Source organism: Chiloscyllium plagiosum, unplaced genomic scaffold (genome assembly GCF_037043375.1).
Source record: "Chiloscyllium plagiosum isolate Xiang-an unplaced genomic scaffold, Cpla_swu_hap1 HiC_scaffold_43, whole genome shotgun sequence".
NCBI lineage: Eukaryota > Metazoa > Chordata > Chondrichthyes > Orectolobiformes > Hemiscylliidae > Chiloscyllium > Chiloscyllium plagiosum.
In genome coordinates this window covers 26764359-27038176 of record NW_028270181.1, presented here as the reverse complement: position 1 = coordinate 27038176, position 273818 = coordinate 26764359, and the positions used below count along the sequence as shown (strand labels likewise).

At 40.7% G+C, this 273818-nt stretch overlaps 1 protein-coding gene across 6 annotated transcripts; it reads left to right on the top strand.

Moving 5' to 3' along the window:
- Positions 1–64836: 64836 nt before the first annotated feature.
- Positions 64837–270900, top strand: ldb3a (LIM domain binding 3a). Of its 6 annotated transcripts, XM_087982639.1 has the most exons (19): positions 64845–64951; positions 66191–66316; positions 131437–131588; positions 142075–142150; positions 154578–155026; positions 175537–175718; positions 178258–178294; positions 179564–179566; positions 193086–193121; positions 201308–201484; positions 209160–209270; positions 216232–216360; positions 220590–220655; positions 223143–223279; positions 233637–233997; positions 241146–241326; positions 254239–254359; positions 259212–259327; positions 260073–270900. In XM_087982639.1, exons 2-19 carry the CDS (start codon positions 66221–66223, stop codon positions 260160–260162), a joined length of 2520 nt encoding a protein of 839 aa, XP_087838765.1. In that variant the 5' UTR covers positions 64845–64951; positions 66191–66220; the 3' UTR covers positions 260163–270900. The 6 variants fall into 6 exon arrangements, with proteins under 6 accessions (XP_087838760.1, XP_087838762.1, XP_087838763.1 ...); XM_087982634.1 differs by lacking the exons at positions 175537–175718; positions 178258–178294; positions 179564–179566; positions 193086–193121 and having other exon boundaries at positions 64837–64951; XM_087982635.1 differs by lacking the exons at positions 175537–175718; positions 178258–178294; positions 179564–179566; positions 193086–193121 and having other exon boundaries at positions 64930–64951; positions 66188–66316.
- Positions 270901–273818: the final 2918 nt, after the last annotated feature.

The window sequence follows — 273818 nt, the reverse complement described above, 5'->3', positions numbered from 1 at the left end:
TTTAGGACTTTTTTTTACTGGATCGTAGGAGGCTGAGGGTTGGCCTTGTAGAGGTTTATAAAATTACGAGGGGTATAGTTAAGCTGAATGACAGGTGTCTTTTCCCTAGGGTGAGGATTTCAAGGCTCAGGCGTATATTTTTAAGGTAAGAGGAAAAAGATTTAAAAAAGATGTGAGGGGCATTTTTTTTACACAGCAAGTAGTACATGTGTAGAATGAGCTTGAATTGAATTGAATGAATTAGCTTTATTGTCACGCATTCAAATGAGTACAGTAAAAGATTTTGTAACTTGCCATTTACAGCGTTTCCACAGGAAGTGGGGAATGAAGGTACAGCTACAACATTTAAAAGACATTTGGAGTAGTACATGAATAAGAATGTTTGGACAGATATGTGACAAGCGCAGGCAGGTGGGGCTATTTTAGTTTGGGATTATGGTCGACATGGACTGGTTAGACTCAAGGATCTGTTTCCGTGCTGTATGACTGAGGGTACTGTACTTAAATGCACAAAATATATGAAACAAGGTAAATTAGCTTGTAGTACAGATTGAAAATGGCAGGTACAATGTTGTGGGTATCCCAGAGATGTGGCTGCAAGAAATTCAGAGCTCGGAACTAAATATCCGAGGAGACACATCTTATCGCAAGGGCAGGCAGATAGGCAGAGAAATGTGGTTGTTCGTAAGAAATGAAATTAAATCATTGGCAGAAAGTGATATACAATCAGAAGGTGTAAAATCTTGTGCTAGAATTAAGGAGCTGCAAAGGAAATAAGATCCTGATAGGAGTTTTGTACAGGTCTCCCAGCAATAGTCAGGATGTGGGGAAGAAAATAAATCAGGAGATAGAAAAGGCATGTAAGAAAGGTCACTATTACAATGATCATGGGGGACTTCAATATGCAGGTGGACTGTGTAAATCAGATTGGTGTTGGATCTTATGAAAAGGAATGCTTGGAATGTGGACACCAGCAGCACACCAGAACTTGGAGAGAGTCAGAGAGTGAACATCACTAAGGTGAAGGTGCTGGGGGAAGCTTAAAGGTCTGAAGGTGGATAAATCACCTGGACTGGATGGACTGTACTCCAGTGTTCTGAAGGAGATAGGTGAGGAGATTGTAGAGGTATTGGTGGTGATCTTTCAGGAATTACTGGAGCCAAAGAGCATCCCAGCGGACTGGAAAATGACTAAATATAACACATTTGTTTAAGAAGGGAGGAGGAGAATACAGGAAACTGTAGTCCTGTTAGCATGACCTTCAATATTGGTAAGATTTTAGTATCCATTAGTAAGGTGAAGATTGATGAGCAATTGGAAGTACAAGGTAAAATAGGCCTGAGTCAGCACAGCTTCGTCCAGGGGAGGTTTTGCCTGACAAATCTGTTAAAATTCTTTGAGGAGGTAACAATTGACTTAGACAAAGGAGAGCCAGTGGATTTGCAATTCCAGAAGGCCTTTGACAAAGTGCTAAATAAGGTAAGGCCCATGCTGTTAGGGGCAAGGTACTGGTGTGGATAGAGGATTGGCTGACTGGCAGAAGACAAAAAGAAGGGATAAAGGAGTCTTTTTCAAAATGGGAGCCAGTGACTAGTGGAGTTCCGCATTAGTCTATGTTGGGACCACAACTATTCACGTTATGCATTAATGATCTGGATGAAGGAACAAAGGGCATTGTTGCTAAGTTTGTAGAGAGACCAGGACTTGAGGGCACAGGCTCAGAGTGAAGGGATGACTTCAGCCAGAGGGTGGTTAATCTGTGGGACCCATTGCTGTGGAAGCCAAGCCATTGAGTACATTGAGACAGAGAGAGATAGTTCTTGATTAGTAAGGGGATTCAAGGGCTATAGGGAGAAGGCAAGAGAACTGGGTTGAGAAACATTTCGGCCATGATTGAATGGCAAAGCAGACTTAATGGGTTGAATGGTCTAATTCTGCTCCTATGTTTTATGGTCTAATATGTACTATCCAATTGTATTTGAGCAGCATAATGAGTGTGAATCCAGAAAGTGAAGTTGTTGAGTTTATGGGACAACGTTGCTGCAATATCCCACTGATGGTTCTCCTTTTAATGTAGATGATGTCAGCAAGAGCAGCAAGTTTTAAGCATCCATTGTTGCCCTGATAAGGTGGTTTGGAAGTGGAAGTGATTTGGATGGCTTGTTGCACTTTTCACAATGTTGGCACTTCCCCCAGTGGTGTTGGGGTTGTATTTTCAGGATGCCAGTAAGGGAATGTTAATAGATGCCCAAGTTAGGCTGATGCATTGCTGAGAGGGGAATTTGGGGGTGATGAACTTCCATCGTATTGCTGCTTTTGCACTTCTCAATGGCAGAGGTTGCAAGAGAGGAAGTGCTATTGAAGTAAGTTTAATGAGCTATTGGATTGAGTCTTGTAGATTACATATACCATGGCCAGGTTGCATTGGTGATAGTTAATGTGACTATTGACTTCGGGGAGCACAGATCAAGCAAATTATTGTGTCCAGGTACTGAGTTTCATGAGTATCTTTGAGGCTACACCCATTCAGGTAAGAAATGAGTATTCACCCAAGTCCTTGATTTCAGCTTTGTAGAATAGAAAGTGGAGGGGCTATCGTGAATATAAAGTCAAGCTGCACTGTAGAATACCCAGTTTATGCCCTGTTCCTGTGGCCATGGTTTTTAATATGACTGGTCCAGCAAAGCCTCTTGTCAATGATGAGGCACACAATTTGGGTAATGGGGAATTAAGTTGACAGTTAGGGGCTTTCGTTCAACTAGAGTGGAACTGAACACGGTCCAGGGTGAAATACCTCACTCAGTAAATTGAATGTCCCCTCCCTTCACAACTCATAGACCTTGAGTTTGTACTTTCCACACGATGCACTGCAGCAACACACCAAAGCTTCTTCAGTGATACCAACTTCGATTGATACGATACCTTTAAATGAAATGAAATATCCCAAGGCACTTCACACAAGTCTTGTCATCAAAGGGTAGAATGTGGAAGGTCACCCAAGTTTGCATATGAATGTGTAGAGAGAACAAAGGCATAAATGATGGTCATCAGAACTGAGCTGAAGAAAGGGTGCAATCATAAAGTGTTAAGGAAGTGGATATAGTCTGGGTGATGGTGTGGACATAAGATCAGAAGTTCAGGGTCAAATATGGCACAAAGGTTGCCAACTGTCTGATTTAGATTTCTGTTACCAGAAAAGGGAATGCACAGTAGCTACAGAATTGAGCACCTCACAAAAACACTAAGCAGCACAACAACTTTGACATATTTCTCCATTCCTTCATTTCATTGGGTTAAAGTTCTGAAACACTCTGTCTAACACTTAAATTGCATGGGCAGTTGCAGTTCAGCAGGATCCAGTCACAGACTTCTCAAGGGCAACTGATGGCAAACAATAAATACTGGCCTTACCAGCAATCCCAAAAATGCTAACTCCTGTTCTTTTCCTATCTCCATCTCTTAGACTTTCTCTCTAATTCACACTCTCATTATTCCCCTGCCCACCTTATCAGCTCTAACCCCTCCCACCATTATCTGTGCCTCACTCTCTTTCATCTTCATTTCTCTCTTTGTCTTGTTCTTTTTCTCTCCCCCTCTTTAGATTACATTACATTACAGTGTGGAAACAGGCCCTTCGGCCCAACAAGTCCACACCGACCCGCCGAAGCGCAAACCACCCATGCCCCTACATTTACCCCTTACTTAACACTATGGACAATTTAGCATGGCCAATTCACCTGACCTGCACATCTTTGGACTGTGGGAGGAAACCGGAGCACCCGGAGGAAACCCACGCAGACACGGGGAGAACGTGCAAACTCCACACAGTCAGTCGCCTGAGGCGGGAATTGAACCCGGGTCTCTGGCGCTGTGAGGCAGCAGTGCTAGCCACTGTGCCGCCCTCTTGTCCACTTCTTCTTTATCCTTTTGTCACCTCCCCTCCTTTTCTCCACCTGTCCTAGGTGGTGAAGAAGGCATTTTGCACACTTCTCTTCATTGGTCAGAACATTGACTATAAGAGTTAGGATGTCAAGTTGCAGCTGTACAGAACGTTGGTTAGGCCACTTTTGGAATACTGAATCCGATTCTGGTCTTCCTGCAACAGGAAAGATATTGTTAAACTTGAAAGGGTCCAGAAAAGATTTGCAAGGACGTTGCCAGGAATGGAGGGTTTGAACTTTAAGGAGAGGCTGAATAGGCTGGGGCTATTTTCCCTGGGGTGTTCGAGATTGAGGGTGAACTTATAAAGGTTTATAAAATGGACAGGGTTAATATCCAAGGTCTTTTTGCCAGGGCGGGGGAGTCCAAAACTACAGAGCATAGCTATAAGGTGAGAGGGGAAAGATTTAAAAGGAGCCTGAGGGGTAACCTTTTCACATTGAGGGTAGTGTGTGTATGGAATGAGCTGTCAGAGGAAGTGGTGGAGCCTGGGACAATGACAACATTTAAAAGACATCTGGACGGATAGAAAGGGTCTAGAGGGATTCGAGCCAAATGCTGACAAACAGGACTACATTAGTTTAGGATATCTGGCCAGCATGGATGCATTGGACCGAAGAGTCTCTTTCTGTGCAGTATAATTCTATACTCTATCGTCCTCCCTCCTTACCTGGCACCACTCGTGGGCACTTCATGGTTCAGGAATGTGGATGGAATTTATTGATTTATTTAAGAACATTCTTTACAAAAAAATTGATCTGTTTTTCTCACTTGTGGTGGAGGCTGGTACAATTACAACATTATCTGGATGGATACATGTATAGGATGGGTTTAGAGGGATAAGGGCCAAGTGCTGCCAAATGGGACTAGATTAATTTAGGATATCTGGTCTGCATGGATAAGCTGGACCGAACGGTCTGTTCTCATCCTGTACATCTCTATGACTCTATGACATCCAACTGAAGAAACAAAATTACAGCTCTGGACTTAGCATTCAATTATCAATCAGATACAACAATCTTGTAGTCTCTTTATTTTGTAAAAATAAAGATTAGCTTACATAGAGCACCTTTCACAATCTCAGGATCTTCTAACACACTTTGCAATCATTTAAGTTCTTTTTGAGATGTATTCACTTCAGTAATGTAGGAACATCAATGTTTTACTTTTGCTTTTTAAATGAACCTTTGTTGGGAGGATGAAAGTGCATTCATCACCCAGCCTTGAGATAGACTATTCATTATGGATCCAGTGAAAACCAGCTAAGTAGACGTAGTTAAAATACTTCCAAGTCAGATCAGTTTGGTTGGTAAATGTAATTGCAGATGGAGAACAGACAGTAAAGTTCCCTTATTGCTGTAGTCTTTTGTGAAAGATGTTGGTATAGTGGTTATGTCTGTAGACTAGGAACCAGGCCTAATACTGGTGATATATGTTCAAATCTCCATCATGGAAGCTAGTGTTGCTAAAATTCAGTCAATTAATCTGGAATGTATCGGAAGCTGTATATCTCACTTAATGCCCTTTAGAGCATCACCTTGGTCTGTCTGACCTATATGTGACTCAAGATTTATTTTAATGTGGTTGATTCTTAACTGTGCAAGCTTGTTTCGCAATCATAGGCAACTGAGGCTAACTAATAATTGCTAGCCTTACCAATTATACCTTCATCCCATTAAAGGATAACTCAGCTATCTGAAGGAGCTCTGGGAAATTGGAGAGTGTAACTCAGCAGGAGACTGCTGCAAAAAATAATTCTTTTGAATTAAAATTGAGAAGGAACAAGAGAAAATGATACAGGGGACAATCGGTCATGTAGCACAGAAAGGGGGAGAAAGGAATTCAAAGGCCTGGTCAAACAGATTGAGCTCAGAACGGTAATGTGTTTACATTTCCCATACAAAAAAAGGCGAGATTTTGTTGTAAGTGCTGCTAAGTGTATGATTAATTATTGTCAATAATGGTTGTTACTATATGCCTAATAAATCTGTGAACATCCAATACTCACTGTTGGGGTGCCTAATTATTTTGAAAAGTAACCTATAAGTGAGAATGCTCATCATCTCACAGAAGGTTGTATCAGAATATCATCTTGTAAAGCTGTTACCTGGTACATCCGGAAACCATTTTCCAAGTTCCCCGTACTCTTGATTTTCTGATATGGATGGTGTCAGGTGAGGTGTCCTGCATATTAATATATTCTGATAATAGTTATTTGCTCTTTGTTTAACATTTGGTTCAGTCCACATCAGCACAATGGGTGTAAAATCAGGGATAAAGGTTGTTTAGTATTGAGAAACAGTAACAACTGGCATTTATGTAATGCTTTTAATGGTAGAAAAAGCCAAGAGTATTTAATGGACAGCATTAATACTGACTCAAAGAAGGATGCATTAAACCAAGTGACTGAAAGCCTAGTCAAAGAGGTGGATTTTGTGAGGAACCCTTAAAGGAAGAGGGATACTAAGGTTTAGGAAGGAAATGTCAGCTTTTAGACAATTAGGGATGCAGCTGCAGTAAATGAAAATAGCGCGAAAACAGGCTGTGCACAGAGAGGCATTTGAATTGTGTGTATGAGTGCTGTCTGCATTTATAGAACTCAAGGACCAGAGAGAAAGCTCTTTATTTCTGTGAACGTTAGATAATGGAGTGCAACAGAACCATTGAGGTGAGCATCTGTAAGGTTTCAGAAGAAAGGCCATGGGATACTCGTGTTAGCCATGGCAGAATGGTAACACACTACTTGCCTGAGTCAGAAGGCTTGCATGTTCAAGTCTTACCCCAAACATAAGAATATGATGCTAACACTTCAGCATGGTGCTGAGCATCTTCCATCTGAGATATTAAATTCAGGGGCCACCTGTCCTCTTAGATAGATGTAAACTATCAAGTACTGCTCAAAGAAGAGAAAGAAAACCTCACACTGTATCCTGGATAACAGTTAACTCTTACCCAATAATGTTAAAAAATAAATTACCCCATCATTATTACAGTGCTGCTTATGGTACCTTACTGTGTGTATGTCAGCTGCAGACTTCCACATAACAGTGAGGATTATACTTGAATATACAGGTGTTTCCCTGTATCCGCCGGTAATGCATTCCAAAACCTACCGTGGATGCCCAAAACTGCGGATAGTAGCAAACCCTATCATTTAAATGGGAAACTTACCTCCTCAACAATCCCCTGGAATTATTTCTGGAATGTTTCATGTAATATATTTGGGCCATGGTAAACCGCAGATATCTGAAACTGCGGAAACGGAATCCACAGATACAGGGGTTCTGCTGAACTTTATTGATGGGATGTCCTGAGCTTGGGAAAGTCTGTATATAAATGAAAGTCTTTCATGCACTGAGAGGTTGTGGGAGAAGGGGAATTCTAACCAGCCCACTCTTTTCACGCTCATTTATCGACTTTACACCTAGAGCTATGTTCAGTCAATTTTTCCAGCTAATTCCACTGATAGCTCGATAATAGGCACTAATGTAACTGCATAAACTCATTCGCGTTAATTTTAGGACTAATTGAAAATAAGCCACTGTTTGCACTTAGTGACTGAGGTTGCTTTGATGGTAATTGCAGATTCATGAATGTAATTGTAGCAAATCCACTTAAAACACATTTGAGCAACAAATCAATAAAACTTGACACATTAATAGTTTGGTTAATAAAAGTTGACATATTAAAACAAGATTTCACTCTAAACTGATAGTATAAAGGCCTCTTTCCAGATTGTGATGCCACAGAGAAATAAAAGTATTGAGAAATAACATGTGCGTTCTGTCAATTCCCACTCAATAGACGGAAATCATAGTTCATGAACATGCAATTCTCTCATATATATCTGTCTGTGGGGCATGTTGCTTAGTGATGGTGCGGACTCAAATAATAATCCCTCCAAATAAATCTCTATAATTTATCTAATTTAAATGGACACCCTGCTTTAAATATATGAATCATACATTAATTGTATCTGCAATTGGAAACGTCACCTGTTAGTTCTGTAAGCAGCAAGGAATTAACCAAGAGGTAGGAAGCATTGTACATTGATGGAGTTGCAGGATGGGGCTGATGGGGAGGAACAAAAATGAACAGCATTGGGATCCCTGTCTGATTTCAAATTTTCATCAGCTAGTCAGATTTGGAGGCCCAATACCAGTTGGTCAGTCATGTAGCTGACACTAAACCACCAGGGAATGAGTCTGGTATGTTACGTCAATGGTTAGCCAACTGAGATGTGATTGCACATAATGGATGGCATAATAGCATCACACATTGTGTCAAAATATGTAACTGTAAAGTTTAAAGAAATCAAGAGAGTTACATATCTTTCTCTGAGCATATTGAATCACACCACATCAGCAAAACAACTGGGCAACAAGTAAATTGAACAGCTTCAGTAAGGCAATACAGTGCATATTGCAAACTGAGCTGTACAGTGATCTATAGAGAGTACTGTGTCTATTTCTAAACACTGAGATACAAAGTATATACTAAATAAAAAATGGATTTTACAGTGAGAGATGTGAAATATATTATAATGTATTGCAGTGAGGAGTGTGGAGTATGTCAATGTCTTGCCAGCTATGGGATTGGAGCATATCAGGGAGGATGGGGGGAAAAGTGTTGGATGCATCAAGAGTGAAACAATGATGTGTATGGGAGCTATTAAACAGTCACAGTATTATGTGTGGGGTATATCAGAGAATGTTACAGTGAAGGATAACTGGTATTTCAAGTGTTACATCAAGAGGGTATGGTAAACCAGAATGCAAGAATGAGGAGAATAGGGTCTATCAAAGTAATACAGTGAGGTGAGTGTGATGTCTTCCAGCATGACAGTGAGGATAATGGGTTATCTGAATGTTACAGTGAGGGGAATGGGATAAGTCCAAGTGAGGTGTGAGGTATAGGGAATTACAGTGAAGTGTATGGGGCTTATCCATCAGCCACAGTGAAGGGTATATGTAATATTACTGAGTTACAGTGTGGGGTGTTCTTTATATCAGTGTACTATAGTAACATGTATGAGATGCATGGGATATATCAGAGTGTTCCCGTGTAGAATGTGAGTATATCAGGGTGTTGCTGTAGGAGGTGTCAGGTATATCAAAGTGTTGTACTGTGATGTATTTTAGTGAAAGTTAGAATAAAATAGTACAGGTAAATCTATAAAAAAAAGATATTTTTGGAAAGTATTTGAATTAATTCGGCTTTTAATTCTGATGCCGGTTATTGTGAATCACTAGTTAATTTAATTATTCATGTGAATAGTTTTAGAAAGCGTAGATTCAATTTACTCTTTGAAAGTTTACAGATAATTGAACTTGTACTATCTTGCAAATGAGCTTTGGATTTGGTTCATTATCCAATCCCAATATGTTTTTGAACTATAGTAATTTGCCGAAGCCTCCCACTTATTCTACACCTCTCATGTCTCTTCACAGTGCCAGACTAGAGTCAAGCTCAACAGGGTCTTCTTTCCCCGCTAATTCTGCCAAGCCCGTTCCCTTGGCTGTGGTTTCGCTAGATAGTAGGTAGGGACAGTGGGAATCTCGTTCATCCATTCATGCGCGTCACTAATTAGATGACGAGGCATTTGGCTAGTTATTGCACTCATCATACATGATGGAGTGTCCTTTTCGAGTTTTCATGTCGCTCGTCGACAAAAGACATACCCCTATCCAGCGAAACCACAGCTGACTGATCTAAAATGGGGACGGTTAAAAGTAAAAAAATAAAAGATTAAAATAATAATACGAAGCAGAACCTCAAGCGAGGACAAAGATGAGCCAGGATCATTCACCGTATCGACAAGGTTACCCCTCATCATTTGTTGTATGTAGCGTGCCCTGTTATTAATATAACACCAAATTACCCATCACCAATTACCTACGTGATCTAAAATACCATACCTTTATTATTAAAAGAAAAGAATAAAATTTAAATTATTAAAACCAACTAATTAAAATCAACTAAAAACTATGAAAACGATAAGAGAACCTAAAATTACTGCCTTAAAATTTAAATAAATCAACTGGAATTATTAAGAGTCCATAAAAGTCCGTAAAAGCTCGAGAGTTAAAGACAAAGTCAAATTTGTGACGTTCTGTGCGAAAGATTTAAATTTCGCGATCCCGAGGGTCTTCATCAGGTCTGAGTTCTTAAAAAACCATTTCCCTCGGGCTCCCATCACAAACCCATAGAAGGATACCTTTCCCTTGCCCGTTAGGGCCATTATCTCCTTCTCCAAATGTTGGTATTTCTTCGTCTTTTCGTCCCAAGCCGATTCGAGGGAGTCTATTTGGAGGTCAGACCTAATTGTAACATCTATAACGATTGCCTCCTGTTCCTTCGTCACGATGAGATCCGGTATCCAAAGTTTCCCGGTCCCATCTTTAATCCGAGGTTCCATGTATATTGTCCACCCGTATTTCTTAATGTGTTTAACTAGTTCTTCAATTATTTTATTGTGTCTCTTAATCCTCATATTTTTAACTGAGGGGCACCAGCCCGAAATATGTGCTATTGTCTCAGACGGATCATCACATCTTCGACAACTTCTGATGTTCGATGGCCTGCCATACGATAACGTCGCCCTTGTTGGATATAAGTTTGTTCGTAGCAACAATGAGTTGATCATTTTAGACGTTTTCATCGTGTCTGTCCTCTTCAACCAATTGTTGGAGACACTGTCATTCTTATAATAATGCGCACCTGCCCCTTGACAGGGGAGGGCCATCCATTTCTGTAATTCTACAGATCTCCAATTTGCATAGTTAGAGCTCGCAAATTCTTCCATCTCATCCTCATCTTCCATAATGGCATCTCCAACGTTCGATCCTTGGTTAATACACGGATTCCAAATGTTCTTCAATGCCTTCAAATTACTCATTTTACGTATCTTCTCCTTCATATTACTGCCTTCAAAATAAAATGATGCATGTAATACTTCATCCGTCGAGTTTTGCAATGTCTCGTATTTTCTCAGGATCGAAATCGGAATGAATACCGACAGCCGATTTAAAGCCAGGCCACCATCTCGGGTTTTCGCATAAAGCACCCCATCCGTAGTGGATTGAGGAAGATGTAAAATTTCCTTCACAGCACTTTTAATAATGTTGTCTAGTTTATTAAGATAATTAAGAGAAACCTCCGCTAAAATCAAATAAAAATATAATCGAGGGATAAAATATGTTTTTAAAATTTCAAATTTCTGTCCTGGTTTTAAAGGGGCTCTCTTTAAATTCTTCAACCATTCCCCTAATAGGTTTTCCCAATCAGTGTTACTGACTCCCACCCATGGGTCAATTTTGGCCCCAAGATATTTGTCAGTAGCACCCGGTTCTATGAACTGTATAACCCCCCCATTAATATTCCAATTACCTATATCGTTATAAATGAAAGTTTTATTTTTATGGGTAAGATAAAAGCCCTTGGTTTTATTAATATTAATCCCCATTCCGGTATTATTACAAAATTTTTCTACTATTTTTAAATTGCATACCATCCCCTCGTACGTTTCACTAATCAAGGCTACGTCATCAGCAAACGCAAGCGTTGCACAATGACAACTATTTCCATCCTCTCCCAGAAATATTCCTTTTTGTTTCTCTTCGATTGTGCTAATTAATGGGTCCATAACTATATTAAATAAAATCGGTGATAGAGCATCACCCTGTTTAACCCCCCGTAAAATGGGGATATTCCCAGTTTTACAGTTTGAACCCTCCACCTGGGTAAAATTGTTATCATATAGATTAATTATTAATTTAATAAATAATGCCGGAAGATGGAGCCTTCTTAATGCCGTAATAATTAATTTATGTCCTACCGTGTCGAATGCTTTCGCCAGGTCTATAAAGACCACAGCGAGATTTTTCTTCCTTTTCTTAACACCTTTCATAATGTTCTCAAGGATTTTAATGTTCTCCTCACACCCTGAGATACCGGACATAAATCCTTTTTGACGTTTATTTATTACTACTACTTTATTAAGCCTACCCGCCACGATTTTAGTAAAAAGCCTGAGCAGGATTGGCCCGATTGTTATTGGCCTCCAATTGTCTATATCCTTGAGTTTATCTTCACTGCTCACCTTTGGGATTAAAACTGTTCTGCTCATTTTTAACCTATCTGGGATCTTACCACTTTGTAGCCAAATACTGTAAATTCTAGGCAGTATTGAGTTATCTTTATTAAAACCTTTAATAACCTCCCTTAACGTTACCCCATCGGGCCCTGCGGCGGTGTTTACATCCATCGCCCTTAAGGCCTGATCAACTTCTTCCACCGTCACAGGACCCAACAGAGCAACGTCCAGGGATTCCTCCCCTTGATTTTTGTATCTGGCGAATCCCCTTAGATTATTCTTCTCATTAACAGTCATTAATCTTTCCTTAAAATATTCCTCTAACTCCTTCACACTTAGGGGACATTTACTATTTACCGGGGCTCCCATTAAAGTTCTCGCCAGATACTGTCTTTTATTTCTATACAAGGTTTGCGCCTCTTTAAACTTCCCTTTTTTTCCACTATATCTCTTTACTGCATTATTTACATTCCTATTTATCTTTCGTCCATTATCCTTATCTTTCTTTTTTGTCCTACTATTCTCATCCTCCTTCCTCTTTCCTAATTTATCCACAATATCTCCCATAATCTTATCAAGTTCTTTGCCACCTTTTTTACCCTTTTTCAGGTCATCTTCAATTATCTTTATCCAATCAATAATTGACCCCTTGGGACATTCCCTAACCTCTATATTGTCCTGCTTCTCCTCATCAATATTTCTATCAGGTATCAGGTCGCTTCCAATCCCATCAATGTCCTCCCCCTCCTCTTCATCGACACTATTGAGGAACTCATCTAAATTTACCTCCTTTTCATTAGACTTAATTTTCTTATTTATTAATCGTCTTTTATCTGAAATCTGTTTTGCAGTTTTAGTCTCTAGCCTATCCGCTATCATTTTATTTATATTTCTACAACCACTAAATTCAGATTCCAGTTGTTGCAGCATTTTCGTTTCCTCACTAGACCATACACCCCTTTTATTTCCATCATTAGTGGGTAGCATTCTCATCTCTGAGTCAGAAGGTTCTGAATTCCTGTCTTGCTTTAGTGACTTGAGCATCAAATCAAGGCTGACATTTCAGCACAGTACTGAGGGGTGCTGCACTGTCAAAGGTAGAATGGCAATAAGTCTTGGTGTCCTCATTACTCTTCATATCTCAACCAACAACAAAATCAGATTGTCTGCCCTTTCATTTTATTGCTGCTTGGGGAACCTCATTGCTGCCAGGTTTGCTAGGATGGTTTGGGGAGGCAGTGGTGACTTAGTTACACTGGAATCCAGACATCTCAAACCGCATTGCAGCAGCTGGTCATATTTATATTTGAAAATTTTTTTAAATGAATCTGAAATATAAATCTACCCTGAGTACTGGTGAATATAATTACCAACTGAAGTTTGCAAAAATTCACTGGGGTTACTAATGCAGGTTAGGGAAGGATATCCACTGTCCTTACTCAGGTCTAGCCTACATCTGACTTCAGACTCAGAGCAGCGTAGTTACTCTTAACTGCCCTCTGAATAAGCTATTCAGTTCAAGGGCAATTAGGAATGGGTAACAAAAGCAGGCCTTGCCAGTGACCCATGGAAAAACAAACAAGAGTGACTACACTGCAAAGAATGTTTAATTCCTTATGAACACTTTTGTGAATGTCTGACAGCAGACAGTTCAAGACCATTTAATTAGTTCCATACATATTGCTAGTCCATGTCAAATTGTCGCTCTGCCCCATACAGATCCTTTTCAGTACTTACAGTTCCCCTCCAAGTGCACACCACACACTCACACACGCACAGATACACACACAAATGCACATACCTCTTACATTTCCATATTTCAGATGAACACAGGTACAAGTTGGAACTTATAGTCAAATCTAGGCCATCCCCACATCTTCCAAGGGCTTCTTTGTGATAAATGCATGTTCAGTTACTGACCCACGTGGCTTCAGGTAAGACACACAGCATTGATATTTCCTTTACCTCCCATCTACCTGGAATTGCAGCACCATCATCCCATGGAGTTGCAGAGCCTAAGAAAGTACTCAGTGTAAAGCCCCAAAAGATTCATCTGCGGTATACTGATTCTTCAATCATGTTCTCTTTACTATCGAATATCATAAAATTCTTTGGTGGATGGTGATGCAAAGACACAACATCAGCCCAAGACCACAGAGTGATGAAGTTGAGCATCCAGTCAAAATGCAGTCCCATTAAAATGGCCACTGGCCCCATGCTCTCACTATACCTGAGGCCCAAGTGTGGTTTTGGTGCACAGCAACTTGGAACCTGCCAACACTCCCCCTCGCTGCTCATCACACACTTGGAATTGCCCTTATTATTGAATTATTGATCCAACCATACGTATTTTGTGCAGGTTTCAAAATCCATGTGGTCACTGACAAAAAAAAATTATTATTTCACCAATACTCAACAGAAGCCACTCAAACTTTTGTTCAGAAGTGATTTGATTGTTCAGAATTTTTGCGCTGATGATAAAAAGCACATTGTTCTCGAATCTCTTTATCTTACAGTATAAATGGACATTCAATTCATTGAATTTCCCCACTATCAATACCCTGGGATTATCATTGACCAGAAACTGAACTGGACTGGTTATATTAATACAGTAGTTATAAGAGCACATCAGAAACTAGGAATCCTGCAGTAAGTAACTCACCTCTTGAATCCCCAAAGCCTGTCCACCATCTATAGGAAACAAGTCAGAAATGTGATAGAATACTATCCATTTGCCAAAGGAGAAATTTCTCTTCATCTCGAGAATAAATGAACCTCTTATTTTTAAAGTATGGCCCCTTGACCTCGATTTGATTGTTCAGAATTTTTGTGCTGTTAATAAAACAACACATTTTCTCAAATCTTTTTATCTTGCATTCATCATGACAATTTACCAATAGCATGAGCAGCATGGTGGCTCAGTGGTTAGCACTGCTGCTTCACAGTGCTAGGGACCTGGGTTTGATTCCAGTCTCGTGTGACTGTCTGTGTGGAGTTTGCACATTCTCGCCATGTTTGTGTGTCCCACAATCCAAAGATATGCAGGTTAGGTATATTAGTCAGGTGAAATGTAGAGTAATAGGGTAGGGGATTGGGTCTGGGTGGTATGCTTGTCAGTGTGGACTTGATGGGCCAAAGGACCTGTTTCCACACTGTAGGAATCCTCAGTTGTCCAGATTTGGAACAAGACCTCTCCACATTTATAATCCAACCCCATACAATAAAGACAAGTATTTCATTAGTTTTCCTACATGCTTTTTGCATCTGCAGTTAACATTTTTTACTGCACTTCAACCAGCTAGACCTCATAGAAAATTACTTATCTGATTGCTGCTATTAATTTGATCCAATCAGGGAGCTCTGACTGACACATAAAAAGAAAGTGTCAGAGATGCTGATACTCTGATAACTGATTCTGAAGAGGCAGTACTGAAGTCAAGAATTGTTCATGTGTAGATAAACGGTGATTGGTGATGACAGACCAGCCTCTATGGAGTTATTTCACGTATGCAAGGACACCCAGATCCCCTTGTACTGATGCATTCTGTGGCCTCTCTCCATTTAAGTAACATTCTACTTTACTATTCTTTCTCAAACAGTGGAAAACCTTACATTTTCTGGCAATATGCTCAATCTGCCAAACCTTTACCCAACTGATTAACTAACCCCTATCCTTCAGCAAGCCCTTTGGGCCAGTTTTTTTTAACCACTGGTGGAAATTCTTCAACGTGACAGATATAACTCAATTTGAAGGCCTCACTAGACCCAGATTTTCACTCCAAGGCAATAGAGATGGATAGATCCAGGTCACCACCTCAACGATGCGGCAAGTAAGTGCCTAGGTGAACTGAGTAGAATTCCATATCCCTTCTGTGAAGCTTTGTCCCAATTATTTTACAGGCTGTTAGGCCCTTATTCCCTTACACTTCCTTGCCTTCCCACACAGCCTGTGTTCCTCAATGCTAACTCATGCCCCCTAAACATACTTTTTCAGATAACCATGACATTTTCATATATTCATCCAGTCTAGCGATAGTAAAAAATAACTCCCATTAATGAAAGGAATTCAATTCTCCTCAAGTGGTCATAGAGTCACAGAGTCATAGAGATGCACAGCACGGAAACACACCCTTCAGTCCAACTCGTCCATGCTGACCAGATATGCTAACCTAATCTAGTCCCATTTGCCAGCACTTGGCCCACATCTCTCTAAGCACTTCTTATTCATATACCCATTCAGATGCTTTTTAAATGCTGTAATTGTACCAGCCTCCACCACTTCCTCTGGCAGCTCATTCCATACATGCCCGAAACATCGAAGTCTGACCTATCACCCTCACCTTGACCTCTTTCCACCTATCACATTTCCGACATCCTCTCCCAAGTCCCTCCTCCCTACCTTTTATCTTAGCCTGCTGGACAAACTTTCCTCATTCCTGAAGAAGGGCTTATGCCCGAAACGTCGATTCTCCTATTCCCTGGATGCTGCCTGACCTGCTGCGCTTTTCCAGCAATACATTTTCAGCATTCCATACACACAACCACCCTCTGCGTGAAAGAGTTGCCCCTAGATCCTTTTTAAATCTTTCCCCTCTCTCTCTAAGCTTCAGCCCTCTAGTTCTGGACTCCCCCACTCCAGGGAAAAGACCTTGTCTATTTACCCTGTCCATGCCCCTCTTGATTTGATAAAACATATATCTGTCCAGAACCCACATTAAAGATAGTTTTAGTAGTCTATTCAAGCTGTCTATCAAGCTGTGAAATCAGAACTCCCAGAATATTAACAGCTTTTGAAACACAGCCAAACATTCATAATGATACAATGAAACTAGAGGTAAATTTTGTTCTAATCCACATCAGGTGGTCAGTTAATCAAAGTTATCCATGAGAGAATATATTAAGTACACCTTGACAATTGCAGCCAGTTTTATTTCTTATATACAGAGCAGTATATTTAATAAAACTTTATATCATAGCATGTAAACATACTTTATTCACCCTTCAAGTTTGTTCACATCTACTCCATCAAATCATGACTGTCAAAGTACAAGGGAAGGCACTTGCACCAACCAAGATGCGTCTTTTTGAACGCAGTGCTACTTTCACATGAATTCAGGTTGCCTTCCTATGTGAATCATGCCTCAGCCTCTTCCCCTGATGGGAAATATTGGACTCATTGGAAACGGGGGTGGGACATTCACAGAGCCATGTTAAGTCTATCCAACTATATTTTTATTTCCAAATATACCATTGCTACTTTGAGGATTACTAGGATTCTAGTATTTTTCTGATTACAGATACTAAGCTGGCTAGCCTTAAATTTCCTGCCTACTGTCTCTCTCTCTCTCCTTTCTTGAATAAAGTCATCTGAGACATTTTCAGCACCCAGGAATTTTGAAGATGACAACCAATGCATTCATTACCTCTGCAACCAGTTCTTCTACCAGCCTAGGATGCAAACCAGCAAATCCATGGAACTTGTCAACCTTTAGTTTATCTAATTTTCTAATGATTGTCATGATTATGTGAAACCTAGTAGATTTCATGGAATATTCAATTATTATGAAAAGCAGCAGGAAGTGATGGAGTTGGGGAAGAAATGATCTTGGGATAAAAATTATGGAGAGCAGCTGCCTCTAAAGAGATATTAGAAACGTGAAAACAAGACAATACTGATTCTTCCAATACACATGCTGCCAGGAATGTGGGACTGCTGATTGCTCAACAGTTAAGTGTCAACAGTTTGCATTGAAGTGACTATGAAATTCAAGAAATGTAATTAGAAAATGCTGCAAATTTACAGGGGGGGGGGGGTAGTTAAAAGGAGAAGGTAGAAGAGAAGGTAGGGCTCAGTGGAAGGGCAGTGTCATTTACACCAGAGGTTCAGTTCCAATCTTGCTCATGCAGGACCAATACAATGCAGGCGAACCGCTGAGGAATCTTGTGGTGCAACAGTAATCTTGTGAGAGAGACTTTCCTGGAAGGTTGGAATTGGAGCAACTTAGATCAGGGAGCTCAGCTGTTACAATCAGTATCTATTGCTACCATGTACGGCTTTAAGAAATACCTGGTGGTCTCACTTGAGCTTCTATGAAGAACACAAAAGCCCAGACTAAATTTTATGTGCATACAGTTTGTATAATGCAGAGCCTTAAATCGACCAAACCTTCTCAGTAGCAGTGACTTTCGAACATGTAAGGAGATTTAAGCTGACCAAAAATAGGCATCAAAAATGGGTTAAGAATTACTTTTTGAGGAGAAGAGGTGGAGAGACAGGGAATTCCTGGGCTCAGGGCAAAACAACCAACATTCAAAATGTCTGATTTGTTAAAACATTTGCATTTCCAGAGTTTTATTCCCATCTCCACATCGCTAATTAAAGCTGGTTTTCAAATGAACTGGTAATTGGCTTGCCCCACTTTTCAAGAACTTATGCATTATTACATCAGGCATGTCCAATGGGCAGGGGGAGTGGGCATTGGAAACCACTGAAGGTTTCACTGGAACTTATTTACCTGCGCAGTTTGAAGCTGTCAATGAGCTGTGAAATTTATGCTGCTTTTGTCATTTGTTAAAGTCAGAAGTTCAAAAGAATCAAATGCATGGAGGCTGATCACACAGACTGATAAGTGATCCATAAATGAACAATACTCAAACTCAGGAAATAGCAAAGCAGGCTTTGTTGGCAGAATGTGTGAAGAACCTCACTGAGCAGATCATCTGTGCATTGAGTGGAAGATCTAGGTACCACAGCTGGTATTTATTGTGCATATGTTTGCTAGTGTGCATACACATATGTGGAGAGCGTGTGTCTTATGTATGTGTGTGTGTGTATGTGCAGGTGTGTGTGCATGTCTGTGTGTATCTGTGTGCTTATGTGTGCATGTCTGTGTGTATCTGTGTGTCTGTGTGTTTAGCCTCTTTTGAAGCTGTTTGTTGAGAGATCATCCTCAATTAATTGTTTGTTTCCATCTCCACAAACAGCCTGAGTCTTAGTTCGATTTCTCACGTGAGAGTTTTACAAGAACTAGTGCAGACTTGCCAAATGGTTGCAGATTTTTCAGTTTATTAATGTGCAACTAATTTAATTCAGTCTCTCAATAAAAATTTATGAGGCCCCCGAGCCACATATGAGTGCATTTCTTTGCATTCTTTTCATCATCTTTACTTGTATTCTGCTTTATCTTATACTGTATATCAGTAAACATTCCACGGTGGGGTTATTTAGCTGCTCATGTTTATAAATTCCACTCTCCTGATGCCTGAATAAGTACAATATCAATGACCCCAGCACAAAACAAACAATAGCTTTTCCTTCCATTACCGGCTGCCTTGGTGGAAATATGCACCATTTATAGGATGTGCCAAAGCAACTTGCCAAGGTTCCCTCAACAGCACCTTCTGGGGTGGCACAGTGGCTCAGTGGTTAGCACTGCTGCCTCACACAGCACTAGGGACCCAGGTTCGATTCTAGCCTTGGGTGACTGCCTGTGTGGAGTTTACATGTTCTCCCCTTGCGTGGGTTTCCTCCCACGGTCCAAAGATATGCAGGTTAGGTGAATTGGCCATGCTAAATTGCCCATAGTGTTCAAGGATGTGTAGGTGCATTATTCAAGGGAAAATGTAGAGTAATTGGGTTGGGGAATGAGTCTGGGTGGGTTACTCTTCAGAGGGTAGGTGTGGACTTGTTGGGCCTAATGGCCTGTTCCACACTGTATGGATTCTATGATTCAAAACAAGCAGGACTGTGGTAAACCTATCTTCTTCAAATTTCGCAGTCATGCATGCACCGCCAACTCCTGTTGCTGTATCCTAATCCTGGAACTCCCACTCAAAGACAACTGTAAAAGTACCTTCACCATATGAATTGTTATGATTCAGGAATGAGCCCCAATATCACCTTCTCAATGATTACAGATGGGCAGTAAATGTTGATCTGGGCAGTGACTCCTATATCCCAAGAGTGAATGTTATCTTTGTGTAGAAAAGGGCACCATCTCTTAACATCTTCTGTTTAAAAATGACTCTTAATCAACTTGCTTGGACTTGTTGTGACACACCTCCAGTGACTTGAACCAGGAACCTCTGACCCAGAGGTAGGGACACTACCACTGTGCCACAACGTCCTCTATCTTTATACTTTTATGTGTACTCAGCTCAAAAATTCAATATTCTTCATATGTCATTAGAGCTAGAATCTGTCTCCAATCTGAATTAAACAGATGTAGCTCAAAACCAGAACTAATTTATCACTGCTTAAAGTGCATGTAAATTTAACACTTCGCCTATTTCACTGTGTAAACTAACCCCATCAATTCCATTCTCCTGTGAATGGTGGAATTGCAGAACTTCATCCGAGGGTGTAATTAAAGTGTGACATGTTTACACAGAAAATTTCCATTGTAAATGTAGATCGTTTTTAATGCAAACATTAGTAAAAAGTACTATTAATAGTTATATCAAAGCAATTTTGCCTTTTGTTTAACTTCAATATCTTAATAGGTTGTACAGTACAGGGTTTTGTGATGGTGCAGGGTGTTTGAGGGTGACATACGGGATAGAGCCTCTTGTTTACTTGAGGCAGTGACATTCTGTGACATTGTTGCTCCAGTGACTCAAGTAAGGATTAGAAACATTGATCTGTATTCGTCAGCTTCAATCAATGCCAGTGGAGTCCAACTGGGTTAAAAGCTTTCAACGTGAATGTGTCACTGACCTACATTGACAGATGGAAAACTGATAGAGCTGAACTCCTGTTTTTATAGTAGCTGCTAAATGTGGTTCCCAACAAAGTCTGAAACCTTCAAGGACTGTAGACTTCTTTTAACATCAAACAAAGGACTGTTTTTTAAAATTGACTTGAATTAGAGAAACTGAAAACTCTGCAGCTACATATTCTCAAGGTTAGCCAGACAGAGCTGTCCTAATAGTTATTATAATTAGTGTCCTATTAGCTAGTTAGACCTCATTTCATGAGTATTTGCATCCTCACAGACCTGAACAAATTTGCTGTTCCACATTGGGTCCTTACTCTTGGACAAAAACATGATTCAGAAGGTGAAGGTCCAGTCTTTTCTGATAAAAAAAAACTCATTCTTGCTTACCATTGGGGGCATGGGAAATATGAATATTGAAATAGAGGATCAGACATTGATGTTATTGAATAGGAGAAATTAAAAGGCATGTTACAGGTCCAGGTTTCTACAATGTTTGCTGCTGGTTACATTCCTGATTAATTGCTTGACTAATCTGACAGTTTTAAATGGAAGACTACAAAATAACTTATTAAAAATCAACATAGATTAAATACAACTTAATTCAAAATCAAAAGCAAAGCAGAAATAAAATACAAATTGCAAAAATGTAGTGGTGGTAGGCCTCAGATTATAGTTTGTTGCCTCTAGATTTGTTACAGGCTCAGGCCAATTATTCCATCATGGGCCAGGGCACATTGTCCAGCGAGTTTTGTGGGCTTCCTCAGCGTCCTCAAAATTGCACCCACAACTAACTACCACCCCATTGCATTTCACATAAACACAGAGTTTACTAGACGCGGTTTTGAATTCATCGCCTTCCAATAAGCTGCTGGATATGTTCAAAGTTGGGAATCTGTCCAAGAAACCTGTTTTATCTGAAGGAATGCACTGATTTCAGTCACAGCATCATTGATTTAAGTTGATGCTAAAACCTAATGAATCCAGCAATCAAAGTAATTAGCCGGCAGGTTTTGAAATTTGCAATGTGGCCATTAAAATAGTCAGTCAATTAATTACAATTAGCCTGATGAGAGGATACATAAATACCAACAATCCAAATATATATGTCCAGTTATTTATCTCAATTCGCAAGTTTGCATTCCTGTTCATTTGTGCTGTGAGACTACATTCACAATGAAACAAGTAATTAATAACTTTCTGTTCTATTGAAGTGATGTTCTCCTCCTCAAATTTCAATCACTGTAACTGCAGCTCTTCTTTTAAACATTATTCATACACATGAATGTTACAATTAAACCCATTTTCCATCTTTTTACAGTGCATCAAATTGTTGCATTGGGGTTTCTTCTAGTCATGTTCATCCATTGTGAACGAATGCCTGGTATAACATGCCCAGTCAATGTGGTTCTTATGACTAGATTAGATTCCCTACAGTTTGGAAACAGGCCCTTCAGCCCAACAAGTCCACACCGACCATCTGAAGAGTAACCCACCCAGATCCATTCTCCTACCCTATATTTAACCGTAACTAATGCACCTAACACTATGGGCAACTTAGCATAGCCAATTCACCTGACCCGCACATCTTTGAATTGTGGGAGGAAACCGGAGCACCCAGAGGAAACCCACGCAGAGAATATGCAAACTCAACATAGACAGTCACCCAAGGTGGGACTCGAACCCGGGTCCCTGGCACTGTGAGGCAGCAGTGCTAACCACTGAGTCACCGTGTCGCCCATACGTATTCACACTTCTGAAGAATTTAACAGAAATAAAATTACACTTATTTAACACATTTCACAACTTCAGAGCATGTGTTACAGTCAGCAATGTTCATTTGAAGTTATTGCTGCTGTAATGCAGGAAATATAGCAGGCTCTAAATACAATGTTGCTTCACAAGAAACAATGAAACAAAATCGCCAGATAAGGTATTTTATGTGATGGTTGGAGGATAAGTAACAGCCAGAATTGGGAGAGATTCTTCAAATAGTATCATACGAGCGGTCACCTGAGTCCAACTATCTTCATCAATGACCTTTCCTGATCGCAAGGTCTGATCTTTGCTGATGGTTATACAATGTTCAGTTCCATTCACACCTTAGATTATAAACCAGTTTGTTCCCACACACAGAAAGACCCGTACAACATTCAGGCCTGGGCTTGTAATGGGCAAGTGAAATTCCTATTTTGTTATTCTGTCAACGGGATCAGGGTATGGCTGGCTGGTCCAGTATGTAATGCCCATCCATAAGAGCCCTGGAAAAAGTTGTGGCGAGCTACCCTTTGTAAACCACTGCAGGCCATGTGCATAGACCCACACTGTTGTTAGGGAGAAACTTCCAGGATTTTGACCCAGTGACAGCGAAGAAATAGAGGTACAGTTCCAAGTCAGGATGGTGAACGACTTGAAGGGAACTTACACACAAGTGTCAGGCAATGACCATCTTCGACATGAGAAAATATAACTAGTTTTAATTGTTATGCAATGGTATTACTACCAATCATATATCATCATTCACCAGAAACTGAACTGGGCTGGTCACATAAATATTGTTCTCCAAAAGCAGGTTAGAGGTCAGGAATTCTTCAGTGGGTAATTTACCTCCTGATTCCCCAGTGCATGTCATTGATATACAAAGCACAAGTCAGGAGTGCGATGGAATATCCTCCACTTGCCTGGAAGAGTGCAGCTCCGACAACACTCAAGAAGCTTGATACCATCATGGATAAAACAGCCCGATTGATTGGTTTCCATGATTTCAATGTTCTGTCTCCTAGCAAAGGAGAGGTTCCATTTCATGGGACATTAGCATCAGTTTTGGAACCGGAGGGATCTGTATCGATGGGACAGTCTCCACCTGAACCGATCTGGAACCAGTGTTCTGGCGAAAAGGATAAATAGGGTGGTCACTAGGACTTTAAACTTGTGAGTTGGCGGGGGGGGGGGGGAGGAAGAGAAAGGGAAAGCAACAGGGAGTATGGTGTTAAGTAGAAAGATAAGCAGCAGATTAGCATGTGTGCAGGGTTTATGTTGAAGGCAGACTGATAATGAAGCAAAAAGGAAGGATAATTTAGGACATATTACTAGAAATGATGGAAATCATGAGGATAAGAAAATTAGCATTAAGGCGCTTTATCTAAATGCTCGTAGTATTCGTAACAAAATAGACGAATTAACAGCACAAATCATCGTGAATGATTATGATGTGGTAGGCATCACAGAGACATGGTTGCAGGGGATTCAGGACAGGCAGTTAAACATGCAAGGATTTACAACTTATTGAAAAGACAGGGAGGTGGGCAGAGGGGGGAGGGGTTGCCTTGTTGTTTAAGAATGAAATTAAATCTATGGCACTGAATGACATAGGGTCAGATGATGCGGACTCTGTGTGGCTGGAATTGAGGAACCACCATGGAACAAAATCCATAAATGGGAGTTATGTACAGACCTCCCAGCAGTGGTCAGAACCAGGGGTGCAAGATGTACCAGGAAATAAATAGGGCATGTCAGAAAGGCAAGGTCACGGTGATCATGGGGGACTTCAATATGCAGACGGACTGGGTGAATAATGTTGCCAGTGGATCCAAAAAAAGGGAATTCATGGAATGCTGACAGGATGGCTTTTTGCAACAGCTTGTGATGGAGCCCACAAGAGAGCAGGTTATTCTGGACTTAATGCTATGTAATGAGCCAGACTTTATAAAAGATCTTAAAGTAAGGGAACACTCAGGAGGCAGTGATCGTAATATGGTAGAGTTCAATCTGCAGTTTGAAAGAGAGAAGGCAAAATCGGATGTAATGGTCTTACAGTTAAATAGAGGTAACTACAGGGGCATGAGAGAAGAACTGACGAAAATCGACTGGAAGCAGAGCCTCGTGGGGAAGACAGTCAATCAACAATGGCAGGAGTTTCTGGGTGTAATTGAGGACACAGTACAGAGGTTCATCCCAAAGAAAAGAAAGATAATGCGGGATAGGGGGGTGGATTAGACAGCCATGGCTGACAAAGGAAGTTAGGAAATGTATCAAAGAAAAAGAAAGAGCCTATAAAGTGGCCATGAGCACTGGGAAATCAGAAGATTGGGAAGACTACAAAACAATCAGAGGATAACAAAGTGAGAAATAAGGAAGGAGAGGATCAAATATGAAGGTAAGCTAGGCAGTAATATTAGAAATAATAGTAAAAGTTTCTTTCAATATATAAGAAACAAATGAGAGGCAAAAGTAGAAGTTGGGCCATTCCAAATTTATGTAGGAAGGCTACTGATGGGAGATGAGGAAATAGCTGAAGAACTTAATAAATACTTTGTGTCAGTCTTCACAGTGGAAGACATGAGTAATATCATAACAAGGAGAATCAGGGGCAGTGTTAAGTACGGTAGCCATTACAAAAAAGAAAGTGCTAGAAAAGCTAAAAGGTCTAAAAATTGATAAATCTCCTGGCCCTGATGGGCTACATCCTAGAGTTCTGAGGGAGGGGACTGAGGAAATAGCGGAGGCATTGGTTGTGATCTTTCAAAAATCACTGGAGTCAGGGAAAGTCCCAGATGAGTGGAAAATCGCTGTTGTAACCCTCTTGTTCAAGAAAGGCTCAAGACAAAAGATGGAAAATTATAGGCCGATTAGCCTAACCTCAGTTGTAGGTAAAATTCTAGAATCCATTGTTAAGGATGAGATTTCTAAATTCTTGGAAATGCAGGGTCGGATTAGAACAAGTCAGCATGAATTTAGCAAGGGGAGGTTGTGCCTGACAAATCTGTTAGAATTCTTTGAAGAGATAACAAGTAGGTTAGACCAGGGAAATCAAGTGGATGTTATCTATCTAGACTTCCAAAAGGCCTTTGTTAAAGTGCCTTATGGGAGGCTGCTGAGTAAGGTGTTCAAGGTGAGCTACTGGCATGGTTTGAGGATTGGCTGTCTGACAGAGAGTTGGGATGAAAGGTTCTTTTTCCGAAAGGCAGCTAGTGACAAGAGGTGTTCCTTAGGTTCAGTGTTGGGGCCGCAGCTGTTCACTTTATATATTAATGATCTGGATGAAGGGACTGGAGGTATTCTGGTGAAGTTTGCCAATGATACGAAGATAGACAGACAGGCAGGTAGTACTGAGGAGGTAGGGAGGCTGCAGAAAGATTTAGACAGTTTAGGAGAGTGGTCCAGGAAATGGCTGATGAAATTCAACGAGAGTAAATGCAAGGCCTTGCACTTTGGAAAAAAGAATACAGGCGTGGATTATTTCCTAAATGGTGAGAAAATTCATAAAGCCATAGTACAAAAGGATCTGTGAGTGCTAGTCCAGGATTCTCTAAAGGTTGACTTGCAGGTTGAGTCTGCAGTGAAGAAAGCAAATGTAATGTTGTCATTTATCTCAAGAGGGTTGGAATATAAAAGCAATGATGTGCTACTGAGACTTTATAAAGTTCTAGTTAGGCCCCATTTAGAATACTGTGTCCAAGTTTGGGCCCCACACCTCAGAAAAGACATACTGGCACTGGAGCATGTCCAGTGGAGATTCACATGGATGGTCCCTGGAATGGTAGGCCTAATATATAATGAATGGCTGAGGATCCTGGGATTGTATTCTTTAGAGTTTAGAAGGCTGAGGGGAGATCTAATAGAAACTTACAAGATAATGCATGGCTTAGAAAGGGTGGACGCTAGGAATTTGTTTCCATTAGGCAGGGAGACTAGGACCCATGGGCACAGCCTTAGAATTAGAGGGGGTCAATTTAGAATGGAAATGAGGAGACATTTCTTCAGCCAGAGAGTGGTGGGCCTGTGGAATTCATTGCCACAGAGCGCAGTGGAAGTCAGTTGGATGTCTTCAAGGCAGAGGTTGATAAATTCTTGATCTCACAAGGAATTAAGGGCTATGGGGAGAGTGCGGGTAAGTGGAGTTGAAACGTTCACTTAGCTATGATTGAATGGCGGAGTGGACTTGATGGGCCGAATGACCTTACTTCCACTCCTCTATCTTATGGTCTTATAGCCTTATGAACACAGACTGGTTGAATTTACATGATGCACAGCAATAACTCTCCATGGCTCCTTCCACAGTTCTTTCCAAACTTATGACATCAACCCATCCGGAAGGACAAAGGCTGGAAACATCACCAACTACAAGTTCCCCTCCAATCCTGACCTAGAACTACACCACTGTTCCTTCACTGTTGCTGGGTCGAAATCCTGGAACCCTTTCTCTAACAGCACTTTGGGTATCAACGTGCAATTGGAACTTCAGTTCAGGCAGGAGTTCAACACTATCTTGTCAAGAGTAAGTGGAAATGGAAATAAGTGCTGGTCTTGCCCATGATGCCCCCCTCCCATAAATGAATGATAAAAGCAAATTAAAAAGAAAGATGGGACCTTGGTTTAGCATTTCCTCTGAAAGCCAGCACCTGTCATGATGAGGCTACACTCTCTCAGCACTGCATTACATTCTGCAATCTCTGAAGTGGGACTTAACTTGTCAATCTCGTAGACTCTGATTTTCCTGAGATACATCAACTTTGGCATTGGCACTGTGGCACCGTGGTTAGCGCTGCTGCCTCATATTACCAGAGACCCGGGTTCAATTCCCACCTCAGGCAACTGTCTGTGTCGAGTTTGCACATTCTCCCCGTGTCTGTGTGGGTTTCCTCCCACAGTCCAAAAATGTGCAGGTTAGGTGAATTGGTTATGATAAATTGCCCGTAGTATGGGGTGAATGTAGGGGAATGGGTGTGGGTGGTTTGCTCTTCAGAGGGTCTGTGTGGGTTTATTGGGCTGAAGGGCCTGTTTCCACACTGTAGGGAATCTAATCTAATTTTCTGAGTTGGTTAATCCTAATTTCTTCTGAACAAACACACTGAGAAAATCAAAGTGCTTGAGTTATGTCTCCTGACCTTCTGTGGGACCTGTCAACCAGTTCCTGATGCTGTCTCCGAGGATGTGGATTGGCCAGAATGTGAGGGCTCGTGGAAGAACGCCTCATCTTCCTCCTTGCGACCCTCTAACCACACGGGATCAATGTGGATTTCACCAGTTTCCCCACTTCCCCTCAGCCACCTTATCCCAGATCCAACCTTCCAACTCAGCACCGCCTTCTTGAACTGTCCTACCTGTCCATCTTCCTTCCCACCTATCCGCTCCACCCTCTTCTCCGACCTATCACCATCACCCCCACCTTCATCTATCCACTGCATTCCCAGCTACCTTCCCCCAGCCTCAGCCCCCTCCCATTTACCTCTCAGTGCCCTTGGGCCAACCCCCATTCTTGATGAAGAGCTAATGCTCAAAATGTTGACTGTCCTGCTCCTCGGATGCTGCCTGACCTGCTGTGCTTTTCCAACACCACACTCTTTGACTCTGATCTCCTTCATCTGCAGTCCTCACTTTCTCCTATCTGGACAGAGTGCCCAATAGCTATTGGCATCACTTAGAACAGCACTGGGAAATAAGCTACAACTTTCTGGATTGGATGTAGAATAACCATAGCAGCTACTAAGCTAGAGCTTGGATGGTAGCACTCTTAACTCTAGATCTGAAAGCTGCGTGACTCAAAACTCCCATAAGAAATGTAAGCTCCAAGAAATGAGTTTAGCTTGTCAGTATCGCATTGAGGGAGTCCTGTATTGCTATCTTTCTGTTAAACAGAGAGCCTTCCTGTTCACATACTCTCTATTTTCAAGTAAAGCATGAGGAAACTTCCTGCTTGACTGACAGTGGTCACTCACGCGTTGGGACTGAAAAGTCAGGTTATCTGGTCATTATTTACACTTCTCTTTGAGAATTTAATGATTGTTGTGTTTCCTATGTTACGAGTGTGACAACATTTCATTCGCTGTAAAGTGCTTTGGATGTCATGAGGTTGTGAAAGCTGCTATATAAATGCAAATGTATTATTCTTTATGAGCACGGGGGGGGGGGGGGGGGGAGGGGAGGGTGTAAATTGCTGTGACTTTGCAGTATGTTCTGGAAATTTAAATTTTGATTCAATTTAACTCCTTAAATTCAACTGTTTATGTTCAGTTAGGAACAAAATTGTCTTCAGAAACATCTGCTTTTAATATAATTTGATATTTGCATACAAAACATACTTTTATAAGGAAAAGTTCTGAAGCTGGGCATGAGATCAAAGCAACATTATAAAATCCACACTGATTAATAGGAATTGGCTCTTGTTACTCAATTCTAAAAAAGGACTATTTAAACTATTTGTCAGTTGATTGGCTGGCTGGGGCATACTTGGCAAATTATATTTCCTTATTGTCTGTGTAAGATTTTATATTAATATTAAAACTGCACTCGGGCTTCAATTTATTTTGAACATTTCCTAACTCATCGCTTATACAAACATGCAAATTAGGAACAGGAATCAGCCCAAGCCTGCTCCAACCTACAATAAGATCATGCCTGATCTAATTGCTCCACAATCCCATCTACCCTCAATAATATTTCAACCCCTTTCTTATCACAAATCTATTCAACACTGCCTTAAGTAATATTCAAAGATTCTGTTCCTACTTGTTGAGGAAGGATGTTCTGAAAGTCAAGACCATGTGGTAAACAAAGTTAGACTATAAGACATTGGAGCATAAATAGGCCATTCAGCCCATCGAGTCTGCTCTGTCATTCAATGATTATGGCTGATCTGATAATCTTCAACTCCACTTTATTGCCTGTTCCTCATAACCATATTCCCTTACTGATTAAAAACCTGCCTATCTCAGCTGTGAGTACACTTAACGAATCAACCTCGACAGCTCTGTATGATAAAGAACTGCACAGATTCACTACCCTCTGAGAGACCAAATTCCTCCTCATCTCTATCTTAAGTGTGACCCCTTGCATTCAGATTATGCCCTCTGGTCCGAGATTTACCCATAAGGGGAAACAACCTCTCCACATCAATAAGGTCTTCTCTCATTTTTCTAAACTCCAATGAGTACAAGCCCAACTGATACAATCTCTCTGCATAATAAAACCTCTCCATGCCTGGAGTTAACCGAATGAATCTTCTCTGTACTGAGTCCAATGCTGGCATATTTTTCTTGATTAAGGGGCCCAGACTGTTTACAGTATTCCAGGTGTAATCTGACTAGCGTTGTATGTAGTTGGCTTGCTTATCTAGTTATAATGGCCCACTTCTGCTCCTATGTCTGTTCTGAGTATTGAAACAAGCACTTAAATGTCTATCTGGCACAGTGTCTCTATTGATTTATCCCCTAAGACCAGCAGATCAGTTTACCTCGGCTCGCTGATTGTTCCTTTATGTAAGTTTAAAATACTAGTCGTCTTAGACTCAACCTCCTCACCATCAAACTGAATGAAAAATTTGATCATAGTTTGGTCACTGCTACCACAGGGTGCCTCTACTCTGAGATCCTGAATAAATCTTGTCACATTACACAAAATAAAGCCAAACATACTACTCTAAGAATCTATCTCGAAAGCATTCTATGAACTCTTCATTCAGGCTATTACTTCCTATCTTTTTCTTCAGGTTTATTTGTAGGTTAAAATCACACATGATTATTGCATCCTTTTAATATAGCTCCAAACATTTCTTCTAGTATACTTTGTTTCCACATCATGGTTACTGTTAGAGAGTTGTAGACAATTCCCACCAATGACTTCTTTCCCCACTGTTCCTCATCTCCACCAAAACAAATTCTACATCCAGTTATTCTGAACCAGGGTCACAATTGCACAAATGTTATCCTTAATTAACAATAGTAGCCCTCCACTTTTACCTATTCTTCTTGAATGTAATATACCCCTCAATATTCAGGATCTATGCTTTGCCAACTGACAGCCCCATCTCTATAATGGCTATCAAATCATATTTATTCACTTCAATGTGTGCTATCATTTTTTTTACATTGTCATAAATGCTACATGTATTCAGATACCAGGCCTTTACGTTTGTCTTTTTATTGCTTTGTAACATCTAACCTTTATGTTGCTGTTTTTTCTCTGTCCATCCCTTCTCTTCTCTGACCCTTATTTTCCATATTACTATTTTCCTCACATACCTTGTTTCTATCTTTCATATGCCACGTCTTCCCATATTTAAATCCTTGCTCCCATTATTTAGTATAAAATATCTTCTACTTGGCAGTTTGCAAGGATATTGGCCCTGATATATCTTGTTGCAGACCATTGGAGACTCACACATAGCACTTCTATTTCTCACACCTTACTATATTCTTCAGTCATCTGCATATTGTTGGTAGACTTCATTGGCACATTTGCATAACTAATATGCCTTAAATTATCACATTTTACCATACATACGGTTATTCATAAAAAGTCATAATGTTTATGTATCATTGTACCCTTATCTATGTATTATTTGGAGGTTGTTAAGAAAGTTTTTAAGTTGGCTTTTCTTCAAGTGTCAAATGTGGCTTTAAGAATGAATACACAGAGTTATAACCAAGTCACATTTGGGCTCCAGTGAGTCTAGAACTAGTAATTAATGAATAAATAAATAAACAAATAGAATCCTAAGGGCAACCCCTCCTCTCTCTGTCCAAAGAGCTGTAGCTCCAGAATTAGCCTGCCCGGTCACCTGTGGACATATTAGACTCAAAATGTTAACTCTGTTCCTCTCTCCACTGATGCTGTCAGACTTGCTGAGTTTCTCCAGGATCAGGAAGCCTGGGTGAATTCAGCCTTGTTTTGAGATATTGACAATGCAGTGTATATTCCACTGTTGTCACCACCACTCTATATGGAAGTGAGACTTGGGTCACCTACCAAAGGCAACTTTGGGTGCGGGTGAATTTCCCATCAGCATGTTTTTTTTTCTTTATTGAGTCATGGGATGAGGGTGTCACTGGCTAGGTCAACATTTATTACCCACCTCGAAACGCCCAGGGGATAGTTAAGGGTCAATCACATTGCTGTGGGACTGGAGTCACATGTAGGCCAGACCAGGTAAGGATGGCACTTTCCTTTCCTAAAGGACTCAGATGGGTTTTCCCAACAATCGATAATGGTTACCATTAGACTCTTAATTCCAGATTTTGTTTTTGATTGAATTAAAAATCCACCATCTGCCATGGTGAGTTTCAAATCTGGGTTCCCAGAATAGTGGGCAGCACGGTGGCACAGCCTCGCAGCGTCAGAGACCCGGGTTCAATTCCCGCCTCAGGCGACTGACTGTGTGGAGTTTGCACGTTCTCCCCGTGTCTGCGTGGGTTTCCTCCGGGTGCTCCAGTTTCCTCCCACAGTCCAAAGATGTGCAGGTCAGGTGAATTGGCCATGCTAAATTGCCCGTAGTTTTAGGTAAGGGGTAAATGTAGGGGTATGGGTGGGTTACGCTTCGGCGGGTCGGTGTGGACTTGTTGGGCCGAAGGGCCTGTTTCCACACTGTAAGTAATCTAATCTAATCTAATATCATCTAGGTCTCTGGATTATCAGTCCAGTGATAATACCACTAAGTCACCACCTCCCTTAGACATGTACAACATTTACTTTCTGTAACCCTGATCACATCACTGTGCTAAGACTGTATAAAACTGTACCAATTGGAGGGTTGATCATGCCCTGACTTTCTAGTATTGAGGCTGAGGTTGAAAGAGGAAACTAGATTCCAGATCTCTAAAATAAATTTATTTTCTGAGGCAGAGAGGTTGTCCGTCAATTATTGCAACTCACTTATTTTTCAATGTATTTGTTCACTGAATGCGAGCAATGTTGATTAGGTCAGCATTTAGTTCCCACACCTAATACGTTGAGAAGATGGTATTCTTGAATTGTTGAAGTCCATGTGATATAGGTACACCCACAATTCTGATGGGCAGGCAATTCCAGATTTTGATATAGCAACAGTAAAGAATGGTGACATTGTTCTAACTATGGCATTTGGCTTGGTGAGAAATCTACAGATGTTGGTCTTCCATATGTCTGCTGCTCTTGTCATTCTAGGTGGTAGAAGTTAATAATTTGGAAGATACTGTTTGGTAGGAACTTTAGTGAGCTGCTGGTATAGATGGTACACACTGCTACCATTGTACTTTGAAAGTGGAGGGAATGAATGTTTGTGGATGTCGTGCTTCCACAAGTCAGGGCATGATCAACCCTCCAATTGGTACAGTTTTATACAGTCTTAGCACAGTGATGTGATCAGGGTTACAGAAAGTAAATGTTGTACATGTCTAAGGGAGGTGGTGACTTAGTGGTATTATCACTGGACTGATAATCCAGAGACCTAGATGATATTAGATTAGATTAGATTACTTACAGTGTGGAAACAGATGATGTTGAGCTTCTTGAGTGTTGACAGGCTGCACCTGTCCAGACAAGTGAGGAGTATTTCATCATACCCCTAATTTATGGCATGTAAATATGGACAAGTTTTGGAAAGTTATGAGGCCAATTATTTACTGTATAATTCCCAGCTTTTAAAAAGAAAAGTGAAAAGTGAGTTTAAAAATAAAGTTTAAAAAGTTAATCAATCTTTTTTTGGCTTGTCTGTGTGGAGTAAATGATGAAACACCACTGCTATCAAGTTGGGTGACTTCAGTAGTATTGGCTTTGGCAGTTGAGCAGTTAGTTTGAGTCCTGCAGATTAGCTGAAAGGAGTTGGCTGGTTTGCTATTTGACTGTCACTTTTGACTGGTGACTGGGCTCCAGTCCACTCAGGGTCTTATTATTGCAAAAGAAACACCTATTTTCTTCAAAACTCCGAAGGAAACAGGCCCAGTCTGCCCAATGTAAAACATAAGACACTGCAACACAGGAACAGGGCTTTCAGCTCGCCGTGTCTGTGCCAACCATGATGCCATTCTAAACTAATGCCTTCTGCCTTTCCTCATAAGATAAGACCTCTAACCCTATCCCAGGCTGAGTCAACTTTGTGCTATTTTTAAGACACTTGTATCCTTTCTTAAATTAGAAAACTATAACCAGTACTCCAGATGGGACCTCACCATGCTGGTACAACTGCAGCAAAGCACCCCTATTTTACTATTCCATTCCCCTTACAATAAATACCAATATTCCATTTGCCTTCCTGGATACTTGCTGTGCCTGTCTACTGACATTTTGTGACTCGTATACCAAGACACCCAGATCCTTCTGCATATCTGCCTTTAAAAAATATGCTGCTTTTCTATTCTTATTGCTAAAATGGACACATTCACATTTTCCTAGATTATTTTCCATCTGCTAAATCCTACCTTTGCTAAATCAAATTTAGCAATCATTTGGACATTTGGTCCCTTCATCTAAGTCATTGATTTAAGTTGGAAGTAGTCAAGGGCCACGCGCTGATCCCATGACACTCCTCTTCTCATACCTTGTGAAACTGAAAAAGAGTACTCTCTGTTTCCTATTAACCATTTGAGTATGTTACCCCTACACCCTAAGCTGTTATTTTCCGTAATAACCTTGAGGCTAAAAATGTGATGAAAGAAAGGTAAGGAAACTTTTGTCTAGTTTAGAGAGAGGGGGGAGAATAATGTCATATGAAAACAGACAAGACCACCTATCCTTTCCAGTTCCCTTTGGCTTCTTAGATTTCTGAATGGCAAGTGAAGACACCTCTACAATGAAGGTCCTACAATCTAACAGTTTGATTGGACTTTTGATCCATCTTTCTGCATTGTTAGCATCAGCAGTTAACCTTCCAATGTGTCTTTCAGCAGCAAATAGAAATGAAGAGTGATCTTTGTGCTACATTGTATTACAATCATCATCATGCTCTATTCCATGACAAACTGGCTTTGGGCAAAAACAAGACAAGACACATTCCAACAGGAAAGAACTTTTGCCCTGGCAGAATGAATGTTGGAAAAGTGTTATCCCTAGCCATGATCCATGAGGTTGCAGTCCTAAACAAATGTAACATTGTCAAATCTGCTGCCTTTCAGATAAAATTTCAGTTTATTTAAGGAGTTTTTGCAACTTCAGGCTGTCTAAATACACTTTGCAGTTATCAAGGTTTGTTTTAAACTCTTTCATAGGATCTGTGCGTCACTGGCCAGGCCAGTGTTTATTTGTGGATGGAAAATCAATCAGTTGAGTTGCTTAGTCCTGTTGATTGTCTTGACAGTTGTCGGAACTGGATTCATCCAGGCAAGTGGAGAGTATCCACCACACTCCTGAGCTTTGTAAACACTGGACAGTCTTCTAGGAGCCAGGGACTGAACTAATCACTGCCAGATTCTCAATCTCTGACCTGCTCTTGTAACAACAGGATTATATGACGAGTCCAGTTCAGTTTCTGATCAATAGAAATCCACAAGATAGGGTAGGGTATTCAGCAAATTGAAAGTCAAGGGGCGATGTTTAGGTTCTGTCTTTTTGGAGATGGTCATTGCCTGGCAATCTCTGGCATGAGTGTTACTTGCCAATTATCAGCCTAAGCCTGGATATTATCCACACCTTACTACATTTGGATAAGGACCATTTCAGTATCTGAGTCGTGAATGGTGCTAAACATTGTGCAATTATTGATGAATATCTCCACTTGATTCTGATGGCTCTGCCATAACTTTGCAAGAAATCTGGTTGCCTGTTTCTCTGGGATTTCTGCAATTTCCCAGACAGTGATGGTTTAATTCATGCCTGTGTTCTGATCTGCTCTTGTTAAGAGGTGGTGACCCCTATTGGCTGGGAGTAAGAAAATGCTTTCAATCAACATGGTGAGGCGTTGAAAGCAATTCCTCCAGTTCTCGAAAGGGGTAGCATCACAATGAAGTCTCAGTCACTCCAATACACTCATTTGTTGGAAGCTGTGAGATTGGTATCAATTGTTGGAGTTAGTTAGCAGACAACTGCACAATGAAATGAAGGAGGGAATAGCCTCACAGTTAGTCTGTGGCCAGCCATCATTCTCAACCTCTGTGACCAATCCAGACTTTTCTCAGTAAGGAAAATCAGGAACCATCACCCTCGTTCTGGCAATGACCTAAAATGGCAAACTAGCAAAGCTGCACCTCGTCAGATGGAAAAAATACAGACACACGGGAGATTGCACCAAATAAAAAAAAATTACAGGAGGATTCCCAGATCTGTGAGGTTGTAACCTAGGAAAGACTGATAGGCAGTAACCCTTATAAAGAGAAAACTGATCGAAGTCTTTCAAATTCTGGAGGCATTAAGTAGGGTACGTATAGAAATGGTGTTTCCATTTGCAGGAATTATAAATAAAATAAATGAGGACTTCAGGAGAAACCTCTTGCCAAACAGGATGATTAGAACATCCTGTTATCCCAAGGAGTGGCTTGAGGAGAAAATAGATAAACACATGAAGGCAAAAGGAGTTGTAGGATATATTGACGGGCAGGACAAAACTTTGTGAAGTATAAACACTGGTGTGGCATATTTGTGCCAAGTAACCGGTTTCTGTCATGTACATTCCATGTAATCTTATGTCTTAAAGAGCTGACTGATTTGGTGTGTATGGATCTTAAACAAACTCCAGTTTAACACATCCTTTTTAACTATGATTTTAAAAGTTCACTCTTGGGGGTTGGTGTCCCTGACAAGACCAGAGCCTGTTATCAATGCTTGAGAGGTTGATAATAGACTGGCTTCCCATGCTGCTGCAGTCCGCAGCGATGCGCCATTTGCAGGGAGTTCCAGGATTGATGTCAGGCTGAGGCACAGAAGATTCAGTAACTAACTGTATTGATGTGTGCTGCCATCTTGTGTGGATTATTAGAGACTACACCTTAGCTCACTGCCCTAAACAGTGAAAGTCAGTCTCACACATCATCTCCTCCATGCCCTCAGGGCATTTCAATGTCTGAGTTCCTTTCAAAATACAGTCATCATTGTTACAAGCAAATATCTCATGGATTAGAGTTGTCACCAAATTTATATCATTACAACATCTAATGGATTAACTTTGAACACTGTGACAAAATGTAATGTGATTTAGGGTCATGATGTTTAACTCCAAATACACTTTTTGGTCTCTGATAATTAAATTTATACAGCCTCAGGTAAATACTCACTTTCTGAACTACAGTAACATGGTGAGGATGGTGAAGTAGTGGTTCATCTATGATAGTAACAGGCATAATACAGATTCCATTGATAAATTTAGTGTATAATTTTGGTATCAATAAATGTCACCTTCACAACGATCATCAATTGTTATGAGAAACCATCTGGTTCACTAATGTCCTTTAGAGAAGGAAATCTGCTATGTGACCCATGTCTGACCCCAGGTGACTCCAAACCCACAGCAATGTGACTGACATTGAAATGGCCTGAGTCCTTGGTGATTCAAGGGTAATTAGGAATGAGCAACAAATCATAGCCTCACCAGTGATACCCCATCTCCTGAAAAGACTAGATTAAAGAATGATAGGGAATCAGTCAACCTACTTCACATCTCTACTATTTAACCTTGGTGTCAACCAGGGGTTTGAAGTAGCAATCTTGCTTCCATGTCAGAAGATCATGGGCATGGGTCCCTATGAAGGCTTGAGCCATTATCTAAGCAGATAACTAAGTGCAGTACCAAAGGTGTGCTACACGGACAGAGATGCTACCTATAAAGTGAGGTACTAAACCTAAGCCTCACATACCCTCTTGAGTTGATGTCAATGACCTGATGATGCTTTTGAAAGAAGAGCAGGGGGAGTTATCCCCCAAATTGAAGCCAATATTTATTTCATAAAATAACATCACTAAAATACGAATTATCTGCTAATTTTCTTTTTGCTTTTGTGGGATCTTGCAGTGCACAAAATAGCTGCCATGCTTCTTTGATTGCATCACAGATTACATTTCAGAGTGATCTCATTGGCTATATAACACTCTGAGATTGTAACAACTTCCACACAAATACAAATCCCTATTTCTTTCAAATAAATACACCAGACGCTGGAAATCTGAAATAAAACAAGACTGCTGAAACAACTCTCTCCACAGATATTCCCACACTTGCCGAGTTTCTCCAACACTTTCCGTTTTTATTTCTTACATTTTAAAAATTACATTTCAGATATTATTGAATCATGGGATGATTCTGCAGCAAAGGAGGTCATTCTGCCCTTTGTGCCCATACTAACTCATTGAAAAAGTTACCCAAATTGTCTCAGATCATTTCTCTCCCTCAACATGCTTCAATATTTTCCTATTCAAGTATTGTTACAATTGTCTTTTGAAAGTTATTATTGAACCTGCCACTACCTATCACCTTCTCCTCCGGTACTTTCAAGGTCAGAACAAATCACTCTAGAAACTCGTTTCCAATTGCTAGTTTCTATAGTCTTTCCTCTGGTTGTCAACCCTCCTAACTGCTGAAGCAGCTTCTCATTTACTCCATCAGTACTCTTTATGATTTTGAGCATCTCCATTAAATTTTGTTCTAACCTTCTTGACTCTCAAGACAACAACCTCAGCTTCTCCAGTCTCCCCACGTAACTGAAGTCTCAATCCCCTGGAATCATCCCTGTAACTCTCTTCCTGACCCTTTCTGAGACATCTTTTGTAAGATCTGAGGTCCAGAGTTCACACAAAACTCTAGCTTCGGATGAAGCAACATTTTTGCACAACTTCCTTGTCTTAGTGCATTGTGAACAGAGTATTCCATGATGGTCGTTGGGTGTATCACTCTCTTTCTGAGGATGGCCCACTGTATCTTCCTGCAATCAGGCAGTTTGGAGCAACCAGAGCGTCTCTGAACTCAAGGTCTTGTGCAGCAAAAACTATCAGACAATCAGAAACTGCCGACCGTTTACCGCATGGAAGTGCCACCTGGAAAGCCGTGACTGCTGCCAGGAGGACAACCAACATCACAGCGACAGAGACCTTGTGTTTGGGGAGAGTGGGGAATGTTCCGGGTGCAGGGACTGTGGAAACGGGGGGGCAGGCAGTCAGATGGAAAGGCAAGATGGAGAGTCTTTTAGGGACCAGACCACATTGAATTGAATTGAATTTATTATCACGTGTACTGAGGCACAGTGAAAAGCTTTTTCTTGCGAGCAATACAGGCAGATCACAGAGTTAAGTAGCATAGATAGTAAATAATAGGTAAACAGCGGCAAAAACCAAAACACAGATACAGGCGAATGCTAAGAGTTTGAGAGTCCATTCAGTATTCTAACAACAGTAGGATAGAAACCATTTCAAAACCTGCTGGTGCGTGTGTTCAGGCTTCTGTACCTTCTCCCTATTGGTAGAGGTTGTAGAAAAGCATTGCCAGGGTGGGATGGATCTTTAAGAATGCTGGTGGCCTTTCCTTGACAGTGGGCCTGGTAGATGGATTCTATAGATGGGAGGTTGGCCTTTGTGATTGTCCGGGCCGAGTTCACCACTCTCTGTAACCATCTCCAAACTTGAATGGTACAGTTGCCATACCAGGTAGTGACACATCCAGACAGAATGCTTTCGATGGTGGCAAGTTGGCAAGGGTATAAAAGTTGGCAAGGGTATTCACCGTCATGCCAAATGTCCTCAGCTGCCTGAGGAAGTGTGTCCACATGAAAAGTTCAAGAAAGCTTGTTGTTGATGACCACTCCCAGGAACTTAATACTCTCCATTCGTTCCACCTCTGTGCTGTTCATGTGTAGGGGGGCATTATTTCCTTTCCCTTGATCCTACACAAATTAGGTGTCCCACCCCCAGGGAGTGAGTTGGCTCTTACTTGTCCCATTGGAGCTGAGACTGTTGCAGAACATTGACTAGCCACTAGTGTGCCTTCGTTAGAAGTGGAGCAGGACCAACAGATGTGGCCCTTCTTTTCTTTTCATTAGTTCAGCATCGCTAGTTGGTCCAGCATTTATTATCCATCCCTAAGTCCCCTGGGGAAGGTGATGGTGAGCTGCCTTTTTGAACTGCTGCAGTCCTTGGGGTGCAGGGCCATCCACAGTGCTGTTAGTGGGGGGAGTTCCAGGAGTTTGACTGAGCAACATTGAAGGAACGGTGATATATTTCCGAATCTGAATGGTGATTGGTTTGTAGGAGAACTTGCAGGTGTTGTTCCCATGTATCTGCTGCCTTTATCCTTCTATTTGGCAGAGGTCATAGACTTGGACAGATTAGGAGAGTAGGCAAAGAGATGGCAGATGAGTACAACATGGGAAAGTGTGAGGTCATGGTCTTTGATAGGAAAAACAGAGCATGACTATTTTCTAAGTGGGGAGAAAATTCAGAAGTCTGAAGCACAAAGAGACTTAAGAGTTTTAGTTCAGGATTCTATCAAGGTAAACTTGCAGGTTGAGTCAATAGTTAGGAAGGCAAATGCAATGATTGCATTTATTTTGAGAGGACTTGAATATAAAAGCAGAGATGTACTTCTGAGTCTCTATAAGGCTCTGGTCAGACCACATTTGGAGTATTGTGCATGGTTTTGAGCACCATATCTCAGGAAGGATGTACTGGTCCTGGAGCATGTTCAGGGGAGATTCACAAGAATGGTCCCAGTAATGAAAAGCTTAACATATGAGGAACATTTGTGGACTCTGGCTTTGTACTCAATGAAGTTTAGAAGGATGAAGGGAGGAATCTAATTGAAACATACAGAGTACTGAATCGCCTGGACAGAGTAGATGTTGGGAAGATGTTTCTATTGGTAGGAGAGACTAGGACTCAAGGGCATAGCCTTAGAGTAAAGGGAAGACCATTTGGCCCATTGAGCCTACTCTGCCATTTATTAGGATCATGGTCAATCTATCCATGTCTCAGCTCCTCCTACCTGTATTATCCCCATAACCCTAAATTCCCCTACCATCCAAAAACCCATCCGACTGTGTCTTGAATATATTTAATGAAGCTGCCTCTACTGCTTCCATAGATTCACTACTCTCTGGGAAAAACCATTTCTCCTCATCTCTGTCCTAAATCTACTCCTCCTAATCTTCAGGTCCTATCCCCTAGACTTAGTCTCACCCACCAGCAGAAACAACTTGCCTGCCTCTATTGTCTCCATCCCTTTCATCATTTTATTTGTTTTTATAAGATCCTTCTCATTCTTCTAAATTCTAGCGAGTACAGTCCCAGGCAACTCAACTTCTCCTCGCAGGGTAACTCCCTCATCTCTGGAATCAACCTGGTGAACCTCCTCTGCACCACCTCCAAAGCCAGTATATCCTTTCTCAGGTAAGGAGACCAGAACTGCGCACAATACTCTCAGTGTGGTCTCACTAACACCTTGTACAATTGCAGCAGAGCCTCCCTGCTCTTAAATACTTTTAGCAATAGAGTCATAGAGCATGTACAGCATGGAAACAGACCCTTCGGTCGAACCTGGATATGGTAAATAGGCAAAGTCTTTTCCCTGGGTGGGGAGTCTAGAAGTAGAGGGCATAGGCTTAGGGTGAGAGGGGAAACATATAAAAGAGACCTATGGGGCAACTTTTTCACACAGAGGGTGGTACGTATATGGAATGAGCTGCCAGAGGAAGTGGTGGAGGCTGGTACAATTGCAACATTTAAGAGGCATTTGGATGGGTATATGAATAGGAAGCGTTTGGAGGGATATGGGCCAAGTGCTGGCAGGTGGGACTAGATTAGATTGGGATATCTGAAAGCTGATATTCAGTTTGCTTTCCTGATTCCCTGTTACACCTGCAAATCAACTTTTCGCGATTCGTGTCAGAGCACTCCCAAATCCCTCTGCACAACAGCACGATGCAATCTTTCACCATTTAAATAATACTCTGACCTACTATTTTTACTTCCAAAGTGGATAACCTCACATTTACCAACATTGTATTACATTTGCCAGACCATTGCCCACTCCCTTAACTGATCTAAATCTCTCTGCAGACCCTCCACATCCTCTGCACAGTTTGCCTTTCCAATCAGTTTAGTGTCGCAGCAAACTTGGATATGTTACACTCAGCCTCCTCTTCCAAATCATTTATATATATCATGAACAGTTGCGAGCCTGACACTGATCCCTGCGGTACCCCACTCACCACTGATCTCCAACCAGAGAAACACCTATTTATCCCAACTCTACTTTCCACTGATTAACCAGTCCTGCATCCATGCTAGTGCACTCGCTGCAACACCATGCACTCTTATCTTATGGATGAGTCAATTGTGCGGCACCTTATTGAATGCCTTCTGGAAATCCAAGTATACAACATCCACCTGTTTCCCTCCATTCACCACTTTCGTTGCATCCTCAAACAACTCCAGTAAGTTTGTTAAACATGACCTTCCCATCCTGAAACCATGTTGCATCTGCTTGATGAAACTCTTTGCATCCAGATGTCTCACCATTTCTTCTTTAATGATAGCCTCTAGCTTTTTCCCGAATACAGATGTTAAGCTAACTGGCCTACAGTTATCTGCCTTTTTCCTAAACCCTTTTTTAAACAGCGGCATGACATTCGCTGTCTTCCAGTCAGCCAGTACCTGCCCAAAGTCCAGTGAATTTATCTACTATAACCTTTAGAACAGAGACAAACGTCTTCAGCCAGAGAGGGGTGAATCTGTGGAGTTCATTGCCACTGAAGGCTGTGGAGGCAAGGTTATTGAGTATATCTAAGACTGAGATGGACAGGTTCTTGAGTATCAAGGGGATCAAGGGTTACGGGGAGAAAGCAGGAGAATGGGATTGAGAAACTTACCAGCCTTGATTGAATGGTGGAACAGACTTGAAGGGCTGAATGGCCTAATTTCTGCTCCTGTGTATTATGGTCTGACTTGAAAGGTGTTGCCCAGAAAGTAATTTACACAGGGGCAGGAAAATGGTGGAGTTCTGGTATACTATCATGCAACTGAATTAATTTGGCTGCCTGTCATCCCCATGGAGCATGCATTATATTTTCTAAGAGACACTTGACAAGGAATTCAAAGATATTGCCCATTTGTCATGAAGCTTGATGACATTACTGGGTGGAATAGTTGAAATCTCTGAACGGTTTTCTTTCATGCCACTGCTGATCACTGATGGGGTGCAACGGCATTTTTACTGTGAGAACTCAGACTTATGCTGAAGATTTCATAACATTCTTGACCTGCACCTGAAATGTCGACTTCTCTATCTCCTGATGTTGTCCGGCTTGCTGTGTTCTCACAGTCCCCGCAGTTTGTCCATCCTGCATTCTTGAGGCAATTAACTTATGGCAGCACAATGATTAACAAATAAACAAGAGACGGGTTCATCCCAAGGGCATTTTCACAAAGACCTTTAATTTACAACAAAAGTTATGTGAGAGTACAATTGTCATTGTGGATTAATGTTCCTCTGTCATTGATGGCAAAGTTATTAAATAGCTCTCCAACTGAAGTATGTGTAGGTTAATGGGAATTTTACTGTATATTAGCCAACAGCGCAGATTGATTATTTCACAAAAGAAAATGACAGCTAAATTGATTAGTCTTTTCAGTTCTAATTGAAAACAAATATCAGCAACTTGCTTGACCTTTAAAACAATTTTGTTAAAGTTACTTCTTATCTGTCACATTCTGCAGTCAGTAATGGTGTTCCTAAAGCTATCGTTCAACTCGTAGAATCTACAGCGCACTTATGGAAAGTTCAGAAATGGATTTTTCTTCTGAGTATTTATTCTTATAAGATGGGTAACCAGATTTCTTGTCCCTGCCTAATTGTTCTCAGGCAATGAACAGCCCTCTGGCCTCTGAAAGTGCTTGTGGCAATGGTGTTTCTCAAGGAGGTGATAGATTAGATTCCCTACCAGTATGGAAACAAGCCCTTTGGCCCAACAAGTCCACACCGACCATCTGAAGAGTAACCCACCCAGACCCATTCCCCTAACCTAAATATACCCATGACTAACACTATGGGCAATTTAGCGTGGCCAATTCACCTGACCTGCACATCTTTGGATTGTGGGAGGAAACCAGAGCACCCAGAGGAAACCCACGCAGACACGGGGAGAATGTGCAAACTCCACACACAGTCGCCCAAGGCAGGAATTGAACCTGGGTCCCTGGTGCTGTGAGGCTGCACTGCTAACCACTGTGCCATGCATCTGTAAGATTTCCATTTTAAGACAGAGATTTTTATTCCCTCTCGGGGGAGTCAATAGTCTGTGGAAGTCTCTCCTAAATGGCAGTGGCAGTGGAGGCTTTGTCTTTAAATAGAGCCAAGACTCAGTTGGATGGAGATTTCGCAGAGGACGATGTGATTGGTTATGGAAGTAGACAGGAATTTGTAGCTAAGGTCACTACCACATCAGCCGTAGAATGGTGGAGCAGGCTCAAAGGGCCAAATGGCCTTCTCCTTTTTCTATCATCCTATGTTCCTAGTGACATGTTGCTACTCAATCCTAGTGCCAATATAATAGGAAGGGCACTTGCTATGGAGTTCTACAAAGACCTTGGGCTCTCCATTCTCTACAGTCTCAATGCCCTTGCATCTATTCTTCATTGAGCATACATCCCCAGCCTGCAATCCACCTCATGTGAAATGATGACTGCACAACAACAACTTGCATTTAAATAAGACCTTTACAGAATTAAACATCTCAGGGTGCCTCAAAGTTAACATGGAGACACAAAAGGTAGCAAAACAAGTGAACAAACATTTAGAGTCATAGAGCCATAGAGATGTACAGCATGGAACAGACCCTTTGGTCCAACCTGTCCATTTTAAGGGGTGATTTAAAGGAGGAATTAGAAGGTGAGGGGCTAAGTGGTTTAGGATCAGAATTCCAGAACTTAGGGCCTTGGTATCTGAAGGTATATCATCATGGCATTTCTTGCATTTGCCTATACTACAAATAAAAAACAGTACGTGCTGGTGAAACGGACAAAAGGTTATTATACATAAAGCATAAACTCTGTTTTTCTCTCCACAGATGCTGTCAGACCTGCTGAGTTTTCTCCAGTCCTTTCTGTTTTTGTTTCAGATTTCCAGCATCCGCGAATCTTCTTTTTTAACCTTGTGTTCCAATGCTGCATGACAGACAGCCACCCATTTCTCACAGTGCCAAAGCCTTATCTCTGGCTGACCTCCGCACTCACCATTTTCCAACGCCAATAAATGATCTGCAAGTGATTTGCACTTGTGGAATTCACTCACTACATACCCTGTACCCCCTTGTGTCTGGCAGTCACCTGCTCCCTCTTTAGCCACAGGTTTTTAAAAAATTCATTGACAGGATGTGGGTGTCACTGGCTACACCAGCATTTATTGCCCATCTCTATTTACTCAGAGGGTAGTTAAGAGTTAACCACATTGCTGTGGTCTAGAGCCACATGTAGCCAGACCAGGTAAAGATGACAGGTTCCTTCCTTAAAGAACATTAATGAATGTTTTCTTTCTCTCACTGAGGTGGATGAATGGTGATCTTAGATTTTTCATTCCAAATTTATGTCAAATTTAAATTCCACCCAGATCCCCAGAACATTAATTGCCTGATTCTGTGCTTGAAATATGGACTGAATTTTCTCAGTAACTGGCAAATCATCAATTTCAGTGAAGCTCAAAGACAGTTTTGGTTTGTCCAGTCTGTAAGACGTAGGGTGACCACACACTGAAAGGTGCTGTCTATGAATCTTCTGCTTCGTAGATAAGTTGCAGTGCCCCCTGACTATTAGAGATAGTCAGCATGGCTTTGTGAGGGGCAGGTCATGCCTCACAAGCCTTACTGAATTCTTTGAGGGTGTGACAGAACACTGATGAAGGTAGACCAGTAGATGTGTTGTATATGGATTTTAGCAAGGCGTTTAATAAGATTCCCCCGGTAAGCTCATTCAGAAAGTAAGGAGTCATCAATTACGAGAACATTTGGCTGTCTGGATATGGAAATGGCTGGCCCATAGAGGACAGAGGGTGGTAGTTGATGGAAAGTGTTCAGCCTGGAGCTTGGTGACCTGTGATGTTCCACAAAGATCTGTTCTGGGACCTCTGCTCTTCGTAATTTTTATAAATGACTTGGATGAGGAAGTGGAAGGGTGAGTTAGTAAGTTTGCCAATGTCATGAAGGTTGGTGGAGTTGTAGATTGTGTGGAGCATAGTTGTTGGTTGCAATGGGATATTGACAAGATGCAGAGCTGGTCTGAGAAGTGGCAGATGGAGTTCAACCTGGAAAAGTGTGAAGTGATTCATTTTGGAATTTGAATGCAGATTACAGGGTTAAAGGCAAGATTCTTGGCAGAGTGGAGGAACAGAGGGATCTTGGGGTCCAGGTCCATAGATCCCTCAAAGTTGCCACCCAAGCTGATAGGTTTGTTAAGAAGGCGTAAGCCCTGGTTTGACCACACTTGGAATATTGTCTTCAGTTCTAGTGGCCTCATTATCGGAAAGATGCGGAAATTTTAGAGACGGTGCAGAAGAGATTTACCAGAATGTTGCCTGGACTGGAGGGCATGTCTTATGAAGCAAGGTTGAGGGAGCTGGGGCTTTTCTCATGGGAGCAAAGAAGGATGCGAGGTGACCTGATAAAGGTGTACAAGATATAGTGAGGCATGGATAGAAAGGGTAGCCAGAGATGTTTTCCCAAGGCAGAAAAGGCTATCACGAAGGGGCATAAGTTAAGGTGATTGGAAGAACATTTAGGGTAGATGTCAGAGGCAGGTTCTTTTTACAGAGGGTGGTGGATGCATGTAATGCACTGTCAGCAGTGGTAGTAGAGTCAGATACATTAGGGACATTTAAGCGACTTTTGGATAGGCACATGGATGATAGTAAAATTAAGGCTATGCAGGTCAGTTTGATCTTCGAGTAGGATAAAACATCAGCACAACATCGAAGGCTGAAGGGCCTGTACTGAGCTGTACTTGTTCTATGTTCTATGTTCAAGCTCCAAATCTGAGAGCTTGAGTTCCTCCAGGCACAGGCCCCTCCCCCCCTACACATGGTTATCCAGACCACCAGGCTTTCCTGAAGAAGGGCTTATGCCTGAAACGTCGATTCTCCTGTTCCTTGGATGCTGCCTGACCTGCTGCACTTTTCCAGCAACACATTTTCACCAGGGTTCATCTCAGATTTACCAGTGGCAGGAAACCCGAAAGTTCTAGCAGCAGGCAAACACTTCCACCACTAATGAATGCAAGATAAGATGGGACTGACTCCATGACATATAGTTAATGAAGGGGACAGCAGAGAAGTATGCAAGAAAACTTGGTGGAGCTCGCAAACCGAAACCCTCTTTGAGCTTCACTGAAATCGATGCTTTGCCAGTTACTGAGAAAATTCAGTCCATATTTCAAACACAGAATCAGACAGTTAAGCTTGGTGTGTCTGTACCAGTATCTTTGCTTCACCCAGTCTTTCTCATCAAGTACATCAACATACCCCTTTCATTCCTTTTTGTCCAGCTTCCCCTTAACTGGATCGATGTTAACCTCCTCAAACAACTCTATGTAGTGGCAAATTCCACGTTCTGATCACTGTCTGCAGATTCCACTGAACTCCAGATTGGATGGATCAGTAATTATTAATTCCCCCTGGTATTGGTCTCAGGCTTTCCACTTCCACCTAGGTAAGCACTTTACTAATCTTAACAACCTCCATCTAATTATTGCTCAGTTTACTCTTTTCTAAAAAAAAAATCCACTTTTGAACCTTTCTTTGTCAATAGAATCTCTCAGTTTTCCAGTGTGCCCATATCTTTTTTTCTGAGGTGGAAACTAATGGAATTCTGGCCCTAATTTCAAGGGGATTGGAGTTTCAGAGCAGGGAAATCTTACTGCAACTATACAAGGTGCTGGTGAGACCACATCTGTTGTACTATGAGCAATTTTGGTCCCCTTATTTAAGGAAAAAATATCATTTTATTGGAGGAAGTTCAGAAAAGGTTCACCAGCATGATCCCTGATATGAAGAGGACAAAAATAGAAATTGCTGGAAAAACTCAGCAGGTCTGGCAGCATCCTTGATAGATGCTGCCAGACCTGCTGAGTTTTTCCAACAATTTCTGTTTTGGTTTTGGTTTCCAGCATCTGCAGTTCTTTCAGCTTGTTGTTTAGTGTTTAATTCACTGCCACATTTCTTCCAGGTATGCCCACCTTGAAGAAGTTCTGCTCCTCTCTCCAGCAGGACTTCCACTTCAATCTTTTCTCTTGTTCACTGTCATTAATTTTGCTGTCACTCCTAGTGTTTCACAAGGTATTTGCCAAGCAGTTCTGAAGAAAGGTCAGATCTCTGCTTTCTCTTCACAGATGCTACCAGATCTGCAGCGTTTTCCAGCAATTTCCGTTTTTGTTTCTGATTTCCAGCACCCATAGTTCTTTCTGGTTTTTTTTTGCCTGGTATGGAGGGATTATCTTATGACCAAAAGCTAAACAGGATGGGATTCTATTCACTGGCATTTAGAAGAATGACTGGTGACCACATTGAAACATAGAGAGTGCTTAAGGGGCTTAACAGTGTAAATGCTGAATGTTTCCTCATGGGTATATTCCTCAGAATTAAGGACGGGCAAATTAAGACTTGAGGTGAAGGAGAATTTCTTCTCTTGGAGGATTGTGTGGCTTTGGAACTCCTTGCCACAGAGAGCTGCATGGCAGAGTCCTTGTATATATGTAAGGCTAAGACAGAAATTCTTGAACAGTTGGGGAATCAAGGGTTAAGGGGGAAATGCAGGAAAGTGGACGTAAGAAATGTTGGACCAGCCATGATCCTAATGAATGATAGAGCAGGCTCGAGGGGCCAAACAGACTTCTCCTGTTCCGATTTCCTATGGTCTTATAGAGACTAGAACTGTTCACACTATGATCTAACTAAGCTGTGAGCTGTACAAGTTTGGCTTAACTTATCTACTTTTCAGTTCTACCCCACTCGAACTTTTGTTTGAAGGAAATTAGATGTTCAGGCAGTTTAATGCTTCATAAAGTGCAATGGTATCAAAAACCATGATTGTGGTTCAGCGGGGACAAAATTAACTTCAGATAGCTTTAGCAAGGATTCCAGTATGTATGGATGGGAAAGTACTAATCAAGCTGCATTCTTAATCTTTGCAATGCTGAGTGATCTTAATCAACATGGGAAACTCTCAGATGGGAAACACCATCAAGTTAGCCGTGTCCACTTTACTCATTGTTATGTTAAGAAAATGAATTCAGACTTATACATTTATAACTTATTCCATGAGATAAAATGATTCAAAGATATTTATCTGTTTGCATGCAGGATAAGAATAATCACCAACAAATAATCACATACAAATGATATTTAATAACAATCATTATATATACGCCTTTAATGACTTAAATACAATACTCTTAGAATCACACAATGCAAGTGGGGAATTGCAGGGAACGGATTGTGCGGTGACAGTGTCAAAGAACAAGTAGGAGAAAGTGAGGTCTGCAGATGCTGGAGATCAAAGTTGAAACTTTATTGCTGGAACAGCACAGCAGGTCAGGCAGCATCCAGGGAACAGGAGATTCGACGTTTCGGGCACAGGCCCTTCTTCAGGAATGAGCAGAGAGTGTTCAGCAGGAGAAGATAAAAGGTAGGGAGGAGGGACTTGGAGGAGGGGCGTTGGAAATGTGATAGGTGGAAAGATGTCAAGGTGAGGGTGATAGGTCGGAGTAGGATGGAGGCGGAGAGGTCAAGAAGAAGACTGCAGGTCAGGAAGGCGGTGCCGGGCTGGAGGGATCCGGCTGAGACAAGGTGGGGGGAGGGGGGATGAAGAAACTGGTGAAGTCCAAGTTCATCCCCTGCGGTTGGAGGGTTCCCAGTCGGAAGATAAGATGCTCCTCCTCCGACCGTCGGGTTGTTGTGGTTTGGCGGTGGATGAGTCCAATGACCTGCATATCCTCGGTGGAGTGGGAGGGGGAGTTGAAATGCTGTGCTACAGGGTGGTTGGGTTGGTTCGTCCGGGTGGCCCAGAGGTGCTCTCTGAATCGCTCCGCAAGTAGGCGGCCTGTCTCCCCAATATAGAGGAGGCCACACCAGCTGCAGCGGATGCAGTAGATGATGTGGGTGGAGGTGCAGGTGAATCTGTGGCGGATATGGAAGTTTCCTTTGGGGCCTTGGAGAGAAGTGAGGGGGGAGGTGTGGGCGCAAGTGTTGCACCTCCTGCGGTTGCAAGGGAAGGTGCCGGGAGTGGAGGTTGGGTCGGTGGGGGGTGTGGATCTGACAAGGGAGTCGCGGAGGGAGTGGTCTCTACGGAAAGCTGATAGGGGAGGGGAGGGAAATATATCCTTGGTGCTGGGGTCTGTTTGGAGGTGGCGGAAGTGACGGCGGATGATGCGCTGTACATGGAGATTGGTGGGGTGGTAGGTGAGGACCAGTGGGGTTCTGTCCTGGTGGCGGTTGGAGGGGCGGGGCTCAAGGGCGGAGGAGCGGGAAGTGGAGGAGATGCGGTGGAGGGCACCGTCGACCACGTCGGGGGGGAAATTGCGGTCCTTGAAGAAGGAGGCCATCTGTGTTGTACGTATTTTGAACTGGTCCTCCTGGGAGCAGATGCGGCGGAGACGAAGGAATTGGGAGAATGGGATGGCGTTTTTACAGGGGGCAGGATGGGAGGAGGTGTAGTCCAGGTAGCTGTGGGAGTGTCCAGGTGAATTTGAGGTTGGGGTGGAAGGTGTTAGTGTAGTGGATGAACTGTTCAACCTCCTCGTGGGAGCACGCTACCTCGAGGAGGTTGAACAGTTCATCCACTACACTAACACCTTCCACCCCAACCTCAAATTCACCTGGACAGTCTCGGACTCCTCCCTCCCCTTCCTAGACCTTTCTGTTTCTATCTCAGGCGACCGAATCAACACGGACATCTACTACAAACCAACCGACTCCCACAGCTACCTGGACTACACCTCCTCCCATCCTGCCCCCTGTAAAAACGCCATCCCATTCTCCCAATTCCTTCGTCTCCGCCTCCTTCTTCAAGGACCGCAATTTCCCCCCCGACGTGGTCGACGGTGCCCTCCACCGCATCTCCTCCACTTCCCGCTCCTCCGCCCTTGAGCCCCGCCCCTCCAACCGCCACCAGGACAGAACCCCACTGGTCCTCACCTACCACCCCACCAATCTCCATGTACAGCGCATCATCCGCCGTCACTTCCGCCACCTCCAAACAGACCCCAGCACCAAGGATATATTTCCCTCCCCTCCCCTATCAGCTTTCCGTAGAGACCACTCCCTCCGCGACTCCCTTGTCAGATCCACACCCCCCACCGACCCAACCTCCACTCCCGGCACCTTCCCTTGCAACCGCAGGAGGTGCAACACTTGCGCCCACACCTCCCCCCTCACTTCTCTCCAAGGCCCCAAAGGAAACTTCCATATCCGCCACAGATTCACCTGCACCTCCACCCACATCATCTACTGCATCCGCTGCAGCCGGTGTGGCCTCCTCTATATTGGGGAGACAGGCCGCCTACTTGCGGAGCGATTCAGAGAGCACCTCTGGGCCACCCGGACGAACCAACCCAACCACCCTGTAGCACAGCATTTCAACTCCCCCTCCCACTCCACCGAGGATATGCAGGTCATTGGACTCATCCACCGCCAAACCACAACAACCCGACGGTCGGAGGAGGAGCATCTTATCTTCCGACTGGGAACCCTCCAACCGCAGGGGATGAACTTGGACTTCACCAGTTTCTTCATCCCCCCTCCCCCCACCTTGTCTCAGCCGGATCCCTCCAGCCCGGCACCGCCTTCCTGACCTGCAGTCTTCTTCTTGACCTCTCCGCCTCCATCCTACTCCGACCTATCACCCTCACCTTGACATCTTTCCACCTATCACATTTCCAACGCCCCTTCTCCAAGTCCCTCCTCTCTACCTTTTATCTTCTCCTGCTGAACACTCTCTGCTCATTCCTGAAGAAGGGCCTGTGCCCGAAACGTCGAATCTCCTGTTCCCTGGATGCTGCCTGACCTGCTGTGCTGTTCCAGCAATAAAGTTTCAAAGAACAAGTAACCTTGGGGACAAGGACTCAAACCCCACCATAGCAGCAAGTGGGATTTGAGTTCAACTAATAAATCTGGGGTTGAAAGTTAGTCTCAGTAATGATAACCATTAATTGACTATTGTCAATTCTTATGAAGACATGAAACATCCTAATTCAACATAAGAAAGAGTGTTCCCATATGGGGAGGTGATGGTGTAGTGGTATTGTTGCTGGATTAGTAAGCTAGAGACCAGGGTAATCTTCCAGGTTTGAATCCCACTTTTGCAAAATGGTGGAAGTTGAATTCAAAACAACATAAATCTGGAATTGAAAAATTAATGATGAACATGAAATCATTGTCCCAAATTGTAAGAATTCATCTGGTTCACTAATGCCCTTTAGGGAAGGAAGTCTGCCATCCTTCCCTGTGGATCCAGAGCTAGAGCGACATGGTTGACTTTTAACTGTCCTTTGAAATGGTTGAGCAAATCTCTCTAGCTTCATTCATAGAGTGATAGAAATGCACAGTATGGAAACAGACCCTTCGGTCCAACTTATCCATGCCAACCAGATATCCTAAATAAATCTTGTCTCATTTACCAGCATTTGGCTCATATCCCTCTAAACCCTTCCTATTCATATACACACACCCAGATGCCCTATAAATGTAGTAATTGTACTAGCCTCCACCACTTCCTCTGGCACCACCATCTGCTTGAAAAAGTTGACCCTTAGGTCCCTTTTATATCTGTCCCTTCTCAACTTAATCTATGCCATCTAGTTTTTAACTCCCCTATCCTGGGGAAATGACCTTGACCATTGACCCTGTCTATGCCCCTCAAGATTTTATAAAGCTCTATAAGGTCCCCCCTCAGCCTCTGACAAGCCAGGGAAAATAGTCCCACCTTATCCAGCCTCTCCCTATAACTCAAACCCTCCAATCCTGGCAACAGCCTTGAAAATCTTTTCTGAATCCTTTCAAGTTTAACAACATCTTTCCTAAAGCAAGGAGACCAGAATTGAACGTAGTATTCTAAAAATAGCCTAACCAATGTACTGTACAGCTGCAACATGACCTCCCAACTCCTTATTCAGTGCACTGACCAATATAGGCAAGCACACCAAACACCTTCTTCACTATCCTGTCTACCTGCGACTCCACTTTCAAGGAATTATGAACCTGCACTCTAAGGTCTCTTTGTTCGGCAACACTCCCCAGGATTTTGCCTGACCAAAATGTAGCACCTCACATTTATCTAGATTAAACTTCATCTGCCACTCCTCACCCCATTAGCCCATCTGATCCAAGTCCCATTGTACTCTGAGATAACCTCTTTGCTATCCACTACACCAAAAATTTAGATGTTATTTGCAAATTTACTAACTGTACCTCCTACATTCACATCCAAATTATTCATATAAATGACAAAAAGCACTGTACCCAACACCAATCCCTGTGGTACAATGCTGGTCACAGGCCTCCAGACTGTAAAGCAACTCTTCACTTCCACCCTCTCTCCTACTGTCCAGCCAATTTTGTATCCAAATGCTATTTATCCCTGTATTCCATGTGGACTAATCATGTTAACCAGTCTACCCTGTGGAACATTGTCGAACACCTTACTGAAGTCCATATAAACAACGCCCACTACTCTGCCCTCATGAATCCTCTTTGTCACTTTTTCAAAACACTCAAGTTAATGAGACATGATTTCCCATGTACAAAGCCATGTTGACTATCTCTAATCAGTTCTTGCCTTTCCAAATGCATGTAAATCCTGTTCCTCAGAATCCCGTCCAACAACTTGCTCACCAATGAAGTCATGCTCACTGGTCTATAGTTCCCTGGCTTTTCCTTACCACCTTTCTTAAAGAGTGGCACCACTTTAGCCAACCTCAAGTCTTCCAGCACCTCACCTGTGGCTATCGATGATACAAATAACTCAATAAGGGGCCCAGTAATCACTTCCCTAGCTGCCCACTAAGTTGTAGGGTAAACCTGGTCCAGTCTTGGGGATTTATCCATCTTTGTGTGTTTTAAGACATCCAGTACCTCCTCTTCTGAAAATAGGTGAGCTGTATAATATGATAATGGGCCTAGGAGTATATGGCAATGGATGACTGTGTTGTAACTAACCCATGGTTTAATGGACCAGGAGGTGGGGTGGGTAAAACACATGGAAGGATGGAATCAGCTCTAAAGTTATTGAACCCAATGTTGAGTCCCTGAGGCTGCAAGGTCCCCAGGTGGAAAATGAGATGTTCTATTCTATTTGATTCCCTACAGTGCAGAAACAGGCCCTTCGGCCCAACCAGTCCACACTGACCTTCCGAAGAGTAATCTACCTAGACCCATTTCCCTCTGACAATTTAGTATGGCCAATTTATCTAACCTGCACATCTTTGTACTGTGGGAGGAAACCCATGCAGACACGGGGAGAATGTGCAAACTCCACACACACAGTTGCCCAAGGCTAGAATCGAACCTGGGACCCTGGTGCTGTGAGGTAGCAGTGCTAACCACTGAGCCACCGTGCCACCCCGACAAAATAAAATGTTGTTCTTCGAGCTCACGCTGAGGGTCTCTGGAACAGTGCAACAGTCCCGAGACAGAATTGTTGGCCAGGGAACACAGTGGTGTGTTGAAAGGCAGGCATCAGGTCATTTTTATGGAAGATGGAGGGTATCCTTAATATGAAGATAGGATTTTATCTCCACAAGGACTGTACAGTGGTCACTCCTACCAATAGTGTATTGTGCAGATGCATTCAGCAGCAGGAAGATTAGTGACGGTGAGGTCAATTATATTTTTTCCCACTTGTAGGTTCCTTCACCATCTACTGGAGACTCAATCTAATAGCTATGTCCTTTGAAAGTTGACAAGCAGTGGTCCTTCCGAACTATTCTTGGTGATGGCCATTAAAGTCCCACACCCAGAGTACATTCTGTGCCTTTCCGCCCTCAGTGTTGTTCCACATGGAGGAGTACTGATTCATCTGAGAAATGTGGAAGAGTGAGAGTGAAGCAGTACATAGTAACCAGCAGGAGGTTTCTTTGTCCATGTTTATCCTAATATTTTGAGACTGCTTGGGGTCTGGAAACAATGTTGAGGACTTCTGGGGCAACTCCCTCTTGACTATATAGCACTATGGCACCATCAAAACTGGGTCTATCGTATTAGTGGATAGGACATACTCAAGAATGGTAATGGTGTTATCTGGAACACCTCTACAAGGTGCAATTTTGTCAGTGTGACAATGTCAGGCTGCTGTTTGATGAGTCTGTGAGACAGCTCTCCCAATTTTGGCACTAACCCTCAGATGTTAAAAAGGAGGACTTTGCAGGGTGGAGAGGGTTGCTTCTACCATGGGTTAGTTACAACACAGTCATCCATTGCCATATACTCCTAGGCCCATTATCATATTATACAGCTCACCCATTTTCTCCTGCACTTAGCTCTTATCATCTATTATTCAGCTTTTCTTCTGGTCTGGCCTGCTATCCATTATCTTGTTATTTGCCTTTCACAACTCACTCTTTCTGGGCTCTGTCTTACCTCTCTCTTTCCTCCTGTCCACCACTTTGGCTTCAGCATAAATACCAGTTTTTTTTGTGGCTGCTAACAGTTCTGTTAAAGAATCACTGGACTCTACTTTCTTCCCACAGATGTTGACAGGCCTACTGAGATTCTCCAGCAATTTTTGTTTTTGTTTATATCCTCCATTGTGTTGAGTTGTGTGGCATTACTACTGTACTAAATGGGACAGACATCAAACACATCTAGAGCTCAAGCCTGGGCATCCAGTAGACACCATGGGCCATCCATGACATCAGAATTGTAACCAAAAGAGAAAATGCTGAAAAATCTCAGCAGGTCTGGCAGCATCTGTAAGGAGAGAAAAGAGCTGACGTTTCAAGTCTAACTGACCCTTTGTTAAAGCTAAAAAAAGGGGAGAAATAGGGAGGTATTTATACTGGGCTGAGAGAAGGTGAGTCATGGCTCCAGAAGCAAAGGTAGCAATAACGAGGTGATGATGACAGTGCATAGAGAGATTATAGGGAGATTAGGAGCTGTGAATGGCTAAAACTGAAGCCAGTGCTATGTGACAAAATATGTGGGGGATGCTGGGGGTTGGGTGAAGCAGAGGCAAAATGGAAAACAGGCTAGAAGGGTAGCAAAGGGGGAAGAGGAGAGGAAAAAGGTGATGAGGGAGTGGGGAGCGAGAGAAAGAGAGACAATCAAGAAATAAGAAGTACAGAACAGTGAAAAAGAAATTTAAAAAATAAATAAAATAAATGAAATAAAATTATCGGAAGCTGTTGAATTCAATTTTGAGACCGGCAGGCTGTAACGCGCCTAGTCGGAAGATAGAACATAGAACATTACAGTGCAGTATAGGACCCTTTGGCCCTCGATGTTGCGCCGACCTGTCATACGAATCTGAAGCCCATCTAACCTACACTATTCCATATACTTCCATATGCTTGTCCAATGACGACAAGATGAGATACTGTTCCTCCAGTTTGCGTTGAGCTTCACTGGAACATTGCAGCAGGCCAAGGACAGACATGTGGGTATGGGAGCAGGATTGTGTGTTGAAGTGGCAAGCCACGGGGAGGTATAGCAATGGGTACCCGCATGGGTCCTAGCTGTGCCTGCCTTTTCATGGGGTATGTGGAACATTTCTTGTTCCAGGCCTACCGGGGTCCCTTCCCACAAGTGCTTTATCGGTACATCGATGACTATTTCGGTGGGGCTTCATGCTCTCGTCCTGACCTAGAAAAATTCATAAACTTCACTTCCAGTTTCTATCCCTCCATCACCTTCACCTGGTCCATCTCCGACACTTGCCTTCCTTTCCTTGACCTTTCTGTCTCCATTTCCGGCAATAGTCTATCCACTAATATCCATTACAAGCTCACTGACTCCCACAGCTATCTGGACTACAGCTCTTCTCACCCTACGTCCTGTAAGGACTCTATCCCTTTCTCTCAGCTCCTTCGCCTCCGCCGCATTTGCTCCGATGAGGCCACTTTCCAAAATGGTGCTCTTAATATGTGCTCTTTCTTCTCCAACTGTAGCTTCCCACCTACAGTTGTTGACAGGGCTCTCGACAGCGTGCGGTCCATCTCCCACGCCACGATCTTCACCCCCTCCCTCCCCTCCCAGAACAAGGATAGGGTCCCTCTTGTTCTCACCTTTCACCCCACCAGCCTTCACATGCAAAGAATAATCCTCCGCCATTTTCGCCAACTGCAACACGACGCCACCACTAAACACATCTTCCCTTCCCTCCCCCTGTCTGCATTCCGCAGAGATCGTTCCCTCCGGGACAACCTAGTAACACTCCTCCATCACACCGAACACCTCTCCCATCACACATGGCACCTTTCCATGCAATCGCAGAAGGTGCAACACCTGCCCCTTTACCTCTTCCATTCTCACCATCCAAGGCCCTCGACACTCATTTCAGATTAAGCAGCGTTTCACTTGTACCTCTTTCAATTTGGCCTATTGCATTTGTTGCTCCCAATGTGGTCTCCTCTATATCGGAGAGACAAAACGCCGACTGGGTGATCGCTTTGCTGAACACCTTCAGTCTGTACACAATCAGGTCCCGAACCTCCCTGTAGCTTGCCACTTCAACACACAATCCTGCTCCCATACCCACATGTCTGTCCTTGGCCTGCTGCAATGTTCCAGTGAAGCTCAACGCAAACTGGAGGAACAGCATCTCATCTTCCGACTAGGCTGTCTGCCGGTCTGCCTGCCGGTCTCAACATTGAATTCAACAACTTCAGATAATTTTACTTCATTTATTTTATTTACTTTTTTATATTTTTTTTCACTGTTCTGTACCTCTTATTTCTTGATTGTCTCTCTTTCTCTCGCTCCCCACTCTCTCATCACCTTTTTCCTCTCCTCTTCCCCTTTTGCTACCTTTCTCCCCTGTTTTCCATTTTGCCTCTGCTTCACCCACCACCCCATCCCCCACATATTTTGTCACATAGCACTGGCTTCAGCCTTGGTCATTCACAGCTCCTAATCTCCCTATAATCTCTCTCTGCAATGTCAGTATCACCTCTTTATTGCTACCTTTGCTTCTGGAACCATGACTCACCTTCTCCAGCATCAGCAGTCCTCACTTTTTCCTCAAAATGACCTGCTGCGCTTTTCCAGCAACACATTTTCAGCTCTGATCTCCAGCATCTGCAGTCCTCACTTTCTCCTAGAAATGACCTGCTGCGCTTTTCCAGCAACACATTTTCAGCTCTGATCTCCAGCATCTGCAGTCCTCACTTTCTCCTCGAAATGACCTACTGCGCTTTTCCAGCAACACATTTTCAGCTCTGATCTCCAGCATCTGCAGTCCTCACTTTCTCCTCGAACTGACCTGCTGCGCTTTTCCAGCAACACATTTTCAGCTCTGATCTCCAGCATATGCAGTCCTCACTTTCTCCTCGAAACCTCACCTTGTCTCAGTCCCAACCCTCGAACTCAGCACCACCTTCCTAACCTGCAATCTTCTTCCTGACCTCTCCGCCCCCACCCCCACTCCGGCCTATCACCCTCACCTTAACCTCCTTCCACCTATCGCATTTTCAACGCCCCTCCCCCAACCCCCTCCTCCCTACCTTTTATCTTAGCCTCTGGACACACTTTCCTCATTCCTGAAGAAAGGCTCATGCCCGAACGTCGATTCTCCTGCTCCTTGGATGCTGCCTGACCTGCTGCGCTTTTCCAGCAACACATTTTCAGCTCTGATCTCCAGCATCTGCAGTCCTCACTTTCTCCTCACCTTCTCTCAGCCTACTATAAATACCTCCCTATTTCTCCCCTTTTTTTAACTTTGACAAAGGGTCAGTGAGACTTGAAATGTCAGCTCTTTTCTCTCCTTACAGATGCTGCTCGACCTGCTGAGATTTTCCAACATTTTCTCTTTTGGTTTCAGATTCCAGCATCCGCAGTAATTTGCTTTTTTACATCAAAATTGTAGTCCTGTACAATCTGCAAACTCATGATGCAGCATATGCCCCACCATGACAGGGGATGAACCCTTGTTCAATGGAGAGTGCAGGAGGACATGCCAGGAGCAGCACCAGGCATACCCAAAAATGAGGTGTCAACCTGGTGAAGATACAAAATATCACCACTCGCATGTGATAGCAAGTGATAGACAGCCACATTCATTTATAAATGGCGATGGACAAGTCACTGGAGAAGCAAGTTTGAAAAATAGCCCAACACATCAGTGCAAAAAGATAAGACTGAACTATTTAAAACAATCTCTCGCCAAAAGTGCCACGTGGATGATCCATCTTAGCCTCTTCCAGAGGTTCCCAGCATCACAGATTCCAGTATTCAGACAATTCAATTCATTCTACGTAATATCAGAATGGATGGAGGCATGGGATATTGCAAAGGCTATGGGTCCTGAATAATCTGACAATACTAGTCCAGACTATTGCTTGAAGACATTTGCTTCACAAATTGTCATGCCCTCAGTTATGCTGTTCCAGCACAGCTACAACACTGGCATCTACCCAACTATATGGTAAATTGCTCAGGTATGTTCTGTACATAAAAGCAGGATAAATCCAACCTGATCAATTACTGCCCCATCAATCTACTCTTGATCATCAGAAAAGTGATGGAGGGTGTCATCAACAGGATTATTAAGCAGCACCTGCTCATCAATAACTTATTCATTGACGCCCAGTTTGGGTTCTGCGAGGGCCACTGGAAAACATTAAAAATTTGAATGTGGTTGGCTGATTTAACCAGAAACACCCTCATCCCATGAGCTAATATTTAAAAACTCAGCCCCCGACCTCATTAATACCTTGATCCAAACATGGACAAAAGAAGTGAACTCCAGAGATGAGGTGTGGGTGACAGCCTTTGACATCATTTTTGAAAGAGTGTGGCATCAATGAGCCCTAGCAAAGCTGGAATCAATAGAAACCAGGGACAAACCCTCCATTGGATAGAATTATTCCCAACACAAAGGAGGAAGATTGTGGTTGTTGAAAGTCAGTCATTTGAGCTCTAGAACATTTCTGCAGGTGTTCCTCAGGAAAGTGTTTTATTCCCAACCATTTTCAGTCAAGATATCATGATGAATTTCCTCCCATCATAAAGTCAGAAATGGGGATATTTGCTGATGATGGCATAATGTTCAGCTCCATTTGTGACTCCTCAGATACTGAAGCAGTCCATGTTCAAATGCAGTAAGACCTCAACAATATCCAGGCTTAGGTTGACAAATAACAAGTAAGTTAGCTCAGTGAACTTGAAGGTTTGTTTTCAGACAATGAGCTACATTGCACTGCAACACCCAAGAACTACAAAAAGCAGAAGAAAAACATCTATAAAATGTTTTCAAGAAGAACGGGTACTCAATAAACACAATCCGCCGATTCCTCAGAATCAAACCCAAACAAGCAGACACAATGCAACCAAAAACTCTAGCCACATTACCTTACATCAAAGATATATCAGAAATGACTGCCAGACCACTCAGACTCTTGGCATCATGGTAGCTCACAAACCTACCAACACATTTAAACAGTGACTAATGAACCTAAAGGTTCGATTAGATACCACCAGCAAAACTAATGTCATTTACAAGATACCATGCAAGAACTGTAAAAAACACTACATCGGACAAACTAGCAGGACTTGCCACCAGGATACATCAATACCAACTGGCCACCAAAAGACACAATCCACTATCACTAGTTTCTATACATACAGACAAAGAAAAACACCACTTTGATTGGGATAACACCCACATCCGAGGACAGGCGAAACAAAGACATGCACGAGAATTCCTAGAGGTATGGCATTCTAACCAGAACTCCATCAATAAACAAGTCAATTTAGACCCTATCTAACTTTACCTGAAAAAAAGAACGGGAAATGACATTACCCACCTTAAGAAACCAAAACCTATAAATAGAGAGCAGGTCATACCACCAGCGCTTCACTGGAGACTCTCACTGATGATGTTACCTAGTATGGTGATGAAATGTCTGAAAACAAACCTTCAAGCTCAGTTAGCTAACTTACATACTTGTCATCAACCTGAGCTACAAATCTTCTCAAAAATGAGTAACAAGTAATAATCTGAAAGTGCCAGTAATAACCATCTCTAAAAAGAAAGAATGTACGATAGTATAAAGAAAAATCTATGTCAGAGCAGTGTGGTGCAGTCAAGAACGAAATAAGGAGAATACATGTTTCAGTATTGATCAAGAATATCACCAACAAATCCAGGATATCTGAGATATCAAGGGATATAGAGGACCAGATAAAGAGCAGGGAGACTTATAACAGGCACAAAGAGCTCAGAACAGCAAAGGTCCAAGAGGAGTATACAATGCACAAAAGGGAGTTTAAAAAGAAAATTAACAGAGCAAAAAAAGGCATGAAAGGATAATGGCACGGAAAATAAATGAAATCCTAAGTTATTTCAAAAAATACAAAAAGATTACTAGGAAACAAGTAGGGTGCATTAAGGATCTTAGTGGCATTTAGTGGGTATTCACTAATGAGAGGGATGATGTAGATGTAAAAATCAGGGAGAAGGACTGTGACATAATTAAAGAAATTTGCAGGTGGTTCTGAGTGGTCTGGCATCTTTAATAGAGATAACTATCCATGGCCAGATGAAATGCATTCCTGGTTGTTGAGTATGGCAAGGGAACACTGGCAATAATTTTTGATTCCTCTCTGGCCATGAGAGAGGTGCCATAGAACTGGAGGATAGCCAATGTGGTACCATATTTCAAAAAGGGAGCAAGAGATAAATCAGGAAATTACAGGCTAGTCAGTCTAACATAAATGGTGGGGAAACTATTGGAAGCAATTCTGAAGGGCAGAATTAATCTGTGTTTGGAGATGCAGGGATTAATCAAGGACAGTCAGCATGGTCTGACCAACTTGATTGAACTTTTCAAAGAAGTGAGCAGGGATGTAGATGATGGCGATGCATTTGAATTTCAGCAAGGCTTTTGATAAAGTCCCGCATGGGAGACTATAGTGAATGTAAGAGCTCGTGGGGTCAAAGAAAACTGGATTAATTGGATCCTGAATTGACTGAATGGCAGGAAGCAGAGGGTGATGGTCAAGGGGTATTTTTGTCACTGGAAGTCTGTGTCCAGTGGAGGCCCACGAGGGTCAGTTTTAGAGCACTTGCTGTTTGCGATACGTATAAACAATGTAGACTTGAATTCAAGGGTTGTGAACAGTGAGGAGGATAGCCTTAGATTACAGGAAGGTATAGATGGGCTGATCAATGGCAAATGGAATTCAGTCCAGATGGTGATGTGATGCACTTGGACAGGACAAACAAGGCAAGGGAATACACAATGAACAGTTGGACCCTGGGAAGCACCGAGGATCAGAGGGACCTTGGTGTGCATGTATACCAGTCCGTTAATGTAGTGGAAGAGGCAGATAGTGGTGAAGAAGGCATATGGGATATTTGCTTTAATTAGCTGAGGCACTGGGTTTAAGAGCAGGGAGGTTATGCTGGAATTGTACAACATGTTCGTTCGGTCACAACTAGAGTATTGTGTGCAGTTCTGGAATCCACATTAAAGAAGAGCTGTGATTACACAGGAGAGTGTGCAGAGGAGATTTATCAGGATGTAGCCTGGGCTGGATAATCTCAGTTATGAAGAGAGATTGGATAGACTGGAGCAGAGGAGACAAAGGGGGTATATGATTGAGATGTTTAAATTACAATGGGCATAGATAGGGGAGACAGGAAGGAATTTCTTTTCCCTGATGGAGGGATCAATGACTTGGGGCACAGATTTAAAGTAAGGGGCAGTACACTTAGAGAGGATGTGAGGAAAGACTTTTCACCCAGAGGGTGATGGGAATATAGAACTCACCACCTGTAAGGGTGGAAGGGCAGAAACACTCATAACATTTAAGAAGTATTTAGATGTGCATTTGCAGTGCCAAATCATACAAGGCTATAGGCTAAGTGCTGAAAAATGTGATTAGAATAATTGGGTGCTTATTTTGGACCGGCATAAACTCACTTTTTCTGTGCTGTAGACCTCTATAATTCCATGACTAACCATCGTCCCTTGAAATTCATTGGCATTACAATTGTTGAGACCCCACTATCAACATCTGGGAGTTACCATTGATCACAAACTGAACTGGGCTAGCCATATAAATACAGTGGCTCAAAAAGCAGGTAAGACTTTAGGAATCCTGCAGTAACTCATCTCTTGACTCCCAAAGCCTCTCCACTCTTTACAAAGTACAAGTCAGGAATGCTCTCTACTTGCCTTGATAGGTGCAACTCCAACAAAACTGAGGAAACGTAGCACTATCCAGGACAAAGCTTGATTGATTGGTGTTACATCCACAAACATTCACTCCTTCCACCACTGACAGAACATAGCAGCAGTGTATACTGCCTACAAGACGAAGTGCTGAAATCCACCAAGCTCCTTAGAGAACTCCTTACACCCTTACAGCTGGTAATTTCCATATTTCCACCACCCTCTGGGTGAAAAGTCTTTCCTCACATCCCCTCGAAATCTCCTGCCCCTTACTTTAAATCTGTGCTCCAAGTCATTGATCCCTCTGTGAGGGAAAATGTTCCTTCCAGTCTCCCCTATCTATGTCCATCGTAATTTTAAACAAGAAGTTAGGTAACAAATGCAGTTCAATGTGAACAAGTGTGAGGTAACACTGTTTGGTACAGAGAACAGTGTAACATAAAATGTACTTTTCAAAAGTGTGTAAAGGAGCAGACAGATTTGAGTGCATATATGTATAAATGTGGCGAGACAGGTAGAGAGAGCTGTTAGTAAAGCATGCAGTGCTAGCTTCATTAATGGGGGACGGAGTACAAGAGCAGGGAGGTTCTGCAGAATATATGTAGGACATTGGTTCTATCTCAGCGGGAGTATTGTGTACAGTTCTTAGGTGCCACACCAGAGGAAGGGTGTGTATGCATTGGAGAAAGTGGAGAAGAGATTTACAATGGTTGCAGGGCTGAGACATGGTTACCAGGATAGATTGGGACTGTTCCTTCTGGCAGGAGAAAGCTGAGGGGACATTTAATAGTTTTCAAAATCACAAGGGATTTGGACAGAGAAACTGTTCCTACTAGTAAATGGATCAAAGCTGAAAATGTGTTGCTGGAAAAGCGCAGCAGGTCAGGCAGCATCCAGGGAACAGGAGAATCGATGTTTTGGGCATAAGCCCTTCTTCAGGAATCTCTTTGTAGAGGGAGGAAGAGAGCTTCTTCAAGGAAGGCATCCTTGTAAGAGGATTTGCAGTAGGTTGAAATCTTTGAGGAGAAAGTGAGGTCTGCAGATGCTGGAGATCAGAGCTGAAAATGTGTTGCTGGAAAAGCGCAGCAGATCAGGCAGCATCCAAGGCTTATGCCCAAAACGTCGATTCTCCTGTTCCCTGGATGCTGCCAGACCTGCTGCGCTTTTCCAGCAACACATTTTCAGCTCTGATCTCCAGCATCTGCAGACCTCACTTTCTCCTCAGTAAATGGATCAGGAACTACTGGTTGTGGTTTTCAATCGTTTTGCAAAAGAAATGGAGAGAAAGAAATCTTTTCACACTAAGTAGTTAGGGTAGGGGATGCTCTGCCTGGAAATGTGGAGGCAGGTTCCATTGAGGCATTCAAGAGGATTATTGGATGGTTATTTAAATAGAATCAACATACAGGGTCAAGGCGGGAGTTTGGCACAAAGTCAAGATGAGCCGGTGCTAACATTATGGCCGAATGACCTGCGATTCCATAATGTGTTTAAGAAATCTCCATGCTGAAGTTCAAGCCTTTCAACATATCAGGGGACTCATATCACGTGTAGTCCAAGTTGAAAGCAGACCTTGACTGTAACAAACCAATCTGAGGGTAAGTCTTGTTTCATAGCAAACGACGAGTTCCAAACAACCTGCTCCCAGCATGAAAACCAGACTGTCGTTTCAGGAATGTTGATAAATAGGACAGAACTTTCTGCTTCCCTGTTTTAAATTTCAATCCAACTTATTACCAGATAAAAATATCATTCACAACGCCAACCCCTAAATATTTCATAACCAACACACCTTTCAGCGTGTGATCCTTAAAATACATCATTATTTAAGAATCGAGAGAAGGGATTTAGTAAAAGATTTGACACAATATTTGCAACGATCCACGTGTAGAAATAAAGGTTGAAAATGATTGCAGAGCAGAAAATAAAGGTGCCAACGCTCCCTGTGTGTTTCATTGTTCCCGGGGATATGTGCCAGCGGAATTCTGGACATTGTCCCAATCCCAAACTCTTTGTTAAATGTCTCCCTCCCTATTCCCCACCCTCAGCAGCTCGTTGACCGGCTGTCCAGAACCATCAGTTAACGTCATGCCCGGGGCTGGCAGCTGATAAATGTGCTTCCTGATACTGCGCTGCTTCGATTCAGAGGACCGTGGAGAGCAGCAGCGACCAGGTACACCCAAGATCGCTTTCTCCTTTCATCTCACCCAATGTAGTTTGTTTAGTTTGCAGCCTCGGCTACGCGTGGTTAAGAAAGGAGGGCGCCGTATCTTGCTGAATTTAATAGGTTTTTAACTTGTAACAGGTCAAAAAGTTGGTTTGAAGAGGGAGAAAGACAGGTCAGAAAGTGGTCAAAATCGACAGGCTTTATTGCATACACGGCCCTCCCCTCCCGTGGTTTGGACTGAGCGGGTTTCCAGCTATTTAGTATTTGAAAAGCTACCGACTTCTCATTACTTGTTAACGCTAGCAAGTGATAACTCACCCAAACTAACCCCCTTCCTGCAGACTGGGAGGAAAATGATCCCCTCTTGATTTGCAAAGGTTTGCCCTTTTTAAAAGTTATTGCTTGTGATATTGAATCCCCGAAGGGATTAAACTGGTGGGTCTCGAGAATGACTCGAAATGTGGAGAAAATTTGAAGATAAAAAAATAATTAGAGGGATGTTTCCGAACTGTGTTGCAAGGCATGAAATGGAGGGAAATTCCCCTGCAGTCGCTGAAAATTGATTGCAACACTTAGCTGTTGAACTCTGAAATGGTGCTAGAACGGGGGGGGGGGGGGTGCAGGGGCGTGCTGCATATATATTGAATCCATTCTACAATACATAGTACTCTGTCGAGATTTTCAAGTTCTTAACACCTGTTGCATCGTTTTACTTACTAAGTATGTTACTAAACATATACTGTAAGCAGAAATGTATTTATTGATATTCAAAAATGTTACACCAGATATCATTTTTAACAGTAGAATTATGTTAAATTAATGCTACAGTCTAGTATTGAAAGTATTGGATGCCTGTTAAAATACTTGTCACAAACAAAATTCTGGTTGCTAAGATTAAGTGAACCATCTTTTGAATGATCTGTGGTTATCCACTTTTTAGTTTGTAAGAGTTTTGAATCGATTTGAGAAGTTGAAGGAATCTGGAAAAATCGATGTGACTGAGTCCTATATTGGTGCTGTGAGTCACACAATCCTGGCATTTTGGGTGTTCTGTTACAGTCCATATATGGCTCAGATTGAGCTGTGACCTGTCCCTGTATGACCACTTGTTACTATTCTTGGGAGGCACTCCAGTCCCTCTTCTCAATGGGCAAAAGTTTTTGATGCTTTGTTTCAATTGTTACCCTTTATTCACAGAATTTTCTTGTCTCTTCTCTCCCCCATTGCTGACTCTTTCTCAAGTAGCGGCTCGAGCAGCTGCTGGGAGAGTGAAGGATGTCAACCTATAATGTGTCTCTCAATGGCCCCGCACCTTGGGGCTTCAGGCTGCAGGGAGGAAAGGATTTCAACATGCCTCTGACTATATCCAGAGTAAGTTCATGTGTGTTCCTGCTGTTCGAAAAGTACCTTCATTTTTCAGCAACAGTCAAACGTTTGTGCAATATGAACATTCTAATTCCCTGTGATCCTCTCCGTTTCTACTCATCCCCAATGGTTCCAGGTATTTTGAGCCACGCTATTTCCACTTTACACAGCAAAGGCTCAGCCAATCCTTTGTACTTTTAGATGTCTAGCATCCATAGTATTTTGCCTTTGTGTTTGGTTGCTGGAGTCAATCTATTATTGATATGTGCACTGTATTACTTAGCTGGAACTGCTTCCAAAGCAGACAAATGTGGTGGTAGTGGGAGGAGAAGACAGGAATAAATTTCCCCAACTTGAGGCAGTGGTGTGGTTTTCCAACTGAATCACTTTGAAGCTTCCCTCTCACCCAGTAATATTCCAATGGATCTCCAGAACCAGCCAGAATAACTAAGCAGAAATGTTCCCATTACTCATTGACAGTCTTACATTCTTACATTGACATTCTACAATTTTCTAAGTTAAATTTGAAGCCTAAATACTTCCATCATGAATCAGTCAAGAGCGGCACTTTCATAAACTGCTGTTGTATTCTTTGATTCAGATGCCACGGCTTGATCCCAGGATTTACTCTGCTAAATCTGTGAGTGAAGCCCAGATTCTGACTCACATGGCCCCAGCTCAAATTGGGTCTACAAGTAGGTTGCCAGGCCATAGAATCCAAGCTGTTGATCCACACTGACTCTCTCTTGGCTGTGAGTAGCTCATGGGCTGAAGTTTAAGTAGACATAAGGTTGGTATAGAGACCCTAATGCCTCCAGTGATTATTCTGAAGGAACATCTCCTTCACCTATTGACAAAATGCTCATTAAGAACGTAAAATTTCAAAACCCTGAGATTTTATTTATTCTGATGACTTCCACCTGGTCATTCAACTGTGAACCAAACTCTGTCTCTGTTCTGTTACTTTTTAGGGTTCAACTCATGCCCTAATCCTTTCTAGCCATGATCTTTTGTATCATTACCCCATTCCCTCTTCTTGACGTTTTCAAACATGAACTATTACAGTGCACAGAATTTTGAACATTTGTCATTTTGTGTACTCCAAACCTCACATCAAAAAACCCACCTTTCTACCATGACATTATCAACCACTTTGGCTATTTAAGGTGAGAATATTGTTTCTTGTCATAAAGCGTTTTTGTAAAAAAAACATTTATTTTGTATTGTTGAAAAACAGACATGTTTTTAAAGCTTTCAGTTCTGCAGGTCAGATTCCCTGTTGTGCTATGAATCATGTTAATAAGTGATTTAAGATTATCCGTCAGGCTGACAGTGTGGTTCACTTCAATGCATTATAAGTCGCAACCAAAAAGGTAAATGCCCACACATTGTGCCATTTCAATTAAACAAATGTTTATGGTTTCCTGATGCATTCCATATGCTAAATCGGAGTTGACTTGCTCAATTTGAATTTGAACATAAGCTTGACAATAATTGTTTCCTGGTGCATTATTTCTGGCAATGCCTCTACCAATTGGAGTCTACTTACTAACCAATCAGCATCCTCTTCTCATTCAGTTGTTGTTTAGTTGTAGGTGGAAAGGCAAGTTGCAAGATGGATACAGACAGTTTACAGAGAGATTAGTTAAGTTAGTGGCAAAATGTGAAGTTGTTGGAAGGGAGAACAAAAGAACATATTATTTAAATGGAGATAAACTGCAGAAAGCTACAAAGGGATACTTGTACATGAAACACAGAAAGTGAGCACATAGGCGAGTAGGTAATCAGACTAATGGAATGTTGTCTCTTATTTCAAGGCAGCTGAAGTTTAAGAGTAGGGAAGTCTTGCTGTAACTGTACTAGGTACTGGTGAGACCACATCTAGAGCACTATGATCAGCTAAACAGCTGAGACTCTACACACTGGAGTTTAGAAGAATGAGAGGTGATCTCATTGAAACATACAGGATTCTTAAGGGACTTGACAAGGTGAATGCTGAAAGGATGTTTCTCCTCATGGGAGAGCTTAGGACCAGAGGGTGTAGTCTCAGAATAAAGCAATGCCAATTTAAAACTGAGATGAGGAGGAATTTCTTCTCTCAGAAGGTTGAGAGTTTTTGGAACTCAATACCACAGACAGCAGTTTGGGCAGAGTCCTTATGTCTATTTAAAGTTGAGATAGGTTCTTGATAGGAAATCAAGAGTTATGAGGATAGGCCAGGAAATGCCCAAGGAATGTCAGATTAGCCATGGTCCTATTGAATGATGGAACAGCCTTGAGGGGCTGAGTGGCCTTGTCTGTTCCTGTTTCTTCTGGTCATATGGTTCCCTTTGAGATTAGTATTTTTGCGATTCTATTCTGCAAGATGTAAACCTTCAATTAAGATTTTTTTTCAGAAATACCGAAATTTATTTTGTTATCAAATGCTGTTATTTTGTGTTATATACTAGACCAAAACCCCTGCAAATATATCAGGAGATATGCTATTTAAAGGCAAGTGTAAGGTGCTGTGTTCCAGATGTAATTCGATTGGTCACGCTACTCAGCTTTAAACAAAACACACCTTATTCTTACTTCCAGTTAAAACATAAACAAAAGTAGAAGAATTGGTGTAACTTTAACTCTATTGGAAAAGTTAACAGAATAATTGATCATTTAATGACTAAACAGCAGCTGTTTCAGTATAGTAACAACCCATAAACATAACCTTGGCAATTCAGAAAAATAGATAGTCTCACATGTGGCATGGTGGTTCAGCGGTTCGCACTACTGCCTCACAGCACTAGGGACCCAGGTTTAATTCTAGCCTTGGGCAACTGTCTGTGTAGCATTTGCACATTATCCCTGTGTCTGCATGGGGTTCCTCTGGATGTTCCAGTTTCCTCCCACAATCCAAAGGTTAGGTGGATTGTACATGCTAAATTGCCCATAGTGTCCAGGGATGTGTAGGGTAGATGGGTTAGCCATTGGAAATGTAGGGTAACAGGGATAGGGTAGGGGGCTGAGTCTGAATGGACGGTTGGTGGGACTTGTTGAGCCAAATGGCCTGTTTCCACAGTAGAGTGATTCTATGACCAATGTTTCACAGGAGGAAAGAATATCAAGAGAGAATTCTGGCAGAGAGAGAGAACTCAAACATTTTGCTGTAGCAAGAACAGATGTGTGGAGCTTCAAAACACCATCAACTACTGAAAGTTAAACTAAAAACTAAACTGACTCCACCCATGCATGCTGCTTCTATTGTTCCAACTTTTAAAATAAAATCCAAAGGTCTTACAACCTGTTTGGTTTGGAGGAGACAGCTCGGTGCCATAGCTCAAAACCTCACTTCAACAAAGCAGGACAAAATACACCTCTAAAAGTATACTATTGTCACAGTTGTCTATGTTATTTGATAATGTCCAGAATATTTTTAAGATGCCATGTGATCTTGTAGATTAGAGAGCTGTTTAATGACTAAGTTTGTTAGATGTTTACTATGTCCTGAAAAAAACAAGATAAATTTCTAACCTGACTGTAGGAACAATGTATTTGATGAATCTATCAACCATGTTCAACTAATACCAATTCTTGCCAGCTCTTTGAAAACTATTCCAGAAGTGCAAATGCCAAATCAGAACCTTGGAACTCCCACCAACATTGTAGGCCTATCTACATCGAATGGACTGCAATGTTCAAGAAGGCAGCTCACCACTACCTTCTCAGGGCAACTAGGCATGGCAATGAATCCTCAGTGATGGCCACTCCTGTGAATGAATTAAAAACAGGAAGGTGAAATACTTGATTTTATTGTACCCCCAAAGGCTAATTAACTGTTTTCCAATCAAAGTGGGCATGGAGTAATTGATATAACAGAGATCATAAAGCAGACTTCTGAAACAGCCACCAAAGAAACTGTTAAGCTCATTCACTTGTCAGCTAATCTTACTTCACTTGCACCTGATGGCAATGCGTAGAGGTATTTAGTTGGCCATTTCTGTTGTGAGTGAGATAACCTCTGCCTGACTACATGGTTGCACTGTTTGGAAGATTGTGGCCTGAAATTTGACTACTGAGATGAGTGCACCAAGCTGAGAAATCCATAGTACCATAAGACATAGGTTAAAAATCTTTTTTAACTTTGTACTTCCCCGGTCCAACACCGGCATCTCCAAATCATAAGACATAGGAGCAGAAATATGTATTTCAACCCATTGAGTCTGCTTCACCATTCAGTGAGATCATGGCTGATCTGAGAATCTATTTTCCTACATTTTCTCTGTACTCTATCATTCTCTTGCTAATTAAAAATCTGTCTATCTCAGCTTTGAATGTTCTTACCGATCTGGCCTTGCAAAAGAATTCCACAGATTCATTGCTCTTTGAGGGAAGAAATTCCTCCTCATCTTTGTCATGAATAGGTAACCCTTTACTCTGAAGTCATGGTCTGAGAATTTCTCAATAGGGGAAACAACCTCTGCACATCCAGCCTGTCAAGCCTCCTGAGAATTTTATTTGTTTCAATAATGTTGACTTTCATTCTTTGAAACTTCAATGAGTACAGGCCTAAGTTATTCAGGTTTTTCTCATAAGTATATCCCTCCATAGCTAGGTGTACCTTCTCTGGCCTGCCTTCAATGTTTCCTTATAGAAAGGCAACAAAACTATTCATATAATACAAGGCCTGACTACTGCATTGTATATTTTTAAGAAGACTTGTCTATTTTTATAATCCATTCCCTTTAAAATATCTTCCAGCTCAGTGCACCCAGCACAAGAAAAACTAATGGTGGATCTGGGGATTTGGGGTCTCAGGCAGATGTAGGATAAACGCAAGAATGACGACTCTGGATGTTCAAAGCAGCCACAGAGGCTGTTGGGAGGTCTGTTTAAAAGGCCCAGTTGTTTCCTTAAATATTAGGTGATGTAGTCCTCACTCCTTAACACTACCATCTCCATTCCCCATCATTGTCCACTCCACATCACCACACATGTCAACTCCCCAATTATCACCCAATACATCTCATGACTTTTATTGTCAACTTTTGCCATCCCCTGTCTTTGATAACCTCAATGCAAACTTGAAGGGAATTCTTTCCCCTACCTGCCAACCTTTGCTCTTACACTCTCCAGAGTCTCTCCATACCAACTCACCCATTATCCACCATGGGCAGGCCTCAGTCATCATCCCAAGATGAAATAAATTAAAGTTCTAAATATCTGTAGCAGATATTTAGCAGACTTCGCCATTTTTTTAAAACCATAATTTCATCAAAGCTCAGACAATAAATTTAAATCCCCTCAGGTACTTGATCCCCTATAAAAGCAAATACTTGTTTTCATAATCCCAAATCAAAGACAGCTACTCCTCTAATAACCTCTTTGAGCTGTTAATAAAGTTATGAACATACAGCTTTCCATGTGGTAATGATAGGTTGTAGAAAGCAGCAAAGGATTCATAGATTTTTTTTAACTCACACATAAAACAGATTGGCTTCAAAAAAAATTTTAAGGGGATATTCGAGTCAATAACTTGACATTTAAAATTCTCCAGGCCTTATCTGGACTTCAGTAATCTTTGTAACCTCTCTACAAGTTTGTAATTGCCAAAGTGCAGGATGAGACCTTTGTTCCAGGAGAAATTAGATCTGTTTGAACTCAGTAATGAGTTGTTTTAAAATTCATTTACAGAATGTGGGCATTGCTGGCAAGGCCTTTATTTATTGCTCCCGTTTGAGAAGGTGGTACAGACCTGCTTTGTTGATCCACTGTCGTCCATGATAAACCGTCAATGCTGTTAGAAAGAGGGCTCTAATCTTTTGACCCAATGACAATAAAACAAGAACTCACAAGCGCTTGTATCTGCCTGCCTTTTTGGATGGTAAAAGTCAAAAGGTTTGTAAGCTGCTGTGGAAGAAGTTTATATGATCGCGGCTGAGTTGACGGCAAGTTTATCTCTTCCTACTCAGTCACCCTCCCAACCCATTCCCCCCTCCCTCCCCAACATATCTCCCCATCTCCCCGTTCCTCACCATCACCACCACGCTATCTTTGGCAAAAATGATTTCAGGTGGATATTCTACAGTATCTGCACAACTCTGTGAAAATTCCAGTCATAGAGTCATAGAGATGTACAGCATGGAAACAGACCATTCGGTCCAACTCATCCATTCGACCAGATATCCCAACCCAATCTAGTCCCACCTGGCAGCACCTGGCCCATATCCCTCAAACCCTTCCTATTCATATACCCATCCAGATGCCTTTTAAATATTGCAATTGAACTAGCCTCCATCACTTCCTCTGGCAGCTCATTCCATACAGGTACCACCCTCTGTGTGAAAACGTTGCATCTTTTCCCTCTCACCCTAAAACTATGCTCTCTAGTTCTCAGGGAAAAGACATTGTCTATTTATCCTATCCATGCCCCTCATGATTTTATAAACCTCTATAAGGTCATCTGTCTGCACTCCAGAGAAAACAGACCCAGCCTGTTTAACCTCTCCCTATGGATCAAATCCTCCAACCCTGGCAACATCCTTGTAAACATTTTCTGAACCCTTTCAAGTTTCACAACATCTTTCCGATAGGAAGGAGACCAGAATTGCACGCAATATTCCAAAAGTGGCCTAACCAATATCCTGCACAGCCGCAACATGACCTCCCAACTCCTGTACTCAATACTCTGACTAATAAAAGAAAGCATACCAAACGCCTCCTTCAATATCCTATATACCTGCGACTCCACTTTCAAGAAACTATGAACCTGCACTCCAAGGTCTCTTTGTTCAGCAACACACCCTAAGTGTATAAGTCCTGCTAAGATTTCTTTCCCAAGATGCAGCACCTCACATTTATCTAAATTAAACTCCATCTACCACTTCTCAGCCGATTGGCCCATCTGATCAAGATCCCATTGTAGATTAGATTAGATTACTTAGTGTGGAAACAGGCCCTTCGGCCCAACAAGTCCACACCGCCCCACCGAAGCGCAACCCACCCATACCCCTACGTGTACCCCTTACCTAACACTACGGGCAATTTAGCATAGCCAATTCACCTGATCTGCACATCTTTGGACTGTGGGAGGAAACCGGAGCACCCGGAGGAAACCCACGCAGACACAGGGAGAACGTGCAAACTCCACACAGTCAGTCACCTGAGGCTGGAATTGAACCCGGGTCTCTGGCGCTGTGAGGCAGCAGTGCTAACCACTGTGCCACCGTGCCACCCTAAATTGTAATCTGAGGTAACCTTGCCTACGGCCGTACTAGTCTGAAAACACCCGATCTCATCTGATCTCGGAAGCTAAGCAGACTCAGGCCTGGTTAGTACTTGCATAGGAGACTGTCTAGTAATGCTGGTCGAAACGACACAACCAGCTATCCCTAGTAGCCACACACGCAGACGACAAGCAACATGAATTTGACTGGGACAACACTACCATTATAGGGCAAGCGAAACAAAGAACAGCCAGGGAATTCCTAGAAGCATGGTACTCATCCACAAACTCCATCAACAAACACATAGACCTGGACCCAATATACCGGCCACTACAGCGGACAGCTGAAACTGACAACCGAACAGAACCACAGCAACGAGCACCTGAGCTACAAATCTTCTCACAAACTTTGAACTGTCTAGTAATATGAGGTGTCTGTGGTAACCTTCTTCGCTGTCCACTACACCTTCAATTTTGGTGTCATCTGCAAACTTACTAACTATATCTCTTATGCTCACATCCAAATCATTTATATAAATGATAAAAAGTAGTGAACCCAGTACCGATCCTTGTGGCACTCCACTGGTCACAGGCCTCCAAACTGAAAAACAACCCTCCACCACCACCCTCTGTCTTCTACCTTTGAGCCAGTTCTGTATCCAAATGTCTAGTTCTCCCTGTATTCCATGAGATCTAACCTTGCTAACCAGTCTCCCTTGTCGAGCGCCTTACTAAAGTCCATGTAGATCACATCTACTGCTCTCCCCTCCTCTTTGTTACTTCTTCAAAAAGCTCAATCAAGTTTGTGAGACATGATTTCCCACGCACAAAGCCATGTTAACTATCTCTAATCAGTCCTTGCCTTTCCAAATACATGTACATCCTGTCCCTCAGGATTCCCTTCAACAATCTGCCCACCACTGACGTCAGGCTCACTGGTCTATAGTTCCCTGGCTTGTCCTTACTACCTTTCTTAAACACTGGCACCATGTTAGCCAACCTCCAGTCTTCTGGCACCTCATCTGTGACTATCGATGATACAAATATCTCAGTAAGAGGCCCAGCAATCACTTCTCTAGCTTCCCACAGAGTTCAAGAGTACACCTGATCAGGTCCTGGGATTTATCGACTTTTATGCATTTCAAGACATCCAGCACTTCCTCCTCTATAATATGGACATTTTTCAAAATGTCACCATTTATTTCCCTACATTCCATATCTTCCAAGTCTTTTTCCACTGTAAATACTGATGCAAAATATTCGTTTAGTATCTCCCCCATCTCCTGCGGCTCCACACAAAGGCCGCCTTGCTGATCTTTGAGGGACCCTATTCTCTCCCTAATATATTTGTAAAAACCTTTTGGATTCTCCTTAACCCGACTTGCCAAAGCTATCTCATGTCCCCTTTTTGCCCTCCTGATTTCTCTCTAAATGTATACTCCTACTGCCTTTATACTCTTTTAAGGATTCACTCTATCTATCCTGTCTATACCTGACATATGCTTCCTTCTGTTTCTTAACCAAACTCTCAATTTCTTTAGTCATCCAGCATTCCCTATACCTACCAGTCTTTCCTTTCACCCTAACAGGAATATACTTTCTCTGGACTCTTGTTGTCTCATTTCAGAAGGCTTCCCATTTTCCAGCCAGCCGTTTACCTGTGAACATTTGCCCCCAATCAGCTTTTGAAAGTTCTTGCCTAATACTGTCAAAATTTGCCTTTCTCCAATTTAGAACTTCAACTTTTAGATCTGGTTTATCCTTTTCCATCACTATTTAAATCTAATAGAATTATTGTCGCTGGCCCCAAAGTGCTCCCCCACTGACACCTCAGTCACCTGCCTTGCCTTATTTCCCAAGAGTAGGTCAAGTTTTGCACCTTCTCTAGTAGGTACATCCACATACTGACTCAGAAAATTTTCTTGTACATACTTAACAAATTCCTCTCCATCTAAACCCTTAACACCATGGCAGTCCCAGTCTATGTTTGTAAAGTTAAAATCCCCTACCAGAATCACCCTATTATTCTTACAGATAACTGAGATCTCCTTACAAATTTGTTTCTCAATACCCTCTGACTACTGGAGGGTCTATAATACAATCCCAACCCTGTGTTTGTGGATTGATCCCCAAAGAGCCATGTGGACTTGATAGGCTGAATGTCCCCTTTTTGCACCCTGGTGATGCAAGGAGCTAAATTTTCAGACCAGGAAGGGGATTGAGATATCAGGATCATTTCTAGACCTCAACCTAGCACCACATCAGCATCAGTTAGCAACACAATTTTCTTTGAGAAAGGTCCGAATTGGCCTGGAGGGGAACCTGGTACTACAGTGGGCCCAGCTGGTGTGGGAAGGAGGCAGGAACTAGATCTGCTGGGCAAATTTTATAAGACCTACTGCAGTCATTCCAATGCTTGCCCATTGTCTGAATGGAATAGAGCGAAGAGGAGTTCAGAGGGTGAGCAGCCTCACAGCCCACAACAGTGCTCAAAGATGCCTCTTAGCTATTACTCGAGCTGCTCTGCTCAAATGATGGTAACTCACTGCCCCTGCATCAGACTCTCTGTTTAACAATTCTGTTTCATTCAAGATCAATCAGCAGTAGATACATCACAGATAAATGAGACAATGCATAACAGTCAGAAGAACAAGGTGGTTAGTTATTACCTGAAATATGTGAATTGGGTTGGGTAGAGGAACAAATGAATCCTGAAGCGTAGACTTGCTAAAATGTTGCAGCACAGGTAGGCAAGGCCATGAAAAAAGCAAACTAAGAACTAAGTTGAATTCTTGAGAGATAAGGGGTTATGACATTGTCCTGGAGAACTGCAGAACATCACTGAATTTCCCACTGGCAATGAGGGTTACCAGTGACCAGAGACTGAACTGGACCAACTCTCTTAAAAACTATTGCTGCAAGTGCAGACCAAAGGCTTGAAATCCTGCAGCAAATAATTTACCTCCCAACTCCCCAAAAAAAGCCACAAGGCACAAATCACTTTGTACCTTGTACAAGATGGACTGCTGAAATTCATTAAGGCTCTTTGGACAACACCTTCTAAACCTACTACTACTATCATCTAGAAGGACAAGGCCAGCAGATACATGGGAACACTGCCATCTGCAAGTTCCCCTCCAAGTCACTCACCATCCTGACTTGGAAATATATCACCATTCCTTCAATGTTGCTGGATCAAAATCCTGGAACTCTGTTCCTAAAAGTATTGTGGGTTGACTTACAGCAAATAGACTGCAGTGTTCAAGAAGGCAACTCACCATCACCTTCTCAAAGTAATAAAATAAAGAGTATAGAAGTGAAAAGTATGGCAGTTACGCTAAATCTGTATTGAACCTTTGATTCAACAATGTGTGGAGTGTAGCATGCAGTTCTGGTCACTGTTATAAAGCTGGTTTTGAGGCATTGGAGAGAATGCAGACAAGGTTTACAAGGATGATATCAGAAATATGTTGCATTTTTGGTTTGGAAAGGATTGACAAAATGGGTCCCTTTTGAAAATAGAAAGAGAAGGGGTGTTTTCTCAATCTTGAAAGATTTTGACAGTGGATACAGACAGAATATTTCCTTTTATGAGGGAGAGCACAACTAGAGGTCATCAATATAAGGCAGTCACCAAGAAATCCAATAGGAATTCAGAAGAAATTTTGTTACCAGAGAGTGGTGAGAATATTGAACTCCCTACCACAGGGCTGGTTAACGTGAGTTGTATTGATACATTAAATGGGAGGATTGATATACAAGTGAGGGAGAAAGGACTCCACAGGTAAGATGGTTCATTTAAATGAGGGAAAATGGAAAGAGACTTGACTAAAGCATAAGTACTAAAATTGACTGGTTGTGCTGAATGGCCTGTTGCTGTGCCTTATCGTCTTCTGTATTCCAACTCTCTGTTTGCCTCCCATCTTTCATTAATAACAAATTGTCCAAAACTTCAGGTAAGTGTTCGCTCCTGCACTAAGTTCTGCTTGTCCATCACTTTAGTTCTTACTGACTGCTGGTTCCCTGTCAGCAATGAGGGACTGGCTATTTCCCTTGCCCTATGTCTGTGATCAACTCCAATCTCATATCCACCTTTCCCACCCAAAATATACCTAATTGCCGTGTTATGAGCGTCCTCCCCTCCACCATTAGCAAAACAGTTTTAATCTGCCTGCATCCCAAAATCTGGAGGCAGAATCTTTGAATGATAGGAAACCTTTTGTCGTCATCAGTCTGGAAGATAAGTCAAACCAAATGGACTTGGCGAGAGTGAGAAAGCTGCTGTTGCACTGAGTAAAAACTGCAGACGACAAACTCCCTCACTCCATAGCTGCTAGATGCCATTTCCAGATTCTTTCATTGATAGCAGTGAGTTAAGGCATGAGCCCAGAGCCTGGTGCTATGTGTGATTGTGTGCTGGTAAACTGAGATGCCCTGCCAGCTGTTGGATCCACATCACTGTCAAGAACAAAGGGAAATTTGTGGATGCCTGATGTCATGCTATGTTCCACTGACTGCACAAATGGGATTCCTCACCCCTCATCGGGAATCACAGAGCTTCATGCTTTGTGTAACGAATGGCCATTCTCTTCCTGAAAACCTGTCTATTAATACATTCTGATGTGTTTCTTATTCAGCAGTGAGTCATCACTCATTGATTTATGGCTTAAGTGATCGGACCAGGAAGGTTGCAAGGTCACCCTGTCTGTACTTCAGTGGCACCGCTGTAGTGGCAACTGGTAACAGTTTAAATCGCCTTCATTTGTCATGCAACTTTCAATGTAATGGAACACTCAGAAGCACTTACCACAAAAGGGCTGAAACTGACGACTTGACTGAATGTTGGGAGTGTTGGGGTGGCCAGTCACATAGCCTTGGTGCTAGTAAAAGTCAGGGGAGTGGGAAGCAGCTGGCAAAACCTTTTGAGGGAAGAGTTGTGGGAGAATACCATCTCGTGAGGAAACTAATCCAGAGTCAGGTTTTTGAAATACATGTCCTGGAGACTGGAAGCAAGTGGAGATCAGAAACTTTGGGGGAATGCATTATTACAGCAGGACATTCAGAATTAGGAGTGAATGGGAATACGCCCAAATTGGATTGTTCAGTTGAACCAGCTGGATTATTTATCCAATCCGCTGTTGAGTTTTATTTGTGATTAGGTGTTGGGTCTGTTTTCCTTGGAGCAGTGGAGATGATGGTGAGATTTGTTGGGGAAATCAAGATGATGGAAGCTTTAGATAAGGAAGACATGGGGGAACACTGTTACAAACATGAAAAGTGTTGGAAATGTTCAGAAGGTCAAACTTGGGGGAGAGAGAGAAACAGAGTTAACCTTTCAGGTCATGACTTTTCATCAGAATCCTTTTATAAGAAAAGCTTTTCCCATGAGCTCGGGAGTAGATTTACAGTTTTGGAGTGAGATATACAATAGGTTAATATGAGGCAAAACTTCACACTCAGAGGGATTGGCATTGGCCTGAAAGTAGGTGGAGGTGGCCTGAAACTGTCTGCCCATGAGAGCACTAAAGATGATGAATGCATTCAAAAATCGGACGGGAATTTGTGGGATTTTGCTTCAATAGACAGTGAATCCAGATGGCATGATGATGGTAGCACCAACATGCCTGGGGAAAATTCCTCACTGGATTTAGAGCATGCACGTAAGACAAGTGATTTAATACCTGAGTCAACCACCGATATATTCGGGTGTTGTAGTTGGTTGGAGTGGGATAGCATTAGGTTGAGTCTGTACATTTTCATTGATGTGTATGAAGGGTCATAGTGGAGCATTCTGACACATCTTGACCTCAAATCATTTAGGAGCATGTCCCATCAGAGAAAGTAGCATTGAGAGATGAAGAGACACATCTACTTTTCATGTGAGGTTTAAAAGCAAATGTCTGTTTCACTGAACATAAACAGTGATTGGAGCACAACAGGGCAACAATATAAAATTAATGTTCACCTTAATGGAGTTGGTAATCAAATGGTTATTGGCCCAGCACAGGAGATGTGAAAATTAGATTCTCAGTAGAGGCAATTAATGTCATGTAAATTCATTCCTTTCCTAAGCAGCAGCTGGATGGTATGTGATTGAGAAGAGATTGAAGGTTATTAAGATATGAAAACAGAAAGGTCATCACATGCTCCATTGAGTTTGCAGCTGGGCACATTAAACTGTGTTGACTGGAATGTCATTGGTCTGCTCAACTTCAAGTTGTGATAGTGGATTAAGCTCCCAGAGAGATTACTTGCATAACTTTAGATACGGAGCTGGTGATGAGGGGTCTGTGTTGTAATTTCAACTTCCTGTATATGGAAGTATATAGAAGTCAATTGCCTTTTTGAGCAAATTTGTTTGAGTATGTCAGTGTTAGTGGAACATCATGCTAAGAATGGGCTTCATGAACTGAATGACCTTCGCTTATTATCTGTCGTCAACTGAAGTACTAGAATTCTAACTTGCTTTGCAGGTCAAACAGTGTTTAGTGCTCAGGACAGAGCTAATTATGGGAGGAAGAGCAGGGGAACTCCTGAACTGATTAAATCTCAGCTGATTTTTGTCATACCTTTCAGTTTGGTTTGTTTCATTAGGGTATTTTTGTTGCAAGATTACAGTCTGGAAGTCGCTTATTGCCAGGGAAGTGCTTTGGGACAGTTTGAGAATACACAGATTCGTTGGTTGTTTGATTTGAAAATAAAGAAACTGGTTTCGTCCAGAGTGAGATTTATGTTGCCTTCAGGAAATAGAATTGGGTCTTTGATTTGTTGCGTTATGTCTCATGGTCAGTGTATGAATATACCTTTAAGAGGCATGCTCATGAGATCATCATTGTAGTAGAGAGTGTGGTGCTGGAAAAGCACAGCAGGTCAGGCAGCATCTGAGGAGCAGGAGAATCGACATTTCGGGCATAAGCCCTTCATCAGGAATTCCAGTACCATACTCTTGACTCTGATCTCCAGTATCTGCAGTCCTCAGTTTCTCCTAGATCATCACTGTATCAAAGCATGTGACTTGAAGGTATAAAGATCTCCGATGCCATCTTAACAGTGTTCACTGGGAGTAGACATTTATATCTGTTGGTTGAATGTATATAATAGTGAGTTGCAATAAATGTTTGTTGCATCTTTCAATATCCATGTTGAGTTTATTCTGTTATGAGGGATAACATATTTAGTTTAAAATACTCCACTGGAGATAAAACTCACCTTGTTTCTCAGTTTGTTTTCTGTTTCCTGATTGAGGTATTATTGATTTTGCTTGGACCTTTACATTGGAGAAATAGTTGCATTATCCAGTACCTGGTCAAAGGGAGGAATTTACATAGTGCTTTCTAAACCTAATGTTTTTGGTGAATGTGATCACTTGATCCCAGCTTGAAGGAAACACCTCATGTAGGAGACATGCAGGAGTTGGAGTTGCAACTCCTGCCTCACTTGTTGACTTTACTGAGACCTTGGGGATCTAATGGCCTATAGTATTGTTCTATCAGGTCTGTTCTATTTTATTGTAGCCACAAATGTGTAAAAATAGCTTATCATTTCTCAAAGGAAAACTGGCTTATTATAAATTTCTTGTATAGCTTTCTTGCAGTGCTCTTAATTATTTGCTGGTTAGTGTAAGAGAGGGTAGAGCAAATAAGGTTTTTGGAAGAGACCAAAGGTAATGGATTTGATCTAGAAAATGTTTAGTTTAAGATAATTTCTGCTAATCCAGTACTGCATGGTGGATAAGCTATGTAACAAACCCAAGATAATGGAGGTGTGAAGAGAGGTAATAGTGAGGTGGGCAAGGATATTGTTATCATATTTAACTTTACAGTTTTGGGTGATATTGTCAAGGGGCAGAATGTAGATGAGAAATGGGAGACAACTGTGGATATTTCCTTGGGAGATTTTAGAGTTGATAATACAGAAATGGGAACAGAAGCTATTGCTGGTGATTCTCTCCCAATGACAGGATAGGGAAAAATGACGTTGTATCACCTCCAGTAAAGGCAGGTCAAACCTGATAATAGGCTCTCTGGGCAGGCAGTGGCTTAGCTGTAATATTATTTGGCTAGTACTCTCGGCCCCATGCTAAATTCTGGGGACATGGGTTCAAATTGTACCATAATGATGGTGAAATTGGAATTCAGTAAAATTCTGGAATGGAGAGTTGGCTTAATGGCAACTATGTAACCACTGTTGCTTTTTGTAAAAGCCCATCAGGTTTGCTGTTGTCTGGCGACATGTAACAGCGGACCCACAGTAATGTATTTAACTGTTAACCGTCCTCTAGGTAATTAGGGTTAGATAATTAATACTGGGCCTTGCCAGTGACACCCACACCCTGTTAGCAAATTAAAAAGACTGATAATTCTGATATTTAATTGAAGCAATTCAAAATCTTCACTAAGTGTTTTTGACTGATAGCATATTAATCAGGACTAAGCTATTGACAATTGAGATGTAATAAAATTTTATTTATAGATAAATATTTTCCTTAAATCCAGCTAATTTCCATTTGCATTCTCCTTCTCTCTTGTATTCCCCCTTATTTTCTTTCTTTCTTATTCTTCTTTGTCTTTTGCTGTTTCTTCTCTCACTGTGTACTTTGCTGTGCTCTTTTTATCATGGGACTCTGATCTGTCTGTTTCTTACATTTGTTTGTTTCTCTCTCATTCTCATTTTCTGATTTCTCTCTCCTGTCTCGCATGCATTCTTTGTCTCTCTCAAACTGTCGCAGATTGTCTCATTCCCTCTCCCCCTTACATTTTGTTTTTCTCTCTGATATTCTCATTTTCTCTCATTTTCCCTCGCATTCTTTCTCTTTCATTCTCTCTCATTCTGTTTCACTATCTCAACCAGATTCTTTCTCTCACATTCTGACCCTGTGGCAGTTGAACAACAGCTGCCTTTCATGTGAGCAACATTAGATCACTTAGTGTGAAACTGAATGCATTGCATTCTGCCAAGTGGATGTTGAATTTTTCATGACATTAATACAATTAAAAGGGATAAAACAGTCCAACCTAATTTTAAAATGGTAGTGTGAGTCTCGTTCATCTGCTGGTTCTTATTGTGGTTTTTTTTCTTCAAACACGTTATTAAAACAGCTCAAAATTGTACCAAACTTGGAATCACAGAAATGAACAAATTGGAAGCATTTAGTTTTAAGCTGATAATTGGACCAGTGGGATTCTTTGCCTAATGGGTTTCAATGCAGCTGCTTCTGTGTTGCCAGTGGTTATTACAGTACAAACGTGTATGTTTACTATTTGTAATTGGTGCTGGTTGAAAGAATCATTAAGTAAGAAAGGACATTGCTTACCTTTGTGTGGTCAATATTTCACCAAGCAACACCACTTTCTTCTTTTCTAGTAATATAAAAGAAAAAGTACTGCAGATGCTGGAGATCAGAATTAAAACAGAAAGATCTGGTAGGAGAAAGAAACAGTTAATGTTTTGAGCCCAATATGACTCGTTCTGAATGCAGGAAGAGTCATACCAGACTCAATATTAACTCTCTCTGCATTGATGCTGCTAGACCTGCTGAGTTTCTCCAGCACTTTCTGCTTTTATTTCCTGTTCTTCTCTCCCCCAACTTTCTTTCCAATTCTGCAGAGCTTTTGACTTGAACTGATGCTAATGTGGCAGGTGGTTGGATAGGGTTATATCACTGGGTCTGGAATCTCAGACTAATGTTCTGGGGTTATGGGTTCAAATCACACCCTGGCAGGTGGTAACACTTAAATTCACTAACGTCCCTTTTTAGGGAAGGAAATTGTCATCCTTACCTGGTCTAAACTCACATCTAGTAGTGTGATTGATTGACTAGTTGAAAACCTCTGGGCAGTTAAAGGTGGGAAAGAAATGCTGGTCTCACCTCCATATCAGAAATAAATGGAAAAGAGACAATGGTAATGTGATACAACTAGCCTTTATAGAGAACAGTTATTTATCCAGCCTTTGGTTTCTCATCTGAGTTTGGAGAAATGCACTTGTAATTTCCATAATAGCCATGAAAGCCAGTGCAGGGAACTGGTCCCAAAAGCGCGCAGCTGAAATACAGTGGGTTTTGAGAGCTGTAGCAAAGTGAGCTATTGTAAGAAAGACTAGCGAACAGGCTTTAAAATCTTTGATCTGCAACCTTTGCTCTTCTGGATGAGCTAGTATGGCTTTACGTTTTCTATTCCATACTTCTGTGGAGTTGAGGGGCTGAATAATTTAGAATTGGAATTGCATGTCTCAATGGCAACATCATGAGGGAGTCACATAGCTCAACAAAAAACCTGAATGTTTCAAAGATTCTATGTGCAACATATGTACAAGAACAGAAAAAAGTGAGAAAGATTGGAAAGAACAAATGGTTTTTGCTAGTAAGTGAGTCTTTTTAATAGATTATGTAGTTGCAATAAAATGCATGCAGTTTTGCTTTATAAAAACAAGGCTATGCATGGAGAAATGCTTTTTGTACATTCAAGCAACGTTGACTTGCTGTATCTGATGAGTGACTTTCTGTGTTGAGGAATGAAAGCACAAGTCATTAAAACCAGCAAATGGAACACATGTTCCTGCTGGTTCTGGCCCTTTGGAAGCACCTGTTTGTAAATCTAATCCTGGTGTTTCACCTAAATGACCAAGAAGGAACCTGAAACCCAGTATTTGTGAAGTAATGCAGTTGGATGATCAAGTGAATCTTGTTGCATGGTTTTGCACAGCGGCATAAAATTATGTTCTAGTAACTGTCAAGTTGCTCATAGTTGATGTCTTTATTTTTTCATGGGATGTGGGTGATGCTGGGGGTTGCCAGTTCCTAATTACCCTTAGACTGAGAAGCTTGCCAGATCATTTCAGAATGAAACTAAAAGATCATGTTATCTCACTGGCCTTATTCTAAGGTAAAATACTTACATAGGATACAACTTAAAGACTGATTTTCCATCTGGTCTGGTGGTTACCAACTGGAGAATGATTGCTGAAGAGAATCAGATAATTTTATAAAAGGCCAAGACGGTTGTTTTGTCCCCATACTTTCCTGGCACGGCTACAGTTTGTCTGCTATTGAGGTTGTGCAGTCAGTGTTGCACCTCCATTAAGATCTTAAAGCACACAAAAATATTTCTTCTAATTTTTGCCTACAAAGCCTGTTTTTGAAGGGATATTTGTAAGTTCCCCTTGCAATTATTCTGGTCCCATTTTCGTATTGTGCTGTTTGTCTGTGAATTGTTATATTTGGCTGTTTGTATTTGGAATCAGTCTTTTGGACAGCTCTCCTTCATTTGTTTATATATAGATGGTGGATAGCCTGAAAAATAGTCCACTACTGCTGACTCAGTCAGAGAAAAGCCAAAGAAATTATGGATTTTCAAGGCTTTCCATGAGCAGGAAACAAAATATAATTGTGGGGGTTTGGTTTGAATGTGTCCATTTTGTGGAATATTGCAGCTGAATGTGTAAATTGAAATAGATTAACAGGTATCTGTGCAATTCAGCTACTTAGCATACCAACAGGCCTGGGCACACCTGTCTACCCAGCTCCTTAAGCCTTTAAGGTCTCTGGGTTAATGGGGAACAAGCTGCAAAGCTTCACCATTTGCTGCAAGAACATCCATGAGGTATGTTTGCAAAGGTGCTGTACTAGCAGCAGTCAAACTGGAAGTGAGCACAGCCCTTCTCGTGTTTAGCCAAGATTATGACCGTATCAATGTTTCTGCTTCAGGCCATTTCCAGGTTGACAATTCTATATCAGGCAATGTGATGACATCAGAAGTGTCAAGCACGTGATTGATGTCTTGGTTAACGTAGCCAGCCTTTCCCACTGCAAGCAGAGGTCCATGCACTGCCTGGGTACAATGTGCTGCTGCCCATGGGAGAGCAGAGGAATCATTAGCTACCACTGGATCACCTGGCCAGCCAGTTTCTGCTCCATCAACATTCACATTTGTGCATATGTCACTGTGTGCCTTGCACAATTCTGCCTTCTCTAATTCACTAACTACATCCAGTGTTAATGTTGGCTGTCGCTTGATTCCAGGATGATGTACTCAGCATCACGTGTTTCTGAAGTAGGTCTTCTTCCAACTGAACAAGCTAAATCTTGACACAGATCTTATCCTAAGAGCAGTGGGATCGAGAGAATGGAATTTGTTTTCTTTTCTTCCCTGCTGTTGCTCTGCCTCATTAGGACTCAAACTGGGATCCAACTTAATGGATAAATTGTTGCCATTTTGAATGGGAGCAAGCTCATCCAGTCATAAATGCCAAATCTGTTGTGCCTTCAAGGAGGTTCGTGTCTTGGTTGTGTTTCTTTTGTCCTGCACCCAGAACCCTGGCCTTTTGAGTGTTGTGAAAATGGGACTTTGCTGCTATCCGTAAATAATGATGAAGGATGAGGGGTTCTGTGTGGGCAGATCTGTCTGAGATACTGGTAACTAATACTTCGGGATCAATAATGACACTATCCAAGGGGTACATTTCAAACAGAGCTCACCCTGCAACATCCAGTATGTCTGAATTGCACAGAATGTTGAAGGGTAAGACTAAAGAATGGGAATTGTTCAGGAGAAACGTTTCCTTCCTCTCTCATAGGTAGAAATGGTGTATGTCAAAGAAACACATTCAAAATGTTAAACATGCCCAGCCATTAATCAATTCTAAGTCCCAAAGTAAGTGCATGTCAGATTGTATCTATAATTGGATTTTTGAAACCCTTTCTGAATATGTGGACATCCAATACCAAGAGTGCCCAAATAACCTGTCTTCCATCTAAGGCAGAAGTTGAGTGTGATGGAACTTGCCTGGATGTGTGCAGCCCAACACGAAACTCAACAATATCAAGGAAAAGCAGCGTCATTTGATTGGCATCATATCTACACCTGCAACATTCATTCCCTCTACCACAGTGACGGCAGTGAGTTTCATCTACAAGATTCACTGTAGCAACCCACCAAGGCTTCCTCAACAGCACCTTCCAAACCCAAGTTCTGTACCATCTAAAGAGTTGGGGTAGCAGATACAAAGGAACGCTATGACCTACATGTTATCCCTGACATCCTGACTTGAAATTATATCCCCGCTGCTTCTGTGTGACTGGTTCCAAGTCCTGGAATTCCCTTCTTGACAGCATTATGAGCGTCCTTATGCGTCAAGGACTGCAGTGGCTAATAAATAGCAAGTAAAATTTGTGCCACACAAATTCCAGGCAATACAGTGTTAAACAAAAGAGAATTAAACCATTACTGCTTGGCATTGAATGGTATTACCATGACTGAATCCCCCACTATCAACATCCTGGGGGTTTCCATTCACCAGAAACTGAACTGGACCATCCATATATAAATAGTGGCTAAAAGAGGCTGGGAATCCTGCAGTGAGTAACTCGCTTCCTGACTCCCCAAAGCATGTCCATCATCTAAAAGACGCAAGTCAGGAATGTGATGGAATGCTTCCCACTTACCTGGATGGGTGCAGCTCCAAAATCAGTCAAGAAGCTTGGCACCATCCAGGACAAAGTAGCCTGCTTGATTGGAAACAGATCCACAAACATTCATTTCCTCCAGCGCTGCTCAGAAGCAGCAGTGTGTACCATCTGTAAGGTGCACTGCATAATTCACCAAGCTCCGTAGAAAGCCCCTTCCAAACCCATGACTACATCAAGAGCAGCAGAAACATGGGAACAACCCCACCTGCAAGTTCCCCTCCAGGCCACTCACCATCCTGACTTGGAAAGATATCGCTGTTCTTTCACTGGGTAAAAATCCTGGAACTCTGTCTCTCTCTATTTGCATTGTGGGTCAACCTACAGCGCATGGACTGCAGAGTTTCTAGAGGGCAGCTCACCACCATCTTCTAAGGGCAAATAGGGAAAGACAAATAGGCCCAGCATCCAGCATCCACATCCTCTGAGTAATGCAGATTGAAACGGCTTTGCTGAGGTTGATGGTGCTGAAGATGCTTTGAATGGAGCTGGGAGAAAGTGAGGACTGCAGATGCTGGAGAGTCAGAGTTGAAAAGTGTGGCGCTGGAAAAGCACAGCAGGTCAGGCAGCAGCCGAGGAGCAGGAGTGCTGACATTTTGGGCATAAGCTATTCATCAGGAATGGAGCTGGCTCAGTGTGTAGTAAACGTGAAGTAATCTGACTGGCCATGCATGTAGTCTGTAATTTTGCCCACCTACTTGGGTCATGGTATTGGTGGCATGTTGAGTATACCATCGTATCCTACAATTGTACTAAGAATCTCTGCACAACATTGAGATTGCCTGATAGTTCATATAATTTAAATAGATAGTGAAATGATGTATTTTAAATAGTGTACAGAAGAAATATCTTGACATCAATACCTGGAAGAAAAGTTGCTAGTGTAATACATAGCAAAGTTCCTGGCTTCATTGTAAATATTGCAGATAATGTTTCACTGATCATTGTTGTTACACAGACACCAAGGCAACTGGCAGATACAGTTTTAAGAGAGGTAATCAGCTTGAATAAACAGCAAGATTGTGGTCTCCAACTCCCTTGCTTGATAAAATGATGAGGGAAAGCCTGAGAGATCTGCCATCAAAGTCAAGTAGCTGTCCAGTACCATGGCACCCATTGGTTACAGTTTCTGTGGCAAGGTCTGTAGGGAGATTTGCTTTGCTGGAGCAGGGACTGGAGACTTGGGATGTTGCCAAGGATTGGCTGCAAGGCCTGGCAAGGGGGCTTGTGTTGATAGACTAGGTGGATTAGAGTCTGCGGGTGGTGCTGAATGTTGAGGGGTTGGGAAGGGAATGATAATCCCACACACCCCACCCATCATCAATGCTCTTGGGGAAAACTGTTGGCTGATGGTTGGGGTGGGCCTTTCTTGTCATTGTTTAAATCACAGTGGAGGATCTTACATAGGCATTAGTTCACCAATTAAGGGTTTCAGTTGGATCATAGGTAAGCTGCCAAGGTGACTCCAGACATACTGCAATGTAGTTGATTCCTAACTGCTCTCTGAAATGGCCTCGCAAACCACTCCATTCGAGGGCAATTGGAGATGGTTAGTAAACATTGGCATTGCCAGCCTTGTCCGGATCGCATGAAAGAATTTTTTAAAATACCACGGGGTCTAATGTTTATCTAAGAGGTCAGAAAGCCCTTTAGTTTGCTATCTTATCCGAAAGATAACCTGCTGGCATTGTTACTCTCCTTTAGCTCTGTGTTAAAAATTGCATCTGGATCAAGTGACCAGTAGGCTTGAACACCTGATCTAGTGTCTCAGAGTTCAAACCATTGAGTCATATCTGACAGTGGAACAATAGACGAGATGTTGAATGATTTAGTCTGTTTCTGGTGATGATGGTTGAGACAGAAATGTTGGCCAGGACATTGGTAGACCTATCTGTTATTCAAATGCTTCCATAGGTTCTCTTCCATATAATTTAATCAATGCTAAAATCAGGGCTTAATCTTTTATCTGAGAGATGACCTTTTCAACATTGTAGACTCCGTCAGTGCAGGTCAGAAGAGTTAACCTTGATTATATATTTTGGGCTTTGAAACAGGTTTCAACTCTGTATCTTTGTCAAGACTTTGCATAACTTCATTAGACTTCAATTTGTTCCACTGGCTACATATCCCAGTGGTTTGTTAGTTTTAAATTGCCTTGTGCTCATTGTAAGTTATAAGTCCATTATTACGACTAATTTCATTAAAGTCACTTTGTATTATTCATTTACTTTATATTACCTTCATGAGTAACTGTTATTGCACCTTATAGTGTTTCTGTCTCTGGGTTAAAAGGTTCAAGTTCAAGTCACCTACTTCAAGATGTATCATGTCATGTCTGAATAAATTGATTTAAAAAGATCTATATTACATTTGTGTTAAGTCCAGTTACAATTCTATACATTTATTCATACTATATTTTATTTCCCATTTATATAAATAGCCCAACTGTATTTTAGCATTTTAATTTCCTTTCTATATATACATATAGTTTGAAAACTCTTATTGTGATATTGAAGTGGAGCTGTATCACATTTCATTTCCACAGCCCCTTTGATACCAGAAGTAAATAATTGTAAATTACTTTTGTACCTTCACTGTGCTGTTTCAGAAATTCAAGCCTATTTATTTGCCATTTCCTTTTGCACAGTTTTTAACTTTTCCATTTTAATTTGTTCATTTTCATGGTGGCCATGTTTCAAAGATATTATGCATATTCAGCATAGTTTGACTTAAAACGTGGAGAGAAATCAGAGTTAATGTTTTGAGTTGAGTGACCCTTCCTCAGACCGGTTCTGAGGAAGAGACATTCGATCTGAAACATTAACTCTGATTTCTTTCCATAAATGCTGCCAGACCTGCTGAGCTTTTCCAGCAAACTTTGTTTTTGTCTCTGATTTACAGCATCCATGGTTATTTTGGTTTTGATTTAAAATGTCTTCTCTTTTTCTTACAATGGGATGTATTTTAAATTTCTTTCCCAGTTATTTAGATTAGATTAGATTACATTACAGTGTGGAAACAGGCCCTTTGGCCCAACAAGTTCACACCGCCCCGCCGAAGCGCAACCCACCCATACCCCTACATTTACCCCTGTACCTAACACTACGGGCAATTTAGTATGGCCAATTCACCTGACCTGCACATCTTTGGACTGTGGGAGGAAACCGGAGCATCCGGAGGAAACCCACGCAGAGAACGTGCAAACTCCACACAGTCAGTCGCCTGAGGCGGGAATTGAACCCGAGTCTCTGGTGCTGTGAGGCAACAGTGCTAACCACTGTGCCACCGTGCCACCCACAATTTTCTTGCTGATTTGTTCTAAGATTTGTAAAATTTTGAGCCTGACGATGGCTTGTTCTAGAGTATTTCATGTTAGTGGTCTCAAGCTTCCAAACATTGCATAGCTCAACTTTAAGTATTGTCTTAAGTGACCTCATTCCAGCAATGAAATAAGTTATCACAATGAAGTTCACAATGAGTTGAGTCTCTCCTGTATTGTATTGATTCATTCTATTCAGCTTCTTCACAGACATTTGGTTGCTTTGCCATTGCATTGTTTGATTGAAGTTGCTCATCAGTAAAACCTTCAACTGTTCTTTAAAAAAAAGCACAGGATTTTGGTTTTGCTGAAAAGGAGGCACAATGTTACTCCTTGTTAGAAGGTATCATCCATTAGGTGAATATTTAGCCTAACCATCGATACTTGTTGAGATTTGCCCCAGACATGGCAGACAGGGTGAAATCAGCACTCTGCTGTATTTACAGGGACCTGGAGATCCTGCCAGATGGGGTTCTACTGATATCGAACAACCTCCTCCCCCAGGACTGGCAGAGAAGGGCAAAACATCCGGGCATGTCAGCCTGGTCCAAGGTTGCCACCCATGTCAGTGAAGTCACAACCAAGAATTTGTAACTCTGTGCCCAGCCTTGGGATCGAACCACTTGGCTCAGTAGGCTGCTGGCACATATCTACTTGCCAGTGGTAGCACTTCCAGTCAAGTCAAAGTTGTGGTTTCAACTCTCACCAAAGGACTTCAGTATATGACCTCAGCTGGCTCTTCAGTGCTGCATTGAAGGAGTGCAGCACTGTCAGAGGTGCAAATAATTCTGTAGATTCTGGAACAGTTCCAGAAGATTGTTCGTTAGCAAACGTACCTTCTGTATTCAAGAAAGGTAAGAGAAAGAAGCAGTCATCTACAGATCTGTTAGCCTGACATTGAGAAAGTGCTGAATCTATTAAGAAATAAAATTTATCTGTACATTTAGAAAATCCATAGTATAAGCAGACCAACTTCACATGGTTTTACAAAAGGGAAATCATGTTTGACAATGTTATTTAGGTTTTTTTGAGGATGTAACTAGTTAGATAGATAAAAGGGAACCAGTTGATATGGTATACTTAGATTTTCATTTCATATAGTGCTGCACAAAAGTTTTATTTGCAAAATATGAGCTTGTAGAGTGAGATTAATAAATTGGCATGGACCTAAGGTTGGTTAATGGATCGGAGTTGAAGAGTAGGGCAAAATGGGGCATTTTTCAAGTTGGCAAACTGTGACTAGTGGAGAGTTGCAAGCTTCAGTGCTGATGCCTCAGTTATTAACAATCCATTCAAATCTATATCAATGACCTAGACAAAGACACCTAGACGAATATTTCTCAGTTTGTTGAAAATACAAAAGTAAGCTGTTCGGAGGATACAGAAGCTGCAAAGGGAAGTAGACAGGTTAGTGAGCAGATAACAAGGTGGAAATTGGAGTATATTGTAGTTGTAAGCATAGAAAAGCAGATGTTTTTAACAAGGTATAAAAGTTGTAAATATTGCTAATTAGAGAAACTTGGGTATATTATTGCAAGGTACACAAAATTAGCATGTGGGTACATCAAGAAATTAGGAAGTCAAAAGGCATGTTGCTCTTTATTTCAGGGGACTGGAGTATAAGAATAAGGAAGTCTTGCTGCAATTGTACAGATGAGACCACACTTGGAATATTTTGCATTGTTTTGGTTTCCATATTTAAGGAGAAAGTGAGGTCTGCAGATGCTGGAGATCAGAGCTGAAAATGTGTTGCTGGAAAAGCGCAGCAGGTCAGGCAGCATCCAGGGAACAGGAGAATCGACGATTCGGGCATAAGCCCTTCCTGAAGAAACGTCGATTCTCCTGTTCCCTGGATGCTGCCTGACCTGCTGCGCTTTTCCAGCAACACATTTTCAGTTTCCATATTTAAGGAAGGATATACTTTCATAGGATGCAGGCCAATAAAAACTCAACATATTAGTTCACCGGGCTGTTCCTGTGAGGGAGAGGCTGTGTAACTTGGTTCTGTTTTCTCTGGAGTTTAAAAGAGGAGAGGGCATCTCATCGAAACACATGTGATGGTGAAGAGGGCTGAAAGATTGTTTCCTCCATGATCTCTTCCTGCTCCTATTTCTTTTGTTTTTAAGACTTTTTGATGTTTATCTGAAGTTCTGCCTGTCTGCTCAGTTGAACATGAGAGATGTACTAACCAATAATACTCCCTCAAACAACCCAAACAATGCAGTCCACATTCATAGAGTAATACAGCATGAAAACAGACCTTTCGGTCCAACTAGTCTATGCCAACTGTTTTCCCAAACTAAACCAGTCTCACTTTGGCTCATATCCCTCCAAGCCTTTCCTTTTCACGTATTTATCCAAATGTCTTTTAAATGTTGTAACTGTACCTGCACCACCATTTCCTCTGGGCAGTTTATTTCATCCATGAACACAATCTATATAAGAAAGTTGCCTCTTCTCTCACCTTAAAAATATGACTCTCTATAAACCTCTAATGTCATCCTTCAACCTCTTATACTCCAGGGAAAACAGTCCCAGCCGATTTGTATAACTCAAACCACTTCCATTCCAAGCAACATCCTGGTAAATCTTTTCCAAACCCTCTCCAATTTAATAATATCCTTCCTATAGCAGGGTGATCAGAACTGCACAAATACTCCAGGAAAGGTCCGTCTTGGGTGTTTGGGGGTGAAGTTTATTGCAGACTATTCAAGTACCTTACTGTTGTTTGTAGTGTTTGCTTCAAGTAAAATTGGCCGCAATATCAATTGTCAAAACAACACGATGTTGTCACTTCAGAAGTGACCCATTTGGCTGTAAAATGTTTTGGGCCTTAATGATGTTTCCCATGTATTGGGGCGGGGTGGGGGGTGGAGCACACTCAGTCAATCAGTCCCAGCTGTGCCCTGTTCTTTCCCATTTTCTCATTTACGTGTAGGAACACATTTGACTTGGGAGTGCATTACGTCAAGCTCTTTTGAGGCCTAGAGGGGCTATCTCTTCAGAAGTTCCAGTTGGTATGAAACTGAAGACTGATACAGAGTAGATTTGGCATTGTATCCTGAAACGAGGAGGCTGAGGCTGAGTTTTGGGGATGGAGAGGAAAGGTGGGATGGTGGTAGATACAGGAAATGTACTGTGGAGCATTATGTGATGGTTCAACATAGTCCCACACACCAAACAAGCTGAATGACAGCACCCAGCATGGTCAGGGATGTCCTGACTGACTAGATTTACAAATGTTCCTTAGCTTTTGAATAAAAGCCAGTGCGCTCCATGCACGAGTTTGGGACTTCAGGTTTATTTCTGCTGTCAGCTGTTAGAGGTGACAGACAGGAGCTTTTAATAGCTAAGAGCTGAAGGTCAGGGAACAGTGACAGATAGCTGAGGCTATAGATACTGCTGTGTCTGTGAGTGTTGTCAGCTTTAAAGGAGACCTCTGGCACAACCAAACATTTATAGCAATACCCTACTGTATTTTTAAACCGTGTCTCATTTCCATTGAACTATTTGCATTTCATGGAAGTTGCATTACATTGTATCTGAAAGTTGTTTGAAAAGAATGTTTACAATTTAAACTCATCTCCTCACCTGCCATCTCCCACCGTCATTATTCTTATAGCTCCTGCAATTATTTCATGGGGAAATGTGTACCAGTGACCTATAGAGATCAACAAGGTTGACACTTGATCTTTAGTGTGTGTTAGCTGATCCTGCAGTGGCCCAGGGGTCTGGTCACTGTCTTTGATTACAGTATACCTGGTCTAGGAATGGGATAGACTCTGCTCCTGCTTCATGCTGAATGACCCGCATGGGTCGTGCTTGCATCATAGGTTGAAAAGATCATGCTAAAACAGCATGGAGAAACTCCCAAGGCCAGAATGCTCAAAATGAAGAATGAATTTCTGATCAAAGTACTCTGTGTTCCTGCAGTGCTGCTTGTCTGTTTCTGCACCTCTAAACCATCGGAAGCACAGCCTTCAGTCAACAAACTCCAACTCTAGATTTCTCACTAAACGTAAGAACATAAGAGAGAGGAACAATTATAGGCCAAGTGCCATGCAATGACCAGCTCCAATAAGAGAGAATCTAACTCATTACCCCATGACATTCAATAGCATTGCCATCAGTGAATTCCCCCACTATTAACACCCAGGGTGGGGGTGGTTACTATTGATCAGCAACTGAATTAATCCAGATGCAGCTGCAAAAGCAGGCCAGAGACTACGAAAATGGCAGCAAGTAACTCGCCTCCTGACTCCCAAAGTCTGTCCATTATCTCCAAGGTACAAATTAGGAATGTGATTGAATACAGGTAGGAGCAAATCACTGCAGATGCTGGAATCTGTACTGAAAACAACAAATGCTAGAAATCACAACAGGTCAGGCAGCATCCATGGAGAGATAGCAAGCTAATGTTTGAATCTAGATTACTCTTCCTCAGAGCTGCATGTGATGGAATACTCCTGACATACCTGGACGAGTGCAGCTGCAATAACACTCAACAAGTTTGACACCATCTAGTACAAATCAGCTCACTTAACTGGTATCACATCAACACACATTCATTTCCTCTACTGCCAATGCTCAACGGCAGCAGTTGTATCATCTACAAAGATGTGCTGCAGAAATTCACCAACAATCGTTAGGCAGCCCCTTCCAAACCTATGATCACTAGCATCTATAAGACCTCAAAGTGGAGGTGCTGGTATTGGACTGGGGTGGACAAAGTCAGAAGTCACATGATACCAGGTTATAGTCCCAACAGGTTTATTTAAAATAACAAGCTTTTAGAGCACTGCTGCTTTGTCAGGTAACTTCGCCTGCTGAAGGAGCAGCGCTCCAAAAGTAACCTGGTGTCGTGTGACTTCTGACGTTATCCATGAGACCATAGTAAGACATAGGAACAGGAGTAGGCCATTCGGCTTCTTGAACATGCTCTGTCATTCAGTAGGATCATAGTTGATCCAACATTCCTCACTTTCCACTTCCCTGCCCTTTTGACACTTTGCATCTTGACCAAATTTGGATTCATTACATTTGAGACCCTCAGACTGATTCTTGTGGCATTCCACCAGTTATACATTTTCAACTTTAAAAAGACCCATTTTCCTGACTATCTGTCTTCTGTGTTAACCAACCCTGAATCCATTTTAATACATTATCTCCAATACGCTGAGCTCCTATCTTGTTTGCAAAACCTTTTATGTGGCACCTTATCATGTGCGTCTTGAAATCAAAATCCCCTCTGTGTTTACTGATTCCTCTTTATACACTCTGCTTTGTTTGCTCAAAGAAAGCTACCAAATTGGTCAAAAATGATTTTGCTTTAACAAAACCATGTTGACTCAGTTTGACTACATTCCGCTTCTCTAAATGTCTCTTATTTCTTCCTTATTAATAGATTTAAAAGGCATCTGGATGGCTATATGAATAGGAAGGGATTAGAGGCTTATGGGCCAAGGCATGGACAAATTGGACCGAAGGGTCTGTTTCCGTTCTGTACATCTCTATGACTCTAATATTTTCCCAATGAAAGACATTAGGCTATCTAGCCTATGTTTTTCTGCTTTCTGTCTCCCCTCCTTTCTTGAACAGGGGCATCAAATTAGCAGTTTTTCATCCACTGGAGTCCTTGTGAAATCCAGTGACTGCTGGAATATTTTGACCAATGCCTCCACTATCTCTGCAGCCACTTCCTGGATGAGGATGCCTTTAGAACCTAAAGACTCATCTGGCTCTTTGTTTGTCACATATTTTGTGCCACGTGATAGACACTATTATAATATCATTTCTCCTATTAGCACTTTGTTTATCAGGATGTTTATAATGTCCTCCACTGAGAAGACCAGCCAAAATGTTGGCTTAAATTACTTGACATTTCTCTGTTCCCACTATCATTTCCCCAGTCATACCCTAAAATGGTCCCGACTCACAGCTACTCTCTTTTGCTGTTTGTTTTTAAATTTCTTGCCAATTCTCTTTTGTAATCAATTTTCTCCTCTGTTGGCTTTTCAGTCATCCACTCATAGTCCCTAAAATATTCCTCATCCTCTGGCCTTTCACTAGTTTTTGCCCAATTGTATGTCTTTTTTTTAGATTTGATTCTCTCCTCAACTAGCTTTGTTAACCACAGTTGGTTCATCCTTCTCATTGAGTCCTTCCTTTTGAGATGAATAAATTTTAGTGAGCATTATGAAATACCTACTTGATCACTACTCACCCACTGACTTTCTCCTTAGTCTACTTTCCCAACTCATTTTAGACGACTCTTCTTGTCCTCTGTAATTACGTTAATTAAATTTATTTATTTTAAGGATATGGTTTGAGACCTGAGTTACTCTCCCTCAAAATGAACTTGAAATTCAGTTATGTTGTGCTCGCTATCCCCTAGATGCTCCCTTTACTACCAGATCTCAAATTAACCCTGCTTTATCACACGTTAGTAAAGCTAAAATAGCTCATTCCCAGGTAGGTTCTGCAATGTATTGCTGTAAGAAAGATTCCCTGATGCACTCAATTTTTTTTTTGTAAATTTGTCTCCAAATAAATCCTTTCAGGATGCTCTATAGTTGTAGGCTCTTGTTGAATATGCATATGTTATTAGGATACAGTACAGATACTGGTGATATTCTGTGTGACTGGTTTTTTTTAAAAGAAAACACATGTGTAAATGAAGTTGAGGAACAACGAGACCTTGGACCTCAGGTTAATAGCAAATAAAACACTGTTGATCATTAGTTTAGACAAAACCTGAACAGCCTGGGGCTCTATTCTCAAGGAAATTGCAAGCTGAGAAGTAACTTGATCGAGGCCTTTCAAGATGATGGCTGGGTTAGCTGTAGAGAGGATGCTTCCAATTGCAGGCTTGTCTTGACTAGGGACCATAGATATAAAATAGTTATCAATAAATTCAACAGGGAATTCAGAAGAAACTTTTTTTTTAACAGAAAGAATGGTTAAAATGTGGAATATGTTGCCACAGGTTTTAGAGACAAATACCATAATTTAATGGAAACTAGATAAGTACATGGGAGAGAAAGGATGAGAAGAATATCTTGTTGGGCTTGAACAAAGTAGGGTAGGAGGAAAATCATGTAGAGCACATACAGTGCCAAAGATCTGCTGGCTCAATGGCTTGTTCCTATGTGGTAAATGAGGGTTTGTGATGTTAGAATACGTGATGTATACCAGAAAAACTTTGGTCCCTGTCAAGGCTAGTATCTGGAAGTCTATTAACAACAAACCCCAAACTATGTACATTGATATACCATCTCAGATTGCATATACAGTCTGCATTATAGGTGTTTTTAATCAACCTGTTCAGAGGTGTTTGATACGCTTTGGGAGTAAGTGGGATTTCAACCCAGGCCTCCATGAGGTAGGGGTGTTACAACTGAGCCACAAAAGGCCTTTTTAAAGTATTAGTTCCAAATGAAACTGTTGCATGAAGTTACTCCTTTAAATCAACCTGTTTGGAGATGCAGTGACAGTTTTTCAGAAGCAGGTGGGACTTGAACTTGGATCTTCTGGCTGAGAAATAGAAACACCACCACTGTGCCACAAGATCCCTGGGTTATGTGCTTAAGTTTATTATTGTATCATATACATAGTTGACCAGCTGACTGACTGGCTGCTTGCTACCAAACTAATTGACTGTACAGACGGCAAGATGGAGACCTCTTTTATACTAGAATGTCACTTGTCACAGTGTCATTTTGTTTTAAAAGATATAGTATCTTTCTGAGATCTGTGCAATATAACAACTGTAAATATTTTGAGATGCAAGGCCATGAGGTGAAAGAAAACAAAATTGTCACTGACATCGCATCGCACCTTCTGTTTAAGTTCCCAAATTCGACCGTACATTATTCAATGGTAATGAATCAAGACCAACAAATCTGTCAGGGGAAGGCCTGTGTCACAGGTCACCCATTGGTCCTCTATCCCTTAGCTTTCTGTAATATTCTTTCAGACATACTTGTGTATTAACTGGTTAAGAGATAGCTCCTCCCTGTCGTGGAGGTCAGTGTATAGTATGGAGAAAGCCATGGGCTTTACGGATTTAACTGGATGCTGTTGTTCTCATTTCTTCCCACCTCCAACTTTTGATGAAAAATTTGGGGATGACCCCTCTCACCCCTGACAACTTGCTCTAGAGTCATTGATTATTTGGAGAGTCTTAATTACTTCAGAGCAAGACTTGCACCCCTGCTCTTGGCAAGGTACCTCATCTCTGAAAGCTGTTAGATAATGCAGTGTTAGACAGGCGGGACAGGGAGAACTGCAGGGAGACTTCCAAAAGAAGAATCAATGAAAGTTACTGGGCTAGTCACTTGCAGTGGGCTTGCTGGCTAATTCCCAATGGTAGCATCGTGAAATCTTGAATGTACACTAATTGGCCACGAGTGGGTGGCCTCCAATTGCCTATTATGACATTCACAGAATTGTAGCAGGGCAGGGAGAGTAGACCAAGGAATGGCACCCACAATATTATATGACCCACCCCTGCCTGAGAAATCCACTGCCAGAAGACTATAAATTCCAGTCCAGGGTGAAGGAGAGGGGTGAGAATTAAATCTTAAAATAATTTCAAATTTTCTGTCAATTTTGACTGCACACACCTTTGCACCATTAGTAGAGAGACAAAAGAACATCTTGCATCATACACCTCCTTTTTCGGAGGGTGCTTTGAAGTACCCAGCATGTACTTTTGAGGTATAGAAGTAACGAAAGATGAACATGGCAGCACAAACTGCAAAGGGAAAGCCTACAAAAACATTGCCCAATAAAGTAATGACATATAATGGAGACTATTTGCATGTAGAAGACGACATCAGGGCTTAATTTTGCAGTAAAAAGTAATTGTGGAGGTTAGTAGTGGTGTTCATCTGTACACCAAATTGGACAGGACTTCCAAAGAGCATCCATTTGGAGTTAAATGCAGAAATTGGAAATTTGCTTCTCAAGATGCATTGTTTTGATTTTGCTTTTAAAAATAGAGTGAGAACTCATCAACTTTCTATGTCTAATCTATACTTTTTTGTCTCTTATTTTGCTTTCTGTGTCTGATTTGACATTGAATTCAGTATTCCACCTTGTACTTCCTGGTTCGCACTCTCTGCACTTCTCATTAACTCTTCAGTCTTATCCATCAAAAAGATACACAAATCTCAAGTTTGGGGAGCTGTGCTCTCTAGAAGGTTTGGCTGACAGAAAATTGTGGATGACAATATGTCGAAGGACTATAAGCAAAATGGAGTCCAACAAGCAGCTACCAGATTGACTTATCAATGCAAGTTAACCTGATTTATTTTAATATCTGTTCTTATGTTCGAGCACAGATTGTTTGAGAGAAATATTTCAAGTTCTTGCCCTCAATAATTTACAAGAAGTATCTCCTGACCATATATGATGTTTAGTGGCAGATAAGTCTGTGCACACTTTAAGTAAAACATGAAGCTTCCTTCTCTGTGTTCCAGTAGCAATCTCAAAAATGCTACTTTGATTCTTTAAACCCTTTGCAGGCATAGATCCAATGTACTGTGACATCCAAAGGCTATTCAAGTAAGATAGAAGACAATAGTGCATCCACTTGGCCTGGATTTCAGTGATTAAAAGGGGACAGGATTTTGAACCAGTGGACTGCGTTGTCTTTTTCTCAGGGGTTCACCACACTTGGTGCAGAGTTTCATAACTCTTCATCTTACTGGAATGGGAATTGGATTCTTTGAAAACCCAGTGGTTGGTGCAATTTGCCAAGTTTTTTTTTAGTCCCGACCAAAGGTCAATGTATCACTGACACCAAAGTATCAATTTGCCTCACAGGAGAACCTCTTGATAGGTCAAATGCAGAATGTGCAATCTGATAGGTTGTAGAACTGCTTGGGCTCTCAATCTGATTTAAATTCATTCTCCATGTGGCATTCCCACAAGGAAAAGGAGACTAGAATGGAGGAGATTTGGACACTTCATTGAGAGTTTGTCCTTCTGTCATCCGTTTATTGGGAAGATTAAGGCAGCAAGCCATGAGCTAAAGAGAATTCTAAAGAAATGAGGCCTCTAGATTCTAGTCAGATTCTCACATAGCAAATCACCCAGCAATGATTGATGTGACTGACCAACCTCTTCAAGCTCCTGATGAGACCTTTTAGATATTTTCTAATCAACCTGATCAGAGATGCTATCGCACACCTTTGCAGCAGATGGAACTATGAACCTGGTCTCCTGATGCAGGATAGGGGACAATAGCACTGCATCACAAAGGAGAAAGTGAGGACAGCAGATGCTGGAGATCAGAGTTGAAAAGTGTGGCACTGGAAAAGCGCAGCAGGTCAGGCAGCATCCGAGGAGCAGGAGAATCAATGTTTTGAGTATAAGCCCTTCAGCAGGAATGTTTGGGGAGGGGGGAGGAGAAGAAGGAGTTGAGAGATAAATATGAGGGTGGGGCTGGGGGGGGGGAAGGTAGTTGGGACCACACGGAGTTCCAACCACATAGGAATCAACATTGATTTCACCAGTTTTCTCATCTCCCCTTTGCCCCATCTCATCCCAGATCCAACCTTCCAATTCGGCACCACCCTCTTGAACAGTCCCACCTGTCCATCTTCCTTCCCACCTATCCGCTCCACCCTCTGCTCTGACCTATCACTATCACCTCCCCACCTGCATCTACCTATCGCCTTCCCAACTACCTTCCCCCCCCAGCCCCATCTCCCTTCTATTTATCTCTCAGCCCTCTTCCCCAACCCCACCCCACCCCACATTCCTGATGAAGGGCTTCTCCGCGAAACATTAACTCTCCTGCTCCTCAGATGCTGCCTGACCTGCTGTGCTTTTCCAGAGCCATACTTTTCAACTCTGCACGACAAAGCCCCCATATGATCTGTTAACACGCTCCAATTGTGCTGCTTCTTTGTATCAACTGAAAGCAGTTTGCCAAGCTTGGAGGTGAGTTTACACCTTCCTGATAAAGCCTGGTGTCCTGCTAAATCTCACCTCCTCCCCCTGATGCCATTCAGATCATGAAGTCCAACTTTCTTTTCCGTCGCCGTGGTGTACACTTGAAGTGAAAGTATTGGTCACAACAAATAATCCTTCCTTAACATTTACCTAAAATTAAGTATCAAAGGGTTTATGGACATGTAACATTGAAGATGTCATTTACAAGGGGATTTCTTTTCAAGAGCAGGAATGTTATTCCTTATAGAAACCCTATTGTAACTGCTTGTCTGTGGAGCAAACATGTTGAGGCTGGGTTGTTAAATATACTCAAGTCTGAAACAGATATATTTTTAATCAGTAAGGGAATCTTTGGGAAAAATGCAGGAAAATGGAGTTGAGAATTATTAGCACAGTGTTGATCTCAATGAATGGTGTGGTAGATGTGATGGGTAGAATAATTCTGCTTCTGTGTCTTTATGATTAGGCCAATTCCAGTAGGAGGAACCTCCTGATTGGCAGCTCTGCCTCAGTAATTTGGTCTGTTTCAGTGCCCTCCTTCATATATTTTTGTTAGTGCACGAGAAAGGGTCATCAGCTCAGGAATTATGCCAAGGAGAAAGATGATTGCTGAGTACTATAAAACTGATAGCTGTTGGACATTTCTGGTTCCCATTCGATCTTCTCAACCCTTCCTATTCCTCTTCAGGGTATCTTGACTTAAGTTTGGGTGAGGTTTAAGCAACATGCAGTCCTGTGTTGCAAATAGGTTTTATTCCTGAGTCTATCACTAATCGATTTGAATGCAAGTTAGAACACAATGCAGGACAATATAAAGCAGCTCATCATAAGTACGGGAAATGTTCATATGCCAGGTCTTTAAAAGTATACTCCAAAAATGGGATTGCGTTCATAAATATGAGCGTTTGTAAATTGGATGTTCATAAATCGGCACTCTTTGAAATTGATTGGAGAGGCATAATAATGAATCTGAACAACCAGGGGAAAGGCGCTGAACCACTCCCCATTTCTGAGTTTCCAACTGGTGGAGCAGAGCCTGTAGAGAAGTAAAGTAAGTCTAAAAGCGACATCTCATTTCCACCTATATCTGTGTATATGTAGCTACTGACGTTTCCACCTGATTTATACTATAATAATAGTGTTGTTAGCCTCACCATTATTATTATCTCAGCCCACTCCCTCCATGGATCGCCACTTTAACATGGTGGAGATGCTTGTATGCTCCACTGATACCTTGAGCATCACCATTAGTACAGCCTTCCTCTTGGCAACAAGGCTGAGGCTTCTATAAGGGATCACAATCTCAGGAAAAGGGGCAGGCCACTTAGGACTGAAATGGGGAGAAATTTCATCACTCAGAGAGTGGTAAACCTGAGGAATTCTCTACTACAAAAGGCAATGGCGATCACATCTCTGAATACATTTCAGGAATAAACAGGTGTCTAGACACTAAAGATATCAAGGGCATGGAAAGAATGAGAGTATGACACTGAAACAGAAAATCAACCATGATTATGCTGAATTGACAGGACAGGCCAAATGGCCCACTCTGCCTCCTATTTTCTATGTTTATAGAGGTAGACCAACACCCACAAGATTCCCCCTACAAGTTACATATCATCCTGATTTGGAACTTAATACCACTGAGCCTCCACTGTCAATGGCCACCTCCTTATGGTGTACCCTCATTATGTCAACTGTAACAATTCATAAAGCAGTTCACCAACACCTTCTCCAGAATAGGCAACAAATGCTGGTCTTGCCAACGGTACCCATATCTCAAACATCTATTGACTGTATGTCAATGAGAACAGGACTCTACATATGTGTCTGAGTATGCCAGAGCAAATATTTCCCTCTCAGGTTTAAAATAATCTGCATTTATAAAGCATCTTTCCTAGCTCCTGGATGCCTTAAAGTGCTCAACAGCCAATGAAGCCCTTTCTGAAGCATAGTTGCCACTTTATGTATGAAATGCGAGAGTGAATGTCCTGTTTGTGGGAGTTTGCTATACATAATGTGACAAAAGACAGATAATCAGTTTTCAGATTTTATCGAACGTTAACCATGAAAAGAGCAACAGTGGAACTACTCTGTTCCTCTTCAAAGTAGAGCCATGGGCTCTTTTCACAGCCACATGTGAGGATAGACAGGGCTTCAGTTTAATATAAAACAAGAAAAACTGCAGATGTTGAAGATCTGAAACAAAAACAGAAATTGCTACCAAAACTCAGTATGTCTGACAACATCTGTGGATAGAAAATATGGTTAGAGTTTCAAGTGCAGTCACCCTTCCTCAGAACTGCAAAACCACAAGTTCTGAGGAAGGGGCACTGGACACAAAATGTTAACTATGGTTTAATAGATGGCCCCTCAGGCAATATAGCACTCCTGTGCAGTACTGCACGGGTCAGCTCTGGCAATGCAGCACTCCCTCAGTACTGTACAGGACAACTCTGGCAATGCAGCAGTCCCTCAGTATTGCATGGAACAGCTTTGGCAATGCAGCACTCCCTCAGTACTGTGCGGGACAGCTCTGGCAGTGCAGCACTCCCTCGGCATTGTGTGGGAAAGCTCTATCAATGCAACACTCCCTTGATACTGCACGGGACAGCTCTGGCAATGCTGCACTCCCTCAATACTGTACGGGACAGCTCTGATAATGCAGCTCTCCCTCAGTAACGCATGGGACAGCTCTGGCAATGCAGCACTCCCTCAGTACTGTACAGGACAGCTCTGGCAATACAGCACTCCCTCAGTACTGCATGAGACAGCTCTGGCAATGCAGCAGTCCCTCAGTACTGCACAGGACAGATCTGGCAGTGTGCACTCCCTCAGTACTGCATGGCACAGATCTGGCAGTGAGCACTCCCTCAGTACTGTACAGGGACAGCTCTGGCAATGCAGCATTTCCTCAGTACTGTACAGGGACAGCTCTGGCAATGCAGCATTTCCTCAGTACTGTACAGGGATTGCTCTGGCAGTATAGCACTGCCAGAGTTGTCCTGTACAGTACTGAGGGACTGACACATTGCCAGAGTTGTCCTGTACAGTATTGAGGTAATGTAGCAGTCCCTCAGTACTGTACAGGACAGCTCTGGTAGTGTTGCACTCCCTCAGTACTGTACAGGACAGCTCTGGCAATGCAGCAGTCTCTCAGTACTGCACAGGGACAGCTCTGGCAATGCAGCAGTCCCTCCGTACTGTACAGGACAACTCTGGCAATGCAGCAGTCCCTCAGTATTGCATGGAACAGCTCTGGCAATGCAGCAGTCCCTCAGTACTGCACAGGGACAGCTCTGGTAGTGTTGCACTCCTTCAGTACTATGCAGGACAGTTCTGGTAGTGTTGCACTCCCTCAGTACTGTACAGGACAGTTCTGGCAATGCAGCAGTCCCTCAGTACTGTACAGGGACAGCTCTGGCAATGCAGCAGTCCCTCAGTACTGCACAGGGACTGCTCTGGCAATGCAGCAGTCCTCAGTACTGCACAGGGCAGCTCTGGCAATGCAGCAGTCCCTCAGTACTGTACAGGACAGCTCTGGTAGTATTGCACTCCCTCAGTACTGTACAGGACAGCTCTGGCAATGCAGCAGTCCCTCAGTACTGTACAGGACAACTCTGGTAGTATTGCACTCCCTCAGTACTGTACAGGACAGCTCTGGCAATGCAGCAGTCCCTCAGTACTGTACAGGACAACTCTGGTAGTATTGCACTCCCTCAGTACTGTTCAGGACAGCTCTGGTAGTATTGCACTCCTTCAGTACTGTACAGGACAGCTCTGGCAATGCAGCAGTCCCTCAGTACTGCACAGGGACAGCTCTGGCAATCCAGCACTCCCTCAGTACTGCACAGGACAGCTCTGGTAGTGTTGCACTCCCTCAGTACTGTACAGGACAGCTCTGGCAATGCAGCTGTCCCTCAGTACTGTACAGGGACAGCTCTGGCAATGCAGCACACTCTCTGTACTGCACGGGATCGCTCTGGCAATGTAGTACTCCTTTAATTATGCATGAGACTGCTCAGACAACCCAGCACTCCTTCAGCGTTGCATAGACGGTCAGACTAAACGTTTTGCTTGAGTCTGTGCAGTGAAACTTTAATTTTTATTTGTTCATGCAATATGGCCATCACTGGTATCATTGGCTGATTCTTAATTGCTGAGAGGGCAGATCAGAGTCAGTCACATTTTGCTGTAGGTCTGGTGTTACATGTAGAGCACCAGGTAAGAACAGCAGATTTCCTTCCCAAAAAGGCAGTAGTGAAACGGATGGTGTTTCTTTGCAACAAGAAACAGTAGTTAATTGGTTGTCATTAGGCTAGTATTCTCCTTAAATTCCAGATTTGATTGAATTACAATTTCTCCATCTACCATTGAAGAATTCTAAATGGATATCCTTAGGACATTAGCCTGCGAATCTGGATTAACAGTTCACTAAGACACGATTCTCCAAGCGCCACAACCTTCTGACTTGGGACACCAATAAACTTAATGCTGTATTTGATTCGATCAAACATAAAATGTAAACATTTAATTCTGGTGAAGATGCAGATATACGTTTTATCAATCATGAGAGCTGCTACCATCAATGATTTAAATTATTAACTCTGATTTCGAGCTTTCAGTTGAAGACTAGTCCAGCATATTTTAGAAATATTTCATACTGTAGAGATTCTGCTTCACAAGCAAATGTTACATGTTGCCAACGTTCGGGAGAAAAGTGATTTGAAGATTAAATGTACTTAGTCAGAAGTGAGAGGTTTCCATTGTGAGTATCTGGTAATTGTGCATGACAAACCAAAGTCCGTGCTATGTGCTTGTCAGCTTTGCCCTGACTCATGATTTGAGTGTGATGGACAGGGGATATTTTGGTTGCAACAGATAGGGTCAACAATTACATTCTGTATGGAACAGCATTTTATGGAGGAGAATGGATACCAAACGGTGAGTTATAGGCTGGATTTCCTTCTGAAGGTGTTTGTGAATTTATCAACGATAAATACTGGGGAGGGGAGGTGGTGAGTTATAGGTTGCATTACAGTTGGGTTCTCTCACAGTCTCTCCAATATGAGGAGGGATTCCTGTGTTCCTCTGTTTTGACCCTGATTGACACAGATGAAATGTTTGTAGTTGGTTATTGGTCTTACAGTACATTAAAGAAATGTTCCACCATTACAGGTAGAAAACTCATTAAAATCTGATCTTCCCCAGAACTTATTTAATGGTAATTAAACATTGTGGCTTTTTAGATGGAACTGTATTTCCTTAACAGTTAGATGACCTGATACTCATGGGTTTGGTGAACAGCACACCATTTGACTCACTATTCATAATCTGTGAAATTCCACCGGAATCATATAAAAGTTTTAATGGGAACAACAAGTCCTGTAAATTTCCACATTTCTTGCAGACATAAGTCAGTCATAAAACACAGTGAGCTGTTTCTGTGGGTTCTGGAACAGTAAGGGAACATTCTGATCTTCCAAATCCCCAAAGGAAATAGCAACATTAAATTCTGAACAGGTTGGTTAGAAAAATAGGTTAAATCTGGGAGTCAGGCAATGTTATCTGCAGGCATTTTTTATCCTGTGGTCATTTTGGATTTCTTGCCAAATGGACAGATCATTTCTGCTTTAGCACCAATCCATTGTATGATGCAATGCAGCCTATAGAAAATGTGAAATTTTAACATCAGAGATACACTCCTAAAATGATACATCCTAGAAATCTGATTAAAAATTTTGAACATCTTCTGTGTCTTCCCTAAGATGTAGCTTACTATCTAACCGAGAGGCTAAAAGTGTCTTAATTGCTGTGTCACAACCTGATGTTGTAACTGCATATGTGTTTGAGTAAAGATCTTCAACCCATTGGTTAGGCCAATGTTGGAATATTGCATGCAGGGATTTCCCAACAGGCTGACCTTTAGGTGTAAATCAGAAATTGTTACAATTCCCATAGAGACCTAACATTTGTCAAAAATAAATTTGTATTTCCAGTGATTGAAAGGATCATAGCATAAGATTTTTGACAGCACATAATAAAGCACTATTGACTGAACACAATGTATATTTGACAACTTATGCTTTGAATTATAGAAAATCATCCATATAACTTTTAACATTATTGGATATTCCCTTGCCACGGCTAAACATTATGGTTTCGCTTAAATGGTCACTTTATTCTCCACTAGCTGGTTAGAAGCTGTTTTCTGCCTCCAGTTGTCTGATTCCTTTTCCGTTCCCAGCTGAGTAATCTCTATTTCCAGAACTGACTTCCACTGTGAGTTAAAAATCATACAACACCAGTTATAGTCCAACAGATTTATTTGGAAGCACTAGCTTTTATAGCTAGTGAAGGAACAGTGCTCCAAAAGCTACTGCTTCCAAATAAACCTGTTGGACTATACCCTGGCATTGTGTGATTTTTAACTAGGCAAAAGTGAGAACATCAGATGCTGGAGATTAGAATCGAGAGTGTGGTGCTGGAAAAGCACAGCAGGTCAGGCAACATCCAAGGAGCAGGAGAATTGATATTTTGGGCAAAAGCCCTTCATCAGGGCTTTTGATAAAGGGCTTATGCCCAAAACGTCAATTCTCCTGCTCTTTGGATGTTGCCTGACCTGCTGTGCTTTTCCAGCACCACACTCTCGATTCTAATCTCCAGCATCTGATGTTCTCATTTTGCCTAGTTAAAAATCACACAATGCCAGGGTATAGTTCAACAGGTTTATTTGGAAGCAGTAGCTTTTGGAGCACTGTTCCTTCACTAGCTATCTCCAGCATCTGAAGTTCTCACTTTTGATTAGATTACATTACAGCGTGGAAACAAGCCCTTCGGCCAACAAGTCCACACCGACCCGCCGAAGCGCAACCCACCCATACCCCTACATTTACCCCTTACCTAACACTACCGGCAATTTAGCATGGCTAATTCACCTGACCTGCACATCTTTGGACTGTGGGAGGAAACCAGAGCACCCGGAGGAAACCCACGCACATACGGGGAGAACGTGCAAACTCCACACAGTCAATCGCCTGAGGTGGGAATTGAACCCGGGTCACAGGCGCTGTGAGGCAGCAGTGCTAACCACTGTGCCACCGTGCCGCCCACTAAGTTGCCTAGTTGATTTTTAACTTGTCCACCCCAGTTCAACACTGGCACTTCAACATCATTCCACTCCACTATGAGTGTTATAGTGGACGATTCTTCCCTCTCACAGAGGTTAGGTAAAGTACACAGTCTCCTTTAAATCCTTATGACTCGGTCTCATCAATCTGAGCACAAGCTTGCACCCAGGTTCAGTGGGTGAACAACAGAGTTGGCTATCTCTTTGCTTCAGGTGCAAGACTGGCTGTCGACATCTCCTGTCCTATATCTCTCAGATGGCTGTAGACTCTCCTGGTTTATGAGATTCAGTAATGTCTTACAATCCACATTCATACCCAATGCCTTGTAATGCATTCTTTCCTTTCTAAAACTCATCTCCATGGCAACAAGAATCTCATGGGCCTCATGTCCAAGTAGAAATGCAAATTAACTATCCTAAGACTCTCACTCCACTTAGACTTACATACAAAGTTTAAAATATAATTACTTATAAAACCTGACTCATAACCTCTTATGAGATTTGGAAATTATCAGCCTACACATAAATAGAACAACTGGTTTTCCCATTGTCCAGAAGAAGAACATTGAGCACCTTTGTAACAAGTACCTTGATTTAGTCTCCTCTTGTCCCCATAGCAACCAAGATATTTAGGCTTGTTGCCAGGTAGAATTCAGAATACTCATATGACTGTCTACATTCTTGCAATTTACCTTCAGTTAAAGAGAGTTCTAAAACATTTGTCTTACAAACTTTCAAAATAAAATAAATAGACCTTGTACAGCCTTTGCAAACAGTACTCCTGGGTGTTAAGAAGATACACTGTTTGAAACAAATCACTACAGGGTGCTGATCTCTTCTGGAGAAGATTCAAAGTGGCACAATATGAAGTTTACAAGATGGTTTAATCTGTAATCTTTGCGTGGTGCCATGAGTACCTTGTACATTGACATAGTGTAGAAGTGGAGGCCAATCAGCTCATTGTGTTGGTGCCAGCTCTTTGATGGAACTGTCCAATTAGTCCCACTTTTGTCTATCCCCGTGGCCTTGCAAATATTTGCTTTATGAGTTATTCAAGAGGCTCCAAGTTCACAGGAAGTTTCAGCAAAGAAATAACTGCAAGATGCCAGAATTCATAAAGGCCATTTTATGCTGCTGTACACTGGATAACTATCAGCAGCGTATTGACACACCATTTGAGTGGATGGCTAGGTTTGGGTATGGGAGGCTTCAAGATACCACTCCAGACCCTGCAGATCTGGCCCGTGCCGCAGCTCCCTACCCACAAATGGACACTGCAGTAAGTTCTGAGTTATCAGCAACTCCCGAGTGCACATAAGTCTTTGAGGCCTCCATGATTTTCCTCCAATATCCACGTTGTAGCACTCTGTTCATGTGGAAGAGACATCTTGAAGTCTATGAAATAGGTGAAGTTCTAGGCACTGTTACTCCAGCTGCAGGATAGCTGCTGGTCTTGCATAGAGTTAGGGCTTCCTGCTTGCTAGTGGAATGCTTTTGCAAAATTACTATGCAATTAAGACTTTGAATTTAACAGCATAAGGAATGGCAGCAGGCACAGGCTATTTCATTCTTCAAATCTGCTCTGCCATTCTATGAGATCACCTACTACAAGTCTATCTTCTCATGATATCCTATAATCTTCATATATCCGTAATATCCAAAATGCTGTTAATTTGCTACCCACAACTCTCTTGGTTGGGCATGTCAAAAACCTCTGTGCACTTTGACTGTCTCTTCTATATTCTAAATGGCTAACCACTTATTCTGAAACAGTAAGGTAGTGTTCTAGATTACCCACCTGGGGAAACAGTTTCTGTGCTTTTTTTTTCCTTGTTCTTACCTTCCATCCTCGGGTGGCATTGGGAATGTCCGGTGTGAAGCCAGTGTGGATTCCCGGCTTTGAGAGCCTGAAGGTGAAGCCAGCGCAGACTCCCAGCCTCAATGTGGATTCCCAACCTCAAGGTGAAGCCACCATGGATTCTCGGCCTTGAGGTGAAGCCAGTGCGGACACCCGGCCTTAAGGTGAAGCCAGCACACACACCCGGCCTCATCATAGATTCCTGGCCTCAAGGTGAAGCCATCGGGGATTCCTGGCCTCGAGGTGAAGCCAGCGGGGATTCCCAGCCTCAGTGTGGATTCCCGGCCTCGAGGTGAAGCCTCAACGTGTATTTCCGACATCAGCGTGGGCTCCAGGCCTTGGTAGCGTCTTCTGGCATCGAAGTGAATCCAGAGTAGACTCCTGTCCTCGACAGCCTTGGGATCTGATGTGGTCTGGTGGTGAGGCCCGGTGCAGACAGGAGTCGAGCACAGATTCATCTGTTCTATCTTCTGTGCTTGGAATTCTGAATTTCTTATTTCTTTATTCTAATTTATTCCTAATATTTTATACCTGGATACCTTTTGTATCTAAGATGGCGTAAAGGTCTGCAATGCTGGACTTTTATTTATTTATTTTTCTAATTTATTCCTAAGAATGTGTACCTAGATACCTTTGAACCTAAGATGGCGCCGTAAACAGCGATTTTGTAAACTTTTCACTGTACTCACGTGTGAGTACATGTGACAGTAAAGCTAATTCTAATTCCTTCCATGAGATGTAGGTTGACCAACGGTTCAGTCAGTCCTCTTATGCCCTCTAAGAATTGTACTGGTTTACTGAATGTTTTCCAGGACGTGTTGTAGGTAAAGGTCTGTCCTTGCTTGCTTTCCCTCTCCCTGACAATCAAGTTTATTTAACAAAACTTTCCTCTTATTTTCCTTCTGGAGTATACAATGGTTGAAAACAGATTCAAACGTTGTCTTCCCCTACTCTTGGATGTCCACATTCCCAGTGCTTTACTAATATGAGTTGTTACTGTTTTCACCGATGTTTTTCAATGAAGCAATAGTCTAGTGAAGTAAGAGGTAGAATTGATGCATACTTAGGGTGAATTGTAACATCTGCAATGGTTTTAGGATGAGGATAATCTAATTCTGCATTTTCCCAACTTTTGAAGCACTTCCAAGGATTGATGCACTCGGTACAGGTTTTCCAGTGATGAGGCCAGCTCCAATGCACATTTTACCTACAACTTGTTGCACTGTGTGAGCAATGAACAGAAGCTAGGGTTGGTGGTGGGTTGGTGTTGTCAGTGGGCTATCTCCCACAATTCAATCATATTTGATTGAGGTGGGAAGTTTTGATACTTTGCCTTAGAATATGTTAAAATCAAATAGGAATGAAAGAAGGGAAGACAGAACATGTAAGAGGCACATTGATCTTTACCAACAAATATTGAATTTCTCAATCTATGCCTATTGTATGTTGGCTTAATCACTAAAGTATGTTGAATTCATATTTCTCACTGTTAAAAAAATTCTCCCCTTGACATTTCTGGACCCACCTATTATTTCTCAATAAGACCAGGATAATTCAACTGTTCCTTGATTAACATCACAGTTATTTTGAAGGAAATTGTTTGGAAATTTTTGAAACTTATCCTTGATGGCATAATTTTTCGCTTCTCCTGACTACAGTTTGGCACCTTAAGCCTACCTGTTTTAAACTAGATGGCTCTGTTCTTAATATCAACCTGAATTGCTAACTTTGTAAACACTTAGGCCATAAGACCATAAGAGCAGAACTTGGCCATTTAGCCCATCAAATCTGCTCTGCCATTCAATTCTCCCACTTTCTCCCCATAATCCTTGATTCCATTGACAATCAAGAACCTATCGATCTCAGTCTTGAATACCCTCAATGACCTGGCCTCCACAGCCTTCTGTGGCAGTGAATTCCAAAGATAATACATTGTCTTTGAAGGATGTTTTGGTTCAGAGAGGGCTTTAAGGCCAAGGATTAACTCTGTTAATAGCCCAGCAGGGAGGAAGAATACTGAAGATGACATTTCAACATTTCTTTCTGATTCCTCACCTCATTTGAGTTCAAAACTAAATTGGATGGTGCTTTGAAGGGAATAAATTTGTAGGGACAGAGCTGGGGGTGAGGGTGGGGGAAGCGGCAGTGGGCTATCTGTTTTTGTTGACTTACGCATTTGGAATCTGCAGCTGTCTCTTCACCCTAAATGTGTCTGCTTCATAAAATAAGGAAGGTGCTGGAGCTGGGAGTTTGGAACAAGACGTGCTAAATTCTCTTGATGCCCAAATGGCGTTTCCTTTCGAGAACAGCTGAAATAGAAGACGTTGCCCCACCCCCACCGACAATCATCTTACCACTGAGAGATGTTCCACAGTAAAGTCCAACTTATAAAGTATCACCCTTCAGACAGATACTCCTGGTGTCTGGCAATGTGCAACAGAGTCTTTGGGCATGACTTTCCCCTTTCTGCGCCTAACTGTGAGAGAGCATATTAGATGAAAACTGACATGCCATCCCCCAGTGCTGAGATAACATACCCTATGGTGACACAATAAACTCATTAAAAGGGGCATAAGCGAGTTGCTTGGCCCATCACAGGCCTTGACACTGGCATCCCAGATTACCCAAAGCTGTGGCCAATTAGAGGCTGGAAATTCCTGGATCCTAAAGACCTTCAGTTGGAACCAACAGCAGCGATCAGCAGAGTTGTGGAGAGAAGCAAATCAAAAGAGTCCAGACTTCACCATTGTCCCTTATTTACCAGTGCAGCAATAGGGTGGTGTGATCTCCATTACAGAGCACACCCCTGAACAGTGCTGTAAGCAATCCTATAGAGAAATCAGAAGATTTGAATAAACATTGTGATTTTCTTCACTTTTATCAACATTTTCCAATTATTAATCATAAATATATTGGCAATAATAAATGGAATATTTGACTTTTAAGTTAGATCCAATTGTATGTTGAAGAATCTGTTTGCTTTTGATAGGCTTGGGGAACAGTCAAACATGATAATGGATCTGTCACACAGCCAATGATAGGAGTACGGGGGTGCGGTTGTTGGGATAGATGAAAAAACCTTCAGGATTACATCCAAGCTGAGTTATCATCTCTCAGATGAAGTGTATGTTTTGGGGATTGCTGGAGTTTGTCCTTCTACTTATTCACTGGCATCTACTTGTGACATATTAGTCAACATACCCAAGTGAGAGAACAGTGGTCTTTGTGCAGCATTATGTTTGTACTACAGGCATAGATTAGTGAGTGTCATTTGGTTCTCTACTTAAGAAGCCTCTGGGTCCAAGTCCTGTGCAAGGGACTGAACACTGAAATTCAATGTAGTACTGGGTGAGTGCTGCATTGTTGAAAGTGCCTCCTTTTGGATGAAATGTTGCAGAGGAGGTGTCATAGTGGTAATGTTTCTGGACAAGTAATTTAGAATTCTCATCTAACAACAAGGGTTTAAATCCCATCATGGCAGATGGTTAACATTTAAATCCAAAAAAAAAACTAGAAGATCAAAATGCCCAAATGGCAACCACGTACCCACCATTGCTTGTCATTAAAGATCCTTCTAGTTTACTCATGTTCTTCACAGAAGGAAACCTGGCATCCTTATCTGGTCTGTTGTACATACCAGACCACAATAATGTTGTTGACTCTTAACTACTCTCTGGACAATTAGGGATGGGAAAAAAATGCTGAGTAGACAGCAACAACCTCATCCCATGAATTAATAATTTTAAAATTATTCTGGGTAAACTGATAATATTGAGAAAATTGTAAATGTATGAATTTCAGCTCTTGTCAAATTCTAAACTGAAAAGTTGCAACTATGCACAATGAGAGTGAATTAATTTAAGTGGTTTTCAAGACTTGAGCTTCACATGCCTCTTCCTAATTAACATCGTCAGAGCATTCTCATTGATGGTGGGATGGCCTCCACAATGTAATTCTCCTTTAGAACAATAAACGAGACAAACATCCCAAGACACGAAGGAGGTCATTATAGCCACGAAATCAGTCTTGGCTGAAAAACCAAGAGTCTAATCCCACCTTCCAATTCCTTGTCCACAGGGTTTTTTCACTTCAGATATAAATCCTAGCCTTTTTAAACGCACCTCAACTATCTGCCTTTTCCACCATTTCAGATCGCATTGGGGAAAATGTTTTTCATCTGCCCTCAAATCCTACTATCAATCACTTTAAGTCTATGTGACCTGCTTATTTTGCGCTTGAATCCTAATAGATTTTATATTTATGATCAACATTCCATATATCTCTTTCTCAAAAAACTTCCTAAAATCCATATAGACAACATCAGACTTCCTGGTTAGTTGCTCAGAAAATTCAGTCAATTTTGAAATGACTTTAGAAATGACCAAGCTATACTGTCCACCAAATGATTTTCAGCAGTCTGCTGGTCACCAAGATTCAGATGACTGAGCAGTAATTCCAGGTTAATGCTCCATGTTTTAAATGATTTTTAAGCATCAGTAGTCCTCCAATCCTCTGGCACCTTGTCTGTAACCAAGGATGAATGGGAAATGATGGTCAGAACCCCCAGTATTGTTTTTCTGGCTTCTCTTACTGTCCTGGTGTCTTATCTACTTTCAATGATGCTAAAACCACTATGTTTATAGCATCCAGTATTCGCACTGCTACTTAGGTATAGAGTCTGTATTTCCCCTTCTTTTGCAAAGATGGATGCAAGGTTTCACAAGAAATCATGTCTTCCACCTCCACATACATTACAAGGTCTCTAAACACTGTTTTCTCAGTTTTCTTTTTGCTGTTAATGTGATCATGTGGCGCTGGAAAACTGGAGATTGGCTAATGTGGTGTAATTATTTAAGAAAAACTGTAAGGAAAACCCTGGGAATTATAGACTGGTGAGGTTTATGTCAGTAGTGGGTAAGTTGTTGGAGGGATTTTGAGGGGCAGGATTTACATGCATTTGGTAAGGCAAAGACTGATTAGAGATGGTTAACATGGCTTTGCGCATGGGAAGTCATGTCTCACTAACTTGATTGAATTTTTTTGATGACGTGACCAAGAAGATTGATGAAGGCAGAGTAGTGGACGTCAGCAAAATGTTTGACAAGATTTTACATGGTGGACTGGTTAGCAAGGTTAGATCACATGAGATCCAGGGGAAGCCAGCCAATTGGATACAAGATTGGCTTGAATGTAGGAGCTGTGGGTGGTAGTGGAGGGTTGCTTTTTGGACTGAAAGCCTGTGACCAGCGGAGTTCCAGAAGATTTTAAAAAGGACCTAAGGGGTAACGTTTTCACGCAGAGGGTGGAACGAACTGCCAGAGGAAGTGGTGGAGGTGAGTACAAGTACAACATTTAAAAGGCATCTGGATGGGTTCATGAATTGGAAGCATTTAAAAGGATATGGGTCAAATGTTGGCAAATGGGACAAAATCAGATTGGGTTGTCCGTTGGCAGGGACGAGTTGGACCGAAGGATCTCTTTCATGCGGTATAAAATGTTATAAAACATCATTAGGTCTCCTTTCGCTTTATTTGCTCACATTTTCTCATTCCCTCTTTTTATCCTTATTAATTTCACCTTTGCACTTTTTCTACCACTGTTGACTTTGTATAATCAAATGTTCTTGATATCTGATATATTATTGAGCTTCCCTTTCTTTTATTGCCTTATCTTACTTCGCAGGAATCAGGATTTGTCGTCTCACCCTTTATTTACCTCCTCAAATGCCTGCCACTTGGCACAGATTCTCCTTCCAGTAGTTTTAATATCCACTTTGCTATGTCATATCTCCACTCTGTATAATTTGGCTTTCCCTGATTTAAAAAAAAAATGACTCTTGGTTCATCTTTATCCTTTTCCATTTCGAAGCGAACTCTGATACCACTTCTACCTCCACCCAGATTTTTATCTGAAATGCATGAAAACTCCTTGTTGGATTTGATATGGACAGCCTTTAAAAAAAAATCTTTTATGCTGATTTTATTTCAGTTAACATTGAGGTAATTAATATCCATTTCAATAATTGTTCTGTTATTTCTGTACTATTCACATTTGTTCTTCTGTTTCTTTGAGGAGAAAGTGAGGTCTGCAGATGCTGGAGATCAGAGATGGAAATGTGTTGCTGGAAAAGCGCAGCAGGTCAGGCAGCATCTAGGGAACAGGAGAATCGACATTTCGGGCATTAGCCTGAAGAAGGGCTAATGCCCGAAACGTCGATTCTCCTGTTCCCTAGATGCTGCCTGACCTGCTGCGCTTTTCCAGCAACACATTTCCATCTCTGATCTCCAGCATCTGCAGACCTCACTTTCTCCTCAAAGATTTCAACCTACTGCGAATCCTCTTACAAGGATGCCTTCCTTGAAGAAGCTCTCTTTCTCCCTCTACAAAGGTTTCAGTGAGTCCCTCTCTCACTGCACCCCCCAGGTCACCTCCTCTGCACAGAAGCTCTTCAGCCATTCCTGAAGAAGGGCTAATGCCCGAAACGTCGATTCTCCTGTTCCCTAGATGCTGCCTGACCTGCTGCGCTTTTCCAGCAACACATTTCCATCTTCTGTTTCTTTGCCTGTTTGTTTGGGTCTATTGTGCACACCTAGAATGGTGAATGCCTCTTTTTTTAATCTTCGATTGAAACCATATGGGCTCATTTGATCATCTTTCTTGCATGTTATCCCTCCCCACAATTGTGATTGTTTCTTTAACTCATGTTATGACTCTCCACACTGCCTTTTAACACTCTGAAAATCCTATAACCAAGAACGTTGAACTGCTTTTCCCTCAACCATTTTGCAGTAATTACTATGAGATATTATTTCCAAGTGTCTGTCTGTGCCTTTTCCTTATCTGTCTTATTCGTCAGGCTCCTCACATTGAAGTCTTTATCACTGTTGTTTATTTCCTAGACTTTGTTCCCTTTGCATTCCGTATTCACATACTCATTTCTTACCTTCCATTTCTAGTTTAGTTTCTCCTGCTTCTGAATTTACTCTCAGGATCTCCTCCGTCTGATAAACTGGTGTAAGCCTTCCATTACCCTCTGTTTTAAAAAATTCTCAAGGTCAGGTTCGTAGGAGAGTAGTCTGACACAGAACAAACGACCAAGAGGCGAGTCTGCTAGAATATGGGCATTTTATTCCCCGCAGCGTCGCCACAACCAACGGGTCTGGTTTATACTCACTCTACATGTTACCGGAACTGGGAGCCGTCAGTTCTCGTAGAGCGGTTGCCAACAACCCACGCTCGGCGGTTAAACGTAACCCCGGAGCAGACTCACCGAACTGGAGACTTTTCCAGCTGATATACTCTTTTCCAGATATAAACATTCATGTGAACAGCAGAGCAAGGCTAAAAAACACATTCCATTCTGGTTACATACAGATAAGAAGATTCACACGGGGAGGTGTGTAATAAGATTCACACGGGACTAAGCAACACCTCCATTCCGGTTAGATTCACACATGTATTGGGACATAATTTTTAACCGTTTCACCACATTCCACTGCTTGGCCCAATACATGTGTTACATTATGATTCACACATGTATTGGGACATAATTTTACACCACACCCTCCCAATCACCACCACCACCACCAACAACAGAATTAGCCACTGCCCCATCATAGGATTGGTCCTAGCTGTGCCCGCTTTGCCTAGGTCCCCCCTCCTGCAGAACCAATCCTAATATGCAGGAATGTAAAGCCCTCCCCCTTTCACCATTTCTCTTGGCACACATTCATCTGCATTATCTTTCTGTACTCACGAGCATGTGGTGCCAGGAGTAATCCAGGCGAGATTATTATAATGCAAAACTTGACACTGAGCCACATAAAGAGATATTATTACAGATGTATTTTAAAGAAGGAGAGAGGGACCCAGAGAGATTTAGGGAGGAAATTCAAGATAATAGCACATTTGTACCTGGAGCTATGTTCTTATGGATTATGAAATGATATCCCAATGCTGTCATGAGAGTTTAGTCAGGTTAGTTGGTGCCCAACATGAAAATAAAGTGGTAACAAGCTCCTTAACAGCCTAAATCAGTGTCCATGTTGAAGACCCAGCTTTTAGCATGTTAAATGACCCATTTAATTCACCTTGATGCATCTTTGCATTTTAACTACATTTGCTATTGGTTTGCGTGCACTTTATTTGGGCAAGCCATTGGATAAGTATATGTGTGATAGTAAGTTTCACTCAAATGACAAACACATTATCTTTCCTAACACTTCAGTATTGAAGGGCAGCTCATTCCCCAGAATCTGCACTTTGTCAGTGGAACTATCTTTCAGATAGTATGTTAAACCAATTCTTGTGGATGCAAAAGATTCTACAGTGATATTTAAAAATGGGCAGGACTATACCTCAAGTGTCCTGTGCACATCTTTCTCTCCATCACTACCAAGCAGGCTATTGTGCTCTGCACAAATAAGTTGCTGGATGGGTCAGCGTCAGACTGACCAGTGCGTAGTTGCCCGCTTACATAGTCATAGAGATGTACAGCACGGAAACAGGTCCTGCAGTCCAACTCTTCCATGCTGACTAGATATCCTAATCTAATCTAGTCCCATTTGCCAGCACTTAGCCCATATCCCTCTAAACTCTTCCTATTCATATACCCATCCAGATGCCTTTTAAATGCTGTAATTGTATCAGCCTCCACCACTTCCTCTGGCAGCTCATTCCATACACACATCACCCTCTACGTGAAAACGTAGCCCGTTAGGTGCCTTTTAAATTTTTCCCCACTCACCCTTAACCTATGCCCTCTAGTTCAGCACTCCCCCACCCCGGGTAAAGACCTTGTTTATTTATCCTATCCATGCCCCTCATGATTTTATATACCTATTTAAGGTCACTCCTCAGTCTCTGATGTTCCAGGGAAAATAGCCCCAGCCTGTTCAGCCTCTCCCTACAGCTGAAACCCTCCAAGCCTGGCAACATCCTTGTAAATCTTTTCCAAACCCTTTCAAGTTTCACAACATCCTTCCATTTGGAAGGAGACCAGAATTGCATGCAATATTCCAAAAGTGGCCTAAGCAATGTCCCTGTACAACCACAACATTTCCTCCCAACTGCTATACTAAATGGTCTGACTAATAAAGGAAAGCCTTCTTCATTATCCTATTTACCTTCAACTCCACTTTCAAGGAATTATGAAACTCTACTCCAAGGTCTCTGCTCAGCAGCACTCCCCAGGACCTAACCAAAGTGTAAATCCTGCTTGATTCCTGATGAAGGGTTTTTGCCCGAAATGTTGATTTTTCCTGCTCCTCAGATGCAGCCTGACCTGCTGTGCTTGTCCAGCACTACTCTAATCTTGACTCTGATCTCCAGCATCTGTAGTACCCACTTCTGCCTGTTCAAGTCCTGCCCTGATTTGCTTTTCCAAAATGCAGCACCTCACATCCATCTGCCACTCCTCAACCCATTGGTCCATCTGATTAAGATCCTGTTGTACTCTGAGGTAACCTTCTTCGCTGTTCACTACACCTCCAATTTTGGTGTCATCTGCAAACTTACTAACTACAATGTTCACATCCAAATTGTTTATATAAATGATGAAAAGCAGGGGACCCAGCACCGATCACTGGTCACAGGCCTCCAGTCTGAAAAGCAACCCTCCACCACCACCCTCTGTTTCTACCTTCGAGCCAGCTCCTTATCCAAATGGCTAGTTCCCCCTATATTCCATGAGCTCTAACCTTGCTAACCCATGTCTCCCATGAGGAACCTTCTCGAACACCTGACTGAAGTCCATATAGATCATGTCCACTGCTGTGCCCTCATCATTCCTCTTTGTTACTTCTTCAAAAAACTCAATCTAGTTCATGAGAGATGATTTTCCACCCACACAGCCTGAGTTAATGGGAGCTTTTGGGCAGTCTGTCTGTTTAAAATAGCCCCTCTCACTGAGGTAACATTACTATTCTGCATACCATCTCCATCCCATGCAACACCAATATTAAACCCCTAGCTCTCCCACTTAACAAGTAGTACATGTATTAAAAAATATAATTGATTGGCCATGGAACTCTTTTGACATCTACACGTGTAAAAGACACCAAACAAAAGAAAGTTCTTACTTTTGCAAAGCGCAAAGCAAATTGTAAGATCATGGTTTTATAATGCTGTCATGGCTTCTATCTACCACCTTTGGTCCTGAGTGGTGTCCAATCTTCTCATGTTACCCCAGAAGGGAATGGTGCTCAAAATATGAGTAGCAAGTGAAGCTAATCTGTCTCACACTGCCATTCTTTAGTTGATCCACAACTTGTTTTACTCCACTAACAGAATGTAGCTGTCATGCCAAAATGACATCTCACCTACTGCACAAATGAATAATTGTAGTACCATTTATGCAGGCAAAAAAGACCCAACTATGGGCAGACCATATCAAACAGCACATGCCATTGACCATTCACATACCAGTTATACTCCACCAAGAACAATCATGCTTGCAAGCCTCAGAAAGGTATATCCACCATTTGATGTGATCTGCTATTGGAAATCATTTATTAAATAATTCATAGCTCCTTGAAAGTGGAGTCGCAGGTAGACAGAATAGTGAAGAAGGTGATTGGTATGCTTTCCTTTATTGGACAGAATATTGAGTATAGGAGTTGGGACATCATGTTGCGACTGTACAGGACATTGGTTCGGCCACTCTTGTATTATTATGAGCAATTCTGGTCTCCTTTCTATTGGAAGGATGTTGTGAAACTTGCAAGGATTCAAAAAGGATTTACAAGGATGTTGCCAGGGTTGGAGGGTTTCTGCTATAGGGAGAGGCTGAATAGGCTGGGCTGTTTTCTCTGGAGCATCTGAGGCTGAGGGTGACCTTATAAAAGTTTAGAAAATAATGAGGGGCACAGATAGGTTAAATAGACAAGGTCTTTTTTCTGGGGTCCGGGAGTCCAGAACAAGAGGGCAACTGTTTAGGATGAGAGGGGAAAAATTTAAAAGGGACCTAAGAGGCAACTTTTTCACGCCAAGGGTGGTGTGGGTATGGAATGAGTTGCCAGAGGAAGTGGTGTAGGCTGGTACAATTGCAACATTTATAAGATATTTGGATGGGTACACGAATAGGAAGAGTTTAGAGGGATATGGGCCAAATGCTCGCAAATGGGACTAGATTGGGTTAGGGTATCTGGTCGGCATGGACGAGCTGGACTGAAGTGTCTGTTTATGTGCTGTACATTTCTATGACTCTATGCTAAGAGTTACACAGGAAATCAATTTACAATCATCAGTCAGGCTCACAATGGGATATATTTGCATATGTGAATAGCTACATATATAAACAAACAGAGCCCTGTTTTATGAAACCAAAATGAATTTGTATATACATTGCACCTTTGTCGTAACAAAAAAGAGTGATGGTTACAGCTAATCTTTAATGCTTTCCAAATGCTTTCCAGAATCTACCTGCCTGCTCTGAGAATTAAGATTGACAATTAATGGTTCTTGTTGCATCTCCAGACCAGTGATGGCCCAACCAATCAGCACCCTCTTTTCACATTGTAAAACATGGTGTGTTTTTTCTCATGTCTGTTTCTTGCATCCTAGTTCTGATGAGTGCAAGATAAAAAGCTTTGATTCCTTTTAGTAATGCTTAACTCGTGTCAACTGTTTAATGAATTCCCTTGTGTTTGACTTTATATTGGTATATGAGATTACAGAATGAATTTCTATAATCCCACACAATGCTTGCTTACATTCTAATTAAATTCCCACTCAGCCAGCTTCATCATTTTGATTTCTAATGGAAATATTAGAGTCAGTATAATAGATCACAACTCATTTAAACCGACATAGAGTCATACAGATGTACAGCATGGAAACAGACCCTTTGGTCCAACCCGTCCATGCCGACCAGATATCCCAACCCAATCTAGTCCCACCTGCCAGCACCTGGCCCATATCCCTCCAAACCCTTTCTATTCATATACCCATCCAAATGCCTCTTAAATGTTGTAATTGTACCAGCCTCCACCACATCCTCTGGCAGCTAATTCCATACACGTACCACCCTCTGCGTGAAAGAATTGCCCCTTAGGTCTCTTTTATATCTTTCCCCTCTCACCCTAAACCTATGCCCTCTAGTTCTGGACTCCACGACCCCAGGGAAAAGACTTTGTTTATTTATCCCATCCATGCACCTCATAATTTTGTAAACCTCTATAAGGTCACCCCTTAGCCTCCGACGCTCCAGGGAAAACAGCCCCAGCCTGTTCAGCCTCTCCCTGTAGCTCAGATCCTCCAACCCTGGCAACATCCTTGTAAATCTTTTCTGAACATCTTTCACAAGTTTCACAACATCTTTCCGATAGGAAGGAGACCAGAATTGCACGCAATATTCCAACAGTGGCCTGAGCAATGTCCTGTACAGCCGCAACATGACCTCCCAACTCCTGTACTCAATACTCTGACCAATAAAGGAAAGCATACCAAATGCCTTTTTCATTATCCTATCTACCTGCGACTCCACTTTCAAGGAGCTATGAACCTGGACTCCAAGGTCTCTTTGTTCAGCAACACTCCCTAGGACCTTACCATTAAGTGTATAAGTCCTGCTAAGATTTGCTTTCCCAAAATGCAGCACCTCGCATTTATCTGAATTAAACTCCATCTGCCACTTCTCAGCCCATTGGCCCATCTGGTCAACATCCTGTTGTAATCTGAAGTAACCTTCTTCGCTGTCCACTACACCTCCAATTTTGGTGTCATCTGCAAACTTACTAACTGTACCACTTATGCTCGCATCCAAATCATTTATGTAAATTACAAAAAGTAGAGGGCCCAGCACCGATCCTTGTGGCACTCCACTGGTCACAGGCCTCCAGTCTGAAAAACAACCCTCCACCACCACCCTCTGTCTTCTACCTTTGAGCCAGTTCTGTATCCAAATGGCTAGTTCTCCCTGTATTCCATGAGATCTAACCATGCTAATCAGTATCCCATGGGGAACCTTGTCGAATGCCTTACTGAAGTCCTTATAGATCACATCTACTACTCCGCCCTAATCAATCTTCTTTGTTACTTCTTCAAAAAACTCAATCAAGTTTGTGAGACATGATTTCCCATGCACAAAGCCATGTTGACTATCCCGAATCAGTCCTTGCCTTTCCAAATACATGTACATCCTGTCCCTCAGGATTCCCTTCAACAACTTGCCCACCACCGAGGTCAGGCTCACCGGTCTATAGTTCCCTGGCTTGTCTTCACCGCCCTTCTTAAACAGTGGCACCACGTTTGCCAACCTCCAGTCTTCCGGCGCCTCACCTGTGACTATCGATGATACAAATATCTCAGCAAGAGGCCCAGCAATCACTTCTCTAGCTTCCCACAGAGTTCTTGGATACACCTGATTAGGTCCTGGGGATTTATCTACCTTTAACCGTTTTAAGACATCCAGCACTTCCTCCTCTGTAACCTGGACATTTTGCAAGATGTCACCATCTATTTCCGTACAGTCTATATCTTCCATATCCTTTTCCACAGTAAATAATGATGCAAAATATCTCCCCCATTTTCTGTGGCTCCACATAAAGGCCGCCTTGCTGATCTTTGAGGGGCCCTATTTTCTCCCTAGTTACCCTTTTGTCCTTAATTATATTTGTAAAAACCCTTTAGATTCCCCTTAATTGTATTTGCCAAAGCTATCTCATGTCCCCGTTTTGCCCTCCTGATTTCCCTCTTAAGTATACTCCTACTTCCTTTATACTCTTCTAATGATTCACTTGATCTATCCTGTCTCGACCTGACATATGCTTCCTTCTTTTTCTTAACCAAACCCTCAATTTCTTTAGTCATCCAGCATTCCCTATACCTACCAGCCTTCCCTTTCACCCTGACAGGAATATACTTTCTCTGGATTCTTATTATCTAGTTTCTGAAGGCTTCCCATTTTCCAGCCGTCCCTTTACCTGCGAACATCTGCCTCCAGTCAGCTTTTGAAAGTTCTTGCCTAATACCATCAAAATTGGCCTTTCTCCAATTTAGAACTTCAACTTTTAGATCTGGTCTATCCTTTTCCATCACTGTTTTAATTCAAAGAGTTTAAATCAAATTGATCTTTAAAATGTTGCATTGGATTTTTCACTATAATCACAGAGTTGATAATCTGCTGAAGAGGACTACCTTCTAAGTGGAAAACCTAACTAACGTTTATACTATTCATTTCAATGAATATAGTAAGGGGATGAATGATCTGCTCAGTAAAGTGAATGACCAACAATGACAATCAAAATGACATTCTCAGAAGTTCTGAAGATTGTTCAGACCATGGACCTCTGATTAAATCATATGTTTAAAAAAACAAAGTGAGTACTGACCCTAGGCACTTTCAGCAAATGAGACAAAGGCAGGATGGCACTTATGGAAATGATTTAACAGCCAGTCTCGAGAATCTACAGGAAACAATGGTCGTAATTGAAACCACAGTAACCTCTCCTGATAATAGCTGGATTATTTCTCCAGTGAAATAAAATGGGTGAAGGATAGTTGTACAATATAAATCAATAGGCTTAAAATCAATCCATCAGTCCTCACTGCTCATAGCAGTGACTGGGTGATTTCCCTTCAATCGTCATCTTTATTCTGGCCACTTGTAGTGGTGTCACTGTATACACCCACAATGACACACTTTACCCTGCAGGGGCATGCTGTTTACTTCCAAGAGATTTGAAAAGAATCTGAAGGAACAGGTGGCTTCTTCGATAGCTATCCCAACTGTTGCTACTCATTACCCATTTGTGAACTATTTAAGTATAAATAACTTTGGTTTTCCTTTTTAGTTTGTGGCTAGCTCAAAGTGGGCAATTAGACATAAGCTATGACATCTGCAAGATTTAGAAAAATACCCTCTGCTTTCAGACTGCACCGGCTGAAATTTATTTCAAGTGGCTGTTGGGCTGAATTGCTGAAGGCTAAATGCTGCATGAAAAGCCCACAGTGGCACAGTGGTTAGCACTGCTACCTCACCATGCCAGAGACCTGGGTTCAATCCCTGCCTCGGGTGACTCTCTGTGTGGACATCCATGTTATGTCTAGGGTTCAGTCTCTCCAGATTTACAAGCATCATATGGCATCAGACCATTGTCAACTGGCCTATACAGGCTACAAGTTTAATTTTTAACTTGCTGCAGACATCTGTCTTACTGCTTTATTCCTTCCTTTGTGTTTTCTGTTGGGGACAGGGGATGAGTAGACATTCTTCTGTGTTCTTACACAATGGCTACTTCTGTACAGATTTACAATTTGCATCTGATTTTCCACTTTAAACTAAAATGTCTGGGCACAACAGATGTACCTCCAAAATCCCTGCACAATGATCTGTTGACGAAGACAATATAAATGCCTAGAATAAGGGGTGACTTCTCATGACCACAAAATGGTGACCATGTTGAAATAGTGTGTCGGATTTTCTTTTTAGTGTTAAGAAAAGTTTCCATGTTTCTGATGGGAAATTCCAATCAGGGCTCCTTCAGAAATGTGCACTTCAAATCTGAAATGTCCCTCATAGTGCAGGATAATCAGGTGAAGCCAAACTCCCCTTCCACAGTAGCAGTTCGTGTATACCGTGATTTAACAAACAAAGCAAGCGTAATGCGAGAAGAAACTTTCTCACACAGCGAGTAATTAGGGTATGGAATGCACTGCCTAGAAATTGGTGTAGGCAGGTTGATAGGAGGCATTCATGAGGACATTGAATGTTTGTTTTGGATAGTAATAGTGTTCAGGGATATGGCTAAAAGGCAGGAGATTGGGACAAAAGAATAGAACAGGCAAGATGGTCCAAATGGTCCCCTTTGCATCATAATAGTTTTGTGATTCTATGAAATATCCTGCAATCTATCCATAAAACTGAAGTTCCTCATCCCTGGAATGAAGCTAAACAAATGTTTATTTTGCTGTCTGATGCTTTCACAAGTGTGACACCCAGAACTGCATTCAATACTCCATTTAATACCTACCAGTGTTTTGTACAACTTTGATGTGGAGGTGCCGGTGTTGGACTGGGGTGTACAAAGTTAAAAATCACACAACACCAGGTTATAGTCTAACAGGTTTATTTAGAAGTACAAGCTTTTGGCACGCTGCTCCTTCCTGACGAAGGAGCTGTGGTCCGAAAGTTTGTAGTTCCAAACAAATCTGGACTATAACCTGGCGTTGTGTAATTTTTAACTTCATACAATTTTAATATAACCTCCTTGCTTTAATATTCTATCGCCCTATTAATGAAGCAGGTGGCATTCTCGGCTTTATTAACCACATTCTCAACCTGCCTTCCACCATCATGGATTATTGCACATATATGCTCAGATCACTGCTGGATGTCTCCCCATGTTCTGTTAACCAGGTTGAATTTTCACATTTCTCTGCAAAGAAAAATTACCCTGCTACTGGTCTTTCCATTCCACCAACCCTTTATGTCCTTTTGAAGTTTTGTGCAATGTTCCTTAGAGCTTACAACACCTCCAAATTTTGCATCATCCTCAATAATTGTAAGTATTCGTATCACCATTCGTGTCTCATAAATGTTTCCTCTAACTCTTTTCTGCCTTACACAATCTGGGGAAGATGGGAACCTATGGAGTTAATAGTAACACCTAACAGGGAGAGGGTTAAGAATTAAACATTGCAACATGTCCCTAAGCCATCGCTTGCGCATCTATTGTCATGGTTAAGGCAGCAGGTTGCATAGCCTGTTTGCATGCATCTTCAAGTTACAACTCATTATAATCTTTAAATTGGGTTTCTTTAATTCAGTTGAGAGCTGAGTTTAAATTTACTGCTCCCAGGGCTCAGGAAACCTAGCTGCTAAATGATGGTGGGAGCTACGGTGGTTGCTGGAAATTGGAAATGAAAAACAAAGTGTTGGAGATGCTCAACAGGTCTGTGCAGAGTTTATGGAAGAGTTAGCATTTTGAGTCAAATGTGACTATTTTTAGGAGTTTGTTTCAGCACTTCCTTTTAAAGTGCAGGAGGGTTTTTTGAGAGCTCGGAGTCAGGCTGAGCCGAGTGTTTCTCCATAGCCTTTTAAACTGTATGCACATGACAATATCTCCTTGCTGCTGTAATCTGCAGTTTTGTTTTATTTCCCATTCAAGTCTGATCCTGAGCCTCCTCACCTGTAATTTCCTAAACCCCCTGCACCCATTGGCATTCTCTGTCTCTCTTCTGCTCTGAATTTTTGGCCAAATCTACGGTCTTCTTCCAACATAGTGATCTTTCCCAATTGCCAGAAAATATCCTAGATTAATCTGGCTAGCTCCTGGTGGGAACTTGAATAAATATTTTTATTTTCCAAAATGATACCTACATAAAATTTGCAAATTAAATTACAAAACAGTTCACATTTGATATTATATAAAGTGTATTACACATTTGTGTTACACTTCAACTTCCTTCCCAACAGTACATAAGATACCTTACAAACTTACAATTACAGGTTATATTTGCAATTCATGTCAACAATTCATGTCAAGTACTCTTTGATGCATATTATAGAGTCATAGAGATGTGCTCACGGAAACAAACCCTTTGTTCCAACTCATCCATGCCAAACAAATATCCTAACCTAATCTACTTCCATTTGCCAGCACTTGGCTCATATCCCTCTGAACCCCACCTATTCATATAGCCATCCAGATGACCTTTTAAATGTTGTATTGTACCAGCCTCCACCACGTCCTCTGGCAGCTCATTTCACAAACGCACCACCCTCTGTATGAAAACATCCACCCTTAGGTCCTGGACCCTGAAATGGTAGCAACACTTGCTAGTCAACAACTCTTTACACTGGAAGACCAATAGGCTTCCCAGAGATCATAGGTGTCCTTCTTCGAATTGTTGGCCCTCTAGTAGCGGTTGAAGCTTGTTGAAATAACTCCACAGTTATTTCATCACCATGTCACCCTTTAATTACACACGGAGAATCCTTGACACTGATCCAGCTTCCTCAGAGCCAGCTCTCAGAGTGAACAGAACCTCTGAGACTCCCTTTGTACCTGTAAGCCAGGGCTCCCTGATTGGACCAGATTTAACAGCTCCAATCATAGGACTCGTTTTCTGTGAGGTCCACTTGGCTGACCTCATTACAAACACTACACTTATCTTGGTGTATGTTCCTCAGTACACAATTTTATATTACAAATCTGCTTAGAATGTACCTTGACAAAAACTGCAATGGTGTCTTGAGTATCCTCAGAGTTTTCCCATTCCCTCTCTTCAAACATTGGGCCTGATGTTATTATAGTATATACACTTTATTGCATCAGTGACTACACTGGTCATTGTTACAATCTCAAAAATCGACATTCAAATTCAAACACTGAAGACCATAATCTATTCATGTGAACATGCTAAAAAGAGATAGTATGTTGATGCTTTTCGTCTTGCACTCATCAGGACTACAATGCAAGAAAGCCACTTTAGAATGGAGATAGCAATTTACACAGCAGGCGGGGGTGGTTCTGATTATTTAGATTATGGTTGGCAAAACAAATGGAACCCCAGTTCCAAATGATGTGCATGAATGTAAAATATACAACATTAATAATAATAATACATGCCCATATTATTGAATCCAATTGAGTGACATACCAAGAGCCAGGAAATCTACAATTTGTTTCCAGGAATCTATGATTTTCTAGTCTTGTGTTTGTATGGCCCATTCTCTTATCATGACCTTACTGACTGAGCATTAGATTCTCTTTTGCTTTATTGATGCAACTTCAAAGAATTTTGAATATACATAGAAACATATAAATCAAAGAGTAGGCCATTTCAGCCCCTCTAGCCCCCTCAGTCATTCAATAAGGTCATGGCTAATCTGATTGTAACCCCGCATCTACATCCCTGTCTAACACTGATAACCTTTCAACCCCGTATGTAACATGAATGCCTTTTAAATGCCATTTGGATGGGTATATGAATAGGAAGGGTTTGGAGGAATATGGGCCGGGTGCTGGCAGGTGGAACTAGATTGGGTTGGGATATCTGGTCGAACGGGTCTGTTTCCATGTTGTACATCTCTATGACTCTGTGAAGCTACCTCCATCTGCTTACTTTTGATTACTCTGTTTCTACTACATTTTCAAGGAGAGTGTTTCAAAGATTCACAACTGTCTAAAAGAAATAATTTTATCTAATCTATGTTTTAAATGCCATTTGGCTCCTGATTTTTAAACAGTGGTCCCTAGCCCCTCTAGCATAGGCTAAGATGTTTCATGGTACCTCTACGTTGGGTGGCTGTGAATCTTCAGAAGTAGAAGGGTCCAGCAGCTGGGGCTGCTGTTTGACGGATGTCAGCCAGGTGCAAAGAGCTCTGGATTCTCACTGCCTCATATTGCTTGTATTACACATTAGCTGAGTCAGCAACACAGATATATTTATCTCTTAATAAGACTCTAGGGTCAGTTTTCTTCATAAAACGATCAGTGGCAGTGATGGATGTGAATGCTAGAAATGGTTTGGATCTCCATGGCTATCATTAGATATCTGGTGGTCATGGTTTTTATGGCCAATGGAGACACAGCCTCATTCAGAGAAAGAGGGTATGCCATCTTTGGTATTTTCACAAGGCTTCCCCAGATTCCTTTGCTTCTGTTCCTCCACCACACTCTGGAAAGGTTGAAGAATTCCTGCAGGAGTAGAGTACAAGAGTTGCCAGAAGATCCTCTTGGCAAGTGATTGAACTGTTGGCTTATTTTTCAATTGTGTTAGTATCACAGCCAAGGCTGATTTATTTTGTTCTCCCCTGGCATGCGCTGTCCAGCAAGAAGTGCTTATATACAGTCAAGAATGGGACTGCTTCCGAACTGCCGACTTAATGAGTTGTTTATGCTGAGGTTCTTAATGAGCTGATTGCAAGGGTGCATTGATATATTAAAGGGTAGGGGGGAGCTGGACAAATGTGTGAGGGAGAAGACAATAAAGGGTTACAATGATAAATTTTGATTTTTTTCATGGAATATGGATATCACTGTCAAGGTTAGCATTTGTTGCCTGTCCCTAATTGTCCCTGATCTGAACAACTTTCGAGATCATTTTAGAGGGCAGTTAAGAATCAACTACTACATTGTTGTAATCTAGAAATCCATGGAAGCCAGACCAGGTAAGGATGGCAGATTTCCTTCCCAACAGGACATTAGTAAATCAGATGGGTTTTTAAAAAAACAGCAATAAATGATAGTCAGCATGCTCACCATCACTGACAAGTTTACATTCCAGATTTATTTGAATCCAAATTGCAATGGCTGCCATGTTGAGATTGTGAACCAATGTCCCTCAAGTAGTGGTCTGGTTGCCAGATTACCAGTCCAATGACATCACCATTAAATCAACATTTCCCCACCAGGAATATTAACTGTTTGAGCAGGTTGGCCTTCCACTTAGAGGTAGTATTAGATGACAAACAGCTCCCACACCACAAAGCAAGGAACTTATTCCTTCTGGAGAGGGACACAAAAGAGAAATTATTCATAAAAAAGGGGGGATGAAAAAAAAACATAATTGTAGCTTAACTTTTTTTAAAAAATGTAAATTTATTATTGCGGGTAATTCATGTACTGGAAGAGCAATCTGTTATAGTTCTGTCTTCAAATAGTGGATTGACTAGGTAAGGGCTCTGTGACAGAGTGGCAATAACATACTTCTTGGCCAGGTAGTCTGTTCAGATCACCTGCTATTGTGCTGCATCATAATGGGTTGATCCTAAATATTGTTATCCTAACCTTGTTGCGTGCTGTTGTTACCCTTTTTCCCATCTTTGGCCTCCTTCACTAACATAACCCAATTCAGGAAATTCATAAATCAAGACCTAAAAGATAAAGCTAGTTTCAGTGATGAAGAACATATCAACTGTCATTATCATTACTAACTATCAACTTATCATTTTGTTCACTACTATCCTTTAGAGAAACACATCTGCCATCCTTACCTGGTCTGGCCTACATGTTAGTTCAGAGTCGCAGCAATATGGTTGACTCATGAAAGAATATCTTAACAAGCTAAAGCTACTATCTCCTGGGTTCTCCATGGAAGAATAACCAATACTTCAAACCTTCACTCACTATCATTTTTTTGTGTGTACTCTATTTAAATTGCTTTCAAATTGATTTTGTGTATTTTTAATCTGTTGTCATTTTGATTGTTTTAATTTTTGATGATCATGCCCATTTCTTGTCATTTCAGGTAAGCCCGGGGAGTAAGGCAGCCCAAGCAAACGTCAGCCAGGGGGATACCATCGTGGCGATAGATGGGGTCAGCACAGAGGGCATGACTCACCTGGACTGCCAGAATAAGATCAAATCAGCCACCTACTCCCTGAACCTGAGCCTCCAGAAGTAAGTGCAGATTTGATAGTGCGACATGAATTGATGTGAGGGGTGGAGAATGAGAATACCAAATTTTAAATGATAACAACAATTTATGCAGTCAGATGACACCAGGTTATAGTCCAACAGGTTTATTTGAAATCAGAAGCTTTCTGAGCATTGCTCCTTCGTCAAGCCAAATGAAGGAAAGGCACAGAACTTACAGGCAGAGAGATCAAAAAGTTAGTACAAATGGTGTGAGGCTGAATAATAAGTCTCTGCAGATGATCAAAAGTATCAGTGTGAGTAAAGTGTCAACATAGAGTCATAGAATCATAGAGATTTACAAAATGACCGTTCAGTCCAACTCGTCCATGCCGACCAGATATCCCAACCCAATCTAGTCCCACCTGCCAGCACCTGGCCCATATCTCTTCAAACCTTTCCTATTCATATACCTATCCAGATGTCTTTTAAATGTTGCAATCATACTAGCCTCCACCACTTCTTCTAGCAGCTCATTTCAAACAGTTGAATAGCAAATAAAGGGATGACCTATGAGCTGATTAATTGAGGCAAAGAGGTAATTACAAAAAAATTAAAAATGAGAGGGTGCTGTAGACAAACCAAATGTCGGAATAACATGATAGGTATTAGAGTTGCATGTCGAGGTCTAACCAAAGTAACAAGTAATCCAAAACTGTACAAGCTAACTAAGGTAGAGATATTAAAACAAGTTAATAAGGTGATGGTGTCAAAACAGAATAGTAAGGAAGATTTTACAAATACACAATAGTATGGCAAGGTTACATGTAGCGCGACATGAACCCAAGATCACGGTTAAGGCCATCTTCATGGGTACGGAATTTGGTTATCAGTTTCTGCTTGGCGATTCGGTGTTGTTGTGTGTCTCAAAGGCCACCTTGAAGGACACTTACCCAAAGATTGGAGGTTGAATGTCCTACACCATCTGACACTTTTGATCACCTGCAGAAATTTATTCTTCAGCCTATCAACACTCCATTCACACCATTTGTATTATCTTTTGATCTCTCAGCCTATAAATTCTGCGCCTGTGTGCTTACCTTCATTTCATGTGATGAAGAACCAGTACTCCAAAAGCTTGTGATTTCAAATAAACCCTTTGGACTATAACCTGGTGTCATGTGACTTCTGACCTTATCCACCCCATTTCAACAGTAGCACCTCCACATCATAACAATTTATGCAGTAAAAGATGCTGAGTAGTTGTCAAGTCAGTTCTGATTGGCTGAGTAAAAGCCATGAGGAATTATAAATTCCCTAAACTCCCAAAATTCAAAAGGCATTGAAGGCTTTTACACATAACAGGTCCCTATGTATGATTCGGTGCCATTTTTAGCAAAGATGAGTGAGCCATTTTAGGAGCTTGATTAGTTTAAATTGGCAGTCTGGATTGTTCAGCAACTGTTGTCCAATCAGGGAATTACACCTGGCAGTAGACTTGCAGTTTTGGGTTTTGCAAGCCTGGACTAGTGTGCTTTATATATTGTCTTTAATGACTTCAAATGCCACAACTCACCTCAGACTCAGTCAAATCCATTTCAGGTGTAGTCACAGTTGTAATATAAGAACAGCAGCAGCCAAATTGTGCACAATAAACTCCCTCAAGACTTGATAATGATCAGATAATCTGTTTCAGTGTCTCTAATTAAAACATGAAATTGGCCAAGGCATTACTTCTCTTCTAAAATACAGTCGAAATGTTAATATCTGCATAAATTTAATTTGTAATTTGATATAGTGCACCTCCAGCCTGGATTAGATAAATCAGGTCTATAGACTGATACTTGAACCCCTGCAGTGTTCGGACTTCAACGCAAGTTCACTGCCCAGTGACCCACAGATAGAACTGTTTGTGCACCACCTGGATAGTGGCATGGGAGTTATTATGTCCAACTGAAATGGCATGGCTTGCCAGTGCCGTCTGTAACCTTAAACAAGTATCTATTTATCAATGGTATTTGTGATGCAGTGGTATTGTCTCTACCTCAGGTTCAAGTCCCATGCGAGGTATTTTGGAGCCAGTTGATTTTTATATTTAAAAAAATAACTGTATTTAAAAATCTGCACAATAAAAGAATTGCAAACCATCCAAAATAGCCTTTTCAGAAAATGGGATATTTAACAGCTTTCTTGTGGCGATTGCTTGGAACAATTAGGTGGTGCAGCTGTAATTTTTGGAGATGAGATGTTGAAGTAAATGAATCATGAATGTCCTCACACTGACTGAGCTCCTTCACCAGAAATAAAAGCTATCATCCAGAATTGAGATTTATCGTGTGCAACTTCTTTTATGTGAACTGAAAATGTGTTGCTGGAAAAGCACAGCAGGTCAGGCAGCATCCAAGGAGCAGGAGAATCGACGTTTCGGGCATGAGCCCTTCTTCAGGAATTGACTTCTTTTATGTGAAGTCAGTTTGTCTTCAAATGCTGGAAGATGCAATGTTAATGGCTTTTAACAGTGAGCTTTCTGAGATATAAAGTTTCCTTGTTTTGACAGTCCAGGCTCTCTGGAAAATTGCTTCATGTTTTTGCCTGCATTCAACGACTATGAAAGTATCTTAATTGATCCTGCAGAACATTTTCTCACAAACTATTCCCTATCTTGATATTTAGGGCTGAATCTTACTTTGTTGCCAAAGTTTGTATTGTGTCAAGTTGTTTTGAGAGTTTTTCGCAGTCTGGCTAATGGGTTCTCACCTTATCTTATCTCTGAGTGAGTTACTTATTGTGTTTCACGTCCAATTTTACCTCACCTTATCATGCGCTGTTCCCAGAATAGCTTGCAACTCCACCCAAAGACCAGCATCCCACATGTCCTTGCTATCTTTAAATGCCACTGTGTCCCTGGATGAGCATGGACATTTGAAAGCTGCCCTGCTCATTGACGGACAGAGTCCGAACATGGCGGAGAAGGGGAAGATGAGGCAGCATTTTTCCACAGGAACCTGAAGGTCCTAGTGGATGAGGTGGTCCTTCTCTGAAGACCAGTAGAGGAAGCTGCATCTCCAGACCTTGGAAGCTTGGTCTGAGGCCTCCAACATGATCAATGCCATTTCCAGGGTAATGCAGTGCACAGCGCAGCAATGCAGTTAGAAGATCAATGTCCAGGATAAGTAACACAACCTCCTTCCTGCTGCTTTACACTGACTCTATCCCTGCTGCTGTACCCTCCTCCCAGCAAGGCTCATGCTCTACCACCCTCATTACTGTATGCAGCACCATTCCTTACAGCCATTTCCTTCCCCATTGTACTCTTTTGATCCAGCATGATAAAGGGTGATAGTGAGTGTTCCTCTACTAGTGGCTTCACGTCTCAGCATGAATCCATGGATGAGCCTCCAAATATCCACATTCCTTTCTTACTAGCCTATACTGTTAACTCCACTTCCCCAAGTTACCACCCAACTCTTCTACATGTGCCAGTGCCAGCCTATCTGACCCACCACAATAGGTGACCATGCCAGGTGAGGTTACTGGCCCCCACTTGAGGCCAGGGTACTCCTGACTGTTGATGACCCCTCTCCCTACCCTGCTTTACCATATTCCCTCCTTACAAATCCTGCTTCCCCTCTACACAATTGTACAGAATCCTTGCCAGAACTCACAGCCTCCTGTTTCCAAGCACTAATCTGCCAAGACTCAATTCCATAGCAACAGCTGCAATTACTGCATGTCCTCCAGCTCCTCCAAGTTTTGTGTAGACCGACTTCTAGACTGACCATATCCCCACCTCGCCAAACATGCCCAGACTCCACTGCTGCATATATATCTCTCTGACTACGTAAGAGCCCTCTTCACCAGAGCTTCAGAGGAATAGACCCTGTGGCCATATGCCTGACCGTGGCCAATCCTCTGGACTGGTATGGGTGGTGTCTTTGACTCTCTTACTGATGGTGCTGCCATGGTCTTGTGTGAAGGCTCTGTTGCATGGACTCTGAGGCATGGCTGCCTGCTAGCTGTACATACATTGTGACTGCTGTGTAAGCTGCTAGCAAAGTCTACTTTGTTTGGCACTTTTGGTAAGCTTAAAGGCTGAACATTAATGAGGCACGTTGTGGCATTGACAAGGCATTTAACAAGAGTTAATCCTTTTCAATTAGCATCTTACCACTGCTGAGCGAGAATCTTACCATGCCACTTGTGAAAAACATAAAAGATGGAGCGACATGATCTTAATATCGTGGTAGGCCTCACTGCAGTTGTCTGATTCTGCCATATGTCTCGTCATGGTTCACTTCACTCAGACTGCTGTAAGATTCCAACTATAGTGACAAATGACAATTCAATGCAATTTTTTCATTATTAAGGATTTTAAAAATACCAACAAATATTTCCTATTTTGTACCTATTACGTCTTGTATCAGATTCTCATAATACAGAGCTGAATTTATTAACTTCTGAATGAAAGGAAAATGTATCCTTTAATTTTTCTCACCCACTCCATTAATATTTATAATCAATTTAAAACATTACCTTAACCATTTCCTATCACTGAGTGATCTCCTGTTCCTTTATTGCAATTGTCCATTCGACTGAAATTTTTTTTTAAGTTCACACACTTTGACCTTCACTTTACATTTCATATTTTTAATTGTTTTTCTCTCTGTCACTGTTTATATGAATTATTAGTGCAGAAAAGGCTAAGGTCAGTATAATTCACCTTCTACTCTCCTGACAGATGTGCATTGCAATAATATGGGGTTGTGATTTAATAAGATGGCAGAATGCTTTTGAATTTACTGTGTCTTCAAGAACAGGACATGTCCTTTGGTGCCAGTCTTATTTTCAGTTTAGTTCATTGTTGTCCCTCAGAGCTGCTTTCTTGAGCTACTGATATAAATGCTCCTAAAGTGATTTTAGGGATGAAATTCCAGGATTTTGACTCACTGACAATGAAGTAAAGGTGATATATTTCCATGTAAGGATGGTCAGTGACTTACAGGGAGTCGTGCAGGTGATGGTGTTCCCATACATTGACTGCCTTTGTCATTTAGATGGTGGGGTTGCAGGTTTGGTCGGTGTACCAGAAGGAACCTTGGTAGGTTGCTGGCCAAGTTAAAATAGCTTATCATATGTTTCATCAATTAGTCATTAAAAACATGCATACCATTCCCTTAAAGGAGAGCTTGTAGTGCAATGGTGGTGTTCTAACCTCTGGACCAGAAGGTCTGGTTTCAAGTCTGCATGCCACAGAGGTGTGTTATAATGTGTTTGAAGAAATAGATTAAAAATAATTTCTCAACCTTCCCTTTTCCTGTGAAAATATGCAAATTTATAATATAACTTTTCATTATCTAGCCCTTTTTTCATTTGCTTATTGTGATTACTCTCTTTGCTAGCAGTTTAGAAACTGCAATATCTTTCTGTACTGTGATGAATGGAACTACATGTGGTACAATCAAACTTAGAAAACTGTACAAAGTGCCACCAAGTAGTTTAACTGGTTAGGATGTTCAGATTAGTCATTTTCTGGTCACTTTTACATTTAAGTAATTGACTCTTGCTGAATTTTGATCTATTGTGTGAAGCATTAGCAACAGTAAGCACATTTACTACAAGTGCAGGAACATAGGGACAAGAGGAGACTATTGCACCTATTCTACCATTCAATGAGATCTTGCATGATCTGTGATCTAATTCCATTTTCCCACCTTTGCCCCATATCCTTTAATACTTTTGATGATCAAAAATCTATCAATATTGGGTTTAAAATTTATAACTGATCTAGCATCAGTTGCTCTTTACAGAAAAGAGTTCCTAACCTCCTCTTTATTTGTGTGTGAAATGGTTTCCTTAATTCATTCCTGTAAGGTCTGGTTCTTGCTTTTATACCTAATTATGGACTCTCCAACTGACAGAAATAATTTCTCTCTAATTACGCTATCTATTGCCCTGTATATTTTGGAGACGTTAATCAAATCAGCTTTTATGCTTCTCAATTCCAGGGAATAAACCCTACTTTGTTTAATCACTTCTTGCGATTTAACCTTTGGGGCTAGGTATCATTCACAAAAATCTACACGACAATCCCTACAAGGTCAATATATCCTTTCTATTGTATGGTGGTCAGAACAACTGATGTTTTGTTCTGACATTGGATGAAGTTAGAAGGAAAGAACTTTTATTTGCATTTTTATAGCTCCATTCACATCATCAGGATGTCCTAAAATGTTTCAGTCAGTGAAGAATGTTTGAGGTGTAGCCAGTATTGTGAAGTAGGGAATTATGGCAGCCAATTTGTGCAGAGCAAATTATGACCAAAATATCTGCCTTTTGATGTTGTTTGGCCAGAATAGCAAGAGAACATTCCCTCTCTTTAACATTTATTTGATACTTGGAGGTTTTGGGTAGCTTCCTACCTGAAAGACAAAACATCCAATAGTGTGGAATTCTCTCAGTACTGTGCTGTATTGACTGCCTAGAGTTTGTCCTGAAGTCTCTTGGGAGCAACTTGAAAGTACAACCTTCTAACTTCAAGTTGAGAGTGCTTCCCATAGGTTGAAATGATTGTTTTTATTGAAAATGGTAGTGAATTTGGTTTTTTGAGTCAACCAAAATTTGACTGAGAAGGAAGCTTTATTCAGGTTTGAGACTAATATTTTTATACTGCTCCTCAGATCATACTCACTGTAATTCAGCCAGTCACCACAATGACCAGAACAGTCTGGCTTAAATTGGTAATTATAACTTGGAAATGTATCATCGTACCTTCAGTGTCACTAGATCAAAATCATGGAACTTGCTTCCTAATGGCATTGTGGATGTATCTAACCATAAAACCATAAGGTGTAGGAGCAGAATTAGGCCATTCAACCCATTCAGTTTTCTGCACCATTCGATCAGTGCTGACTCAGCCCTAGTTTACCTTGGACTGTCAACTATCTGCAATTTCATCCTTAATAATGGCTTCTAAAATCTTACCAATGACCAAGGTCAGGCTAACTGGCCTATAGTTTCCTGTTTTCATCCTCCCATCTTAAACAGGATGTTACATTAGCAATTTTCCGGTCCTCCGGGACTCTCTCTGAATCCAGTGATTCACCGGCAGTACTTTTACATATTCTCACAATTCTGGAATGTAGTCCATTTGGTGTGGGTGATTTATCCATCTTCAGACCTTTCAGCTTCCCCAGTGCATTCTCCTTTTCTGATGACCGCTATACTCATCTCTGCCCCTTGAATCTCTTGAAGTTCTGGTGTGCTGCAGGTGTCTTCCATCGTGAAGAATGCAACTATTCAGTTCCTCTGCCATTTCTTTGTTCTCCATTACTACTTCTCCAGCAGCATTTCACAGTGGTCCATTGTCCACTCTTGCCTCTCTCTTACCTTTAAAGATATCTGAAAAACTCTTGCAATCTTTTTTCATATTACTAAGTAGTTTGCACTTATATTTAATCTTCTCCTTTTTATTGCTTTTTTAATTACCTTCTGCTGATTTTTGAAGGATTCCCAAGTCTCTGGCTTCCCACTAGTCTTCACCAATTGTACACTTTTTCTTTTGCTTTTGTGCTGTCCCTGACTTCCCTTGTCAGCCATGATTGCCTCCTCCTCCCATTAGTATGTTTCTTCTTTCTTGGAATGAATTTCTGCTGTGCTTCCCTAATCACCTCCAGAAATTCCTACTATTGCTGCTCCACTATCCTTGGTAGGCTCCCCTTCCAATCAACTCTGGCCAGCTCCTGTCATGTCCTTGTAGTAACTTTTAGTCAGTTGGAAAATGGTTACATCTGATTCCAGCTTCTTCCCTCAAACTGCAGGGGTTTCTTCATCTTAAACTCACTAATCAAGCCTGTCTCATTACACATCATCAAACCCAGAATTGCCCATTCCCTAGTGGGCTCAACCACCAGATGCTCCAAAGAAAATCTTGTAGATATTTCATGAATTCTTTTTATTGAGATCTGCTACAAACCTGATTTTCCCAATCAACCTTCATATTGAAATCCCCCATTGTTATTGTAATAGTATCTTTCTTAGGTGCATTTTCCATCTCCTGGATTTTTTTCTTCCTCACATCCTGACTTCTGCTAGGAGGCCGATACAAACTCCCATCAGGATCGTTTTTCCTTTGCAGTTTCTCAACTCTATCCGTACAGATTCTATACCTTCTGACTGTATGTTATTTCCTGCTATCAATTTCATTTCATTTCTTACGAAGAAGGCAATCCCTGGCCCTGTGCCTATCAGTCTGTCCTTTCGATAGGACATACATCTTTGCATATTTAGTTCCCAGCCCTAATCCCCTTGCAGCCACACCTGTGTGATATCCACAACATTGTACCTGTCAGTTTCAATTTGCTGCAAATGCATTTACCTTGCTTCATATATTGTGTGCATTTAGGCACAACACCCTCAGCCCTGTGCTGACACCCCCCCACTTCATATAGTTGTCCCTTCATCTGCTGTGCTTGAAGTTAGATTCCTGACCGTTTACATGCTCCCTGTTCTATTACTTGTTCTGGAAAATTTAATACCCTCTGCTGAGCTCTCCCCCCTTTAACGTTTTCCATAATTTTCCATGCAACTGAACACCTCATAGCATGGATCAGGTGGAGCCCATTTCATTGGAACAGGTCTGCACTTCTCCAGTACTGGCCAATGTCCCATGAAATCAAACCCGTTTCTCCCACACCAATCTTTGAATCACATGTTTACCTCTTTAATTTTGTTGGCCTTGTGCTAATTAGCTCACGTAGTAATCTGGAGATTATTACCTTTTTGGTTCTGCTTTTCAGGTTACTCCCTAGCTGCTCATATTCCCTCAGGAGAATGACTTTCCTCTTTCTGTCTGTATCATTGGTACTTACATGGACCATGCTAACTGGATCTTTCTCCTCTCACTCCAAGTTTCCCTGCAGCTCAAGTGAGATATCCTGAATTGGGGCACCAGGCAGGCAACATAGCCTTTGGGAGTCTTGATCCTGGCCACAGAGAACAGTGTCTATTCCCCTGATTACCACTAACCCTGATTCCAACTACATTTCTATTCTCTCCACCCTCTTGAATGGTTCTCTGTACCACGGTACTATGATCAGTTTGCTCATCCTCTGTAAAGACCCCATTTCATCCACAGAAGGAGCAAGAATCTCAAACCAATTAGACAAGTTCAAATACTGAGGCTCCTTCGGCACTACCTTCTGGATCCCTCTACCTGCCTTGTTCGTAGTCCCACCCTCCTGTCGCTAACCACTGACTGAATTTGAGATATCTCAAAAGTAATCTCAGGTGCCTCCTGTAACACAGTACCCAGGTTACTCTCCCCTCCCTGATGATTCACCGTGTTCTAAACTCAGACACCAGCTTATCATCTCTGAAGCAGAGTTCTTCAAGCAAACAATACTTGATACAGATGTGGTCATTATGAAGAACAATGGGGTCCACCAGCTCCCATATCATGCAGTTACAACACATCGCCTTGATTTTAATTTGATTTTTTTAAAAAATCATACTGGTCTTTTAGTTTGTAGCCTGTAAATATTTCTCCTATTTACTTTCAATCTGAAAGTAACCTATAATAGATAGTCAAATAAGTAGCTGTCACAAACCAATGAACGTACCATTTTTCTATGATATTACTCTTTTGAGCTGGGTTCCTGATCCTGAGCTTTATTCTGTTTAAAAAACGTTACAAACTATTCGTCAAAAAAAGCAAGCAAAAAGCACCTCTTCCCTTCTGCACCAAATTCTTCTGCTGCCCCCAAATTTCCCAAATTACGTACTCGCTCGGGCTGTGTCTCTGGATGTGATCTGTCTTTCCTGACCATGTAAAGCTTAGTAATCCAAATATGAAATAAGTAAGGGCTCATCTGAAAGTTGAAGCACACATAATGGGACCCCTGAAGCAAGAATCATACCTCCAGACCAATGAGCCAAGTACACTAAATGGACTGCAATGGTTCAGAAAGGCAGCTCACCACCATCACCACCTCAGGGGCAGTTAGGGATGGGCAATAAATGCTGGCCTAGCCAGAAACCCTTACCACATGAATGAGTTTGTTTAAAATGAGATGAGACAGGTGAAGTCAACATTTACTTTCTTTTTTACTTTTACGTTCCCTCACCTTTGTTTCTCATTGTTCCTTCCCTTATAAAGACATGTTTGCAGTTGAACTGTAATTCCCTCTGGAATTTGAGTAGGTTGTACTAAGCCATTGGCTGCCAAAATAATTAGAAGTAATTTATCCTATTTATTCTGAGTGCACTGCGGGTTTTCTGGATTTTATCCTGTACATTGCCAGTTATGATAAATTAAGATCAGAAACATTAAAACTATCTATGATTTTCTCAAATGTTTTCAGAAATCTATGATTTGAGTTGGGTTGGGGTGGGGGCGGGGTGGTGGTGTAGGTGGTAGAGATTTGATTGGGTGTAAGCAAAAAGGAAGGCAACCCAAACCTACCTAGCTACAGCAGCAGGAGTAGTTCATTGTTTTAAAAATGTTCTGAGAAAAAAAATGGCTTTGTTCTTTCAGATCAAGACGCCCAGGCCCAATTCCCACTGCAACTCTTCGTATGGACTCTCCCATGCCAGTTATCCCTCATCAAAAGGTAAGGACAGAGGAAGGGCAGAGCCACATTTAATGTTGGCTCTGCAGTTCATAACGCAACCACTTTTTTTCCTGTCTTGTATAATTGTGTGTCTACGACTTTTGATGTCTCTTGAGGATGTAAACTCTTCTGTCAATCATTTACCTGTTTTGAAGATGCCATTGTGAAGACTAATGTGGAGATAAGCACCTACATAAAATGTGACAGTCACTGGTAACATCATTTCACCCAGAATTCATACCTGAAAGGTGATGGTCATCTTGGTCCTGTTGGTAAGGTGAAGATTCTGGGGAGGAAGGTATTAGATAAGATAATAGTTCTTAAGGGATTAATTTTGGAGATTGCATTAAGCTGCACAATCACGATGACTTTCATGGGGATAAGGGAGAACAGCTGAGGACCTGATGGAATGAAGACATTATCCTAGTCTCCGAATAGTCTCCCTAACAATGTCCATCCTATTAACTTCATTTGTGACCAGTTGCTATCATGTAGTAAACTACATTCTGATTATGACAAGCACCTCTACTCATTAAATCACACTACCCAGTTTAGAAGCTGCAGTGATTGCCAGACAATCCCAGACAAGCACAAAGAAGATGGAAAAGAGAGCAAGTTCTAGGATGAAAAGATCTGCTCTCTCCACTTAAACCTTGCCTTACACTGACAATTAACCACAGACATTTTAAGGGGATACAGCTACTGGCTGCCTTTTTATTTGTATGGAACAAGATATGTGTTGATGTGCTGTCATGACTGTTCATAAACAAAGGTCTTTTGCCAGACTTTGTCAGGAACGTGGTATCTTTAAATGAGGTTCTAAATCAATATTACTAAAGTTGCTAATCAATTTAAGTAACTAGCCATTAAGACATTTGTACCTGCAATAATCTCAGTGTAAATGCAGAATGAATATCCTGAAATCTACCAACTAAGTAGTTAACATTCAGCAGAAATAACCAATGCTATAATCAAGAAAGCAAACTAACGCTTCTACGTTCTCAGAAGGTGAAGGAAATTTCGCATATCTATGATGACTCTTATCAAGTTTTATAGATGCAGCATAGAAATTATCCTGTCCAGATGCATAACAGTTTGGTATGGCAACTGCTCTGCCCAAGCCGCAACAGTTACAGTGAGTTGTGAATGCAGCCCAGTCCATCCCGAAAACCAGCCTTCCTTCCATTGTCTCTGTCTACACTTCCCACTGCCTTGGAAAAGCAAACAGCATCATCAAAGACCCCCCTCCCACTCCAGTTATACTCTCTTCTACCCTCTTCTGTTGGGTAGAAGATACAGAAGTTTGAAAACACATACCCAAAGCTTTAAGAACAGCTTCTTCCCCTCTGTTATTAGACTTATGAATGGACCTCTCATATATTAGGGTTGATCTTTCTCTGCACCTTCTCTACAGATTATGTTCTGCACTGTGTTCTATTACCCTGATGTATTTATGTAAGGTATGATTTGTCAGGTTAGCATGCACAACAATACTTTTGCATAACAACACAATATCTTGGTGCATGTGACAATAATAAATCAAATTAAATAATTCAAGTATCACCATCTCTGAGCCATAGATATCAATGTCGTCTGTTCTGAGTAAACTGACCGTACTGCTCCAGCAGCAACTTCCAAGCCCATCTGGAGGACACAGACAGCAAACACATTGAAACACCTCCAACTGAAACTCCTTTTGGAGCCATATCCATTCCAGAACCATATCACCAATCCTTCACTGTCATTGGATCAAAATCTCAGAAATCCCTTCTTAACAGCACCTTGGGATATCCTTAAGGACTGCAGTGGTTCAGGAAGGTGGCTCACCACCACTTTTAATAAGAAAAGCTACAGCAATGAATGCTGCCCTTGCTAGCAACCCTCATGCCCAACTGTGAATTACAAGAAAAAAAGCTTGTGGGGCAGTGATCAGAAGTTATCTGCAAATCCCACAGTGAGGGAGGGCGATACTGGCCAGGCCCGTGAGCCTGATGGCTATTGAGACTCCTGAGTGTCTACATTTGGACACCAGTTGACTGTGGCATGCAATTACTAAGCCTTTCATAGATGTACAATTTTCCAGCTTGTACTGTACCATCGACGTTTATGTGAACAATGAGCACTCAGGTGAGAGAAATATTACCTGTGGAACTGTATCCAGTCGCAGCAGAGAAGAATTGGAGTGATTGAAGGAAAAAAGATATTCAATTGTTAACATTAAAATGATGACCTGCTTTGTGCAATAATGTTTTCTTTGAAGACAGAAGAAGTTGGTTCCTGTTGATTCAATATTGCAAATGTTGGGAAGCAGGGAAGGATGAATATGTTCAACATCATCCTCCCACCAACGTGATGGCTCGTGTGGATTTTTACGCTATATAGCCTTTCTCCAGCACCATTTCTGCCCTGCAAACTGTGTGATTCATCTCAAAATTGATCACATTTGTTGAACTGAACCCTTCTGAATACTAAACATGAATAGTTCAAAGTTTTGCACAGTCGAGGAAGCTCCTTTCAAAAGGTGGGTCCATTGAAGAAAGGAGGGCCCAGGATGAGAACAGCAATAAATGTCCTGACATTCTGGTGTTTCACCTCCTCTGTCCATGAAAACTGAACTGTCTTGCTAATCTCAGCAAGTTAGATGAACACTGATATTATCAAAGCTCTCTGCAGAAACGTCTGCATCCTTAAATACTTCCTTTCTACTGACCATCCAAAAAGCAGGTTCCTGTCCAGTGGGTTAAACACTGAATCAACAATTAGATCTAGTATCATATGGAAATGAACATAGAGAGATCAGGAGTAAATGTTCTAAACTGGGGTAAGGCAAACCTTACAGGGCTGAGAGCTGATCTGGAAAAGGTGGACCAGTTACAATTACTTGAAAGAAAATCAGCAGCAAATCAGTGAGTGGCATTCAAAAGTGAGATTCCACAGGCACAGTGTAAACATGACTCTGGGAAGAAAGAGGACTACTGGCGAGTACCCCAGTTTTCTAGAAGCATACATGATAAGATAAAGCAGGACTTATGACAATCTCAAAAAAGTAATGCTTTAGGAGGCTTAGAGGAGTACAGAAAGTACAGGAGTGAATTGAAAAGGAAACTAGGAAAGCAAAGAAGAAAACAAACAAATAATGGCAGTAAAATTAAGGAAAAAAAACCATAGATTTTTAGTACATTAAGAACAAGAGGCTAACTAGTAAAAAGGTTGGGCCTAATAGAGATATACATTTGTAACTTGTGTGTGGGTACGACGATCCACACTAAATAGCATCCCTCCCTCCCATCCTTGTATTGCCCATGGCTAACCCTCCTAGCCTGCACACTGTGGGCAATTTATCATGGCCAATCTGCCTAACTTGCACATCTTTGGACTGTGTGAGGAAACCAGAGCACCTGGCAGAAACCCATGCAGATACAGGGAGAATGTGCAAACTCCACACAGATAGTCGCCCAAGGCTGAAATTGAACTCAAGTCCCTGGCGCTGTGAGGCAGCAGTGCTAATCACGGAGCCACTGTGCAAGATAATGCAGATATTCCTGTCATAAAAAGAGAAACATGAACTATTAGATAAAAGAAGCATAATAAGAAAGGCAATAGAGGGACTGACCTCCATGAAATTGGATAAGTCACCAGGGTTAAGTGCATTGCATCCTCGGTTGTTAAAGGAAGTCAGGGAGGAAACAGAGCTTTGATCATTTTCCAATCCTCACTAGATATAGAGTTATAGAAGAATACAGCGCAGTACAGGCCCTTTGGCCCTCGATGTTGCGCCGATCCAAGCCCACCTAACCTATACTAACCCACTATCCTCCATATACCTATCCAATGCCCGCTTAAATGCTCATAAAGAGGGAGAGTCCACCACTGCTACTGGCAGGGCATTCCATGAACTTACGACTCGCTGAGTGAAGAACCTACCCCTAACTTCAGTCCTATATCTAGCCCCCCTTAATTTAAAGCTATGCCCCCTTGTAATACCCGACTCCATACGCGGGAAAAGGTTCACACTGTCAACCCTATCTAACCCCCTAATCATCTTGTACACCTCAATCAAGTCACCCCTAAACCTTCTTTTCTCTAATGAAAACAGCCCCAAGTGTCTCAGTCTTTCCTCATACGATCTTCCTTCCATACCAGGCAACATCCTGGTAAACCTCCTCTGCACCCGTTCCAGTGCCTCCACATCCTTCCTATAGTATGGCGACCAAAACTGCACACAATATTCCAGATGCGGCCGCACCAGAGTCTTATACAATTGCATCATGACCTCAGGACTCCGGAACTCAATTCCTCTACCAATAAAAGCCAGTACGCCATATGCCTTTCTCACCGCACTATTTACCTGGGTGGCAACTTTCAGAGATCTGTGTACATGGACACCAAGATCCCTCTGCTCATCCACACTACCAAGTATCCGACCATTAGCCCAGTACCCCATCTTTTTGTTATTCTTCCCAAAGTGAATCACCTCACACTTAGCTACATTGAATTCCATTTGCCACCTTTCTGCCCAGCTCTGCAGCTTCTCTATATCCTGCTGTAACCTGCCACATCCTTCCTCACTGTCAACAACTCCTCCGACTTTCGTATCATCCGCAAACTTGCTCACCCAACCTTCTAACCCCTCTTCCAGGTCATTTATAAAAATGACAAACAGCAATGGTCCCAAAACAGATCCTTGCGGAACACCGCTAGTGACGGCACTCCATGAAGAAACTTTGCCATCAACTACTACCCTCTGTCTTCTTCCATCCAGCCAATTCCTAATCCAAACCTCCAACTCACCCTCAATGCCATATCTCCGTATTTTCTGCAGTAGCCTACCATGGGGAACCTTATCAAACGCCTTACTAAAATCCATATATACCACATCTACCGCTTTCCCCTCATCAACCTCCTTCGTCACCTTTTCAAAGAATTCAATAAGGTTTGTGAGGCACGACCTGCCCTTCACAAAACCATGCTGACTATCCTTGATCACATTATTCCTATCCAGATGTGCATAAATCCTATCCCTTACAATTCTCTCTAAGACTTTGCCCACAACAGAAGTGAGACTCACCGGCCTATAGTTTCTAGGGTTATCCCTACTTCCCTTTTTGAACAAGGGAACCACATTTGCTATCCTCCAGTCTTCTGGCACTATTCCTGTAGACAAAGAGGACATAAAAATCAAGGCCAATGGCTCTGCAATCTCCTCCCTTGCTTCCCAGAGAATCCTAGGATAAATGCCATCAGGCCCAGGGGACTTATCTATTTTCACCTTTTCCAGGATTTCCAACACCTCTTCTCTACATACCTCAAAGCCATCCATTCTACTTATTTGTGACTCAGTATTCACATCGACGACAATGCCCTGTTCCTGAGTAAATACTGAAGAAAAGTATTCATTCAGTGTCTCCCCAATCTCATCCGCCTCCACACGCAACTTCCCACTACTATCCTTGACTGGACCTATTCCTACCCTAGTCATTCTTTTATTCCTAACATACCTATAGAAAGCCTTAGGGTTTTCCCTAATCCTACCGACTAAGGACCTTTCATGTCCCCTCCTTGCTGCTCTTAGCTCTCTCTTCAGGTCCTTCCTGGCTACCCTATAACTCTCAATTGCCCCAATTGAACCTTCACGTCTCATCTTGAGATAGGCCGCCCTCTTCCATTTAACAAGGGATTCCAATTCCTTATTAAACCACGGCTCCCTTGCACGACCCTTTCCTCCCTGCCTGACAGGTACATAATTATCAAGGACACTCAATAGTTGCTCCTTGAACAAGCTCCACATATCATTTACACTCTTGCCTTGGAGTCTACTTTTCCAAGCCACACATCCTAAGTCATGCCTCACCGCATCATAATTTCCCTGACCCCAGCTATAACTCTTGCCCTGTAGTACACACTTATCCCTCTCCATCACGAGAGTAAAAATCACCGAATTATGGTCACTATCCCCAAAGTGCTCACCTACCTCTAATTCTAACACCTGGCCTGGTTCGTTACCCAGAACCAAATCCAGTATGGCCTCACCTCTTGTTGGCCTGTCTACATATTGTGTCAGGAAACTCTCCTGCACACATTGAACAAACACTGACCCATCTAACGAACTTGAGCTATAGCTTTCCCAATCAATATAAGGAAAGTTAAAGTCCCCCATAACAACCACCCTATTACTGTCACTCATCTCCTGAATCACCTTCCCTATCCTTTCTTCAATGATTCTAGGACTATTAGGAGGCCTGTAAAAGACTCCTAACAGGGTGACCTCACCTTTCCTATTCCTAACCTCAGCCCAAACTACCTCAGATGGCAAGTCCTCATCCATCGTCCTTTCCACCACTGTAATACTATCTTTGACAAGCAAAGATATATGCGAGTGGAGGATGAGTGGGGGCAAGGGGTGTCTGCAAACATTATTCCATTATTCAAAAAGGGTGGGAGGGGTTGGCCAAATGATTATGGCTAAATAATCAGGCAACATACCATTTGAGAAACATATTAATTAGGAAGTGGTGACCTATGTCGCTCGGGGTGGTTAGATACAGTTTGGACAGGGTGGTTAGGGATGAGGTGGGGATGGTGGGGATAGCAATCATTGCTCTATATCTCACAAGCTTGCTCTGATTTGGGTTTCTTAATCGTGAAACTTGGGTGCCTCAGTTGAAATAATTCCCCAGGATGAATAGAGTTACCCTTGAGAATCACTTACAGATTTTCTTTTCTATCCTGCTTAATTTTGCAATGTTTCCAGACACAAGTTATTTTTTAGAGAGCTTCTTTGTTGTGGCATTCTTGTATCCTGTCCAGTAAGAGTGTTACCTTCTCTACCTCTTCAATCCACTTACCTTATAATAAGGTAAGTGAGCTAAGGCCATTGATCAGCTCCCTCATGGTATCTCTTCCTGGGGAGAGATCCTTCAAAGCTCATCCTAACTGTGAGTGAAAATTAGAACAAACAGTTCTAATTCCATCTGATTTAATAGCACTCGTTTTGGCCAGTCCTCCTGTTTGACATGGTGTTGTGCCGGTCCTTACTACTGAGGAGAATTGCTGTGCCACAGTGTGTTCAAGGCTCTGTACCTACCATTGTAGACACGCTTTTCTTGCTAATCAGAAATATCAGCTCTTCAAGAAATTAACAGGGCTGGTCCATAAGACTTCACTTAAATAGGGAGGGTGAAAGAGAAGAAATGTAAATTCTTGCATCTTTTATGCTTTTGACTTCTGGAAGCTACAATGTTGTTGCTGCTTGTATCCATATTTGCAGGAATGCTTTCAGTTGCATGTCTTAATCAAAATGATTTTCTGAATTCACCCTGATCTTGCTGTTAATGAGCTTTGACGTGTGAACAAATCTTTCTGTCTAAATCTGTTAAACTCTTTAAAATTGAAATACATTGATTGCTTAATCTTATTTCTAAATGACGTTTATCCGCACTTTTAGGTTCTCCTTCTCTCGTTTACCACCCAGACCCCTGAAACCTCTGTGCTGCTCACAAACACTCAGCTTGAAGATATTGCTAACAGCAATGCCTCCTTTTTTTTTAGGTGCTAGGAGAGATGGACTGTGCCCTTAGCTAATGAATTCTGGGCTTTAATCTCCTTTCCTCCTTACATTCACTGTGTGTTCAAATGCCAAGATTTTCCTTTGGCTGTCTTGCCCTTTTGCTCATGCTTGCTTTCTCTTGCCTGTGCTTGTTTTCTCTCTCCTGCTCATGCACTCTTGCTCATACATTCTCTCATGCATGTGGTCTCGAACTGGTACTGTCTTTCGCGTGTGCTGTCTCTCACTGGTGTTTTCACTCACTTGTGTTTTGTCACTCTTTTGTGCGTTCTCTTTAATTCACTTAAGAAAGTGATTTTGGAAGCAACTTTTCAAACAAAAAGGCAATACAGCAAACTGGGATCAGATTCACACTTCAGAAGGTTTAGTGCAATCCTGCACCTATGCAACAAGTTTTGAGTGAGGTCACAGCACCACCTTGGGGCAACTAGTAGAAACCTCTTGTGAATTGGACTTGAGATTACCACGATAGTTGACAAATGTAATAGGAGTGCAACAGATAGTTTGCTTTGTACTGTTGTCCCTCCTTATTCTGACTCACAGACGCAGAATGTCGGGAATCGAGTACATTCATCAAAAGCATTTCTCTTGGTCTCGACTGTATCTCTTTTTAAGCTGGCCTTCAGAGAGATGACATTCTTTTTCTGGAATTTTGGGAACATTTTTAATGCTCCTCTAGTTCACTGGTTGATAATATGGGTAGACATTTTACACTTAGAGTTACCATTTCTTATTCATTAAAGGCCAGAGCCTTTTTGATGAGAACATGTGGTAACTTTCCTTTACCAAGAGAAAGGAATCATGGTACATAGATACACCTCAGACAGATGACTGTCCTTTCTGCTGAGTCTTGAGTTTTGCAAAATCATTCACCCCACCCCACATTTTTTATTTCTTAACACTGTGCTGGTGTAAAAGGTCTCAACACAGTCTGTTGATGTTGGCACAAGAATGTAAAGAAAAGCATTTTCACCGACTAAGAGAACTGGTTCTCTTACAACTTCAACAGGAGGGAGGTTCTAGGAAACATTTAATGAAACACAAGCATATCAACAGACCTCCCTTGAAAAAAAAAATTACCTATACATTTTAAGGTTATTTCTGCTTGACCAGTTTTGAGTAGGGAGCACAGACAATCCAATTGGAAATCCAATTTGACTCTTGCACCAGTGCCAAACTATTGCAATAATCCTTTAATCCTTTTCATATCGAACAAGACTTCTGCCATTTTTTATTAATCCACAAGCACAAACATAGATTCACAGAGGCATGGACACACATGCAAAATTGAAAGTTTTTATTATAGTGCTGCAGAGATACAATAACAGGGACTGATTTGGAGACAATATAAAGTGTGAGGGAGGTGGAGTAATATTAGTGACTGGGAGAGTGATAAATCCATGTGTGATTCATGTGCATCCTATTCCAGATCCCCAACATAGGTAGGTTTCATGGCTCCTCCCGTCAATGCTGCTGACAATGTGAGCAACATAATCCATCTCACTAATTTTTCATCAGGATTTGGAACTGCAGCTTTTCCTGATGCTCCCAGTATATCTATAGTGATTCAACTTTTCCAATACAAATCTCAAAGCATCATGGGCATTATCACGTATCATTAAATGTATCATGTCCTTAAAAACAAGTGGTCATTCTGTAATCCAAGTCAAGGTGGTGGGGAATGGCTGAGTATAGCTTTGACCCTCCATCATTCTGCATTAGATACTTCCACAAAGCCATCTATTTCCTACAAGTGCCCGGTTGACAGTGTGGCCGCATTTGAGTTGACATTTAGTCCCCTAAGAGTCTTGCTTTAAGGCTCCACACTGGCAAAGCAGGCAGTTATCACTGCAAATTCCAAGTTTAAACAATGTAATATGACTCCTTCCTTTGTTTTAGAATGCTCATGGAGTGAACACTGGGAATACTCCACCTGCTACCTAACTAGGTGGGCTTGAAGCCAGCCAAGGCTCCTTCAGTGAACCTGTAGTGTATGAAGATCAGGATGGGTTATCATGTTTTTCATACTTAATCACCAACCAAACCTAGCCTCTCAGGTGATGAAACGGGTCTCTTGAATAAGCAAGCAGCTCATGATCACTGCCTGTGGAATTTTGCTCCAGCCATACAGTCATGCAGGTCCTTGGACTCCTCCATCGCCAGACCATAGCAACACGACGGCTGGAGGAAGAGCACCCTATCTTCCGCCTAGGAACCCTCCAACCACAAGGGATGAACTCAGATTTCTCCAGTTTCCTCATTTCCCCTCCCCCCACCGTGTCTCAGTCCCAACCCTTGAACTCAGCACCTTCCTAACCTGCAATCTTCTTCCTGACCTCTCCGCCCCCACCCCCACTCCGGCCTATCACCCTCACCTTAACCTCCTTCCACCTATCGCATTTCCAACGCCCCTCCCCCAAGTCCCTCATCCCTACCTTTTATCTTAGCCTGCTGGACACACTTTCCTCATTCCTGAAGAAGGGTTCATGCCCGAAACATCATTTCTCCTGCTCCTTGGATGCTGCCTGACCTGCTGTGCTTTTCCAGCAACACATTTTCAGTCATACAGGACAGACCATTTTGTCCAACTCAATCCAAGCCGACCTCAACTTAACTAGTCCCATTTGCCTGTGTTTGGACCTCTAATTCTTTCCTATTCATGTACACGTGTTGATGCTTTTTAAACGCTGTAACTGTACCCACTGCTACCACTTTCTCTGGCAGCTATTCCATACACACACCATCCTCTGTGTGAAAAAGTTGCCACTAAGTTCCCTTTAAAAGCTTTCTCCTCTCACCTTAAACCTATGCCCTATACTTTTGGGGAAAAAAACGTGAAGGAAAAGACCTTGGCTATGCTCCTCATGATTTTATAAATCTTGGTCACCCCTCAGCCCCCCCTTTTAGTGGGTAAGAAATAAACTGGAGGATGGGTAGGAGTTGTGGTCTAAGTAAATTTCTGCAAAGTCCCCTTGATGAGTCTTTTCCATGTAAATATTGAGGTGACTGCACAGACATTCAGAAGGTAAAACAGGTTTGGCTACAGCTTTTACATGTAACTTTGTGTTTTCCTGCAATTACAGAAATTACAGAATATAATGGAAGAGTTAGGAGTGGGTGGAGAGATGGGAGTGGGATTTAATACATAGTATTAGGTGAACCTACAATGGTAGAAGTAAGAATGTGAAGTGTATGCTGTACGGTTGAGTGCTTCAGGAAGCAGGAAAGAGATCTGGGATTTCTGGTGGAGAAGTTTTGAGATTGTTCTGCTTCCTATTAAGAAATAGAAAAGAAACCAAATAAGATGATGGGATGGGAGAAAGTGAGGGCTGCAGATGCTGGAGATCAGAGCTGAAAATGTGTTGCTGGAAAAACGCAGCAGGTCAGGCAGCATCCAAGGAACAGGAGAATCGACGTTTCGGGCAGAAGCTTCCTGAAGAACGGCTTATGCCCAAAACATCGATTCTCCTGTTCCTCGGATGCTGCCTGACCTGCTGCGCTTTTCCAGCAACACATTTTCAGCCAAGATGATGGGATGCACATGTGAGGTTGCTATGTTTGAGCCTAAGAAGTTGATGTCGAAGCTGTTTCTGGACTTGAAGGAACTTTATAGAATATGGTATACAAATCCATATACTAGGGAAAGCTATAAGTTTACTTGAAGGGAGATCAAAGAAAGGCTACAAATTGTGATTTTGAACTCAGCCATCTGAGTTCTGTGGAAAAGTTTTTCTTCCTGAGATGTAACTCTGAAGATGATGTAGGGTTTGCTGAGTGTCTTGCGATTTACATGGATGTGGAAGAGTTTGATCCAGCCACGTTGTATAGGTTACAGTCTAAGCTGGACAGTTTAAACCATGATGGTGTCAAAGTAAAATTGAGGAATTTGGGCAATGTTTTTCATAGGCGTGAGATGGAGTTTTGAAAACAAGCAAAGTGATTTATTTGTTAAAGAACTAGTTGAATTTTTATTAGGAAAGGAAATACATCATTGTTATTTCTGTGAATCTGACATTGTCTGAAAGAGTCAGCAAGATGGACATATGGTCCCATCTCCAAACCTTCACCAGTTCTCTAATATTTGAAAGGACCTTTCTGGCCTTTGTTGCATTTAGACCTTTACCAAATTCAAAATCAGACTGGTGACATAACAAATCAAAAAAAGAAATAATGGAAAATACACAAGCTCAGGTTGCATCTTTGGAGAGAGAAATTAAATTTCAGGACCATGAACCTTTGTCAGAACTTACTGCAGATGCTGAAAATTTGAAATGATTTTACTTTTTTATTTGTGCTCATGGAGTCAGGAAGTGTACGGCTGAAAGCAGGGCTATGCTGGGCTCACCCTATACAAATGAGTAAGTCCATGAAAGGGTTGGGGAGAAGTGAGGAGACAATTAGCTCAGTTTGCTACAATCAGTGTTTGGTTCAGATTAAGGCCAACAGCTGGGACTTGATCCCCATTTCAGCTGAGGTAGACTTGAAGGTTACCCTATCCATAGCATAATGACAATATAATCCGTGAGCAAATAATCTAGGATGCTTATTGGAAAAGAAGTGGTTTGATGCAAACATTATTAACCAATAAGCTCTATGTTACAAAGAGCTAGCTTCAACATCAGAATTTCAAAGCTCAGTTACTATTTTGGGACATTTTCTAATATATTTTCTCAGCCTGAACTGCTTGCTCTAGCTGAGGTAGCTTATCACTTGCAGCCAAGTGATTAGTTTCATCAATGAATACTGGATAACTTGGACTCACAAATACATTTTTTTGCTTTGATCATTGGCTTGTTGTGTGTTTGCATGTCATCTATGATTTTATTTTGCCTTTGTTCTGTGCTCGGCTATATGTTGCTGCAGGAACCAGCTTCGGAGATCGACATCAGTGGAAAACTGACATCAAGCCCTGAGTACCAGCTCAGTCAGACTGCATGGGCCTCTGGTAGCATGCTTTCAGCTAATGGGATGTCCTCTGATTACCTCAGCACAAGGGATAGCAGCTTGTTACGTAGCTCAGAGATGGCAGCATCTTTCAGGCAAACGTCTTCCATGACCACTTCAATGTTCTCTCCAGCTACTTCTTTGACCTCCAGCCTTTCACCTCAAAGAGGGGTCAGCCTTTCTCGGGCATCAGCAAGAGTTTGTGATGTAACTGGCATTAAATGTACAACATCTAGTTCCAGCCATCGGGGACAGTACAATAGCCCCATGGGCCTGTATTCTAGAGAGACAATTGATGAAATGGTCAGGGCAACAGCCCAGAAGGATGACAGGCGAGACAGAGTCTCTGCAGGTGGATTCCTCCAAGGGTAAGCATCAAAACTGCAACTGAGTACTCGGTGGGTAGTTTGTCACATGCCTGCTAAGTTTATGGCTTTAAGCGAACTTAATTTTTAAAGCACTCCATATGTTGCCTTTCATAAAGCAACCTGGTGAGCAGTTCCTAACTCTCAGCCCTTGTTGAGTAGTTTGCCTCCAGTTATATTTGTTTGAATGGTATTTAGTGATTGCCAATCAATAGCAGCACCTCCTTAAAGGTGGAACAATTGCCCTTGCTACCCATATCACACGGTTCCTCTGTGCTGACACCTCTGCCTTACGTTTCCAAGAACACTGGAAAATTCTAAAGCAGACAGCCACAGTGGCAAAATAACAGGAATTCCTGAAGAATCAGAGGCCATTCAACCCCTCGAGCCTGTTCTGCCATTCAATTAAATCATGGCTGATCTGTACCTTAACTGTATCAATCCACCTTGGTTACATAAAATGTTAATGCCAGAGACAGAGATTGGATTAATGCCAGGGGTTGAGTGCAAGTTTCCACATAGGTGATGCGCCATTGGATTCTGGAGTTTTGATGTCCCTGGTTAATAGACTGGGTGACAGAATCAGTGCCACCTTCTCTGAAAAGGCATATCCAAGAGGAGGGAGCACATAGCAGTTTGAGGCTCTGACCACCGACCCTCATAGGTTTACACAGGTACCAGTAAGAGCTCAAATGGATAGCAGATTAAAGTTTGTGACTTTTTGGTATTATCCAGATTTTGCAATGTATTTGCTCCAAATGGAGTTAGGTTGAACTTATCTTTGGTCCCCATGGCAGTTTTAAGACTTGCCTCCATCATTTTTTTATGAATGGATGTCCACCCTGGCTTCTTGTGAAATCTGGGGATAATAAGATGACAAATGTTGACTGTTACCTTCAGTCAGACTATAAGTGTGGAATCAGGCTGCAAATTTTAGGCTCCTTCACCTGATGCAAACGAAATCTGAAATTTACATTTGATGCAAAATCAAGTCAAACAGGTTTGCACAGATACAACACTCCTTTGTGAATGTATCTTGATCTCGAGTTAGTAGTGTTGTGATTACACTACTGAACCAATAGTCAGCAGCTTGGACTCCAATACAGAAATTGGGAGCTCAAATCCCACCATGGCATTTTTGGAATTTGCATACAGTTGTGAAAAAAAGCTGCATGCAATAAACTAGCATTAGTAAAAGTGACCATGAAGCTATTAGATTATCACTAAAACCCAAATTAAAGCCTCTGCCCTTCCCCAGTTTGCTCTGTTTTTGATTCTAGGCCACCATCAGTATGGCTGACTCTTAATTACTCACTTTGTTGCAAAGCAAGCCACCCTCTATAGACATTCAAGAGGACCGATTGTACTTTTCTGAGAGGAACTCCATAAGGTCAATATAATGCCATGATGCTAGCAATTATTGCTCATACCTGATTGCCCAGAGGTCAGTTAAGACCACATTGCCGTGGGTATGGAGTCACATGTGGGCCAGACTAGGTAAGGATGACAGATCTCCTTCCCTAAATGACATTAGTGAATTGAATGGATTTTTTATGACATTTGACGTGGTTAAATTTGACATGGTTGTCCTTAGGCTGGAAAGTTCTAAAGCAGCCAGCCACAGTGGCAAAGTGACAGGAACTCCTGAAGAATCAGAGGCCATTCAACCCCACAAGCCTGTTATTCCAGGTTTTTATTGAATTCAAATTTCACCATCTGTTGTGGTGGGATTTCAATCAATGTCCTCACATCATTACAATGATGGTCTGGATTACTAGTCCTGTGGCATTATCACTACAAGATGGTGATTGGGACAGACAGGTTCAGATGGTGTGGAAGCAGCCTTAGAACGACTTGGGGAAGACAGAAGGAAAGATGAGGATCCTGCTTGTGCCTGGAGGGAGAGAGATGGTGATAGTGTTGAGAGACTTCAGGAAGCAACACAGGGTCTTGATGATAGAAGAGGAATCTCAGAAAGCTGGATGATTGCTGGAGTTTTTTTTATTCATTCATGGGATGTGGGCATTGCTGGCTAGATCAGAATGTATTGTCCATCCCCTATTGCCCAGAGCGGTTGAGAATCAACCACATTGCTGTGGGTTTGGAGTCACATACAGGTCAGACCGGATAAAGATGGCAGTTTCATTCCTTGAAGGGCATTAGTGCACCAGATGGGTTTTCCATTAAATAATAATGGATTCATGATTACCATTAGGCTCTTAACTCCAGATTTTTATTGAATTCAAATTCCACCATCTGCCATGCAAGGATTTGAATCCCGGCCTCCAGAACATCATCTGGAGCTAAGTGATAATACCATCAGGCTATCACCTCCTCTTAAAGTGCACAATATAGTGAGACACAGGACTGGCTAGATTCTAATTCCACTTTTTTTTATATTCACTCATGGGACATGGGCATCGCTGGCTGGCCAGCGTATATTGCCCAACTGTAATCACCCTTGAGAAGGTGGTCCTCAGCTGCCTTCTTAAATCACTGCAGTCCATGTGCAGTGTGTCAACACACAATGACATTAGGGAAGAAATTCCAGGATTTTCCATAAGTGACAGTGGGAGAACTGTGATATATTTCTGAGTTAGGACGGTGAGTACCTTGGAGAGGAACTAGCAATGGTGTTCTGCATTTGCTGCCCTTATCCTTCAAGGTGGTTGTGGCCATGGGTTTGGAAGGTGCCTTGGTCAATTTCTGTAGATGAGTTTCAATGGTGGAGGATGTGGATATTTTGGGATGTGGTGTCAGTAACAGTTGCTTTTTCTTGAATGTTGTGAGAGCTGCGTTCGTCCAAGTATTCTATCACACTGGTGCCTTGTAATTGGTAAGCAAGCTTTGGGGAATCAGGAGGTGAATTACTAGCTGAAGTATTCAATGTCATTGACTGCCTAGAATTATTTTATTTTGTACATTAGTGTTTTGTCATGTTTGTCATCCAGTACTCAGTAGATTGCACTTGAGGTCATAATTTCTTCTTAGTTGTGATATCTTTTACGGTGAACTTATTCATGGGAGGTTATTTGTGTGAATGTTTTAAGGGTTTATTACTCTGCCTGTTATATGTTATATGAGCAAATTCATAACTTCACAGAAATAGAGTACTTCTATTTAAGAAAAACAGTAAACAGTCTGCATATAACAAATTCCAACTTAATAGCACTGCCCTGTTGTTACAATCAAAAGGGAGATTTTTGGTCTTGCCATGATCATAGACTAATTGCAGTCTCTCCTGCACTCTCTTTTGTTTCTTGCATTCTGTTGGTTGGGAAGAATTTTTGTGTTCACAATGGATGGGGGTGGTGATTGGAAACCTGCTTCCAATACAACACTTGCAGTAGCTGTAACCTGTTCAAACCTACACTGTTCAAACAAGGTCAATGGGGCTGCATGTCTGAAATTATCATGGAGTATTACACTTAAGACAGGTTTTCCAGGACTTGCGAAACTAAAGAGCTAAAGAGCCAGAAATGTTCAGACATCTGGTAAGTGCCTTTTCAGCACTGCTTGTGGATTAGGACAGTTTGCTCTGACACTCCAGCTAACCTGAATTTTCAGCTGTCCAACACGCCTGGCTGATCTGCCCACTCGTGAACTCTCCACCGTCACTCCTCTCCAATTCCACCAGCTCAGGTTCTCCTGCTCAGCCTATCAGTTTGGCTGGGTCAGAACAGAGGCAAAACAATGCAGTTGAGATCCTGCATCAAAAGCAGGGCACCTGTATTTCTGAATTACCCACTCACTACCATCTTCCCGATTACCTCCCCACCTAATTATGAGGACTAATGTGTAGGCACCTCAGGAAAAGATCAAGAAAGATATGTTTCTCCATAAGAAGGGAATAATTTTGAAAATGATCATTTGAGAATTGAGGAATCTTATAGTGCTGCAATGTGATAGTGGCTCATTAAGATGGAAGTCTTACTTTTCATTCTAGGATCTGTTGCCACTTTGTTGAGCATGGTCACTCTATCTCTCTGCAAAGGTTGTGCCTACTAAGCATCTCCACATTTTATTTCCAAATACGGCAGCGCTCCAAATAGCTGTGAGTGTAACTAGAACTGAGTGAGGCTGTGAAACAGTTTTGTTCAGACTGACGTCAATACATATAAAACATTTCAGTCTTCCCTGTCCAGCAGAGAAACGTTCAAAAATGTCAAGGGTGTGGTGAAAAGGACAGATGAACTGAGGATTCTGAGGTACAAATAAAGCAAGAACACAGGTAGCTGTGGAAGAAACAACTGAATCCAGATCACACACAATTTTGTCAATAATTGTCAGCAATTCCTCAAGAGTAACTGGTGTTTTTCTTTACAATATTGGCCTGGAAACTGGCACATATAGTGATGAAAATTTAATATCTGTGATTTCTGATTGTTTCCAATCTGTTAACTATCTCGGTATGTGTGACAAATCAAGAAATGGAGAGAGATAATAGAAGGAAATCTGTGCTTTCACAGTTAATGATCTATTTTTACCAGGTTTCCATTGTAACAGCTGTTTTTGAGATGTCAAATGAGAAAGGGCCTGAAAATCCCAGTGAGCCTGGAGAAGATGGTGAGCTGCCCGCAGTACCTAACCAATGTCACCAGGGCTTCTGGGTGGTCACATTGAAGTACTCCAGCAATGTAATTCTCAGCTGAGCTGCCTCTAGTTGTTGTAACAAACACAGAAAGAGCTAAAGAAACTCGGCAGGTCTGGCAGCATCTGTGAAGAGAAATAGAGTTAACTATTCAAATCCTTCAGTTGTTATACCCTGGCACAGATTGATCCTACTTCAGCAAAGTTTGTACTGCTAATCTTTCTCCCCTGCTGGCTAGTACCATTGAATGCTTACTCTGGAGGTGTGTAATTGCTGCCTCAAACTGAATCTCTATTTGCTGTTTACACAATGGATACCAGAAGTGATGGGAGTTGGGGAATCTGACTCACTATTCTCCTCCCCTTGTGTAGAGGTTGGCTTTTACCATTCAACCTGGCAACACATTTGCTAAGTGCCATGTTGAATTGTAACATGGACAGAGACTCCCTGCCTGATGATCTGAACTTCGCTAGATTTGGTGGGTCCATTACCTGTTTCATGAGTGGATGTAGAGCTTATTCTCCAAGTGGATGCAAATAAATTCATAATATCATATCTGAGTGTCCTCCAGAACTGCTCAAGTGGTAATAAAGGAACTAAATTAAGTCTGAATCATGACTACTGCAGTGCCACTGAATCAATGCCATTCCATCATTGGTTCTCAAAAGGCAGGTCCTGAATGTTTCATTAAAACAAGGTTGTCAGTTTGCAATTAATGGTCAGAACAAGTACCTGGTGTGTTGGGTATGGTATGTACCTCAGTCCCCCCAGTATTCTGGAGAGGTCCAGTGCTGTTTGGTGTCTGTATTGCTTGTGTGTCCATTGACATTTGATAATTGGCAATTTCGCACAATTTAGAGAGACTTTGAGCTTTCCCAGATCTGATTACAGATATATTGGAGCAGCCATAAGTAAAAGGGAACTCCACATAATCCTGTGAAATACCCATCCTGTAGCATTTGGTCTCAACAGAATATATTATTCCACTGATCTCTGGATGTCTGAGTGGAGATTGATATGCTTTCCTCTGTAGCGATGGAGATGGACCAAATGGGGAAATGTGTTCCTCAGCAAAAAACTGGGTTGTTCTGAAGTGTGATGCAATGCAGTGTGATTTGGAAACTAAACCATTTTTAAAATTCTTTCCTCCCACAGATCGTCAACACTACATCCAAGTTAGTGGTCAGCCATATTGTGGTAGTGTGCGTGGCATGATGTGATCTGTTAAAAAAACAGCATGAAGGGTACTGTGTTGCTTTGCCCTGCTGTGCTTGCTCTTTCTCAGGGGTTGCTGTGCAGCATGTATGCAATTTAATGCTATTTCTCAGAGTGAAGCTCAAACTGCTTTGCAGTTTTGTTGCTCTGATGTAGCATTTCCTTTTCTCCCGACTACATAGAAGCAATCAACCTTGTCCCACCGTTGCCTGCCCCATCTGAAATACGAAAATGTGGAGCTGTTTTCTCTTGTCAGATTTCCTGAGCTCTGAGTATCAGCATAAATATTTCCAAAATCTACTGTTCCAACTTCTGGAATCATTCTGTTGAAATCCTTTTAACACCCCAAGATATGAGAGCACAGTCAAACAGAGCTTGACCCACACAACCAAAAAAGGGGATATCAGCCAAAAAGCTTGCTTGAACTAATATAAGTTTTGAGGAGGTTTCACAAGAAACATCAAGATGGAGTGATTTAGGTTTGGGTTTCCAGGGCCATAGTTGGAGACAAAGGACACAAGTTAGAGAAATGCATAGTGCCCAGAGGGCCGTAAGGTTGGAGAAAGCAACAAATATTGGAAGGATTCTGAACATTTATGTGGGGGGGAATATTAAAATGCAGACTTTCATGGATTGGGAGCCACTGTAGGCTCCTGAGCACAGGAATAATTGATACATGGTATGTGGAGAGCAGAGTTTTGGAATTTATATAGTTTTGTTGCAAGAGCAGAAAGAGTAGAATGGAAGAAAAAAAATGAAAAATATTAAGGAACAATATTGAGGAAAAAATATGAAGGCAAAATGTGATCCAAGATATAGTGGGTTCATTGAGTCATAGCTCACACATGTAAAATGTACAGGGAATGACAGAGATGTGGGGTGACACATAAGCTGAGAGAGACAACTTCAGAAATACACGAGAAGAATCAGAATTTGAAATAAAAATTTGTTGACCCTCTTGTGTATTTCCAGTGTTTTTCTATATAAATGTATTTAGTTTTAGATCCAAGGAAACTCCAAAGGTTTTTGTCATTCTTTCCACCCTCTTCCTGGTGACCTCTTTACACAGGCAAATTAGAAATAAAATCAGGCAAAATGATCAGTAAGACAAAGGACAAATCTGTTGGAAACAAACTCCATGCTTTTTTCTTGCGAAGTTCTAATTCCCATTTGGATTCTGTAATACATCTTGCCTAACTTGTCTGGAACTGAAAATTGAACCTTTAAATTGTAGTTGACGGGACCATGTCAGGTCATGAACTATTGCCTCTTTCTAATTTTTTAAGGTATGTGTTGGAGTGAGCTCCCAGATTTCTTGGAGACAATTGTTTCCTTTATGCTTTGAAAGGTCTCAGTGAAATCTGGGTCAATTGATTTCTAGTGCAAGGTTCCACCAGGCACCCAACCCTCACTAGGAGAAGGCAATCGAAAGAGGGACTTGTCATCCTAGATTCAAGATGGTCTCTAGTAACAACAGAAGAACATTCATATGTACATGAATACATTTTCCTTAGCCTTGGGATCCACTCAGCTTTGTAAGGGCTGATCCTGTCAGGCTGGAAGTAACCTGCTCTGGATAGACACGTGTTCCCTCCACTCTGCCCTTTCACTAAAGCCCTGGTTATGGCTAAAAACCAAAAGAACTGTGGATGCTGGAAATCAGAAATAAAAGCAGAAATTTCTAGAAGTCAGCAGGTCTGGCAGCATTTCAGGTCCAGTGACCCTTCTTCAGAACTATGCATTTCAGCTCTGAAGAAGGGTCACTAGACCCAAAACGTTAATTCTATTTTTTTCCCCACAGAATCTGCCAAATTTGTTTATGTTTTTCAGCAATTTTGTGTCCCTAGCTGAGTCTGTTTGCCTTCAGACAGTCCTTGCAGAATAAGGATTGATCACAATTGCTCGTCAGCACCATACTGACATTCTGCTAGACCACTGAGGCTTATCTTGGAACTTTGTGTGAAATGAATGAGAATCTGATTGTCATTACAATATCTTCCCTTAGTTGAATAGCTTGCTGACCCAGTCTGTTTCACAACTGAAAATGGCCTCTTGTAAGAGGCACTGGGAGAAAAACCCAGACCCTGAATGAGTTCATAGACTTTATTGAGCAATAACAATGTTGCCTGTTGATGGGTCATTATTTGGGTTTTATAACTAGGTGCCGATGGAGCTTTTCCAATTGTGATAAAGGGTGAGAGAATAAACCTCCAGTAGCATTCTCTGACCCTTGCTCATATTTCTCAGGACTGCTTCTGCACTGGAATCTAAAGTAATGACCATTTTTATACCTTCAGCTCCATTAATCCAATCTGCAGGGAATCCCAGAGGCATAGGCAAAAATTCTGTTACATTCAAAATTATAAGCTTATGAGGAATCTGAGTTTCGGTTGAGTTTTGTCTGAAAAGAAAGCTACAGTACTTCATTTTGCATAGCTGGTTGGGAATGAGAACATTACTGGTTCAAGAGGAGCTGTTCCCAGGTCAGAGGCACAGTGGTGTAGGGGAATCTCCAATCCAAGCTGTTTCTGACAGAGGAGTGAATGAGGCTATCACAAATGGAGGAGTTCCCTATTTTAACAAAATAATTCACTGAGGCTGTATGATCTAATTTTCACATTTAACATGTGATCCTTTCCTAGCTGTTATGGTTTAATATTACATCAATGATTAATCTTAGGATGCCACTAAAAGAAACCCTGAAAGGCCAGCAGCAGACTCATAGGATTGTTGGAAATGAAAGTTGTAAGATGAAATCACAAGGAATACATCCACTCAGTGTTGGCAACCTTAATGTAGCCTTTACTTTTCAAAGCTTCTAATTTCTGGATGGAGAGCAAGGCCATCACTTGTCCAATTCTCCAATGGACTCAGCATTAGAATGAACAAACACAAAAGATCATAAGGCCTACACATATTCCTATTTCTTTTGATCCCCTTAAGACTGGTGTGCACTTCAAACAAATCATGGCTGATCTGACCTTGGCCTCAAATCCACTTCTCCATAAGTTCCCATAACTCCAGACAGCTCTATCACAGTTTTAACTATTTTTATAACCCAGCCTCCATTGCCTTTTGGGTTGAGAATTCCAGGGAATCACAACCTTCTATGGAAAGAAATTCCTCCAGATCACCATCTTTTGGAGTTTCTTTATTCTGAAACTGTGACCCCTGGTTCTAAATTTCTTCATGAAGGGTAAACTTCAAAACCTAATCTGTCAAACCTCCTCAGAAACTTAGAGGTTTCAAAACTGCACCTCTCATTTTTCTAAATTCAAACTTCAATTGACCCTAATTGTTAGGCCTTTCCTCATAAAACCCTTTAATCTCAGGAATCAACCTTGTGAACCTCCTCTGATTTGCTTCCAATGCAGCTATATCCTGCTTAAATAAGGAGACCAAAACTACACGCAGCGCTCCAGATAAGGTGTTACCAATGCCCTCTACAAGTGTAGCCATGATATGGATGAGCCGGTGTTGGACTGGGGTGGACAAAGTTAAAAATCACACAACACCAGGTTATAGTCCAACAGGTTTATTTGGAAGCACTAGCTTTTGGAGGACTGCTCCTTCATCAGATAAGTGTGGAGCAGGACCATAAGTCACTTGTGGGTGGCACGGTGGCACAATGGTTAGCACTGCTGCCTCACAGCGCCAGAGACCCGGGTTCAATTCCCGCCTCAGGCGACTGTCTGTGTGGAGTTTGCACGTTCTCCCCGTGTCTGGGTGGGTTTCCTCCGGGTGCTCCGGTTTCCTCCCACAACCCAAAGATGTGCAGGTCAGGTGAATTGGCCTGCTAAATTGCCCGTAGTGTTAGGTAAGGGGTACATGTAGGGATGTGGGTGGGTTGCGCTTCGGCGGGGCGGTGTGGACTTATTGGGCCGAAGGGCCTGTTTCCACACTGTAAGTAATCTAATCTAATCAAAAAAAAAGCAAGTGCTTCCAAATAAACCTGGTGTTGTGTGATTTTTAACTCAGCAAGTGATCCCCTTCACTTTTAAACTCCTAGACCAGCAGCATGGTGACAACAACCTCTCCAGACTCCAGAAATTCAAGGCTAGTTTAATTAATGCTGTTTTGAATTGGGGTTAAATAGACATGATCTGAGTAGGTTTAGTGTATCCCTACATGCTACATTTTAACTCCAAACAATTGCCAAGATAATGAGAGGGCAAATAAGAATTGGTGGGTATGCATGTGACATGTGCATGCATTTTCATGAAACTGGAACTGTCCATTCAAAAACTGGCTTTCAATGCAGTTAAGTGTAGTCAAGGCAATTCTGTGATTTGATGCTTGAAAAAAAGTTTAGGGTAGGGGAAGCTCAAAAATAAATGTTGAAGTGAAAAACTTCCTTGGTGCCACCCTTTGACCATTGGTAGCCTTGAGCTACATTTTCAGTGCATACTGGTTGTGTGGTGCATGCTAGGTAGAAGGATGGTTTGACAATGCATGTTGGGCAGAAGGATAGGGTTGTGTGCTGCATGATGGATATTTGGAGCAGTTTTGTTCTTGCATGCTGAATCTGGACTGATCATTGAAGTGCTAGTTTGAGATCTTCATGCCTCTTTTATTTAAATTTCTTTTGTGGGAGGTAAAGCAGAATTGTTCTCCCTAAGTGACAACGGATTGAAGAGGAAAATATTGCATTGCTTACTCCTTGATCTTTACAGCTGAAGGTGTTCTCCAATATTCCTGAAATTGAATTGCTAATGGCTTCTTGTTTGAAAGTACTGCAGAGTTACAATGCAAGAAACATTTGTTTAAATAATTTGGACATGTGTTTTTATTTGAACTGGGAAGGTATGGATGGAATGGAGTGCAAAATAAGGCCTTGTTTGAACAACCTCTACTGAGCTAGTGACCTGCATGGCCTGTACTTGCTCTTGGCAATATGTAGACATTGGGTATGGATAAGCAGAAGTTTCACACCCATTTGGTTGCCTCACTCCTTATCCATTGCTGCTCCTAAGTGGAGCTTCATTTCCCATTGATTGGGCTCTTTGGAGTTAATTGCCTTTTACTGGAGGATCTCTGCAAATGGGAACATGGTGTCTGTCTTCTGAATTCTCCCTGGTTTCCTCCAGTAGTCACCTGCTGAGCCTATCTAGCTGTTGGTAGAGGTCAGGATATACTGTGATCAATTTGCTAACATAACACCATTAAATTGTTTTAAAATGACTGTAAGTCTTTGATTTTAAGTATAACGTTGATGAGATTAAAGACCATTGACCTTTCTTTTAATCTTGTGTATTTATTTTTGTTCCTTTTTCCTATTTGAACTGTTTGAGGGCTGAATCTTGACAGTACCTCCAGGGATTTACAGAGCTGGCTTTTACTACTGCTTTCTCCTTTCAGTGACTCACCACTTTAAAATGAGTTACATAAGAGAAAGGAAGCTTCAAACCTTCCTTTGTGCCAGCTCAGCATAGCCCTCCAGTCTTTGATATTCCAGAATTCTATCTACGTTTAGTGATTTAGCTCAACAACTCTTGTGTAGAAAGTTCCAGACATTCACTACCCTTTCCTTCATACCTCAGTTTTACATGAGTGTCCTCTTATTCTGTAAATATGTCCCGAGTTTAAGACTCCCCACTAGCTGATCTTAAGATCTGCCCTGCAAAACTCAACTGGATCTTGTCTGTTCACCCCTCACTTTTCTAAACTCTAATGAACAAAGGCCTAACCTGCTTAACTGTTCTTGATAAGTCACCCCCTTCATCTCAGGATTCAGCCTAGTGAGTCTCTTTTTCATTGTCTCCAATGCCAGACTATCTTTTTTTGAAATATAGTGATCACAATACACAATACACAGATGCAGCCTCGGAGAAAGTGAGGACTGCAGATACTGGAGGGTCAGAGCTGAAAAGGGTGGCACTGGAAAAGCACAGGAGGTCAGGCAACATCTGAGGAGCAGGAGAGTCGATGATTTGGGCATAAGCCCTTCATCCTGACAAACAGCTTATGCCTGAAACGTTGACTGTCCTGCTCCTCGGATGCTGCCTGACCTGCTGTGCTTTTCCAGCGCCACCCTTTTCAACTCCAGCCGTAGCCTCACCAATACCCTTTACAACTGTAATAAGATTTACCGATTTTTGAACTCCAATCCCCTAGCAATGAAGGCCACAATTCCATTTGCCTTTTTAATTGCTCGCTGCAGCTTCATGCACAAGAGCACTCAAATCCATGTGTTGCACTTTTTTTGGAGTCTCTATCCATTCAAATGGATAGGAGGAATCAATAGCAGGCTATTAGTGAAGTGTTCAACCTCACACTTTAATCTCTATCTGCCAAGTATTTGCCCACTTACTCAACTTATGTATATCCCAATGCAGATTCTGTGTGTCTTCATTACAGTTTGCCTTCCCACCTATTCTTGTTTTGTCAGCAAATTTGGATTAATTACATTCTGCCCCTTCCTCCAAGACAATGGGGATTGTCTGAAAAATCTCCATTATCCTAACTATATTCTGTATGTTAACCAATACTCTCTCCATGTTCACGCATTACCACCAATAGTGTGAGTTTTTATCTTGTGTAATAATGTTTTATGTGGAGCTCATCAAATGCCATCTATAAGCCCAAGCATCAATAAGGTATTAAAAATGGGAGCCCAAATTGACATACTGTAGTCGGCATATTTAAGCTTCAGAATGAGAGAATTGAAATAGAGGGGTTTACATAGAAGATTGGCAAGTTGTCTTTTCATACAAGCATGTGTAATTTCCTCTTAGGATCTGAATTTGGAACAGAAATGGTGGGGTACAACTAACTTCTGCTTACCCGTTGCCACCTCTCTCTCTCACAAGTGATATATTTCCCTGCATTGCTTTCTTCCTTTCACCATTTGCTCTCCTGTCCTTTCTCACTCCCACAACTGATAGTGAGTATGTGGAGCATTTCAACCCCAACGTCCTGAAGGATTCCGTGTTGTCCACACACAAGCCAATCGAAGTGAAAGGCCCTGGTGGGAAGGCCACCATCATCCATGCCCAGTATAACACACCCATCAGCATGTACTCCCAAGATGCCATCATGGATGCCATTGCTGGTCAGGCTCATGCCAGAGGCAGTGATCTTTCAAGGTAGGCCATGAGAATCTGAGATCTGTTGCCTGCATGTAAAGACCTAAGGAACCAGAGTGTATCTTTGAAGTTTACAGACAAAAAGAATAAAGCTGTTTGAAACATATAGTTAAAAGATGGTAATTAATCGAAGGATAGAAATGAAAAATGAACTTCTGCTCTGATAGATTGAACAATTTCCCTGGGAACGTGTCCTCTCAAATTCTGCAGAGAGTCAGTTGCCATGACAGTTTTTTAAAAAAAAGAGACTGAAAACCAGTGTTAAAATGAACCTGGACATTTCGAGAGATGGTTGGCCTCAGAAATATAAATTTCAGCAACAAACCACTGATTTGCAGCTGTCATCTTGATGTATATTTTTCCCATCCTCCTCTGTGCATCCTTTCTCCTTCAGTGTTGCTCAATGGCAAAGAACGGTTCGGCTCAATGGCCTGTTTCTATGCCAGTATTCAACATAAACTGCTTATCTCAGCCCGTTGCCCACAGGGCAAGATCAAAGGAATAATTCCTATTTGACGTGTTTGAGTGACAAGATTTGACAGCAGATCTTCCTTGCAGGCATTCAAATGAAGCCAAAGGGCCAACTACTCATCATGAAATTATTGGCTGGATTTGTGTAGTTTTAGGTTGTAGCTCAGGTGATAGAACAGACATTAGTGAGTTTAATTTTCAGAATTTCTCAGGAACTTTGCTATTCAGAGTCTCTCTGTGCTACACCTTCATCCAACCAATTCAACTTACTCCATGGCACATGAGCTGTCTGTAGATGCAGCCTGTATGTTTGTATGTGTATGCCTGACTGTATATGTGCAGCATGTATCTGGCATTGAACACTTGGAAGGATTCCTTAGGGGTCAGTAAGAGGTTGAAATCATAATGTGTTTGCTTTCTTTGTAGCTTTGATCTTGGCTGAGGGGTCTTGCTCATCGACTGAATTTGATTTATTACTTACATTTTAGATGGTGTTTTAAAAGTTCATGCCATGAATGAAATTTTACTGAAAATTGTGTTGTTTAGTATTGGGCACAGGCTTCAGTTTGTAAGGCTCCATTTGGGCGGCATAGAGTCAGTGATACCCGGTAAATGTATTAAATAAATGGTTAGTGTGTTGTCCAAAGCACGTATAAATCTAACTGCCAATGGCTGAATGCTCACCTATCTTGAAAGAACTGAAGTGTCTTGCCAGCCATTTTGAATTTCAGACTATCACCAATCATTCTTGTACTTTGTCAAACTAGATGAAAAATTGAATGCAATCGCTACTGTTAATTTTAAGTTGATTGAGAGAGTGAATTCACTACTAGAGTGTGGATCCAATTTGAACATAGAAAACAGAATTAACATTTTGCTGCTGGTCCTCAGTGAAATGAGTTTACTCAAGGTTGTCTCAATTCCTGGGAGGCAAGCATTCAGAGCAATCCATTTATGGGGCATTAAATTGATAATATTACTTAGAGTCGACTGAATTGGCCCCTGTTCAAGTTGGAAGAATGACAATGGTGGCAGAAAATGATTGAAATTGAGACATCTTACAGAGAGATCTGTACCCTCCATTGAACAATGGGAGTGCTTAACGTTGGGTACAAAACCTGATTTGAACAAGTACAAAGGAAAAAGCATTGACCTCAGATTCATCATATAAAAGGTTTTTTTATATTAAGACTCATGTTTTGCAAACAGTGAGAAAAAAAGACCTTTATAGTGTAATATCTTTTGGACTTTTCCACACTGGTTTTAGCTGAAACTGGTCTTGTTAGAAAGTACTTTCACTGTGTTGCAGTTTATGTGGTATAAGCTCTCCTTGTAATTGTGTGCTCTCCGCTATGGATATCTCACCGAGGTCTCTTAAATTGTTGACAGTGTTGAAAATCCTCTGTAGATGAGGGATTAGTATTGCAGTTCTTTCATTTTTTGATTGGTAGACCAGTATTTTATTCTAATTGAATGTTGCTTCTCTTTCTCCAACCCCAACCAACCACCTCCAACCCCACCTACTCCACTTTCTCACCCCCTCCACCATTCCCATTTCTAACACACAATTGTCATTGTTACTTTTCGTTACTTGTCAATCAAACCAACCTACCTCCTAATAATCACGGACATCAATGATCAATGCCCTGGTGGTGTTTGATCATATGACCCTCAGTGGTCCTGAACCTCCATTTGCGTAAGTAGGTCCATCTTTCCTAACCATACTGTTGTTTCTTAACAAGATCTGTATTAAACTCACACGGGCCAGAGACACCATTTCAATCATAGTCCTGGGAGGTGGGAATTTCTGTTTCTTGGTTCATTGTTTTGCATTGAAATTGTGTCATGACATCTTCATTTTTGGTTTCTACTTTTAGGGAAACAAATTCTGAATATTTTCTAAAAACACTTCACTGTTCCCACACCCATCAATAACAAATAATCTAAAAGGTGACCATTTATGAGCTTTTCGATTGTTAAAGTCTTGACAGCATCAATACTTTTGGAATGGGAATTTGTGCTACCAGCTGTTTGATACTAGTCACATTAGTTGCAATTGAATGAGCATGAGAAAGCCAAATTTCATGCAGTGTATTCCGGGCACCTGCTTCTCATGGTCTCATGTTACACTAGTCCACCTGCTTCTAACTTGGATGCTTGTAATGTAAAGAGAGGGCTCACAAAGTGTTTTAATAAACAACAGATTAAGCCATTTGATGGTTCTCTCAGGTGAAGGTAGACTTGATGGATAAATACATGATGTGCTAGTCCAAATTCACAGGATTTGGCTGAAATCGGACAGGACTGCAGTGTTTTTCTGACAGCTTTATTAATGTCAGTTTGATGTTTGTGTGAAGATGTGGTGATGGCAGTTGGAGGTGATTGCAGATAATATATCTGTGCCCATTTGACAATCTGCAATGTAAAGCTGATCTCTGGTTAGTTATCTGATGGTATGAAGGCAGTTAGTTGAAGTAGGAGGATGTAGTTGTGTCACTGACAGAGGCAGAGCTAGGCGAGAGGATCAGCATGGGCAGGGTAAGGACCAAAGCAACAAACTACAAACAGAACCTCGAAGGTCATTGTCTCTACTTCATTGTTCATCTGGATACAGCTTCAGAATTGATCTTTACGATTATGGGCATTGTTTATTCTTTGCGGTCACATCTGATTCAAAAGATATATATCTTGACCAGCAGGGTTTAATGTAGATAAACATAAAATAACCCATCCAAACTTAAACTATGGGCTCAATGAAATGTTAAGCAGCGTATTAAGTAGAAAAGTGAATTTATGGTAACTGTTGCAAATATAATCAACCCAGCTTGCTGCTAACATTAATCTGGCAAACAGTATTAGATTTCATTTATAGAATAGTAGAATAAAGAAACCAGTAATTATGAGAAGATGGATTTAGATCAACCAAACAAGTACAAGATTATTGATTGATGTCAGAGTGCTTACTTATAAAGGAAAGGTGTTATGTTCTAAGAGAGTGCAGTGCAAGTCAAAAAAAGTTGACCTTTGTTCTTGGAAATTTAAACTAAAAGACAAGGTGAGGGAAACTGGACTTTATCTTAACGGAAGTGAGATATGAAAGGATATCACCAAAGCTGATTATGGTCACCATTGATACCACAGATGAGGATTTCAAATTAAATATTAAAAGAAGACATAGATGGTCTGACCAATCTGTTTAAGACACAATAATAGACTAAAGGAATAAATGAGAGACAGAAGTGCCGGCATTTGGTGTTTTCAACAATTTGATGGCCTTTTGGGACCAAATGTTGTTTACTTGTTCCTATGATATCCTGCATTCCTCTTGCATACCTTCAGCACACACAAATGAGTTCAAATAGAATCCAAGAAAATTAAGATGTTTAAATGATTCTTCCTGCAATGTTTTTGTTCTTATTTTAATTTGGTAAACCTAAAATGCTGATGTCTGCCCTTACAGTTCCCAAAATGTTGCATGGAATGTTGAACTGAGTGTGTAATTTATACAGTACTCATATATACTATAACCTCACATGTTAAAACCACCAAGTCAATCCGTAGGTTGTCCCTGATCAAGAGACTTTTTCACTATCTAAGCCAGAAATTCATTTGATTTTGATATTTCCTAACCTGGGCTAACTACCATTGTCAGTGTTTGGTGTCATGGTTTCAAACAATCCTGTGACAAAATTAACTTTTGTATACATTATAACTGCTTTAACGTTTTGGAGTGGACTATAATCAGGAATGCACTCAAGAATGGCTTGAGTAGAAGGTTGGAGACTGTTGGAATGTTTTCTGCAACCACGCATTCAGTCACATGGGTTTGTTTCTGATGAGGGACAAACTTCATAGTACATTAACCTTCAAAGAAGTGTAAGTTATCAATTGGCGGAGAGCTGTGTTTTAGTCTGAGGTATGCAATAAAAGCTTGTGTTGTTAAAAAGTGCACTATTGTTTAAAACACAACAAAATATCATGGGGAATCTATCATGTCATCCACTGTTTTGGTGGAATGATATGGTTAGGTTATGTTGGGGATATAAAAGATGGTTGGAGATCAAAACATTTAGTTTCAGCTGTCCTAGTCAACCATAATTCAAATTAGTCTGTTGCATACTTATTTTGAGAAGCGTGTGATCTTCTAACATTGTTTAGTAATTTTACTGACGCTTGCTGAAAGAAAGTTAAGTATTTCTGTGAAATGTGTACAATGATTAAAGTAACACCAATTGCAACATTGTCTATATGATCCATTCCTCTGTACTGATTGTACTGACTCTTATGATGATGTCCCCAGTGACAGGAATAGTGACAGGGCTTCTCTGTGATGTTGTCAAACAATGGGCTGGATGGTGTTATGATTAAATCTTCATACAAAGATTAGCATTGGTGTTTTTTTGGGGTCACTGAACTTCTTGACAAAATCACAGACAAAAGTTTAAGCATGTGAATTGATGTGTAAGCATTAAGAGGTAACAGCTCGGTATTTACTAAATACAACTGGCAGGAAAATGAGACTTTAGACAAAAATGATTAAGGAAGGAGGTGATAATGAAGAGTAACTTAGAATACAAAACCTGCTGGTTAAATAGTCAGAGAGTGTATCTTTGATGGTGTTGGTCAGCAAAGCACAGTGCTATCAATCTGTGGGTCATCTTCTGAATTTGGACTATGTGTGAGTAATAAAGCAAATCCAAGATGTTTGAGAGATGCATATGAAGAATTAAAATTTGTAGCCTGTTTTTGTTTGGGTCACATATTATACGTGCTGTATACAAAGCTCTACTGAGAAATAATCTGAGGTGCAGACATTCCTTTAACACCAACATTGACAGCAATTATTTTTTTCTGTCCATTTACTGACTGTCGGATGCTAAGGAATGTTCAGTTCAATGTGGAAATTAACAGTTTTCCTAGCACTTGATGGATGTTGATGATGTGGAGTATGATTTTGTTTGCTATTATACATATAACATAGAATGGAAGTCCATCAGATGTTTTCGTTCTGATTCTCAGCTCTAACTGAAATATACTGACTGGATTTAATTTTCAGTATTTCATACTTAACTTCAACATCCCAACTTTTGGGAAAGTTATTAATGTCCCTTGGCCTAAAGATCCAAGGTTGGCAACTACTTGCATTATTTCATAATACTCTTTATTGCCTGTCAGTCTAATCATCTTTGCAGTTATTTTTAATTTCAACACGTGCTGCGCTTGCAAAGAATTGCTCCTATACTTTAAACTCTCTATTTAATTTAGATGGCTCCAGTATGCCTGGGACATTCATCGCACAGAATAATTGCCTTTCCTGTTATAAACTATCTGGACTCGATTCAGTTTAGTTCAAATTATAGTTGAAATAACTCCATTGTGGGATGGAGCAACTCTAAAAGTAGCTGAGGATCATGATAGACCCATTCCATTTCTAATGTTCTTGCACACTGAGGAAATGAAGGATAGTGTTGGAAAGCAGGTTGAAATGAAGTCATGATTTTATTGAATGGTGGTACAGGCTTGAGACCTCATATAGACTATTCCTGCCCCTATATCTTATGGAAACCCCACCCCTTTCAGAAAATGAGAAGCATTACAAATCTGCTTGCAATGGTAAGGATATGTTATCTGTGAGTAGCCAAATGCAACCTAGATGAATATGGACATTTAGCTAAGATTTGTCTTTTGAGCCAACTATAACCAGCTGATGAGTCCAATCTGGAACAGAATAAAGGTGACCCACATTGATGTAGAGGTGAGTACTTAACTAAAAGAATTCAAGATTGTTTTCATGAAAAATTAGTTCACTCTTAAGAACTTTTTACCATCCACCACCCTACACTTTTTTCTTTCTTCCCTCTTGCTTTCCAATCCTTTGTCATCTTGGACAGCTAATTAAGAAAGCCAACTCACTGCTCCACAATCACCTGTTCTGGATTAAACCCTCCTGAAAACATTGTTTGGAGACAAATCATTTTGTTTTCCCTCCCATCCTGCTCAATTCCAGTGGTTCAACTCACCCTGCCAACTGACAGCCAGGTCTATTGCCAATTTAACAGTTGCCTGTCACTGAGACTTAATTCTGTACACCAGGCTTATCAAGTGAGGATGTTTACCATTGTCATTCAAGGTAATTAAACAAAATCAACACTGTTGTAAAAGTTAAAACTTGTGCAAATACATACTATAGCCAATGACACGAGAACATTGAATGTCTCCTTTTTGGAAGTGAGGGAAATGTTTTTGACTGATGAATTAGAATTTCTCTCATCGAATCAGATACATATTTAAAAATAATTAGCATTAAACATTTTGGCCCATGTTTTATCCTGGAGACTTCTTATTTCCTTCTTTAAAGTCACCCAAAAAAATGTCAGCTACCTCAGAATTGATCAGTGGTTTCTGGTCTGTATTCATGGGCACACTATCAGTGTTATTTTGTCTTGGGCAAGGGGAGGGAATATACATAAGCTTCATCTTAAATCCGAGCTGAGTTTTACTTTAGGCCCTATTTAATTTGTTTAATTCCATTGTTGACCCAATTCTATAATTCCACCATCCCAGATCCAATACTGGACATGATTGAAACTTAAAAATTAATTCAAGCTTGCTGATGGAAAGCCTTGGTGAATTTCAATAATCTAGTACTCCGTTCTTCTACTTTATTTTTGTATGCCCCTGTTCAAACATTAAATGTATTTGCAAAGCTGATCATGGTAGCATGTGTTTGAACTGTAACATACACCATCACTGAAAAAGTGGGTGCAACTTCACTTTTTCCCTAAACATCACAGCAGACATGACAAACAAAGGTTTTCTGTTCAAAAATGTTCAACTATAGCATGACATTGTGCTCTTCTCAGGGGCCTGCTTTGAAATTTCACCAGCACAGGCTTAAGCTGTACTTAGAAAATGGACAACGAGGGAACATTTCATGATTCTAAAAATGTTTTTTAAAAACCTTTTGCTATTGACCAGAGATTATTTACGGACCCAAAGAAGAGCTAGAAAATGTCTTCCTCCACCTGAATATACACCACCGCAGTTGAATGCTGCGGCAGATGCTGGAGTTGCCAGTGCTGGAGAGTCACAGTGATGTGTTAGGGGTTAGGATGTGTCATTGTAAAATGAAACTCTCTCTGTTATTGCAGTAACCTACATGTTAAAGATGCTCTAGTCGACAGTGCCTCTCCAGTCTACCAGGCTGTTGTTCGTAACTCTAACAAGCCCCAACAAACTCACCAGCAGGAGCTGGATGAATGGACTCGCCGGGCTGCCAATTTGCAGTCCAAATCTTTTCGTATCCTTGCTCAGATGACTGGAACACAATACTGTAAGTATAGAGGAGCTTTCATTCTGTTAAGTGATGAGAAGTGAGTGGCGCACATGACCACATTACTATTGAAACTTGAGGTTACATCCAGTCCAAACTGGTGAGATAAAAGCCTTCTTTCTTTCTGCTGGTCCGAAGTGAAGTGAGCTGACGTAGAATGAACCTGGTTCTCACTGGGTACAGGTCCACAAAATGAAATGGCCTGTGATTCACACCAAATGATCAGTCTCACTTTCGGGAATAGTGCAGTAGAAGGTGTTTCTATGAGGTTACATAGAGCAGAGGAAAGGGAGCTTTACTCTGTAACTGACTTTCACTGCATCAGATCCTAATGTGCTTGATAGGACAGAGGAGAGGAAACTTTACTCTGTGCCTGATCCACACATGCTTGACTTACCAGTACTGAGAAGGCTTTCATTTTGACCAAATTCATGCTATACCCAACACAGGATGCTTGATGGTGCAGTGTGGAGGGAGCTTTACTCTGCACTTTCCTTGCAATTTCTCAATGGAAGCAATTACTTTACCATGTCTATGGAGTAAGGTGTCATTTTCTTCTCCTAAGACCTATGAAAATGTTTACTTCTTGAATAAGTAACATAATTATTTTGAACTAGTAAAATTTTCTGCAACATTTTCTAGGGCGTATGCCAATTGTCTCATGGAAAGGGAGAATGGGACCACATTGGAAGGCATCAAGCAGAAAATAGCCTTCCTTTGACAACACCTTCTAAACTTGTGACTTCTGCCAGATATAAGATCAATGGCAACAGATACCTGGGAACACCACCACAGTCAAGTTCCCTCCAAGCTACACACCATTTTGACTTGAAACAATATCACATTCTTTCAGTGTTGCTGGGTCAGAGTCCTGGTACTCCATCCCAAATGGCACTATGGGTGTAACTACATCATGCAGACTTCTGCAATTCAAGAAGTGGCTTCTACACATTGCAATTAGAGATGGACAGACAATGCTAGCAATACCCAAATCATGTGAAAGAATAAAAGAAATTAAGTATCTTAATTAGGACAGTTTTGACCACTATAATGATGTTTTTGTGTTGTTTTTATATCACCTGTTATCACCTGAGCAAAATGCAGATGTATGAGGACACATGTTCACTGTATTTAGCAAGGATTCTGGTGTTCCTCTATGCTACTGTGGTACAGTTATAATGTAACATTACTGAAAATGCAGGAGCAAATATTTAACCCTCAAGCAATTCTGAGCCTGATTATCTTCATGCCCTCCCCACCACCTCAAGAATTGCCTCCCAAACAAAACTGATCCACTGGCTGGTAGAAACTAATTTCTGCTTTTTCCATGCTCTTCTGTGAACATCTAAGCAAAACGTGCATGAATGTCATTGCCAGTTAGAGACCCAGCACAGTTCCAGCAGGCACCCCAATTAACAGCTAAATTCCAGCAGATGTACCAACCTTGCTGGGATGGACTGTGATGCAGATTGTCATTGAGCAGAATGCCCAGGTGAGTGGGAATTATGAGGGGTTTTAACAAATTAACAATCAAGGAATGAAACCAATGGAAGAAAATAACAGGCCTGCTCATACTACGCATTTTTATGCCAAACCTCTAGAGTTTTAATTTTTCTTCACCTAAAAATAACTTAATAAAAAAATTCCTGAAATAGGTCAGAATTTAAAAATAAAGTGTTAGTTAATTTAAAATATGATTATTTAATAAATATTCTTCCCTTTCTCAATGTATCTCTCTCTCCTCTTGTCATACCCACATCTCCAACTCAATAGAATCACTGTGTAATATTGAGTATACACTACTGTTTAAACAATCCATCTCCCACTTTGAAGGTTAAAGAGTTTAATGCATGTGGTGTAAACTGCACAAAATAAATCTATTTTACCAAAAACAGGAATGGAGGACATCTGTAGGAGTGCAAGAGTAAATCCACCATGTGCACATCTGATTGAATGGGCTATAGGACATGGATTTTTCAGTATGAAGTCCTCCTCTTCATTGGTCTCCTTCCTTTTTTAGGCAGGACTGTGATATCCTCAGAGAAATCCTGTTTTTAATCGAGCTGGATGGTGCAATGTGGTAAACTGTCAGATCCTATCTTCAACACAGCCCAGGAAGAGAGTCCATCCCTTTCTGATGGAACTGTGTGGGGGCCATTTCCCTTTATTTTCTTGAATTCAAATCTAGCTCACAGACTTGCAGGATTTACTTTAAATTTTTAATTCTTTAACTATTGAATGGTGTTGCTGTCAAGCTGTAATAACATTGACCAAATTGAACATTAGCTGGTTGTAGGGCAGATTTTCTAGTCACTTCCACTTACTGCCAAAATATGGCATGTGCTGAGATTCAACAGTGATTAGACCCATCTCTGAGATTAAGTTTCATATAAACTGAACCCTCAGATATTTAGAACAGGGGAGGCTTCCATCTTCTCGTGAAACATCCTCTGCAAACGGATCTTTAGGATTAGCATTTAATTTGTTGTGAGTATATTTCACTGGGGATGGTAATTCATTTAGATCTTTTGTTTTCTAGTGCAAGATCCAGATGAGGATGCGATGAAAAGATCAAGGTAGGCTTCTGGCACAGCAGCAGTCATTGGCCCACTTAGCACAAAGTTCAGGCATATTACTATTAAAACACATTTATACACTTAGCAATACATTCAATATTAGTTAATTATAGAAAGTTGGGGTTATTAAGATAACAAACAGTTAATTTAAACTTTAGATGAACATGTTGAAATTGGATGAAGAATCATACATCTGGTTCCACTTATGACATTCAGGGTTCTGTAGGTATGTGTCAACAGTTAAAGGATATCATTGTCTAAGTACACACTGTTTAAAGGGATAGGTATGGTTTGGTGACCACAGTGAGGCATTACTATTGTATCATGGTGTTTCCAAATAAGCTATGTTTCCAACCCCAATACCCAAACCTGTGCTGCCACTATTTCCATCCTGCTCCCCACTTCCCCAAATCCATAAACGTGTCCTGCCAAATCTATACTAATGATTGGGGGTTGCTTACATTGTTCCTAATTCTACATAAAAACGATCAACTTCTTTCCATGTAAAGGGTTACCATATAAATGCTATTAACAGTTGAGAAACCAATGTGCAAAATATCTTTGTCTTTGTTGCAACAATGGATCAACTGGGGACATGTTTTAAATCTTGTCATTTGTATAATGCATTTTGCTTGCTATACAGTTGTAAGGTCAGAAGAGTGGAGGCTGTATTCCCTAATGCCTTACTCTTCTCCTCCTCTCTTTTTCTCTCTTTCTCTATGCCACAGGGAAAAGTTTGAACATGAAGTAAAAGGTCCACGCTTTGCCAAATTGCGCAAATGGCATCATGGTCTGTCTGCACAGATCCTTAATATTAAAGGTTAAACTGCCCACGTGTAATAAGACACTTGAAGATAGAGTTACTAAATAAAGCAAAAGAGCATATTACTGTAATAGTGGCTATAAAAAAAAGTAGTATGAGAACATCAAATCTTCAAAACAAGTTAAACAAAGTGCTTGTTGAGTGTCCTTAGCCTTACATCCCTCCTCTGTTGTATTGTAGTGCTCTAAGCAGCACAGTACTTCTCCATGTATGAAGGTTTCTCTGCCAATAAAATGCTAAAAGTCCTGTTTCTGTACAAAGAGTCAACTTTTGTATCTTTGACTTCCTTTCAGAGAGATTTTAGGGAATTAATACTTTGTGAGCTGCCTTGTGTTTGAGAAAGATTGCAGTTTTAGAGGACCGTTGTTGTCTCAATGATAGAAGTTAAAATGGTAGGTGCTGTCAAGCTTGAGGGAATGCTTGCACAACACAGTTGAGCCTGACAGTAGGTCAGACAGTGAGTCTTCAGGGAAGTAAAGGATTTAAAGAAAATGGGAATGATTTTCTGGAAAATACACCACATTACATCCCATGGCAAAGACGATTTGTTCATTTTGCCAATCACAAGTAGCTGCTTAATGATTGTTGCACAGTCTATTGAAATGTGCAGTGCAACATCTTTGATAAACTCTGAAACTTATTTATTGTTGGTGACCATCCACGAAAGCCCTGACCCACAATTCATTGCCCCATCCAAGTATGATAGATATAAGCAGAAGGCTGGTATCTGCTCATTTGATGAGTTACTTAACTAATAATTTCAGGTACAACTGTTGGCCTCTTGGTGTTCTGTACTCCTCACCCAACCTCATTCCCATTACATAGTCCAAATTCTTGTGAAAGGTGAACAGGGTTCCTGTAACATTGTTTAAATAGTTGATCTGTTATTGCTTAGCTTCTCTCACAAAGCAGCCCAGCATAGCAGGAACGTTAGCTTTTTGTCTGGGTTTCTGATAGGATTCATATTAGCCAACAAGTATTTTTAAGATTGGGTCATGGTACTGAAGGTAAGAAAAGGAAATCATGCTAAGTAATTCATACTGAATCCCGTTCAGTCTGGGCTGTGTACACTATGGAATGCCCCAGACTAAGCTCAGTAAAGGCAGAAGGCAAACAATGCATCCAGCAATTGAGTCCAAGTAACCACTACATGAAAGGTTTTTCTTTGGGACAGTGAAGATGAGGGGCTACTAACAGTGAATTGAGATGAATGTACATTAGGAATGATTACCCAATTTTATAAGAACCCGTTAGACATGTTATTCTTTGGTAATTGTATTGTGTGAGCATAAGTGAGGAAATTACCAAGTATCTTCTCACTTGTTTAACGTTTGAAGGTAATATGTAAAATGTAGTAGATGAGCTGAAGGTAAATTAAAATAAAACTGGGTAGAAGGATTTGAATAATGATTGCGATTGAAATGTATAACATATTTCACTGTGATTTTGCAAAAAAAAACTGGATTGAGCTCATGCAGTACATTTCTCCTCTTCACTTCTCTATTGAAGGTGCTGATTCATGCTGTGGTTCATTTCTGTGTCTATATGGTAGTCATTCAAATGTCAGCTCATTGGGGCTGCATGTCAACAGTCTTTACCAGCAAGACCTACAGTTTCCTCCTGACATCTTCCAACCTTTATCACTAGATGATAATCAGGAGAGGAAACCTAATTGCAGGTTTTTGCTTCTCATAATTCTATTCCAATTTTTAAATTGACTCATCAGTACTGAGGCAAATTGCAACCCCTTTGTTGAAATTAGCTAGATCAGCCCTCTGTAGTTTTCATTGCAATCAGGGGAAAACTTAAAAGAATTTCATAGAATTCTAGGTTCCATGAGATAAATAATTAATCTGTTGAGCTGCAAAATATGTGACATATGTTATACCTTCATTATTTCTATGAAAGGACACTACATTGTTGTGGTGATTTGGGACCTAGTGCGTGGCACTGGAGTCTGAGCTGCATCTGCAGTTTCCCACTGACCCTGACAATTCTGTACAACCGTGGCCTGTTAAAATCATATTTTGTGAATGATTTGAGCTGAGTAGATGAGTAGGTTAGAGAGGAGTAATTGAAAACACTTGGGTTCGATATAGTGAAATTGATGAAAGGCGTAGTGTGACCATTTGGTTCCTGTATTCTGTGCTTGGCTGCTTTGGTTTGCTATTTCTCTGTATATACCAGCACTTTTTCTCTGAAATAAAAATATCATTTAAAAAAATACCATTAGATCCTTTCCAATTTCTTTGTATCCTGATTAAATGAAGAACTTGATACTCACTAAGAATCATAATCCAACATTTGAAGTCAGACTATTCATCAGTTTAATTTCTGTAGCAGTTGGATTAAAGAGGTAGCACCTGAGCTGGGACCTACGAAAGGCGATGTATCCCAAGTGTTGAGAGTTTGAAACCACCACACATCTATTAATAAATGACAAGAGAGTAGAAATTCCCATTTGCAATTTTCCTGTGCGTACAGGTTTATACCACTTTATACTGCTTTACTTTTAAATGTGGTTTAAACCAAATTACTGCTTCAGGTCGATGTTGTACAAGAAGCTTATGAATGCATCAAATCTTAAGACATTAGTGCTGCTAATCAAAATTTCTACCCTTTCTGTCATTACTGGGTATAAAGATAGATAATGTCTTAATTTCCAAAAATGAGAAATTTTCTCAGTTTTTTTTGTTCTCCCTCTATCTGAGACTGTCAAACACCTTACAATCTCTCCTCACTTGTTGCAGTTCTTAAAGCACATCAGTTCCACGCCCTTAACACAGGTTTGAAGCAAGCTAACAAATCGTAATGTTTCAGCAAAGTGTTAATTTAGTTGATTGTTCAGTTATAGTTGCCTGGTATTATTCCATGAGCTCTGATAATAGATTAGTTTTGATGATCACTCCTGTGTGTCTGAACTCTAGGGAATATCCTAGTATACTCTGCTAAATTTCAATTTGTTGGGCTTTATGTAGCAATCATTGTGACTAGTAAAACTTCGATTAAGTTTTGTTTTTATCCAACTGATGAATCAAATCCATATTGTGTGCTTTAAATCTAATATCCATGGATATTGCAAGATAAACTGATTGATAGAAGGCCTAATGTAAATAGGCTGATTAAACGGTACTATCACTTTAAAATGCATTAGAAATGTATTATTGAGATGTATTGTGCACAAGGATTATAATAATTCACCTCTTTGGCATAATAGTGGACTGGTCAAACATTTGTTTGAATGCTGAAAAATGTGGTGCTGGAAAAATACAGCAGGCCAGGCAGCATCCAAGGAGCAGGAGAATCGATGTTTCGGGCATAAGCCCTTCTTCAGGAATGAGCTGAAAATGTGTTGCTGGAAAAGCGCAGCAGGTCAGGCAACATCCAGGGAACAGGAGAATCGACGTTTCGGGCATAAGCCCTTAGTGCCAAGTGGGCTGAGATAAAAGGTAGGGGGGAGATAAAATTTGGGGGAGGGGCGCTGGGAATACGATAGGTGGAAGGAGGTGAGGGTGATAGGCCGGAGAGGGGGTCGGGGCGGAGAGGTCGGGAAGAAGATTGCAGGTCAAGAGGGCGGTGCTGAATCCGGGGGTTGGGACTGAGATAAGGTGTGGGGAGGGGAAATGAGGAAGCTGGAGAAATCTACATTCATCCCGTGTGGTTGGAGTGTCTGTAGATATTTTTCTTATTTGGGTGTCGTAGAGTCATATAGTTTGGAAAAAAAATGCAGCTTAAAAAATGGATTCTGAGAAGGCAGCCATGGAGTTGTTCAGAAATCTAATGGAGACATAAAAGCAAAAGTGGGGGGTTTGGGAGAAAATGCCAAGTGCCATGTACAAGGTAGATGAAGGCTTTACCAATAGTAATCAAAGGAGAGGAGCTTGCATAAATCAAAGCTGGAAAAACCAACTGTCTGAGATGGAGAGCCACAGAGGCTAGCAGGGGCATGACAGAACCTAAAGGTGAGAAATCATGATGTTGTTGGTGAGGGAGTAGGTGGGGTTGGGTGAGCACGGGTGGTTTCACATTTTTATAACCCACTTGGAAATTTGCATTGATACTCAAGCCCCATTACTCCCAGTGTTATCATCATTAAAGGTTGAATCAAAGGACTCTAAGTCCCTAATGTACATGTTTAATAGAAAGAAAGCACTGAATTTAATAAGAACCACTAATTGATGAAGAGTCATCTAGACACGAAGCATTAGCTTGCTCTCTCTCCATGGATGCTGTCTGACCCACTGTGATCTCCAGCATTTGTTGTTTTTGATTGTTACAAATAAATCAATTATAATTGAAGACAAACAAAAATATGAATTATCAACAACTAGTTGAAATAATTCCCTTCCTAAAACACTACATAAACACATACAGACATACACAGTGTACCACAAATGCTACTTATGTATGTCAATATCAGTAAATGTGAAGGGCTGATAAACAGTCAAACAAACAAACATGAGTTTTGAAGAAGAATCATATCAAAGTTGAAACTTTAACTTTGTTTCTTTCTCTATTGATGCTGCAACCTGGTGAGTTTCTTCGGCATTCTCTACGTTTGCTTCAGATTTCCAGTATCCACAGGATTTTGCTTTTTAGCAAACATGGGTGTTGTGGATGGAGGAGAAAGTGAGGTCTGCAGATGCTGGAGATCAAAGTTGAAACTTTATTGCTGGAACAGCACAGCAGGTCAGGCAGCATCCAGGGAACAGGAGATTCGACGTTTCGGGCACAGGCCCTTCTTCAGGAATGGATGGAGGGAAAAACACTCCATAGTATAATAGTATAATAGCACCAGTGCACAGGATTTGATGAGGTGTCCTTTTTGCATTCTGAAGACTTTCTGTTCTCCTTTCTCCTTACTTCTAGATTTTTTTCAATAATTTCAGTTTCTGGTTCAAGGCAACAGCTGATGGCAATAGATGGGAGAGTATAACTAACTGTCTTCCAGTCATTAATTACTTCATTGCAAGGATAGGAAGAGAGAGACACTTTTTCTACAATTTGGAGGAAAACTACAAAGTCTTCCTGTATTATTCACACCTAAATTGTTCACCTGCCCAGGAGCCAATCAGAGTTGTTGTCATGCTGAGTGACCTCTGGCATCTACCACTACTCCCAATTGTATAAACCAATCAACAATCTGAAGCTGGGCAAAGCTCACTCTGAACACCCACCACAATAGATTCTTAGATCTCTCTCCCATTACTTGAATATAGCAACAATGGAAACATAACTCACAATGAATTCCAGTAACTGTTTTTAAAATGCAGCAACTCCTCCAGCAGGTTTAAAGCAGTCCTTTTCCCAATTTGGTCCAAAATCTAAAATAAAGAAAATACAAAGAAGCAGAAGAGGTGAGAAACTATTTTAAAACCTGGAAGAACTGCGGATGCTGGAAATCCGAAACAAAAACAGAAATTGCTGGAAAATCTCAGCAAGTCTGACAGCGTCTGTGGAGAGAAATCAGACTTAATGTTTTTGGTCCAGTGATCCTTCTTCAGATTGATGGGTCTTCATTCTGAAGAAGTGTCACTGAACCCGAAACATTAACTCTGATTTCTCTCCACAGATGCTGCTAGACTTGCTGAGACTTTCCAGAAATTTTTGTTTGTGTGAGAAAAATAAACTTTTGCGTAGTGAATAGTTAGGGCATGGAAGGGGTTCAAGTTAGGCATTCAAGAAGGAATTAGATGATTATTTGAATAGAAATAATATGTAGGAATTACCAGGAAAATCAAGAGATTGGCACTAGGTCATTTGGAAGGCTCATGAAGATACGAATGGCCTCCCTCTGCACTGTTACACCTCTGTGATCAGCCTAAAATTACATAGAGTTTTATTCATACCTAATCTGTTAGAAAGTTATCACAGTTATTCAATACATAGATCCCCACCTAAAGAATAAATGTTGATTACAACCAGCAATACATGTTGTCCCATTACCAAGTTTAAACTTGTAGTTCTTCATGCATTGTTGTTGTAAACTACAATGCTTTGGGTATCACTTTAGTGTGACTACACTTCTGTTTGTTGAAAGCAGCATGGTCGGGGTGGGGCATCAGGAAATCAAGAGGAGATATAGAGCACAAAGGTTAAGTGAAGTGACCACTTAAAATGACCTGAGAAATTATCTTTAATATTATGTAATAATGGCATTGCCACAATATTTTCTGAACATTTTTAAGGTGGAAAGATGTCCTTAGTGAATGAATTTTTGAACAGTTTGACTGGAATTGGAATGATCCATTAAATGAGTTAAAACACCAAAGAGTCCATAACTGAATGTGTGAGTCTTAGCTTTTCTTTCAGATGTTTGGGCAGTCCACCACTCAGAGATCTCTTTAAACTGTGTTCCAAGCTTGTGAATAACATGATCTTCAGGCTAACTAAAATGTTGATCGTGGACTGAACATTAACAAAAATTAGATGCAGTGTAAATTCTGGTCTATTCATGAATGGCTAAGAATACAAGTTTTTGATGTTTTATTGACATCAATTGGATTATGTACAGCCATTAAAAGGACTGACAGAAGCCAGACTCTATGAAAAGAGGTAACAGAATCTGGACATAAAGGCAATGAACTGTACTCATTAATGCTGCTTTTCTTAGTTTAAAATTCTGTTGGAGACATGAGATGTGGTACTACCAAGCCAACCTAAAAGAGGACAGGACAACTGAACACTGTGGTGGCACAGTGGCTCAGTGGTTAGCACTGCTGCCTCACAGCACAGCCTGGGCGACTGTGTGTGGAGTTTGTACATTCTCCTCGTGTCTGTGTGGGTTTGCTCCAGTTTCCTCCCACAGTCCAAAGATGTGCCGGTCAGGTGAATTGGCCATGCTAAATTGCCCATAGTATTAGGTACATTAGTCAGAGGGAAATGGGTCTGGGTGGGTTACTCGTCGGTGTGGTCTTGTTGGGCCGAAGGGCCTGTTTCCACACTGTAGGGAATCTGATATAAATAACTCAAATCAAAGTATTTTATTGAAAGAAAGTAAACTGAACTATGAATTTTGGAAAACTGATTTATTCTAAATTATTGTTCTAAAGTTATGACTTCAATGCAGTTTAAGAAGGAGCTCTTTCTTGATGAAGCAGCTATTTATATTTGTGTACTGGTGGAGGACCCAGTCAGAGGTCTGTGGAGTAGCTCCCTGTTGAAAGACTGTGCCATCATGATAATGAGGGAGTCCTGATACATTGAAGTGAAAGCTTTGTGTTTTGTAGTATTAACACAGTTACATCAGAATGCAGATTGGACATTAAACATTAAACTGAACATTCAAAATGAATATTAGTAAAGAAAGCATTCCAGTAAATGTGAGACTTCAAATAAGGTATTAAACATTTGCATGCCAGTATTTGCTTGTCCTATTTACCAATATTTAACAGTTAATTTCAAGTTAGGGTTAGTTACACAGTGCTAACACTTGACAGGACACTATATCAACAAAGCACTAAAATAAATGTCATCAAATCACTTGGGAACCACTGAGACTGGAGGGGTATTCTGTGGAGAAGTTTCTGACTGAGTTCTATTCTGAAGGATGCTCTCTACCAGGCAGCTAAGAAACAAGACAAAGCAGGAATAAATTTTGACTAATTACATAAGTGGAGGCAGGCTTCTTAAAATTCTGGTTGGAGTTTGTTTCATGGACACAGTAAGCGATACAGGTGTGACACGTGGGCAAATAGACTTCCTCAGTATTGTGTTCTTGAAGATTCTGTTCCATGGCGACAGCTGAAACAAAAAGAGGCCTTTCAGGTAAACTGCTTGTCTGGTTGTGACATAGGGAAATATCCAACCTGCAATGGGCTGTTCCTTTTCCAAACCAAAAACTAACCCAATTTCTGCTGGATGCCTCCATGATTGAGGCATTCCTTTCATGGCTGAGACATGCCCTCCTTGATTGTGACATTCTACCCATGCTGGGATATTGCCTCCATGGCTGGGATATTGCCTCCATGGCTGGGATATTTCCTCCATGGCTGATTAGTATGCTTACTCACTGCATGTTTGCATGATAAGAGTTGGTGATATTTTGTGTGCTTGTGTGCAGGTTTGACATTTGATGCTTGACCTATCCCAAAAGGTTTGCTTTTTTTTTTGCCTCCATGTCATCATCAGTTGCTTCATTGCCTAAAGTCAGTGCCATCTAATTTATCCATTCAACTCTCACCTCCTCCTTCCTTCTCCCCGAATCAAAACCTAAACAGGTCTCCACATTTTTGATATCAGCCATACAGTGGTTGCACTGACCCAGTTAACCATGGATTGTCATTTTTATTTTTAAAACATTTGCTGGACAATGTCTTCGTCATCTGTGAAGAAATAATATTCAATCAATACAAATTTGCTCAGTTTCCTAACACCCAAATTTAACACCTTCATCTTCTATTGCTAAGTAAACCAATTTTCAGCGGCTATGCTTAAAGATCATTATGACTTTTCACAAATATACTTTTTTGAAAAAAAAAATTTTTTGTGTGTGAAAGCATTATTTTAAACTAATAGTATAATATAAGCTGGCCAATCCCATTGCCTGGGAACCTTGAATACATGATGATCACAGGACATGGGTTATGTGCACAGCAGACTACTTGTCACAGACCCAGCATGAAAAACACTAAACTGGAGTGATTTTGTTTTTATGCAGTTTCCATATAAAAAAAAATGCATGTTCTTCACTCTGATGAGTGCATGCTATCCCAAATGGTGTTGATCCAGAATGGGGAGCAGTAAACAGGGGTTTCTTTCTGACAGTAGTATCTTCATCCCATTTGTCTGTATATCTGTGCTTCTTTGTTGTCTATCGTCCTGTCTTTTTGCACTTTACTGGGAAGTTGTTGTAACTTTATGAAATCATATCCTGTACTTAAGCTTCTGAAAGATGGCTGATTCGCAGAAGTAGCAAGCTGATGACACCATTCTTTATCCACCTTTTTGAAACTTCCTGATGTAATTGCAGGCTTTTCCTTAGTTTGCTTTTTTTCAAAAGGGCAATACACTGAACTGATTTGAAGAAGGCCTAGATTTTATTTTTTTTTCAGAGTTTTGTATTGAAACATGATAGCACAGGATCGAGGAACATTCCCCATGCACCCAACCTGTGCCATTATGTTTCTTGAAATGATGATGGCTGAAAGATGTGGAAATTGGTCTTGTTTGTCCAATTTAACTGAGAGAAATCACCAAGGACAAATGTTATTAAACAACAGGGTAAGCAAGATTTAAATTGGCTGAGGATATGGTTCCTTATTGCTTTAGCCTTCCTCTTGTGGTGTGGAAGGGGGAATAAATATTAGATGGGGCTGGAGCTCGGCATCAACCATCAAAATGGTACTTGGAGCTAAAAGAAACTCTAGCCAAATTGCCTTAGTTTTGGTTATGTATGTACTGACAAAATATAATTTTGACTTAGGCAAATGCTGATAGGAGTTTAGCACTTTGTAGAGAAAATCATGGAGTGGCACTATGGGGACCAGGTTCCAAGACTCCTTAATGACTGTGTACATGCAAAATTCTCCCTACAAACATATTTCAAGCTGCTGCTGTGTATGCTTTCTGTACACCATGCCTGACAGTTTTTACTTGTACATGCTCATGTACGCTTTTGTTAATGTCTTGCAGCTCTGGCCTTTTTACCTGTCTGATGCTTGTACATATCATGTGCTTTAATGGTCTGTTTTCTGCACGCTGGAGTCATTCTGCATCTAACATTTGCCGTGATAGCCTTGCCTCTTCCTGTGAGTCTAATCTATTCTCTTATCTTTAGTAACATTCCCTTCCCCTCCTGGAAGACAGTTATTTCCCTATGTTAAGACTGCAAGCAGATTGAAATGTAGATTAAGCTATGGGCCTCGGCTGGAGCCCCTCTGTGCGTGGGACCTACCCCTAACTGCAGTGGCTGAGAAAGACAGATATGGCTTTACCTGCCTTTAAAATAGTTGTGAACTAAAATCAGCATGATATAAGCTGTAATCTTACATTTCTCACCTTTCCTTCCAGCAGCTATTGTCTTTCTCTGTAGTTTTGTCACTTTTATTTAGTGAATAATGCTGGCTTTCGCAGTATCTCTTCTGTGGCTTATATGTTCTGAGGTTCATTTCTTCACTTCTCATTTTATTAAACTGAAAGCTTATCTTCAACAGAATTTTTGATTCTTGATACTTTTGGCCTAGTTTTGAAATGTTCAATCACTGTAGTGAGGAAAAGAAATCCTCTTGTCATTTTCATGATAGGCAGTGAAGTAACATTGGTAATCTTGTCTGTTTTGTGATACGTTCATCTTGAATAGGGTTGCGTGAAGGTCTAATAGGGTGGAATGAGTGAAGGAACCAACACAAGGTGCTATCTGGATCACTATCCACTCTCTTCAAATACATAGTCAGATGCCAACAAAATAGAAGTTGTATGACCCAGATCGTCCCATCTGCCAACTAAGTACATCCACATTTGATGGACAAAAATACATGTGATAAATTTAAACAAAATTAAAAATTGGGGGGAAAAGACCTATAATTTGACAGTTGTCAGCTTGCATTTTAATCTCTGGAATGGAGAGGTGCAAAATTAACAAGCTGTAGTATGAACTAAGTGTGAAGAACTTTGTAGCACCAGGAAACTGTGATTCCTCTAGGTCTTAAGTTTTGCATTCAATGTAGTATTTTGTAGGCCAGTAGGGAGATACTGCATCTCCATGTGCCAATCACAAAACGTAACTAAACTCCACCATTTCAATAATTTTAACTTTTAGAACACAATGATGAGAAGCAAAATTTTAGTGTCCATGTTCAAAATCTCCAGTACTTGGATTGAGTCAATATATCACACTTCAATGAACCCAGTAATCTGGGGTTAGACATCTGAATAGGATGCTTTTCTTTCTGGTACAACTCCAACCCTGTCCAAACAGTGTTCTGTAGAAATAGCAGACTATTCCTTTGCCATGTAGCTTCAATTGGCTCAAGCACTGGTAATTGTGGGATTTAATGTGGGATGTGAGATGTGAAGTTCAGTGCCCTCGGAGAAGTTCTTCAGTACCTCTCCATTAGTGCATTTCTCATTCACAATCTTTTTGATGGCAAGTGGTAGTTATCTTAGTCAAGTCTGATAACACCCTCCCCAATATTCAACAATTGCACTTTCCAGTGAAGTTTATTGAATAGTAAGAAAGATATGAATCCTGCATCTTAATTTTTTTGTCCCTGTCTCCCTTGAGATAGGTCCAATTGTAAATGCTGAATGGCTGACTACAAATGCATTCAACATTTGAGGGGAGGCATGGCGGTGGACTGAATCTGAAACATTTTATTATGTGTGGCCCTGTACCTGGCAGTATCTTTACTATTGGTGATTATTGGAACACTGCGTTATAGCTTTTAGTCGAAGTTGTGTTTTGTGAATGGCAGCCATGGGACTTTTTGGTTCTTTAATATATCTCCTTTATATGTTTGTTCTAATTGGATATTTCAAAGCCAAACTAACCAATCATCTAACACATAGTTTGTTTCCATGAAAGCTCTGCCCATGTAACAAATAACTAAAATAAGTCAATTGCTTGCAAATTTATTAAACAATAAAATCAATTTACAGTTTAGGTATTTGAAATATCCAAATGGTTTGTTCTGGTGTCTCATCCAGTTTCTTCTATTTTGATGGTAGTTGAGCCAACATGAGCAGGATTTCTGTTTGTCTAGGAATTTTTAAAATCTTAGGTGTGTTCTGAGCAGATTACATAGTTTGTTTATTCTGTATAGTTACTGGTGTTGTCTGCTCGTGGAGTTGTCTTGTCTTGTATCTGACCATGTCTATGTTCATTTAAGACTGTTGCTAGGAAATAGCTTTTCATTCACAATTCTGACGGTGAAACTTTTGGCATTGAAACCTAAATACTTTTTTTCTCACTGACACTTACAACATCAGTTCTCTAACATTTATTTATATCTGAAATGCTGTACATCTCTATGACTCTGACTCTAAATGATGTTTCAAAATAATAGGGTATGAATTGGTCTTAGGCCACAGTACTAAATGGGCAAGAGTGAATCAGAAGCCCATTCCTATAAAGTTTACTTAAACAGAAAAGGAAATAAAATGGGCTGTCCAGTTATTGTTTCTTCTCATGAGTCACAGCCCAATACTAATCCATCGTCCACTTGTATGAAGATATACAACAACTTGACATGCCTTCTTGAAAAGTTTTGTCACCATCTGAGATTCTAGCAACAGTCTTTTGATTTTCATCATGATTATACTTTACAGCAAATGATGAACCTGTTACCACTTTAAAAGTCACTTCACTCAACTAGCTCCCAACATTAACACTAAACTAGTTCACTGTCACTTTTCTACACATGTCTAGACAATTCACCTTAGGAATGGAGGGAGGGATTGGTAGGTAGTGAGCCAAAGACTTAATGCTGCTTGAAGCCTGAAGAATCGTTGACACCACAATGACTGTCTTGGCTGTTGATTTTTTTTTCAATGAATGTCATCACCACAAAAATAAAATTAGCCTATAATATCCCTTTTGTGAGTGTGTTTTTTGTGCGTCAACTAATCGTGTGATTGGTGGGTTGCATGAAATTGTAATTCATTCAGCACCGTGCACAAGTTCACTGATTTTATTTTGTTTCAGTAGTTTTCTTTTCATTGTTCTCTATGGATTCAAGCACATCTCATTATCAACGGTCAGCGAAGAACAAAGGCGTTGTACTTATACAAATATTGTACTTCGACCCATCTTAAGTGCTGGTCTTGGTACTGAATAAATGACTTTAAAACTGGCAAACTGCCATTTTTGGGTGAGCTCTCCAATACAAACTGTTCCATTTTTACAATGTATAATGTGGAAGTGCATCTTTGAAGATTTGTAATCCCTGCAAATTTTCAAGGTATTCTCCCACCCACACTTTGTCTAGTCTCCTGGCCCTTAGAGTTTGCATTATGGGGCATGCCTAACAGTGAATTTCATAAGGCAGGAGGTACTTTGAATCAATGGATGCTTTTGTATCACAGTCAGGATTTTAACAAATTACAATTCACAAGACTTCAACTGGAGTTTGCTACATTAACACTATTATTGCAAAAAGGTATCGATCTGCATAAAGTAATCTAGGCCAGGTATAACTGTTGATCTATAACGTGAGATCAACAGAGTTTGGTTAGAAGAAAAAGTCTGCACAACAGATTGAACAGTTCCTGTAATCATTGCATGGGATAGAGAAATACCAGCTTCTCTATCAGTCATACTTGCTCTGTTTCTTTTTCACTGATCCCAACACAAAGGCCCTTAACATAGAGGAAGAAGGTTGATCACAGTAGCAATGCAAGAGCCATTACTGTTACATTTTTTAGATGGTTACTACATCTGTAATGTGCACAAACGTTAAGCAAATAACAGTTGCATTATGGTAGAAGATGCTCAACCTCAACCACTAAGTACTGCTGTTGAGAAGTTCCCACATTGAAAATAATACTCCCTTAATATTATTGTGTTGCAATCATTGTGTGACCATCACAACATGAGCCTTACTCTCCCACCCTCCCAATCTTTGTGGATAACTGATTGATTGGGAGTCTGCTGTAACTTGCCTACCTTCTGTTTATAACCTCCTGTCCTATCAATTTCACTTAGAACAATCATGATTTATTCTTTTTTCCTCCATCATATTCTTCCATCCCACAAAATACATGGTTTTATCTAATTATAGTTCAAATATCTGGTTCAGTCATAGGGAGCAGACAAATGAATTGTCAAATGCTGGAGCAAATCAGGAATGTTATCTGATGAAATATTCATATGTGTGTTCCTATTTTGCGGGAACCTTTTTAATACTTATTTCAAGGTGTTACATTTTCCTGCTGTGATTGTTTACTTGAGCCTCACTTGCACATGTTTTTAACAATAATTCTGGTTTCACTGCTGCCTGTCTCTTCACCAACCCTTCCTCACTTTGGTAGCTTCATGGAGGACAGGTTCGTCACTGCTGAGACCAGGTAATGTGTGCACCTTCTCTCAATCTCTATTTCTTTCTTTCGCTGTCTCTATTTCCCTCTTTATCTATGTATGTGCCTCTGCATGTGTGCCCCTAAATGCATCTTTCTTTCAGTCTGAGTGTTTGTCTTACACTCTCTCTCTCTCTCTCTCTCTCTCTCTCTCTTTCTGTGCTGCTGTTTTGTCTCTCTCTGCCTCTCTCTACTCACTGTCTGTTTTATTTAAGACTGGTCTCTAGTAATTTAAGCTGAACATTGTTAATACTTTTGGTCACTGAGGTTCAAATGCACAATGACAAGTGAAACTTTTTTTCACACGTTGGTTTGAAAAACAGAATGTGATTTATATATTACAATGTATTCATTCTGCTATATATTTTGTGGAAAAGAGAAGCACAATTCTGTCAGCTGTTCTCCAAGGTATTAAGGATCCATTGTTGTTAAGTCTTGTGATATGTCACCCAAGTCGCTGTATTAAAAATATGAAACTATACAGTGGTCTATTTATCAAAGAGCACATTACATTAAGCTCAGTATGGTTTTCAGCTAGCACATGCACATTACACTATCTTGTGAACTAGTTATTCTTAAATCGAGATTTTTAGCCTTGAGATAAATTCATCATATAATGGATCTTATCTTTATGAGGAAAGGTTTTGGTTTATTTGTTCTTGGGATGTGAGTATTGCTGGCAAGTTATATTGGTGTTGCTGATTTCCTTTCCAAACATCTTTGTACTTTTTGATATTCCTAAATTGTGAACCAGTGTGATTAAAGGTACTTAACATACATTAATTTCATATTTTTGAACTTGGATATTTAATTAAAAATAGAACCAGATGGAATTTGGTGAATTCTATGAAGTTTTTTTAAAATTCAAACAGATTAGAAAATAATTTGGACGGTGATCTAAGTACATCACTTTCAAGAAAACACATGACTGCCGTCAAGAGCCTGGTTGACCCTTAGGTGTTAATACATAAAACATTAATACTGTTATGATTACAACTGGCAGAATAAGCACTTTAATGCAATAACTTTAGATTTGACTTCAGAAATGAAGGCTCAAAGCTTTTGTTCAGAAGAATCTAAAGTTCATTTCAGAAAGTAAAATAGTTTCTCCTAGCAAATGATCCAAGTATTTTTCAGTTCAGTTCAACGAATCAGGTGCTACAACAGAAGTTGTTTCTAGTCTGTAAAGCTTCCAAACCAGAAGAGTTTATATCAAAATCTTCAAGTTGTGAGAAGTGATAAAGTTTAGTCCATCAGAATTTTGAAACATTCACGTCAATAAATTCAGAAAGGCATCACAAAATTGTCTTTACATAAAGAAAATTGTTGACAGTGTCAGTTAAGTAAGTATTCAAAAAGCTGAGAAAGGAATGATATTTCTATGAGATTACATCTCTTTGACAGTGTTGGAAAATGGGTTGAAACCTTGTTTTAACATTTGTTTTAAGATCTTTCTAACTGTCATATGAAGCTTCATTTGTTTATTTTTTTCTTTTATGTGAAAATTTATGTTCAGTTGTTAACATCTGCGGCCTCATATGAATATTTTGTGACTAAATGCCATGTTAATCAATCTCAAAAATGAAATATATGATCTATCAAGCTAGGTTTCATTCTGGGATCTGAAATGTCCAATATTGCAATCAACTGTGATCATCATACCAGTAATGTCTCAGAACTTCACTAACTTGTTCTTGAGATGCGTTGAACACAGTCTCAGTGTCTCCCTGTAATTTCCTATCCTTCCTATGGAAAGTGACCTGTGATTGCTCACCACCACTTAACTGCACAGAAGTTGGGATGATAAAGTGTGCTAGTGAATTACCTATAAAAGTTCAGAACATAAACCTTCTAGACTTTGAGGACATTAAAACAGAGGAATTCTCTCCAGTGTGGGAAGATTTCTCTGCTTAACAATGTGCAGCAATGTGTAAACATATTCTTTATAAAGGTGTTTGATCTCAGTGCGTAGAGGAAAATTTCCTGTCATTTGAGCTTTCAGAAGATTTTGATGAAATTCCAAATTGAAGGCTCCTTAATCAGCAGAAAGTAATGGGAATGCTGGCAAAGTGCATGAACTGAGTAATAAAATGGTTAAGGATAGGAAATAAGGCTGGGTCCAAAATTAAACCGAATATGTTTAATACAAAATAATATCTCTGTTAAAACACTGGGTAAAGGAAACAGATGGAATTGCATCAAATAATCAAAGTAATCAAGGCTACTTGTTAGATTACAAGAATGTTGAGTGGAGTCCTGGAGGTTGCAAGGTAAATATTCTAGAGCACATAAACATAACTGTGGGGCATCAATCCAACAAGAAAATTCAGTGAGCAGACTTCACTTGGAGGTCAGTTGTCATAGCCTAGGATTCACAAATTAAAGGTGAGAGTGCAGTGAATGGCAGTATGAATTATTTTAACGTATAAGAACAGATATCAACACAAGACCAAAATAATTTTAAGGCTAAAGTGAGGACTGCAGATGCTGGAGGTTAGAGACGAGAATGTGGTGCTGGAAAAGCACAGCAGGTCAGGCAGCATCTGAGGAGCAAGAGAATTGACGTTTCGGTCAAAAGTCCTTCATCAGGAATGAACCCAAAATAATTTTAAGCTTTACTGTCTAAAGAGATGGCTAAGAGGGAGAATCTTATTAAATTTCATAAAATATTCAATAGTTTCAACAAGATAATGATGGGATTAGAGTTCTGAACTAATGAAAGAAGCGATAATCCGTGATAAATACTGAGAATAATCTACCAGTCCTAGGTACCTTCAAATGCCATTGATGCTAAATTGAGAGAAATGTATATTAAAAGGGAAGGTTTCAGGCTAATGATCTTTTGCCACCTTTGACGTTTATATTCTTGTAATTTTTTTCTTCTCTCTAATTCTTTAGATATTAATTTAAGATTGTCAAAGGGTCCTGTACTAAATGCAGCTGATTAACATGACTTAATGTGGTTTTCATTGTGCCATTGCATATATTGGATGGGCCATTGCAAGAGATTGAATGCTATTATTTTTGATTATGTTGGTCAGATTATCTTCACTACATAATGTGGTGAGTGCTACTGTACCTCCTCTCATACTCCATAGAATGCAGTATGTATGATGAATCTGAGAATGATATGCTTTTATTGGGTGAAATCTACTACTGCAAGGGATGAGAAGCCCATCAGATGGTAGACACAGGACATGCATTGTATTCTGTCAATTATTTGTTGTGGCTAATGGTACAACTGAGATATTCCCACCCACCACCAAGGCACTGATTCAGTTGGTCTTACTTAGAAATCTTACCAGTCATTTGATCTACGTAATGGAGTAAACTCCACAAGTAAACTCCAAAACATTTTTCCGTGTTACCCATTCTTAAACATTGCAGTCTGGAGGATAGCCTTCAGTATCTGAAATCAGGGACCAGTACTCTCAAATTACTTCGTAAGTGTACGATAGAGGTGCTGAAAGTGAATTTCAACTGCTGTGCAGTTTAGTGGATTTCTTGGCGAAGATAAGGTGGGTACAGTTTTATGCATTGCATGACAGGGCAAATAATGGATATTCCTGGTCACTTTGTTATCTGTTCCTGTTCCATGCCCTTGTCAATTATATTCTAAGATGGTCTGTATATTTTGATTTCTTTGCACTTGTTAAGGTGAGAATAATGCTATAAATCTGGTGCTTGAGTTTGACGCACACTGGTATTTTCAACCTGCTGCTTTGATGTAAATATGATTTTACAGACTGTCTGCCTATTATACAAACTGCTGATATTTATTTCCATTTCCAAGTTGAAAATACACATCATTCAATTCATGATGAACTAAAGAATTGCCAGATAAATTGCGTTTGCATTTGAGAGAGAAAATGAAGTATTTCTTTAAGTAAATGGTACCCTGGCCAATTACGGATATTCTAGGATCAATCCAAAGCTTTGCCCATTTTATTTAATTGAAATTACTGTTTAAGTAGTGTGCTGGGATTCAGAACAAAATTCCATGAAATGCAGCAATTCCTTTTCAATCTGGATAAATAAATGGGATAAAAGAATATCATTCAAATTAACAGCCTGCAATGCCAAATAACTGGTGGGATAATTTGTCCACAATGATAATGTGTCCACAATGATAATGCAATCCTGCCCTCACACAGTGAACCTGTAGTGGTTAGGAGAAGTAAGCATTTTATTCCTGCCAGTATTAAAGACAATGGTCCAAGCAGAGTGAAATTTACTCAAAGAAAAATCTATCACCTCTTTAACCGTATTTAAGGAGTAGTGTGCCCAAATGTTTAGTTTTTTTCTAGGTTCAAGTCAGTGCCAATATTTTAATAATGACAGCGATTTAGCTGAAGCTTTACCTCTTAAGGTGAGAATTCATTCTTATGTCAGTAGTCTTCCTCCATCAGATTCTGTACCATTTTTCCCAGGATGACCGAAGATCTCTCTAGAATTCTTTTTTTCACATATAAACTATGGTCCTTACTAAATATAACATTGTCAGAGCAGTTCTTGTCCTAGAATACTGAATCCATTATCACTCTATAGAAGGGGAACTATCTTAACAGGCTGATTGTAGAATATCTACTTGAATTCGGATGTTTAAATAAAATACAGCCAGGTGGAATTTGGTGAGTTCTATGAAGGTTTTCATTTGAAAAGTTTAGAAAATAATTTGGACAGTGACATAAATACATCAGTTTTAAAAAGATATATGACTACAGTCAAGTTTCTGGTCGACGCTATAGTGTTAATAAATAAGATGCTAATGCTGTTGTGATTATGACAGGCATTACAGTGCAATGATTTTAGATTTTACTTCAGAACAGAAGGTTCAAAGCTTTTATTCAGAAGAAGTTCAGTTTAGAAAGTAGAATAGTTTCTCCGAGCAAGTGATCCAAGTACATTCCAGTTCAGTTCACGGAACCAGGCATGTCAACAGAAGTTGCTTCTAGCCTATGAATTTGTATAGAAATATTCAAGTTGTGAGAACTGCTTAAGTTTAGTCAATCAGAAGTTTGAAACATTCATATCAGGAAACTCAAAGTTGTCTTTATAGTAAAGAAACTTGTTGATAGTGTCAGTTAAATAAGGATTCAAAAAGATGAGAAAGGAATGATATTTCTCTGGGATTACATCTCTTTAATAGATGGTGTCAAAGCCTTTGTTTGATCTTTGTTTTCAGATGTTTCTAACTGTCATATAAAGCTTTGTTTGTTAATTTCTTTTGTGTAAAAACTTATATTTAGTTGTTAACATCTGCAGCCTCATATTAATATATTTTAGTGACTAAATGCCATGTCAATTAATCTCAAAAATGAAATATATCATCTATCAAGCTAAGTTTAATTCAGGGATCAGATTTGTCTAGTATTACTCTCAGCTGGGATCATAATAACAGTAACGTCTATTATAAATTATCTGTAAATTGCATCCAGTTCACTTGTTCCTATTGGAGAAGGAGCAAATCTTGGCCTTCTCTTCTGTAATAAGACAGGGCAACTGACTGCAGTGACGGTAGGGGAACACTTTGGGTCTAGTGAACATAGTTCTATTAGTTTTAAAATAATTGTGGAAAAAGACAAGCCTTCCATAAAAGTTAAAGTTTTTAATTGGGGTAAGGCAAATGTTAATGTTATGATTCAAGAACCTTCAAATGTTGATTGGAGTAAACTGTTTGCAGCTAAAGGAATGTCTGATAAGTGGGAGGCTTTCAAAAGTCTGACAACAAGAGATCAGAGTCATTATGTTCCTGTTACAGTGAAAGGTAAGGATGGGGAACAATGGCTGAATAATGACATTAAAAGGTTTTAGCCAAGAATAAAAAAGAATCAGATATCAAATTTGGACAACTGGGTTCAAATGAATTTCTTGAATAGTATAAAGAGTGTGGAGCATTCTTAAGAGGGAGATCAGGGAGGCAATGAAGGGATATGACATAGCCTTGGCATATAAAGTGAAGAATAATCCAGAGATTCTACAAGTACATTAAGAGCAAGAGAGCAACTAGAGAGAATAGGGCACCTTAAAGAATACAGAGGTCGTCTTTGTGTTGAACTTCAGGAGATGGGAGAGATATTAATATTTTGTGTTGGTTTTTACTGTGGAGAAAGAAATAGAGGCAAGAGTACTCACTGAAATAAATATTAATGTTTTGAAAACAGTCCACATTACAGAAGAGGAAGGTCTTAGAAAATATAAAGGTGGACAAATCTCTGGTACCTGATCTCATGTATCCCAGGACATTTTAAGAAGTTAGAGAGGAAATTACTGGGCCCCTTGCAGAAATACTTGCATCATCTGTAATTACGGATGAGGTGCCAGATGACTGGAGAGTGGCTAATGTTGTGTCTTTGTTTAAGAAGGAATGTAAAAAGAACCCTGTGAACTATAGACATATGAGTCTGACTTCGCTGATCGGTAAGCTGTTAGTGGTGCATCTGAAAGAAGTGCACTTGGAGAAGGAAAGAATGATTATAGAAATTCAGCATGGTTTTGTGTGAAGGAATTCGTGCTTCACAAATGATTGAGTTTTTTGAGGAAGTAACCAAGAAGATTGATGAGGGCAGAGCAATAGACATTGTTTACTTGGACTATAGTAAATCCTTTGATAAGATTTCGCATGGTCGACTAATTAGTAAAGTTAGATGATGTGGGATTCAGGGTGAGCTTGCAAATTGGATACAAAATTAGCTTAATGGCAGAAGACAGTGGTGGTGGAGGATTGGTTTTTTGGACTGCTTGGCCTGTTACCAGCGGTGTTCTGAATGGATCGAAGCTGGGTTTACTTCTGTTTATCATTTATATAAATGATTTAGATCAGAATATAGAAGACATGGTTAATAAGTTTGCGGATGACACCAAAATTGGTGGTATAGTGGACACTGAAGAAGGTTACCTAAGGTTATCAAAGAGATCTTGATCAATTGGGTCAATGGGTTGAGGAGTGTCAGATGGAGTTTAATTTGGATAAATAAATGTGAGATATTGCATTTTGGAAACAGACAAGGGTAGATCTTATACAATTAAAAGTAGGGTCTTGGGTAGCATTGTAGAACAGAGAGACATGGAGGTTCAGGTACATAATCCTTTGAAGTTTCCATCACATGTAAGTAGGGTGCTTGAGAAGGCATTAGCACGTTTGCCTTCATTGCTCAGACCATTGAGTAAAGGAGTTGGGATGTCATGTTGAGATTGTCCAGGATGTTGGTGAAGCTTCTTCTGCAGGACTATGTCCAGTTCTAGTTGCCCTGCTATAGGTAGGATATTATTAAGCTGGAGAGGGTTCAGATGAAATTTACGGGATGTTGCCAGGAATGGAGGGTTTGAGTTATAAGAAAAGGCTGGATAGGCTAGGACTTTTTTCACTGGAGTGAAGGAGGTTGAGGAGTGACCTTATAGAGGTCTATAAAATCATGAAGGGTACAGGTAAGGTGACTGGCAGGTGTATTTTCCCTAGGGTTCAAGACTATGGGCACATTTTTAAGGTGAGAGGAGAAAGATTTAAAAAAGAAATGAGGGGCAATTTCTTTACTCAGAGTGATGTGTGTGTGGAATGAACGTCCAGAGGAAGTGGTCGATCTAGGTACAATTACAACATTTAAAAGATATCTGGATAAGTACATGAATATGAAATGTTCAGAGGGATACGGGCCAAGTGCAAGCTGTGGGGCAAGTTTAGTTTTGGATTATATTCAGCATGGACTGGTTGGCCCAAAGTGTCTGTTTCTGTGACTCTTCATATGGGATTGGCTTTGCTCTGTGTTGGTTTGATAACATAATATTTTAATCTTCGCTATCAATGAGCGTGGGGAGCAGCTGCCTGCCAAATTGTTGGACAAGGTACCTCCATATGTATTTTTACAGAAATGAAACTGTCCTCAGAAAAGTATAAACTAGCAGTGACTTATCATTTTATTGGAGACAGAATATCCATGTTACTTTTCATATCCAAAGTAATAATCTAGTGTAGCAACTATTTAGTTCTAATTCTATTTGCAAAATTGGTTCTCTCTCAGGCCCAGGACCAACTGTTCGATGTTGCTGTGATTTCCAAGATGTTGGCAGTCCAAAATTCAGCTGATGATAAATTCCATCGTTGATTTGATTTTAAAATCTGTTCTGCTCTGAGAGACTTGTTTTTCATGATTTGTTTTCCCTTCTGTAATTTGGATTAGCACACCTATTGAGCACGCTCAGCCAGCTTCGTCAGCATCCAGCCCTGCCTATGCTGCTATGCCTGTTGCTTCAGCCAATCCGCCTGCTGTCGCTAACCTGATGGCATCGCCGATCTCACCACCTGCTGCTGCCAGTCAAGATCGTACTGCTGTGCCAGCCTCCCCTGCTCTGCAAAGGTATCGATTTTTTTCAAGAAAGATAGTTGCTCTATCCATTTAGTAATGACCTGGTTTGACAGGACCCACTTTGCCTCTTTGAGGGCAGATTCAACTGCTACTGCATCCTTGTCTGTTCCGTTTATGTGCAGGTATAACTGTGTCCTTAGCAGGCATTCTCTGTAATGTGGGAAATTACAATTGTAGACACCAGGTAGCATTGAGTCTCTCAGTACCAGGAGTCCTGCCAGAGGGCAAGAATCTGGGCATGATCCTGAGGAAATCTTAAGGGTCCTGTTCATGAACAATAAAACTTACACTGCATTACTGAAGAGGTGGAGTAATTTCAAGGGGTAGAAGACCCATGATGTTGGAGAGGAAAGAGCAGCTTTTTATGTCTTTTAGTTGGTCCAGAACCACAGGTAAAGGAATGTTCTCGAAAGAGAGGGTGATATGTCTACTCTTCCTCCAAAGATGCATTGGGGGGTGGGGGAATTGGCATAGATTGTAAACCATTACTCCAGTGACTGCAACCATCCCTCATTTCCTGGTCTCTCGGGAAATTAGATGGCTCTCCTACATAATCTAATTTACAGTAATGCACAGGATTGGAGTAGCCAACTGCCATCCCTGTGAGGTAACGGGTAGAAAAATGTAGGACTAATGGAGAGATGATGTTAGATATCACCTCACTTTAACTATTATACCTCAAACAAGTTAGGGAAATCCAATATGTCCAAAATACCCTGACTACAACTACCCATAATATTGCCCTGATTTCAGCTAATAATCTGAAGCCTTGAATTATCTGGTTTTTGGGGTTTCACATCACAGAATACTTTTGCATTCAACTGACAGAGCCTCCACGGCTGTCTCAGCAGACAGGTTTTCAAAAGGCCCATTGGTGAGTTTGGAATTCAATATCTACCTTTAATTTACTGCCCAAAGAAAGGTTAATACTGAAAACCTGTCTCACAGTTTGTTAGATGGAGTTATTAGGTAAAGGAATGTCAGTAATTATTCTCAAATGTCAGAGTGAGTTATGTTGCAAGGTGTGGCACCTGTAGGGACTTTAAGGAAGTGCTGGCAACCTAACAAACTCAGACATAAACACTGGCACATTTATACAGATATGTAGTCAAAAGGTGTGGCGCTGCAAAAGCACAGCAGGTCAGGCAGCATCCGAGGAGCAGGACAGTCAATGTTTCGGTCATAAGCCCTTCATCAGGAATGTGGAGGGGGCTGAGAGATAAATAGGAGGGTGGGGAGTTGGGGGTGGGGGAAAGATAGCTGAGAAGACGATAGGTCAATGCAGGTGTGGGATGATAGTGATAGGTCGGTAAAGAGGGTGAAGTGGATAGGTGGGAAGGAAGATGGAGAGGTAAGACAGTTCAAGAGGCTGGTGCTTAGTTGGAGGGTTGGATCTGGGATGAGGTTGGGTGACGGAAGATTAGGAAACTCATGAAGTCAGTGTTGATGCTGTGTGGTTGATGGATCCCAGGGCAGAAGATGAGGCTTTTTCCTCCAGTTGTCCGGTGGCTTGAATTTGACAGTGGAGCTGGTCCAGGACTTGCATGTTCTTGGAGGAGTGGGAAGGGGAGTTGAAGTGGTTGGTCACAGGGCGGTGGGTTTTTTGGTGCGTGTGTCCCAGGGTGTCCTGCCTTCCCAATGTAGAGAAGACCACATCGAGAGCAATGGATACTGTAGATGAGGTGTTTGGATATGAAGGAAAATCTCTTCTGGATGCGAAAAGATCCTTTGGGGACTAGGACACAGATGACAAGGGAGGTGTGGGCGCAGAAACCCACCCTCCAGATGGGGTACCGTCCCTTATTGCTGCAAGAGGTGTAAAACCTGCACCCACACTCCAAGTCTCCAAAGTTTTTTTTCACATCAGGCAGAGATTTTCCTGCGCATCCAAACACCTCATCTACTGTGTCCGTTGCTCTCGATGTAGTCTCCTCTACATTGGGGAGACAGGACGCCAACTCGTGGAATGTTTCAGGGAATATCTCTGGGACACATGCACCAAACAACCCCACTGCCCTGTGGCTGAACACTTCAACACCCCATCCCACTGCACCAAGGACATGCAAGTCCTGGGCTGCCTCCACCGCCAAATCCAAGCTACCTGACCACTAGAGAATGAACGCCTCATCTTCTGCCTTGGGACCCTTTAAGCACATGGCATCAACCTTGACTTCACTAGCTTCCTAATCCCCCCTCCCCTCACCTCATCCCAGATACAAATTCCAACTCAGTACCGCCCTCTTGAACTGTCCTATCTTCCTTCCCATCAATCAACTCAACCCTCCCCTCCAACCTATCACTATCACCCCCACCTGCACTTACCTATTGTCTTCTCAACTACCTTACGCCATCCCCACCTCCATGCGCCTATATATCTCTCAGTCCTCTATCTATTCCCGCCCCCCCATCCCCCCCACACACACACACATACACACTCCTGATGAAGGGCTTATGACAAATCGTCATCTCTGCTGCTCCTCTGATGTTGCCTGACCTGCTGTCCTTTTCCAGCGCCACACGTTTTGACTCTGATCTCCAGCATCTGCAGTCCTCACTTTCTTCCTCATATGCAAATGTATAAACACACATTCACACATACACAAACATTTCCTAGATTTTGAAATGACTGATGGCTTTCTTCATTGGGAAACTGAATTTGGGATTGAGTTAACCTGTCAATTATCTTTTAATTGACTATTTGGGATTGACCCTAAAGTAACCTTACAGTACTGATTGGTGAGAAGTAGAATTATCACTGGACTCTGAGACACTTCCACACACTAACCACATAAGTAAATAGCCCAACAGATGGATGGGGCCACTGGGACAGCAGTTATGAAGAAGGATCACTGGACCCCAAAACAGTAACTCTGATTTCTCTCTACAGATGCTGCCAGACCTGCTGAGCTCTTCCAGCAATTTCTGTTTTTCTTTGAGATGGATAGGGCTACTGGAGCTAGAGAAGCTGTGGGATGTACATGTACATCCCATGCTCCATGCTAGTAAGATGCCATTTTCTAGTTGATGCTCATGTAAGGTCTCATGGTCTTGGCTGTTGTCATCCTGTATTTAAATTCCCTGAGGTTGTGAGGTGCACCATAGTTGGGACAAATAGACACTCTGTAAGGTAAAGAATGAATACTCTCAAGGATTTTTCAAATGGATATGTTTCCATTTTAAACAGAGGGGTTTCTGCATTTGTGGAACTTAACCCAGCTAACAAAAACCTGCCGCGTTTGTCATTGAGAAGTTCTACACGTATTTGTCTTTAATTTATTCACTATTAATACGACATTACATTCCATCATGGAACTATAGAGGTTTACAGTTATAGCCCCTCAGGTCTGGGTCAGCTTTTGCTCAAATAATCCAAAACTAATCTCCTGCCTTACTTTTGGTGCATCTGCTTTGTATGTTTGACTGTTCATTCCATCACTTCTTCAACTATTCGCAATGGCAAAGCATTCCACACTCTAATAACTTGCTACAATGTGTTTATCTTAACATCCTCACTCTTTTAGTGACACTTTTAAGTTGATAAGTGACTCCCTAACAATGGAAATAACCTTTCATCGTTCATTCAGCAAAACCTTCCAGAAATTTAAATGGTCTATTAAATCTTGTTAACCTTCTCAACTCCAGTGGAAGAGTACCCCTGCCTTGTAATTTTAGATCTTCATCCTGGAATCATTTTGTTTAATCTGTACAACTGAACTTTGGTCTTAACGTTCAATCTATAATGGGTATACTTTAATCCACAGTACTTTTAATGGTTGCCTAATATTTGCCCAGTGCAAATTTTAAATTATCTCCTTACACTTTCTTTATCAAAACTAACACACATAATGTTGGAGAAACTCAGGTCTAGCAGTATCTGTGAAAAGAGAAACAGTGAACATTTCAAGTCTGGTATGACTTTTCAAACTTTCTTTATATTACCCAAAATGCTATTTGGCAATTTTATAGATTTATCATCCATATACTTTTGTTTGCAGCCATAGGTTTCCAGTGCACCACACTCTACAACAACATGCATTTTTCCTACTTGTTATGAATTTTGCTGTGCTGTGGCTATCCACTCAGATTCATTTTAGAGCCTGCTTTTTTTTTGCCAAACTTGATTCCTTATATTTTCCAGCACAGTAGCAGCACTGAAAATCTATTGTGATATCCAAATCATGTGTATCTCTTTAATTATCCAGGAATGATCCAAGTTGTCATCAGACGAGGGTCATTTAGTTTGGTTTATAAACTACTTTATCCAAACAGTCATCAAAGAAAGTGGAATGTGGAGTAGGATAAAAATTGCTTTATACGATCAATTCAACTTATGCTTGCATGCTTAACGAATAACAAGTGAACACTAGTCCATTTAGTTGAATTTTTACTTAAAGAGAAATTGATTTACTTTGCTGTCTGTCTTCCCCACTGTTGCTTTTCTATCCTGTAGTGAAATGATAACAGAATTTAAAGAACAGGAACAGACCCTTCATCCTGGCCTATGGTGGTATTTATACTTCTTACCAAACTCTAAAGAGCATTGTAGGAACACAAACTGTTATCCATTATAGTCTAAGTCTTTTAAGAGAATGTAATTTTTCCTCTGACTATAGTCAAACAAAACGTTTGTCGGATTGCTCCATGATTAATTGACTGATATGTTCCTACCTTGATTGTAAATATTTTCTAATTAACCTGTTCAGTTATGACAAAATTCTGGAGTAAATGGGACTTGAATCTAAGCCTTCTGGCCCAGAGGTAGGGAAACTACCACTGCATTACAGGGCCCCCTGCTCTGCTTGTACTGTTAGATTGAAAAATTTAAAGGTACAATATAGTTATAGACGATTTGACCCGATCAGTTTATATCACTGTCTACCCTCCACATGAGAAAATAATTCTAATCGTGTTTACCTGAATTGTTGTCTCATCCTTTTCATCACACCTTAGTTAACTCATCTATCTCATCTAATCTTGAATGCTGACAGTTTCCAGTTAAACCACAGACCCTGGAATTGAATTCCACAGCCTCAAAACTGTGTGGGTGAAAATACTTCTGCCTTCTGTTCAAAATCTGTTATATTTGTCACAACAACAGCACATTGTTTGAGAACCTTCAACTACTGAAAAACACTGTTCCTTTTTTGTCCATTTAGTCCTTTCAGAATTTTAATTAATTTATTATATTCTGTAATGTGCATTTTCCTTATTATAAAAGTAGACTTTTATTTATTCTATAAGATTTGTTCTTTCTTAAACCCAGAGACAACTTAGTCAATCTCATTGTACTAACACTGAAGCCTTATACTAACTGAGGTCTTATTCAGGTTTTACATTTTGGATTTTATAATCTACACCTTATGATAAAAGTAGAATTTCATTTGCTTTTTGACAGATCTGTCAATTTTTGTGAACCTGTAATTCCAATTCCTCTGCTTACTTCAACATCAAATCTACTTCCATTCAGACTAAAATAACAGCTTTTTTAAAATCAAAATATATAACTCTACACACTTGTTTTCCTTATACTGCTTTTAAAAGTGTACTGGATTATCAAGATTTGAGAAGATTTGTAGCTCAGGTTGAGGTTCTGGATGTAGGATTGCTCGCTGTGCTGGAAAGTTCGGTTTCAGACATTTCGTCACCATACTAGGTAACATCATCTGGTGAAGCGCTGGTGGTATGGCTCGCTTCTTATTTATGTGTTTAGGTTTCCTTTGGTTGGTGATGTCATTTCTTGTGGTGATGTTATTTCTGTTCTTTTTCTCAGGGAGTGGGAAATGGGATTCAAGTCAATGTGTTTGTTGATAGAATTCCGGTTAGAGTGCCCTGCTTCTAAGGATTCTCGCATGTGTCTCTGTTTGACTTGTCCTAGGATGGATGTGTTGTTCCAGTCGAAGTGGTGTCCTTCCTCATCTGTATGTAAAGATACTAGTGAGAGGGGGTCATGTCTTTTTGTGGCTAGTTGATATTCATGTATCCTGGTGGCTAGTTTTCTGCCTGTTTGTCCAATGTAGTATTTCTAAATAAATAAACACATAAACAAAAAATGGGCCACACCACCAATGTTTCACCTGGAGGCTCACTGATGATGTTACCGAATATGATGACGAAACGTCTGAAACTGAACCTTCTAGCTCAGTGAGCAAATCTACATCCAGTACTGGATTATGTTGAGTCAGATTTGTGTTATCAGAAGTTTGCCAATTTATGTGAGCACAGAGAATTAAGAGTGTTCTCAAGGTGTTGCCTAGTTGGGGAAAATTCATTTCCTATATGCCAAACAGCTGACAGACTTCACTGGATCTGTAATAATCTCTAAATATTTATGATCTTTGTCACTGTGGTGCTGTGATTGACACAGATAAAGGGAGAGAAGTTGCCATTACTTATACAGGTTAATATGACCATTTTTGCACCAACCAGAGGACCAGAAGCAGATGTCAGTATGTAACTGGAGCTCTGCGTAGAGGACTGGTGGAATTTTGTCATTTTCACACCGGTAAGATTAGCTATTTCAGTGGATTAGTGGGTTACACTGTACCTTAAAGACTGAAAGATCCCAACTTTGGCTCCTTATCTGTTAGCTGTTCTCAATAGGGACAACAGCTGGGATGCTGAAGCATGTGGAAATACTCCATTCTTGCTGCTGGTTGCCATTCACTGGATCCTATTAGAAGTGCTTAGATGTGACATTGTCCAGCTTTACCATCTTGACTAATGCATGAAAGATTGTCACATGGATCGAGTGTTGGAAGGTCTACGGAATGGAATTGCTCAGTGCCTTGATGATAGTGGAGGGAAGAGTAGAAAATGCAAAAACAATGCAGTAGAAGGTGCTTTTGGTACAAGTACAATATTGGCATGGTTTGGCAGTCATTTGAAAATGCATTGCTATGAGCCAACACTGCACTACAGGAGACTATGAGTAACTGTGAGAGTTCATTGTTGGTAAAGTATTCAAAAAAAAATTTTCAGTGTTTGTGTAAATTCTCAATTTATTTCCAGTAATCATTTTATCATTTAATCATTTTACAATATTCAGTCATATCTTGTCTACTAGATTGCCCTGTGAAATTATTACAGGGATGGGTGATATCCTCCATTGTTTTCCTGTATTGCTGAGGCAAGAATGAATAAAAACGTGAGCATTAATTATTGGTTTTGGTGTACAAGCAGTTATATAACTCTGTCGTATACTGGTGTGCTAAAATCCAGAGTAAGCATGTCTTTTCATTTATTGCTATTAGATTATGGATGCATAGAACCTGACATTCACAAAATTCCACCTCCATGAGGTGGTAATGTCATAAATTATTTTTAACTTATGTGCTTCTTAATTTAATATAGTTATTGTTTGTTAAAAAGTATTAAGTAACTGGGAACTATGATAAAACTGCCTGAGGAGGGGGGGCAGTAGCCTTGAAAGGGTGCATTTCATAAAAGGTTGTGCACTTGCAATATCAGCAGGCATTATCTGACTGATATTGAAATGAATTTTGCAAGATGTTTCAGCTAATCTGCCCACCCAGGTCCTGCCCATAATCTAATGCTGTTTTACAGTATTGCTCTAGTTTAATTGGTGTCTGCTAATGCAAGCTGTTGTGTTGAGCGTTGTGCATCTTTGTAGTGTTGATGCCTTTTCTCTGCTCTGTATTCTCTTCAGAATGGCTGCACCTTCCATTGCTTCACCCATGCAGCCTGGAATGCTTGCTGGGTCCAGGACTACATCCCTGGCTGCTGCCACTATAACTGCTGCTATCTCTGCGCAGACTAGGTATATCCATCTCCCTTCATCTACTTTCCATCTCTCTCTCTCTATTAACTAATGAAAACAATATTCTAGAAAAGATATCATGAACAATAAACACAGAAACCCAGAATATACTAGGCAGTAAATGACTTCAGCACTCTGTGGGCCACATTAATTAATCCCCCAATGCCTTCCCCATTTCCTTCAAGTTGAAGCAAGTTTCTCTTCTTTGGTTATTGCAAAACATGGAAAAATCCCAGCTGGCAACTGCCAATCTAAATTTACAAGATTGCAAATAAAGATGGAAATTGAAGAAAATCATCCAAAGGAGTTTTGTTGCAGTTATCTATAGGAAATATATTCAAAAAGGTGAGCTCTAAGCTATGGGGAAGAACTTGTTTGCAGTGATTGTTAGCATTTGCCAAGTTCTCAATGATGCTCCCATGTTTTTTGCTGTGTGGAAATATATTAACTATTAATTGTTCTCTAGCCTTCTTTTCAAAAGGAAATTAATACATTGGAGAGAAACGAAGGTGGGAAGTGACTTGAGACAGGTAATGATGTCTCGGTCAGGCAAGAGCAAATTTGGATAGGCAGGATTCTGCTCGTTCAGTGCTTCAGCTGGATAAGATGCTGAGCTGGCATGATATGAGTACCCATGGTTTCAATGGTGAGGGTTGCTTGTACAGTTGATAGAGAGTTAGTTCACTGACTGCGGGTGGATGTGTTGTCTGATGGAATTAATCTTGATTTGAATATTTTTATGATACATAACTTCAGGAATGAGAAGTGCCACAATGGGACTGGGCTCAGTGTTGCAGTACAATTGATTATTGCAAACACAGTGGAACTTGTTTGATTGCTGAAACACTCCAGATTATAGAATATTAAAATCAGAAAAAACTGCAGATGCTGTAAATCAGAAACAAAAACAGAAGTTGCTGGAAAAGCTCAGCAGGTCTGTGAAGATAAATCAAAGTTAACGTTTCAGCTCTGGTGACCCTCAGAACTGATGGCAGCTCTGAAAATGTTGGTTTATTTGCAGAAGATAGGGTCGGGTAGGGGGCAAAGTGTAAATGATAGGTAGAGCCCAGAGAAAGAGAAGAATAGACAAAGGAATCAATGATGATCTGGCTGGGAGGGTGAATAGCTGTTAATGGTGACCATTAGTGGCTAAAATTCGGTGATATGTAATGGTCGGCTATGTGATAACAATGCCTGGTGTGTGTGTGGGGGAGTTTAGGTCTTAAAATTATTGAACTCAATATTGAGTCCAGAGGGCTGCATGGTCCCCAAGCAGAAAATGAGGTGCTGACCTCTGCTGGAATACTGCAGCAAACCTGAGATAGACATGTTGGCCGGGGAACAGGGTGGTGTGTTAAAATGGCAACTGAAAGCTCAGGGTCTATTTTTGGGTGGAATGTAGATGTTCTGTGAAGCGGACACCTAGTCTGCACTTCATTTCCCCAGTGTAGAACAGACCACATTCTGAGCAGCAAATGCAGTAGTCTAGGTTGTGAGAATTGCAGGTAAAATGCTGCTTCACCTGGAAGGTAGATTTGGGCCCTTGGATACTGAGGAGGGAGGAGGTAAATGGGCAGGTGTTACACCTTCAGTGATTGCAGGTGAAGGTGCCGTAGGGCTATGAGGGGTGTTGGAGTGAAGGACCAGGGTGTCCCGGAGGGAATGATCCCTGCAGAAGGTGGACAAGGGAGAGGAGGGGAATATAAGTCTGGTGGTGGTATCTCACTGAAAGTTGTGCAATAGTGACTGATAATCTTCTGGATGTGGATGCTGGTGGGATGGTAGGCAAGGACAAGGGGAACCCTATTGCTATTGCGGGACGGAAGAGAGGGGTTAAGGGCAGACATGTGGGAGATGGGTCAGATCCATTTGAGGGCCCTGTCGACAATATTACTGGTGAATTATTGGTTGAGGAACAAGGTGGACATTTTAGAGTCTCCCTTGTCAAAGTTTGCCTCATCGGAACATACACAACAGAGATGGAGGAACTGGGAGAATGGAATGGATTCTTTACAGGAAACAGGCTGCAAGGATATATAGTTCAGGTAGTTGTGGGAGTTGGTCGGTTTATCCCCAGAAATGGAAACCGAGATGTTGAGGAAGGGAAGGGAGGAGTCAAAGATAGACTAGGTGGAAGTGAGGGCAGGGTGGAAGTTCGAAACAAAATTGATAAACTTTTCCAATTCCGGATGAGAGAGGGAAGCAGCACAGATGATATCATTGATATATCAGAGAAAGAGTTGTGGGTGGGACCAGAATAGGACTGCAACAATGAATGTTCGACACCCTCCCACAAAGAGATAGCCATAACTGGGGCCCACACGAGTACCTATGTCCATCCTCTGACCTGAAGAAAATGAGAGGAATTAAATGAGAAATTGTTGAGGCTGAGGACAAGTTTGGCCAAGTGGTGGTGGAGGGTGGTGGTGGTGGTAGTGGGCGGTGGTAGTGGGCGGGGATGGTTTAGGTCTTTGCTCCAGGAAAAAGCGGAGAGCCCTGAGACCATCCCCAGATACCAGTTTCCAATTTTAGCAAAGATTTGACACATTTGAAAGTGATCACTGTTGTGGGTGTTAATCATTAAACATAAATAATAAATAAATCTTGGGAAGTGAAATAATTCACACTAAGCAGTTATAATGCCATTGAATGTCAAGAGAAGATAGTACAATCACTACTTTTCTCTTCATCAACCTGAATCTAAATGTTATCTAAATCTTGATGTATGCAGGCACAGACTGCTTCATCATCAGAAAAATCGTGAAAACCGTGCAAACATTAGTACCACACACACACTTCTGACCTTAATGTGAGAGAAGATCATTGATGCATGGGTTGAATACAGTCTGATAACTCTTGCAGTGATGTCTTGGGGCTGATTAAATTTTCACCATCAAACACAAACACCCTCTTTTTTGCAAGGCACTTTAGTTCTGAGACAACTAGAATAGAATACAATGCATTGAATGGCAACCTCTTATGCAATTAACCTCTTTGATTTTGTAGTCCCCCATGTCTTAGTAAGTCTCACAGAGAAAAGATGAATGGTAGAAAGGATGTAACCCTATAAATATAAGGGCTGCTTGTTTGTCCAATTAATTGGATAATGTGGGTACAATGCTTCAGTCTGCCTTTTGTTTTATTTTTATTTTTATTCATTCAGGGGATGTGGGCTTGGGTGGCCCAGCTTTTATTGCCCATTGTTAATTGCCTTTCAGAAGCTGATGTTGACTGCCTTCTTAAACCACTGCAGTCCATTTGGTGTAAGTACATCCACAATGATGTTAGAAAGAGAATTCCAGGATTTTGATCCATTGACCATGAAGGAATGACAATATATTTCTAATTCAGGATGGTGAGTGGCTTGGAGGGAAACGTGCAGGTAATGGTGTTCCTATTTATCTGCTACACTTCTCCTTTTAGATGGTAGTGGATTTAGATGCCTTGGTGAATTTCTGCAGTGGATCTTGTAATTGTGTGTCAGTGGTAGAGGTAGTAAGTGTTTGTGGTTGTGGTGCCAATCAAACAGGCTGCTTTGTCCTGGCTGGTGTCAAGTTTCTTGAGTGTTGTTGGAACTGCACCCATCCAGGCAAAAGGAGAGCATTCTATTACACTCTTGAGTTGTGTCTTGTAGATGGTTGGCAGGCTTTGAAGAATGAAAAGGTGAGTACTCACTGCAGGACTCTTAGCCTCTGATCTGTTCTTGTACCCACAGTATTTATATGGCTAGTCCAGTTCAGTTTTTGGTCAATAGTAACCCCTAAGTTGTTGACAGTGGTGGTTCAACAACGGTAATGCCATTGAATGTCAAGACAGTACAGTTAGATGCTTTCTTGATGGAAATTGTCATTGTCTGTCACCTGTGTATTACTAGTTATTATTAGTCCAAGCCTGGACTTTGGCCAGGTCGTGCTGCATTTGGCCAAGGACTGCTTCAGTATCTGAGCAGTCACAGATGGTGCTAAACATAGGGCAATCATAGTGAATATTTCCACTTCTGACCTTATGATGGAGAGAATGTCATTGGTGAAGAAGCTGAAGATAGTGGACCCAGGTCACTGTCCTGAGGAGGTCCTGCAGAGACCACCTGGAACTGATATGATTACAACCACAATCATTTTCCTTTATACCAAGTTTGATTCCAACCAGCAGTGAGTTTTTTTCCTTGATTCCTATCGACTCCAGCTTTGCTAGAGTTCTCAGAATTATATCTGATCTGAGCATGTCTGAATGTTCCTTTTTCAGGATTACAGTGCATAACAATCACAAAAAAATGTAAAAATAACAATCAAAAGTGACTCCCCAAATCCAAAATAATTTGGGTTTTTCGGATTTGTTCAAACTGACTAAATGTAGTTTGTTTTGGATTCAGAAGTCGAATTATGATTTGATTTCAAGTTTTTTGTGACTTTGAAGTAGTTTTATTTTAAAAAATCAGAACAAATCTTGGGTCATATCATGGGAGAAGGTGTGGAAAATCCCATGGTGAGACGTCAGTGTGACACAACACTTCAGGTATTGCGTGATCAAAATCAGACATTAATTTTCTCAGTAAATTCTGACAACTTTAAATCTAAACCATTTCTTACATATTTTTAACAATACCTTAGAGGAAGAGGAGCCTGCATTCAAAATAATTCCAAATCTCTGGATTACATTTTTTTTCAAAGAGAATTAAAGGCATGTCAAAATATCTTAATTGTAGAACTTTTGATGAAGCATTAAGTCTCTTAGTAAAAGACACCACTAGAACAGAAAACTGGATACATGGAACAAATGACATAAACTAAGAAATGAAAGCAGAAATTTCTGGAAATACCTCTGCAGATCTGACACCATCCAAGAGGTAAAAGGAATAAACATTTGGAATGATGTACCTGCTGACTATTTCAAGCATTTTATGTTTTATTTCAGCTTTCCAGCGTTTGTAATTATTTTGCATTTGTATTGAGGTAAAGTGGCATCAGAATGGACTTACAACCTTGAGACTGTAAAAATAACTGAAAACTAAGGAAGGTTAAAGAGTTCCAAGGTTTGAGGGAGCAAAGTGTTAAGAGACTGAAGTATATAATGTACATCCCCTAGGCGAGATAACGCGTTGCTAAATTTGATTCCACGAGTCTTCATTTTGTTCAGTGTGAGGAAACATGCATTTGTATGCAAGTTTGTTCCCACAGTGAATTATCACTCTTGACTGTGCCTTACTAGAAAGAAGCCTTCCCCAACCTGAAGCTGAGGCTCAAGAAAGAGAAAGCCTCTAGTCTCCAAACATGACACTCCCTATGTGTCAAGCATGAATGTCCTAGACTGTTGGAGGATCGATAATTTCCTGCATCTCTGACTTGAGGGATGAAAATATTATTCTGCCAAGTTGAAGGCACCGAGTTTGCCTCCTTTTCTTGAACAATGGGGATGCAATGCTAATTCAATGTCACCATGAAGGCATTGTAACTGACACCCCAATTTATGAGAAAATGCTTTCATATCCTTTCACTCTGATCCTTGTTACTAATTCTGCCTTAGTTACTCAGCCAAAATAAGCAGCAGCATTCTTCTTATTCTGCTGTTATTCCAACTTCACTGTCCAGCTCCATGGCTTGGATTTTTTTTTCATAAATCCTTCTACCTTCATCAGCTAATCTGGCAGCTACCACCACACAGACATTGATTTGGAGTTATCTGTACTTTCCTGAAAATTACAAAGAATATTAATCTAAAGGAAGGAAGCTACAGAGGATCCTCAACACTTGTGCAAAAGCTCAGCATCTTCTCAAAGATGAAACACTGTAAATTAAACAAAGATGAAGCATTGTAAATTACCTTATTCCACTGCCTACTTACAATTTCTCAATGTGAACTGTACCCTTTTAAATGTAACCTTCCTTTTAAGCAAACATCTGATCATTCTGTTAGATGTATTGCAGGCTTAAAAATGTGCTTTGTATTCTCAAAGTTCAGAGAACAAATGATGAAATGGAAAAAGGTCTCAGCTTTGGAATTTTACAGGTATTATATGTGCATGACCCTATCCAGCAATGGGATATGACAGATGTTTTCTAATCAACCGGTTTAGAGATGCTATCATACACCATGGAGTAGTTGAGACTTGAATGCAGGGTTCATGGCTCAGAGGACACTTCCTGCACCACAAGAACTCTTGTAAATCAGGATAAGCAAATTGCTCTTGTTATTTGTATGTCAGATGGTCATCAGAAGGAAGTTGAGATTTTAGAGGGAGTTTTGTGCTCTGCATGTGTATTGTCTTACAATTATTGCAATTGTTACAGCCAAAGCATTTAGAACAATGTCTGGTTAAAGCATCTTAAGCGGTTAAATTCACTTTACTCTTGTAGGGTTTTGCTTGTTCACCAGATAGTAGCCCTTCCCTGTCTTCCTGCAGCATGTACCATTCCTTAATTAAGCAAGTGTCGTGGTTGCATTCCATTCTGAATGATATTCTTGAAATGGGTGTGAAGAGATGTAGTGAGGTCAGAGTCAGTTGAGATATGCTTGTTATTTGTTTGTGAGCTGGGGCATCATTAATAGCTCAGTGAGTGGGAACTTGTTCTAGTATTGCATAATACAGTCCAGGATGGTCTTTGCTGAAGGGTCAAGTCACAGCCAGGGCAGCAGTTGGGTTTTAACAATTACACTCACCAGCCCTTGAGGCGGAAGGAGAAAAATCAATAAAGCTCTTGATAACCTCCTGCTGAACAATATATTTCTGTGCGTGTGAGATGGAGAGCACCTTTAGACTCAATTGTGTTGGCCCTTAATTGTTTTTAAAAATGACAATAATCACCATCCGGGCTCACAGGTAAAGAATGGTTACTTCAGCTTAGTATTGGAAGGTAATCTGTGCCAGAAAATGTCAGGAAAGGAGTGAACCAAGCTGGTGCAATTATTTTTTGTCATCTTCATAATACATATGTGTTTTTTTTTTCAATTCTTTGTGGGGTAGATTCGGTGTCAACCCACTCAAACCAAGGACTGCCTTGGAGGCGATTCGTATAACTCCACTCATCAACGCGCCTTCCTTACCCAAACGAACCAGGCCTAGCTCTGTTCCTCTGGGAAAAGCAAACCTGAGGTACCACGGATCTGTGGAAACTAATTCTATAAAGGGCCATGTATGCAGAACATTGTACAAATAAACATAGATGTTTAAATGTATAACGAATCCTAGAAATAAATCTATAAATAGTTGAAGAATTCATTACGAATTGCTTTATAATGAATCAACATAATCAACAGCAGTGTATACTAACCATTTTTATGAATGGTTGCAGATATACTGAACTTTGGCATGCAGAAACTATCCATTGACTTCAATTTTCAATATCTCCTTTAGAAAGTAGAAAAAAGTGGCATATAATCCAGGCTGTATTCCAATGCAGTACTGAGAGACTGCTACATTGCCAAGGATCCGTTTTTCGAACGAGATGTTAAATTGAGGCTTTTCTACCCTCTCAAGTAGATGTAAATAACACTATTTCTATGCCACCATGGAAGTTTAGTTCTCTCCAGTATTTTTCCAATATTTAACTCTTAAAATTCTTTGTCTTCTAAAGCAAACTGTGATAATTTGTCCTTTTATAAAACCATAGGACATAGTCCAATTTCTGCTCCTATTCAGCCCATTGAGTCTGCTCTGCCATTTGATCATGGCTGATAGGTTTTTCAACTCCATTTACCTGCTTTTTCCCCATAACCTTTGATCCCCTTGGCAACAAGAACTTATCTATCTTTGTTTTAAATATACTCAATGACCTGGCCTCCACAGCCTTCTGTGGCAATGAATTCCACAGATTCTCCACTTTCTGGCTAAAGCTATCTTTCCTTTTTTGTAGAGTATCTCCTGGACATAAACTGTATGTCCACCATGGTTTTTGCTGAATATTGGGAAAACATTGTTGAAATTCTAACCCAAGATTTCACTCAAAGATTTTTATTTTACACTGTTATTCCCTTCCTTGTGGGTATTTCATGCTTTGGAGCGTGGCTGTACTGCTTTTTGGTGGCATGGCCTTTCTCCTTTTGAGGCCACAGACCCAATTTAGGAAAATTTGAGTAAATTACAGGCTTACTTCCCCTTTATAAAAAGCTCTGTGTGCTTTACAAAAAGCATGTATATACCCCTAAATATCTCAAATCTCAATTAAAACATTGAAAATTTAGAAACATTAAAAAAAAAACAGAAAAATATTCATAAATAAATCCACTCTTTTCCCTTAATACCTTGCAGAATTAGGATATATCCTCATACAATATTAAACCTTCCCAGATTTAGCTAGAGTCCTGTTCTCTATGGGTTGGACCAATGCAGATTTTGCATCCTAAAGCTTAGAATTCAAAGAATTCAGAGGCATGTGACACTGAGCATCCATTCCTCTGGAAGTAGCTGTTGTCATTCCAAGACAGGTTTGACAAAGTCAAAGAAATAAGGAGGACAGGCAGAACCTAGTCTTATGAAAACAATAATAAAAATCAAAGACAGATCACAGGGAAAGTAGCAAGGATACAGCAAGAGAATACTGTAGTAATAGTAATAAATTATAGTATTGTCTTCAGGTAAAACAAAGTCAGACAGCACAGGATAAATTTTAAAAATCAGGCTTTGAGATAAAACCCAAGCATTTTTAAAAAGTATACATTCTTCATATTGTGTAATTTCATGTATTATAAAATTTTTGTTATATTTTTAATTGAAGCTGCCACAGATTCTCCACTTTCTGGCTAACGCTATCTTTTTGTGAAGGAGCTTATTGACATAAACTCTATGTCCACCAAGGTTATAGCTGGATATTGGGAGAACATTGTTGAAATTCTACCCCAAGATTTCACTCAAAGACTTTCAATTTACGTTGTTGTTTCCCATTGCTACTACTGACAGGAAGGTGCAATTGCATTGTGATGCCTTCACCGACAGGAAGCTATCATTTAACATGACAATTTTTCACAGACCATTTCCATTACAAATTTGTTATATGAATTTTGTAATACCATAAGTTTCAAAGTGAACATGGATGTGAAAATGTTAATATATTATGCATGTGTATATCTGCAACACCATTAACTTGACAGAATGATATCATAAGCATATATATTTAAAATGATATGTTCAAAATGTGTTTTTCTTCTATGTTTGAAGAAGTATTTTGAAGTGGTAGACTTGTCATATTTATTCTCAGCATGATGGCAATAATTCCACATTTCTTCCTTGCACAGTGTGCTTAATGTGCACCAATAACACCCGAAGTCAAGAACAATCTAATTTTTACCAATCTTTGTGGTTATGTAAAAGCATTTCATTGCTCCTGAATTTCACTAATCATCTTGGAATTTGTGCTTTCCACGTTTGTGTTTAAATTCTAGTAAGTGTAAGAAGCACGTACAGAAGCACCTTCCTCCACCTTGCTTTATAAATGGTATTTTGTTGTCAGCTTTTCCTTGGTTCCTTTATCCCATAACATTGTGGTGCTCTTTAAAACATTAATGTAAAATCTTGGTTTGAATGTCAATCAAAACCCAACTTGATATCACTATTCTGTTCTGGGTGTTGAGTTCTTCCATCTCCGGGATGTAGATTTAAATAAAACTCACATGGAATAGTTGAGGATACCTTTCTCTGACAGGAGAAATGTGCTCTCACTACTTCCACTAGGGACCATTAGCTGTGATTAGGAACAAAAACCCTCATTTTTGGTGAAAGCTGTTACAGAGCTTGCTAAACTAACTTGACACTGTCTTTGTTAATATCCCAAAGGCAAGATGACCGACATAATGTAATGTTACCAAAATCTTTACCAGTTCATTCAATGCAAGCTTCATTAAATGAGGTCAAGAATAACATTTTCTGTTAATTTTTCAAATCTTGAGTGGTTGGCATAGAAATATCTGACTATTAAAAAGGCACAGGGCAAACTGAATGTCCTGAAATTGCACGGATACATGTTACAAATAACAGTACTGTACCAAACAACATCTTCTGTGGTGATACAGAGGATATTATACTCTGATTTTCAAGATCTCAAACACTTATTCTAGGGTATTCAAGAATGGCTAAAGATTGATTCATATCACAGGAACAAATTTGGAAGTTTACAGGGTTGAGATCAGTAATGGGGAAAATATTGGAAATTGCTATAAGTGAAATGAGTTCTTATCCCCAAAGAAATGAAATCTAACAATTGGCTGGGACTCATTTTGAGTCTGTATTTAAATGAGTTATATCACAAACATAAGGGGCATATTTTCCCTTGGTACCTCAGAATAAAACTAGCAGTGGGATCAGTTCTCCAGCACCTGAATGTGGTGTCTGAAATCAGGACAACCATCTGAAATTGATGGAAGTATATTTGTTATAGCAGGTTCTGCAACACAGTGTCAGCATGCTTAAGTATCATGTAAAAAATCTACCCTTGTATAAGCAACTTTCCTAAAGCACTCGGCAATGCCTTGCTATTTAACTTACTTCAATCAAGTTGAAATTTTAATTCAGTAGTATCTCAAAATGAAATTATTCAGATTGTATGAAAGAGGTGACTGATGACGTCCATCAGATAATTCGGTCTAGGCTTCTGTTTGAAAAATATTGATTTCCTTTCTGTCTGCAGACCATGATATAAAATAGACTTATGGGTACGGGACTGGTAACGCTTATTTCACAATGGACAACTAATGTGCTGTGGTACAAAAATAAGCGTACTCACAGAACAAAGGTTATGACATTCTCAAAGCCAAAATAATGAGGTGGCTGTGATAGCAAACTACACATTGTAAGTGACTCCATGCTGCTTGTGTTATGTACAAAATTGTGTAGGTGTACACCTCATATTATACTAAACTATATATATATATATATATGTATTGGCAATGTTTAAAATGTGTGCGCAAGGTACAGAATATCAGAACATGGTATATTAATAACTAAAAAGGAAAATGGCTGCACCACGCACAGGTTTGAGAACTGGAGAATTCTATATTGTCAACATAGTCAAGTATTGTTTAAGAGCAGGAGTTAATTTTGGGATTAAAGTAGATTTTGACCAGCTCTACCCACCAACTCTTCCCAGTACAAACTTTTGTTCTTCATCACATAGTATGTGCATAGTCTGTCTATTCTGAAGCTGCTTTCATTGTCGCTAAAGGAAACCCATAATTGAAGATAGCATTTTCTGGTATTTTTCATTTAATTTACAGCTATACCTTTATCTTTAAAGTATTTTCAGCAAGGAAAACAAATAGATTTTTACAGTTTCTGTAGTGACTGTGAGATTTTCATTTTGTTTAATACTTCTTGTCTCCTTTTGACTACAGTTGGCAGCAGAAGTCCTCTTCCTCTATCAGCCACCAATCTCAATCAGCACATACCATAAGGACTAGGTACTTTCTTATAAACATGTTAAAATCACTTCAACTTAACAGAGCACTAATGCTACACATGGTGTGACTGTACAATATTAACCAGTCAACAGAGATGCCAAGTATTCACACTACACAGAAGTACTCACTATTCCTACTGCCCCTTTGTTCCAGATTTAATTTGTCACTTTTTTTTTTTAAAACTGAGGCAACTTTAGACTGAGCAGTAAGCTTGCTGTTTCCAAAACCTGAGATGAATTGTGATTGCCAAATTCAAATGAGCCAAAGGTACAATGAAATTCTGTAAAGTGCCTTTTATGCCTGACCTCTAAACATCAGGGAACCAAATCATGAAACTTTGTTGCAGTCCAGCAGACACTCTGCTAGTATGCAAACTAGATTTTGTGCAGAATGGACCGGAATAGACAATTGCTACTGGTAACAAAATACATTGAATTGTATGAATTAATTTGCCTTTCTTAATTAAACAGTGTAAGTGCCAATTTGCTGTGAACAATGCATCTGTACATCCACTGAGCCATAAATAAAACTGGATAAAATGTGAGGAAATTAAAAAGGAAGGAACAGTCATTATGAAATGTCAGTGGAGTACATCAGCATCCATTTTATTTCCTTTTGCCTTCACTCCATTGTCTTTTTAAATTTTTGAATGTTGTCATCTCTGTTTCTCAGCATTAGCTTCACCTTGCTTGAGGAAAAATTCCTAATCAACATCTAATCTGATATTTTAAATTTGAATCACTTCCAAAATTTTCCCTTTGAAATCAAACATTCTACGTGTTACATACTTTTTGCTGAGCATGCTTTTGCCCTGTTATTACCAAATGCAAAGAGAAGTGGTCCAGAATTTAGTAATGTTAGGGTAGACAGCAACTCAAAACAAGTGGTGATGGATACAGCACTTGGTGTTCATTTCCATTACAGTTTTATTGCAAAATTAAGTGTCAGGCACTACATGTAACACATCTGACACTGCCTGTTATGCTCAAACAGCAAAGACAAATTTCTACTCCATAGTTTTGCAACTGTATTGCACTCCAGAATACATCTTTGGATCTGTAAGAAAGTCGTACAATGAAATACAATTCATAACCATCCGACAGTTACGTTCAGCAGTGGAACTGTCATCTTAACTCCATGTTCTCAGCAGAGAGGAGTGAGTTTACTGTCAACTACACTAGTGGTTATTTAGTACTTTCATCCTGAATCCAAGGTATAGTCAATATTCACATTCAAGCAGCAGTGAATCCCATCCTCAGATGTTTTTCAAATTCACCAACTGTAAATCAAGAATCAACCAATATTTATATGTACATTTGTTCAACCCCAATCTAAAATAGACTTGATGACCCCAGAATATAGAATAAGAAAACCGTTTGTTCTATCCTACCTCACCCACCAGATAAAATCTGCAAATCTAAATGATAGCTTCTAGCTATTTGTTATGTAATTCCAGTATTTTTAATTTCCAATTACTTAAAAAAATTCCAAGTATTTACTAAGGTTTGAAGAAAAGCACCTGACATGCCCACACATACCAGTGTTACATTTTGATAGTTTGTATTTGTACCCCTCAACTTAGATCATGACTTAATGCCACATCTTTCTCTACATTACTACAGTGTTTATTATTTGACAAAATCCCTTCTCAGTCAGTTTGTTTTATTTTCAAAAAGTCGCATTTCTCCAAACTTTCTTCAGCTTGGTCTTTTGCTTCAGGGACCAGTCTTGTACCATTTTGTACCACTTCCAGGTTCAAAAATATCAGTAATAAAAAATGGCTAAAGTATTCAAGTGAATATGTCAGTGAGGCAGTTTCTTGAGCCAAAGCAATACTATTTGGAAAACTGGGATGATGTTCTTAAAGGATTGTCGCTGTCTTGTGCTCCCAATTTTGCTGATTTTGATCAGATCTGCCAAAAGTACTATACATGTTACACCCGACTTTCTACTTTGAACTTCACTGGTTATATTATGTAATTCAAGCTGATAATGGCTTGTTTGTTGCTATTTGAACATGTTGTTAATTTGCCTCACCAGCTCCATTGAAGGAAAAAAAACATAAAAAGTGGCCAGTTGCAAAATATTCTTTAATAAATGGAAGTATGTATTTGTTTTTAAACGAACCCAAGGATACGGGTTGGACTGCTAAGAAGTTGCCAGAGCAAACTACACGGGGACTGGTTTGCTGGTCAAGTACCACTGCCTCATGATGATTAGCCATTTAAAACTTGAGTTTTTGTGATAGTTTGTCGAAAAAAATCTCTTCATACCCATGATGAAAAGACAGTTGAGTTGAGAATTAGCTGCTTATCTTGTATTCTGGGCAAACTGATAAGAAATATTTCTGCAGCCTACTGTCAGTCATGGATTTAATAACCTACTGATGGCATCCTGTTAGGGTCAATTTCAAAAAGTGATAATTTAATCACATTTCTCTTGTATTTTCCATTCATTTTCTATCCTTTCTTTTAAAACATTCTTCAGTCAGGGTTTCTCAAGCAACACCAATGTGGTCAGACCTCCAGCATCTCAAGTCTGTACAGATGCCTCAAACCTAGGTTCTAAACCAAAGGTGGTCAGCACAGCGAGTATCAAACCTGCAACCGTTCACTCAACTGGAGGTAATTTACTAATGCAGCATTTGTTTTTGACTTTGTTTGACAGGGAAGATGGCTGTTGAACATCTTGGAAAGTTTTGACATTTTAAGAAATATTTAGTGAAATAAACACCCCATTAATGATAAATGAGACATTTATTTGAAATAAATTCTGTATCATCGTCATCAACTTTCTTATTTTTATTGCACTGTTTCATTTACAGAAATAAAGATGTCCCAGTATATTTATAAGCAACCTATTATAGAATTGACCATTTGAGCAAACTGCATGAGGAAGCAATTAAGCCGTTAAATTCAAACACAAGCATTTTATGAGAGTGTCCTGAATATATTCTTGAGTAGTAGTGCTTATTCAATTTCACAGTTATTTAAATGTACTTGGTCATTTTGAAAATAATTTGCACAGCCAATTAAAAAAACTGGAGTTCTGTAAATGGGCAAGACTGCACAATGAAGAACTACCATACAGCAGCAAATTCAATAATTCTGACTTTGTATAGCATCCTGTTAGAAAACACTATGTAATGCATAACATGTTATATATTTAATCTACTGTGCCATGGCATTCAGAATTTTTTTTGTAAATCCCTTCCTGCATCTATAGTTCTACAAAGCTGTGCATTCTGGTACCAAATTACATTCTCTTTTCAACTTGTAACTTTAAAATACTACATCGTGATCTGGTTTGGCAATTCAAAAGAATGCTGAACTTGAATAATGGTAATACTGGCGTGAAGTAGGAAGCTGCCTACTTCCTTTTCAGTTACCTGCAACTCATGTCAAACATGGAAAGTTCCTCAACTGGAGCTCTAATCGTCACCTCGGTACTGTGTTCACAGGAGGAATTTGCAGCTCCATAACAGTTACCAGCGTTACTTCTATTCACAAGAGTGAAGAAATTGAGATATAGATTGCAATGAACAGGATAGTTTGAAAGGGCAAAAACTGAAAAATGTTGGTGTGTGGTCTAATGACGCCAGTGACAGCATACCTTTTATGCAACCTGAAATAACTTCACAGAGGCCAGTATCCCTTCAACAAGTCACCCTTTATTTACTTGTGCACAGTACACTGGCTGTGGCCAGCCATCTCGAAGTTAGTCACCTGAACATCCTGGGTATATTTTCATTTTTTTTATAAACCCTCACACTACTGCCAAACAGCAGTAGTGCTTACTTTTCCCAGCACCCATGTCATGTGTGTGAGGTGTAGGACATAATGAAAAAAACAAGTGCAGAAAACTTTATTCATATTTCACCACCAGGAAGAAAGGAAACACCTGGGTGACCATCTCATGATTATATTTTGTTTTATTTTATTAAACAGGACAAAATACAAGCAAACAGTTAACATGAACGGCCGTATACAAGAAACAGCAATTCACAGGGGCAAGGAGGTGGCAAGGTCATCTCCTGGTTATTTTTTTTTCTTTTTCTTTTTTCTTACCCCACATTACCGCTGAACTGCAATAGTGCTTATAATTTCCCTAGCACCCATGTTGTGTGTGTGCGCAGGTGAAAGACACAGTGAAAGACAGCAGGTGTACAAATCTTTATTCAATTTTCACCACCAGGAAGAAAGGAAACACCTAAGTGGCCATACTTTTTATAGCTTAAAAATGAAGAACAAACAATAAAGAAACCAAACAGAAAAGAAACAAATATCTTCCCTCATCAAAAAAAAGGGGGAAAGAAAAGACAAAGAAACTCTTCTCTTCCTCAGTATCAGCAGGAACACACTGACTGTAGCACCAGCCAGCACAGAGTCAGTGCTCTAAACTGAGGATACTCTAAATCTCGTGGTTATATGTTTCTTTTTCCTTTACCCCCACACTACCGCCTAACTGCGGTAGTGCTTATATTTTCCCTAGCACCCATGATGTGTGTGCAGGTTTGAGACACAGTGAAAGACAACAGGTGTACAAATCTTTATTCAATTTCCACCACCAAGAAGAAAGGAAACACCCAAGTGGCTATCTCCTGGTTATAATTTTTTATCTGGGTGAGGCCACAGCAGCAGCGGTAGAGGCAGGCCTCAGGCAGCAGCAGTTGAAACAGGCCCCAGCAACAATGTTCAGCTGTGGGCAAAGCCCAGGCTGCAGCAGGAGCAGCAGCAGCAGTAAATCAAAAGAGAAACTTAAAAACAATCAACCAAAAAAAGGAAACCAGAAATCAAAATGTCTCTCACTCAGAGAACTCTCACTTTCTTCTTCTCCTTCCTCCTCAAAATATACTGGCTGTGGGCCAGCTAGCTCAGAGTCAGTCCCCTTCACTGACACAAAAAGGGGAGTCCTTCACACACTTTGCCATCTCTCAGTCAGCAGAACTCCTGACAATAATTTCTTTTTTCTTTTGTTAAAGTCTGACACTCCTGTCCTTTTTTTCCTCTTCTATTTCTTTACCCGAACATTACCACCTAACTGCGGTATTGCTTATATTTTCCCTTGCACCCATGGGTTTAAGACACAGTGAAAGACAACAGGTGTACAAACCTTTAGTCAATTTCCACCACCAGGGAAGAAAGGAAATACCCAAGTGGCCATCTCCTGTTTTTTTTTAATTTTGTGAAAGACAACAGGTGTACAAGTCTTTATTCAGTTTCCACCACCAGGAAGAAAACACCCAAGTGGCCAATGACAAGCAGTACCCTTCACATCAAAGGGCAATGCTGTGTGAATCTCCTGGTTATATATTTTTTTAAATCTTCGGCACTCCTGTTTATTTTTATTAAAACCCCCATACTACCACTTAACTGCGGTAGTGCTCATTTTCCCCCAGCACCCATGTTGTGTGTGTGCAGGTGTGAGACACAGTGAAAGACACAAGGTGCAAGAATATTTATTCAATTTCCACCACCAGGAAGAAAAGAAAACACTTGAGTGGCCAGTGACAAGCAGTGCCCTTCACCTCAAAGGGCAATGCTGTGTGAATCTCCTAGTTATACTTTTTTTTCTTGCTGCCATTTGACCAAGGCTGATGTGTTTCTCAACACCATTCTCCTAACTTCTCCTAAAAATCCTTGATCCCTTCCTAATCAAGAATCTATCTATGTCTTAAACACGTTCAATGACTTGGTCTCCACATCCTTCTGTGGCAATAAGTTCCACAGATAAACTACCCTTTGGCTGAAGAAATTCCACATTGTCTCTGAAATAACTCCACAGAGGCCGGTCTCCCTTCACCAAGTCATCCTTTATTTACACATGGAGAGTTGTTGACACTGATTCAGCTCCCTCAGAGCCAGCTTTCAGAGTAAGCAGGATGTCTGACACTCCTGTTTATCTTTTTTCTTTTTTTCCCTTTTTCAGATCCCCTGCCACTCCTGTTTTTTTTTTTAACCCCCACACTACCGCCTAACTGCAGTTGTGCTTATTTTTCCCCCAGCACCCATGGTGTGTGTGTGCGCGCAGGTGTGAGACACAAGGTACACAAATCTTTTTCCTATCTTCCTAGTGGTGGAAATTGAATAACACCCACGTGGCCAGTGACAAGCAGTGCCCTTCACAAAAGGGCAATGCTGTGTGAATCTTCTGGGTATACTGGTCAATAAGGGCTTTCCTAATTGGCCCAGGTTAACAACCCCAATCAAGGATCCTGGTCAACAAGATCCAGCTAATTCCAATCACTACATCTTTTCCCAGCTAAGTCCAGGGATGTAAGCCTGGTCTTTTTCTTGTAGCTTTTCTTGCGATATTTTCACCCCAGGTCTGATTCCTCTGACTCAGACGTGGGCAGCATGTACTAGATCGTAGCCAGTCTCTTGCATCAGGAGCAAGAGTTTTTGGGAGAGTTTCCTCCTCTTCCAGCTATAATGGTATTGAGGTTACATCCATCTCAGGCTCAGATTTCCTTGAGCTACACTGAGGGGGGAGAACTTAACGGTTTCTCCCAGGCGTTCTGGCTGTTGAGGGGCAAATATGTTTTGTTTCTGCTCCATTTGAGGGGTAGTAGCTACCTGAACTTTGTTTCACCCTTCCCACCTGCAGGCCTATGATACTCCATATGGCAGTCTTCTATATTGATATAAACTTTAATGGACATTAATTGTAGCGCACTTCTGAGACTCCTCATCCAGTCACAATTGCAGGTAGGCATAACTCATGTGCAGCTTCTTAAAGGAGAGCACCATCCAGCTTTGTGTACAAGTCTTCTATGTGAGGGATCAGATATTTATCCAGCTATGAACAGTGGTTTACCGTTTACTTAAAGTCTCCACAAAGGTGAACTGTGTCATCAGGCTTCACAATTGTTATGATTGGTGCTGTCCATTCTGCAAATGGCACTGGTTTGATTATTCCTTTGCTCTCCACCTCACCTGCAAGGCAAACAGCCCTGGGTGCATCCCACAAAAATTCAGAATTACTTCCTGGTCAACATATAAAGTGGTTTTGGCCCTTTGATAGTCCCACACCCTTCCTGAAAAGTGCCTGGGTAATTCACTAGGACTTCACTGAGGCAGCCATTTTCTAATCAAAAAAGGTTGAGCCAAAAGTCTAGGTGAATCTTTCTCAACCAATAGCACCAGAATAGGCTTGGACCCAAACCTTGTACTACCATTAGTGGTAACTGTATCAACTGCTTCTCTTAGGAGACAGGAATTGACGTTATGCCCTTAATCTGCAATAGTTCCCCAGCGTATGGTCTTAATCTGGCGGAGGTCTCACTCAAGCTTAACAGTGGGTGTCCCGAGTGAATCTCATTAAAGACAGATTCTGCAACCACAGATACAGCTGCATTGGTATCAACCTTCATGAGAACTTGGTGAGCCTTTACCTAAACATTAGTTTTAATCAGTCCTAATGAGTGTCACTAAGCAATTTAATTGTTCCAGCCCACATGTAGGGGGACTTCATAGGGTGTGTACTCTCCTGGGTGCCAACCTACAAGTTATCTTACTCAAGACTCCTTTGCTGTCTTAAATCCACATACCAGCAACAATTACAATGGCTTGCTGGCCCAGATCCCAGAGACCTTTTCAGCCAATTAGCTGAGGCTTGGCTTTGTTGTAGAGTTTTTCTGTGGGCTGGCCAAGGGTCCCTCTGCTCAGGATATGCCCTGCATGAGGCTCTGCAATTACTTACACAAGTGGTGTTCCCCAAGCTCAGTTGGGCAGGTGAGGGAGTCCACTTCCATTTGGATGCCCTGTAGCTTCCATGCTGCACTTCCCACAGTATCCAAAGACAGAGCCAATTATAATGCTTGTTTGAAGACAAGTTGGGGTTCAGCTCGTAGGCACTTCTGCATGGTTATGTCATTAATCCCACATACCAAGTGTGGTATCAGCATCTAATTCAGGGTTAAGCCAAAAAATCACATATCTCTGCCAGTCATGTCAACCTCAAATCGTAATATGGATTCCCACCTGATTCTTTAACAGCCAAATAAAACAGATTGCATCTCTAAATTAGAGGTGGGTTAGGATCATATTTCATAACTAACTCCTGAAAGGTTTGAGTGTCTGACGTCTCTGGGAAAATTAAGCCCCATATAACCTAAAATGCTGCAGGTCAACAAACAAACCAAACAAACATCAGAAGGATTGCTTGTTGCTTTTCATTTGCCCCATTGTCATTTACCTGGAAAAAATATTGCTTTCTTTCCACATACTGGGACTAGTCTTTGATTTTGCTGTCAAACAAGCTTCCCAAATAAAATAATGATGCCAGAAATACTTACCCCAACTCCAAGATGACTGTTGCAAGCAAACATTCTTCAGGCCTGTCCTGTTTTCTCCTGTTAGCACTGAAGCAACTGCACAGATGCCAGTATCTTGTCACCAAGTCAACCTTTATTTACTTGTGCACAGTGCTGTGGCTAGCCAGCTTGGAGTCAGTCACTCAAACTGAAGAGATTCTAAATCTCCTGGTTATATTTCTTTTAACAAATAAAAAAAACAAAAAGTGGGTGGGTGGGAGACAACGAAACACTTCTCCTCGAGCCAGATCTCCTGCTTGTATAGCTCAGCCAGAGCTTTCAAGATTGGCTGAGGTTAACAACCCTAACCCAGGATCTCCTACTCAACATGATCCAGGTGGTTCCAATCACAACACAACCAATACAGAAATGCAGCAAAAACAACAGGTCTGGCAGGATCTGTGGAGGGAGAAACATTTTGGGTCTGGTATGGCTTCTTCAGAGCATTCATTACATTTTTACTTCCCTTCAACATAGAAAAGGCATGGCCAAAGGTTTGGTTAAAAGGTGTGTGTTTAAGTATGGTCATGGAAGAGGGGTGAAAACCACAAAGGAGGGTTTAAGACCATAAGATATAAGTGCAGAATTAGGCCATTCAGCTCACACAATCATGGCTGATGCATTTCTTAACCTTATTCTTCCCATGACCTTTGATCAAAAACCTATGTCTTAAATACATAGAATGACTTGGTCTCCCCAACCTTCTGCAGCAATTGGTTCCACGAGTTAACCACACTCTGGACAAATATATTTATAGTGATTGGAACCACGTGGATCTTGTTGACTAGGACATTCTTGATTGGGGTTGTTAATCTGGGCCAGAGGGGCCTGGCTGACAGATATAAACAGGAGAGGGGTTTGGGGTCCGACTTTGCCATCCCTTTCCCCTGTAAATTGCTGTTTCTTGCATATGGATGTTTATGTTAACTTTTTAAAAAAAATTAGATAGTACAAGTTACAAACAAAGGGGATTAAGAATCTCCTCAGTTCAGGGCATTGACTGATTGGCTGGCCACAGCCAGTATACAGTGCACTTGTAAATAATGGGTGACTTGGTAACGGGATTCTGGCCTCTGTGCGGTTATTTCAGATTTCCTCCTCATTTCAGTTCTAAAGTCTCATCTCTGAAGCGGTGCCCTTGTGTCCTAGTCTTTCCTAAAAGCAGAAAGATCTTCTCCATGTTCATTCTATCCAAACTCTAAGTTTAAATCAGGTCCATCCTCATCCTTTAGTACTTGATGGAGTTTAGGCCCAGAGTCCTCAACTGCTTGTGTGGTAAGCCTTTCATCCCCAGTGTAATTCTTGAAAATCTCCTCTGGACTCCTTCAAGGCCAGTGCAGCCTTCCTTAGGCATGGGGTCCAAAACTGCTCACAGCATTCCAAATGTGGTCTGACCACAACCTTACATAGCCTCAGCAGTACATCCTTGCAATTGCATTCTTGCCCTCTTGAAATGAATGCTACCATTGCATTTGCCTCCCTAACTGGCAACTGAACCTGTATGTTAACTTTAAAAGAATCTTGAACTAGGACTCCCAAGTCCCTTTGTGATTCAGATTTCTGAAGCCTTTCCCCACTTAGAAGATGGACTATGCCACTATTCTTCCTATGCTCACACTTTCCCACATTGTATTCCATCTGCCACTTCTTTGCCCATCTACTAACCTGTCCAGGCCCATCTGCAGCCTCCCTGCCTCCTCAGCATTACCTGCTCCACTTATTCCAAAACATGAGCTCAGACAACTGAAGCCATAGCCACCAATGATGGGGTATAAAACAAGTGGGTAATGCATAACAGGCTGAATTCAGAGAAAAGTGTGTCGTTTTAAGCCAAGCGAGGGAAAGAATGCCAGCCAGAAACATGGAGAGACTGGACTGGGATGTTGAGGGACAGGAACAATGATGCGTCTCATTCTTTCCTTAGCTCTGATATTATCTGTGGCAGTTTCTCTATCTTGCAGTTTTCCTGTCAATCCTTTCCCTTCCCTGACAGAATAGCTTCCTCTGTAACCAAAAAGATGGCATGCTGGAAACATACAGAAGTTTAGTCAGCATCTGTGGAGGGAACAAACTGGTTAGCATTTCATGTTTCCTCTTTGTCCTTTGGATAATGGTGTCACAATCAGCTGGCATGATCAGCATTTTTACTGTCCATCCTTAATTGCCTTTGAGACTGTAGAGGTGGGTGAGCCATCTTTTTGGAGAAAGTGAAGACTGCAGATGCTGGAGATCAGAGCTTAAAAATGTGTTGCTAGAAAAGCACAGCAGGTCAGGCAGCATCAAAACGAGAAGGAGAATCGACGTTTCGGGCATAAGCCCTTCTTCAGCTGCGCTTTTCCAGCAACACATTTTTAAGCTCTGAGCCATCTTTTTGAACTGTGCTGTAAATATGGTGTACATTCATCTCAATACATTGGGGAAGAGGTTCCAGAATTTTAAACACAGCAATAAATGAAGGGATGCTGAGAAGTCAGAAAGGTGTGTGAGTTGGAGGGGAATTTGAAGATGTTTCCATGCCATTGAGTATAAGAGTTGGGACATCATGTTGAGGTTGTACAGGACGTTGGTGAGGCCACTTTTGGAGCACTGTGTATAGTTTGGGTCATCCTACTATAGGAAGATTATTAAATTAGAGAGGGTTCAGAAAAGACTCACCAGGATATTGCCAGGACCAGACTGTTTGAGTTGTATGGATGTGTTAAATAGACTGGGACATTTTTCACTAGGAGGTTGAGGGGTGACCTTGTAGAGATTTATAAAACTATGAGGGTCATAGATAAGGTGAACAGCAAAAGGTCTTTTCCCTAAGTTGGGTGAGTTCAAAACTAGGGGGGTCATATTTTCAAGGTGAGAGGAGAAAGACTTAAAAGGGACCAGAGAGGCAACTTTTTCATGCAGAGGGTAGTTCGTGTGTGGAATGAACTGCTATAGGAAGTGGTAAATGCAGGTATAGTTACAACATTTAAAAAGACACTTGGATAGGTTCACAAATAGAAAAGGTTTGGAGGGATATGGGCAAAATGGAGGCAAGTGGGAATAGCTTATTCTGGGAATCTTGGTTGACATAGACGAGTCGGATCAATAGGTCTGATTCTGTGTTGTATGACTCTACTGCTTAACTCCACTTTCTCCTATTGATGAAGGGTCACTCGTCCCGAAATGTTAACTGATTTCTTTCCAGGGATGCTGCCAGACCTGCTGAGCTGAGCTTTACCAGCAATTTCTATTTTTGTATCCACTGCTTTATTGTTTTTCTTACATGTCTCAAAGGCATTTGTTAGGTATGACTCCAGGCCAGTGAAGAGCTTTCCAGATTGTCATTGACCATGTCCTGATGAAGGGTCTGAACCTGAAATCTAATTTGTTCCCTCCAAGAAAGCTTATTAACTTGATCATTTTCTATTTGATTTCCAGCATCAGTATTCTTTTGTTTTAAAAAAAAATACGTAGCATTTTATTGCTTAGGCCAAAAATTGGGGTGGGAGTGGGGGTGCTGCCAAGTAATCCTATTTGAACCTTCAGGGTCAAAAATTTCAGATTTGTTACCAACTGTTAATAGGTAGACTACTGTGTGTCACCTCGGAATAAGTTTATAGGGCAAAAAATTCAAAGAATTGGAAATTTGAGCTAATTTCATGGAATATTTAGTCTCCTGGCCTGCTTTTCCATTGGTTATGACCTATCTGCTGCAGAATCCTTTGTTCATGTCTTTAGTTTCCTCCAAGTGTGATTACTAATCAGGCATTTTTAAATTTATTCATTCATGGAATGCAGATAATATGAGCTAGGCCAGCATTTATTGCTTGATTCTAATTGAATTCTAATCTATTCTAACCATATGCCACTGGTGGGCGGCAGTGGCGCAGTGGTTAGCACTGCTGCCTCACAGCACCAGAGACCCAGGTTCAATTCCCACTTCAGACGACTGTGTGGAGTTTGCACATTCTCCCCGCGTCTGCAGGGGTTTCCTTTGGGTGCTCCGGTTTCCTCCCACAATCCAAAAATGTACAGGTTAGGTGAATTGGCCATGCCTGTAGTGTTAGGTGAAGAGGTAAAGGTAGGGGAGTGGGTTGCACTTCGGCGGGTCGGTGTGGACTTGTTGGGCCGAAGGACCTGTTTCCACACTAAGTAATCTAATCTAGGAACCCTCACCTATTACTGAGAGTTTGGAATCACACGTAGGCCAGACTGTGTGAATTGAAAAGTGTGGAGCTGGAAAAGCAGGTCAGGCAGCATCCAAAGAACAGGAAAGCTGACATTTCAGACTTGAGCCCTTCATCAGGAATCAGATTCCATTTCCTAAAGGACATTATTGAACTATTATTTGACTTTTATGACAACTGGTGGATTGAATGTGGAATGAACTTCCTGAGGATGTGTTGGATTGAAACAATTATGATGTTTAAAGAACATTTGGATAAGTACATGAATAGGAAAGGTTTGGAGGGATATGGGCCAGGAGCAGGCAGGTGGAGCTTGCTTAGTTTGGGATTATATTCAGCAGGGACTTGTTGGACCCAAGGATCTGGTTCCATGCTGTATGACTGTGTCTATGCCTCTGTCTATTAAGAGCTTGGTAAAACAACACATATAATTCAGCTCCATATCTGTTTTGGATTTGATATTTGGAACTTTGTTGCTTACTTATTTCAATTCATTCTCTTCAGAGCACATGCACAGCAGCACTGCCACATTCAATGTTGCTAAGCCTGCTCCAGCTCCTCCAAATGAACCAACTGCTGTGACATCAGATGGACGACCACCATGGGTAACAGATGATAGCTTCGCCCAGAAATTTCAGCCTGGAAAAAGTACGACTACCCTCACCAAACATATTCAGCCTTTGCCACATTCTGCACCACCAAAACCATTTGCGTCATCTCTGCCCCAGACACCTGCTTATGTTCCTACACATGCTCCAGTGCCAGGGCAGACCAGTGGAGGTACTCGCAACCTTGTGCAAAGGGCTGAGAGATTCCCAGCAAGCAGCCGAACTCCTTTATGTGGACAGTGTAACAGTATTATCAGGTGAGGGCACATTTCCTGATTTTTCCACTTTAGGAATGGCATATTTAACCTGTGTCCTTCATGTGCAACATTTCATTTAATCTATCACTTCAGATTTACAGTCAAATGGTTGTTAGAATACAGTCTCATTCCAATATCATGAGTGACTAAAAATAACATTTTCTGGGGAGGGTGCCCACAAATTATCCCTCTTTTCCATTCCTTCCTTGAAGGATCACCATCACATTACTGTCTGAAGTATTGATGTACCATCTACGTTACTAACCAGAAATACTTTGGGATTGCATAGATTCCCTTAGCCATGCATTGAAAATGAGAAATTATCAACATTCAAAGGAACAAGATGGTAGAAAAACTGGAATGTTTTCCTTCAGTTAGGAGTTAGAAATGATTGAATTGGTGATGGTATAGATTTTTGAAAGGTCAGAAGGAACATTAAGCTCCCTGTGACAACAAAAAGCATCCAAAGAAGAAAAATTTCTTCCCTTTTTGAGTGGCCTGTAGTTGTGCCTTCAAATATCACTACCCAATGTAGTAATGAGTAGAATAGGCCTAGTCTATCCTCTTCCCTTAGGTATTTCAAAATTGCATTAAGACACTGTTGAATTCACAGGATTTTGAATGGCCCATTTGTGGCAGGTCCCAATTCCACCCTTTTCATTGGCCCCATCAAACCAGTGGTGACCACATATAAGTAACACTGAGGTATTAAGTGCTCTGTCATTATTTTCATTGTGTGGTGATAGAATGATAACACAATGAAAGGAAAGAAAACTGATCTCATCAGCTTCATTTCTCAAAAGTATTACACACCTCAAACTCTTGGAAACAGATGGACAGGAAACATATGCTGCCTGCAGTGAGATTCTGGAGTTAGTTTATCCTAGTAGCACAAATCGTACATATAACTGAACAGCAATGGTTTGTTAGATTATGATTTGGAGATGCCGGTGTTGGACTGGGGTGTACAAAGTTAAAAATCACAACACCAGGTTATAGTCCAACAGGTTTAATTGGAAGCACACTAGCTTTTGGAGCGACAGAGCGTTGCTCCGAAAGCTAGTGTGCTTCCAATTAAACCTGTTGGACTATAACCTGGTGTTGTGTGATTTTTAACTTTGTTAGATTAGTATTTCATACCACAGGGATGTGTGGTAGGGTACTGACAGTATAATTGTGCATAATACTACTGGTTTGGCCCACTGCAATTCTACGCAGTGGATGGGGTTCAAGAGTGTTTTAGTCCAGACAGTAATATGCAAGGCTTGGCTTTTCATCAAAAATGGTAAACAATTTACAGTTAGGAGAAAGTGAGGACTGCAGATGCTGGAGACTAGAGTTGAGAAGTGTGATGCTGGAAAAACACAGCAGACCAGGCAGCATCCGAGGAGCAGGAGAATTGACGTTTCAAGCATAAGCCCTGAAGTTAGAAATGATTGAATTGGTGATGGTATAGATTTTTGAAAGGTCAGAAGGAACATTAAGCTCCCTGTGACAACAAAAAGCATCCAAAGAAGAAAAATTTCTTCCCTTTTTGAGTGGCCTGTAGTTGTGCCTTCAAATATCACTACCCTCGGATGCTGCCTGGCCTGCTGTGTTCTTCCAGCACCACACTTCTCAAAACAATTTACACAGTTGTTGAACAAGCATCATTGAAATTCCTTGTAATAAGCAGCAATGCAGTTACTGTGAATGGGAGGAATGCCTTTTTTCTAAATGTGGAATTGTTGACTTATTGTTCATGCAACTGCTGACAGACAAAAATGTTTAAAAAAGTATCACTCAGTCTGTAACTACCTGTTTCTCTCCTGCTGGCTTGTACTTAGAGTGTTTCTGTTGATCATTTACGTGTTTTTCTGTCTCCGGGTTTCAGATACAAAATATTAATGAGGATGTTGCAGGAGAGGCCATGAAGGACCAAAGACAAGCAGGGCAGAGACCCTACTGATCTAAATGCCAAGGCCTGATCGATGTATTGTAGCTCTACAATCTGCCTAAAATGCAGCCAAATGGACACTAAAATAAAAACAAAGAACTGTAGATGCTAGAAATGTGAAACAAAGCCAGAAAGCGCTAGAGAAACTGAGCATCTGTAGAGAGGAAAATAGAGTTAATGTTTTGTTTCCAGTGACCCTTCCTTCTGGCATAGAGTCATACAGCATGGAAACAGATCCTTCGGTCCAACCAGTCCATGCCAGACATAATCCTAAACTGAACCAGTCCCATCTACCTGCATTTACCCCATATTCCTCCAAATATTTCTTATCTAAATGTCTTTAAACATTGTAACTGTACCCACATCCACCACTTGCTCTGCAAGTTCATTCCACACACAAACAACTCTGTAAAAAAAAAAATTGTTCCTCGTGTCTTTTTTAAATGTTTATCCTTTCACCTTAAATGTATGTCCCCTAGTCTTGAAATCCCCCACCCTAAATAAAAGAGTTTTCATTCACCTTATCTATACTCATGATTTTATAAACCTCTACAAGGTCACCCCTCAACCTCCTACACTCCATTGAAGAAAGTTCCAGCCTCCCCTTATAACACAAACCCTCCATTCATGACAACATCCTGGTAAATCTCTTCTGAGCCCTCTCCACCTTAATAATATCCTTCCTATAATAGGGCAACCAGAACTGGGACAGTACTCCAGAAGAGGCCGCACCAACGTCCTGTACAACCTCAACATAACATCTCAGCTCCTGTACTCAGAAATCTTGATCAATTGGGTCAATAGGCTGAAGACTGGCAATGGTAGTTAAGAAAGCGTTTAGCATGTTTGCCTTCATCGCTCAGACCTTTTTTTTTGTACTCTTAGATAACCTTCTATACTGTCGACTATACAGCCAACCTTTGTATCATCCGTAAAATTAACCATACCTTATATATTCTCATCTAAATCATGTATATAAAATGACAAACAAAAGAGGACCCAGTATCAATCCCTGTGGAACACCGCTGGTCACAGGCCTCCAGTCCAAAAAACAACTCTCTACCATCACTTTCTGCCTCCTGCCATTAAGCCAATTTTGTATCCAATTGGCAAGCTCACACTGTGATCTAACTTTACTAATTAGTCTACCATTTCAAGACTTTGGGCTGTACTAAAGTCCAAGTAAACATTGAGGGCACAGCAGTAGACATCGATCTTCTTTGTTATTTCTTTAAAGAAACTCAATCAAGTTTGAGTCACAGTTTCCCTCACAAAACCCTGCTGACTATCCTTAAACTGTTCGTCGCCTCTCCAAATACTTATAAATTCTAATCTTTCAAATTCCAATAACTTACCTACCACCAAAGTCAGACTCACTGATTTATAGTTCCCAGGCTTCTTCTTACATCTCTTGTTAAACAAAGACACTTCATTAGCCACTCTCCAGTCACCTAACACTTCACCGTAGTTATAAGTGTTACAAACATTTCTGTGAGGGCCCCACAACTTCCTCCCTAACTGCCACAAAGTTCTGGGATAAACTAGATCAGGTTCTGGAGATTTATGCATCTTTATATCTTCTAAGACCTCCAGCACTTCCGCTTCTGTAATGTGATCTGTATTCAAAACATCAATATTTATTTCCCCGAGTTCTCTAGCCCCATTTCTTTCCTCACAGTAAAAACTGACATGAAATATTAATTTAATATCTCTCTTATCTCCAGAGGTTCAACACAAAGCCAAACTCTGATCTTTAAGGGGCCCTACTCTCTCTCTGGTTGCCGTCTTGCTCTCAATGTATTTGGAGAGTCTCTTTGGATTATCCTTAATCTTATTTGCCAATGCTATCTCATATTTTCTCTTTGCCTTCCTGATCTTTCTCTTAAGAATGCTCCTACACTCTTTATACTGTTCAAGAGATTCATTTGAACCTAGTGTCCAAACCTAATATATAACTTTTTTTATTCTTGACCAGAACTTCAATATCTTTATTCATCTAATCCTACCAACCTTATCATTCATTCTACCAGGAACAGAATGACTCTGAACTCTTGTTATCACACATTTGAAAGCCTCCCACTTATCAGATGTCCTTTTACCTGAGAGCAGTCTACTCTAATCAATATTTGAAAGTTCTTGTCTCATACCATTAAAATTTGCCTTATTCCAATTAAAAAAAACTTTAATTTTTATGGAAGGCTTATCCTTTTCCATAACTATAATTGCTTTAAAATTGTTACGATCACTGGACCCAAAGTGTCATTCCAGTCACTTGCCCTGTCTTATTACCCAAGAGAAGATCAAGATTTGCTCCTTCTCTGGTCGAAACATTTGCATATAGATTAAAAATAATTCTTGACCCCTGCACATATTTTGGGAATTATATCAATTGCAACAGTGTCAATCTCTGTACATAATCTCAAATGCTTCATTGTTTTTCCACAAATTAATAAATGTTCTCGGCATGGTCAGACAATGACTGCCCCTTCAGAAACCTTGATATTTGCTCAAAACAAATCTTGCTTTCCTACAAAATTCCTTATTCCCATGTATATGCTGATTCTTCGTTTATCAATTATCCCGAGTGGCTTTTTGGGCATCTCAATAACAGCAAGAGCCATTATCCCGCTCCTGAAGATAGAAAGCCATTTCTCGCATACAGATTAGATCCAAGCCAAACTTAGAACCTCCTCATTCACTGAATTAGAACAATGATCTCGAGCTTCCCTTTCTTTTGCCCCTGCTCTTAATTGCTAGTTTCTTCTAAACCAGTCCTATCGCTCCCTGCCCAGTCTTAATCTTTCAGTATGTACACAACCTGGCTGTTTCCCTTAGCTTTTAACAAATGTAGAAGTCACAAATTTAGTTAATTTGTAAAGGAGCACATGCAAGATCTTGATGGAGATGAGTAAACCTAGAGAAAGAGTTAGAATATGAGTCAGAGTCAGAATATGAGTCAAAGTCAAAAGAGAAAAAGACAGAGGTAACAGAAGACATTGAGACAGTTTGCCCAATAGAATGGGCAGGGGCTTAAAGTATTAAGATAGGGTTACAAAGGGACTTGATACATTCACTCTGTTTTTGTCTCTGTAGAGCTTTTCTAGTACTTGTTTTTGAGCCAAATGGACAGTTTGGCTGACAAGCATAAAAAGACACTGAGGACTCTTTCACCAAGCAGTCTCGAGAAAGAAATCTATCATTGAAAGAGGGCGAGAGGAAACATCAAGGCTTGGTTGGGGAGATGGAAGTTGAGGGCTCTGAGGAGGCAGGAAATCAGAACAACTGGGGAAAGGCTAAAACTTAATAACAAAGTGCTGGAGAAATTTATTTAGTGGAGAATTTATTTCAGATTTCCACATCCACGGTATGTTGCTTTATTTTGAGGCCATAGACTTGCTTGAAAGGCTTAGAAAAGAATATGCTGCTCTTCTTGAGCCGATAGTACTACTGAAAGATCCATTTACCTTTGGGAACTTGTAATGTTCACAACAGTTCAGCTACATCAAATCCCAGGTCACCTCATTTTCTTTAAAATATTGGGGCAAGATTTTCCCAGTTCCAGAGCAACAGGAAGATATTGAAGAGCTGCATTGGAACAGCTGCCTGATGCAGTCTCACCGGTGAAGTTTTTTCACTGGCAGGACTGGATAAATAATGGCTGTGATTAATTAGAAGCAGGCAACCTATTTTAAATAACACATTCGTTCGGGTCTAACCCTTCGACTGGTCACTGCCTATACATGGCTTAGTGTAGACGGCTTCTGTGAGGCAGCCTAAAAACTAGTAGAGCTTGAGGCTGCAAGCCCCTAAAGAGGGTGCAGTGGGATGAATGCCACACCAAATGGGACATCTGAGGAGACTGACAGTTTGGCCGATCTCATCTCTAATTTTCTATTTGCCTCTCCATGACCATGCAATCTCAAATCTGCCTGAACAGCAGTCACAGGATTGTTGCTCAAGGGGTGTTGCTCAGATTTCAGAGCTGCCAGCTCAGTCATTTGGCTTCATTTTTGTTTCATTGAATGCTAAAAAGCCTATACGTGACCCTAGAGATGATCAATCCAGAGGCAGCCTGATGGAAAATAGCTAAATTGGTTCTGGTGCCAACAGGTGAGACCTTAGGACTTTGTTCCAATATCAGTACCCTGAAAGCTGTGATAAACTCTTGTGTAACGATCACTACTGGTGATGCCATTCTTCCATGAGGATGATTACAGCCCCATTTGTCTTTTGTATGATTTTTGTATTGTTTAGTATCTTAAAATGGGATTACATTACCTTACCTTGGCACTTGAAACCCCTACTTAGCCTCTTGGGCAGACCCTCTCAATGTCTGGCTAGATTTTGCTGTTCCTTTATTAAATTAACTGAATTTGTGACTTCTACATTTTTTAAAACAAGTTAAGAGAAGCAATGAAGATGTGATTAAGGATGGATAGGGAGAGACTTGATTTTGGAGAAACTTGCAATTAGAGCAGAGGCTAAAGGGAGTAAATTTGAGGTCATCATTTTGATTAAGTGAATGGTGAAGTGCTGAGTTTGGCTTGGATTTAGTCTGTATGAGAGAAATAGCTTTATATCTTAAGGACTGGAGTTAAAGTTCTTCTGCTATTGGAATGCCCAAGAAGCCACATGGAAACTTGACAAACTAAGAATTAGCATTTACATGGAAATGGGAAATAAAGAATTATATAGGAAAATAAGATTTGTTTTGAACGAGCTGGAAGTGTTCTGAGGAGACTGATCAGCCTGAGAATGTTACTATTCTGGCGAATAAGGGTAAAACATTTGAAATTATGCAGATAGATCTAACATGGTTCCCATTAACATAGTTCCCAAGATGTGTGTCTATGGGATAAATGACAAAATATTAGTGCGATGTGTTATCATTCAGACCTATGAGGAAATTATGTCTGCCCTACTCTGAGTGACTTGAATGATCTAGATATCCACAGGTATGAACAGTTTGGATCTGAAAAAATACTTCTGTGGAGTGTTGGATTCAAGAACAAAAGATTAAAATTAATTTTGTCAAAAGAAAATTGGGCAACTTATGTAATAAGGAAATGGAATTTGGAGTAGATGTTTAAAAAGAGATTGGATGAGGTCCTGCAGGAAACAATGTTACAAGACTATCAGTTCCAGAATCTGATTGGGAAAGGATAGTTTGCACTGCTGTTTTATTATTGTATCTTTTTTTCCTTATCTCCAGAGGTCCTTTCCTTGTGGCCTTGGGCCGCTCCTGGCACCCTGAGGAGTTTAACTGTACTTACTGCAAGACCTCCCTGGTCGATACTGGATTTGTAGAGGAGCAGAACAATATTTACTGTGAACGGTGCTATGAGCAGTTCTTTGCTCCAAATTGTGCTAAGTGTAATACAAAGATAATGGGGGTAAGTGAAGCCTTCAACATGAATTATATTAAGTATAGACAAGTGTAAGAGGAATCAAGAGAGGAATTCATGATTAGCTGGACAATAAGTAAACTAAAACCACATCCATTGAAAATAATTCTGAAATACAACTTGGTGCTGTTAATTCCACTTGTGTTTCTTGTAAGCATAAGCAATTTGAGATGTAACAGTAACTGCATATATGAAGTTGTTCCAGAAGAGTGTCAGGAACAAGTCTCCTGGTATCGATGTCCTGTTCTTTTCAAATGTCCAGGTGTAGGGCCTGATTTTAGCTTGGAGAAAATGGCTGGGTATTAAATGATGATCATCAGTAAAAATCCCAACTTGTTTCCCCCCCAAAAAAAGGCAATGTAGCGTCCCATCATGACAGAGAACAACTAGTTCCAAGCACTGTTCAGTACAATATTAGTTTCGATTAGAGTGGTGCTGAAAAAGCACAGCAGTTCAGGCAGCATCCGAGGAGCAAAAGCCCAAAACGCCGATTTTATTGCTCCTGGGATGGTGCCTGAATTGCTGTGCTTTTCCAGCACCATTCTAATCTAGACTCTGGTTTCCAGCATCTGCAGTAGTTGTTTTTACCTCAGTACAATATTACACAACACAGAAATAAGATCCTTTCATGTTGCTAATACCTTAGCTTAAAATGAATATTGCAAGCTACACCATCTTAATTCATTGAAAGCAGAAAACAATTGATGGTGAAATGAAGTCAATGAATAGAACATTGGTTGGACTGCAAAATGAACAGCCAGTACACTGGAGTATTTTGTAGAGTTCTGATCACCATTAAAAATGAGAGATACAGGCACTGCAGAGAGTACAAAAAAAAATTTCTAGAATGATACCATACATTTGAGATTATACCTAGAATAGCTGCAGAGGCTGGTATCCCGTCACCAAGTCACCCTTTATTTAAATGTGAACAGTACATTGACTCTGACCAGCCTGCTCAGACCCAGTCCCCAAGTTCTCTGAATCTCCTGTTAATATCTGTCAGCCAAGCCTCCCTAATTGGGGCTGTTAACCTGGCCCATACTCAACAAGATCCACTCAGCCCTTGTTCCAATCACAACATCCCTCTGCCCCACTGAGTCCAGAGATGTTGCCCTGTTCTTTTTCTTGTAGCTACTCCTGGGATGTTTACGCCCCAGGTCTGGTTCCTCTGACTCTAACACAGACACGGGTGGTGTATAATGGACTATAGCACGTCTTTTCTGCCCAGAGTGTATTGAGACAGATTCCTCTTCTTCTTCAGGCTGTATCCATTTCGGTCCTCTGAGGTTTCTGCAATGCTAGATGGAGGGGGAGAACCCACTGTTTCTGACAGCTTTTCTGCTGTTCTGAGAGGCCAGCTATGTTTTGCTCCTACCCTGTTTGTGAGGTAGCAGCTTTCATGTGATCCATATATGTTTGTTCAGGACCACCTCACCCACCTGAACTTTATATGCTTCAGGACCACACCTCACGTCAACCTCACCTTGTATCCACACTTGGCCATTTCCGTGGCTTTGACACCAAACTTCGTACCCTGGAGTAAACGGTCTCTCCCACTTAGAGGTGGCTGGATTTAACATTCTTGCTGCCATTTCACTTGCCGCCCCCCCCCCTCCGGGTCAAGGAATGTCAGGTTTAACCTGGTGCAGAGTTTTCTCCCCATCAGCAACTCTGCACCAGGGGTGAGGGATGGTCCTATCATTAAATAGGCTCTGGGACAGTTTGGTATCGAGTGAATCATTAGGCTATTTCTTTACACCTGCCTTCAACATTTGGACTGCTCTTTCCACCAGACCATTGGATGATGGGTAGTATGGAGCTGTCCAAACATGCCAGATGCCATTCAACTTTAGGAAATCCCTACAAGCAATTGTCCATGACCCATACTTCTGGGAGTCTGTATCACAAACAACACTCGCAGCTTTTCAGTCATCATCCTTGAGTTTGCCAAATGAACTCTATGTATGCCTAACCACTTTGGGCATCCATAATGACCAAGAATATTGAACCCATGAAAGGACTGCCATAGTCAATGTGTAACAGAGTCCAGGGTTAACTCCACCATTCCCATGAATGTGGGACAGCAGCTGGTAGTAATTTGTTGGCATTCTGGGCAGTGCCCCACCAACACAGCTATGCTGGCATCCAATCCTGATCACCAGACATAACTTCTTGGGAAAGTTTTCATTTTGGACTCCTGCTCACCATAGTAATAGGCTAGTCCTGTCCAGTTATCTGGTTGAACTGGTCTGGAAAGGGTTCAATTCTGGTTGTGATGGTCCTTTCGTTTCCCCTATCATCACGAGTGGTTTTTGTTTTACCAAGACTGGACCTGTGCGTCCACAGCGAATACTGTCAGCAGTGACTGAAAGGGTATCCTGAAAGTTTAAAACCAGAATTGACCCTTCTAGGGGAGGTACCACCAGTGGTGTATCTGTCAGTGGGAAGTGGCTCAATGTATCTGCATTTGCTACTTGGTCTCCTGGACGATGTTCCAACTTGCAATTGTATGCACTGAAAATGAGGGCTCACCACTGAATTCAACCAGAAGTCGCTGGCCACCATGAATAGGGGGGCATTTCATCTTCAGAGAGAGTGTTTGTGGTGATGTAAATTTCATGTGAGGAATTCTTCATATGGGAAGTAGGACATTTTGTTAAGTCATGCTTTGTATGAATTTTCAATAATAATTCACCAATCCAAGGAAAGACAGATGTGGGAGTCACCCTCACTTTATTTTCCAAAAAAAGTGTAGTCCAGTCTTGTCGACTCTAGCCTAAACAGGTCACTTGATGTCACAAACAAAAACAGAAACTGTTAGAAACGTTCCACAGGTCTGGCAGCATCTGTTGAGAAATCACAGTTAATGTTTCAGGTCCAATGACCATTCCTCAGTCTGGAACACATTTTTCCCTTCTAAGGTGGACGCCTGCTTGGGAGAAACATTAAAGCACTATGTCCAAGTTCTCCAAGTGTTCTTTATTGGTCTTCCTAGTTATTTGTGCATCATCCAGATAAATAGCAACCTGGAGTAGACCTTGTAAAATGTCCATTGGAAAAAGGCACAGGCTGATGAGACTCCAAATCTTCTGGGTATTAATTGTGGCATACTTTTGGGATCGCTCATCTAATTGCAATTGCAGATACACTTGGCTCATGTTCAGCTTCTTGAAGGACAGCTACCCCACTAGTTTTGCTTACAAGTCCTCTATGCGAGAGATTAGGCATTTATGCAGCTGCAAGAAGCTATTTGCCATTTGCTTAGAATCCCCACAAAGGCAAACTGAGCCATCAGACTTCACAATTAATGACTGTCCGGTCCCAGTGCTGCCCACTCTGCAAACTGTACTGGTTTAACGATTCTTTTGTTTTCCAGCCTCAATTTCTGCCTCTACATTTGCCCTTAAGGTAAATGGCACTGGGTGATCTTACAGAATTGCTTCCTGGTTAACATGCAAGGTGGCCTTTGATAGTCCCTACTCCTTCCTGAAAAGGATCTGGATATTTAATTAGGACTTCACCCAGGTAGCCACTTTCTAATCAAACAATGTTGATTGAATCAAGGTGAACCTTTGTCAACCAATTCACCCAATCAATCTCAGGCCTGAGCCTTTGACTACAATCAGTGGTAAATGCACCAACTGCTTTTCATTGGAGACCAGAACCAAAGTTGTATCCTTATTCAGTAATGATTCCTAGTATACATTCTCAACCCAGCCAAGGTTTTGCTCAAAATAAAGGTTGGAATCCAGAGTGAACCCTGTTAAAAACTGGTTCTGCAACCACTGATGCAGCTGCGTCAGTATTGACCTTCATGAGAACCAGGTGACCAGTTACTCAGATTTTTAATTGATTCTTATTTGGATGTTGCTAAGCAATTTAACTGATCGAAAAGGTATTTAGGTGGACTTTCCACAGTATGCACTCTTCTAAATACTGGCCTATGAGTTCTCTTAGTCAAGTTTGGCCTTGTAGGACTCCTTTGCTAACTTGAATTCAAAAACGAGCAACTACAATGGCTTGCTAGCCTGGATCCTGAAGTAATTTCACTGGGCTGCAGATTAGTTGAGATTTTGATGGGGGCTGATCTAGAGTTTCTCTCTGCTCAGGATATGCCACGCATGAGGCTGTGATTGCTTATACTCACGTGGCATTCCCAAACTCAGGTTAGGGTGTGCACTTCCATTGGGATACCATGTAGCTCACATGCTCCAATTGGCATATTTTCTAATGACAAAGCCAGTTGTAGTGCCCATTTGAAGTCTAGTTGGGCTTCAGATAATAGGTGCTATTGCATGATTATGTAATTAATCCCACATACCAGTGATCTCTCAGCATCTCATTCAGATTTAATCCAAAAATCACATGCTTTTGCCAATTGTCTTAACCTCATCAAAAATCCCAATACAGATGTTCCTGGTTCTTGAAGTGCCAAATAAAACCAACAGCATTTCAGAATTAGATGAGGCTTGGGGGTCATAATATTCCTTAAATGAAGACTGTCAAATTCTTGACAGGTTTTAGTATCTGGTGCCTCACGAAAAGTTAAGCTTCTCATAACAGAAAATGCTGCAGGTCCACAAGTAAATCAGAAGGATTACTTATTGCTTTTCATCTGTCTTATCATTTGCCTGGAAAACATAAGGCATTCTTTCCACATACCGGGCTCAGTCTTTAATGACAGGACTGAAAGAGTCAAGCTTCCCAAATAAAGGAACAATAACAGAAGTGTTTACCTCAACTCAAAGATGACTGTTACATTTGAATTTTCTTCAGGAGCATTTTTTTTTCTCTTGCCACCATTAGAATAACTGCATAGAGGCTGATATCCCATCACCAAATCACCCTTTATTTACAAATGCACAGACTCTGACCAGCTAGCTCAGAGCCAGTCCCTGTGGTGAGGGGAGTCACTGAGTCTCCTGTCTATTTTTTTTTCTTTTGAGAGACACAAGGTGTACGAATCTTTAAACACTCTTTTTTCTTTCTTCTTTATATTTTTTTATATACTACCGCCTAACTGCGGTAGTGCTTATTTTTTTCCCCAGCACCCAGAGTCTCCTGTTTATTCTTTTTCTTTTTTATTAACCCCCACACTACCGCTTAACTGCGGTAGTGCTTAACGCTTCTGTTTATTTTTTTTTCCTTTTTTTAACTTTAGAGTCTCCTGTTTATTTTTTTCTTTTTTACAAAGTGCACCAATCTTTATTCAAATTCCCACTCCTGTTTATATTTTTTTTTTCCTTTTTTCCCACACTACCACCTAACTGCAGTAGTGCTTATTTTATCTCCAGAACCCATGGTGTGTGTGTGTGCAGGTGGGAGACACAGTGAAAGACACAAAGTGCACAAATCTTTATTCAATTTCCACCACCAGGAACACAGGAAAACACCCGGGTGGCCAGTGACAAACACTGCCCTCCTGTTTATATTTTTTTTTACTTTAGAGTCTCCTGTTTATTTATTTATTTTTTTTCTTAAATCCCCCACACTACCATCTAAGTGCGGTAGTGCTTATTTTTTCCCCAGCATCCCTGGTGTGTGTGTGCAGGTGTGAGACACAGTGGAAGACACAAAGTGCACGAATCTTTATTCAAATTCCATCACCAGGAAGATAGGAAAACACCCGGGTGGCCAGTGACAAACACTGCCCTCCTGTTTATATATATTTTTTTTTTACTTTAGAGTCTCCTGTTTATTTTTTTTTAATTATTTTTAAAAAATTTTTTTTTTTACTCCAGGGTGTTGGTCGACACCGCGTGCTCTTTCTCCAAGGACACCCGGGGACACTTTTTTTTTTGAATCCCTATTTATTTATTTCCCCCTTTATTTTTTAGCCCCCACACTACCACCTAAGTGCGGTAGTGCTTATTTTATCCCCAGCACCCATGGTGTGTGTGCGCAGGTGTGAGACACAGTGGAAGACACAAAGTGCACGAATCTTTATTCAAATTCCACCACCAGGAAGATAGGAAAACACCCGGGTGGCCAGTGACAAACACTGCCCTCCTGTTTATATATTTTTTTTTACTTTAGAGTCTCCTGTTTATTTTTTTTTACCCCCACACTACCACCTAAGTGCGGTAGTTCTCCTGTTTATATATTTTTTTTTCTTTTTTTTATTTAAAACCCCCACACTACCACCTAAGTGCGGTAGTGCTTATTTTATCCCCAGAACTCATGGAGTGTGTGTGCAGGTGTGAGACACAGTGGAAGACACAAAGTGCACCAATCTTTATTTTTTTTCTTTTTTTTTTAACCCCCACACTACCACCTAAGTGCGGTAGTGCTTATTTTATCCCCAGCACCCATGGTGTGTGTGTGCAGGTGTGAGACACAGTGAAAGACACAAAGTGCACGAATCTTTATTCACTTTCCACCACCAGGAAGATAGGAAAACACCCGGGTGGCCAGTGACAAACACGGCCCTTCACATCAAAGGGCAGTGCTGTGTGATCAAAACAGTGAAGGGGAGGGTAGGGACTAAATCAAAATAGAGTTGGAGGGAGAAATGATGCACTCCACTCCCTGCGGCGCCCACCTCTCCCTGAACAACTCCAGGGTGTTGGTCGACACCGCGTGCTCCTTCTCCAAGGACACCCGGGGACACTTTTTTTTTGAATCCCTATTTATTTATTTATTCCCCCTTTCTTTTTTAGCCCCCACACTAAACCTAAGTGCGGTAGTGCTTATTTTATCCCCAGCACCCATGGTGTGTGTGCGCAGGTGTGAGACACAGTGGAAGACACAAAGTGCACCAATCTTTATTCAATTTCCACCACCAGGAAGATAGGAAAACACCCAAGTGGCCAGTGACAAATACTGCCCTCCTGTTTATATTTTTTTTTACTTTAGAGTCTCCTGTTTATTTTTTTTTCTTTTATTTTTTTTTATTATTTTTTTTATTTATTTTTTTCCCCCACACTACCACCTAAGTGCGGTAGTGCTTATTTTATCCCCAGCACCCATGGTGTGTGTGTGCAGGTGTGAGACACAGTGAAAGACACAAAGTGCACGAATCTTTATTCAATTTCCACCACCAGGAAGATAGGAAAACACCCGGGTGGCCAGTGACAAACACTGCCCTTCACATCAAAGGGCAGTGCTGTGTGATCAAAACAGTGAAGGGGAGGGTAGGGACTAAATCAAAATAGAGTTGGAGGGAGAAATGATGCACTCCACTCCCTGCGGCGCCCACCTCTCCCTGAACAACTCCAGGGTGTTGGTCGACACCGCGTGCTCCTTCTCCAAGGACACCCGGGGACACTTTTTTTTTGAATCCCTATTTATTTATTTATTCCCCCTTTCTTTTTTAGCCCCCACACTAAACCTAAGTGCGGTAGTGCTTATTTTATCCCCAGCACCCATGGTGTGTGTGCGCAGGTGTGAGACACAGTGGAAGACACAAAGTGCACCAATCTTTATTCAATTTCCACCACCAGGAAGATAGGAAAACACCCAAGTGGCCAGTGACAAATACTGCCCTCCTGTTTATATTTTTTTTTACTTTAGAGTCTCCTGTTTATTTTTTTTTCTTTTATTTTTTTTTATTATTTTTTTTATTTATTTTTTTCCCCCACACTACCACCTAAGTGCGGTAGTGCTTATTTTATCCCCAGCACCCATGGTGTGTGTGTGCAGGTGTGAGACACAGTGAAAGACACAAAGTGCACGAATCTTTATTCAATTTCCACCACCAGGAAGATAGGAAAACACCCGGGTGGCCAGTGACAAACACTGCCCTTCACATCAAAGGGCAGTGCTGTGTGATCAAAACAGTGAAGGGGAGGGTAGGGACTAAATCAAAATAGAGTTGGAGGGAGAAATGATGCACTCCACTCCCTGCGGCGCCCACCTCTCCCTGAACAACTCCAGGGTGTTGGTCGACACCGCGTGCTCCTTCTCCAAGGACACCCAGGGACACTTTTTTTTTAAATCCCTATTTATTTATTTATTTATTTATTTCCCCCTTTCTTTTTTAGCCCCCACACTAACACCTAAGTGCGGTAGTGCTTATTTTATCCCCAGGACCCATGGTGTGTGTGCGCAGGTGTGAGACACAGTGGAAGACACAAAGTGCACAAATCTTTATTCAAATTCCACCACCAGGAAGATAGGAAAACACCCGGGTGGCCAGTGACAAACACTGCCCTCCTGTTTATATATATATTTTTTAACTTTAGAGTCTCCTGTTTATTTTTTTTTCTTTTTTTTTAGTGCTATGTGAATCCCTATTTATCTTTTTTTTCTTTTTCCTTTTTTATATATTTTTTTTATATTTTAACCCCCACACTACCACCTAAGTGCGGTAGTGCTTATTTTATCCCCAGCACCCATGGTGTGTGTGTGCAGGTGTGAGACACAGTGAGAGACACAAAGTGCACGAATCTTTATTCAAATTCCACCACCAGGAAGATAGGAAAACACCCGGGTAGCCAGTGACAAACACTGCCCTCCTGTTTATATTTTTTTTAACTTTAGAGTCTCCTGTTTATTTTTTTTTAAATTTTTTTTAATAAAAATTTAACCCCCACACTACCACCTAAGTGCGGTAGTGCTTATTACATTCCTGTGTACATTTTTTTTTGAGACACAGTGAAAGACAAAAGGTGCACGAATCTTTATTCAATTTCAGCAAGCTTTTTATATTTTTTTTTGCTGTGTGAATCCCTATTTATATATATATATATATATTTTTTTTCTTTTTTTTAAACAAACACTGCCCTTCACATCAAAGGACAGTGCTGTGTGATAATCTCCTGTTTATTTATTTTTTTTCTTTAATCTCCTCTTTATTTTTTTTTAATATTTTAACCCCCACACTACCACCTAAGTGCGGCAGTGCTTATTTTATCCCCAGCACCCATGGTGTGTGTGTGCACGTGTGAGACACAGTGAGAGACACAAAGTGCACGAATCTTTATTCAAATTCCACCACCAGGAAGATAGGAAAACACCCGGGTGGCCAGTGACAAACACTGCCCTCCTGTTTATATTTTTTTTTTACTTTAGAGTCTCCTGTTTATGTCTCTAACCAAGGGCTCCTGATTGGCCCAGGTTAACAACACCAATTTTGTACTCAGTGAGATCCACTTGGCCCTTGTTCCAATCACAATACCTCTCAGTTGAGAACGAATAGGTAGGGTCACTCCTCTATTGAATGCTGAAAGTGACCAATAGCAGTCTTTAAAACTATGAAAGGTTTTTATAGTATAGCCAGAGAAAAATCTGTGAAGAAACAAAAAGAGGCTGTCAATATATAAGATAGTCACAAAAAATTAAATAACAAATTCAGAAGCATCTTATTCAGCATGTTGAGAATGTGGAACTTAGTAGCATGGTCAGTAGTCGAAGTGAGTTATAAAACTACATTTATGAGGAGGTTAAAGAAGCATATTAGAGAGAACTGAATATCGAGCTATGCCCATAAATAAGGGAAGATGGGAGGCAGCTCAGGTAGAGCAAAAATGCCATCATGGACTGGTCGGGGTAATGGCTGTTTCTATGTTGTAAAGACAAAGACAAAGAACAGTACAGCACAGGAGCAGGCCTGTTGGCTCACTAAGATTGCATCGGTAAATGATGCCTTTATAAACTAAAATGTTTGTGTCTTCACGCAGTCTGTATCCCTCTTTTCCTTGCCTTTTCATATATGTGTCTTAAACATTGCTATTGTATCCACCTCCACCACCTCCTCTGGCGCAGCATACCAGGCACTTATCACCCTTCTGTGTAAAAAGACTTGCCTCTCTCATCTCCTTTAAATAGTCCCCCTTTTACCTCAAACCTATATCCCCTAGTAATTAACATTTCTGCCCAAGAAAAAGAAATTCCAACTGTCCATTCCTCTCATATTTTTGTAAACTTCTATCAGGTCGCCCCAATCCTTTGACTTTCAAATGAAAACAAATCAAGTTTGTACGAACTCTCCTTATAGCTAATACTCACCAACATCCTGGTAAACCGTTTCTGTACATTCTCCATAGCCTCCACATTCTTCTGGCAGTGCAGCAACCAGAACTATATACAATATTTCAAATATGACCTAAGTAAAGTTCTGTACAGCTGCAACATGACCTATCAATTGTTATACTGGATGCCCCTGCTGATGAAGGCAGGCATCCATGTGCCTTCTTGACCACCTTATCTACTTGTGTTGCCAATCTCAAGAAACTGTGCACATGTATGCCTAGATCCCTCTGTCTGTTGATACCACTAAGGATTCTGCCATTTACTGTATATTTCCCTCCTGCACTAGATCTTCCAAAATGCATCACCTCGCATTTACCCAGGTTAAACTCCATCTGCCACTTCTCCACCCAATTCACCAGCCAATCTACATCCTGTTGTATCCTCTGACAATCCTCCTTGCTATCTGCAACTTCCTCCAATCTTTATGTTATGCACAAAAACTTACTTATCAGGTCACCTACAATCTCAGCCAAATCATTTATATATATTACAAACAACAGGGGACCCCAGCACTGATCTCTGCGAAGATCAGTGGTCACAGATCTCCAGTCGAAAAACACCCTCCAGTACTATCTGTCTTCTATGACTAAGCCAGTTCTGTATCCATGACTAAGCCAGTTCTGTATCCATGTTAACAGCTCACCATGGATGCCATGTACTAGCCTGTCATGAGGGAACTTGCCAAAGGTCTTGATAAAGTTCACATAGATAACATCTATTGCTCAGCCCTCATCAATAAGTTTTGTTACTTCCTCAAAAAACTGAATGAAGTTTGCGAGACATAACCTTCCCTGCACAAAGCCATGTTGCCTATTGTTAGTAAGTGCATATTTTTCCAAATGTGATGAAACCCTATCTTTAAGAATCTTCCCCAATAACTTCCCTACCACGGAGTAAGGCTCACTGGCCTGCAATTTCCCAGATTAAACAAAGGGACAAGGTGACTATTCTCTAATCCTCTGAGACCTCTTCTGTCACTAAAGAGGATACAAAGATTTTGTACAAGGCCCCAGCAATTTCCTGATCTGCATCCCTCAGCATTCGTGATCAGATCTCATCAGGTCCTACATTTTAAAACACCTAAACTTGAGATACCCCAGAACATCAACATCCCTATCTCGCCACCATCTACCCGTGACCACCACCACCAACACCACCCCACCTTCCCCTCCCTCCCCCCCACACCAACCCTGCAGACTCACTATCCACTATGTCCTTCTCCTTTGGGAATTCCGATGCAAAGTATTCATTAAGGACTTTGTCCACTTTCTCTGACTCCATGCATAAATTACCTACTTTGTCCTTGAGTGGACCTATCCTTTCCCTTGCTACCTTCTTGCTCCATATATATGCATAGAACATCTTGGGATTTTCCTTAACCTTGTTTGCCAAAGACATTTCATGCCTCTTTTATCCTTCCTAATTCCTTTCATACCTGCTATCTCTGTATTCTTTAGGGGCTCTGTCTGTCTTCAATTTTCTAAACCTTACATGTGCCTCCTTTTTGTTTTTGACTAAGCTCTCAATTACTCTTGTTATCTAAGGTTCCTGAATCTTGTCATCCTTATCCTTCATGTTCACAGGAACATGCTAGTCCTGAACTTTTATCAACTGGCCTTTAAAAGATTCCTACATGCCAGATGTGGATTTACTCTCAAACAGCTATCCCCAGTCTATATTCTCCAGGAGAATATTGTCATAGTTAGCCTTCCTTCCATTTAGTACTTTCATCCGAGGACTATTCCTATTCTTATTCACAAGTAACTTAAAACTTGTAGAATTATAGTCAATGTCCCTGAAATGCTCCCCCAACTGAAACTTTGATCACCTGGCTGGGATTATTGCAAAATGCCAGGTCTAGTTTGGCCCCTTCACTTGTTGGACTATTTAAATACATTTCAAAAAAACCATCCGGGACACACCTAATGAATTCCTCTCCAACCAAGCCCTTGCACTAAGCAAGTCCCAGTCATTATTGGGAAGTTAAAATCACCCACAATAACAAACCTGTTGTTTTTACATTTTTCCATGATCTGTCCACAAATCTGTTTCTCTGTCACTTGCTGGATGTTGGGAAGCCTGTAGTACAATCCCATCAAAGTGATTGTGCATCCTATTCCTGATATCTATCCATATGGCCTCATTGAATGAGCTCTCCATGATGTCCTCCATCAGTATAGCTATGATATTCTCTCTAATCAGTAACGCAGCTCCCCCACTTCTTTTACATCCCTCTCTATCACACCCCAAAACATCTAAATTCTGGAACATTAAGCTGCTAGTCTTGTCCCTCCCTCAAACAAGATGTTGTAATAGCTGCAACATCATAGTTATATGTATTAACCCAAGCTCTAAGTTCATTGGCCTTGCCTGTCATATGCCTCACATTAAAACGAATACCCTTCAGACCACCAGTCCCGTTCAGTAACCTCTACCAAAACTACTCTGTGTAACTGACGCCATATTACCATTGTCCACTCGTGTCAAAATCAATTTCACTCTGGTTATTGAGAACTCAATTCAAACTCCATTACTTAATTACTCAGGACCACTCAGATGGAAAAAGTCATTCGTGTTTTGACACGTTCAGATTCGATCAGATAGCCTATTGGTTAGCCTCCTATTCTTTACTCTATATGGGGAGTTCTATAATACATTTTTGAGCAATGATAGCTTCACCTCTCCAGTTAATGCAAAGTCTCTTGCAAAAGACGTGTCCTTTCTATCAGTATTGACCTCAAGCAGATGCTGTATTTCTATACTGGATTCTCCTACCAAGTGTCAGATATTAGGATTACTTAATAAGGAAACATTTATTTATTTATCTGTCTATTTATTTAATTTCATTGAGTGATACACAGCAAAGTTTGCCATGGGTGTGGAGGCTAATGTTCTACAGTTTGATGATTCTGTTGTCCATTGCAGGAAGTAATGCATGCCCTACGACAAACTTGGCACACCACCTGCTTTGTCTGTGCTGCCTGTGGAAAATCTTTTGGGAACAGCCTTTTCCATATGGAAGATGGAGAGCCCTACTGTGAGAAAGGTACATGTCCTTCAAGGTTGAATGATGAACAGCCTTAATGTTGAAACACAGACTTTAAGCTCCAATTTTACACAATTTAATCCTTCCCCAACTATTGCCACTGACTCTTTTTGGCATTAAGTAACAAGTAATGTCTGTAACATCATTATCATCTGGAAGCGAAAAGCAATTTCACCAGCTCAGGAGAAAGTCTATTGTCCTGCTTCTGTCTTTGAATGATGAAGTTCTGTTTCCTATACAGCTATTCTTTAATAGAATAATAATCTTAAATTTAAAAAGAATAATACCCTGGTATGTTTATTTAACAATTATTTAATATGAAAGTTCAAACAGTTTTTACTATCAAGAGTGGCTAACTAATATATAAAATGGAGGTCACCGAACATATACTTTGGTTGCCTAGGGTTAGTGAGCAATTGTGAATGCTATACCACCAGTCTTTTGGTGCATCGTCTTTCGATGTGTCTCCTATTTGTTACAGACCAGGCCAGACCCCTTCAAAACATTTTAAGAAGGTAGCTCAGACCTAACTTTTTTATTTTAAAAGCAGATGTAAAGTCAATATTGCAGGAGTGATGTAGCTGGTCAAACTACTCGGCTTAAAGCAAAACAGAATTTATTTACACATTAAGGTTGAAACACGAACAAAAGAAAACATAATTTAGAATAATTTATTTGATAACCCAACCAACACAATGTCACAACTTAACAAAGCTGTTACAATCCCTGCAACATCGCATAAACACACCCTTTGGCAAAAGGTAAATTCAAACATAGGTTCTTATAGGCAGGAGAGTTTTCAGAGAGAAAGTTTAGGCAAAAAACGTTTGTTGAAGTATGAAATCTGTTTACACTGTAGCTGTTTCTTTAGTTCCACAGCAGTTTTTCTTTTCTGCCAGCTAAAAGTCAACCAAACTAGAAAAAAACCTGAACTGGGAAAACTGGCCACTCCACTTTCATTATACAACTGTTTTAAAGAAAAACGTAAAGGCCTCCTCTGATTGTTGACTCAAACAGTTTCTGTCAGCCACTTCGGCACTGCTGCCTTTACAACTCTTCTTGAAAAACACCAAGGACATTATAACTTTGTTAAAGGGGCAGCATTGTCACATGGATCGTTGTCCATGACTCATTAATATTGAGTGAACAGCAAGTGAACATCAAGTGACTCACTAATGTTACTCTGAAGAATGTCTCCTGCACGTCATTTAGAGCAAAGACACAAATATGTCAGCAAAGAGTATGTTTATAATTTTGCTACAAACGAAATGATGAAGAAATATTCACTTTATAGAGTTTTTTTATTAAAATGGTTTCCTCCTTTCTGGCACTAGAACACAAAATGCAACAGAAACAGAGGAGAAGAAAGAATGTGAATGCTGGTATAGACTGGATAATCTGTAATTCTTTTCTAAGAATAGGAAATTTTTGAAAAAAAGCGAAGATTATCGCAGCCAACAAATGTACTATTTCCAGGCTACCTCAGTCGTAAATCTCCTCCCTCTACACAAAATGTCTTAACCTGCATGTCCTGTCTTTAAATACGGCTTCTGAATTAATTTTCTTTCTAGTTTTTCCATGCAACCTTAAACAATTTTGGTCTTGTAAAATCTTGCATTAACATGTTAGTGTTCTGTCTTTAGCTTTTACCGATTCCTTATTGCAATTCAATATTGCTAGCTACATGATGATCTCATGCTAGTGGTTTGCAAAATATGAAACCAACAGTCTTACCATTGGTATCCTGCTCCGCCTGCAACCAGACAGATTTCCAGGTGGCAGGACTAATGTATGAAGAGAGACTAGATCGGTTGGACTATATCCATTGGAGTTCAGAAGAATGAGAGGGGATATCATAGAAACCTATAAAATCCTAATAGGACTAGACAAACTATGCATAAGAGGAATGTTCCCAATGTGCAGGAAGTCCAGAACCAAGGGCTATCGTCTAAGAATAAGGGGTAAGCCACTTAGGACCGAGATGAGGAGGAATTTCTTCAGAGAAAGAGTGGTGAGCCTGTTGGCATTCTCAACAACAGAAAGTAGTTGAGGCTAAAACACTGAATGTTTCCAAGAAGGGGTTAGATATAGTTCTTAAGGCTAAAGGGATCAAAGGGTATGGAGAGAAAGTGGAAACAGTACTGAGTTGGATGGTCAACCATCATCGTATTGGATGCTAGAGCAGAGTCCTGGTCCTGCTTTCTATTTTTCTGTTTATTGCCCATCCCTATTCGTCCAGAGGGCAGTTAAGTGTCAACTATGTTGCTGTGGGTCTGGAGACACATGTAGGCCAGATCAGACAAGGATGGCAGGTGCCATTAATAAACCAGGTGGGTTCTATGACTCTAATTGACAGTGGTTATGTGGTCACCATCAGGCTAACGTTATACTCCAGATTTTTAACAAATTCAAATTTCACCAAATACCAAAATGGAATTTGAACCCAGAACATTAGCTTGATTTTCTGGATTACTTGTCCAGTGACGTTATCAATACCACTGCCACCTCTCTCCCAAAGAAAGAAGCAGGAACTGATCTGTCTTTCACCAGCCAGTACAACATAAGCAAAGTGTATGTATCCTTTCTGTAGACCATACCACCCGCCGCCCTGCCACCACTGCCTAGGAGGAGGCAGTATGTACCCTAACATGTCCCCAGGTGGTATTAACAATTTTTAATCACACCTAGAGCATGCACACATCCACATTAGGACACTTCTAGTGCAGTATTAGTGTCCCTACTTCTGAGCCAGAAGACTCAGGTTCACGTTCAACCTGCTCCAGAGGCATATCATTACATCCCAAAGCAGATTGAATAAACAAAGGTGCATATATTCACATTCAGGGTTGACATGGTATTTGCAATATTAACATTGGTTTACCTCCATCTCTTGCAAACTCCCATGCAATAATCTGACTGACTCTTCCTGCATAATCCTTGTGAATCTCCACTGGCTCCTCCCTAGTATATGTTGTTCCCTATTTGAAAGACCGCCTCTCATCATGTGCTCTGCTGACTACTGCTTATGTTGTGCTCTCTACATGCTCCACTTGGCCATACGGTAGGCAACAGATCTATTAGACACTACATTTGTTTTCTAAAACTTGGTCACACTACACTATTTTAAAAGCATTTGGGGGCAATAAATCGATCGTGTGTTTCTGCTTCCTTCCTGTATTTGTGTTTTTTATTAAGTGGCGAGTATTTTCTTTCCTAGGTCAAGGATATAAAGATTTTTATTCTTTCACTGGATGCGGGCACTGTCAGCAAAGCTAGTATTTGTTGCCCATTTCTAATTGCCCATGAACTGAATTGCCTGCTAGGCCATTTGTCTCAGGCCATTTCAGAGGGCAGATGGAAGTTAAGCCCATTACTATGGGTCTGGGGTCACATGTAGGCCAGACCACATGAAGAGAGCAGATTTTCCCAACCTTAAAAGACATTAATGAACCAGTTAGGCTTCTACAACCATTGGCACTGATTATCATCAGACTAGCTGTTTCAATTCCAAAATTATTAATTGAATTCAAATGTCACCATCTGCCTTGGTAGGATCCGAACATGTTTTGCCACAGCATTAACTTTGATCTCTCAATTGCTAGTCCAATGACAATACTACCTCATCACCTGCCCCAATTTTCAAGATATTCTGTTGAAATTAATATTAGGATTTTTTTCACTCCATCTGTCATCTGACAGTCAAGCAGCTAGTCACTAAGTCTACCAGGCAGAAAAACTTATGCACAAGCTCACAGCCATGGTGCAGAAAGAAAATCAAAGTCAGCAAAGAACAAGAGAGGATGGGAATAATTCTGTAAATTGTTTTTAATTGTGCGTGATTGTGACATCGGTAACACCCCTGCTCCAAAAAAAGGAAAAATAACTCATAGCCTACCTGGTCCACAAATTGTGCTATAAATGCATTAATTTTATGGATCCAGCAATGACCTGTTGAAGTGGAGGCATGGAGCCTCCTTAAAAGATTTTGGGCCTCAGCTGCTTCTTGAAAGTGGATTGATCACTCCTCCTATCTGACTGCCTACATTAAAATCAGCATGGACAGATTAGAGCTATAGAGTTATAGAATAGGTTTAAGATTTAAAAAACTTTATTTGAAGGCTAAAATTCCCTCACTGTACAAATATAATTTATTAACCTGGCAAAAGAATCTACATCCTCCGAGCTCCTTGTGCTCCCCCTTTTCAGGCATAAGTCTATATTGCCAAAAATATAAGCATCTATATTACTAACATACAATATATGCCAGATTTCAATAAAGCTTTCCTAATGTTACTTGTATTTCATATAAAAACATTTAAGACCATATTTAACCAATTCTTTATCTAATCTTTGACTTGCCATAGAACTTAACCACATGATGGAATAGTTGCCTGCTAAGGTTTGGTAAACCAAAGAATCCATTTATTGGAAAGTAATATTGAATTTAAACAAGATATTTTATTAGATAGTGTGGCTGCATACCACATTGGACAAACTGTCATTAGCACTGATATGTCCTAGTCCAGGCTGCCCTTTGAGTCGTGTGGGTAAAGAGATGATTGGCATTGGCCACAAAGAAATTGAGTCACCACAAAAGCCCCTCTTGATCATCCTTCTTATTCGAATTACAAGAAACCTTAGGCAAATGTATGAGACCTGGCTAGTGTGCTTGCTCAGCTGGAAACTGCCATGATAAGAACATCTCTCTATTGTCAGATTATCAAAATGAGGCACACTTTTATTTTTTTCTTTGACCTATTAATTTTATAATCAGTCTCATGTTTGATTTTCTGTCTTTTCTATTTCTTCTCAGTGATAAATTCTCAAGTGAAAGATTCTTTTTTTTTTCCAGATTACATTGCTCTCTTCAGCACTAAGTGCCATGGCTGTGACTTCCCTGTGGAGGCTGGTGATAAATTCATTGAAGCATTGGGTTATACCTGGCATGACACCTGCTTTGTCTGTGCTGTACGTATGAAGCCATAGGTTCCTTGAAGAGATTGCTAGTTTTTTTGAGATGGTGGTGGAATGTTTTGGAAAATTTAGTCATAATATTGCTAATGTTCCCATTATGCTACAAAGTGAAACACATAATCAATTTGTCCTTGAAATCACACCTGTAGATTGCTTAGTTTAAATTTAAGGAGGAGAATGAAATCCACCTTAACCTTTGGTGACTTTATCTTTCAAGCATGTGCATAAACAACAAATTTCCTATACTTGTTACATACCCCTCTCAGGAAGGTAATTTTGGATGTTAGTTTGTGACAGTCAGTGCACTGCTTTACATCAGTTGGCAAGATGGGATCATACAGATGGTTTACATAGGCAAGATGCCACAATGCACCAGGGTCATGTATGGGATTTATTGAGAGCAGAACTATATTCCATGATATTGAAGGATGATTGAATGAAAGGCCAACCTTAATGGCTTTCCTGACCTTCATTAAAGAATATATACCACTGGTTTACGGCTGGAATCAAGGTCCCTAACCTTCATCTAGTAGAAGGATGAAGCCAACCCTGGGAAGAACTGAAGGAAAGAAAGCTAAGTTGGCGCTGGCTTGGTATTTACCATGATTCTGTTTTTTTCTTCACCTCTGTATTGTAAGAAAGATCATCAGAAAAAACAATTTGTAAGGTGAGCTATGTTGGTTACAGTTTGACTCCAGTGTCTGATCTTTAACACAGTTATAATTTCACTTTTCTTTAGGTGTGCCATGTAAATCTAGAAGGTCAGCCATTTTATTCCAAAAAGGACAAGCCACTCTGCAAGAAGCATGCTCATGCCATTAATGTTTGAGATGCTCAGGGACCATCAAAAGAAAGCCTGGAGGAAAACCTATTTAAAAGAAGAACATGGAGTGCAGCTGTCTCTTTCAACAAACAGATCCAACAGCTGCCTCTTAAGTCTTTTCATTCTTGTTTTATTTTGTTTTAATTAAGTTTCAAATAATTTAACTAAGATTGTGAGTGTTTGTAAAAGTTCAGTTGCTGGATGGGCTGCAGGATATTGTGGGAATGCATTTTTTACACAGCCAATTACAGTAGCTTCTCACAATGCTTTATCAGGCACACTCAATACTAACAAAACACATTGCACATAACTGGAAAGTTTACAGAGTTAAGCTTGATGAATGCTATTCTGCTGATCCTGATTTGATAGCTAATATTTCTGTAAACCAGGTTTCCAGTTGAACTAGATAAAATCTCCACCTACATTAAGCGGCTTTCCTTTAAGTTTGTGTCTGTAATTACTGTTTTATATGGCTTAGTCCTGTCTTTTGTGTTGGGTTAGTAGCTTTAAATTGTAGTGTAATCATACTGAAACTCTGCATTTTTGCCATGTACCATATTTGTACATGGATTTGTTAAACTAAGCAACTGTTAACAATGTCATAATTCAATTTGCTTATTTAAAATTTTTAAGATGTTGCTTAAGGAGCAAAACTCTTGAGTAGGTTTGAAATTGGCAGTTCTGCCACAGCTGTCCCCATTTTTATTATTTTTGGACGTGAAGGGGCTGACCAGGCACTATTCTGTCAGCACTACATGATTCCGTACTTATGCTTTAGAAATTGTCTTGAACCTTGAAATAAGCTTGGTTAGGAAATAACTATGTGACAAATCAAATGGCATGCTTCCTAAAGTTTATAATCCGGTTGCTTGCACTGATTCACTTGATGCAATTTCCCCAAACTTGACAGAGCTGTGTAAAAGAACAAGAAATTTTAAGTCCAAATTATGTTCTCAAAAGACAAGTTTTATGACCTTTTGTGCAACTTTAGAAAAACATAGTGGCAGACGTCAGCCCGACCTACAGAACTGGCTATGTCCCCGTGGTGATTTATTCATTATTGGGAGCTTCTGCTAATTATAAGGTTTACAAGCCATCAAGGTGGCCATAAAATAAAGCTAGTTAGTTCTTTTAGGTGCAAGAACATGAGTGAGAAAAAGGCTTAACGTGTCACATCAAAACTAGCAAATGATGTTACTTTTTTACATGCTGTCTAATTGTCCTGTTTTATGGCAGATATGCATGTGAGCAGGAATTCAAAGGAAACATTTCTCAAAATGGATTGAATTTTTGGATGCATTTTGAAGTCAGATCACCAATTGCATCTGAAGCCTTTATGTTTTAATAGTTTTCAATTTATCTTATCAGAAGTTAAACTTATTCAAATCATAGCCACTTTAATCAGGGCAGAGTGAAAAGAATTGCACCTTATTTGTTTCTGTTTCTGGGTCCTATGACATTTCACATTTTACCCTGTTTGATTTGGTGTTTTTAAAATTTTGAGCTATCTTGAGTTTCATTGAGTGCATCAGCTATTGTCAAATCAAAGTGAAAATCCCAATTATAGATGATTTGTTTACAGTCTGAGTGTCAAGTAATCATTTTTTGAGAATGAAGGTAATTTACATATTTTTATTATTTGTTATTTTTTTCATTTTCTGACAATGACATCCAGCAGTAGTTATTCCTCTTTTATATGCTAAACTATCTATTATAATACTACACTTACTTCGATATAAACTGGATAATCTCCTCTAGTGTTGCTTATAACCAAAAATGATATTGTAGCTTTGATTCTAATCTTCACATTATTATTCAGTAGGGGATTATTTGGTAGGTGGTGCTGGGGTGAGGTGGAACAGGACCTCATGATGCTTTGGTGTGCATCTTTTCCTAAGACCTTCTCCCAAATGTCAGCCTAGTTGTCAGGTTTGGTTTCCACTCTGGCAAATACACGATAGTAGCAGATCACTACTGCTAGTAGAGAGCTTGAATGGAAGAAGTGTTCCATTCCCTGATCAATTAGGAAGTGGCATCTGAATTTGTGTGGTGTGTGGTGTGTGGTGTGTGGTGGGGGCTGGGGGAGTGGAGGAAGGTGTCCAATCCAGGGGAACAAAATATGCATGGATCAGCAATACAAGTAGTGCTGTATTGGCAAGTATCTTGTCTCCAAAGTAGTCCTAAGCTCTTTTGGGCTACCATGTTTCCAGTCAAGACTATACCTACAAAGCAGGTTAAATATAAGCAGCCTGCTCATTCCTTCCCTTGGAAGAGCTATTCTTTCACCTCTACTGGGTTTTCTTTTCACATCTCTCGCCTATCAATACACTTGTATTCCTCCATCCAGTCCACCCTAAAGAAATCTCCTTCTAGCCAGCATTAGAGTTTGTCTTTCCCATTTCTGTCAAGGGTTCTTTCTCTTTCTTTCATCTAGCCCACTTCATTTGTTTGCAGACATTAGGATGAATAAAGTTGTCAAGATCAAAACCATTAAACAGACAATGTACAGTTACCTTGATCAAGCTGCTGTGTGAAATATCTCTCGTCTGTCAAGCAAGACTTTTTGTTTAAAAAGCAGCAAAGTAAAATTCCTTAGCCTTAATTCAGAGTTGTAATAGATTAGCAAAGAGAGATTTTAGAGAAAGCCATGGCCCAGATAAAAGGGAACAGCAGTGTTATTGTTATTAGGACCTTGGTGCTCATTTAACTCTGAAATAATAATTTGACTCCAAAGTCACACAAGGATGCACAGGATAAAAGAATATTCACTAATTTGGACTAATTACTCTTCATGGCACTACTGTGCAAGGTATGATTTCAATTATTTATCTGTTGCCATTGAATTAGTGTTTTATTTCTCTCTAACGTTTCTTATCTGTCTCACTGAATCTGCTATGATTGCCAATTTGTGACCTATTTCATCACTATTCATTCTTCTCTTCAAATGGGAGATGATAAGTTAATTCTGAAGAAACTGAAAGAGTTGGATTTCTTTGAGTGCATTGGAATTTAATATTTCCTTCTGCTCATCTAATGATTGTTGTTCCACTATGGGTGCCATTTATCTTAAGTAATGAATTACAGCAATCAGCAGCCTATTTTACACTCCACTAAACATACATTTCAATAAAGTAATTGAAAATGGGAACTTCAATGAAACCTAGTATCAAGCAAAGTGTAGACTGCTGATTCACTGTTACCTGTTTTACAGATTTCAACTCCCATGTGTCTCCATTGGTTAGAACCCCCTCTCATTCACCTGCACCAGTTATTACTCACTACATCATTATAAATGGCACAACACCAGTTTATAGTCCAACAGGTTTATTTGTAAGTACAAGCTTTCAGAGCACCGCTCCCACTCACTACATTGTCACATTTTCCCCATCACTCAAAATCAGCTGTATGGAATTGTGCCCTTCACTATAGCATATTGCTCCTTGCACCATCCATTGTAGCTGAGCATTGATTCTTCCTATGACTAGTATAGCCATCTTGCAGCTGTCTTGCCTCTTTAATTCTCTTTCCTTTCTCCCCATTTCTTCCTGAAAGTGTAACATGACAAGAAATTGATTTATTATATCCTTCCTTTCCAAAGCCAACTTCCCCACCATGAAGCTCTTCCATGAAGACCTGCTCCAGTTTCTGTTCTTGCTTCTCTTGTTTGATCTGTCATGTCTTCTCATTAGAATTTCTATGCTTCTGCTTATCACCACTACTTCTCTCCATATTTTACTTTTTAGTATTTTTTTTTTCCTTGTGCTAGCTTGTGTTTTCTTTTCTTATCCAAAAATTTAAAATCTATCTTAGTACTAAATGGGGAAACAGCCTTTTAATTCTTTGAGGACATGTCACTATATGTACAGATCACTAGAACTTGAGGTGCTTTTCAGAAGGGATTGGAAAGTCAGGTGAGTGATCCAAAACAGAATACCAATGTTAACAAAGAAAGGAGCAATCAAGAGGCAAATTATGAAGGAAGTGTGCTGTAGGCCAACTTTGGTCAGTGAGAATATAGGCCAGGATAATTGGGTACTGTGGTAGGAGATTCCTCAGGATTAGAGGCTGAGACAGGTGCCGGAGCAAGCAGGCAATGGGGATATAGTGCCAAATTCCTGAGATGGAAACAATAAGAACCAGAATTTAAGACTGGATGCCTAAATTAGTAAGCAGCAATTGAGGAGAAGCAAGAATGGGAAGAAATGTGGACTAGTTGGCAGAGAGTAGAATGGTGAGGATACAGAGATTGGAAATTTTGGGAACTGCTAGCCAGGATGTAGCTTTCAAGATTCTGGATCAGAAAACATATCAATCAGAGCTGTTTGACATGAGGAAATTAAGAAACCTAATTTCAGGACTAATAACATAGTGACGCTGCAAATTAAATATGCACACGACAATTAATATGTTTGTGTACATAACTCAGCAGAGGAGGATGGCATTTAGAAGACAATTAGACATCATTATGGTTTAAGTGATAGTTCTCCTGAAAAACTGCTAACTCAGTTGCCTAACCGCCTATGTCAGAGTTTCTGAGGAAAAGGGAAATTTGAACTAACTTTTCTGCTGTATACTGTAAATTCAGATGCTGATAGTTATCTGCTTTCTTTTGCTATTACTTTTAACCATGTACAAATGCTTTTTAGGAAGCATTCTTGCAAGGCAAGGTCTCTGTAGCCTCATGTGACCCTCAAGCCCAGGCGCTGAGGGTCCCTCACCTTGGACTGAACAACCTGGGTTCAAGGGACGGCACAGTGGCTCAGTGGTTAGCGCCGCTGCCTCACAGCGCCAGCGATATGGGTTCGATTCCCGCCTCGGTCGAGTGTCAGTGTGGAGCTTGCACATTATCCCCATGTCTGCTTGGGTTTCCTCTCACAATCCAAGGATGTGTAGGTCAGGTGAATAGGCCATGCTAAATTGCCCATAGTATTAGATGTATTAGTCAGGCGAAAATATAAGGTATGGGAATGGGAATGGGAATGGGTTTGAGTCGGTTACTGTTCGGAGGGTTGATGTGGACTTGTAGGGCCAAATGGCCTGTTTCCATACTGTAGGGAATCGAATTGAAAAAAAAGTCCCATCTGCTCCAGAGGTATGCAGTAACACCTCTGAACAGGTTGAGAGAAAAATAGGTTAATTTAAAAGAAAAACAAAATAGGGCTCTTCAAGTCCAGGCATTGGATTGTGAAGGGGGGTCATCTCTGCTGACTGCCTGCCCCTCATCAGTAGTTATGTTTAAGCCTGAGTGTCACTGGAGAGGGAATGCATGCTGTCTACCAATGCTCTTGATGTCTTTAGAGAAAGGTGGGCATTGTAAGGGTGGAGGGCATTGTAAGGGTGGAGTGCATTATTTCCCTCTCTAACTCCATTTTGATTTAGTCCCCCACTCTTTGCCTATCCCCCCCTCACTTTTTTTAATGTCAACATTGCCGATGCACGATTTGTTAATACAACCTGGCCACATGGGTGTTTACCTGTTGTGGAAATATAGATAGAATAAAGTCTATTTACACAGGGGAGAAAAAAGCATTCTTTTGGTGCCGTGGTAGTGTTCCTACTCTTGAGTCAGGAGGCCTGAGTTCAAGACCCACCTCCTCCAGAGGTGTGCAATAATGTCCCTGAAGAGGTTGCTTAGAAATTATCAAATAAGTCCTCAATGGACTTTCTCATATAGCAGTTAATTGCTGATGTTTCTAGAATAGGACAAGGCACCCCATTATTTGCCCTTCTAGCCACTTCCAGGGAGAAGAAAATTCCATCTTCATGTAGCCATCAGCATTCATGTGCTACACAAAAATGATTAGATTTAGATTCCCTACAGTGTGGAAACAGGCCCTTCAGCCCAACAAGTCCACACTGACCTTCTGAAGAGCAACCCATCCATTTACCCCTGACTAATGCACCTAACACTATGGGCAATTTATCATGGCCAATTCACCTGACCTGTACATCTTTCGATTGTGGGATGAAACCGAAGCACCCGGAGGAAACCCATGCAGACACAGGGAGAATGTGCAAACTCCACACAGACAGTCGCCTGAGGCAGAAATCGAACCCGGTCCCTGGTGCTTGAGGCAACAGTGCTAACCACTGGGCCACCGTGCCGCCCCATTCCAAATTAACCAATTCAAAATTGATATTAAACTTGGTTGTAAGAATATTTCCCTCAAAGCCTTACCTGTTTATCACTTTTATCCACATTCAGTATTGTAAACCCCAAGCTTTCAACTCTTCCATTCTGACCATTTATGTAATCCTCCACCTCTTGATCACTTCAGAGGGGACAGCTTTTTACTAACCTAGGGCCACGCTTTGAAATTTGCACTCTAAACCTCTGCCTTCTCATCTCAATCTCTCCTTTAAGAGCATCCTTATAGCCTGCCTCTTTTAACAAACATTTCATCAGCCTTCTGTCTCCTTCATTGACTTTATATTCATTTTTAATTCTGCATTTGTGGAAGATTTTGAGATATTTTATTTTGCTAATGAGAAGTTATAAATGCTAGTTTTTGTTGTATGAATGTGTGCCTCATTTAGGAAGGAAAAAATCACTTTGATACTGTTATGGACTAGCCCAGAGCCCTCAGAACATTTTTAAGCAGGTCGCCCAGACTGTAACTTTGCTATTTGTTTTAGCTCAGTATATAGTGAATATTCCCAGAGTAAACAAACTTAAACAAACAAACTTTATTTACAAAATTATGGAATGAAACACAATGAACCAAAAAAACAAGTACCAGATAACTTATCCTATCCAAACCCATCTTAATAATGCTGTCCCGAAAATACTTGCAACAGTCTCAATACACACATCCCTTAGCACAAAGAGTGAAAGTGAAACCAACCAGCGCTTACAGACCTGTAGAGAGACTTGCCCCAGCAGCATTTCTTCACACACATTGTTCTGAACTGAATGTAAAAAAAATCTAAACAAAGGCTAGCTACACAGCTAACTGGCCACTCCCCTTTGACAATAACTGTTTCTTTTAAGACATGAAAGTCTTAGGCTGGATATATTATCTGCTAGGGTAAACAAAAGGGCCCCAATAAAACTTGCAAACCCAGCCTAGTTGGAACCTTGGGTCGTTAGAACTTCTGTGCAAAAAACTCAAGGGCATAGTAACCTTGTAAAAAGAACCAGTATTGTGACAATACCCACAAAATGTTGAAAAGTTCTTCACAACAATATTTTTATTTGTAGTGCAGTCACTTGGAGAACATACTGCGCTTTAATTTATGACATAAGATCTTCCTTAAAATGTAGTGAGGTGAAAGTAAAAAAAAAGTGATCTGTACCACTTACTGATGTGATGATATGTTCCAAAAAAGAATGACATTTCTGAAATTGAAGTTGCTCTAGCACCAAAACAACAATATAAGGCAGACTCAAAAATAAAACATTTTTAACTCAAAGATTTATTTTGTATTCCAGTATTGCGATGATTGCAGCTTGAACTAGCTCATTGGGTAGCCTTTCATTCATTTAGGAGCAAGGCAAATCCTTCTGAGGTTGCCTCAAAGTCTGAAACACAAAGGATGGAAGCATTGATGTCTTTCATTCAGTTTTCCTGTTTCTTGTCTGTGAATGGCATGCAAAACAAATTTCACTTATTTCATGAATGGAGGGCAAATGGAATCAATCAGTGTTGCTTTAATGTTGAGTGAAACTTGTGTGGAAAGAGTTGAGGTAATTTCACTTCCCTGATGTTAGAATTGCTGTTGTATAGACTTTGTGAGTTCTGCTAGAAAAGGGTGTTTTTGCCAAGTTTTGTATTTAACATTGCTGCAGTAAACTAAACATATTTACAATAACACAAAGCTGAAACAACTATCTAAACAAATTAATATTATTGAATATACAATGGGCACCTGTGTTATTTCGCACATTGTAATCAAAGTTATGTTCTATTAATTTTTCCCACCCTTTCCCATTCAGATGTTTTTCTAAGCACTGAAGATTGAATCAGGTGACTGAAGAGAGTGTTTGTAGTAATTTCAGAAAATCAGTGGAGAGACTGCATAAGCTAAATAAATTATTTCACTTTGTTGTAACAATCCTGTATACACCAAACATGAAGAGTAGGCCAAAAGCTTGTTTCTGCTCTTAATTTCAAAAGTATCATAGGTTCATCTCTCATATTTTGCATATCTTTTTTGACTTGAACATTACCTGGACAGAGCAGAGAGGAGAAAACTGAACAGAGGGAAACCAGGCAGATTCCGTTCAGTGTGTGATCCTCCTTACCCAATTTTTCTGTGTCCTGCTTGTGATGATGCTGATCCTTTAACAAGGTTAGGTTGTCCTTGGATTTTTTTTAAGGAGGTCGTAAAGACACAGTCTCTGAAATGTCTGGGGTTGAGCTACTTGAGAATGCTTTCAAGTTTAAAAAATATATACTTGTACAATGAAAGGGGAGTGGCCAGTTCCCCAACTTAGCTTTTCTCTGATTTGGTTTGCTTTGGTTTTAGCAGTCTGGCTGCTCACTGAAAGCAGTCGGTCAGTTTGAGGATGCTGGTCTAAGAAACAGCTGCATGGAAGAAGATGTTCCATCTGAATCCCTCTGCTATCTCTCTCTCTCCTGTAAGACCCTGTATTTAATTTTTCCTTTAGTGCCAAGGGCTGATTATGAGGGTTATTGAAAGTTTGGAACAGCATCATTAATTTGGGATAGTCTGTTGGGTTTTCAGACAGGTTAAGTTATTCTATATTCTGTTCTGTTCGGTTTGTGTTTCATTTGGTAATCTTGCAAATAAATTTTGTTTTGTTTAAAACTATGTGGTTGGGCCAGCTGCATCCCTCCTGGAATATCCACCTCACACCTGCTTTAAACAACTAGCAACGTTAGGGTCTGGACTACTTTCTTGAAATATTTTGAGGGGTTCGAGCCTCGTCCATAACATGCCCAGGCTTAATACTCTGTAGGTAAAACTGTTTCAAACTGTAACTTACAAATTGAGGAATGTTTATAATCCATATAGTGTAGTATGCTATTCATTTATAGATCAGAACCTTGAAACCTGCATGCAGCATTAAAGCTGAAGTATTAATTAGGTGTATGAAACTTGTTAGAGGCTGACCAGTGACTTTAAAGTTTTAAGTTAACTAAGTACATTTAAAATATACTAACTGTACTGTAGGCAAAAGTGATAGCCCATTTTCAAACAGCAAGGTCCCACAGATGGCAATGAGATAATATGTGACCATGTTTTAGTGATGTGCACCAAAGATTAAATTTCAGCCACGACAAATGCACGGCTGTTCCTAAAATAGTGCCATGGGATATTTTACATTTACCTTAACAGTAGGCACAGCCTTGGCTTTTACAACTTACATATTTGAAAATTGCCACCTCTAATGAAGCAGCACTCCTTCAATACTGTACTGGACTCTTAGTTTAGATTCTGTCCTCAATGAGTGCTGGAGTAGCTTTGAAATTCAATTATTTTAGGTTTCAGATATACATTACATACTATTAAGAGAAAGTAAAATTATTTATGTTTTTAATGTAATTAAAATACCATCTGCCTCAGTTGGCTTGTTAACCAGTGAGTCCTGACTGATTATGAGATGAAATAGATTTTCCTAAAAGATTGACATTTGATTGTTGATGATGGACATAAATCACTATCTGCAATGTGCAAACTGATGATAATCAGTGTGAAAATGGCATGATTTGCATGGAGCCCTTCAGGCACGTCTATGTTAAATTTTAGTTTTTAAAAACAAATTAGTGAAAAGTAGCACGCGTTTGCAATGAGAAAAAGAATGTATGATGGAAACATTGGTGCAAATTGACATTTACAGACAGGTCTTATTTTTGAATGCTTTACTTTTGCCTGTTTTTCCTTTGATCTTTTACCTGACTGAAATTACATCCCTAAGAAAGTTATAACCATCTGTGCACAAAACAATTGGGGAACAGTGTCTGCTTTTGATGAGATGGTTTGCCAATTATGGCACTTTACTAAATGCCCAAAACCCCCTCCTGACAAGACAACAGTGCAGGATAATTGAAAGGAGATGTCAGAAGGATCAATACAACATGCCACACAACCTGGGAACAGACATGTAATAAGATAGTACATCTTGAGGAAACTGCCAAGGGAAGTCCACCTAACATTGTAGCCTAATTATCCATGAGAAAAAGTGATGCCTGATGCTCTGTTGTGCAATCCATCTGAGCTTCAAAGCAAATCTATCCTAATAAGTAGCAAATTACAACTGATAGCTTCAATACACACTCAGCTTCACACTTAACATTGCTGTAATATAACCTACCTGCATGCTGCAGAATACAATTATTTCCTCCTTTATTTTGGGAACGCAGAGCAGTGGGAAAGGTTTCATATCAAACCATGAATGATGAATGTGCAGGCTTCACATGCTTAAATCATTTGCTAGTCTAGATGAAGGTCAGAAGAATAAAGTTCTAGTAGGAAATGAATGATTGCAATTGGCAAAAGTTCATTCAGTGGATGGCACAGATCCCCAGCTGGTTCCATCCTGACCTGGAAACAATTCTAGATGTATTACCAAAGGTTATTCCCAGTTAGGAGTGTCAGATCCTTCAGAAACAGTAGTGTGATATATTTGTGGACAATTCAGCTCTCCCATATGTTGATTTCCCTAGCAAACCTTCTTACATCTGATACCAACTTGCTAATCTCCTCTGCAATGTTTGTTAGATATCTTTTTGTGACTTTAGTTTCCTATATTTCTCTCTGTTCCTGCTTTATTAAAGTCTTGGCAGTGTTTCATTTACAGTTGACATTTCTGTGAATTAAAAGATAAATTAAATTCTTTTAGGTTTCAGATATACATCACAGACTATGAAGAGAAAGTAAAATTATTTATGTTTTTAATGTAATTAAAACACGAACAAAAGTCTATAAAAAAAGTAAATATTGCAAATAAGTAGAAATCTTTTTGAAAACCTTAGCCCTTCCACTTCTCATGGAACTTGAGACAGTCTAGCCCACAGTGGCACAGGCCCGACCATAGGTAGGGCGAGAAGTCAGGTCCCGAATCTGGAACAAGGATCCAAACCTATGCTGTTGGCACAAATTAATCCAGCTAGTCTAGATAACTGGCCTCGACAAGGGGTCCAAGTCACTTTGGTGAGGTCTGAGATTACCAAGACTACTTGAATTGTGATACATTGTGCCATGAAATTGGTATTTCTAACCATGGATTGACTTAGGAAAAAGGAGGAAGACATTAAAGAAATATCCTAAAATTCCAGCACCACTTCCAACCTACAGAGCCACAGTCACTGTTCTTCCTTTGAATCGATTTGAAAAATGATCAAAAGATCATTAAGAAAATTTTCTAGAGTTCATTAACCAGAGAACATAAATGTCAAATAATCATTAAAAGCATGCTGTTCGTTAGGAGATTTGTTGAAGACACAGAAGATGAAATTTAACCACTGAAAGCTGGTGAGTTGAGATCTGATAAGGTATTAACATTTTTAAATGTTAAACTCAACTGTACTCACCCACTACCAGGTTTAATGGAGACAGGATGAAGGGAGCGTTGCCAATCTCCTGCTTTGAGGAAAGTTGGTAATTTAAATTAAGTTGCCAGTCTCTAATTTAATATGTTTTGTAGTTTAACTCTGTACAGCCAAGTTTCAGACTTCAGGAAATCCAACAGTTAAAAGGAACGAGCTTCAGGGAGAAAGTCTTTTGCAATAACTGCTTGTGGGTTAGGTGAGCAGACCTCTTCCTCCCAACCTCCCACCTGTCTCACCCACCCCTTATGAAGACTCTCCAGGTAAGATTCTACCTGAGGTGGGAGAACAGGATTGGTCTCAGTCCTTGTTTGTGCCCTACTTCCCCAACATCCAATATTTCAATAGCACCTGAAGATTCTCAACTTGTATGAGAGTTACACTCTTCCAACTGAAAAGTAAGCTTGTCAATCTATCTGATTTCTAGGTGAAGTATCAATCAAGGAAAAATTCTGCATATTTAAATGGAGAAAAGTGTCTGAGACTCCATCCTCACCCACAACCCCAGCCTACACAAGTTGCCCCTGCCAGTATTCAAGACAGAATGTTCCACAAACAGCAGCACAAAATAGAATCTAGAATAGATTTTAACAAGTAGATAATTATTAAAAAGTATATAATATATATTTTTTAAAGGGACTGGGAATAGTGGAATGAAACTGAGTAGATCACTTGGAGAGAACAATGGATTTTGGGCCAAGTGGCTACTTCCAATGCTGTAAAATTCTGTTCAAAAGAGCCAGATATATTTCATTGTCTCATTCTTCTAGCCCAGCACCATAAATCATTGGTTTTGCAAAGCTTAAATATTCTACAAATCAGCCTAAAAATAAACTATCATACTGCACATATCTTTTCATAAGCAAAAAGAGGGGTATATTTTTGTGTCTCCTGAACATTTGAAATAAGATCTGATCTATTTTTATTAGGGGAGTACAAGGACTCTTAGATATATGAGAAGCAATTTTGTTCTATTTTTTTCCATAATGCCAGAACTATTGCAGTAGAAGAACAAAGAAACTTGAATAATTTCCATGTATTTTTCATTTACATATTTCTGATTATAACATCTCTAGACACTCCTGAGAAAAGCTTAGTGAAAGATGAAAAAGATTCAAGATTTGTCAAGATGAGGTGCCAAGCTTATTATAAGGGGTATATATCACAATGCTGAAAATGTATTGCTGGAAAAGCGCAGCAGGTCAGGCTGCATCCAAGGAACAGGAGAATTGACGTTTCGGGCATAAGCCCTTCTTCAGGAATCTGAAGAAGAGCTTATGCCCGAAATGTCGATTCTCCTGTTCCTTGGATGCTGCCTGACCTGCTGCGCTTTTCCAGCAACACATTTTCAGCTCTGATCTCCAGCATCTGCAGCCCTCACTTTCTCTCAAAGTATATATCACAATTAATGTAATAAAGTTGAACAGAAGATTCTGATCTAAGAAGTCCTTTTTCTTATTCACCAAATTAATTTGTTTGGCTTTATGGAAATTTCTGTGAAGTGTAACCTTTCTCTTTGAATTATGATAGAATTTCAAAAACTTAATCTAAAGATCCAGTCCGTATGAAATCCAATTTAATCGCAGAATGCAGAGTGGGTATTTTTAAATGGTTCTTGAGCCTACAAATTAATTTTAGCTGTGTAAGTGGATGTGCTTTTATGTAATCAATTATACAAGACCAATAGTGCAAAAAATAATGCTTGGAGCAAGGTGTGAACTTTTTTCTCTCACTGGACACAATGGTGGCATTTTTTTAGGCAACTCTACAGGAAATAATGTTGATACTTTGTTGGGGGTTATGCAGAGTGATATTGTGTTCACCTCATAGCAAACTGATCAAAAAGACAGCAGGCTTAATCATATTCAGGGAAATCTATTCAGAATGATATCAATTATCAACCAAAATCAGAAGTGAAGAGCATTCTGATTGCAGAGTTGTAGAACAACAGACAAAAGTGAAACATGGGAGGATGGTTTTGATTCTCATCAATTGTGTCTCTGATTTTTGAAGTAACATTCATATTTTATCTGCTGCATAAATGCCGCTGTGAAGTGTAAACATAGAAATAATCATGCGAGAATGCCTGCTGGATTGAACCAATTATTTAACATTTTTCTTTACATATAATGCAACATTTTTAAGATTT

What these genes read in the sequence shown, in the direction of transcription:
- ldb3a (XM_087982639.1), top strand. Translation starts at nt 66,221, where the DNA reads ATGTCAACCTATAATGTGTCTCTCAATGGCCCCGCACCTTGGGGCTTC. An exon ending in GCTATCTCTGCGCAGACTAG is followed by an intron (nt 209,271 to 216,231) that starts GTATATCCATCT and finishes TTTGTGGGGTAG; the next exon opens with ATTCGGTGTCAACCCACTCA. An exon ending in GCACATACCATAAGGACTAG is followed by an intron (nt 220,656 to 223,142) that starts GTACTTTCTTAT and finishes AACATTCTTCAG; the next exon opens with TCAGGGTTTCTCAAGCAACA.